The sequence below is a fragment of the Saccostrea echinata genome, unplaced genomic scaffold (genome assembly GCF_033153115.1).
Source record: "Saccostrea echinata isolate AGI-Se365-2 ecotype Australia unplaced genomic scaffold, CSIRO_AGI_Sech_v1 ptg000029l, whole genome shotgun sequence".
Lineage (NCBI taxonomy): Eukaryota > Metazoa > Mollusca > Bivalvia > Ostreida > Ostreidae > Saccostrea > Saccostrea echinata.
The window spans coordinates 38,280,040-38,530,070 of record NW_026889778.1 but is presented as its reverse complement, the minus strand read 5'-3'; the positions used below and the strand labels follow the sequence as shown (position 1 = coordinate 38,530,070).

The 250,031-nt window shown below is 33.6% G+C and overlaps 11 protein-coding genes, 4 long non-coding RNA genes and 1 pseudogene across 19 annotated transcripts; 7 read left to right on the top strand and 9 right to left on the bottom strand.

Moving 5' to 3' along the window:
• Window positions 1-7,889: 7,889 nt before the first annotated feature.
• LOC133194808 (uncharacterized) lies at window positions 7,890-8,423 on the bottom strand. Its single transcript, XR_009722181.1, has 2 exons — window positions 8,366-8,423; window positions 7,890-7,974 (listed from the first exon to the last, which is right to left on the bottom strand). It is a non-coding gene; the product is annotated as an uncharacterized LOC133194808 (long non-coding RNA).
• Window positions 8,424-16,700: 8,277 nt separating this feature from the next.
• Window positions 16,701-24,139, bottom strand: LOC133195284 (uncharacterized; annotated as a pseudogene).
• A 7,186-nt stretch (window positions 24,140-31,325) lies between these two features.
• Window positions 31,326-54,760, top strand: LOC133195918 (sugar phosphate exchanger 3-like). 4 transcript variants are annotated; one of them, XM_061331901.1, is made up of 20 exons: window positions 31,326-31,554; window positions 32,918-33,032; window positions 33,561-33,653; window positions 33,996-34,027; window positions 34,260-34,311; window positions 34,817-34,962; window positions 35,569-35,665; window positions 36,023-36,107; window positions 36,434-36,511; window positions 37,933-37,968; window positions 39,394-39,462; window positions 42,914-42,934; window positions 43,756-43,862; window positions 44,477-44,618; window positions 45,172-45,197; window positions 50,608-50,680; window positions 51,145-51,255; window positions 53,094-53,188; window positions 53,510-53,575; window positions 54,068-54,760. In XM_061331901.1, the coding sequence occupies exons 1-20, from the start codon at window positions 31,502-31,504 to the stop codon at window positions 54,209-54,211; spliced, it is 1,641 nt and encodes a 546-aa protein (XP_061187885.1). In that variant the 5' UTR covers window positions 31,326-31,501; the 3' UTR covers window positions 54,212-54,760. The 4 variants fall into 4 exon arrangements, with proteins under 4 accessions (XP_061187885.1, XP_061187884.1, XP_061187886.1 ...); XM_061331900.1 differs by having other exon boundaries at window positions 42,914-42,961; XM_061331902.1 differs by lacking the exon at window positions 37,933-37,968 and having other exon boundaries at window positions 42,914-42,961.
• On the bottom strand, window positions 40,025-41,208 carry LOC133195919 (uncharacterized). 2 transcript variants are annotated; one of them, XR_009722250.1, is made up of 3 exons: window positions 40,986-41,208; window positions 40,541-40,719; window positions 40,025-40,337 (listed from the first exon to the last, which is right to left on the bottom strand). It is a non-coding gene; the product is annotated as an uncharacterized LOC133195919 (long non-coding RNA). The 2 variants fall into 2 exon arrangements; XR_009722249.1 differs by lacking the exon at window positions 40,986-41,208 and having other exon boundaries at window positions 40,541-40,979.
• Window positions 49,226-50,212, bottom strand: LOC133195920 (uncharacterized). The gene is made up of 2 exons (XR_009722251.1): window positions 49,971-50,212; window positions 49,226-49,324 (listed from the first exon to the last, which is right to left on the bottom strand). It is a non-coding gene; the product is annotated as an uncharacterized LOC133195920 (long non-coding RNA).
• A 7,314-nt stretch (window positions 54,761-62,074) lies between the features above and the next one.
• On the bottom strand, window positions 62,075-63,574 carry LOC133195915 (uncharacterized). The gene is made up of 5 exons (XM_061331896.1): window positions 63,467-63,574; window positions 63,184-63,280; window positions 62,609-62,741; window positions 62,441-62,510; window positions 62,075-62,339 (listed from the first exon to the last, which is right to left on the bottom strand). Exons 1-5 carry the CDS (start codon window positions 63,568-63,570, stop codon window positions 62,204-62,206), a joined length of 540 nt encoding a protein of 179 aa, XP_061187880.1. The 5' UTR covers window positions 63,571-63,574; the 3' UTR covers window positions 62,075-62,203.
• A 3,977-nt stretch (window positions 63,575-67,551) lies between these two features.
• On the bottom strand, window positions 67,552-113,411 carry LOC133195903 (uncharacterized). Its single transcript, XM_061331881.1, has 23 exons — window positions 113,338-113,411; window positions 113,047-113,201; window positions 112,503-112,662; window positions 95,902-96,086; window positions 85,327-85,416; window positions 84,777-84,927; window positions 83,585-83,769; window positions 83,086-83,248; window positions 82,335-82,525; window positions 80,800-80,889; window positions 80,283-80,436; window positions 77,647-77,807; window positions 77,067-77,220; window positions 75,191-75,378; window positions 73,494-73,589; window positions 72,856-73,003; window positions 71,463-71,623; window positions 70,758-70,917; window positions 70,370-70,536; window positions 69,561-69,639; window positions 68,736-68,954; window positions 68,180-68,303; window positions 67,552-67,888 (listed from the first exon to the last, which is right to left on the bottom strand). Exons 2-23 carry the CDS (start codon window positions 113,061-113,063, stop codon window positions 67,812-67,814), a joined length of 3,120 nt encoding a protein of 1,039 aa, XP_061187865.1. The 5' UTR covers window positions 113,064-113,201; window positions 113,338-113,411; the 3' UTR covers window positions 67,552-67,811.
• On the top strand, window positions 86,884-92,962 carry LOC133195908 (uncharacterized). The gene is made up of 2 exons (XM_061331887.1): window positions 86,884-87,478; window positions 92,297-92,962. The coding sequence occupies exons 1-2, from the start codon at window positions 87,065-87,067 to the stop codon at window positions 92,846-92,848; spliced, it is 966 nt and encodes a 321-aa protein (XP_061187871.1). The 5' UTR covers window positions 86,884-87,064; the 3' UTR covers window positions 92,849-92,962.
• On the bottom strand, window positions 113,236-126,726 carry LOC133195283 (uncharacterized). Its single transcript, XM_061331136.1, has 14 exons — window positions 126,331-126,726; window positions 125,787-126,214; window positions 125,554-125,647; window positions 124,214-124,328; window positions 123,816-123,900; window positions 122,617-122,805; window positions 121,402-121,524; window positions 120,216-120,324; window positions 118,860-119,042; window positions 118,562-118,624; window positions 116,334-116,415; window positions 116,153-116,240; window positions 113,776-113,877; window positions 113,236-113,500 (listed from the first exon to the last, which is right to left on the bottom strand). Exons 1-14 carry the CDS (start codon window positions 126,724-126,726, stop codon window positions 113,236-113,238), a joined length of 2,322 nt encoding a protein of 773 aa, XP_061187120.1.
• A 6,616-nt stretch (window positions 126,727-133,342) lies between these two features.
• LOC133195917 (uncharacterized) lies at window positions 133,343-134,305 on the bottom strand. Its single transcript, XR_009722248.1, has 2 exons — window positions 134,228-134,305; window positions 133,343-133,488 (listed from the first exon to the last, which is right to left on the bottom strand). It is a non-coding gene; the product is annotated as an uncharacterized LOC133195917 (long non-coding RNA).
• A 10,075-nt stretch (window positions 134,306-144,380) lies between these two features.
• Window positions 144,381-152,923, top strand: LOC133195913 (RNA-binding protein 25-like). The gene is made up of 2 exons (XM_061331894.1): window positions 144,381-144,541; window positions 151,991-152,923. Exons 1-2 carry the CDS (start codon window positions 144,467-144,469, stop codon window positions 152,600-152,602), a joined length of 687 nt encoding a protein of 228 aa, XP_061187878.1. The 5' UTR covers window positions 144,381-144,466; the 3' UTR covers window positions 152,603-152,923.
• Window positions 152,924-155,375: 2,452 nt separating this feature from the next.
• Window positions 155,376-169,873, top strand: LOC133195906 (sodium-dependent proline transporter-like). Its single transcript, XM_061331883.1, has 16 exons — window positions 155,376-155,494; window positions 156,653-156,799; window positions 157,119-157,428; window positions 157,901-158,044; window positions 160,017-160,176; window positions 160,795-160,927; window positions 161,366-161,500; window positions 161,855-161,958; window positions 165,718-165,842; window positions 166,179-166,291; window positions 166,629-166,757; window positions 167,005-167,104; window positions 167,229-167,329; window positions 167,753-167,926; window positions 168,508-168,663; window positions 168,983-169,873. Exons 1-16 carry the CDS (start codon window positions 155,474-155,476, stop codon window positions 169,094-169,096), a joined length of 2,166 nt encoding a protein of 721 aa, XP_061187867.1. The 5' UTR covers window positions 155,376-155,473; the 3' UTR covers window positions 169,097-169,873.
• A 5,749-nt stretch (window positions 169,874-175,622) lies between these two features.
• Window positions 175,623-188,111, top strand: LOC133195905 (sodium- and chloride-dependent glycine transporter 1-like). The gene is made up of 18 exons (XM_061331882.1): window positions 175,623-175,690; window positions 176,578-176,655; window positions 177,950-178,129; window positions 178,247-178,432; window positions 178,834-179,248; window positions 179,680-179,823; window positions 180,031-180,193; window positions 180,642-180,774; window positions 181,029-181,163; window positions 181,319-181,422; window positions 183,311-183,435; window positions 183,888-184,000; window positions 185,031-185,159; window positions 186,182-186,281; window positions 186,444-186,544; window positions 186,977-187,150; window positions 187,465-187,617; window positions 187,779-188,111. The coding sequence occupies exons 2-18, from the start codon at window positions 176,647-176,649 to the stop codon at window positions 187,866-187,868; spliced, it is 2,454 nt and encodes an 817-aa protein (XP_061187866.1). The 5' UTR covers window positions 175,623-175,690; window positions 176,578-176,646; the 3' UTR covers window positions 187,869-188,111.
• A 2,385-nt stretch (window positions 188,112-190,496) lies between these two features.
• On the bottom strand, window positions 190,497-199,206 carry LOC133195902 (zinc finger protein 91-like). The gene is made up of 6 exons (XM_061331880.1): window positions 199,017-199,206; window positions 198,399-198,700; window positions 197,879-198,038; window positions 197,500-197,579; window positions 196,946-197,096; window positions 190,497-194,332 (listed from the first exon to the last, which is right to left on the bottom strand). Exons 1-6 carry the CDS (start codon window positions 199,204-199,206, stop codon window positions 190,674-190,676), a joined length of 4,542 nt encoding a protein of 1,513 aa, XP_061187864.1. The 3' UTR covers window positions 190,497-190,673.
• A 3,355-nt stretch (window positions 199,207-202,561) lies between these two features.
• Window positions 202,562-203,798, top strand: LOC133195916 (antileukoproteinase-like). Its single transcript, XM_061331899.1, has 2 exons — window positions 202,562-202,747; window positions 203,290-203,798. The coding sequence occupies exons 1-2, from the start codon at window positions 202,693-202,695 to the stop codon at window positions 203,616-203,618; spliced, it is 384 nt and encodes a 127-aa protein (XP_061187883.1). The 5' UTR covers window positions 202,562-202,692; the 3' UTR covers window positions 203,619-203,798.
• An 11,619-nt stretch (window positions 203,799-215,417) lies between these two features.
• On the top strand, window positions 215,418-244,157 carry LOC133195901 (FYVE, RhoGEF and PH domain-containing protein 6-like). Its single transcript, XM_061331879.1, has 22 exons — window positions 215,418-215,463; window positions 216,883-216,922; window positions 219,573-219,667; window positions 219,956-222,792; window positions 228,373-228,468; window positions 229,292-229,443; window positions 230,329-230,485; window positions 231,028-231,115; window positions 231,671-231,721; window positions 234,138-234,196; window positions 234,457-234,528; window positions 234,965-235,033; window positions 235,171-235,254; window positions 235,747-235,826; window positions 236,129-236,231; window positions 237,216-237,362; window positions 237,727-237,826; window positions 238,394-238,560; window positions 238,838-238,960; window positions 239,581-239,640; window positions 240,134-240,231; window positions 241,021-244,157. The coding sequence occupies exons 1-22, from the start codon at window positions 215,418-215,420 to the stop codon at window positions 241,061-241,063; spliced, it is 4,767 nt and encodes a 1,588-aa protein (XP_061187863.1). The 3' UTR covers window positions 241,064-244,157.
• The last annotated feature ends 5,874 nt before the right edge of the window (window positions 244,158-250,031 follow it).

Here is a 250,031-nt window from a genome sequence, read left to right as displayed (position 1 = left end):
CTGTGGTGGACCCGCCCTACCCCTGGGAGTCATGATTTGTGTAAACTTGAATCTACACTACCTGAGGATCTACACTACATGAGGATACTTGTACTATACTAGGGATATTCAATGAATTATATTCTAAACTCTATGACATACAACATAAAGATCATATGACATTAACCCTCAGGCTGCCTTTCTCTCATGATTGAATCTTTAATAAACTGATAAAAGTTTACGTGACCACGTTTCACCATATTTTCATCATTGTGAGAAGCTGGAAAACAAGGGTCATTCGAGACACTGCATTAAAAATGAATGGTAAAGAATCAGTAAACAAGAGTGAATTTAGAAACTTCATTAAAGCTCCTGTAAAACTTGGTAAGAATCCCAAAGAAATGTAGACTGAAATATGTGTTTACAGCAACCAATGTTTGTTTTATAGACACATGAGCAGGTAAATTTCAATGATCAAAAATGATAAAAATAGGCATCAAAGATGACTACCGTCCTTGGCGACCAGGGCTAACAACAACCGTTTTAATGTTTGCAAAAATCCAACAAATTATCACTGATGATGTTTGATTGACTTTAAGACGCATAGCAAATTTGGTAAGCATATTTTGGGGGGTAGTTCACATTGTTTTAAAGAAACATTTGACACTGGAAAAGCTAAGTTCTCAATAGTTACCCTATGATTTGACGAATGAGTGAAAACGGCAGCGTGTAAGAAAATCCAAACAATTATTTTAAAAAATCAAAAATTGTAGTTATCCACGTTTGTCTGAAATTCTAACAGGTAATAAAAACTGATTCCATTGCTTTTAGTCCCAAAGAAAAAATTACAGCAAGATGCACTTGACCAAAAAAGCAAGGTCTGGGAAGAGCAAAGAATTGCCAGGGCACAAGGAAAGTTTTAATTGTCATCGTCTTCAATAATGCTGGTCTTGTTGTTCAGATTCTTATTCGGAAAGGCTGTTCAATTTCTGGACGAGTATAGAAAGCACAATTGTCGCAAAAATTTCAAAAGGTTAATGAAAGAAAGAAACAGCATAAGGAATCTGCTACATTAACTTTCTTCATGACAATATCCCGACCCACACATCATGAATAGTAAAGGAGTTTTTTGGATAAACAGAAAGTTAATGTTTTGTTACACCAACAATATTTGCCAGATCTTTCGCCCTTCAAGTTTGTTTTTTTTTTCCAAACTTGAAACAAACGCCTTTCAGAAAGAAGAAGCAAGTCCAGAAAAATCATAGGATCTGCCATATTCCAGTATACGAAGGGCATACTCAAAAATGTGTTTTAAAAAAACAATTAGGAATTGAATAAAAATGTTACAGACATGTGTTTCAATTAAAGGAGAGTATTTAAGGGAAATCGTCAGGACAAAATCATTGAAAAATGTTTTTGTTTCTTTCCGAATACGGAGGACATAATTTATTGAACAGCCCTCGTAATATGACTAATCATGGCTCTGCTGTTCTAGAGAAGAAGATATTTAAAGACATGTCCTGTAAATTCCTTTGTAAAACTTCGACCCCCTCTTGCGGCCCCTTCCTACCCCCGGGGGTCATGATATATGGACAAACTTGAGTCTAGAGTATGTAATGAAGCTTTCATATAAGCTTCATCTTTTCTTGCCAAGTGGTTCTTGAGAAGAAGAATTTTAAATGATGCCACCAAATTTTCAATTCTTAATTATCTCCCCTTGACAGAAAGCCCGGCACTTTCTTGTGACAAACTTACATCCCCTTCACCAAAGGATGCTTTGTGGCAAGTGTTGTTGTAATTGGCCCAGCGGTTCTTGAGAAGAAGTCGAAAATGTGAAAAGTTTACGAACTACAGACAAGGGACGGACGCCGGACATTCTTTGATCAGAAAAGTTCATTTGAGCCCTCGGCTCAGGTGAGCTAAGAACACTTATGTCCAAATAGCTGTCTCTCACTTCCATTCTCAATGACCGTGTAGAGTAGAGCGGCGCTGCGAGAATTTCATCGATATCGAAAGCATTTTTTTAACTTGCCTAGATGGCCTAGAGCGTTGTTCCTGCACTGCTAGGAGACAGGTTCCGTAGGTCGAGAGTTCAACCGTGGGTTGGGGTGGAAGTGGGTATCCTTGTAAAGTGAATTTCTTTGTGCTTTCTATATTAATATTTCTTCACTCAGTGCAGTTATGTTAGTTTAAGAGTCATTGTAAATTAAATGTGCTTTCGGTTAAATGGTTTTAGTGGAACTGAGGCGGCGATTTCACAGGTGGCAGGATGAATGACCTAATCTTGACATGGCGTTGTTACACGTCAACGTCATCGTCAGGATTGGCTAGACAACCTTCCAGCTCCTCTATGACGACGGATAAGATTTTCTACGGTTGATGAATCTTATTTACATTCGCTGTTGTTCGATAGTGACGGAATTGACCTCGGCGACTTAAAATTTTACCGCATTACGGATAAAAGAAATTAACATCTTGGAAGCCAGTACAAAACATATTATGTGAAAAAATAGAAGGTATAATAACACATTTATTGACTGCGTTCGCGTGCAAAATGCGTTTTGTCAACCCTCGAACCTTAAAGTTTCAAGCAAACAGCTTGGCTCTTTGGTCCGACAAAACGGAAGTTGACTTCGAACCTAATCAATAAATGTATAGTGCTATACTTCAATATTTTGTCGCTATATTGTAATTATTTTTGTATAAATTATTCCGAAACTTATAACTAATATATGTTAGATTATTAGGTATAGGGTTTTTTGATTTTGATATCAAACTGTTACTACCAATTTTATGAAAATCTTTTTTATCAAACACTGTATGTGGTACTGGAATTGCTAAAAAAAAAATATGAAGTGTCAGTAGCTTTTAGGGGTCATTGATTATTTAAAAGAACTTTTTTTTGTCATGATCAATACACTGGAAATTAAACCTGATATAATTGAACCTCTCCAAAGGATGACTGTGCATCTTTAGAAAGCATTTATTCCAGTGGTGTACCTTTTATGCTCATAAGCTTCTCCATCTCATCTGTGTTTATTCGTTGAAGTCTTTAAAAGAAATCTTCCCGTCGAGGCCTCATCTACAGAGAGAACTCTGGCGGCCGGAAGTTTGGATGCTGCACAGCTATAAAGTACGCGGTGCTAGTGCTTAATATCTCAATGTTATATATTTCAAGGACTTAAGGAATGGAAATTATTATTTAGCAAATTCGCTTATACTTGATATAATCAAATATTTTTTAAATATATAATGTAAATAAAAAGATTGATCTAAACTCAAAATTTGAATTACTTGTATAATTTTTCTTCAAAATGGCCAATAACTGGTTTTTTTCTTTGGGTCTTGCAACTACATGTACATGTACAGCATGGTTTAAGGTGCATGTTCTATTTTACTACACTGCTGTGGTAAACTAGTACAAATTTGGAGATCAGGTGCAATGTTTTTAATTTTGCAATTTCAAGCCTTGCAGTGTTTTTACAAGTCCAACAATGTGTAAGCAGTGATCATCAAGTCTGTAACGAGGGAGATGATCTACTAAGGCGATAGGAATTTTCCTTAAAAAAAAAATATAATGTTTAATATGATTATTTTAATTAAAAAAAAATTATTATCCACGAGCTGTACGATGGTTTGTATAAACTCGCACCACACTGTTAAAGATATTTCACTTGCTAATGACGATTATCAGAAACTATGGTGAATATTATTCAGTTTTCTATTGATTTATTAAAACGTTGAGGAAAAAATACACTGCTTTATCTTTCAGTATGATCCGGTCAGAGTTCATTTTTCAATCTGCAGCGAATACGACGGCATTGACTTCCTCATGGATCGCCAGCATTTTGCAGCAATTCGTACCCTATTTTCAGGCTTTAACACTCGGATATTATGAATAAAACCCTGTGTGAAATAATTTAAACCCTTCTCGAACACTTTCTGGGATATATCTTTACTTCAATTTCTTTTACTTCAAATCTTTACTTACAGATATGATACCGATATCTTATCAGTAAATATATGACCAAATCTGTTGCCTGTGTAACGAGGAAAAGTGACCCCCGAGAATATTGACCAGGGATCATTTTTCTATGTAGAAATTTTACCCCCTTGTTAATATTCTACGTAGAAAATGACCCACGTTTTCGTAGAAATCATTTTTCTCCGTGTGGATTGTAGAAAAATGACACCGTAGAATAATGACCTTGTGTCATGTTTTGATAAAACATGGTTTTCTTAGGAAATTTTTGTTAGGCAAATACATAGGGGTCATTAAAATTACACAGTCTTAAGATATGAAGTGTTCATTTCTAAAAGCTTTAAAGTTTAAATAAAATTAAAATGTATTACTATACTTTACATAAATAATACAAGGTGGTTTATCTCTATTAAGGATTAAAGAAAAACATAACAAGGCTACAAATTTGGCTTTCCAGAAAGCCTGAAATGTCATCTCTTTGGCTTCATTAATGTCACAGAATAAACAGTGGAACATAACATTTTTTCATCAGCTATTACAGGCAGATGAACTTTTTTTCAAAAAAAGGGGGGGCACAGAATAAACAATGGAATGTAACTTTTTTTCTCTGCTATTAAAGGCAGAAGAATTTTTTTTTCAAAAAAAAGGAGGGGGTAGTCAGAAAAAAATATATAACTTACCTGAATAATCTTTGATTAAAAAAAAGGGGTGTTCAAGCTCGAAATTCTTATTTCGTGGATGGGGAGGGAAGATTTAAACTTTTTGACTTTCTCGAAAAAAAACATTGCTGGGGGGGGGGGTATAAATATACTGCAACAAAAACGCGGGGAAGGGGGAGGCAAGCTGCCTTTCAGTGAACATCTGCAACAGTAATCTCAAATATTTTTTGTATATGTGTTTAAAAAATGTAACCAATACTGTAAGCAGTATTCGTAAAATTTGTAAACAATTGTTATACAAGAAGATGGGTAAAACCTGAGCGTTCCTATTGACTTTATTTCACAGCAGCTTACTCGGACAACAGCCAAAAAGTTTAAAGTGCTAACTTGAATTAGTCCAATGTCATATAATGAGACTTCCCCCTATAGTAAGACTTCCCCCCGGAAGTCTGGCTATATATATAATAAGACCCCCCCCCCCCGGGGGAATTACTATATAGTGAGCCTTCCCCCCTAAACGACCATAGTGAGACTTCCCCCTTCCATGTTCAGTAGTATTTTATTTACATCGACGATGTATATATACTTACACTTTGATAATGATCTTATAAAATAGATACATGTATATACATATTTTCAAATTAATAAATATAAAAGTGCGCATTAAAAATTTATCCTGCACAGTAATTATTGAATTATTCCAAAATGATTCTTATCAAAAGAAATACATTTAACATTTAAGGTAGAGATTGATAGGTTGTCAACAAAAAAACTAACCATTGAAATTTTCTGAATTTTATATATGTTTGTTTTGAGTCTTTGTTCTAAATCATATTAAAAATTCAAGGTAGGTCATCGGGCTAGTTTAAAAGAAATTTGATAATTTTAATATAGCCTTCATCATCCACCGAAGAACTGAAAAAGCAGGGTAAAATAATATAAGAAGAAGATATGAAAAGGGCTATAAAATTTTTATTGATATATTAATTATCATTTGTCTCATATGAATTCAAACATCTGTCTATATGAATTAATATTTGACATCAATCTTAAAATTATCAAGCATTGTAAACGAAAAACAGAATTACATTCACAAAGATGCATGGTCAAATTACGTTAAAATATTGCCTATTCATTGCTCAAAGACTCACACTTCTGCTTCCACTGTGAAAAAATTACCCATCAAATTTCTTTTTTTATTGCATATTATAGTTAGTCAATAGGTATCTTAAATTTCAGAAAAAAATTATACTACATAATGGGGTTTAATTTCAACCTGGCGCAAGTTTATTATCTTACACCCTACCCTACCCCCTTCCTTTACAAAGGATGCACTATTGAAGAATATGGTGACTAAGAGAGATTATCAAAGAATTCATCAAAATATTTCACAGAAAATGAGTAAATTTTTTGTAATATTCTTCTAAATTACATTTTATATCACAAAAGCAAATATTTATACATCCTAGACACATATTGCCCTGGTTGACCTTTTTGCACTTACATTCGAACAGATATGAACTTTCCTTTATATCGTTAAAATTGACTTTGATAGATTTATTATACATACAATTCTTGGATGAATTATCAATGACAATATCTTTTGACCAATTCTGTGCATAAATAAACTGGTCGTTTAATCTTCCTTTGACAATTAGTATTAATTTCACTTTCCTTTAACAATTCCTTTTTCATTCCAAATACATGTATAACATGTATAAGAATACCCAGTGATTATGAAGTTTTGTAAACAGAATCAATCCACAGTATGTTATCCTTGTTTTAAAGATATTCAAATAAAAGCATTAGTTATGTGTTTCACTGTTTAATGAAGACTGCCTGGTCATCAGTAGTCAGATATTAATACACTAAAGCATCACATGGTAAAAAGTGCAGGGGAATAGAGTGATTCGGTTATCATTACATACATACAAAAATAGTGTAATAATTTATGTAAGAACATATAATCTATTAAGGTAATAATTTGTAACTTTAAAGTATAGATTTTATGCACACAGGTTCATAAAAGTTAGAGGAATCCCACCATAAACTGTATATGATGGTGTACAACTTTTAAACTCGGGATGTAATTCAACAAAATAAAGTGAATACATTCAATAATATGTAAGTTTTTCTTGAAGTCCAAACTCCTCAAGTAATTTCAAGAAAATTGTAATGTCATTTGATACAACATTATGACCTGCAACAAGAAAAGGATGGTTTGATTTAAGAAAATCTAAGAAATATAACAATGCTTGATGAATGTTGATGCTACATGTACATGTATTACCATTAAGATTCATTTGGAAAAGTAAGATAAACTTGTTATTTTGCTAGCTGTAGTTTTTTGGCTTATTGGCTGACGAAGATCAATGTACACATGCATGAATCTTTAATTGCCATCATATGCATCCAGTTGTGTCATGTTCAAGGAACCGGACAATTCTGTTGATTCTATGTCAATACAACAAAGGTGTTCTTTTCAGAAGGAGCTGCAATTAGCGGAATTCATTCTGTTTATTCAGATTTTGAAGCACATATCTAATGGGTGGGATATGTCTGTTTCCTCTTTACTGTATCCTTCTGGTAGATCTTTTTCTGAAATGAACAAATTATTTTAATATTTAAAGAACTAAAATACATGTATTACTTCTTTCTTACACTGCAAACATGGTATGACTATGTCTATGTTATGAATATAAGACATTTCTGACTGGGTTAATGAAGTGTCTAAATCAAAAAAAAAAAAAATTGGTGTATATAGATAAAGATTAAATATTCTAGTTTCTCAATGTAGGTCACACTCTAAGGCCAAGATCATGGGGTTAAAAAAAGAAATAAACATGTGAAATACAGAGACCCAGCAATAATTGTTTAAGAGTTAAGGCCAAAGGATAAAGTTTTTGTGGAAAAAACACTACATGTACCTGTCAATGAAACATCTTCAATGTAAAACAATACATACAGCAACTAGCAACATGCTGTATGTGTACTTAAAAAAGCGGGCTTCATATTTTAGCAGCTTTGGCACAAAAACGATGTGCTAATTCAAGAATACTGCTAAGAAATCATTTATAAATACAATATACAGCAGGGACATATATAGCTTGAATTCATGATTTTGCCAAAAATTCCACACCCAGTAACTGCACTAAATTTTAAATACGCCAATTTATGTACACATACAGTAACTATTGTAAGGGGAATTAAAATACATTTTTTACATCATTCTTATTCCTTGGTTTTTAATCCAGTCTTGTCCTAATTACCTTATTGACATAATTCCAATATTCTTTTGTAACACTGCATATGACACTTGATTATATAGCCAAGGATCATGTATGTCCATAAGATCTGTAACATGAAGAAAAGACAATAAAAATTAAAGTAGATAGCTTGATCTATTTAAAAGATATTGTAGAATTTATTAACAAATCTGATTTAATTTGTAAATTTAATTTTTTGTAAATTTAGGTACGATAATGTGAAGAAGTCAGTATGTACATGTATTGTTAAAAAACCATGTCTCATAAGTTTTTTAACAATACTGACTTCTTCAGATTATCATACCAATTCTTTGGTGTTATAGTTGAAACAATCTCATTTCAAGTTAGAAGACATCTTTACATTTTATAATTTTTGGTTTCATGTATTCAGTTTTTAATTCAATTTACTATGTGTTTTTTTTTTTTGTATGTCTATACACAAGCATTTACCGGTACATGTATTTAAGTCAATAGAGCACCTGACTAGTGATGCAGGGGTCCCAGGTTAGAATCTCGGTCCAGCCATACATTTTCCTCTTTCCTGTCACACATGTATGCTACTTTATGTACAGTTACTGTAGCAGATCTGTCTTGAATTTTCCTGAAATATGTATATGAACTTTGAAAAATTATTTACTTGAGAAAATGCTTCTACATGTATACAATAGTTTGTACATTATGGTGTGTAACTTAAGAATATAAGGACTAAAAATTTGAAATTTAATAAATTTATAATATTATAAAACACCTCCTTTTTACCCCCCCCCCCCTCCCCCCTCCCTTATTGGAAAAATTTCTGGATTTTCCCTGATACATGTGAAAGTGTAAATTGAAAGGAAAAAACAGGAGAGGAAACAAATTAAGCTTTAAATACAAACCAATGGCTACTTTGAAGTTAATGTAAAAAGCACTCTTGATATTCCTCTTTCCAGCTGACACTTGATTTGAATGGCCACATTATTTCCGCAGAGAATGCTGAATACACTGCCTTAGCCTACTCCATATTTTGCTTCACCTGTAGTATTTAATATTTCTTTTAGTATTTATAATATCTGTTTATAATCAGGGCCCCTTTGAGCATACAGAAAATACATACATAATTTATTACATGTGCATAATTATTACATAAACTTGCATTTATTTAAAAAGCTTTTGAATACAGCACCATTTAAACTGTAATTTATCAGCTATGCATATGGTTCATAAGTTAACATGTAAAATAATATACAGTGTTAAGTATTAAACAGGTCCAGTACAATCAGTACATTTATCTTCATAGGTAGAATTACCTACAGACGGTTACTGTAACTTTATTTTGCTACTTTGGGTAGCTTTAAGTAAGTAAGTAAGTAAATGGTTTATTATAGTGACATGTGTTATGTACAATTACAACAAATGTCAACAGATATACATATATAATAGGAATTTAAACACCCGGCCCATCGGGCCTATATGTCACTTTTTAACAATATAACATTCAATAAGAATACTGTGATATTACGCATTGCGTTTATTATAAATAATAGACTGTCTGTAAGTATATGCTGAGTATATGAATTTTCCGATTTGTCTTGGGAAATTTACTAAAAGAAATTTGGTTTTGTCTAAATCTGACATATTTATATCAAATGAAGTTGGTTTAAATCCAATACTGGTAAAAAAGATTGCTCTATTTAGCTATTTCAATGCAACTTTTTACAAATTTGCTTTTTTATTTCAATAAGACAAAAGATCTAGAATTGCAAGTAAATGTCCACTATTATTTATACAAGGGATTAATATTTAAAAAGCGACCCAAAGCAGAGAAAGTTTACACATTTCTGTGTTTGAACGCTTTAAGCAAAATATGTATTTCTATTGTTTTAGTAACTATACACAACCTGGTGTGCGTTTAGCTTAGAAAAGTATGATTACTTCACATTGTGCTAAATAATTACATGTACCAATCCGGCCTTTATCATGTTCACCAGAAATGTCTGGTCTTGTTATTTCATTCAAGAAGTAAGAGTCTGGTCATAAAATAAGTTTGACTTTGTAGCTAAATAAAACTACTTTAGTTAGGTAAATAAACCTATGTAGGTAATTCAAGCTATGTAGCTAAATCCAGTGATTGTACCAGACCTGTACGTTATGTAAAGGGGAAAAATATTTGTATATAGAATGTATATATATTACGTAATAGACGCTATCCGTAAATCGGCAGCTACCCGGTAGCTGCCGTGTATTAGCAGCTCCAGAGGAGCTGCCCCTAAAATGTATATATAGGGCGTGCACACGTGAGTGAGTGACAGAGTTAGTTACGGAGTTACAGAGTTGTGAGTTAGATATTATGTTGTACTTGTGATTAATAGAAACATGTAATAAACTTATAAACTGATTACTGGAATTTTTACTTTACGCTACCAAAGGAGGAAAAACATAATTATAAATTCATATGGGATATTGAGGATTTTAATAAAGTGTAAAGAGGATTTGAAATAGCAAAAAGGACCGCACGCTCGGTCCCGCTACAGTTAAACAATTGTTAAACAAACATGCACCATAGTCGTAATATTCACCTGATGTATCTGAAACGAACACTGCAAACAAAACATTTGTTCTGCAAAAATTTTTACTTCTTCCATCATACCAATTAACATCTGCAGGGTCATGGCCTTTCATCAGTTAATGTCTATATTCAAAACCACATCAGACACCTATACCGGCATCCACGTGGCCGCGTGGTGCTTCAGTCGACAATGAGTAGTTTCACCAAAATTATGTTCATGGTCGGTTTCAGTCTCATTTTCATTTCGATTCTTATTAAGGTGCTTCAATTTCGAGGACCGTCAAGATTAAATATGTATGGAAACTTTGTCTTTTAAACGATGAAATTTTCTCGACTGCTTCGTCGGCCATCTTGTAGCATAGACAATAATGTGTAAATGAAGATTATTATTTGGCGGCGTTCCGGAATCCGGAAAAACAGCACGTGTTAATATGCGGATCTATCACGTGATTGCTATCCGTCTCTACCTTAAGAGATCATTACTCGTGGACTCTTGGAATTTGCCTATATTAACCTGCATGGAGAATGCAATAAATACAGTATATTAAAGAAAGATGTATACTTGTAACAATAACGTACATACGTACATTTTTCATTCAGTTACCTCACATCAATACATGTACATGTCATCCCAAAATTATTTTTGGCTAACAAACTGTTAAAAGGCTATTAAGATGTTTAATTATTAATTAACGGAGAACTTTTATTCATATACTGAAAACGTTTGTATAGAAAAATATTGTTTTACAATGAAAAAAATATTCCGGAAACTACATTTGTGGGGAAGTCTACAAAAGGGGGAGAGACTGGCTATATAGTGAGACTTCCCCGGGAGAAGTCTCACTCTATACATGGCCGTAGGAACCGGGGGCACTTGGGGCCGTGCCCCCCCCCCCAATAATTTTGCCGATATATATAATACTATAGAAAACATAGCTGCTATATGCTTGTGCCCCCTTAATGATAATGTCTGATGACCTTTTTTTGTTTGTTAGTTTTGCTTGTCAAGGAATTTTGGTAGTTCAAAGTGCCCCTCCCCCAACTGAAAATGTATGGTTGTGCCCCCTCAAAGTGTAATCGTTTCCTACGGGCCTGCTATTGCCAGCCAATCTTCCCGGGGGGGGGGGGGGGTCTCACTATCTCACTATATAGCCAGTCTTCCCGAAATAACCCTCACATGCATTTAAATAAAGGTCAGTAATAAAATTTAAACGTTACAAGCTAAAATTAGGCATTTACAAATTATCTGAAAGAGTACCAGTTTACCAACCCTGATATTTAGGTTGTTCAAGAAAACATTCATTTTATATAATAATGTTGGATTTATTTCAAGAATAAGAGAGGTGATTTGATAGCTTTTTTGCCAATAACCAATAATGCAATTGAAAATTACAAAAAGAGAATGATTGCAGGTGCGCATGCTTTAATTATAAATTCTCAAAATACCCGCCGGGTAAAGATATTGCGTCTTTTATACAGAGGTAACAATATTGTATTTCTGATGTTTATTTTTTATAGAACAAAAATTAAAAAAAAAAAAAAAAAAGAATAGTGCAGACATGCGTGAAAACTCACAATGATTATAATCTTTCTTCCAATGCCTGTAGTTTCTTAAACCAGAAATATTTTTGTCTCTGCCTAACTTGTGTTTTTATTTCAAGTTCTGTTTTTTTTTCCTTGGATATAACATTCGCTGTTTGTTTAAAAAAATATTTAAAAATGGCATCAAGTTATTGAATGACTAAGGTACGCATAAAGGTAAAATTTTCGACATCAATTCACAACAGATGTATTTAAACTTTTAATGCGAGTATTTACTTTGATTTCATTTTTCTGTAAATTCTTGGATCCACGCCTTGGCTGATCTAATCGATGCCATGTAAAGTGTATTTTTATACACACGGCCTAGATAACTGCATGTTATTCATGTTATTTCAAGACCCGCCACTTTGTTTTTCTGTAAATACAGACCTTGGCCGTTCTAATCGATGCCATGTTTAGTGCATTACACACGCGCTGACCATCATTAGGTACATGTAACTGCATGTATTTTGAAGACCGACCACTACCCAAGCGATTCTGTCTCTGTGACTCTCTATGGTGGGACTTCATTTGTCAAACCGGCGTACGCCGAATGCGCCGCTTGACCTTTGGTAACCCGGCTTGTTGCTTTATTTGACCGGGGAAGGTTCGCCGGCGTACGCCGATCTCGCCGGTCTGAAATGACCGGCGAGCAATTCGCCGGTCTTAGAAATATGGCGGGAAGATAAAACAACTTATAAAATGAGGATACTTTTTACCAATTCGGCATATTCTTTAATTGTTTACTTTTCTTGAACAAATCTCCATTCGTGTATTTAAAATCCGTTCTTATTTTCTACAAATAATTTTTTTCATCAATTCCATGACTTTTTTAAACATTAAATTTCTAATTATCCAACCTTTTTTTCGCTAAGACATAACGTAAAAAGTGATAGATCTTAATTAATTGATTGTTATATAGTATAATTATTTTTTGTTTTCGCCGGTTTACTTCATTTGCCAGTTAGCCGTTTTACGCCGATCATATGACCGGCGCAATTCGGCGTACGCCGATCTGTGACAAATGAAGTCGGCCCTATGTTTTATGTGTAGTTTTTCTTTTCTAAGATGACCTGTACCTGTTTGACCATAGGCGCTCCCCATGTAAGTTTGTAGATGACGAAATCAACGTTGATTTTATAGTAAAAGATCGAGGGGTAGACCTATGTAGACTATCATTTCGTCATCTACAAACTTACATGGGGAGCGCCTATGTGTTTGACAGATCGTCCATTCTTTGTCATTGAGCAGTTTTGTTTACATCTCTATATTTAGAAATCGTGTCATTTGCCAGACCACCAGCTTATCAATGGCAGCTTACACTGGGACTTCATATCCGGGTAACAAACTTAATGTGTCATCTCTCGAGAGAGATGACAATAATTATGTTCTTTGACTATTAGAACAAGAATACGCGCTTTCTTTGATTTGTTTTATCACATTTAAGGTTTTCCATCCCCAATAGGACCAAATTCTCTATCCTTAAATGTTCATCATGTACATAACACTCTGATATCAATTTAAAGTATTTTATAGTACAAATTGATTTACCAAGAGAAAGTTTCAAAAATGTAATTTACTAAACAGTAATTAATAAACAAAGATTGCTTTGAAGTCTATGGGGACAAGCAATTTTAAAAATAAAAATTCAAATAATAATATCAATAAATATTGTGGTGGAAAGATGCATTAACTATTAGAAATAGAATGAAAATTGAAAACTTTTTTTTTACCAGATAAGTTTTTTAAGATTGATTTTTTTATTAATTAAAAAAAGAGGGAGATAACTCTTACCGAATTGAAGATCATAAATTAGGACACATCCCTCCACTTTCTCTCCCCACTCTCTCTATTTCACTCTACCTCCCCACTTTTTCCTCTCATTCTCTCCCCACCTCTCCCCCCACTCTTTCTCCTCACTCTCTCTTTCCTCTCACGCTGTCCCCCTCCTCTCCTCCCACTCTCTCTCTCTCTCCTCCCTCCCCACTCTCTCTTTCTCTCCCCACTCTCTTTCCTCACTATCTCCCCACTATCTCCCTCTCTCTTTCTTTTATTTTTTGACCGTGTGACTCAATTATTCTTTGACCTAGTGAAAAAAAAACTAATATATGCATAATACATCGATGTTTCAAAGTTAGTTATAATAAAAATAATGGAAAAAATACTTATTCGAGAATAAAGACAAAATTCTTATGTTATTATAAAAGAAATTATAAAATGTTTATTCTTGATCTTTTTACTTTAAAATGGAATTGGCAGAACTGTTTATATTTGCAAAAAATGAATTTAATTTAAAATTATAAGGGCGATAATTTTAAATAACAGAAAACACTGCTTCCCAGTTCACAATTTGATCATTGCTCTATATGTTTGCGCATTTAATTTTATATGCTTGGAAAACAATTTTTATATTTATACTTACATGTAAGGAACATATGTCAGCTTGAAATCTATGTTGGATATTATTTGTTGTACCGTTATGCAAAATAGATCTGCGGCTAATGCCCTAAATTATCCACTTTCAGAGAAGAGGTCTATAAATATCCATTATTTGATCTACTTTGTAATAAGGGTTTGACATTCACTATCCTTTTCCAGTGTATGCTTTCAGTTTACTATATTTTCATAATTTTTGTCTTGTTCAGACATCGTGTCGTTGCGTTCAATGTTAACCAAAATATACTTGCATCATGACTCACTTGTTGGTCTACGCATTACCCGGTATTTCATATTTTCTTATTGCATATAAGTGTTCGTTTGGTGTTTGTTCAAATAAACTGTGTATAATCTTTACTTGTTGCATGGTTCTACTTTGCTAACCATAGATTTCCACTTAACGGTTTTGAATGGACATTGTTAAATGATTAACCGTTGGGCGATCAACGTAATATGAGTAAATGTTCACCTTATTACAGGTTCTAGCAAAGCTTCTGAGAAAATTAAAATCATTCACTTAAGTACTAGAGCCATTCAATCAACAACAAAAAAAGAGTCAAGCAAATTGTAAGCTTAAAAAATTGTTACAAAGTTGCCTCTGTCGCGCATAGACACCCTCCTCAATCTACATGTACTGTACATAACATTATAGAGATAAAGTTTATAAATAGTTCAACACTTGAAATAAGCGTTCAATTCTAAGTCTGAGGGAAGAATTTTAGGAGGAATGCCACATCAAAATTCTATTTCATACATCTTTAAGACACCCCCTTAAAACTATGGTTTCAGTATTAAAAGGCCGATAAAAACTCTAAATTATCTTATAAGAATTTTTTCCAATTTTTCATAGAATATGAAAAAAAAATTTGCAAATAAGATGTTTTAGAGTTAAAAATTTGCTATTGATACAAGCATAAAATAAATATCTAATAAAATTTGAATACAATAAAAGCAAACTGGACATTTTAATTTTTTTAAATAAAAAAATTACTTAAGGATATCCGATCCTCAGCTAGGAAGGATAACTCTAAAATTCATTATTTTATTTGAAAAGTCTCAAAATGAAGCTTGAAATTGAGATCTTTTCGTGCAACAATTTTTATTTTATGCATCTTAATATGATTCAAGATTCTTTGAAGTCTTAGAAACGGTCTTGTAAAAAAGTTGACATTTCCACCCCATAAAACAAAAAAATGAATTCATTTTCAGAGAAATCGAATTTCCTGTAGTCTAGCATTAGATACCACAGCTTATTAGCATGATATGAAATTAGATGTGATATGTGATGCCTAGCAATGATAGCACAAGCTTTTTACACTATGTATTATATGATAATTTAAGTAAAAAGAAGAACTAAAATACTGTATAAGCATAAAAATGATGCAATTTTCTCCAAATGCCTGGATACCTATATCTTTTTATCCAAAATTATATTTGTTGATCAATTTTCAATTAGAAAATGCATAGCTAGTCTTTTTATTCGCATTTCCTGAAAAGGAAGATTTGATAATTTTTCCTATATAATACGATTAACTATAATGATGAACTTTGAAGAAATTCCATGGCTAAATTCATGTTACTATGTGAAATCAGAGACATTTTTGTGAGCATTTTCAATTACTTAAAAGCTGATTTTCAGAACCTGAGGATCGGAGTACCTTAAAATTAAATCAAAACACAGCTACAACAAATATGCCAGACAATTATATTTCAAAAAAAAATTGAAATGAAAATGCAAAATTTTAGAGAAATTAATTTTTTTAAATTTTGGCCAATACCGATCGAAATTAAACTGATCCCAGCCAGAGTTTTATAATAATTGGAAATAGATAACATTTTCTCAAGAATACTATTTTGTTTAGGTGTAATACGGATTAAAAGGTAATTGAACTTGACAATCAAATAGATATAGAAGACGATAATTTTCGGTCTTGTGGTCAAAAAGCTTTTGCATTTTATGTTACCCTGCATTTCTTTTTCTCCCCTTCAGTATATAATTGTTTCTTTTTTATACATTACCTGTAAGTGTTACACATTCTCTTGAAAATATGCATCTCAGAAACAAAACGAAACTAGAATATCTTTTCCCGGAAGGGGTATTTCCGATGCTTTTTTCTCCTTAAATTCATCATTTAGCATTTTTTCTGAAAACAGTCGACACTTCAATTAAAATAGTTTTATCCATGTGTATCTTCTTTTCCTTGACAATTAACGTAAGGTCTGTCATCTCTTGTTAGTATGGAAAGTAATTATCCTTTTCCTCTTTCTTTACCCCTCTCCCCGTCGTCCTCCTCATCTTTCTCATTCTCTATCCAGAGTTGTCGTTCCCGCTACGCTCCCACATACACCTCTGTCAAAGCTTGTTATACATGATTCTTGGAACATTTGTAAAAGATGAAAAATTGTTTTAATTATCTTTTTAATTATATTTCTTATCGGTAAACAGGATTTAAATTAATATATTACCCCTTAAAAGGATTTTTGATTTAATTTTTGATATTTACTCCGCAAAATAGTTCCCTAAAAACTATATAAATAAATCGTTTTGAAGGGTGATAAATTTAAAGGAAATGAAAAATTATCATCTTTATCGATAATTACAAAAGTTAATTAAGATATTAATTTCAAATTTTCACCGTTTAAATTTTGTACAAGATTCTTGTACAACAAGCGTTGAGGTGTTGGTAGCGTAGCGGTAGACAACTCTGGATAGAAATGCATCTTTGTAGCCCTCCAATCCCCATTGAAAACTCCTTTTGAGCTCCCCATCCGTGTTATGGTGTTTATATGCCGAACCTTTTCACATATTTTATAAGCAAAATACATGTTGAATGTAAATATTACATAGTTAAGTCATCATATGTTTTTGAAACTAGCATGCATGTTTCTTAATTGTCTTTTAATATTGACTCGATATATTAAATATACACTTTTTTTTAATTGGTGGCACTGTAGCTCTTTGGTCGTCCATCCCAATTTTTTCAGACCAGCGAGCTACGGATCTGCAGCTAGCACCTGTGATGACTTTCAGTAAATATTTTCTCCATTACTTTTTATGAAACACGATTTCCGTTAATCATTCGCTGATGTGTTAACTAGTTGAAGTCTCTCTCTCTCTCTCTCTCTCTCTCTCTCTTATATAATGAACTCTAACATTCTTCCAAGCAAATCTATTATGAAGACAAGCCATGAAGTTAAATATATTTCCTACATGTACATTAGGTTGTCATTTTTTAGTTCTAACAATTCAATTGAAAAGATGAAGATAACGAACAGTGATGATCTCAAAGAATCAAAGAACTTTTTATTGTACAATCTATACATTGTACATAGGGCTCACGGTGGGTGTAACCAGTCAACAGGGGATGCTTACTCCTCCTAGGGACCTGATCCCACCTCTGGAATTTTCAGAGGTCCGTGTTTTATGCCCTCCTCTCATTTTTGTATTGCTTATATGACATCATTTCATATCCCGAGAAGCCTTTGAGCTTTTGGAATGAATTTTACATAACAACTCCCTGTGGCCTAAGGAAGATCCTTTTTTAATTTGGAGGTCAAAAGGTCAAAGGTCAAGGTCGTAAATTCATACATTCTGTTTGCGAGTAATACTTTCATTTCCGGGCGAAATATCAAGAAGCTTTTGAGCTTTTGCAATGAAATTTTATACTCCCTATGGCCCCTCCCCGCCCCTCTCAACGTGTCTCGCTCCGTTTTTGTTTTTGTTTTTTTTTTATTTTGGACAAGTTTTTTTTTTTTGGTTTTTTTTTTCCAAATGTCAATTGGAAATTTGTTGGCATCAAGCTCAAAGTTTTAGAGTTACTCCCCGTCTGTATTAAAGCTATATATATATGGCGTAACTGAGCTAAAAAATAAAAATATGGAGATTAAGTGTAGATAAACATGATATATTGTTTACGTTCAAATTAAAATTTTCACCGATTTTGAACTTGAATAACCTCATGCTTCTATAGTTAAATTGACTTTAAACTGTGTCTGTTATTTAAATTCAGAGTCGGTAAATAAATCGGTTATTGTTTTAAATTTCTGATATCTTTGAAACGCGATTGATTTAAATAGTGTAATTTACAGGAAAGTCCTATTTTATATAAAGTAATAAAACAAATAGAAAGATCTTTTTAATTTCAGTTAGTCTGAACTCATAAAAAAATACGCCATGTATGACTTTAAAAGTCGCATGGCACTATTCTTAGCACAGGTGCATGTGAAGTGTTATCACATATAAAAGAGGTTGTCGGCGGAATTTATTCTCTAATTACATCTATTAAAACTGTTAAGTAAAAGCTAAATTAGACACCATGTGTTGTGCAAAACTTTGACAATATCTAACGTGAATATATACATGTATATGTGACCTGCTGTTAGCATTTGATTCGTTTCAATGTCAAGCGCATCGTTGGTCTAGGGATATAATTGTTGCTTTGGATGAGAGAGGTCCCCGGTTCAAATCCAAGACAATCCCATATTCTTTTTTTTTTCTTGAAATTTTTTTTTCCGAATAGTATTCAACATATGAAATTAAGAAGTTATGACGTCTGGTGTGTACAAACCTTCCCATAAAATAATTATTACAGCTAGTGTGATAAATGTTTTATATAAAAAGAATCTCCTGTACGCATTTTAAAGAATAAGCAATCAAATCTATGTATCCATATTGGTATTTTTTATTTGCTTCAGTATATACATTTAAATAACTCTGCAAATCCAGGCGGTCCGACACCCCCCCCCCCCCCGATCTGCGCATGCTCTTCTTTTTTCCCTTGAGCGGGGCATATAAATTCTCTGAATTAGCTTGTTAGTTATTATCAATACAATATTTATTCTACAGCGAATCAGAGAGAGGAAATACGGTAGTACCACAGGCATTTGACATTTATATATTTCTTGTTAAAAAAATATATAACCCCATACCTAATTATTAGGTATGGGGTTATATTTTTATAAAAAAAAAATATGTAACGTCAAGTGCCTGAGTGTAGTATACCTGGAAAATATAATAAGGCAATTGCAATATTTTGTCATTTCCGTGGAAACCTTTCTCTACTCGAACGAATATCGTGTCCTTTGGAAAGATTGAACTTTCGCAAAGCAGTCATTGACAAATTTAGTGAAAACTACACATGAGGTACATGTATTTAACATCAAAGTTTTTAGACAAGAAGTGCGTTAACGTGCTTGAACCTAAAAGATATGAACTTGAAAATAAATTTTATCCATTGACATCAGAGTCGTGAACAGTGGCCTTAGATATATATGTACAGAAGGTGTCGCAAGCCTGGTTTTCTTCTCAGTAAAACTGACATACTTTGAAATTATTCTTAATCCTCAGTCTTTTAAGTTCTTTATATTCAACAATTTGCAATCCACATTAATAACACAACAGGTTAAGAGCTTAACGTTTTCACTGCTAGCTTTCAAAACTCAAACGAAACCATTACAGGATTTAAGGTCTTCCTTAGAAGGGAAATTCACGGTTCTTAAAAACCAAGTTCCATTGTCACTGTAGCCGTTGCCACGATAAAGAACTCTCACTGCTCAATGGTCCTGAGTGCCGAGTGCAGTTCAAATTTGAAACCCTTTGTCGGTGTATGGTGGCGTTTCTCTATGAGTCAAAAAATTCTCGAATGGGACGTAAAACAATATACAACAATCAATCAATCTTTGTTGCATTTCATTTCAAAAGCGAACCACATTCACTTATTACGCATTGAATCATACCGCTGCACTCAAACAGGGGTACATTTTAAATAAAAGGGTTTTTTTTTTTTGTTTTTTGTTTTTGTTTTTTATCCTTAAGAATGGGCAATCAATAATAATAGTACTTTTATTGAACTCATGAGATTTCAAATCATCAGAAGAGATAAGGTTATAAGATGTTGGTAAGCATTTATCACAGGGTTTTTCAAATTTTATTGAGTTCGTTATCCAAATAATTGATAATTTAATTTAATGAACAATCAATACTGGCATACTCTTTAAAGAATTTGTGCTCTGTCATTATTCAAGTTTTAGATTCCTTCAAAATCCACATATACTCGTGTACTATATTGGGTGTTTTGAGTGACATTATATTTAATTCAAAGCTTTACTCTGTGAAACTGTCGCCCGCGTGCCGCTGTCGTAAAGCGTCTGCTCTAGTGTCGCGAGGTAAGGAGTTGACCCTTAAGTCGCGGGTTCGAATCCCACTGTGGGACGTGGAGACCGGTCCTTCGGATGAGACCGTACAAACCGAGGTCCCGTGTCGCAGTAGATGTTGACACAAAAAAGATCCCTCACTACTCAATGGCCCTGAGTGCCAAGTATAGGTCAAAATTTCCAGCTCTCCAACGGAAAGTGGCGGCGTCTCCATATGAGTGAAAAATTCTCGAGAGGGACGTTAAACAACATACAAACAAACAAAACTCTGTGAAATTCATAAAATTACATATCAGATATGTGAAGTGTGAAAACAATGGCCTATCAATGTGTATATACGAAAAACGGCAGACAACATTCGATGTAATGATAGATTGTATTTGCTGACAAGATCATTGTATCGACCATAAAATTTGAAAAATTTTGACTTTGTTTCTTGTATGAACAATTTTTAAAACGAGACAGATCACTGACAAACATGTTCATGATACAAGGATATCCAAAATCTCGTTTGAAATGTTGCGTAAATTCTATGGTCGATACTATGACCATATGAATGTTTGCAAATACCATAATACATGTATATTACACTATCTGAAGATGCTTCCATATAAATATGACTAATCATGACTCCCCTTGGAAGAGGGCACTGTCCTTAATTTGAACAGACTTGAATCTCCTTCCCCCAAGAACGCTTTGTGACAAGTTTGATTGAAATTGTTCCAGTGGATCTAGATGAAGTTGAAAATGTGTAACGTATACATGTACATGTACGCACGATGCACACCCGCATGACGACGGGCGACAAAGATACCAATAGGTCACCTGAGTAAACAACGCAGTGAGAAAGCATGCTGTTCTGTCACGCACTGTGCTAATAGCTTTATGAGGATATAAAGGTATTATACAATAATAAATGTGAAGTTTTATCCGGGACAAATATATTTGACAATGTAAATATTGGACTTTTGAACTTGATTAATGTTCGTTATCTTCATATTTCATATGACCTGTCTTATACAAATTATTATTATAAGTTAAAGAACATAATTTGGTACAGTCTTAATGAATCGACTATGTTGAAACAAAAATAAATGATTTTTGTTTGTCTGAGTGATGGTCGCACTAGCATTAATTCTCCTAAACAAATGATAGTATCTGCAGAATTGGTGAAAACTAGATTGATGGACTAAGTTCGGCAAAATAACTTATGTCGAAAATTCCTCAAATATTAATAATAAATTAGATAAATCAGAACATTGTTTTGGAGGTGTATATGACCCAAAGGATTTGAGAGAGGATTTTTGTACATTTCTATGTATGATTCATAGATTTACAATTGCTTGGAAAGATCTTATTTTTGGTGGTTTTGAGAGAGATGGTTCGATTTGCTATCTTTGTATTTAGATTGCATCAAAACAATACGAGAAGGATATGAAGTGCTTGACATGATAGTTTATTGAAGTGGTAAAGAAAGTAAAAGGTTACTAAGAATTAATCCCAAAATTTGAGTTTACAAAAAATTGATTGCATTCATATGCTTAAAAATGTCTCAATGACTTCTCCGATTAAAATAATTACCAAAACTGCGCTAAATCAATATTCAAAATAACAACTTATTTTAAGAGCATAAATAATTATCTTGAACATATAACAATTAAGAAAAAAATTGAAATGAAATAACGCTGAGGTTATTTTACAAGAACAAAGAGTTTAAGCACAGAAATCCATCCGCTTCAAAGGATTTACCTGAAGTACTCACTCCATTTTTTACCGTGTTTGTAGTAACAGTGCCCTTCATTTTTTTCGCATCTTTTTCTATCATATAGAGCCGGGTTTCTATGAGTTTCCTTTTATTTTTTTCTGGCAACATGCTGTAATATTCATTCTTCATATATCTTGTCAGCTTATAAGGACTTAATGTCTGAAAAGATTTATCATACAATTCCTTCAAGCTGTACTCGCAGCCAAAGTACAGACACTTTACAATGTATTTGACGTAAATATCAACACTTTCGTTAGGGATCGGAATTTTCGCTTTCTTTAACTCGAACTCTGTCAAGAGCCATGTTTCACATCTCCTTAAAATGCATTTTACATCGTACTCGTGTGCAAGTGGTAGAAGCTCTTGAATATTACTCTCTGAAAAACATTGCAATTGATTTTGTTAATACTACTATAACGATAAAAATTCAAAGCAACTTAATATATACTAGCGGAAAAAAGAAACTATTTATGCTTAAAAGTTAAGTAAATCATATTAAATACTAATCTTTAATCGATCTTTATTCTTAAAGGCATATTATAAAGTACTAAACGCATGTTTGAGAACTCAATTGTGAAATATAGCGTTCGATTCACCTTGATGGTCTCAGCACGCTTTTCTGGAGTTTCGTACCTAAGCGACACGTGGTTAAAAATTGATTAAAATTTCTTGCATTCATTGATAGTATTCATTTATTGAAGCAGAAAAAAATGGGTTTTGATTAACATTTTGATTGACATTTACCTTGCATGTTTGAAAATAATCGTTTGTGTGCCATTTGGGATGCTGGAAGCTGGGATGTCTCAAAGCAATGTGGCAAGGTATTTTGGAGTTCATATTAACACTGTAAATGCATTATGGAGACGATATCCGCAAAGTAGCACCGTTCGGGACCGCCCATGAGCAGGATGCCTGTTGTGACGTCACTTCGGTAAAATACGTATATATACAGACATCACATTTGCGTACAGTATACAATGTCATGTAATCGATTCCAATCGGTTTTTTGACCGCTAAAAGTACCCCTCGGCATCGACGGATAAGTCCTCGTACCGAGAAACAGCTTACGAGAGGCAAACATCCGTCCTCGACGCCCTGCTATCCGTCGTGAAAATACAGTCAGATCTCGTTATCTCGATCTCGACTGGACGGACAAAAACTTCGAGATATCCGAGGATTCGAGATATGGAGAGTGAAATACTTAAAGAATAAGTGGTTAGGCTTCCAAATCACTTCGACATACTAGTACATGTATCCATGGGATTCGAGATAACGGTGTTCGAGATACCAAAGTCCAACTGTATCTTGCTCTGGCGTCACATAATCGGGACATCATGTTTGAATTGAAAGACAATGCATTACATTAAATTGTGATATATATAAAGCAACTTCACATTATATTTTGTATATGAATCTATAAATAAAATAACTTTACCATGTTAACTACACATGCAGTTTCTTTTTTCCTCTAGTATTTTTTATTCCAATTAATACATTACCAGTAAGTGATACAAATTCTCTTGGAAAGATGCATCTTAGAAACAAAAGAAAACTAGAGTATTCTTTTCCTGGAAGTGGTATTTCTGATGCGTTTTTCTATTTAAAACCATCAGTAAGCATTTTTCTAAAGACAGGAGATGCTTCCATTAAAACATTTTTAGCCACATGTAATTTCTTTTCCGCGACAATTAACGTAAGGTCTGTCATCTCTGGGTCAAATGGAAAATAACCCTCCTCCTTCTTTTCCTCCTTCTTCTCAAGCTTTTCCATTTTTGTTGTCAGCGCTGAATACTTGCTCTTAGAAATAAAAACGAAAGACTGAAGTTTTAAGATAAAGACAAATCATCGTACTATATTTAAACATGTTTAAATGATGGGTCAGCCTTAGGGATTTGGCATTTTATCAGTTTTATGATATCAGTGAACTAAAAATACGATTAAAATGGAGTGCAGACTTCCAGGTCACTGGGGTATATTTATATCAAAATTGAGCGTAATGTGAGATAAAATATTAATCTCGTTTGAAAAGGTAACGACTGGGTTCGCCCCCATTACATTTTCGCACTGGGTGGTTTGGCCTCCAGTGGTTTCGCCCCAGTCATACTTGTAATTGGTAAATCAATTTTTTGCACGTGTGGAATTTGGTAGTTTGTTACTGCGGGGACCTTGAGGTCCATGCAGAAAATATATAAGCGGGTTAAACCTGATGCCGTGGGCTTACGTCAGGTTACGCGTGCGCAAGAATGCTTTAGACGGCTCGCCCCTAAGACAACTAGCCTTTAGGACAATTCGCCTTCTTCGGGTTAGAACTCACCAATCATTGGCAATCCTCACTTGAAATCTGCCCATCGTATTTATTTATTAATTAGCGTATTCAAGATCCGAATCTTTATACGTATATCCTTATGTACATGTGAAAAAGAAATCATTTACGATAGTTTTTTACATAAATATGGATTGTTAAATTGAGTTCGGGGTTTCTATGGTGCAAAGCATTAATTTTACTGATAAAACATCAGTACTCAAGCTTTAGAAAATCAACTAAGAAATGTCATTAATATCCTAAAATGACATAAGATGTATGCTATTGAGTTTCATCTCATTGAATAAAATACTTTTACTAGAAAAAAAATGCATGATTGTACATATATTCATGCATGTACTGACTTTATCACGAAGTTGCACATGCCTGAAATGGTTTTAATTATCTTTTTAATCTAAAATTCATATATAAAACTTAAAACTAATATAATTAATCGTACTACTTTTAAAAATAAATTGTATTCAGTAAGTTACTTGTTTTCAGGAACATTTTGTGAAGCATAGTGGTGGTTGTTTCTATTAGTGATGGAAATATTTGTCCATATGAAAGTACATTAAATATACTTAATACTACAACCATATGTTTCAAAAATTACTAAATGACATCGCAACATTTGATATACAGCAATCCAAATAGCTTCTTACAGGCCTGTAGCCGTTTTTGAAAGTGGAAAGGGGGGGGGGGGCTCTGAAAAAATCTCGCGTGATACACGTCGATAAGTGCTTTTTGTGTATCTTTCCAATGATAGAATCTTCCGTATATAAAATCCAAACAAGTCCCAGCCGATATGGTTACCGAAGATAGACCGATTTTTTTTTTTAATAAAAAAATATATAGACCTTATTTAACCCTGGTCCAGAGCTAAACGTTACGGTGACTGTCACCTGAACTGTAGATGTATATGACATAAAATAGACAAGATATCTAATTACTTTGAATTAAATGACATTTTATGCTTTACCGAGACTCATTTAAATTCTTTAGTAAATTCAGAGAATTTAACAATTGAAGGGTACTTGAAGGGATTGGGATATAGACTTTGATAAGAAAACTTCCAACCTATTCAAGTGATATAATTATGACATATAATCTTACAAACTATATAGAGTAACCAGTATGACATCAATTTGCATTATCAGCCCCATATTTATTACAGATACCCTTGATTGTATTGAATCGGGAACTATTGATACTGATAAAAAATATAAGCGATCACAAAGCCGCTTATATTATACTGAAACTTGATACAGTGATCCAGTTTTGAAAATACTTATGTCCGGAAGATTTTCCTGTACAAAAGAGCAAATTTTAATCAATTCAGAAATGAAATGAGTGAAATAATCTGGGGTGAAATTCTGAATAGCGAACGACGTCGATGTGGATGTATTAAAGTTTAATGATAAACTCTCAAAAGAGCTAGGTTCACTTGATGCATAAAATGGCCCTGTCCTTATATCAATTAATTGACTATCATCCTCTGTCCCATTTCATATATAAAAATAAAGTAGAGACTTAATGCTTTTATTTCATATGATAAAATTTCTTTTTGAGAATCCAGGTATAGGAAAACAGGCTTTGAGAAAATGTAATGTTCTTGAATTTTGCAGAAAACATGCGTATTTGACTACCTTCATCAAAGAATTAAAATATGAGCACAGCCCACGATCCAAAAATTAAAACATGTTTTGTGATCTTCAGAAACCGATCTTTCATTATGTAATTGCATATTTTGGATCAGGGGTTGTGCTCTATATGAAATATTGAAAAAATACCTCAACTTTTGGCCATTTTATAGGGGTTTTACAGGATATGGGAAAAATGACGCATTTCATGACGTCATAATGCATTGACTAGAGAGAAAATTACGTCATGTTCAATAGATACACGGTCCACATGTGTTCAAGTTATAAATACTGCATTCTCAACCAAAACTGAGCAGTTTCGATTTTTCAGAAATTCTCAGGGCCAAAAAAGGCCCTAAGTGGCTCTTGCTCTTTGTGAATAGATTTATACCACTAAAAGATGTAGTGGTAAAACCGGACGATAAACCTTGGTTTAATTCTGATATTAAGAAAGAAATAGAATTGCTTGTTAGGAAAGCTTACAATTTTTTTTTTTTTAAAAACCAGAGCAAGAAAAATTTATTATTATTATTAATTACTTATTTCTGTAAAGTTTCTTCTGATGAAAACAAAGATATTAGATAAAGACCTTCCCTAATTTGAACCAATATCGGAAGCTAAACTTGAAAATGTTACAAAAGATGAAATTGAAATTATCGATATTATCAAAATTCTACATTCTAAAAAAGCTTCCGGTCCCAACAATTTCAGAGAAATCAAACCCGACAAACTACACACCAATCTCCTTATTGAGTTGTATAGAAAAGTCTTTGAAAGAGTAATTTTTAAATACATTTATAATCACTTAGTATTACATCTACTGTTATGTAACCTAAAAGCTGGATTTATACGTAACCATTCAACGGTCATCCATGCAGTTAAAAGAAATTTATCATAATATTTGTATTGCTCCAGACTAAAAAGTAACCTTGCTTTGCTAATTGTGATATCAGTAAAGCATTCGATACGGTTTGGTTGAAAGGTTTAAGATATAATAAAAATAGAAAATATTGGTTTGTGAACCAAGTCCTTGCTTTGTTAAATAACTATCTTACCAATTGTTCACAACAGGTTCAAATTAAATCATCGTGTTTTTCAGTGGGAATTAAGAACGAAAGCAGGGGTTCCCCAGGGTTCTGTTCTTGGGCCTCTGCTCTTCCTAGTTTATATAAATGACCTACATGTACCATGTTGTCTCTTAGGTCTCTCTAGACTATTTGCCGATGATACTCCCGTGACAAACACCGCTAAAAATTGCAGGACTTAGAAAGATTAACTAACTATGACCTAGAAAAAAATAACGAATGGTCAAAAAAGTAGCTTGTAAAATTTAATTCTACCAAATGTGATCGTGTGAAATGAACAGATTGTTGAGTAACATTAATTATCTTTGATAGTGCTAATTATAACATAATAGACCTTGACCGCAAGACATTTTGATGCCACCTGAACCTGAGTGAACATGTTAATTATTATTCAATTATATTAATTATGTCAATTATGTCCTTCTGCTTAGAGCTACTCTTCATTGTAATTGTTTCTTTCATCATTATTATAAATTGGTTGTTTCATACGAGATCGTCAGTTGGAAACTGGACCTTGCACTGTCCACACCGACTCACAGATCGTGTAGAAAACGCCAAGTTTTGGATCGTAATAAATTATTAAACGAAGTACCGACTTGTGTATTTCTACCGGTCATATTTGTATTTTGTAGTAGTTAGATCCTAGTACCTCATACAGCCAAGCGAGTTTGCCATCCTTCTTACCAGAATTCCCAAACCATGGATATTTTTCCATTTGTTCCTGCTTGGATGCGAACAGTCCAACCGCGCTTCACCTTGCAACAATGTGGACGCTGCGGATTAAGGCACGTATGGACCGTTTGCAACGCAAGGACGTCAACATGTTTCAGGTGTGGAAGAAGAGGACACTATGCACGGATGTGTAGAACACGGAATCCCAAAATCATCTGCGCTGTCTCTTCTATACCGACACGTTCCATCGAAACACAGACGGACGAAACTTGTACGGTGCGAAGAAAATCAAAACGAAAGCAGATCAGAGACAGAGAGAGAATCATCAAATTTCGTACAACCCGTAAAGAAAAATCATGTTTAAGTGAAATGCCCTTCTCTTCAGTAAGTGTGATTGAAATTCATTCTGAAACTTTGGAAACCCAAGCTGAAAAGTTCAGGCGGCATCCTACAAATCAGATGCTCGATGTTATAAAAACAAATGGATGTGTGAGCGGAAAACGTCTCATGTTCGACAGTCAGAGAAAGACAAGACTATCAAAGAACTCCGGGAAAAACTCTCAACTGTAGAAAAGGACCTTGAGGAATCGAAAAAGGTGATAACCGACTTTCAGAGTGACACCAAAAAGAAACAGGAACAGATTAATTCCCTCCTGAAAGATAAAGAGTTTCATTCCTCGAGGAAAGCAATCTACAGTGGACCGCCCCGTGGAGCCAGGAAACAGTATCCAAGGATTTCAAATATTGTCAGAAGTATGCCTGACAACACGAGACAAACTTGGAAACACGAGGACGTGTTTCGGGGGGCAAAGGGATACTGTGACCGTGTGAAATGAACAGATTGTTGAGTAACATTAATTATCTTTGATAGTGCTAATTATAACATAATAGACCTTGACCGCAAGACATTTTGATGCCACCTGAACCTGAGTGAACATGTTAATTATTATTCAATTATATTAATTATGTCAATTATGTCCTTCTGCTTAGAGCTACTCTTCATTGTAATTGTTTCTTTCATCATTATTATAAATTGGTTGTTTCATACGAGATCGTCAGTTGGAAACTGGACCTTGCACTGTCCACACCGACTCACAGATCGTGTAGAAAACGCAAGGTTTTGGATCGTAATAAATTATTAAACGAAGTACCGTCCAAATCTACACGGTTACTATTGGTGGATGAATCCTAAGGGTAAAACAACGCCCGGGGCCGCTGCATATATTTTGCAGTGGTCAGATCCCGAACCTCTACAGCAAGCGAGTTCCCCCATTGAACCACTCTGCTCAACGTATAAACGATGGACAACCACAGTGAACAACATTCATTGACAACACTTTCGGCATCTCTCTTTTGACCACCAGGATACTCAAACCTACGTTTCAGTTCGTGCTTACCGGTGTGTGAGAGAAGACCAAAGAACAGACTCCGAGAAATATATGTTAAATTCCTTCCAAACACGAGGACGTGTTTTTCCCAGAGCGGTGGGAAATTATCACAGTGAAAAATTCACTGTTCAAGAAAGAACTTTATTTTGGACTTTACTTTTCAATTTTCAAGTTGTGTTATATTTTATTTCTCACGATATGTTTCGCGAATCTAATTGTTTAATTAACCAGTGACACCTTTCGGACTCTTGATTTGTTGTTACAAAGAGACAGAGTGCTATGTCTCAAGAACTGTTAATCTCTTAAAACAACACTGTGTAATTATCTTTTTTTTAAATGTCCAAACATCAAAGCGTCATTGAGTTTATTTAATTAATCCATACCTGTGAATCTTTCACTCATTTCACTTGATGTCAACACCTGTTATCTATTTACTCATTATGTACATTCTTATAAATAGTCATGTATAATTTCAATCTTTAGTCTGGAATATACGAAGGCCAGTCTCGGCCACGTCCGACTCGTCAGGACTCTGAGTCCGGGGCCACTTCGGCCAAATCCGACTCGATCATTTATAATATGTCTGTTTGTTGATTCATGTAAACTGTTGCCATCGTTGAGACTCATCTAATAAATACGGAATCCTTCATCATTTGTTTTATCTCTGGAATTGCATATTGGTGGACCTTCGGGAATACGGCACACCTATACTTTGTTTTTACCTCACGGCCACACAGCGCCTCTACCTATACCTTGTACCCTCTACGCCAACATTCCCTCACCCCGTTCGTTCTGCAGACAACAGATGCAGTTCCAGACGAATTCCTAAGTGCCGTCCAAATTTAACCCACGCTTTATGTTTGACAATCAATAAATCGTCCCCGTCTTCAACTCACTGTCATCTTGGACATATTTTCGAATTCTGGGAAATGAACAAATCAAAGTATTTTTATTTTAATTAAAAAAAGGCTTCCAAGTTCCAAAGAAATTGCTGTTCTTAGTAAATTGAAATTATTAAATGGTGACTTCTTAGCTAAGATGTATATAACATTTATTAGACCCTTATTCGAATAGCATCAGAAGTATGGGATAACATTTCCGCAGCTGACTGTGAAAGACTAGAGAAACTTCAATTAGAAGCTGCACTTATTGTAACTGGCCGTCCAATTAACGCTTCTCGTAATGCTCTTTATTTTGGAACAGGATGGGAAACACTTGCTTATAGACGAGAAAAGAGAAAGTTATGTTTAATGTATAAAATAAAACATGTTCTTGCGCCAAAGTATTTATCCAATCTATTACCACCTGAAGTTTTGCAAACTACCCATTATGATTTACAGTGCGTAATAATAATAATGATAATGTCATACCCCAATGTAGAACAAAATTACTTCTAAAAAAACTCATTTTTTTCATCAATAATATCACTATGGAAAGCATTGCACAGTGAAACTGAAATCAGAAACCTGTACATAGATGTATTAAAAAAAAACGAAACGATTTTACATAACCAGCGTAACCATTCCGTATCTCTTACATGCACAACCCCTTTCCACTCTTTCCTTGATTCCTTGAGCTTTATTTTTGTATTGTATATTTATTGGTTGTATATCACGTGTATATCTCTATATATTTTCTTTGTGTCGGAGAGGACAGACTAAACTGGTAAAACTTGTGTCCAATCCTATAGTATTGATTATGTTCAATGAAATGTGTTTGAAAGTTCATGGATGAGAAAAAAGAAGTGTCGAATTCAATATCCACCGCTTCAAAGGAACTCTTCAAATGTAAAAGGCGCGTTTTGTATAACTTCCTGTTTTTATTTCTCTTCGAGTCACACGACAACTGACGAACTGTCTTTAATGATTTTTCATCAGAACAAAGTCAGAGGTAAAATGAAACAAAAAGACGCTTGGATTTTATAATTTATTATCTATATATATCACATGAAATTCATACACCAGCGAATATAAACATGAAGTGCCTTAATAAGGCTGTCTGAATTGGAACAGTGAAGTGGATAAATTTGAAGTCAGCTGACTATGACGAAGTATACTCACCACCATGTTGCAGTGTTCCTGCTTACATTTTTCAGGTACAGTTAACTTTTTTATCTGTAAAAAATCTATACAACATATATTTTGTATGAAGGATATAATGGACTTAATGACTCGCGTGTTTATAATATGTGGTTTGGGCAAGCAAGTTTTTCAATAACCCTACAGTTTGCGAGGTTGATCCATAGTATGACAGGACTCTATCAGGTCAGGATCAACGGCCCAAAATGGGATCTTAATTTTCTGTGCAAAAATTAATATTTCTCATTTAGCTAAAATATTATAAATATGCATCATAATCATAATAATGCTTAAAAAAGCAATAACATTTGGTTTATATTTTTCTGCATGCAGATAATCCCTCTGAAAATCCTTACCTACTTTGGGATCATTTACATTCACATGGTTATAGAAAAACTTACTTGCCAAAAGTTATTGCATTCAGTTTATAGGGATGTGTCAATTTACCGGTATACAAGTAGATCATGATTTTTTTCATTGCATGATAAGTATTGTGATATAGGGCTGGGACGATACAACTTTTTCTACATCAATATGTATCACGATATTTGAGCCACGATACGATATGTATCACGATATGTTGAATTGGTTATAAAATGTCTTTTTTGTATTGAAATGAACAAAACATTTCTTCACATATAAGAATAATTTATTGAAAGAAGTTGTACCTGTTGTAAAATAAAATAATTTTACACAAGTGGTGTTAATTATTATGTATTTAATATTTATATTAATATTTAGCATATCTTGTTATATATTTAACCCAAAATGTGAAGTAAACAAAGAAAAACATAAGTCAGAATTGTTTGCAATATTTCGATATTTCTTCATACGTATCGATATGCGCATCATCCTCACATTGAATCGATATTATCGATTTCTCGATATATCGTCCCAGCCTTATTGTGATAGGGATTCTAAAACACTGTATGTAAAATACCAGTATTTAGTATTTATTTTTAATAATCGGCTTTACCTTGGTGAATATTGATATTGTTTTGGTGAATATCAAACCTTTTTCACCTCCAAAAGCGTCCACAATAGTATAATAATATCTGTTGCATTTCCATAACTTAAGGGAATCTAAAAAGGCATTGCCAAAGAAATTTTCAATAAAAGGCTTTCATAATTGCATGTTTCATGAGAATTAAGACTCCCATGAATTTTCTTCAAGTACTAGGTCCTGGATGTCTTTTTCTCTGTTATCAGTGTTCAGATTAAAGAAGATATTGGGATAAGCTCTGGGAAAAATGGAAAATTGTCTGATCAATGATTATGCAGATTTTGTGTTTTCTAGATTTGTCTTCATTACTTATCGGTAGATTTTTTTTAACAAATATTCAGTTATAGAAGTTTTAATCTATGTTTACATTATTTCAGCTATGCATTCTTTCATGCTACAAGGAAAACATTCAGCAACGTCAAATCTACAATCTCCGATGAATGGAGCCCATCATACCACAACAACACTGTTAACTTCACCAAACCTGATAGGGTTGGTAGTATACTTTGTACTTGTATTTTAATACATATGTAAGTGTTGATCATGGTCAGGTTGCAGAGAGTTTATTTTGTGAACAAAATCAATAGTATCAGTGTTTGAAACTCACCACAAAATTAGCCAGGCATGCAGGGCTGACTGCTAGTAAAAAGTTGTCAGCCCTGTCAAAGATAGAATAGCCCGAGAAAATAATTGCCTTTTATAAATTTGTTTGTAACGATTATGTGACTGGAACCAGGTCACCATAACTTCGAACCAGAATCTATAGACTGATGATTTCTTCCTCTTGGCTTGTTACACTTTGCTACCGATACTATTAGTTGATATGAAAGAGATTTATCAAATATATGAATTTTAATTATTGAAAATTTTAACACATCCAGCCTGGCATCAATACATGCAAATTTGTTCACCCGCTGCAAAATTTGTGCAAAATCTCGGGCAGTCAGGTGCACGGTTATTTCAAACACTGATAGTATAATTATATGAAGTTAGATAATATGGGTATTTTTTCCATTAAAGATCTGGAACACCCGTCATTTGTTTGACACAAGAAAAGATGCTGAACCATACCTAGGAATTCTGGATGCTGTTTTCATGATTTCATATGCTGTGGTAATTTTTATACAATGTTATTTTCGTAGACTTTAAGTGTCCAATTTGTCACTACCATTTTTGGAAGCCATCTATATTAAGTGAATTATTAAATTTTATAATTTTAACTATATTTTATTGGTTTTATGAAAGTACTGAGGCTGTATTATATTTAGCTTGTATGAAATTGATTTTTCAACAACTTAATATAAATCTGATTTAGTTCATTCCTAAATGTGCTAAATATGAATATATCTAATTTATACAAGACATTTAGTGATGTACAAAACATTTCGTCTTACTGTAGACATTGAATATGGTATGTTTGAAAATGTATCCCCTGTTATTATAATGTCTTTGTAGGGTCTCTACATAAGTGGCATGATTGGAGATAGGTAAGTCTTGATCATTTTGATGCAACAATGAATTATAGTTGGCAATATAAACATGAACAGAAAACCCCATGACTGTCTAGATTTGTATGGATATGTACATTTAAAACTGGAATGTCAAGGCCACATAAAATTAATTTCCTGGTTCTCAAGCCAATTTTCTCCAAAACAGATTCTTCCTTCGTAATTTCAAATTTATTGAATTAAAATTGATGCAACTTTGATCAATTTTTAGATTCAACATGCGGTTGGTGCTATCTTTTGGAATGTGTTCATCAGCAGTTACGGTAAGATTTACAGTCATTTTTTCAGTACACATTACAATTTTAATTTTGGTGGTCAAAATGCCATAGATTTATTTAAGATTTATTTTAAGATTTTGTAAAGCTAAATGTTAAAAATGCAGAATGAATTGTACAAAACTTCTAAAATTGAAAATAATAAACTGATAATTAAGCTGATTGAATAATTTTTTATTTTAGGGCATTTTGCAAACAAATTACATGTATGTGCATATAATGACAATGAGCTTTGAGCTCCTCACCAAATTGTGCCCACAGGGCATAATTAAATATTTTAAAAATGCAAATGAATACACCTTTTAAAATCTTTATTCTGGAGCATCCATGAGACAAAGTATCCCTCTTTCTGACTGAGATTCACACACTTGCCTTTCTGATGTTCTTTCTTACAGATATTTTTAGATATTCTATACAATGGCATTAAGCATTTTATGATCTTTGATAAATTTTGTACGTTACACTGTAAATGTAAAATGCTCTTATCTTTAAGGTGTTCCTCTTTGGAGTGGTATTTGAATGGGTACACTTCTACAACAAATATGTCTATGTCATTGTCTGGATCCTGAATGGGCTCCTACAGTCTATGGGATGGCCAACGGTTGTAGCCATTATGGGAAACTGGTTTGGAAGATATAGGTTTATCACTTTTTATTTTTGATGTCATGTCAGGTTAATATTTTTTTATTAATATTTCATAAGAAATTTGAAATAATGTCCACATACTTTTAACAGGGACAGGTATGAGAAATTGAAACCTCTTTTTGTCCTTTAAGATATACATGTAGGTTTGTTAAGTTTTTTTTTGTTCTTGTTTTTCAAGTCATGTTTTTTATTACCATAATATTTCATCATTGCATAAATTTGAAATTATTTGCAAAATCCTTTAGAGACATGTACATATAGGAACAGAGCCTCCCGCTCAATAAAATGGAAATTTTTCTGGTATATATACATGTACTTTCTACTAGAAGATGCTAATACAAAAGAAATTCAAGTAAAAGTGGTACACCACAAAGTACAGAATATGAGACAAATTCTTTAGAGAATTTTTTTTATCATGATAAAGAAACATAATGATTTATCAATTTTAAGTTTATCTATTTTACATGTAGTAGTGGGTCATAGAGTTGCTTATCCGATATCCTATTTTAATGGCAGCAGACTCATTTCCTGTGTCTTCTGCAGGTGCTATATTCTACAATAAGATATCAATTCACCTGTAAAGTTTTTTCTGAATTTCAGTCGTGGTCTGGTGCTTGGTCTGTGGAGTGCCTGTGCGTCTGTTGGTAATATCATTGGTGCTTTTCTGGTGTCTGGAGTACTAGATTTTGGATATGATGTAAGCTACAGTTTCTCTGCATTGAATTGTTGGCCTCAAATCAATTTGTGAATAAGTTAAAAAGAAATAACTTGCATGTATGTAAGTGTAATTTAAAATGCATATACCTCGTAACTGATTAGTGTAATGATAAATTAGTGCATTTTAGGCAAAGCCTCTAAATGTATTTGATACATATATGATCATATAGATTACCAGACAAAAGGCACTGAAAAAGGTGCTTATTATAAATACATGTATGATTACCACTAAAATTAGTACATTTTCAGCATTACAATTGCTATGAAACTGCTGATTAAGTATACAACATAAATAATATCATTCCACCATTTTGAATCTGACCTTGACCTATTACAGTACGCTTTTCTGGTGACATCCTCTATTCTCTTTGCTGGGGGAGTGGTCAATTTTTTTGGTCTTGTCAGCACTCCTAAGGAAGTAGGTAAGTACATTTTCACTTTGAATCCCCCATAGTTTACTGATGGGTGATTATAATCAGTCTCTCTGACCTATCAGAGGAATAGGGCATTTCAAAGAAACATTTTTTATTTTTTTTTTATCAGACTATTTTCATTTTCAGTATCTTTATTATTAAGCGAAAGGTAGAATAATTGTGTATTTCTGTAAATTTTGAATACTTTATCACACACTAAATTTAGCAGACCTCCAAAATAAAGAAAAAAATTATTTTATCACCATCAACGCTATATGTACAGTGGATGAAAAAAAAGTAAATGAATGTCCATACTTCTATATTTACTTTTTCAGGACTTTCGCTCCCAGATGAAGATGCTGCTGTTCATCCTAAAGAGTACACAGTCCGCGTTAATGGAACAGATGATGATGGTAAATATTACTTCTAACATTAAATATAAAATCAGTTTTGCTGCCAGTCAGTGGTCTTTGGCAAATGGCTTCATTGAGACAACCCAGTCAGTGGAATTAAGCAAATTAATGGCTAGATTGAGACAACTCATAAATGAAAACTAAGTTTGTAATTTCAACAATGGAGAGTCAGTATTCAATGCCATTTGCCAAAACATTTGATCAAAGCTGAGATGTAGAAATGCATGTTTATCAGCTGGCAATTTTTTGGCATTTTTTAAATCTCAACCTAAAGATAAGGCTTTTTATACTCTTATACCACCCGCTTGAAAAGTGGGGGGTTTATAGTGATGGGGATGTCCGTACATCCTTCTGTCTGGACTTTCCTTACCCATAGGGATAGCCAATCCACATCTGCAACACCTCTTACATCAATGAAACTTTTTACAAAGTCTTCATCAAATAGTGCCATTGTGCATCTCCGATTGTATGTTGGATTGGACAGATATTCAGGGCTTCCCATAGCTAAACCTGAACTTTGCCATTCTAGGTACACTTGGGGGTAGCCGTTACTTATCCTCCACTCCTTTAACAACGTTGAATGCAATTTGTTTAAGTTTTGCAGAATCTTCATTACGTAGTGCTATTTTGCAACTCCTATTTTATTTCTATTGGAAAGATATTTGGGGTTTCCCATAGCAAATTATAGACTTTGCTATTACACTCGATAAAGGGATACCCGTTTTTGTGAAAGCAACTACCCCTAGACCCTTGAATGAAATTAAATGGAACTTTTGAAGAATCACATTTACATATTGCTAAGAAATGCACTTTGCCGTTATACTCATATGGGAGTGGGGGTGTCACTTTGTTAGCTCACTGCTCACAGTACCTCTAGTTTACAAAGAAAAAGGTTTACCTAGGGGTTTTTTTGGCCTTGTTAATTGGTATAATTATGATGAATGCATTTAATCACAGAAAATTGCTCTTTAACTGCAGACAAATATCACATGCATTTGCCTGACTGTGCTATCAAAGATGTCAAACACAGTGCTTTGATACTTACATAATGATCTGTCACTAGTGCTGCAGGATGTTTTTCTCAAGTGCCTGAATGGCAAACCAAAGCATTTAATATTTGTATAAAGTTTTAAAAAAGAGATCTTTATCTCTGTTTTTATTCTTATTTGTTGATGCTTGATTCTTTGAAATTCAATAAAAGTTAAATTTTATTGTATATTTCCATGCCTGCAAATCCATTTCAATGTGCATATTGAATTTCCATTGTTCTTTTAGTTTCCAACTTCAACAATTTTTTCTTCAGCACAATTGTACAAAGTAAATTTTTTGCCTTCATGTATTGTTTTATTGCTACATTTTCATGATGCAATATGCACGTGACATTGCTATGCTACAATGGAAACTTTGAACACTATTTTCAGAAACCATTAATATGCCCCATGTATTATACAAACAAGGTATAGTGCACATTCACACATAGCAATAACATTGATGTGAGCATGCTGAAATGTTTGAACTTTGAAATCCTCAAAAGTAAAACACAAGAGTTGCTTCATTCATTTGCTTACCTTGGTTTAAAAAAAAAAGAAGCTGGAAGCGTCTTTGCACATGACATTTTGAATATCATTTAAATTCATAAAGTTCTTAGTTTCTGTAAATTGGGCATCTAGGAAATATATTCTTCTGTTGTTATCTAATTTTTAATTAGCTCTACTGGTCAGAGACCAGAAGAGCTGATGTATCAATATTTACATTTGTAAATGTTTTCCCTTAAATAACATTATTTGAGCAAGGCGTGTTTAAGTCTATGTATAAATAGGATCGCCACCTGACCATAAATTCATTGTTTAGTCATAAGTGGTCGACGTAATTTCATTGTGACGTCGTAAGTGATCGATGTGTTCAACACGTTCAATTTATACTGTTGAGGTTTGAAAAATTAAATCATATTTCATGATTTCAAAACTATAGTACCCAAATATTTGTGAAAAAAAAAAAAAAAAAAAAAAAAATCAGTCACAAATGTAAATATGAGTAATAAGTTAATAACGCCAGGTCCTGTTTGTTTGATTAGAAAACTGCTTTATTGACCCTCATTTCTGCACAGCAAATTTAACTTGTTCTTTCTTTGCAGTAATATTCTGCAAATGCACATTTCATGCATGCTAATTGTAATGCAAATTGCTTTTATTTTGTTACTTAACATGAATTAAAAAAATATTTGGTTTGATGAAGGGTGAATTATTAATTTATTACTGTGTTCAAACACTGATGTCAATGTTGTATGGATTGTGGGAAAATCTAAGATCTTTTTGTCAAATTTAGAGAAGTACATCATAAATTTTCAATGGACTATCATTATTCCATTTATTTTAGCAGCTATCTGGAGATTCGTTAAATTTTTTTTCTAATTAATTAAGATTTTTAACTCTTTCAAATGATCTTTGGCTTAAAAAAAACTTGATCAGTTGCAACATAATCATGATAATACTCATACATGTAATAATTTTATTACAATGTACATAAATCCAGTATTTGAAAGTGATATCTTACACTGGGCATGTTGGGAGGAAATAAAAAAAAAAAATCAGACTAGGTCATGTAGTCATGAAATATCATTGAAATTTTTTAATATATATAACTAGCTTAATTACCCTCCAGAATTTAGATATAGTCATACATGTAGTATGTTATGTCCTTACCCAATGGGTTATAAACATCAGATCCAATGTATTGTTATTTGAAAGCACATGAGAGGAAAAAAATATATAATCTTGATTACATCCATGTTACATGAAATCTAGGAATCAGTGCACTGTAACTTATACTAAATATCTATTCAAATTCTAAGCAGTATTGATTTATAAACTATCATTTATTAGAACATCTGGTTGAAGATGATGACACACCGAGTCATGGGGCCAACGACAATGGAGACAGTGAGGAAGATGGTATGTAACATAAAATATGTCATTTGTAAGATGTTAATTTATGTTTATAATGAATGAAGTCATTCAGAATAATTGACATAATAATTGCATATGTTGTGCTTTTGCATTTTGTGCATGGTGCAATTGACACATTATAATACCGCTTTAGCATCACATTTAGATAAATAATTTAGATAGACATGTAGCAGGATATGTGATTTGGAATTAAATTTGCATTGTTAAGTGATATTTTTTAATCAGGATAAAAAACAATATGTTCTAACCCTCCCCCTCCCTTTCAGAAAGTCGATTTGTCATTTTTTTGCCCCAGTAATTGAAGGTTCAGGGGCATATACATGTAGTTTTTGGTCGCTTTGTCTACAAAGACTTTAACCTTAGCCCTAACTTTTGAATGGTTGGGGTTAGTGCTTTAATATTTCATATATGTATTCTTTGTGACAAGACCATTTCATACCTGTCAACATGGCCAAAAATTTTTGGGGGAGAAAACGCGTGACGACCTTTTACAAATACAAAAAGTCAAGCATTTCACTGTATTATAAAACAAAAATAAACAACTTACAAGATAAAACTTTTTTATTAATATTATTATTATCATTTATTCATAAAATTTACTTTTTATTCATACATTGTTTAGAAACTTGTACAATGTGATTTTTGAAATTATAAAAATACATGTTCTTCAATGTATATTCTGCCTGTCCATAAGAGTGTCATTTGAATAATATTCATGGCAAATGTCAAAGTTTAACTTGACAATTAGAAAAATTAATAAGGTTCTGCAGACAGTCTGAGTTTCCAGCTTTTAATAGATAGATGAATGGATTTTTCTCACTAAGTCTAAGGAGCAAGAGTTGTGTCCTTGATTTAAGGATCTGAAATTGAAATAATTGTCAAAACTTAATGCTTAAATTCTTTAAAATAATGTGTAATCTAGTATAAATGAAATACATGGATTCTCAGACCCTGTGTTTTTTCTTTTAATCTCATAACATATATAAGAATTTTTAAATCTAATGCTTTATTGTAGTAATGTTCTAATATGCTAATTCTATATTTTTATTTAGAAATTTATTACCCTGTTTAGCTATGTAAATTCAAAGAAGTCTTCTAAAGGCACTGTCATGCTGCTCTGTAGTTTCAGGGGCTTTTATATGCTGATGTTGATGCAGGATTTACTAAGACATTGAATCTCAAAATCTGTGGGGAACTCTTCAGACTCTTCATTATTAGCTTCCATGAAATTGTTCCCCTCTCCTCGTTAAATTAATAATAGAGTACTGTAGTTATATCTTTCCTGATCACTGTATTGTTTATGGAGGAATTGAAATGTCTTGAGTACTTGTAAACTTATTTGCAGCAAAGTATCAAGTACATGTATCCATATCGTTATTTACCGTCATTTTTTGCAAAATTTTTACATCTGGCATATCTGTCTTTGATAATATACACTTTTAATGAGAATAAAGAGCAATTACAACTCCAATTACATCTGGTATAACAGTTGACACCTTGTTGATTACCTGTTATCAGTGGCAATAAACAGATTAGCTACCGATAAACACTGCATGACCTCCATTTTTGTGTTGACATGTCGGTATTTTACGAACCCAAGTAGGTAAAAAATCCGGATTTTTTCAAAATCGGTAGAAACGTCAGTCTAAAAAAAATTCGGTAGACAATCGGTAGGGATGGTTAAAAATCGGTAGACTCCCGAAAAATTCGGGAGAGTTGACAGGTATGCCATTTTTTTGGTATGAAAATGTTTTATGTTATGACCTTGACCTTGTAGATTGACCCACTTTTAAGAACTTTAATCAAACTTTAACCTTGTCCGTAACTTTTGAACTGTTACTTTCATATTTCATATGACAAGACCTTTTTTTTGGCTACCATGCCAATATTTTTTACCTCCTGACCTTGCCCTTGACCTACTTTTGAAAAACTTTCACCTTGGCCATAACTTCTGAACAGTTGGTGCTAGGGCTTTCATATTTCAGATGTTTATTCCTTGTTAAAAGACTACATTTTTTTTTACCTCTGATCTTGACCTTGGAACTTGACCTACTTTTGAAAAACTTTAACCTTGATTATAACTCCTGAGTGTTTGGGCTTTCGTATTTCACCTGTGTATATTCATTGTGACAAGATCCTTCTTTTGGACTAACATTTTTTATGTCATGATCTTGACCTTGAAGTTTGACCAACTTTTGAAAGATTTTAACCTTAATAATTAGCTGCTGTACAGGGGCATCTGTGTTTCGTAAAGACATCTTGTTTCATTCACAACTTTTATTTTGGCTAAAACTTTGGGGCCACTCAAGGCATAATTGACATGTACAAGACCTTGTGTCTGTACAGCACAGGTTCATTGTATAAATTTCTGACTGGGATTTGGAACCTCTCTGCACATTAATTTTAAAAATCTGCATTGAACATTAGTGCAGTGATGTTATTGTGTTTATAGTATATAGTAATCACTCTGACAGGGTTGGTCGGGAAATACCAGTGGTGGGAATTACCAGTGGTAAATACCGGTATTTCCCGGGAAATACTACAAATTTTCTCTAAACTGGGAAATATTGGGAAATACTGGCAAATACAAACTTAAGTTGAAGTTTTTTATTTCTGTAATTCATTCAATCTTATACAATATTCAAAAATAAAATAAATATATAAACAGAAGATGAATAATATTGAATATGAATGTATCACTACTCTAAGTCCCATACCCATAGGCATTCTGAAACATTTCCCTAGCTGTGTAAAACTGAAGTTTTTCAATTCAAGTTTCTTTTCAGTTTTGTAAAATTAGTAAGACAAGTTTATTAATTATAAATCCAAGAACAAAACAAACTTGTTTTAATCCTTCTATTAACACTGTAGTTATTACAAACAATCATGTTGTTTTAACAAATTGCTGTGGACAGTTTTGTGCTCCTGTTTTGAGATATAATTACCTTGAGTAGAACTGAAAAGCCTCTTCTAGGTTTGATATTTAGCTGCCATACATTTAAGAATTCTCTTAGATCCTTCTTTAGTTACATAAAAAAACCCAATTGGGATCATGGGTTCATTTCATGGACCTTTATAGACTAAATCAGACTCAAGCATGACACTCATGACTGGTATACAAATATTCTGTGTTACATGTATGATTATATAAAATGAATTACTTGGAAACCAGAATTTTTCAAATCAGGGACAGTGATACCTGAGGTAGATATCTTACCAATAAGGTGTACTAATGTCAATATGAATGAAATATGTACTAATTTCTTATTTCCCAGTATTTCCCGGGAAATACCAGTAATTCCCGGTAATTACCAGTATTTCCCACCGTCCTGGGAAATATGAGTATTTCCCATTTTTTTGCCAACCCTGCACTCTGATGCAAGAGGCATATATAAGAAAGTTGGTTTTAAGTCAAAATGCATTTTTTGCAATTCAGACACAGAATTTTCTTCTCAAGGTATGGAACTTACAAACATAGTATCAGGTGATTGATCAGAATATTTTATCTACAAAATGCATGATCATCATAGTAGTTATACAACATATTGCTTATTTTACTTAGATTTCCTTTTTTTGAATTCTTTTTTTTTTTTTTTTTTTTTTTTTGCTACTTCTTCACAACTTTAATACAAATTAGAGTTTGCATGTCTATGATGTTTTAATGTTATTAACAACTGTGTACATGGAACACCACAGAAAACTTGATCCTTTATGGTTGCTTGCCTTGCTCACTTGCACTCTGAATTTTGTTTGAATTATATACAGATTCCAGATTTTGTGTGTATACATGTAGCATGAGTTGGTTAGTAGTCTAAAATAAATACTAAATATTTATTTCTACATGCTATGCAGTTGTCATTTTTCAGTCAACATAGCTTGTACAGTGTTATCATGATGTATATTGATCATACCTGAGAATTACTTTCATTGAAGTTTAGTTGTATAAATTATGTATACATATGAACATGCTAGACAAAGGAAATAAATAAAGAACATAGTATTAAAATTTTTGAAACTCAACACTGATCACATATTCTACAATATATTAATTTCCAAAAGAAATTTTATTGTAAATCAGCAGGTAAATACCTAATTTGTAAATTCCTCAATAGAATATGTCTAGTGCTAAATTTTAATGCTTTTAAGACAAAAATTATTCCAATAAACTATATCTACATGTATTAGAGAACATTTTCTGTATAAAACTTTTTTGTATCCCCAGAGAATAAGATACATGTCATCTGGCCAGTACTAATTATACTGATTTTGATTTCCCAGCTCCTCTCCTGAACTCCCCCCACAAACAGAGTGGTGCTTCCAGCTCAGACAACAGACCAGCAGCCATTGGTTTCTGTAGTGCCCTATGTCTACCAGGTGTAGCATTGGTAAGTTCCCCTGTTTAATCATGACATTCTTATTGAAGAGTTACACATCAAGTTTGAGTTTCTTTCTGGTTGGATTTTCCCACAGATACATGTACATCATTACGTTGTTCATGAATTGAAACTTTAAACTACAATTTTCGTAAATTGATACGTAAATTACATCTCTCATGAATTGATATGTAGACTGAACTCTGAAATATTTTTGACCTTGCTTATCATGGTTATAACAGTAAAACTTGGTTACAGCAAACACTCTTATAATGAATTTAGGCTTATAGCAAAGTAATTTTCACTTCCTGTGGTTTTAAAACATAAACTTAATGGATATATCAAATTATGTTTATAAAGAATTAAAATTCATCATCCCTGGCACTTTGCTTTTAGTACATGGAAGTAATTGAGATGCACCAATCTGAAAATATCTAAAGATCCCAGTTTCTCACTCTTTAGACACTAACCAGTGGTACAGCTAGATTGAAAATAGCATTGTGACAAGCTCTCATTGTCCAAACAATGTATTTTTACTGATTATACAAGTACATTGTATTTTAATGTAAAGTTTGTAGTTTGATTCCTATTACGATCTGTAAATTCATTAGATTATATTTTTTCAGTATGCCTTAGCCTATGCGTGTTTGAAGCTAGTCAACTATTCCTTTTTCTTCTGGCTGCCATACTACCTCCACAATAAGTACAGATGGAAAGAAACCGTAGCTGATGATATATCTATCTGGTATGATGTGGGAGGAATCATTGGTAAGTAGCCTGTGTCTCTTAACCCCTCCTCCTCCCCCCCCCCCCTTTCCCCTTAAAAAGGATTTTTTTTTAAATGCTATGATGAAAAACAAATATATGTATATAAACATGATATAATTAACATTATAGGGGGAAAAAGGAATGTCAAATGAGTCTTCAGCTAAGGATGTGGATGTTTTCTTTATTACACTTATTTATCACTGGAATTGACTGCTATGCAAACATGTTCTATGTTGCAACTTATTAAATGGTATTACTGTATACAGGGAAATTTTCGCCTCAGTTTTTTTTTCACCCCTTTCTTCCTACTAGACAGAAGTGGGAGAATTTAAGACGGTGCGAATTCATAGGAGACAGTATTACTTCTTAAACATAACTGTGACTGGGCGAATTTAAAACGGTGCAAAATTGTTTCCAAGTGTAAAAGGGCAAAAATAACATGGGGCAAAAATAACCCTGTATACAGTTCATCATGTAATGAAATATAATGTCATGCTTTTTCCAAATTCCAATGAAACAACCAGTCTTTGATTGTAAAAACTTGATTTTTCAGGTGGGACAATATTTGGATTCATATCTGTAAGTAGCTTTTTTTAATGGACAGAGAATGTTTTATATTAGATGAAATTCGTGCCTAAGTAAATAGAATTAACAAATTCCATTTAAACCAGTTTCTGAGAAAGACTTTTTGTGATACATATTTGATTATAATTTCCAATCTCAGAAAAAATCTTAAGGATGGATTCTTCTCATATTTCTTATAATGGCAGAATCTTGATTTTCTGAATACTCAATATTCAGACTGTTTACACTATTTTAACATCCAAAAACTTTGGTGTCATCGGCCTTGATTTTCAGTCAAGGTCATTTGAAAGTTAGTCCTAAAAATAGTACCTTTACACAGAGAAGTTTTGAAATTTATGCATATAAATAAATTTTGCTGACTGAAAAATATCTTTCACCATAAAATTAAAGTTGTTACTTATTGTTGATGCCTAATTCATATGAAATGAGCTGGTGAAAAGATAACATGAAATCCTTTATATTCAATAAATACATTTAATCCGAATTTCCTCGATATTTTTTCAAAATTCTCAGTTTACATGAATTCACATGAAATTTCATCTCAATTTTTACAATTGACCATATAATGTCAAATATTTAGATTTTTGTCTGATAAATATTCAAAGGTTCAAGATTAATTTACAAGGTAAAAAAGATATAGTAATCAGGCAAATTATTGAAAAAAATTAGCCCGAATTTGCTCTATACTTTCTGAAATCTTCAATTTACAGAGTGTTTTAAATGTCCATAAGAAAGATTTTTAATCCCCAAAAATATATCAATTTGGTGTAATTGTGACATAAATACATTCATTTCTACCAGTTATACATTCTATTTTTATGGTATTTTACACTAATGATATTCAAAATATTCATTTCGAATTTCCTCTGTCATTTTATTCTTATGAATGTTATGTTTGACAATTTTATAAAATACATCAATTTTCTAGTGGCAATTACAGAAAAATTATCGCATACATTCTTCACATGCACAGGACTAATTCAAAGCAACTTCACCTTCAATATAACTAGGAATAAATAATAAACCTTCCAAAAAGTTATGAGAAAAATCATACATAAAATTTTCATAGACTAGAAAAGATTTCAATACATTATTTATGACATAAACATGAAATCAATATACATGTATAGTGAACATACCATTCAATGCTTAATATATGAATATCAGAGGGACTAATATATATGCCTATACATATATATGTAGTTATATTCATATAGGTCCCTGGTATTATGTTATTATTGGATATTTTACATTTGTAAACTGAGTTTTGAAAACAACAAGCAAATTCAAAAAATGGTGGTCCCCCGCTTTTGATGTCTTAGTGGATGGGATGCCATTATTTATGGCATATTGTAATTGTCTTGTTTGTTTGTCCTGTCTTATCTGTGCATCATCAAAAAGACATAAATTATTGAATTAATAACAGTTATGGCAAAGACTATAGCTTCTCAAAACTACAACAAACTTCAAAATCAAGGTCATGAGGTCAAATATCATAATAAAATCCAAAAGATCTTCTCACAAGTGATGCACATGTAAAAAAAAATATCAGAAACCAGAGTATACAATCAGAAAGGTCTTGAAACAGGTAATGCACATGTCAGATGTAAATACCATATCTTCTGTCAATCAAACGTTATTAGCAATGATAAACTTTAAAAATTAGGTCAAACTTCAAGGTCATGGGATTAAAAATCATAGTACATTTGGAAATGCTTGTCACGGGTAAAGCACTTGTCAAATATGAATGCCCTATCTTTGCTCCTTCAAAAGTTAGCAAACTGATGAAATGTTTGAATATTAGGTCAAACTGGAAGGTCAAGGTCACGGAGTCAAATATAATAGCATATTCCGAAACATTTTGACACAGGTAACGCACTTGTCAAATATGAATACCATATCATATGTCATTCAAAAGTAATCACCAAATACAAAATTTTTGAAATTTAGGTCAAACATGAAGGGTCGCCCGCGTGGCGCAGTGGTTAGAGCGTCTGCTCTGCAGTCGCGAAGTAAGGAGTTGATCCTTACGTCGCGGGTTCGAATCCCACTGTGGGACGTGGAGACCGGTCCTTCGGATGAGACCGTATAAACCGAGGTCCCGTGTCGCAGTAGGTGCTGGCACGAAAAAAATCCCTCACTTCTCAATGGCCATAAGTGCCGAGCATAGGACAAAATTTGCAGCTCTCCACCGGCAAGTGGTGGCGTCTCCATATGAGTGAAAAATTCTTGAGAGGGACGTTAAACAACATACAAGCAAACAAACAAACATGAAGGTCAAGGTAAGGGGGTAAAAAATTAAAGCATGCTCCGAAACACTTTCTCACTACTAATGCACAGGTCAACTGTGAAAGCCCTAACCATTCTAAATCAAAAGTTATAAGCAAAGATAAAAATTTTGAAAAGTAGGTCAAACTTCAAGGTAATGGTCATGGGGTCAAAAATCATAGTACATTTGGAAAGGTATTCTTACAGGTAATGTTCATATTTAATACGAGAGCCCTATCTTTTCTCATTTAAATTTAATGACCAATTTAAAGAAATGTTAATTTTTTGAAAAGTAGGTCAAACTTCAAGATCAAGGTCACAGGGTCAAAAGTCATAGTATAATTTCGAAAGGATTTGTCACAGGTAATGAACAGGCATAATATGAAAGTCCTATCTTTTCTCATTCAAAAGTAATGACCAATTTAAGGTAATGTTAATTTTTTTGAAAAGTAGGTCAAACTTCAGGGCCAAGGCCACGGGATCAAAATTTACAGTATATTTGGAAAGGTCTTGTTACAGGTAATATACATGTGAAATACAAAAGCCCAATCTCTTCTCACTCAAAAGTTATGGCCAAGGTTAAAGTTTTTGTGACAGACAGACCGACAGACGAGTGAGATTTAATGTCCCCTCTCTTTCGCGAAAGCGAGAGACAATAAATACCTACACACATTTATAAGTATATAGTTTGTTCAGCACCAATAAATATAACTCCTCAATGTGATCATATATTGCGTAAAATTTGTGGAGTTTTAAGATAACAAAAAATCCATCTATGACAATCAAATGCCCTTTGACATCTTTGCCTGAATAAGACATCCTTGAACTTTGTAACAATAATATGCATGCAGCTATCAAACTTAATTTCACATTTAGATGCAAAATACTTATTCAAGGATGAATTTCTTTTTGAGAATTTGTAGCACAAACATTTATTGATCAGTGTCAATAACTTGTATTGAAATTGAATTAAAAATTACCTCTTGAGGGTTTCTACTGCAAGTACATGTATATGTAGTTCATTTGTAAAAATCTAAATTTTAACCCGGCCGCTACCACCAATTTTGTTCAGCATGCTCTTGCTTAAAATCACCCTTTAACTAAATGATCCAAAGCAGGCACATTTTTTGGTATTCCAGAACTGTATTTTAAGATTTTAACTGTATTTGAAAATGTAAAGCAACTGAATACATAGAGCTAGGTATATACCATTTACAAGTTGTTGTGGTGCCAGTACATATAAATCTTCACATTGTAATCTAATGAAAGATAATGCTTGAAAAATTCACTCTGGGAGTAAGATTTCAAATCTGAATCAAAGATTTTGTAAAGTAATCACATTCTACAAAGCATGCACTGTATCGGGTACTTGGGAATCAAATAATTAAACATTATATATTTATAAATAAAACTATTTTTGACTGAAAGTTTCTAAAAAAAAATCAAGAATGGAATCATGCAACAAGCAGCAGTGACATGCATTGACTTCCACATTTCTACAAAAACATTTCTTTGATCAGATAAATATGTAATTCCTGCTTCTGACATGATATATTCTGAGAAAATCTCTTTTCCACAGACAGCCATCATTCATTTGATGTGAGAATTTCTTGCTGAACATGTGTCCACCTGGTGAAAGTCCAAATTTTTTGTTGATCTGTAATTTAAAAAAAAGTAATATATTTTACATAGCAGCACAGATGCTGCATTATATGATAGTTAGATAAAGTTGTGTCCATATTTCTTATACATGTACCTCAATAGTCCATCTGCCAGCACTCCTTGCTCAATCATCCTGCATTCTGACCTCCAGTCTTTTTTCTAGTCTAGGGTAAAGTAGGGTTGTTTTTCTCCTAAGAATTAAACATGAACATCCCTTAGACTATTTTTTTAAATTCATGGAAATTGATTATAAGATTAAACAACTTATCTAATCTTTATTTCATTTATTGATTTAAATGAATGAAAATATTTTAATAGATTCTACCACATGCAATATGTCTTATATTATAGTGTATTGGATATAAATTTATCCTAAAAGTACAGAAAAGTAAAAAAAAAAAATAATATAAATAGTTTTTTAACAATAATGTTTCATTTTGCTCTATTTATTAGACAATTGTGTGTTTCAATATTATGGATATTTCCACGTACAATATCAAGTTATTTTTCCGTTTGATTTGTACCCAAGCGGAACACCTTACTTTTCTAATAACTTGATGATTGTTCTGTCTTGAACAAAGTAGGCTAATTAAAAATATAAAATTTGTTGTAATCATATACAAAAAATGCTATTTTTGTGAATTATTATTCCTAAACCTGACGAACACACGAAATATATCCTCTTCAAATGTTGACAAGTCGCGGGAATAAGCAGACGAAATATTGATAACAGGACTTTAATTTCCGTGCGAATTCCCATAAATCAATACAAACCAGCATGTAATTGAATTCAATTTCAAAATTATAAAAATCTTCAGACATATATAACTAACTTACATGCTCACTGCACGACATGACATCAGACGAGGCAACGTGGATCTGCAATCTTGCACATGTTTGTGACCTTCAAGTTCAAGCTTCCCTTTTGGCTGATTGGAATTTCCCGGGCATAAACAATTATGAATTAATTATTCATAACTGTCCCTGGGCTTCTGCAATGCTTCGATAATGTTCACAGTTTGTAGATTTTACAAAACAACCCTCTCGGGGTTTTCTACGGAAAATGATCTGGACATGTTGACATTCGCTAGGCCTACCGAACTGCGAATATTATGGCGATTGTCGCAAATCAAAGAAAATATTACGATAAATTTATTAATTTCAAAAGAAATAGATTCAACATTACTTAAGCTGACAAATTTACTAATAGTTTTTCCTTCAGTATAATTAAATATGAATTTTTGCATTTTACGACTTGCATCATTTATGGAGACCCATTGACGACGTAAAATGCTGACAAGAATCCATCCTTAAAATGTCAGTAAATTTTCTTAATCTTTTTTTTTTTTTTGAACTGCAATAAATATTGTGTTTTTGCATGATAAATTCCAGAAAGCATGGAGATGCACTGTTTGGGAAGACCTAGTTCCTCTTTTTTGTAAGACTAACAATTGAAATTAATTTCTGTTTGTAGGACAGATTCCAGCATCGTAGTATAATAGTGATACCAATGTTGATCCTGGGCATTCCAGCATTGTTTATTTATAGTATGTATTACATGTATGTACATGATGTTATATATGTTATTTATTAAACAAATCTTATTAGCTTGATGAAAAAATTACAAACTTCATTTTTTGTATGTACTTCTATCTATTAAAAACTTACAACCTTGATCTACATAAAACATTGAAATCTTGTTCATTCAAAATTAAGGTCAATACAATGTATCATGGCTTCAAGTCATGTAAACATAATTCAAATGATTTATTTAACATTGCGATTTCCACTATTAAGATCATCATTCACAAACAATACTCATTTAAATTCAAGCAAGGATAGGGAATAAATCCCATAGTACAGTAAAACATGATTACAGCAAACACAATTTTAATGAATTCACAGTTTCTGTGATTTTCCATTGCATTTATAACATTAAAATTGTTTGTCCTTGGCACCTCATTATAATAATTGTCAGTTTAATTTTACATTTTTTTTCACTTCATAACAGATTCTAATTTAAGCAATACCCTGACTCTGAATGGTCTGTTGATGGCTGTGGTGGGATTTTTCATTGGGGGTGTGGCCAATCTAGTCAGTGCAGCAATCTCAGCTGATCTTGGTGAGTATAAAAAACTGTATATAAAGAACACCCAAGAATTTAAGATCTGTCAAAACTGTAAAGTCTTTGCATCCAAATAGACTATCTCATGTAATTTAAGTTTCAGAAACTCATGGCAACAAAAGTTTAAAATTTGACTACAGTACAGCCATTACTGTGTCTGCTAAAACAAAGCTTTAATGTGTCAATCTACCTTGTAATTACATACAGTCAAATCTGAATATCTCTGACTTACTGAGTATCTGGAAAATCTGAGATATAAAGCTGTCAGAATGTTCAGTATACCAGGAATTTACAGCGAATTACAAAATACCAGTAAAGTTTTCAATAGCTAGCTGGATAGCTCAATAGGGTATACAATTTGTTCTAACAAGTATCACATTAGGATTGAAACTAGGTCATGAAGTTACTCAGGTGTATCATTAGATTTTACAGGTAAATGTGAGTTGATTTCAATGTTGAATGAAGCCACATGTATGTGCCAAGGTGTTCTGCTGTAAATAAATGCATTGTTTTTCTTTAATTGCAATTTTTTTCAGTAAAATTGTATGCTAGCTCTTTCAGTAATGCATAAATCTTCTGCATACTATTCTTTCTAATTGCTCTAAAGTCTTGTCAGTTCTGAAATTAAAACCTATTATAATCTATTTTCATGACCTACAAACAATTTCAAATTATAGGGTAAAATTTTTCATTTGGACAAAAGTTTCATTCTTATCAATAAACAACAGCAACACTAATTAAAACAAGAGAAAATATGGGGGAGGTTGAGGATGGAGGGATTAAACTATGCCTATGCCAGCAGTTGCAAATCTGAACTCTTGGGGCCCATTTTATAAAAGAACTTACGACTAATTCTTAAAAATTTTTAACATGATAGTTTTTAATTCTCATCACAGAATAATTTTGTGAGATTTTGCTTTTATAAAATTACCTAAGTTAACTAATTTTTTCATATAAAGTATAAAATAACAATTTATACAATGTAAAGATTAAAATAATTTGCAAAAGCGCTTAGTTTTAGTCATAAGTTCTAAGTATAAAATAACAATTTATACAATGTAAAGATTAAAATAAATTGCAAAAGTGCTTAGTTTTAGTCATAAGTGTTTTTGTAAAACAAGTCCTTAATTCAAATTTCAGATTTTCAGAGAGTTACAGAAAGTAGAAATTTGCTGGGTGTGGAGATGTTGATCATAAATTAATTCAGTACAAGTTATATTTGTTATCTATATTATTATTAAATTATTTAGTATATTTATGTGTTTATTTAAAATCCATATGGTGAGAGAAAAATGAAGTGGAAAGCTAACTTCCTTACTTGTTAAAAACAATACCTTTTTGCAAGGAAGGAGTGGGGGGGGGGGTGTTATTCATTAATGCTGCAAATTAACTGAAATTTGCAATAAAAGAAATTAAGTTAAATGCGTTAATTTACAGCAGAACACATTGACACATACATGTGGATTCATACAACATTGAAATCAACTCACATTCACCTGTAAAATCTAATGATACACCTGAGTAACTACATGATCTAGATTCAAACTTATTGTGATACTTGTTAGACCAAATTGTAAACTCTATTGAGCTATCCAGCAAGCTATTGAAAACTTTACCGGTTTTTTGCAATTCGCTGTAATTAACAACTTTACTAAGACCCACCTAGACATAGCCCTGGTATTCAACATATCCATATTTGAAATACTCATTTAGTTAACTTCTTTCGCTTTTTCAAGTACATTTTATATTTCCTTAGCAGTAGTTTTGTTTATTCAGTATCCACTTCTAGTAAAAGGTTATAAATGATCAGACATCTCAATGTTTTATTTTAACAGGAAAACAGGGACCAGTTCAGGGAAATAGTGAAGCCTTGGCAACAGTGACTGGGATCATTGATGGAACAGGAAGTGTCGGGGCAGCCATTGGGCAGGTTAGAGAGAGATTTATTGTATTTGGGATAATTTTAATGGAATATTTGTTGCTGTGAATGTTTATTTAATGTCAGTAAAAAATCATTGTAATGCTGAAAAAAAAAACTGAAATCCTTGTAAAATTTCTGTAATACATGTACATGTGAAAGTTTAATTTAAGGCATTTATGCCAGAAAACTATATAAATATTCCAGCTTGGGTGCTTACAACACATTGGATTCAAATCATAGTATCTGCATATATGATGTTGATATGGTATAGTGGAATCACTCTGGGTCCCGAAAACGTCCTCTTTGTGACTCAAGTTTTTGTCATTTCAGATTCTTGTGCCAGTGATACAAGATGGTTTGGGATGGAGATCAGTGTTTTACCTGTTTATGTTAATGGTAAGCAATAGATAATGTGCTGAAAAGTAACTGTGTTTAAAAGTATCTTTCCTGAATGGTAGTAATTCCATGGAACTTCTGAAAAATGATCCAAGAAAGAAAAGCTCACATGCAATGAACAATTTCACTTTCAGTTCTTGGTACACACATACACATGTACATGTAGCTAATATCAACTATCAAGATACACAATTCTGTATATATGTATTCAATTTTATTATGAACATTTTTGTGGATACTCGAATAATCTCTGAAATTCTTTCATCATGCTACCTGCCATCAGTTTTGGTTTGATTTCAGTAAAACTAAGTACAAGTGTAGAAAACAGGAAGATAGATAATTCTGTAAATGTTTAACTAAAGAAAATGTTTCAAGTTTAGGTGCACCTTTTATTCCAGTAGTAAAAGTAAAAACAGAGAGAGCTATATGACTTACCAGAGAGTTTTAATTTATTTATTTCTTACTTTTCTCTTTTTTTTCCTTCCAATGCAGACACTTCTTACAGCCCTATGTATTCTACCTTTGTTTGTAAGAGAAGTGAAAGACCTGTATGCTAAGAGAAGAGTCAGGTATTCCTGGTTCACTGGTGCTTCTGTCTCTAACGGGACTGAGGATACTGAGGAATTGTTCAACTGACCTTGACCAGTTATATATCTATATTTTCCAGTTTGTCTCTGACCAAATGTTTATAGATCAGCAAGCTTTTTTAGAAGTACACAAAGTACAACAGAGGCTGTATAACGGTATTTTTTAAGGTGTCTTAAAAATGTACAATTGTTTTTATCTTCCATTCTGGTATATAAAATTACCATGCTGGGCATTTGTACATACATGTATATTTATGAAAAAGAAATCTACATTGCACTTATTATTAGTAAAATTTACACCACCATGGATATCTGAACACTAGCAAATACTATTTCTAGAGTATGCAGTCTGACTGTTTAACAACTGTTATAATGTACAATGTATGCATAATATGGGCTATGCTGCTAGTCAACTTGTACGTGTATAATTTTTCTGCAACTGGAATACCTCTTTGAAAACTAACCTCCATCTCAATTGTCATTCCTTTTTTTAAACTTTTGTAAATTAGTTTAATACAGCTTTTAGCAATATTGTCTAGTCGTTTTTGGGTTGAGTTTTATATTTATGGTTTATCATTTTACTGGGCTATTGCTTTTACAGAACATTTCATGGTGAAATGGGTTTGGTATTTTTTTTCTGAATTTTTAAGTCTTGAATGTATGGTCATTTTAACTTCGAATAGTTAGACATATCTCAAAGGATTTTTTTGATTGTCATTTTAGAGCGTTGTTTTTCGTGCAAACAACATATTTTAGCAGGTCCTTTTATTTCTTGGGTGAGTTTAGTTGTTTTAAGCAAATAATCTGGACTAGATATTTTAACATATACATGTATATGAATTACATTGAAATCTGTTAGAGTTGTGTTTATATTTGTCAAATGATGTGTAAACATTTTCTTTTAACTTTATGCCTCTTTCTCTCCTCTCTCTCATTAAGGGTGGGGGGGGGGGGTTAAAGGTGGGAGGCATCCCTTTTCTACTGGGAACTGAATTTACCCTGAGTTGTTTATATACAAAATCCAAATACATTATAATTGTGCAATTTTTAAAAAAAATGTTTCAATAATGAAACAATACCTTTTTTTAATTAAAATTTTAAGTAAGTTCTACAAATACTTCTTTAAAAGAGTTGAAATTAATTTTATATGTAGGAGTTATTACACTTAAATATTAATTGTTATGTGTACATATATACATGTAATATATATTTTGAATTGAAATAAGTGTATCCATGAATTTGTGAGATTAATACAAAGATTTAAATGATATTATTCTTTTCTTATTTATGAATAAAAATTATATGTTCTTTTCCACATTTGTTAAGAGCAAGCATATAATACTTCAGCTTTACGTGCCTACAGTAAATGCTTGTGATTAGAAACATCATTTCAAAATTATCTAATAATTATTTATGGAATTATTTTTAGTGATGAACTGTGATGTTACTGTGCAATTACATATGTAGCTGGAATTGAAAAGAATTGTCTCTATATACATGTATCTAAGAGTTATTTTTATTGAATGTTACTAATACATAAAGCAAATGAAACAGATTATTGTTTAGTTAATGAATTAAAAAATAAAGAATTTGGTTAAAGAAGGAGCCATTGTACTTCTATTTTCCAAATGAGTAATGGTGTTACATAATTATAAATTTTCCATAATTGCCCTTTTTTTCTACCAAGCTGGGATATGTACCATAGTCTGACTATGTATATGACTCAGATCTTCCTTTAGATCTTGTATAAAGCAGAGTGACTGGGTAAAATTTTGTTTCAAGCATCTCTTGTCGTTAATCCCTGTAAAGCTTGCCTATAAGCAAATGGGCATGGATGTTGCATTTAGGACTGTGTATGACTTAGTATTGCCTTTAATATGTTTTTTTAATAAATTTGCAATTACTGAGGTAAATCTTCATCTGTTGAAGACACAGTATGCATTCAAATATTTCTATAAAAATTTCGAATTTACTCCAAGACATTAAACAATAACAAAAACAGGAACACAAATAATTGTGGTTTGAAATTGACAAGAGGGGGAAAAAATTAAATATCAGTTCATCATAGCTGACCACTCCATATCTGTAATCAACATTTCAGAAGCTCTATATTGGTATCAATATTCCATTTAAATTTCATTTGGATATGTGAAAAGGGTTGTACAGTGTCATATTCCTCCTTGCGTTAGACAACATCTTTTTAAAATGTTGTAACTTTGGAAATATGCGTAGACATTTCTTCACTATCGACATCTGTGTTGACGGACATGATGGAAACGGTCTGAGCAATTTCACCAGTACCACAGAACTCTTTCATGGACATCACCCCGAACTTCACCTGTTCCACCCCCATCACGACCCCTGCTTTTACACGACTGGCAGCCTGACTTCCGGTGTCTTTGACCGTCTCTCGGATTAAAATCACTTGACTGCGGACTTTCTTTATTTTCTTTCCCAGCTTTGTTTTGACTCCTGATGTTGCTGTTGTGTTTTCACTCTCGTTTGCATCTTGTGAGGAATTGCCGTCGTCTGCGTCCCTTAGAAGAGGATCTGCCTCTGAACATCCGTCTTCACTGTGTTCCGTAGAAACAATCAGTGAATTTGGCTTGATAGCCTCTTGGCAACGACTCCTAGGACTTGTCTTTTTCTTTTTGAGTTGTGGTTGTGCACATTCGCATTTGCAGACGTGAACGGCGCACATCTTTATAGTCCCAATAAATATACTTAATAGTAACACACTTCCAGCACACACCATTCCAAAGAAAACGCTCATCCACTGTATATCAAATAATTTGGTCATGGAATACAACTCGACACTTGACGTGTCATTTCCATATTCATTGATTAAAGTACACACGTACTTTCCATGAAGACCATTTGCAAAATTTTTGATAATCAATGTATTATTTTCAGAAACTGTGATGTGAGACATTTCTTCGGATCTTGTGGACTTGTATCCTATTTCTGGAATGGCTGTAATGTTTAACTTTGCGAGGTATTGTATATGGTATTTAGAAGCTATTCTGATACCTTTGGGCGTCACCCAGTATCCTATCCCGTGGGTGTCTGTATTGCAGTGTAGAGATACCTCAGATGCAATGATCGCGATGCGAGAAGTGGATATTTGACCAATCGAAGGGCCGTCACATTTTAAATTCTCGTCTTTAAGATTTAAAATGATTGTATCCTTAAGACTTTTTGGATAATAACACATCAACAATTCTTTGTTGACTATTACATTTATGTTTGTATTCAGATATTCTAAAAAGTAAACAATTTCACAAGAACAGTCCCAAGGGTTTCCTGAAAGCGATAAATGTTTCAATTTTCCAAAAATAGTCAGCCATTGGTTTGGTACCGTCCATAATTTGTTATCGCCCAAGTTTATGGATTTCAGATGAGTCAAGTTTTGAAAAATGTTTCCAGCTATCCAGTGCAATTGATTACTGCTCATATCCAACTCTTCCAACATTTGTAATTGATCAAATATACCATCAGAGAGATTAAAGATTCTGTTATAACTTAGATTTAGGCGTTTTAGTTTAGTAAGATTCTGAAATAATGCATTTGGGAGCTCTTCTATTCGGTTTTCGCTAAGGGAAAGATCTTCAAGGTTCTGAAATTCTCCAAATACAGTCGTGGATATAGATGTTATGTCATTGGAACTTAAGTCTAATAAGTTCAATAACTTTGGATTTTTTAAACTTAAAATTTCTATTTCTTGTATGGAGTTTCGACTAAGGTCCAGTCTTATAAGCCCAGTGAGGGATGATAAAATTTCATTTGGAATGGCACCAATTTCTCCAAATAAAGTCAAAGATGTAATAGTATAATTTCCAGGAATATCTTTTATCAAAAATCCCTTATAATACGATGTGCAAACTGCCTCTTTATGAATTTCATCACATAAGCAATAATTTGGACACTCGTACAGCGTCTTTGTTGTCTGTTCAGTGGGTGTTTTTCTATTGCTGATATAGGCAAAATGTGAAATACGTAGAGTTAAACACAGTTGAATAGTAAAGAGAATAGTTTTCATTGTGAGTGTTATCCTTGGTGAGGGTCTGAAATTAAAAAAAAACACAATTTATGATTAACAAGCCTTGATATATAACGAAGAATGTTCAAAACAAAACTTTGTAAAGCAGGAACTTTCTTATTCTTTCTTTTTTTAGTGAATCTGAGTCGTATCTAATATTTTAAACATTACACATTCATCGATTATTTAGTATTTATTAATTATGAATATAGCCTATCTTGTTCTTGACTGGAGGATGGATTTAACCTATTCGAACATTTGAATATATATATATATATATATATATATATATATATATATATATATATATATATATATATATATATATATATGTGTGTACATTTTTTTTTAATTTAATGTCGAAGTTATAAAAAATATCGTTGGTAACCAGCCATAAAGTTTAAGCCAAATAATATAAAGGCATTAAAAAAAGTTAAATTGCTTCAGATAAGATTCTATCAAAGAACAGATAGAATATTGTTCTCTGTCGGTTTTAGTTCTCGGAAGTTTTTCCATACCTTTTCAAGTAGTTTTAGTCTGAATCACTGTATTCAGTTCCTTGTATTCCAAATTCCTTGATCACTTCTGTTCCATTGATTTGGAAATTTGTTTATCACGTGTATTGACCATTTAATTTCAGAATTGTTTGTGTGACCATGTCGGTTTAAATCACCTTTACTCGCAGGGATTAGATTTTGGGATAGCTTATATTTAGTTGTTTTGAGTATAGTCTACTTTTTTTAATCCCCTCAGCAGACAAATGCTGACATGACTCATTCCATATATGAAACTGTTGTGCATTGCATTTTAAAGTGATTTCTATAAAGTAAACACTAACAAATTGAAGTTTTTGAGGAGCACTCTGATGCTTATTTCCTTTCTTTTATATTTACATTTTCAAATATCTTAAATTTGTTTGAGATAAAACTACAAATAAGGGAATAGCTTTATATCCTCATAAAGCGATTTGCTCAGCACGTGACAGAACGCCATACAATCTTGCTGTGTGTTGCTAAAGTAATACGCTGGACGTGGCCTGCATAGATTTCTCATTATTGAACAAAACATTTTTTTTCATTGAATCAAGGATAGAGTGAAAATGTAAATGTAAGGAAAAACTTTTTTAAAAAAAAAAAAAGGGAGGGGTTATGATAATTATCAATCAGTTTACTCGTCTGCATTTATCACGCAAGCAAACTTAATTATTCATCACATCATAAAACCAAAAGAACCAGCAGACCAGTTATTCCATGCCGTTGTCTAATTTTCCGAGAAACTTCTGGCTCCATATCGATTTCTTTTAAATAATCAACCATTACATGTAACAATAAGCGTACGATAATTGAATAGAAAGAATTTAAAAATGTATCAATAAAAAGCATTTAAAATGTACCAGTCGCCCGCGTGGCGCTGTGGTAAGAGTGACTGCTCTAGAGTCTCGGTGTAAGGAGTTGATCCTTACGTCGCGGGTTCGAATCCACTGCAGGACGTGGAGGCCGGTCCTTCGGATGAGACCATATAAACCGAGGCCCCGTGTAGGAGTAGGAGTTGGCAGGAACAAGATCCCTCACTGCTCAATGGCCCTGAGTGCAGAGTATAGGTCATCATTTGCAGCCCTCCATTGGCAAGTGGTGGCTTCTCCATGAGTGAAAATTCTCGAGAGGGACGTTAAACAACAAAACTCAAACAAAAAAACGTACCATTATTTTAATATGCAAAATATTGTTATAGGAGAAATTGTATGTACAAATGACGTTATTGACTCAAGAATCAAACAAAATAAAACACCTTTTTTGTAGTACCAGAGTTAGCTGTTCAAATTGTTCTAGCTACAGAAATATTGAAAAACTCTTACTCAGCGACTTTAAATGGCTCACAATATAAGAATACTTAATTACGTATTGATGCTTTCATGCCATTATTTTTGATTGATTGATCGAATGTTGTTTTACGTTCCATTCGAGAATTTTTCACTCATATGGAGACGCCACCATATACCGGTGAAGGGCTTCAAATTTTGACCATTACTCAGCACTCAGGGCCATTGAGCAGTGAGGGATCTTTAACGAGTCAACGCCTGCCGTGACAAGGGGCCTCGGTTTTTAAGGTCTCATCCGAAGAACCGGCAACTTTCACTTCAAAGTGCCGAGCGCATAGCGAAGGAACAGTTGCTACCAATTTTTTATCGACTTAGATCAGTCGCGGCCGAGATTCGAACTCACGACCTCCCGATCACGGAGCGAGTACTCTACCGACTGAACTACCGTGAACGGTCATGATGGGGGAACAAGGCGTGCGAAATGCCTATAGCTTAAACGAAACAAAACTTTTCGGCAGAAAAATTCTCTCGGTAAAAGTTCTTTGGTAAAAAAGATAAATAATTTTTTTTAAAAAAAAATAAAGGATTCGAAGGCGATAAAAATCCTGCGTATCAGATTTTTCTCATAGACACTGGCACTTTCTCATAGACACTGGCACGTTAACCACTTCACACAATTCCTAACAGGTACTGGTATTTAAATCTTGTTTTTGTTATATTTGGCACTTTAATAACTGGATTTCAAATATTTCTCGGAAAGATATGAATTTGTCATCAAAGTTGTACTTAAAGACAGAGTGGGTCTTTGAACCGTTTTTATTAAGCAAAAACGTATATTTTAAAATGAATTCGAAGATTCACTTTAAATAAAATGCATGGAGCGAAGACTGATTTTGAGGCCAAATTTTAAATTCATTTATTGCATATAATGCTTTCCAGAGGATAACAAGTTTCTTTGAGCTGTTTGCAATGAAACTTAAAAAGAAACTTAAAAAGATGAGTCTTTCTAACTTGAGAAAGACCCCTTTTGGTTTTGAGGTCAAAAAGGCAAAGGCCAGTTCTTCTGTTTTCATTTGACATTTTAGGTCTTCCACCTATTTAATTAGATTGTAGCATCGTTGTAAAGATTTTGATAGTACTAATCATGAAAAACTATGATCCCTCTTTTGGTGCACTCTTTAATTGCATGGGTATATTATGAAATTTACAAAATTTAGTTCTATATTGTAGATGAGGATATTCTCAGAAATATTCTCCAACGCAATCTTAATTTTCATGGAAAGAACATGCGGGGCGTTTCTTCATCTTTTTTGTCTATATTGAATAAACGGTCCTTTTTTAATGACAATTAACCGACACCTGATAAAACTCAGGGACTGGTCCGATATCTCGAGCATGGATGCGTCGCATATCAGAAATAAGACAAAGTTAGTCGTTTGTATTTAAAACATATTTGAGAATCGGATACATACGCGGATCTAGAGGAGGGGGGGGGGGTCCGGACACCCCCCCCCCGGAATTTGCAGAGTTATCAAATTTAAATGCTAAACCAACTAAAACTGACCTTGGACCCCCCTAGAAAACGCGGATCCGTGTTAAGTTGGTATGAAAATCAATAGATATGAAGCTTTAGAAGTCAGCAACTAACAACCTCCACCCCCACAAAATAGGTTTTTCAGGTTTGGGAAAGAAGTTCACGTTTTTTTTTTTTTTGTTTTTTTTCTTCCTTTGTTTTGTTTTGTTTTTTTGGTTGTTGTTGTTGTTGTTGTTTTGTTTTTTTTGTTATTTTTTTTTTTTAGCTTGTTAAGAAATTTCTTGGTTGGATTTTTTTTGACTGGGGTGGACCCCCCCCCCCCAGGAAATATTTCTGGATCCGCGCCTGTCCCAATCGAATAGATAACAAAATTATCAGGGGCCCCTAGGGTAATTACTAAGGGTTGTTCTACACCTTCGAGATGTCGGAACATGACAAAGTAGTTAAACAAACAAAGTTTTCATATATGCAATTAAATTTATTCTTCTCAAATTATATCTATAAATACTAGTATCAGCTTTGCTTTATGTTGTAAATATTAAATAAAGACTAGATTATAAATATCCCTTATACAGTTAACATCAAGATCAATGGAAAATTACTTTTTAAATGTTAATACTTCAATGATATACATAACAAAGTCCATTATTTAACGACACCATTTGTTGTAGGACAACACGCACTCCATCTTCCTTCTTTCCGGGGAAAACACAAAAATCTCCTCGCGCAGATTTCCCTCTCTCATCACCATTATGATTTTCCTTTGTTCGTAGGCGTTACGGAAACTACGGGAAAAAATAAAATATTGGTAATCACTACACCCTTATGGTGAATATCATCTAGTTAATCGATCCGGTATACGAGACAAATGTTTGGGTATACTCACAAGAAATACTTATAATTCGGAGGAGTCACCTGACAAGTGTCGGTGGTAGCCTTTTTAAATGGAACACGGTCTTCAAAAGACAAGAAAAAATATCAATAGGATTTACAAGTGTTTATACTTAAAAAAAAAAGAATGCAAACTTAATTAAAGATCAATTACCATGCATACCTATCAGATACCGGAAACCTCCCTTCACGGCCTGGGTTAGGCGTCCAAATAAAGAGGTGGACCAGTACCACATCTTGGATATAGCGGTACAAGCAAGTATAGCCACAGAGGAAACTCCCATTTCTACAGCCATCTGTTAAAAAATGTGAAAATTTTAAATATTTGAGAAAACATAAAACTGACCATTTAGTTGAAGGTCTGTGCTAATTTCTCCATACAAGCACATACGGATTAATCGAAGAGACAAAAGAAAGTGTAGAAAGGAATACGGAAAGGGGTACAGGTTATCTATATGATTTACTGAACTTAAATCTGTGCCGCTCAGAAAAGCCCCGGGAGCTTTACTTTTTTTTTGGGGGGGGGGGGGGGGGGGTCGTCGATGGGCTCCTATGCCATAAGTCACCAAATATCCGCGAGGCAATCAATTTATCCAAATGATCATTACCACTATCATCATTAATCATTTATAGTATGGTACCTATATAAATATGACTTAGATTGGTGCTATAATTCAATGAGAGATTGGTGCTATAATTCAATGAGTCGTAATTTTATAATTATAACCCCATACTCACATTGTAGAGGTCCTCCTGCCCTGGACACGGCTTTGGCTCCCCCACAAAACCAAGCCAGATGCCAAACTTCTCAAAAGTACTTATTGGCTTTTCTTCACTATATCAACGAAAAGGATGAATATAACAACCCAAATTTTAAAGGAAAAATATTGCTTTACAAAGTATTGAAACAAACTAGAGCTTATTCAACTCATAAGCATTCCCCATCTTAAATATTAAATAGAGCATACGTTTTGTCAATTAAGATATGTGTATGTTACCGGCTTCCGTAAGGTTTACTTACCAACAGAAATATTCTTTGTGCTTCACCGTTACGACAAGCATCACCAAAGCCAATAGTGTCAGGATGTATTCTCTTTTAGTCCAGTTGAAGACAAAGAAAGCCATGATTTAATGCTTGGAATACTATCAAACGAAATTCACTGTCGCAACTCGCATAGAAATGCCTCTATGCGTCTCTGAGACAATGCGATGACGTCATAGTGTTATTGTTACGTCACAATCCTTATGTATATAAAAACCAATGAAAGTGGGTGTTATATACAATAATGGAAGAATATTTCTTTTTTATACAGGTTGTGGAACACTTAAATTGTTTACAAAGGGATCATAAACATATCAGTCTATAGAATCCAATCACACAACTGTCTGCAAACATCCAAGTCCACTTATAAATGGAGAATCATACACGCATCAGTTGAATTGATGTTTGACGCTTACTCCTCCCGGGCATCTGATCCAATGCGCGGATCTAGAGGGGGTCGGGGACCCCCCTCCTCCCTGGAATTTGCAGTTATTAAATATATACACTAAACCAACTAAAACTGACCTTGGACCGGCCCCCCTAGAAAACGCGGATCCGTGTTAAGTTGGTTTGAAAATCAATAGATATGAAGCTTTAGAAGTCAGCAACTAACACCCCCACCCCCACCGACCCCGAAATAAATATTCTGGGTTTGGGAAAGGAGTTTACGTTTTGTTGTTGTTGTTGTTTTAATTTTTTTTTTTTTTTTTTTTTTTTTTTTTTTTTTTTTTTTTTTTGATTGTCAAGAAATTTCTTGGTTGGATTTTTTTTGACTGGGTTAGACCCCCCCCCCCCTAGAAAAAAATTTCTGGATCCGCGCCTGGGATAACAAGCTGGGCTTTTTTCGCTTTTCTTGGCCAAAGTTATGCTGATGCTGAAAATTGCAGTATTAAATTCAGATTTAAAGAAAAGAACATGAAAATAAATGAAAATACAATACGGTTCTTTGACAGCTCCAGTATATATCTATACATAATGTGTGTGTGTGTGTGTTTGTTTTGTTCTATCCGTCTGTTTACCTGCAAAAACTTGAACATTGCAAGTAGCTTTTGAACGTTGTGACAAGACCTTTCTTTGCATACATTTTGACCTTGACCTAGTTTTGTAAAAAAAAATTGACTAACTTTAATCGTGGTCATTGGTACCAAGGCTTTAATATTTCACAAGTCTTTCTTGTGACGATACCTTTGGGTACCAACATTTTAGACCTTATATGATCTTGGAGTTTGACCTACTTTTGAAAGTCTTTAACATTGGCCATAACTTCTGAACTGTTGGTGCTAGGGCTTTCATATTATATATGTATTTTTCATAACAAGAGATCGCTGGCTATGACCTTTATCTTGGAGTTTGACATACTTTTGAAAAGGCAAGAATATCTGAACGTTTGGAGCTAGGGATTTCATATTTCACAGCTGAATTCCTTATATTTACAAATAGAGCCTGCCCAGCACCAAAATGCTTGATGAAGTGGTCCAGAATTTCTAGAATCTGGTAAGAATACCCTTGCTTATAATAACTTTGTACTCTTGTTTGCCTCCTATAAGCACAGGAGCAGAGGGGATTTTCAGAAAAATAAGGCATTTTCATTATAGATTCAACATGCATAGCCGCAACCCTAACACTAGAATCCTTAACCCAAGGGGCCTGAAATTCACAATTTTGAAAGAGGCACAATTGCTAATCATAAACATGCATTTAGTTTACCTGCTTAATATCGAGGAGTAGAGTTTGTTTACTTGTTGTTTAACGTCCCACTCGAGAATTTTTCACTCATATGGAGAGGCCACCACTTGCTGGTGGAGGGCTGCAAATTTTGACCTTTTCTCGGCACTTAGGGCCATTGAGCAGTGAGCAAGGATCTTTTTCGTGCCAACACCTACTGCGACACGGGACCTCGGTTTATACGGTCTCAACTGAAGGACCGCAGTGGACGAACCCGCGACGTAAGGATCAACTCCTAACACCGCGACTCTAGAGCAGTCGCTCTAACCACTGCGCCACGCGGGCGACTCCGAGTAGCAGAGAAAAAAAATGCATTTTTACTAATATATATATTCATCAATAAAGGCCCCCCCCCCCACCTCTAACACCAGAACCCCCGATCCTGGGGCCACAAATTTCACAATTTTGGAAGAAGCATCCTTGCTCATCACAACTACTTACTTAGTTTATCTGCTTAATGCCAAGGAACAGAGAAGATTTTCAAAGAATTAATGCATTTTCATTATATAATCTGAATAGAGCCCCGCCCTAACACCAGAGCCCCTGACCCAGGACAATTTTAGAAGAGGCACTCTTGCTCATCATAACTATGCACTTAGTTTGTCTGCTAGAAAAGATTTTCAAAGAAAAAATGACATTTTCACTGTATATTCAATAGCCCCCACCCCCCAAAAAAATCCTGACCCTGGGACTAGATTGCAAAATTTTAGAATAGGCAGCCCTGCTCATCACAACTATGCACTTAGTTTATCTGCTAAATACTCAAGAGGAGATGAATTTTAAAAGAATTTATGCACTTTCACTACACGTCATTAGAGCCCTGCTCTAATTCCAGAACCCCTGATCCTGGAACTCTGAACTTCACAGTTTGGGTAGAGGGCTCAATTATTATTATATTAATAACAAAATTTTGTCTGCTTGATGTTCTGGAGTAAAGTTTTTTTTTTCGATAGCACTAATGGTTTGATGGTTTTAACCCCACCTCTCGGGCCCCAGGGGGGGGGGGGGGGGGCAGAGACCATGGAATTCATAAATTTTGTACCACCTCACCCATTGATGCTATATGCCAAAATTGGTTAAAATTGGTTCAGGAGAAGCGACTTGCACCATAAGTCACACAACAACGGACAACACAGATATCAATGTACCTGAGCGACTCAGATGACCTAATAACTGTTCTCACACTGATAATCATTATGGTCAGGCATATTTATTCTTCAATACATGTATTTAGCAGTATAGTGTTTTATGTCCCCGTATCGAAGATTCAGGGGTATACAGTTTTTGCCCTATATGTCTGTCTCTCTGTCCGCAAAAACTTTAGCATTGCCATAACTTTTGATTGGTAGGAGCTATGGCTTTCACATTTCACATGTGTATTCCTTGTGACAAGACCTTTCTTTGGGTACCTTATGACGTTGGAGTTTGACCCATTATTGCAAAATTTTACCGAACTTTAACCTTGGCCATAACTTCTGAACAATTGGTGCTAGGGCTTTCATACTTCACATGTGTAATTCTTGTGACAAGACCTTCCTTTGGATACCAACAATCTTGACCCTTTGACCTTGATCTAGGAGTTTGACCTACTTTTGAAACTTTAACCTTGGCCATAACTTTTGAACAGTTGGTGCTAGGGCTTTTGTATTTAGCATATTTCTCCTTTGTAACAAGACCTTCATTTGGATACCAAAAACTATAATTCATTGACCTTGATGTTTGACCTACTTTTGAAAAATGTTGGCCATAACTTTTGAACAATTAGTGCTACGGCTTTCATATATTTCACATATGTATTTTTTGTGAGAAGGCCTTTCCTTGGACATTATCAATTTTGACCATTTGACTTTCTTGTTTGACTTACCTTTGAATTTTTTTTTAACATTTTCCATATCTATTCAAAGGTTGCTGTTAGGGCTTTCATATTTCACAGGTTTATTCCTCGAGACAAAACCTTACTTTGAGTACCAACATATTTGATTTGCATTTGAGAAAGTTTAACCTTTGCTATAAGTTGCCTACAGGGGCATCAGTATTTCAGAAACACATCTTGTTTTTGATAAACCTAATGGCTTGAACCATTCTAGGGGCTGTAATGGTCTGAAGATAAATTATACATTTAGATCAGTCTTTTCACACAATACATAAAATTATATCATTTCATATTTCTTCATTTAAAAAAAATTGTCCCCCATTAGCGATAAATGCATCTTTCTTTTGAATCACTAGATGTTCAAAATCATGAACAGATATTGGACAAACATGAAAATATCTTTTATATGCAAACAGCATTTACACATACATAATTATCACAGAGATGAACAACACTGATACTCAGATGTCTAGATCTGTTTTATTGTATGTATATCATCCTCTGTTGTACATAGACATTTTAGAAGTACTTTTTTCCATGTAGTATTAATTTACACTATGTATGAGGTCACAAATTTACCGTGGGAACTGTCCCAGCATACTTAAAGTACATTTAAGGCATATAGTGGCAATCTAAGAAATCCATATTCCCACGGATTGAACAGTAATTGTGATTCAGTGGAATTTTGACTCCATGGAAAAAAAAAGTATGTTAACTTTACAGTTGTCAGTGCTGTGTTTCCTCTCTCTCAGAGTTTTTGGCTTTTCGTTTGAATTTTGATTTCTTTGTGGTTGCCTTTCTGACTGTAAAAGTAAACATATTTATTATGTGTAAGTTTTAGGAAATTATTACAATATATGCTATACATATTACCACTAAGCATGAAAATAAAAAGTCTCAACAGCATATATACACAATTTCAAGGAGACATGAGAATCAAAAAGAAATATAATAAAACTAAATTTTCTTTTAAGTACTGTATTTGACCTTGAATAAAGTAATATATTACATAAAAGAAATTAAATGTAGACATTATGCTTCAACCAATGGAAAAAGAAATCATGTCTAGAAAATCTAGTCCAATCAGAACCTACCATAGTCAGCTGCCCAGAGAGCTAAGGCCAATAGAAAACAACCTGAGGTGGCCATTATGGTGATAGTGACAGCTCCAAAGTAAATCTGATCATCTGGACTGACCACTGGTGTTGAAACATCAGCCTGTCATAGTGAAAAGGTTTCAAGTATTTTATAGCTTTCGTGTTCAAAAGTTAATTGTCTGAAACATTTTTTTTTAATTAATGGGTATTATTGTTAAAATAGAAATACATTCATACACTTAACAATATTATGCTCTGGGCCACAAGCATGTGTTGTAAAATCAGGAAATGTTATGCTTTCAGCAAATTGTATCTCAGTGTATGAAGTTAGAGGAATTCATATTTACTGTGGCTATCTACATGACTGTATAAATTTCTGGTATTTTTTAGATGTATATACATGCATGTGTGATGAATGGATGTCTGTAAACTTTTATGACCTGATCGATACATGTAGATTGATAAAAACTTAATGAACTGATTTCAAAAATATACTGATGGTGAAGATTTTAGCTGTACATCAGTATAGGAATTCTATGTGTTTTTTTTTTACCTGATTTGTAGTTGAGACAGGACTCTCAGTGGTGAGTGGTTCAAAAGAGCAGGAGTCATGGGAAAATTGACTAGAACAGTATTCACAGGAGTGGACCTCCACAAAACAGGTTCTGACTGTATCCAGGACCAGGGCATCTGCTTCTGAACGTGAAATCTCAGAGGCATTGTAGATCACAATTAACTCTGGTCTATTGAGGGGTACTGTGATGGTTGTAGTCTGAAAATATTCACATTTTTTTTTATTAAGTTGAGTCTTAAAATTTCTTATCTACTGGGAACTTTTCAACATAAAATACCTGCTGAAAAATAAGTGACTGTTTAAATCAAGGTATAATTTTTTTTCCTCCAGAAAGGATGACCTAATCAGCAAGTTGAATCATAACTTTAAGGACATACGCAACATAGATTTAATTTTATTGTCTTTTTCCCTGGAGTTAAAGAGTTCCAATACTTGAAGGAACTGTGTGCTACATTTTAATGTCTATATATGCTGTTGTACACTTCTTCTAAAACAAGTTTGGATAAACAAAACATCTAGAATATATGTTTAGTAATTTTTGTACATTTTTCTTTGAATTATACAAGAATTTTCATCAATTGATATCTTTTCAAAACCCCTGGTAATACATGCTGATTTTTTGTCTACGAACATCTGATGGCACTACATGTATAATCTTAAATTAAGAATATCTTGAAAAACTATCAGTAGGTAAGGTACGTTGCGTGTGTCCTTAAATGTATAGAATTGTGACTCTAGGAAAAACATAGATCATACATTTCTACACTTAAAATGATTCTTATATTTGAAACATGAAATACGTACATAGGAGGCATTGATGCTGTTTACTGTTGTTATAACAGGGGGAACTGTGGAGGAAGCTCGATATTTCTCTGGACAAAGCCTGAAACAGAGAGACACAAGTTTATACAGAGTACAACATAGATATATTCAAAGCTTTATCACTAATTTTTAGGTGTAATGTAAGAATAAGCTTTAGCAAAAAATTAAATCACTCTGAAAATCACTGGTTTTCTTCACAAAAAAAAGGTTATTCTTTTTGTACATTCATGAACACAAAAAAAAAACTCATAAAGACTGAGACACACTGTCCCCACCTGTTTTTCATGCACTAAATATTTCAGAGGAATATATATATATATATATATTATTATAACAGTAACTTGATCTGGAGAGGCGTATCATGTTGAGTTGACATGCGCGGATCATCAGATCAAACTGTGTCTCCTCAACTCGATGTAATATAGCTTTTCAGATTAAGTTTCTGTCATTAGGATAAATTTATTACATATTCCTCTATAATTAGCAAAATATAATACTACTGTACTTCATCAAATCAGAGAGGGGTGATATGGATTCAGAAATACATTGTGGTGATCCGGAAAGTTGGATCACACTGTCACATGAAATCAAAAGTAAAATCGGGTGATATACAGTTGGGTATATAATAATAAAGTGCAAGTTATATCAAAATAGAACAATGTGAACTTTCTTCTTCAAGATTCTTTAAAAAATATTTCCATTGTTTTAAAACACTTTTCCTTATTTCAATACAAGTGACCTCCTTTTTCTCCCTTTATAAGTGAAGTTAGCTATGAAAAAAGGGAACTAACTCTTTAAAAGTGTTGACCGTGTGTCCTTCCGTAGCCACTATAGGCCGGATGTAGTGGACGTGAAGTGTGATCTGACGGTGTTTAACTGCTTCCCTTATCTTGTCCACTTCCTCCACCATGTTTACTTTACTCTGGGCAGACTTCTTCAACTCAAATGACAGTCTATCCTGGAAATGGATAAAAAGATTTGAAGAAACTTGAAAGAAGGGATGGTAATGAACAAAAAATAATTACTGGCCTAAATCTCAGGTACATGATCATTTTAATATTTAAATAATTTAAGACATAAAATATAAATCAATGACAATTTCATTATTTACATACCATGTTGGGAAAGGCATTAAGTAATTTCTACAATAAATTTGATGTGGAATCTACGTATAACTACCTGTTTGATCCAGGTGAGATTAAATGACTGGGCCACCTCCCCCACTAGTAGACTGTTGACCTGCTGCTGTAGATCTTGAGAGATGTCCTCCCTGGTGGCCAGATGAAGGTTCTGTAAAGCCTCCAAGTCAATACTACTGAATTTCAGGATCACATCTACACTGTATAGAGATATTTCAAAATATATCATTCTCTAGTTATATCAGCAACTATTCCAGGGTACATGATACATGGATAGTCAAAGTTGTCTTATTCTATAACCAATCACTTTTTCTCTACACATATTACACAATGTAAGTTCTTTGCTAAATTCTTCCCAATCTGCTTTATAAAGCCAATAAACACAGAAAAAAAGCTAGGTTTCTATGTTATACCTTAAGAGATAGTCTCTGATATGGTGTTTCCTGATCAAAGTTTGTACTTCAGACTCTTACCATATTTTAACATATTTAACATATTCAAAACTTAACAAAGACTAAGCCCATCGCCAAATTGGAACAATCTTGAATGAGCACAAGCAGTATTTGTACTATATTAAAACAAGATCACATTAATATTTTGGCAATGTTCATAAATAAGTGCATCAGCCACTGGGCTAAAAATGCTGAACTAAGAATCTTGCTTAAAAACATCTAAAGTATACAATGCAGAATGTAAAGGGTCAAGAAATGTATTATTAATAAGAAAAAAATACAGCAAAACTTACTTTGTGGAATCATTCTTCTTACGAGGTGCAAACTTATTTTTCTCAGTGGAAGGACCAAATCTGAAGTCTTTTGTGTAGTCTGCCTCAGTATTCAGTGTCTCTACATAAAGCTCCAGGTGGGGATGTAAAGTTGTGGCATGGAGAACAACATCTGCACCCTCCTAAGGACATATATACACATATCATTATCTACAACTGATTTTGTTTTTTGTACAATTGGGTATTTTGGCATTGAAAAATGCTGTGTTATTATGCTTCTGAAACAATGCTCATGAAGCTTTATTAATCTTTTCTCTTGATGAGGAGGGGGTGGGGGGGGGGAGATTTTTTGAAAAATATATGAGGGTCCAAATAAACATGAATATTTTAAGCTGAAAGTGTAATGACAATGCTGCATATGTAGAGACTTCTACATGTACTTCCATAGATTAGTTTTCTGTTTTTCCCCCCTCTCCATTTATTGCAAATATGAAAATGCCATTGGATAATATTGAAATGTATTTTGCCATCATTACATTCTGTAGAGGGTCCTGACCTAAGTCAAAAAGTCAAATTAACGTAAGAATAGATCCTCTCAGATCTCTATAACTTTCCCAAGCATAGATATACTCCATAATGATTACATATGCCATGATTACATGTTACTTCAAAAAAAGTCATGCTTCTTGATGGTTTAAACATCCTTTCAGAAATCTCCTATTTTCTCTGACCAAAACCTACCTTTGATTTCATTGCATCATGTGCAATCTTTCCTTCATACTTATCCATACATTAATTACATTTTCCTAGACTCTGCTGTATTCTTATAAGACTTAACTTGATCTCCTAACAGTCCTACATCTATCATGACTCCTTAGGACTAGTAGTGCTTCCCTATAAAAAATCCTACCTCTGTAATTATTCAATCCTCTTCGATTCCTTGCAACACCTCATATAATCTTATCTATAAAGATTACATCCTGTAGGACCTCTCCTTACATAGTCTTACCTATAATGATTACATCCTGTAGGACCTCTCCTTCATCTCCTTACATAGTCCTACGTATAATGATTACATCCTGTAGGACTTCTCCTTCATCTCCTCACAAAGTCTTACCTACAATGATTACATCCTGTAGGACCTCTTCTTCCATAGTCTCACCTATAACGATTACAACCTATAGGATCTCTCCTTCATCTCACATTGTCCTACCCTTGTAATTACATACATTAAGATCTATTCTGCCTTACTTAACAGTTCTACTCTGAAATGATTACATACTCAAGACCTGTCCTTCATCTCCTACCTCTTTAATTACTGCATCCTGTAAAACATCTCCAGCACAAAAGTCCTACCTCTAAAATTATTACATATCCCTTAAGACCTCTCCTGCATCTCTTCACAAAGACCTACCTCTGTTATGATTACATCCTGTAGGATTTCTTTTGCCTCCCCTAACAAAGTCTCTAGCTTTCCTCTGAGGTCCTGCTCTGTTTCCATCCTCTCTGATGCATTTAATGCCTCTGTAGCATTACATGCCACAAATAGGGTGTACACATGGCTGCAAGTAAATTCTATAATTTTATACATGTTCTGTTATTGCATTTATACATGTCAGCTAGCCTCAACAAACAGTAACCCAAATTGTGAGAACATTGTATGTAACTTTATTTTACAAATTTCTTTATTTTTATTTATTTATTTATTTATTTTTTTTTTTGGAAGAATTTTCAAATTTCATTTAAAACTTATTGTAATTTAGAAAGAGGCAACATGATCTTTGGAGATTTTAGACAGAAGAATGGGAAAATTTCCTTAATTCTGAAATATTTATACACCATATACTGACATGAAAGCTTGCAGTTCAGAACAACATGTAGGTAGACAATCTTCAACTACATCTCTAATCCTCCATGTCTGATATAATAAACTTCTGGTTGTCCACTAATTCCGTCTTAAGTCTAAGACTACTTCTTGTTCCCCAGACCTGGACATTGGGTAATTAAAATCATGCATAGGGAAAACTATAAAGTTTCTTTACAAAATTTTACCTGCTTCCCATCAGTTTCTTCTTCTGACAGTGGTCAATATTCCAAGTTCCATTGTAAAAACACCCCCGCGATTTTCTACACAGTGAATTTATAGAACTGAAATACATGTGCATTTGTACATTTAATTACATACTTGTCCACATTTTGATCTTATTAACTGAATGATCTTTTATTCCCTTCATAAATTTTATTCCTTTTCATAAATTTCATACAAATGAAATTCTAAATATTAACGTTGCTTTTAAAATGTGTGTGTGTGTGTGGGGGGGGGGGGGGGGGGCACCCCTTTCAACCATTCAAGTATGTAGTATTATAGGTTCAAAGATCAGGGGTATTATAGTTCCAAAGATCACACAACTACATCAAATGTCCTTTTGAGGAGGAAATGACCTTTAGTGATGCTATTTTTAACCACTTTCATTGACAAGTAACAAAATTTTTTTGTAGGCTCTTCATATATTTATTTAGTAACAATAAACAAGGAATAATTAAAAAAAAAAACTATAGGCCAACACTTCTGAGTGTGTGAATTAACTTGCAACTACAGTAAACCTTGCTTTAGGAAGTCCTTGGGACAAGATTTTTTAGTTCCTTATTATTTCCATATAAGAAATAAATGTATAGTTATGATCTAAGGCATGGAGAAAATGTACAACTTCCTTAAGTTATAACCAATATTTCCCTACATTGGATTTTCCTTGTAAGTTTTACTGCATTTAAGGACATTGGCAAGGTTCCTGGTTATCGTATAGAATTTTTCAAGAACTCTTGAGTAGGTTTAAATGTACTAAACAGGCTATATTCTGGACCGTTTAACCTACCAATCCAACCTTCTTTTTTAGATTTTGTCAAATCAGTGTTTTTACACTTCTCAATGCATTTCCTATGTAAAATGTTGATAAAAGGGACCTACATAATTTTTCACCATAATATTTTTCCAAAACCCACTTATTTCATACAGTTTTTGTATTATATACATTATTTTATCTTCATTTCCTATGACTTCTAGAAATTTTGGCTAAAAATTTTATATCGGATCAAGACATGGATATACCGGCACCGATCATTATTTCTGAGTTGCTTCCCTTAACAGCTAAAATTGACCAAGAGACTGGTTGATTGTTTTTATCATGTAGTTGACTGAATTGATTGAAACACATTGTAACAAAAATATTGGCATTGTTTTATTTTTATTTTTTTTATTCGTAGTTACTAAATGCTGCTTCCTTCACACGCAATAAAATGTCTTTCTTTCTTTGTTATTGTGGGAATTTATTGCAACCATAACAGAAAAATTTTTACATAACCTGTGTAAGCAATTGACCTGATTGACACATTGCAGTTTTTTTTAAGCATTTAATTCTGCATTAGCAAACAAGGAAGGCCATTTTTATTGTTTATATTTATGTCTGTATGCTCTAAGTAAACTATAAAGTAAGGTTTAAGTTCGTAAAATATTGTATCATTGATCTGTGCCATGTATGTTTCATTAATGAAATAGCCCTTTTTCAAATGTTACCTTGAAAAAAAAAGTTTTAATTTTGGATTGATGAAGGGAAGTGGTTTTTATAAGAAATAAATATCAGAAATAAAGGAAAAAATATTCAGTGGATGTAAATAATATCATGACACTTTCTAAACACTGGGCCTTTTTTCAGAGGAGATACAAAGATGTGTATTGACATCTTTCCACTTACCTGTTAAAACAAGAAATAGGACAAATTCCACTTAGGCTTTTCTGATATACCAGTTTTGTGGGATGAATTCTTGTGTGTTCCAGTAATATGGAGAAAGCTTGTAGTTTTAACATCTGCTTCCATTTCTCAATCTCTGTACTCACAGAGGAATTTAAATTGTTCCTTTGCACTTTAAATACAATATATTTCTGCAAGTAAAAATAACAACTAGCTTTATTTATTGTATATACTTGCCTATAAGTCGGCCTGCCTATACTTCGGTTGTATTTAATAGGCTTATATCAGAGGGACTGACCTTACAAAATAAGTCGGACAAAGTTTTGGACCATGCAGAGATTAACTCCCCCCCCCCCCAAATAAAAAACGACTTATAGGCGAGTATATACAGTAAGAGCCCCTTGGGCTTTAATGATCACCTGATTGACACATTGCTATTTTTTTAAATTCCTTTTTGCTTTGTTTTTTTAAGCATAAAGTGGGTACTTTTTCTTATTTATTACTTTATAAACCTTGAAAACCCATAAGCATCTAAATTTGACCCAAAGGGCAATGATTCGGACAGATCTGATTTTACATTGCATAATGATCAATATTTTCACAATACATTGTAATTTGACCCCTTGAACCCTTGTTTTGGTGAAGACTTTTAATTCCTTTATAATACATTGTAAAAACTTGAACTGCTTCACTTTATTCTGCACTGTTCATAACTCCATACAGTAAAAACTTGGTTATAGCGAAGTCTTGGGGACCTGCGAAATTACTTCGCTATATCCGTAATTCATTATACATGTATCCGTATAATGAAATTGTTGTAGTGTATATAGGGAATTCACAATATAGATTATATTTTCCTCTTGTATGACTACCAAATGTATTTTGGGAAGTATTAAATACAAAAGTTACGCTAGAGTTGATAAATTTTAGGATGAATTGAATTTCAAATTTAAAATACTTAAAAACTAATGTCAGTCCAATGTTTAAAAATCTAGATCTTTGAAAATTCGCTATAAAACATCTAAATTTCATTATTTTTAACCTCTAGGGGACGCAAAATCAGTTTACTATATCCGTAAATTCGCTATATCTTTGTTCGTTATAGCCTAATAATAATACAAGGAATTATTAAGAATTTTGCCGGGGATTCCAAAAAACTTCGCTATATCTGTTAATTTGCTATATCCGTGTTCGTACTAAACAAGTTTTACTGTATAAATTTTGTAATTTCTAGCCTTGCATTATTAAGAGGGAAAAAAATGGAACAATGCAGGGATCATGGTGTGTACAAACTTGGAATTTACACTTCCAACATGATGCATTATTTCTATTTTTACTTTCTCTTAAGCTTATTTGTAAAATTGGCCTTTTGTCATATTTACAGTCAAATTCAACTTTTCAGATGTAAGGGAAATTAAATTTTGTAGAATACAATGCATGACTTCCTGGTTCTCAGGATCACAGTGACAGTTACAGCACTTAATTATTGAAAAGAAAGGGTATTTAATTGTTTCAGTGAATGGTTTTCACTTCCTTATACAATAATAAATGTCCTTGTAAATTAGGGGGAGGATTTTCATACACTATCTGGTTTCAATGCCACTCAATCCTATTTGTTCTTTTGTAAACCCCTTCTTGAATTAAATCATTGAGTTACATTCTCTGCAACATTTGTACCTCCCAAAATTAATAAACAGTAAATGACCTGGGAATTTAAAAATTGATATTCAAAGTGAACCAAAAAAACAAAAATCTGCATAGAAAAGTTTATGAACATCTAAAAAAAAAAAGTTCTGCATAAAAAAGCTTCACTGCTTTACTCTACCTCCAATAGGCATTCCAAAAATTGAGGTATTTATCTCAATTTTTAATATATTACCTGATCAAACCAGACATTATGAATATCACTGATGGAGAAATCAGATGATAGCAAGCTCTGTAGCTGATGGAACAGATCCTCCTTTAGTTTCCTTCTTCGTCCCAAGTCTAACTTGGAAAACTCTACATTTGGGAAGAGCATGGCTATCTCAATACTGAAATGACATTTAATACCCTGTAACACTACTGACAATACATGTACATCTCTATTTGAATAATAACACTTAATCACACATGCCCATATTTGGAAAGAACTTCAGATCAATTTGGAAATGACATCGTTATATTGTACTTTTTAATCTTTCTTATCATGTAATTTGTCTCCTTTGTATATACTGAAAAATATGAACTGGAATTTTTCCATGCAAAACAATAGATGTGTTTGCAGATGAGTAAAATGGACTAAAAATTTTTTTTTTATTTTACTTCTGTTTAAAGGAGGCCTTCTGTTGTTATCAAACTTTTTCTGAAGATCGAAGCCTATAGCAGAAAAAGAAGGTGCAAAACAGCCAAACTTAATAAATATTTTCGACAGGAAGTTTTGTTATGAACTGTAAGAATGACAGAATATTGCCTCTAACCTGCTGAAATCTTCTACATCCTGACCTCTGAACCATGTGTTGTTGACTACAAGTTGTAGTTGACCTTCACTTATCCATTTTGAGATGTTGGTCACAATTTCTGATAATGGAGCTCGCCTTGCAGTTCCTTGGACCAAGAATGTAAAACTGTTCCTGAAGTCCTAAAGATATACAGAACTATCATTGCTTTATTACATACAGTTTATTAGAACTTTAACAAAAGAAAACACTTTTATTCTAATTTAAAATCATTACCTTTCCTCTCCCAACCCCATCCATTCAATTTAAGAAATGCTACTTTCAGTCTTTAAAGGTATGAGATAAATTTAATCTTTTGTTTAAAATTTGAAACAAATACATGTATCTCTTCCAATTTTTATAAACTTTTTTCAGATGAAGGAGTTTGAAAATCAAAAAAAAAAAAAGTGGGTTCCACCTCAAAAATTGTTTTAATTATGACAACTTACTATTTTCATGGCAGCTTAGAAAGTTCTTATTTGAAAACAAAAAAAACAAGAGGCCCATGGGCCACAACGCTCACCTGAATAACTTTGGCCCTGCTGTTCTTCACCAGATGATCTTTTTGTAATACCTATTGTGGCCCCGCCCTACCCGAGGGGATCATGATTTTACCAATTTAAAATCTACACTACCCTAGGATGTTTCCATATAAGTTTCAGCTTTACTGGCCAAGAGGTTCTTGAGAAGAAAATTTTTGAAGATTTTTCCTATATATTTCAATGTAAAACTTGGATTCCCTATTGTGGCCCCACCCTACACCCAGGGGTCAAGATTTGAATTCTTTAGAATTTACGCTGCCCCAGGATGCTTCTACAAAAGTCTTAGCTTTTCTGACCAAGTGGTTCTTGAGAAGATTTTTTTTTCTATATATTTCAATATAAAAATTGGATTTCCTATTGTGGCCGCGCCCTGCCCCCAGGGGTCATGATTTTAACAATTTAGAATCTACACTACCAAAGGATGCTTCCACATAAGTTTCAGCTTTTCTGGCCTAATGGTTCTTGAGAAGAAGATTTTTAAAGATTTTTTTCTATATATTTCAATGTAAAACTTGGATTCCCTATTGTGGTCCGCCCTACACCCAGGGGTCAAGATTTGAATTCTTTAGAATTTACGCTGCCCCAGGATGCTTCTACAAAAGTCTTAGCTTTTCTGACCAAGTGGTTCTTGAGAAGATTTTTTTTTCTATATATTTCAATATAAAAATTGGATTTCCTATTGTGGCCGCCCCCTGCCCCCAGGGGTCATGATTTTAACAATTTAGAATCTACACTACCAAAGGATGCTTCCACATAAGTTTCAGCTTTTCTGGCCTAATGGTTCTTGAGAAGAAGATTTTTAAAGATTTTTTCTATATATTTCAAAGTAAAACTTGGATTCCCTATTGTGGCCCGCCCTTCCCCCGGGGTCATGATTTTAACAATTTAGAATTTACACTACCCCAGCATGCTTCCACATAAGTTTCAGTTTGTCTGGCTAAGTGGTTCTTGAGAAGAAGATTTTTAAAGATTTTTTCCATGTATTTCAATGTAAAACTTGGGTTCCCTATTGTGGCCCCGCCCTTTCCCCAGGGGTCATGATTTTGACAACTTAAAATCTACACTACCCCAGGATGCTTCAACGTAAGTTTCAGCTTTTCTGGCCTAATGGTTCTTGAGAAGAAGATTTTTAAAGATTTTTTTCTATATATTTCAATGTAAAACTTGGATTCCCTATTGTGGCCCCGCCCTTGCCCCGGGGGTCATGATTTTAACAATTTAGAATCTTCACTACCCCAGAATGTTTCCACATGAGTTTCAGTTTGTCTGGCTAAGTGGTTCTTGAGAAGAAGATTTTTAAAGATTTTTTCTATGTATTTCAATGTAAAACTTGGATTCCCTATTGTGGCCCCGCCCTTTCCCCGGGGTCATGATTTTAACAATTTAAAATCTACACTACCCCAGGATGCTTCAACATAAGTTTCAGCTTTTCTGGCCCAATGGTTCTTGAGAAGAAGATTTTTAAAGATTTTTTTCTATATATTTCAATGTAAAACTTGGATTCCCTATTGTGGCCCTGCCCTTCCCTCGGGGGTCATGATTTTTACAATTTAGAATCTACACTACCAAAGGATGCTTCCACATAAGTTTCAGCTTTTCTGGCCCAGTGGTTCTTGAGAAGAAGATTTTTAAAGATTTTTTTCTATATATTTCAATGTAAAACTTGGATTCCCTATTGTGGCCCCGCCCTTGCCCCGGGGGTCATGATTTTAACAATTTAGAATCTACACTACACTAGAATGTTTCCACATAAGTTTCAGCTTTTCTGGCCCACTGGTTCTTGAGAAGAAGATTTTTTAATGACCCCACCCTATTTTTGTCTTTTCTTGATTATCTCCCCTTGTAAGGGGGTTTGGCCCTTTATTTTTACAATTTAAACTCCCCTTCACTCAAGGATTCTTTGTACCAAATTTGGTTAAAATTGGCCCAGTGATTCTTGAGAAGAAGTTGAAAATGTGAAAAGTTTACAGACGGACGGACGACGGACAACGGGTGATCAGAAAAGCTCACTTGAGCTTTCAGCTCAGGTGAGCTAAAAAGGTTTAGTAAACAGAATAAACTCATTCCAAGACTTACATCACCAAAGGTAAAAGATTGGGCCTTAGCTCCTGTAGGTAGACCCTGCATAAATTTAACCACTTCATTTTTTATTGTATCCAGGCTTTTATTTCTCTCGTCTTTGGTCAATTCTTCAAACTTGGCACAAGAAAATACAACTGTAACTTTTTTCCTACAAAACACATCAACATTGAAAATTTTTTCAGAACTTTCAACACACCAGTCTCATCAATATTGCTTTTGTGGACAGATGCCTTACAACTTGTAGATTTCTCTCCAGGTTTTTATCAAAGCTTGCTGCTCTTTCAGAGAAAGCTACTATTTATATACTTGGTGTACAAAATGAAGGCATTTTTAATAAAAATCAATTTTTTATATCATATGTATATGATTTTATATAATCATTTAATTTTTTTAAACATAATCAATGACTGTGCAAAATTTATATCCAACATAAAATTGAGGAAATTTCACTTGGAGGTTTCTAAATAACTTCCTAGATTATTAATATCTATGACTGTATAACATGACTCACGTTTCTGGTAGAATGTTGTCGTCAGCACACTGCTGAGTCTGATCTGACCAGTAACATCCTGATATGGTGGAACATGCTGTCTCATCAAGTCTGAGGTAAGAATTAAAAGCTTGAATTTTTACATCATTGTGTCATAGAACAATTTTTATATGTGAAATATTTGTCAAAATAAGGAATGTTATCTTGAGTCAATTTTAAAAAAAGTTGTGTTTATGAAGATCTTTGTATTAATTTTGTGCTTGTATAATTAATTTCACTCTCCACATAATAATGCTTATACAGACTTTTGCAAATTTAAACGAATAAAAAATTTAATTGATGACAATTGTTTGTAAAAAGAAAAAGAGACTTATTTACAGAAATTCAGCACAGAAAATTCTTCATTCCTTATCCAGTTCTCAGAGACATCATCTGGTTTTTTTTTTCTTTTTTTACATGTACATACGACAGTCACTCAAATTTCAAGACCTCATATTCCACTTTCTCCCATCTTTTTACTTTTAGAGAGAGCTAATCAAACAAGCGAACCACTTAAAAATTATATTAATTAAAGTCCTTCCCATTTCCAGCTTCCCTTTTGAATCAAAATGATACTCTGTGCTCTATATTTGTTGTACTTTCTGTTTTGAACATATTTTATTGACAGTATATGTCAGCAGATTTTGACACAAGTTCTAACAAAAGGCCCATGGGCCACATCGCTCACCTGAGCACATTGGCTAGGAAAAAGCAGAAATCAGTTTAAGTATTGAAAAGTTGGGGGGGGGGGGGGGAACTTAAATTTACACTACCTCAGGATGCTTCCAAATCAATATTACTAATCATGGCTTTGCTGTTATTGAGCAGAAGAATTTTATTAAAGATTTTTTTCCTATGTAAATATCTCATCGCTCATGGTGAACCCACCCTAAATTTGAACAAATTTGAATCTACAATTCCTGAGGATGCTTCTATAATAATATGACTAAACATTGCTTTGCTGTTCTTGAGCAGAAGATTTTTTTTTAAAGATGATTCCTATATAATCTTACGTAAAACTTTGACCCTCTGTTGTGCCCCCAACCCCTGGGGGATCATAATTTGAACAAACTTGAATATATAATACCTAACGTTGCTTCTGTATAAATATGACTAATAATGGCTTAATTGTTCTTGAGAAAATTTTAAAAGATATTTCCTATGTAACTTGTATGATCAGGTTCTTACAAGGGATATATAGGTTTTCCTTTAACTCTGTTGTCGGAGTTAATGATTGGAATGATTATTAAGACAGCTCTGTCTGAGGGTATCACACAGTACTTAAATTTTCTTTATCTAGAAATGGGGACTGGGTAAGGTACTACTTGCACTTGAGGTGAAGTTGAAAATTAATGTGAAAAGTTTACAGACAACAGATGGACGCCGAACACTCTTTGATCAGAAAAGCTCACTTGAGCCTTTGGCTCAGGTGAGCTAAAAATTTAAGAAGTCCTCTCCCCACTCTTTTTATGAATGAATATACATGTATAAAAATACTAGTCAGCAGATGTGCTAACCCTTCCCAACACTGCCTTGAGCACAGTTCTCCGAAGCTTCCAACAAAGAAGGCAGAAAAAGCAGTATACTGCATGTTGAACAGTCGGATATTCAACAGTCCCTGGTTGATAAAGCCTCTCAGCTGCAAATATTCTTTCCGTAAATCCCTGTGGTCCTCTGGTTTCTTGGATACCATGAATTTGATTGTATTCTGTGGAAAAATACTCGTAATAAGAACATCAATGTTTATATCTAGATATGTTTCATAAAATGAATTTAATGCTTCAGGAAATCATATCACATCATGCTAATACACTGTACATGTGACTTTTGTGAATAGTATATACATGTATACATGTATGTATCAGTGACATTAAATGCAGCTGTCTATTGGATTTTAATTTCCTCATTGTGACATTAAACATGGTTAATATCCATTACATGCAAGCTCGGTAAAAAGACCCTGTCCAAATTGAAAATTTACTCTTTTTTCCACAAAAATTTAAGGTAAAAATTCCCAATATCAAGCAGATTCAATTTTTCAGCAATTTTTTTTATTTTAAAAAACTAAAATTTTGAGATTATAATGATTCATCAAGATGTGAATTGGGAATTATTTTTCTTCTTCTACAGTAAAACATAAGTTTGACTCATCAATATTTTCCAATTTTGCCACTTTTTTTCAATTTAAAATTCCCATTTGAAAGGGTACAGCCTATAGGACCCTGTACCAAAAAAGGGGTTAATGAAATTATGCCCTGTTATACAAACCTTGTGAAATGCAATATTGGAAATTGTCTTGGTAACCAAAGGGGACATTGTTTCCTTGGCAATTCTTACAACTTCCTGGTCTATAGCTTTCCTGGCAGTTAAAGGGTGGCCTTGAAGGAGACTATCAGTGTCTAGTGAAGCAAATTCCATATTTATTTCCATGCTGAGAAAAGAAATATCAACTTCAGCACATCCCCTTAATGTCATGGAGGGTTGCACCATACCACTACAGGCATCTTTTACCATTTCCTAACTAGGTTTATAACAGTGTAACCATGCAAATATAAGCTCATTTAGTGACAGCGTTACACATGGATGATGAAAAATAAGAATTAATACAAGCATTCATGTTTTAAATACAGCATCTTGCTCAATCTTTCTGTTAATTGTGACAGACTCAAGTGAACACAAATAATATGCATGCTCCACACACCCAGACCTAACTTGCAGACTTGAAAGAATACAAGCTCAAGAATTTTTTTTTAAAGGAATCTGATACTTAGTGATGTCTTCATAAGTTGTAGGTTGAGTGCTGCTCTGGTATGTATGATTTCCAATTGTTAGAACAAAGTTATGTCCCCTGTCCAGTTGATTCCTTAAGTCCCACCAGATGGCACTCACACGATTTTGGTTTAAAATTCCTTGTATGGTGAAATTCATCACTCGGCCCAGTAATGTGTTACTCTGCAAGAAATGAATTTTTTCTCCTCTTCTTCTCAAAGAAATGTTACATTTATGGTTTGCAGTTGAGATGCATTTTAGATCATCAACAAACATAGGTAATCAGAGATTACAGAGCTCACCTCAACGAATGTTGTCTTTAAGTAAGGCAAAGTCCCAAACTAATAATCTAGTAGTGTGCATCCCTAGATGTAACATTTATGCAATTTCGGTCTGATAGGGCTTGCAGTTACTTGGGAATGGACTTACCTAAAAACTTTAAACTAGACACTCATCCAGAAAATGTAAGTCATATCCAGCATCTGAAGCACGTTTGAGAGTGTTCATCATGTGATGCATCATCTGTGCAAGTTTAGTTCAGATAACCCTTATAGTTTACTTTAACCTGGTCACTCATCTTGAAAATGTCGGTCAGATACAGCATCCGAAGCAAGCCTGGTAGTGTGCATCTTTAGATGTATCATCCAAGTTTGGTCCACATAGGGCTTTAAGTTACTTGGAAATGAGACCTGCTCCAAAACCTTTAACCTGCTCTAAGAACTTTAACCTGCTCCAAAAACATTAACCTGGTCATTCTTCAGCTGAAATTGCAGCATCTGAAACCTTGACTGGTACAATGAAACACACTAGAAGCATCCTCCATGCATCTCTGATTATAATATAGGGCACAGAAGTACTTGAAAAGAAAACTGCACCAAAAACTTTAAACAGGACGCCGACACTGAAGCCTAGGGTATTACATAAGCTCCCCCAACTTCGTTGAGGTGAGCTAAAAATTGAAGAAATAAGATTTATAATTGAAAAGTTGATATTGTTGAATTTTTTCATACAACACACCACAGACAGACAGACATATGTTTGGCTCAGGTGAGCTAAAAAAGTGAAATGACTGCCACCTGAATCCATTGAAATTTTAGTACAAATTGTGACCTTCTAAAATCCTTTAAAAAAAGCATCTCACCATCTTATTTACAAAAGATATGGTAATTAAATGTACCAGACATTTTCACCTTTTTTACTTCAAATGAATGCAGTGACTTATTAGACAATCCCGTCATGTTTCTGATAGCTCCCTCTATGTCCTTAAGGACCTGCTGTTCTTCTCTGCTATCAAGAGGCTGATACAGACCCAAACAGGGGAGGTAAATACTAGCCTGGATCCTGTGTAGAATACAATACACTAATACAAAATACTAGTTGTTCAGGAAATCACAATTTTCTCACCACAAAGGGACATTGTACTAATAATCAATAGTGCATGCATTTTATGTGCAGTTAGTGCATATTTTGGTCCGATATAAAGCATGGTGTACTTTTGCAAGGAAATACTAACAATGCTTTTATACACAATTTGCTTTAAGTTTGTATCACTAACCAATACAAGTTAAATCTACATGTATATACTTCAGATATTACATGTTATTTGCAATTTGCATGCAGCTTCTCTATAATTACAGGTACATGCAGTTGGTGGTATGCTATTTAGAAATTCTTTCTCTTTCTGAAAGCTATTTCAGTCTCTTTGACAAAGACATATATGTTTATATCAATTTCTCTCACCTTTCTGGTAATACAGGTGTTGTGGTACATTCTTGGTACATGTGATCCCAAATGCAATCCTTGCTTTCTTTGCATTCTGGAAGACTCGTGCTGCAAAAGATTCTGATGATATTAAATGTTATCACATTTTATTGGACAAACCTTTTCTTTAATGTAAGGCTTTTTAATAGGATAATATATCATTATTTAATTAAAGGGTTTTTATCACGTCTCAAAATTTAAATTAATATTAATTAATTCTAAACTTTCATTTTCCTCAATTCTCAATTAGTTTTTGTGTAGCCTTATGAAATTTAGCTTAATGAATAATATCCTACTTTTTCTCTAAAATTATATTTAAAAAAATAAAAGAAGAATTCATAAAGAGCTAGGTTCACTTTATGCATAAAATGGCCCTGTAGATATACCAATTTATTGACTAACACCTTATGTTCCATTTTAAACATCAAGATAAAGTAGAGACTTAGTGCTTTCATTTCCTATTAAAATTTTTCTCTTTAAAGTCCAGGTCTTGGAAAACAAACTTTATGGAATTGCAAGGTTCTTGAATTTTAAGGAAAACAGGTATATTTAAGTACTTTCAGAGAAGAAAAATAATATGAGCGCACCCTCTGATCTAAAAAATAAAACATGTTTTGTAATCCTCAGAAATGGTTCTATTAGTAAATAATTGCATATTTTAGATCAGAGATTGCACTCTATATTAAATATCGAAAAATAGCTTTAAAAATTGGCTGTTTTCGTAGAATTGTTCAGGATATGAGGAAAATGACGCATTTCATGACGTCATAATGCATTGACTAGCCAGAAAATTACGTCATTTTTGGTAGATTCGCAATCGCCAAATGTCTAAATGATATTTAATGCATTGTCAACTAAAAGTAAGCAGTTTCAGTTTTTCAGAAATTCACAGGGCCAAAAAAGGCCCTAAGTGAACCTTGTTCTTTAAATCCTAATTATTCATTACTTGGTAACCCTTCTCTTCAGGTTATCTTGATTTTAATTATTAAAAATTATTAATTAATACTTCATTTCTATTGCAAAGTGTAGTATTTCCAAAATTTCACTTAAATTATTCTGATCAAAGTTTGATTCAATTTACATATACATGTATGATGGCTTTTGCTGCAGAAATAAAAAAAACATCCATATATTATACATGCATTTCATAATGATCCATTTTTTTTTTATTTGACATGGTTATTAAACACCTACAAAACAATGACACTTGTCCTCCTACTGGTGTAAGGTCATGTTTTACATAGATAGATAATTAAATTATGTGTCTCAGGTACATAAAAGGTGTCAGGCAGGCCCAAAGCTAAATATAGAACAGCGAGTCATTTCCCTTATATTACCACATGTTTATTTTCTTTTCCAGTAAACAACTTTCTGATTGGTTATCACAACTTAAGTTTATCCAATGAAATTGCCTGTAGTAAAATGGGACAGGTAAACTTCACTCAGGTGTGTCACCTATAGCCAGGAACTGACTGAGGAAGAGTTTTGCGATTGATTGTTGTAATTTTTTGTGACCAAATAGAATCCCAAGACAGGAAATTCTAGCTTTCTCATTCATTATGGATTAACAGGAAGTTATAATTTTAAATAATTGGATGTTTTTAATGTGATATCTTTTGATAGTGTCTGTTTACCAATGCAGCTTGTCATGTGAATATTGATTGACAAATTATAAACCTCATAGAGACTATTGCACAAGAAGCTAAAACTATAAACAATGCCCTCAAAGAAAGACAGACTGCGAGTGTTAGCAGATATCTGGGCCACACCCACCCCTTTTGACATAGACTTTTTTGACAAAGGGGATGAGATTGTAGTCACCACCGCAAAAAAGGACAATGTGGTGGGGTGGTGGCTGGATATCTTCACCGCTTTATATCCTGAACAGACATATCGGGAGAAGAACGAGATGGTCAAAATTAAACCGGCTCCAGCAGTGACCATCAAACTGTCCCGTAAGACTGGACTGATGAAGATCAGTGGAAAAAACCACTGGCAATGGATGGTAGATAATTTCACGGAGGTGCTTGAGACAGCTAATAATGAAAGCCAGGAATTGGAAGACGGAATGTCTATGATATCTGACAACTCTGTCACAAGATATCTACAGCTGGATAAGAATGATGAAATGGTAGGGTTACTGGTGTTGAAAACAATATCTTATTCAATCATTTAAGTCATGATTACACACTGCACTTAACCAGGTCCATTGCAATCTCTTGATTTAGCTATATAGCTTGAAATACCTATATAGCTTTATTAAGCTATTCAAATTAATAGCTTGATAAAGCCATATATATATGCAGTTTTTCACAAAAATGTTTTTTTTGTAAGAAATAGACAAAAAGTTGCAAGTATTTGATTTATGATTCATGTAATTGTACTATAAGTCTATGGGCTGTCAAAAATCAACCCAAATCAAAGATAATTTTAACAATGCAGCTTTTGAATATACTTTTAAGCAATTGCAAATGTTTGGATAACTGTAAAACACAATGAGTCATGGATAAGTATGATTGCTTGACATTGTACTGCATTATTACCAATCAATCATCTTGTTGACCATAATTGACCTTCTTTATATATATAATTTCATTCAAGAATTAACTGTGTGGTCACAAATAATTGTTTAATATAGTCCCAAAACTTTTAAAACTTTGAGTACAAAGTCTCTCAATAAGAACAATTTTTATGTGCATGCATTAATTGTTTTCGGAACAGTTCACTGCCCTAGATGCGATTTTTTGTACATGCTGAAAAAATAACACATTTAGGAAAATAGCTAAATCAAACTATTCTGAATAGCTTAAAAAAAGCTATATATCTAATTCTAGCTATATAGCTAATTAAATCAAGATATATATATTGTACTAGAATAACAGCTGCTAAATTGCAGCTGCAAAGCTCCATTTTTCAACATTCTGACTATGTAACTATTGTTCCCTTTCTCCTGTCTGTGCCAAGAAATCCTTTGCTGTAAAGTTTTTTCATTGTATCCAGACTGTATTACATAATGATGATCGATAATAAAAAAAAATCTTATTTTATAAAAGTCGGGATCGGAATTTAGATGCGGGCTTGGAATACTAATAATAATTACCATAAAATCTCAAGGTGACGAGAGAATGTGTACGAGGCATGTTTCGGTTTACTGTCTTGTATATACGGGACTAAATTACCAAGACAAGACTTAATGAAGGTATTCAATCAATTCTGGTGGTAGTACTCACCGGTAATCTGTAGACGACAAAGGAAAGGTAGGGACAATCGAACTTAATTCTATAACCTCCTTGAAAACCAATATGGCGAGTCACGCCTTTCGATAATATATGCGCCAAAAAAAATAATAAAGCTGTTAATTGAATAAATTAGAAATGAGGAGTTTCAAAACACGAAGAGATATAAATGAACAAAGTTTAAAAATAAACTGCTGAGTCAAGGTTTTCTTTTTATTCTATAATCGATTTCTAGACGAGTCTCATCACGCCAACTGTCACGTGAACAATGCGGAATTTTGCACCCTAAACGAAATTGTAACCAAAACTGGAAACTATTTCAGCAGGTTTGACATTATACAAAGTTGAAAGTTTTTGTTGAAAAAAAGTGATTGAATCACTGATAAAAAAAAAAGAAATATTCTTATGAAGTCACAATTCTTAAGCTTTTAACTGTTATCTTTCTTCTTATTTGTGAACAATAATAAGTAATTAGTGCATATTGAGGGACTGGTAATTGAAAAGATGATTACAATGGAAGGAAATTTATTTTCTTGCACTTAAGTGCAGGGCTTTCAAAAAGATTAGAAACAGGTGGTAGTTTTACAAAAATAGGAGGTACCGATTGGAAGCGGTTTTAAAAAATATTTAATATAATTTTTCTCTAACATAATTTGACCAGTATAATCATGATTTCAGCTGGGTAAACATACAGGGTATCAGATAATTTTGTTTGTTTGTTTGTTTAATGTCCCTTTCGAGAATTTTTCACTCATATTGAGATGCCACCACTTGCCAGTGGAGGGCTGCAAATTTTAGACCTATACTTGGCACTTAGGGCCATCGAGCAGTGAGGGATCTTTTTCATGCCAGCACCTACTGTGACACAGGACCTAGGTTTATACTGTCTAATCCGAAGGACCGGTCTCCATGTCCCACAGTGGGATTTAAACCTGCAACGTTGGGATCACCTCCTTACTCCGCGACTCTAGAGCAAACACTCTAACCACTGCACCATGCGGGCAAAATTTTAAAAGGTCTCTTAGTGCAAAAGAATTGGAACTTTTTATATAAACTCTACCTAAAGAAAGGAAATCGCAGGTTCAAACATTTTTTCCCCTTTAAAATTAAATAAACATTTTAACCCACATGTACACTTCTTCAAAACTTTTTTGCATAACTGTGTTAATAATTTTGCCAGAAATGTCAACTTCTGAAGTAAATAATGCACCTCCGCAGACTCCTTTTTTCTGCTTTGGTGGTCTCCTTCACTCTTAATTTCTTCTTCCACACTGAATTTTCAGAGTCTGACTTGACTGTTTATGCTTGTCATAAAGTTTGTTCTCTCAAAATATTATTGTAAAAAACTTTACCTCAGGTCAATAATATACAATTATTGCTGGTTTTTGAGGTCAATACGATGATTTAGACACCTGAGGAGTACAATATTCACCGAGCCCTTCGGGCTCGGTGAATATTGTACTCCTCAGGTGTCTAAATCATCGTATTGACCTCAAAAAACAGCAATAACTGTTTTATTATATGATTAAATGATAGCAAACTCCTACAAGACTGTTTGTTTTTTGCTTTAATTGAAAGTTTTAAAGAGAAATTTCAACAAGAACACATTGGAACATGAAAAAAATGGAACAGGAATAATTCATTATATTGACCTGCAATAATTCCTTATATTGACCTGGAAGGTCACGTGATTCATTATATTGACCTGCAATAATTCCTTATATTGACCTGGAAGGTCACGTGTAGGTCAATATAATGTAGTATTTTTCTAACATTGTTGGATCTCAGCCAATCAGAATGAGGGAAATTATTCAATCATATAATAATACATTTTATTCTGACTTTGTCCTTTGGAGCAGCCAGCATAGATCATTACTTGTTGATATGCTTCTATGAAATAGGCATGGACTAGGGCTGTCACGGTTCCAAAATTTTTTGGGTCGGTTCTGTAAATTTTCGTTTCGGTCTCGGGTTTTTCGGTTCGGTTATTTACATATAATTTAAACCTTAATTTCATGAACTTAACTTGAAAAATCTTTATTTGTTACATTAAATTTACATTGAAAACAAGTCTTAACCATGTGAATGTCTAGACATCGGTGTGTAGAACTACTTGGCCTACTATAAGCCACAACCATTCCTGCTCGTTTTGATAATTAACTAATACTTCCGAGACAAGTGTTTTGTCATGGAACGAAGTATATTTCAGTTGTAATGTTTATTTATCACTGTTATCGTTGTCATTCCTTCGATTTCGACGCCATTTTTTGTATTGAACAGACTCTAATATATAAACCAGATCTGAACCAAAATCCGGAAAAATGGAACCGAAACCGAACCGAACAACTTGGACCGTGGTTCTTGGTTATTTCGGGTACTCGTGACAGCCATAGCATAGACATCTGTTATTTATGTCTCTGGAATGAGGTAGAACTTTTTTTTCTTAGGTAAACAAAACATTTTTTTCTTATGTATTGATATGCTTGTATTAATTAGAAAGAGTCAGCATGAACTTATTTATGTTTTTGGAATGAAGTGACACTTTTATTTTAATTTATTAATTATTATTAAATACCACAATGTTATTGTACATGATGTACAGCAATACGAAAATTCTTAGCAATACATGTACCCAGCTCTATGATATATGTCATCTTTCCATTGGAGAGATTGTGATTCAGAAGCAAACTTATTAAATAGTTTAACCAATATGATACCTATTCACAATTGAAATGTTAAACATGCAGTCAAAATTCTCTTTTGAATCATGAGCAAAAGGTCATATTAAAAAATGCCTCCATCAGATCTTTTCTACAGGTAATCATTAATAAATGTGTCTCATTTCCCTGGACATTTAACCCACGCATACATGAATATAGAGCCAGTTTATAGCCACATTAATCAATCACCTATAAATATTGATGACGCAGTAAATAAATGTTAATAATATCAGCCTAGTAGAAATATGATGTACTTATAGGGTTTCTTCATACATTGTCATTTCACAATATTTATTTTAATGTTATCAGAAAATGCTCAATTTAATCACTTTGTGGAAAACAATTCTAGGAATTTAATTTTGATGTATTCTGCAGTTTTCAGTAATTTCAACATGTTTGATGCTTTCTCTCCTTAATTTGAGCTCTTAATTCATCTGCAATTTTTTGTGGGCAGTACATTGTCTCAATTTTGTAAAGTACATTTGATAACTTTTTGATGAGAATATTTACCATTAACTGAATACCTATTATTGCTGAAGTCTTAATAAGACCTATAAAAAGAATTTTAAAATTCATAACTAAGAAGCGTAATTTTCAGAGGCCAATCTGTATTTCAAAACATGAGGATAGTAACTTTTGGACACCAATCTATTATCCGTTTTTTAAAACAAAACTCAGAGATAAATGCAGAATTTTTGTAAAAGTAAACAGTTCAGAAAACTCCGTTCTCTCAATATTGCAAACTTTTAATTTAAATGGAATAAATGCAGCACATACGCCAACACACATTTGGAAAACTTATCCTATTTTGTCATCAAAAATAGTTACTTTCAATTAAGGTCATGGTTAATTTTGCATTCAATTCAGTTATCACTGCATTCCATCTGAGAAAGCAGTTGAAGCATTTTTATAACTTTTCTCAGTGTTTTTCTTAAGTATATAAAAATGTTCATGGTTGTTAAATAACTTCTGCCTATTATAACTATTTTGCAGGTTCAAGACCTATTGGATATGATCCCTGAAGGTGGTGGAATCATGCAGCACGATTTCATCATGAGGCTTTGGAAGAGTCTTATCGACGATTGGTTTGGCTGTGGAGCTGTTGTGTACATAGTAACACCACGCATCGATGAGGAACGGTTGTTTCAGATCTTCCTACTGATGATTCGAAACAAAGGTACAGCTTTTGGTGCCACACTAGTCATTCCCGAGAAGGGCCCAGGAGGGGAAAAATTTAAAAAGACTCTAGAAACCACATCGCGTATGATGAAAAAAACTCGCACCCCTCGTGCTCAGAAACGCTTAGTGTCGGATGTTAAGATGCAGTGGGCCCTGGAAAACTTGCGAGTTCATCATGAGAATTTTTCCACAAACTTTATTGCTGCCTATAAAGACGATGAGGCAGAAGTGCTCACGACGACAGCTCATTTCCACAAGTCTCATTTTCACTCCAATCAGAAAGACAATGTATGTTACAACAAACTTCCCACAGAGGATCTAAAGAGGAACTATCTCCTACCCCTCGGGCTCACTCTGAACTTCTAAAGTTCTGTCTTCATTCCGTAATATAGATTCATTTTGTATTCTTTTTTTCTTTTTTTAAATCATATTTTTAATGCATTCATTTTATTTCAGAATTATAAATCTATTGCAGGACAATTTGTACATAATCATAATGATACAATCTTGTATCTTAATTCATAGATAATCAATTTGCAACCTTAAATACCAATGTTTAACAGGGTGTTTTATCAGGAATATTTACCATGTTTACATTAATTTCATGAAGGAAGCTCATACTTCACTACTACATGAACATCACAATTCAATAATCAAGACATCATTTTTATATGTCATTTTATTCATAGATATTTTTTCCCCATCATATAACACTGTTCATAATCCTAAAGATATGCACATTGACAGTGTTAAGTTTTGGAGTTCAGAAGGAAAAAAGTTTCATTAATAGTCAAGATTGATCTTTTAAGTTAGTATATCCCCATTTATATATAAAAATGTGCCATCAATTTTTTTTTAAGTTTATTTTTACAAATATATTTAAATTTTTTTGGAAAACAATTTTTCTTGTAATGGCATATGTTGTACAGAACATTTACTAGACTGCTTTGGCGTGTATTGGACTACCTGTTGTTTTGTACAGGACTGCACTGTACTGGACTTTTTGCATGTCTTCTACATGAAGTCCATCTACTTGTGTTGGTTTGTTGTGTAGAAGTGAATTGAATATGTAATTGGCTGTTGGTGCATGCCTTATAGACTGTCCATCTTAATAAATGGGTAAGAGCCTAGTCCATCTTTAGAAGGGGATTATAGGGAGCAAAATGAATAGACCTTACTAAGTAACCCCCCCCCCCTTTTCGCCTCCCTGTAGTCATGCAATACATTATCAGTAACATATAGAGATAATGAACTTAACCTAAACTGACCTTAACTAATCTATAACTGATAAGGTTATATATAGAGAGACAACCCTACTGCACCTGGTGACAAATCCTTGGTTTCTGTTTAGTAATTCATATGTACTGCTAAAACCACCTCCAAACTAGAACTGTCCAAAAGGGACAAATACCCCCCGCTGGGTTTTTCAGAGAAAGTACCGAATCACTAATGTTTTCTAGATGTGAGAGGTGTTCACAATTTCCTTAAACATTTACAGTGAAAATTTAATTACTCATTATATATTTTCATACGTCCGTCTTATGACGGGACGTATTATGTTATAGCGTTCATGTTTGTCCGTCCGTTAGCTTTTTCATGTCTGGCTCATAACTTTAATACTATTAGGCCTAGAATTATCAAACTTTGTCAGCTGATACATCTAGGGTAGAAGGTGTGTCGCACATTAAAACCATGTCGTTCTGACCTTTAATAAAGACGCTATGGCCAAATATGGAAAAATCATAACTAGAAAACCATTAGACTTAGAATCAAAAAACTATGTCTTTTAACTTTTAAATTACACAATCCCAAAAGATGTCAGAGTATTGCAGTATCTTTATTAAAAAAGTGTTAAATCAAGAAAATACTAGTCTTATTTTTTTCCTTATGTTCTTTACAGCAATCTGTAACAACAAAAATTCCACCTCTCCCATGGGTGTAATGATCAGGCACTGGTCAAGGAAAATTTTGATAGCAGAAAATTGCATGTCAAATTAGAGATAAATTAATGAGTTTAGTGTGAGGAGATAACTGGCAGAGCATCTCTGATCAAGCAGGTGTTATCTACATCTCTTGGGAAATGGGCAAAAGGAATCAGTCTCTTAATTAATTGCTTTTGTTGTATTGAATTGTTCTTGTTGGCTAGTCTTACTTTCAAGATAAATTTGATGTAATTAAAACTAATTTGATATTGTATATAATAATTAAAACTTATATGATATTGTATAATATAATTTAAACTAATTATTTTATATTGTACATTTTTTATTTGAATTTTTATATCTTTACAACAAATTGCAGACTGCCTTGTCTCGCAAAGATGTCATTCAAACAATTGAATCTAAACTGTTTCTGATAATTTAACAATATTTGATGGGCATATCATGCTGTGGTGGGGCACTTTATTAAATGAATGAAACTAAGGTGCAGCCTAATAAAACATCAACACTAATAATCACAGTGTTTTTTATTACATTGAAAAAATAGTTTGCAACTATCTGCCATCTTTGTGAGACATGACACACTGCAAATTGATTGTTGAAAAAAAATATCATAATTAATTATAGAAAATCAAATTGATTTTAATACCTTTATATCAAACTCATTTTAAAAATAAAAGGCTGGTTTTAGTAACTATGTATTTTGACAGACATAAATTACAATTAAGAGACTTAGACAACAGAGATCTTTATTTCTTTCTGCCCAATTCCCCTGAGATATAGATAAGACCTGCTTGATCAGAGATGCCCTAACAGCTTCCCACACTGAACTCATTAATTAATCTTTAACTGGATGCATGTCCACTCATTACTCCCAAGGGACAAATGGATCTACACTATCTGCTGTGTAATGTAAAAACTGTTTTTAATACTTTGTGTTTTTTTTTTTAGTTCTAATGAGTAGTTTTAAGCTGTATTTCACATTTTTGTACAGATGTTCTAGATTCTATGTCTCAAACCTTAGACATGAACCCGAAATGACTAAGTCAATAAAAATAAAATAAAAAAAAAAACACCTGTAAAATGCAGAAAAATTATCAAATAATGTTGAAAATACCAGGTGCACATCTTCATATGGTAAATAATAAGTGTACAAATTTTCATACAAATCTATGCAATAGTCTCTGGGAACAGATCCAGACAAAACCACATAATAAAAATGAAAAAAAACACCTGTAAAATGCAAAATAATTATCCAATCATAATGAAAATACCAGGTGCACACCTTCATATGGTGAATAATAAGTGAAACAATTTTTCAGACAAATCCTTCCAACAGTTTCCAAGAAATGGTCCGGACAAAATCTCGTCTACAGACAGACGGACAGACGGACAGACAGACGGACAGACAGACGGACATGCTGATTCCAATATACCCCCCCTAAACTTCGTTTGCGGGGGGTATAAAAAAACCCTCACCTTTTAGAACAAGCTTCTGGACACAGGGAACTGAAATGCCACGATATGGAGACACTGCTGATGGACACGATTCTGCCAAGCAGATCCACACTAGTGTCATTGAGGGACCGTAGGTTCCGTATAAGAGCAGTGAATTTCCCTGGTGTCAGATTCCTTGTTCTCTCCAGCCAGAACGATATTTTATCCTGGAGAAAAAAGGATCAAAATTTAATAGCAATGCTCAGTGCCTCATGTAAATGTAATAGACATCGATTCCTCAGTATTCTAATTATTAAACATGTAAATAACGCAAAACATCACACAACATATATCACACTATAAATTTTAAGCATTAAGCACTTTTCATCTGTTTTGAGTTAAGGTTCCCATAAAGTCCCTGTCATGCGAAATAAATAGATACCAATTTTACTTAATCAATTTAAATTGTTGAACAAAGAAATCATTAATAAATTTTTTTATGAATTTATTTTTCACAACTTTCATGCAGTTTATTTGAAAGGAAACTGAAATTGGTGCTTTACTTGGACGTATTAAAATGTAACATACTATTTGAAGTGATTTTTAGCTCTTTCAGTACTTGTAATTTAATGTAGACCTGATTCTTAATCTAGTTCAAACACAGTCCTCCAGTATTTAGAGAACCTCTTATTAAATAGTTGAGACTCAGTAAAACTCCAAAATGCATGACAACTGCTCCAGAATTTCCAAAAAAGTTTCCCTTTGCAAAGCAATATTGACATAGACATATCTTTCACTCATAAAACATAAGCACAGTGCTGGCATGATTTTTCAGACTCTTTAATAAAAATAAAATTTAATTTTTCTCCATACTCTGACCACAACAGCTGATATTATCCACCATGTATAAAATACTTGAATGTTTATTCAGCATATTTAAAAAAAGATGACTTTTAATGACCACTTTTTCAAAAATTGTCCCCAAATAGTGTTAAGATACTTAAACATGTTAAATATAATTTTTCTAAGTACAAATATTATAGCAAAAATGCACATTTTTACACTATCATCCTAGCACACCTCTTCGACTTCCAGGATGTTTCAGGGTAGACATGTTCATCATCACTCTGTCAGTAGAAGTTACAGTGACTGTCAATATCTACTCATTTCAATTACACCTCTTGCTCTGTCGGTAGAAGTTATGTCAGTAGAAGTTACAAGAGGTGACCCTTCATTGTCAATTTCTTGTCAATTTAATTAGATCCTTTATTTTGTATTAAGATAAGCTTTGAGCATTTACTCTGTCAGTAAAATTTACAGGAGGTAACCGTCCTTTAGAATTTCTGGTCATTTCACTTAAGACTCCAACTCTAGAGTAGACATTACTAGAGGTGACCTTCATTGAATCTCTGATTATTTACTCTGTCAATAGAAGTTACAATAGGAGATTGTCTTTGTCAATCTTTTGTCATTTCAATTTCAGCCCTTCTCATCAGTATGATCCCTTCTGTATTCAGCTAGCTTTTGTCTTCAGAAGTCTCACCAGAGATCATGCATGCAGCTACTCTTTCAGTGTTTCTGAAAAATTTGACAAGTTCTTCCTGGTCTCCTTGGAACTTGATTACTGGTTTACTCTGATTAATTCAGTCACTGTATACTGGGTTATTTCTGCCATGGCTTTTATTTTAAGATTACAGACACCAGTTCTAAATTTGCCCACATGCAACAAGGGCAAAGAGGATGAAAATAAATTGGGATTGAAAATTTTCCAATATACAGTTATTCTTGCTTTTCATCTATGAAAGCAACCAAGGTTGGCCTAGTTGATCTTTTTTGAATTAGCCTATGCTGGTCTTCTTAAAATTTAAATAACTGTTGCTTGTCTCTTAAGAATTCTGATTTCCTTAATTTGGACTGTATTTCCATTTGGACAAGGAATTGGACAATAAGCAAGAAGTTGTATGTAAGTCCTCATCCTATTTGTACTTTTCCAGGGATCCTATCAAGAGTGCACCAATTTTGTCATCATATCACAGGCTATAATTTTAAACATTTCCAGTAGAACAAAGGATTTGATAATATGCTGAACAGTTTGGTGAAGAATGCATATGATTGCAAGTCCTCTTCCTAAATGATGGGGTCTTGTATCCAACCCATAGGATGTTAATTTTATCTTTATTATAGCTCAGACTATAAGAACTAAATTAGACCTCACTATTCTTATTAAAATTCAGATTTGGTTCTTAATTTAAATTGTATATTTTCCAAAAGGAAAGGAAATAGATAGGATCCCAAGATGCACGTTGTTGTAGCTGCAATAATGTAGCCCTGTACAATTTCTTCTTTTTTTTTTTTTTTTTGGAGAGGGCTACAACTCCTTAGGATCTCTGTAATGGTGCAAGTGCGGGAGTGATTCACTCCCACACTGATTTTGACTCAAATCATCATTAAATGCCTATTTCATTATCATTACTTATCTGAACTCAAAAATGTAGTTATGTAAGACATGAATTCATCCAAAAATATACAGAACAATCCATATATCGGTTATTTTTTGTGTATGTCAACATCACAACTTGAATTTATCCACCATGTTTACTGGCCTTGATGGATTTTATTTTGGTACAGCCATTGAGAACTCGGGATCTAGTTAGCGGATCTATCCACTTATTTTAAGTATAAATATCACTGTTTGTGAAAAATATTTCATATGGAATGCTTTTATTCATCGATGTTTAGTTTAGTGATACCAATCAACTCAAGTATTTATCAACACCGACATTTACTTTATCAAGTCTGACTAAATTTCAAGCGCAAGTATCAGTACATCATGCACCATTATGGAGATCCTGTGGAATTGGAATAGCCCTCTCCTGAAAACATCAGATAAAAAATATCGGAGAGGGCTAGGTTATTGCAGCTAAGATGTTGTTGTTCCATGGTCCTACCCAGAGTAGGTGAATTTTATCATCATCATCCTTAGGCTTTATTAATAACAACTCCATCTGACCTCACTAGTCTTGTTAAAAATGAGTTGGTTCTCAATTGTGTATGTGTATGTCCAAAATTTTAAAGAAAGACTACTGGACATGCCTAGATGCAAGTTCCTCTATATATAAGAACTGAAATAGACTCTTCATGTTGAAATTCCGTTGGTTCTTTAATATTGAAGTTGCACGTTTTCAAAAAAAGAAAGGGACAGGATTGATGCCTTGATGCATATTTCTTCCCCATAAACAATGTTGTTCCGTGATCCAACCCAGAGTAACTGAGTGTTATCATCATCCTTAAGCTCCATGAATAACTCAAGTTGACTTCACTAGTCTAGTTAAAAGAAAGATCTTACTTTTAATTGTATATAATTAATACAAAATTTAAAAAGAAAGAGGACTGGACAAGATGCCAGAATGCCTGGATGCAAGTTTTCAAAATCCCATCCACAGATCATAGCTCAGGCTATAAGAAGTCTGTTAGACTTCACTATTCTTGTTAAAATTCAGTTGGTTCTTAATTTGAATTGTATTATTTTTTAAAGAGAAAAGGACAGGATATCTTGATGCAAGTCTCTCCCCCTTTTTTAAGTGATTTTGTCAAGTGGTCCTACCCACAGTAGGTGAATGTTATCATCATAACTCAGTTTAAAGTTCTTAATTTAAATTGTATATATCCAAAATTAAAAAAAAGATAACTGGACACAATACCTTGATGCAATCTTCTCCTTATGTTGTTGTTTTCTGATCCTTACCCACAGTTGGTGTGTTTCATCATCATAACTCAGGCTATAAGAACTCAATTAGAACTCACTATTCTTGTTAAAATTCAGTCGTTCTAATTGTGTACAGTAAAACACGCTTATAAGGAAATGCCAGGGACACGATTTTGCTGTATTATGAACATAATTAGTTATATTCGTTAAGGATATGATATATTTGAAAGCCACTGGGAATGAAAATCACTTTGCTGTGTCATTTTATCATAAGCATGTTCGCTATAAGTGTGTTTTACTGTATTTTCCAAAGAGAAAGGAACAGCATGTCTAGATGCAAGTTCTCTCCCCTTAAGGACAGCTGATACAAACAAAAAATGGATGCCATGATTAATATATATTTTTGTACATAATTGGTTGCAAATCATGCAAATATATATCAAATTTCTAAAAAATCAAGAATTTGTAAACTTTCTATGATGTTCAAAATTCTACCATTTTTTTGTGACCCTTATAAATTTCTACAACTTTTCATCACTTTAGAAGACACTTAAAAAAATAAAAATCTATGCAGCTAAAATTATTCATTTACTTGTATAAACATGGCTTTAGTTATTTTCATGATTTTTTAAAAAAAAAATTGTTAGTATCATCTGTCCTTAAATGTTTTTGTGGTCCAACCCACAGAAGCTGAATTTTATCATCTTTGCTCAGGCTTCTTTAATAAATCAATCTGACCTTAGTAGTTTCATTTTTAATACAGGTTTTTTCTTAATTTTAATTGATTAGAGTTGATTAATTTTGTCCTCCATAGCTCAGGCCATGGTGGAAATATATTTCCTCTTATGTTGTCAGTAGACACAGGATGCGGCCGTCACAGTCTAGCATCTCTGCTGTGTAACAGTCGGTGATTAGGATATGTTGCTGTCTTATGATCCTACCCAGAGTTGTCGAGTTTTGTCATTATGGCTCAGGCCAATCGTGTTGTGATGTCTATATTTGTGACAAGAAGTGTCCGTCCCTGTCTTACATCTGTACTGTGTTCAACATGGACTGAACACCAGACTGTGTTGTGATGTCTATATTTGTGACAAGAAGTTTCCGTCACAGTCTAGTATTTGTACTGTGTTCAACATGGATTGAACACCAAGATGTACATGAAACATATTTCCATGCCTGGTTTGATGGTACACGAGAAATGTGATGATCAAAAAAAAAAAAAGAAGAATATTTAACATTTTAATCCTGTACTTCATATAAATATCTGTAACAAATAAACTCTATTTGGTTCAGGAATTGATAATTTCCTATTTGTTTTCTTGTGGGCTAAGTGATTGTGACTCCTTGGAGTGAAATGTTCGTTCCTGTCTTACATCTGTACCATGTTCAACATGAATTGAATACCAAGATGTGTTGTTGTCTATATTTGTGACAAGAAGTTTCCATCCCTGTCTAACATCTGTACTGGGTTCAACATGGATTGAATACCAAGATGTGTTGTTGTGTCTCTATTTGTGACAAAAAGTTTCCATTCCTGTCTAATATCTGTACTGCGTTCAACATGGATTGAATACCAAGATGTGTTGTGATGTCTGTATTTGTGACAAGAAGTTTCCATTCCTGTCTTAACATCTGTACTGTTTTCAACATGGATTGAATACCAAGATGTGGCGGTGTTCTCTACTCTCAGGCCACAGGGTGACATATTTCAGCAGCTGTGACAAGAGAACCTACCATTCTGTTCAATCATCTGTACCATGTTGATGATTCCATCATATTTAGATGTGATAAAAAATCTGTACAGAATCCTCATTCCCCTAGACTTTAAGTCTTTATCTGAGGTCTTGGGGAGCAGAAATATTGTCTTCCTTCACTTCTTTTTAAAAGATTACACCCATTCCACATTTGCCCACGTGACAAGGGCATAAAAGAATGAAAATTAATTGGGGTTAAAATTTCCCCGTTTAGTTATTCCTGTTAGTCATTTGTGAATTCAGTTTGGCCTAGTTGATCTTCTTCAATTAGCCAAATTCAGTTGGTTCTTAATTTTAATTGTATACTTTCCAAAAAGAAAGGATATGGATAGGATACCTAAATGTTGTTGTCCTGTGGTCCTACCCACAGTAGGTGAATGTTATCATCTCTCCCATTATGTTGCTGTCCTGTGTGGTCCTACCCACAGTAGGTGAATGTTATCATCTCTCCCATTATGTTGCTGTCCGGTGTGGTCCTACCCACAGTAGGTGAATGTTATCATCTCTCCCATTATGTTGCTGTCCTGTGATCCAACCCAGAGACACTGTTTATTCCCACTGAGTTTTATCATCATCCTTACACAAGGTTTATAAATAAAAACTCAATATGACCTCAGTAATCTTGTTCAAAGTATGGCAAGTTGTTCTTTATTTTAATCGATTAGATTTGATTAATTTTGTGTTCCATATGGTGGAAATATATTTCCTCTTATTTTGTCAGTAGTAACAGGATGTGACTGTCACAGTGTAACATCTGTACTGTGTAGGTGATGGAATGTGTTATTGTCTTATGATCCCACCCAGAGTTGTTTAATGTTGTCATTATGGCTCAGGCCAATCGTGTTGTGATGTCTATATTTGTGACAAGAAGTGTCCGTCCCTGTCTTACATCTGTACTGTGTTCAACATGGACTGAACACCAGACTGTGTTGTGATGTCTATATTTGTGACAAGAAGTTTCCGTCACGGTCTAGTATCTGTACTGTGTTCAACATGGATTGAACACCAAAATGTACATGAAACATATTTCCATGCCTGGTTTGATGGTACACGAGAAATGTGATGATCAAAAAAAAAAAAGAAGAATATTTAACATTTTAATCCTGTACTTCATATAAATATCTGTAACAATTAAACTCTATTTGGTTCAGGAATTGATAATTTCCTATTTGTTTTCTTGTGGGCTAAGTGATTGTGACTCCTTGGAGTGAAATGTTCGTTCCTGTCTTACATCTGTACCATGTTCAACACGAATTGAACACCAAGATGTGTTGTTGTCTATATTTGTGACAAGAAGTTTCCATCCCTGTCTAACATCTGTACTGGGTTCAACATGGATTGAATACCAAGATGTGTTGTTGTGTCTCTATTTGTGACAAAAAGTTTCCATTCCTGTCTAATATCTGTACTGGGTTCAACATGGATTGAATACCAAGATGTGTTGTGATGTCTGTATTTGTGACAAGAAGTTTCCATTCCTGTCTTAACATCTGTACTGTTTTCAACATGGATTGAATACCAAGATGTGGCGGTGTTCTCTACTCTCAGGCCACAGGGTGACATATTTCAGCAGCTGTGACAAGAGAACCTACCATTCTGTTCAATCATCTGTACCATGTTGATGATCCCATCATATTTAGATGTGATAAAAAATCTGTACAGAATCCTCATTCCCCTAGACGTTAAGTCTTATCTGAGGTCTTGAGGAGCAGAAATATTGTCTTCCTTCACTTCTTTTTAAAAGCTTACACCCATTCCACATTTGCCCATGTGACAAGGGCATAAAAGAATGAAAATTAATTGGGGTTAAAATTTCCCCGTCTTAGTTATTCCCGCTAGTCCTCTGTGAATTCAGTTTGGCCTAGTTGATCTTCTTCAATTAGACAAATTCATTTGGTTCTAAATTTTAATTGTATACTTTCCAGAAAGAAAGGATATGGTTAGGATACCTAAATGTTGTTGTCCTGTAGTCCTACCCACAGTAGGTGAATGTTATCATCTCTCCCATTATGTTGCTGTCCTGTGTGGTCCTACCCACAGTAGGTGAATTTAATCATCAATCCCATTATGTTGCTGTCCTTTGATCAGGCCAGAGACACTGTTTATTCCCACTGAGTTTTATCATCATCCTTACACAAGGTTCATAAATAAAAACTCAATACACTGTATGACCTCAGTAATCTTGTTCAAAGTATGGCAAGTTGTTCTTAATTTAATCGATTAGACTTGATTAATTTTGTGTTCCATATGGTGGAAATATATTTCCTCTTATTTTGACAGTAGTAACAGGATGTGACTGTCACAGTGTAACATCTGTACTGTGTAGGTGATGGAATGCATTGTTGTCTTATGATCCTACCCAGAGTTGTTGAATTTTGTCATCATGGCTCAGGCCAATCTTGTTGTTCTGTCTATATTTGTGACAAGAAGTGTCCGTCCCTGTCTTACATCTGTACTGTGTTCAACATGGACTGAACACCAGAATGTGTTGTGATGTCTTTATTTGTGACAAGATGTTTCCGTCACGGCCTAGTATCTGTACTGTGTTCAACATGGATTGAACACCAAGATGTACACGAAACATATTTCCATGCCTGGTTTGATGGTACACGGGAAATGTGATGATAAAAAAAAAGAGTATTCAACATTTTAAACCTGTACTTCATATAAATATCTGTAACAATTAAACTCTATTTGGTTCAGGAATTGATAATTTCCTATTTGTTTTTCTTGTGGGCTAAGTGATTGTGACTCAAGTGATTGTGATTCAAGTCCTCTAGCTAAACGTTAGCATCATATTATCAAATCCATAGGAGGTTAATTTTTAGCTCTGCTGGTGAGGGACTGGAACAATTTATGCGATTGAAAGGTGTCCGGCGTCTGTATGTTCCTATGTAAATGCTACTCCTTCTACAGTTTTGGTCTCATATCAATATAATTAACTTAGCACACAAGTAGACTACACCAAGATATATAATTCTTTATATCTGTTTTTGATTTCGATAAATTGTGTTGCCATGGTTACTAAAAGATAGAAATTTCTATGAAATTCTGTAAAAACGTTACTCCTCCTTCAGTTTTGGTCTAATTTCAGTATAACTTGGCACACAAGTAGCCTACACTAAGAAACATAATTTATTAATATCAGTTTTTTGTATTTAGAGACTAAACCAAGGATTATTTTTCTATTTGTTGCTGTTGCATAGTTTCAAGTCCAAGTGCTACTTTTCTCTTCCTTTGTTATAAGTACAAACCAGTAGAGCTACAGCCTCATCAGATACTTCTGGTAACATCATAGCTCAGGCTTTAAGAACTCAGAAAGACCTCACTATTCTTGTTAATATTCAGTTGTTCTTAATTGTACATTTTCGAAAAAGAAAGAATATGGACAGGATGCTTAAATGCAACTTCTCTCCACTTATTGTTGTCCTGTGATCCGATCCAGAGACAGTGAGTGTTGTCATCTTTAGACTTCAAACAACTCAATTTGACCTTAGGACCCGGGATCATGAGACATCTTAAGCTTAAGTCAAAATATTTCTGTTGTATTTGAATGTTGTATAAGTTATGCACCACTAAATCAAAATTTCTCCACATTGTTTTCCAAAAGTGTTGTTACCTGCAAATTTGGAGATTAATTCAATAATTAAGAAACATTTTACAGGCAATTGAAAATTTGAATTAATTCTAAGTCTGTTTCATGATCCTGGGGCCAGGAGTCTTGTTAAAAATAAGTTATCTTAATTTTAATTGTATACTTCCAAAATTTTTAAGAAAGTACACTGGACAGAATGCCTGGATGCAAACTTCTCCTTGTGTTGTTGTTCTCTGATCCTACCCACAGTTGGTGGGTGTTAACATCATAGCTCAGGCAATAAGAACTCAATTACAACTCGCTCTTCTTGTTTAAATCAGTTGGTTCTTTATTTAAATCAGTTGGTTCTTAATTTTAATTGTATACTTTCCAAAAAGAAAGGATATGGACAGGATAGCTAAATGTTGTTGTCCTGTAGTCCTACCCACAGTAGGTGAATGTTATCATCTCTCCCATTATGTTGCTGTACTGTGTGGTCCTACCCACATAGGTGAATATAATCATCAATCCCATTATGTTGCTGTCCTTTGATCAGGCCATAGACACTGTTTATTCCCACTGAGTTTTATCATCATCCTTACACAAGGTTCATAAATAAAAACTCAATATGACCTCAGTAATCTTGTTTAAAGTATGGCAAGTTGTGCTTAATTTTAATTGATTTAGACTTGATTAATTTTATGTTCCATATGGTGGAAATATATTTCCTCTTATTTTGTCAGTAGTAACAGGATGCGACCGTGACAGTCTAGCATCTCTACTGTGTAACAGTTGGTAGTTGTGACAAGAAGTGTCTATTCCTGTCTTACATCTGTACTGTGTTCAACATGGACTGAACACCAGAATGTGTTGTGATGTCTATATTTGTGACCAGACGTTTCCGTCACGGTCTAGTATCTGTACTGTGTTCAACATGGATTGAACACCAAGATGTACATGACACAAATTTCCATACCTGGTCTGATGGTACACGGGTAATGTGATGATCAAAAAAAAAAGAGTATTCAACATTTTAAACCTGTACTTCATATAAATATCTGTAACAATTAAACTCTATTTGGTTCAGGAATTGATATTTCCTATAAATTTGTTTTCTTGTGGGCTAAGTGATTGTGACTCCTTGGAGTCATTGCAGCATCCCCAAATCATTGTCACATCATCAAACTCTCGACAAAGCGATGATGTGATAGTTAACTTCATGGACCTATCTGGATTCCATTTAAAACCTTTCTATGCAAATTTCTAAAACAAGGCCATAAATACATTCAGCAGATGTTTTAACTTCTTACTAGTCTTTTTGTGAGCTCTCTGTAAACACATTCAGCAGAGTCTGACATTATTTGTCTTTTTTTCTGTGGCTTCTCTCCATATCAAGAAGATGAATGAAATGAGTTATCTTGCCTGGTTTGGTGTTACGTGAGAAATATGAAGACAAAAAAAAAATTATATTGACCATTTTAAATCTGTACTGATATAAATATCTGTTACATGCTCTACTTGGTTCAGGAAATATTTTCCTATTTTTCTTTTTGTTGGCTCTATGAGACTCATGGAAGTATACAAACACATCTTCTTTGACAAGTTCCCAAATGGAGTAGAGGAGGGAGGGTCCAAAACTGATAAGGAGTTTCCTTCAGGTTCAGGAATTGTTAACTTCCTCTTTTCCTTTGTGTTGGCTTTGTGTTCGAAACTTCTTGGAGTTTGCAAATGCTTCATCATTATTTACAATTTTAACCCTGGCACTAACAAGCCTTTTTTAAATACAGATTTGAGCCTGAGGATTAGCAGTTCTTAATTATTTTCACCATTGTCTTTTTAAGGTCTCTGTGATTCAGTTTACCCTGGGGTAAAAGGAACACATCTTTCTATTCAAGTACCCTTTTCAAGGGGAGGGGGGGGGGCTGTTTAAAAGTGATTATCATGGGAGGGGAGGGATGTCAAGTATGAAAGAAATTGTACTGGCTGTGGCTAGTTAATTTAATTTACTTGTTCATAGTCATGATAATACTCTATACCCCATCTTCACAGACATATAAGACTCTAATTTTTCCAAGTTACTCAAACAGATGACAGATTCCCCCACCAGGGATAGAGGGGGTGTGCTAGAAATGATGAATATCAATTATTTCCCTCAAGTGTTTCTTTCAGAAAATAATTAAGTCCAGAATACTTCTTGATAGTAAGATATACATTAAGTTTTCTGAAGACAATTGTAAATCAAAAATATTGAATATTGCCAAATAAATGTCACAATGTTTTACTGAAAATTTCATTGTTAAGGTTGTAAATGCTCTTTATGGGCAACCCTTTCTGAGTTTTACATGTTTTTTCCCCCCAAAGAATCCACATTTTTAATAGTTCCCTGTGGTCTGTATATAATACACTAAAAACAAACAGGAAGAAGAGGAAAATACAGCACCTTTTGCAAAAATTTTCAGATTACAGCACTGTTCATTTTTAAAATTTCTTAAGACTATCATTATCAACATGGTTTAGGGTATGTAGATGAATAACACAACTCAATCTCTTCACAATGCCTGCACATACCTCTTTCATATAAATTTTGTTAAATCGCTCATTTTCCTGTGGATTAAGTTTTAATGTTTTCATGGTTTGAAGAGATCCATAAATTCATATCCCCCATAAAATGTAAAATTACATACTGCAGACTGATGTTTCTCCTATATTCACAAAATCCCCTTAAACAAGTCTTTTTTCCTTAAACCACGAAAATTTGACCTCGCAAAATAAGTCATTTTACAGTATGTAACTGTACAGTAAAGTTCCGTGTTTAACCCTTACATTGTAAACATTTTTTTTTAAAACAACATGCTGAATTTAGTTGTGCCCTTGTTAGATGTGTATATATGTATTTGCTCAATCTAATACATGTTCATGTAATATGAAACAAACATGGTTAATTATAAAAGCCATTGAAAAATACCTAATAAATATAGATGTTCTAAAATGTTTGAATTAAAATTTTATCATCTGACAATCACCTTTAAAATATAACCTGAATCGACTTAGTATACATTTTTCAAATCAGTGCATCATTTTTATTTTTTGTCCAAGGATATACTGTAAATGTATTATGTTTAGCATGTACGATATTTGGTGGAAATTGATTTTTGAACAAGTTAGCGTAGATTTGATTTAGTGCATTCTTAATGTTCTTATCTATGTATATCAGTGCAAGACATTTAGCGTTGTACTTGAATTAGTGGAAGTTTCTTTCCGCCAAAAACGCTAAAAAGAATACACAGCCAAATGTAATACGTTTACAGTAAATGCTTTACTGCTTTTTACTGACTTAAATACATGGAAATGTTGAGATACTGTCTGTATTGATTGTCATTATTGTCTGCTCAAGAGAAAATCATCTTTTAGGAAATTCTCTATAAATATGTAAAGAAAGTTTACAATTCAAACTTCCTTTTCTACCATATTCAACACATTAAGGGCAAACTCTCTGACAATACTGTATACAGGGTTATTTTTGCCCTCTCACACTTCCAAACCAATTTTGCCCCATTTAAAATTTGCCCAGACACAGTTTTCTTTAACAGATAATACTGTCTTCTTTTAATTCACCCAGTTTCAAATTCATCCACTTGTGAAGAGGGGAAAATAAAATGGGGGCAAAAATTTCCCTGTACATACATTATCAATTTTGTCAACATCAATAATTAGAAGTAGCTACCAGTAGTAATTTTAAGATCAACTGAGCTATGGAGACAATTAAGAAGAGGTGCACTGTACTTAAATCTTATATCAAAGGGTCTCGTTAATATTTCAAATGAAGTTTGAGATTACCTCTGTAAAAGGACACCCAATATCTAGACAAAATGTTCAAATTTCTGAAGGGCTGGAATTTTTTTAATCATATCAATTGATGTTTTATGGCTTTGTTTAATTTTTTTTTTAATCATATGTACATTGATGTTATTGCTTTGTTTAGTTGGTTATCAAAATATTTTTTTCAGAAATTATTCATGTATTTTAATTCTTTTTTTTCTAAGGAAGATAACAGAAACAAATATACTGCTTGCCTATGACCCAAGTCATGCACTTTTTTCATGTTTACTTTACTGTATATATACCTTACTGTATGTTTTACATTTGTCACTTAGCCGGTGACAGAAAATTCTATATTAAATTGATACAACATATACTACCAGTCTTTCTCTTTTTTCTCTGCAATTGTCATTGAACATATCTGATGCAGGTATCCACTTGTCTCTGGATTAAAATAATGCAAAGAAACCAAGCCTTGAGCGGTTTTAAAAGTTTATAAGTATGGCTTGGTATTTTTTTAAAGGGGGTGGGGGTAAGAATTTTTTTTACAAACATAGCTGTAAACAAATGTCTTTCTACTAAAGGGAGATCATTTACCATCAACTGCACAGTAGCAAACTGATGAAAAAATTTAAATGTATTCTAAAGAGTATGACTATACCATAGTAAAACTTTAAACCCTTCACTGCATTATGTATATAAATTTGCATTTCCTAGACATATGTTTATATCGTTTTGATTTCATTCATTTTTTAAAATACGTCCTATATTTACATACATGTAAGACCTGAAGTCTCAATATCTATGCAGGAAACTGTTTACTTTAATTAAACTGATACATGTATTCTTTGAATCTTTTAACACTTGACAGTTGTTTTTGTGATGGGATTCAGCTTTGTCACAGTTGGTTCGTATGAGGCATCCGGCAAATGTAACTATAGGCTTACTCTGACAGCTTTACATAAATCTATTATGTTAATAAAGACCAAGGAACCTCTTGAAAGGAATTTATTTTATTATACCGTTAAATGGTGAATTAACTTCCAGTCAATGTATCGTCATTCTCAATTATCCCATATTTTTAGGAATGATTTTCCTGCTTATTTTCATTATAACAACAAATTCACATACTGCGATCTGCCTCCCTGTTTTCATTACAAATGTCCATTACAAAGTGTCAGTCACCTGCATTGCGCAGTGGTAAGAGCGTTTCCTCTAGAGTCGTAATGTAAGGAGTAGATCCTTACGTCGCATGTTCAAATCCACTGCGGGACGTGGAGGCCGGTCCTTTGGATGAGACCGTATAAACAGAGGTCCTGTGTCGCAGTAGGTGCTGGCACGAAAAAGATCCCTCACTGCTCAATGGCCCTGAGTGCCAAGTATATGTAAAAAATTTGCAACCCGCCACCGGCAAGTGGTGGCATCTCCATATGACTGAAAAATTCCCGAGAGGGACGGTAAATAACAAACAAAGTGTCAAATTTCCAGCAGGGTTCACCAGTAAGACTTGTCTCTGTCTAGTTTATTTTGTGATTGGACAAGTCAGTCTCCACAAAAACTTGGATCAGACAAGTCTACCTCATACATTAGTTCATTCAATTGTTAGGTAATAAAAAAAAATCAATAAATAATAAATCATGCGCCTTTACGTAGGTCACAAGTTTGACGACAGAACATGAAACTTCCTGATTACTTCTTTTAAATATAATACATTTACAGTATTTTGGAATAAGATTTCTATACTTCAGTGAAATACACATGAAAACACACACATTCTTCTAAAATTTTCCAATATTATCAGCAGTGCTCCAAGTTGCAACTAAAATGGTCGCATTTGTGACCAAAAAATTAATTTTGCAACTGGAAATTAAAACTAACTCGCATTTTTGCGACTGAGAAAATTTGGGCTGGTGATTGTCAATTTTTATGATCGGGATCGATATTACTTTTTTGCCAGGATTCTCTATCAAGAAAATGTTTGAAGACATTCCTAAAACTTTGTTAAGCGTCGCAAAGACTGAGATTACATAATGATATGCCAGCTTGCAGTACAGTCAACAGACTGGCTGTCAAAATGTAGCATTCTTTATAAAACCCGATCTTGTTAATTGCTTGAATATCATCATGTTTTGGCAATATGGACATCAACTGTTTAATATGTTAGGTTCATAAAATAAACATAACAAACAGCTGACGAAGTCAGATCTCAATAGTTGAAACTTATACATGCATCAGTCAAACTTGCTGCAATTTCATTTGAATTAATTTTAATTCTAGGATAAAACACTTGTGTTCTTTGTTGTACAACCATACTGGTGGTTCTATGAACTAATATTTCATAAGTGATTTCTTCAGCCTAGCAAATTGTTAAGTCACAGTAATACCTGGTAAGTAATCTTTGATAAATTTAAAAAAGACATGATATGTACATAAATGAGTGTTGTTCCTTCCTTTTACTATAAGCTACATGTAAATGTGTTTTCACAAAATGTTTTCACCATGACAAGTGAAATATTTGTTGATGGCAACCAGAAATTCTGAAATGGCGACCAAAAAAAATTTTAGGTCGCCATTTAGCGACCTGGTAGGAAGTGTGACTTGGAGCACTGATTAGTCCTTAAATTCTCTTAATAATTACCCTGATTTTAAAGGGTTTTTTAAATTTATAATTAAGCATGCATGATACCGATTTAACAAAGACTAGAAGTATGTCCATAGGACATGAATGCCCCGCCGAGGGTATATTAGTAATGCAACATGAAAATTTGTATTAGTGCATGAAATTTGATGAGAATATCTTGAATAGTTTCTTTAAAATTGAAATTGAAATCTAAAAAGTTGGATATAGATGATAAATTCTCGCCAAATTATGTATAAGTGCATAAACTTACATAAATATATCTTAAATGGTTTCTTTAAAATTAAGCAAAATGCAAATCTAAGAAAAGTGAGGTCAAGGTCACAGGAAAGTTCAAGGTCAAATGTTTTTGATGCAGTTGAATACTTCTCACAAATATGTATCAGCATATTTAAGTTTGATAAAAATATTTTGAATGGTTTATTTAAAACTGAGCTAAACAATAATTTAAAATAAATGAAGTTAAGGTCAAAGGAAAGGTCAAGGTCAAAAAATGTTAATGCAGTTGAAAAGGTTACATCAGTATGTATTAGCATATGAAGTTTGATAAAAATATTATGAATGTTTTGTTTAAAACTGAGTTAAACACATATTGAGAAAAGTGAGGTCAAGGTCAAAGGAAAGGTCAAGGTAAAAAAATATTGATGCAGTTAAATAGCTTTCATCAGTATGTATCAGCATATGAAGTTTGACACTAATTTAAGAAAAGTGAGGTCAAAGTCAAAGGAATGGTTAAGGTCAAAAAATGTTCATGCAGTTGAATAGCTTACATCAGTATGTATCAACATATGAAGTTTGATAACACTGTATTGAATGGTATCTTTGAAACTGAGCTAAACACTAATTTAAGAAAAGTGAGGTCAAGGTCAAATGAAAGGTCAAGTTCAAAAAATGTTGATGCAGTTGCATAGCTCTCATCAATATCTATAAGCAAATGAAGTTTGATAAAAATATCTTGGATATTGTTTTTGAAACTTAGCTTTGAACAGAGCTAAACACAAAGTGTGATGGAAGGACAGACGGAAGGACAGAAGGATGGAAGGACGGAAGACGGACGTGACAAACACTATATGCCCCGACCATATTCATGGCGGGGCATAAAAAAACTCTCTATTTAAAACATAATTTGTCACATAGTATCTGCAGAGTTACCTCCCATGGCCAAAGTCCTGACATTGTAGCAGCAATATCTGGTGTCGTCTCCTTCTCCACAAGTCCATGAACCACTTTTTGGATGTAATTTCTCAGAGTTAGTGCTGTTTCAAGTTCTTTGGTTAAGTTCACTTTTTTTACTATTAGTTCAACTCTAGCACTGAAAATCAAATAAAATTTGTTGCATATTAAACAACTTTTGCAATATTTTTTTTTCAAAACTTTTGCACAATCCTGTAGCAGATTTGTACATGTATAACAATTTAACAAATATATAATGGAAAAATTTTATGAGAATTAAGAATTATTTACAAAGTTGTAAATCTAATCTTTATGGTCCTGGGCCAGGCTCCGGGGCCATAAAACTTAGATGAGCTCACTCTTGATCTCAGTCTCACTTTTCCACTAACAATTCCTTATGTAAAAGTGAGACTGGGGTCGAAAGTAAGCTCGTCTAAATTTTATTGCCTAAGTACCAGAAATTTCCCCAATGTAGCTTTCATTTACAATCAAACTATTCTAAATTTTCAAAGAACTTAATTACTCTGTAGGTTCTGTCATGTTTGTAGTGTAGACGATATTTCTGAGGAAACCCCTGGAATCATTGAGGGTAACATAGATAGGTTCGCTCAGCTCTGTCAGCCAAGCCTTGGGTACCTCTGTCTCATCCCTAGTCTCAACCTGTATACACACTCCTCTCTACAAAGGAAAAGACTTTTTAAATTTTTAAAAACTACACACTTTGAATCAGTGACAAAAGCTCTGCTGCAAGTTTTTTCCTTCTCTTTTGAAATTTGTGATGTGTAAATGATTTCATACGACACGAAAGACTTACTGTGCAATCCTTGTTGGGATGAAGATCTGCCTTTGCTTTGTTGTATTTTTTTAATCTCTGACGAGCTGTCTGGAGAATTTCTTTTTCAATCATATCCTTTTCTCTCACAGAAGAGTTTACAGTGGTATTTTTTCCACAAGCTAGATTAAACTGCAATATTCTCCTAAAACATAACCAAAAAATTGCTTGATTTTCCTTTTCATACACATTATTAATTAAATGTATTACATTCAAAATGCAGGTCAAATTAATATTGCTTCAAAGCTGTGATAAAATCATCAATTTCTTCCATTAAAATTTTGACAGAATTTATATTTTCAACATAAATCGTAATATTCATGCAATGAAAGGAAACAATGTCTTTAAATAAACTCCTAAACATGAAATTAACAGAATGAGACCTTGTTAAAGGAATTGTATATTGAAAACAATACTAACTGGTCATGAATACACTTCTCTGAGCAGAGAGGAAGGTTCTTGTAATGTCCTCCACTACACCAGTTGCATCCCTTTGTTGCCTGACATTCTGCTGATCCAGAACTAACAAGAGGCCCATGGGCCTTGAATCGCTCTTCTGATAAACTGTACAACCTATCACTTCTATTTGAAGCCTCAAAGTATCCTGTATATTTACATAAACCCTTGAAATTCCAATTCACACTCTGAGAACCCAAGATGATTCTAAGCCAATTAGTACCTGAGAGTTGGTCATGGTGACCTACTTATCACTTGTCATTCTCTGAGGACCCATCAACTAAGTTTGATGATTCTAAGCCAATTAATACCTAAAATATTTTTTAAAATTATAATCATATAATTTTATAAGTAGGTCAAAGTGACCTACTTTTCAATTGTTGTACTCCAAGGACCCAAGACGCATCAACTGACAAAGTTTATTGATTCTAAGCCAATTAGTACCCGAAAATATTTGATTAAAGCCATAAATTTTCAAAAGTAGGTCACCGTGACCTACTTTTCAGTTGTTGTACTCCGAGGACCCATGACGTCTAAACTGACAAAGTTTTATGATTCTAAGCCAATTAGTGCCCGAAATATTTTATTAAAGCCATAAATTTTCCGAAAGTAGGTCACGGTAACCTACTTTTTAGTCGACCTACTCCGAAGACCCATGACGCATCAACTGACAAAGTTTGATGATTCTAAGCCAATTAGTACCCGAAATATTTAATTAAAGCCATAAATTTTCAAAAGTAGGTCACGGTGACCTACTTTTTAGTCGATCTACTCTGAAGACCCAAGATGCATCAACTGACAAAGTTTGATGATTCTAAGCCAATTAGTACCCGAAATATTTAATTATCGCCATAAATTTTCAAAAGTAGGTCACTGTGACCTACTTTTTAGTCGACCTACTCTGAAGACCCAAGATGCATCAACTGACAAAGTTTGATGATTCTAAGCCAATTAGTACCCGAAATATTTAATTAACGCCATAAATTTTCAAAAGTAGGTCACTGTGACCTACTTTTTAGTCGACCTACTCCGAAGACCCAAGATGCATCAACTGACAAAGTTTGATGATTCTAAGCCAATTAGTACCTGAAATATTTAATTATAGTCATATAAATTGAAAAGTAGGTCACGGTGACCTACTTTTCAGTTGACCTTTTTTGAGGACCCAAGATGCATCAACTTACAAAGTTTTATGATCATAGGACTTAAAATGCTTTGAAATCGAATGCCTGCAAAGTTCAAAAAGTAGGTCACTGTGACCTACTTTTTAATAAATATGTTTTATGGCTCCAAGATGCATCATCTTACAAGATTTAATGATTCTAAGCCTCCCCGTATTCGAATTAATGACCTTAATTGTTTTAAAAAAGATTAGCCATAAAATTCAAAAAGTAGGTCAAGGTGACCTACTTTTTAGTTGACGTAATTTGAGGACCCAAGATGCATCAACTGACAAAGTTTGATGATCATAGGCCTTAAATTGTTCAAAATATGCCTCTAAATCATTTTGAAAAAGAATGGCCGCAAAATTTAAAAAGTAGGTCACCGTGACCTACTTTTGAGTCAACATGATATGAGGTCCTTAGATGCACCAACTGACAAGATTTGATGATCCTAGTCCTTATAGTAAGCAAAATATCAACATTTTAATAAAATGTAATTTTTGGTCAACTTTGAAGTGACCTTGAGACCACGCCCTTTGCCCCAGGGTAAATCCCCGTGCAAATTTTAATCTACAACATATCCTCATCCTTTTGTGTAAGTTTGGTGATAATCTGCCCAGTGGTTCTTGAGAAGAAGATTTTTTAGCAACCAGTACTTTTGTTTCTATTTTCCTAATTATCTCCCCTTGTTAAAGGGTCACAACCCCAGTTTTAGTATAAAAGGGAGCCCTTGGGCCAAGGATACCCTGTGACAAATTTGACAATAATTGGCCAAGGGGTTCTTGAGTTATGGCCCATATTCTAAAAAGTTTACGCACACCGCACAAATGGCCATAGCATTAGCTCTTTGAGCCTTTGGCTCAGAAGAGCTAAAAATAACCATTTAAGGGAGAACCTGTAACTAGAGACTTACATACATATTGCTGAGAAAGGGCAATAACTCATGCTGCCGCCATCCCATCCTCATAAACTGATTGTAACAAATTTCAGCATTTGTAATCATTGTTTAATAATAGAAGTAGGTAAATGATTTAGTAGACAATTTGAAATTATAAGTACTTCTGAATAATAATAAAAGTCAACCTGATACTGTATGCATTCTCAAAAACTCTGGAAACACTTGAAAAATACAAATATGTACCCATGTCAATTTATATCCATCAAACAGGTAGACTTACATGGCTGTACAGACAGGTTTACAAGGCCTTACATTAATGGATTTATTTTCCTTGTCTGAGGACTGCATCTGCCAGTGTTTATGGGGTCCTAAAACACAAACACAAATCAAAATTGCAAAACAATCAACTATTACCAGCTTTCAACATTATTTTCCAATTTGCAATTATTAAGGTAACATACCAGGGCAGGGCTTGTAGCCATTAGTCTTGTTAATTTGGTGGGTGCATCTATCCATATAATTACTGAAACATGTGCAAGGACACTGAAACATCCAAAAAGAAAAACATTTCTCCATGTATTACATGTACATGTACAGCCAATATGTTGATTACTTTCTAATACCAATAGTCAAAACACAATCCACTTACATCAAAGATAGCTCTGATTTCATAATAAAAATAGAAAAACTTAGACCTCAAGCAGAATGCATAATGGTCAGTTATGATGTAACATCCCTGTATACAAATATGCAGTTCAACGAATTACTCACAGCTGTCAGTGAAGCATACACTAAATTCAACAAAGGAGAATTTAAAATTCCTTCGCCACCTACAGAAGATCTTCTGTGGTTGTTACAAACAATATTAGAAAATAATGTCTTTGAATTTAATTCTTAGAAATCTAAACAAATTATAGGCTGCACAATGGGCTCAAAATGCAGTCCTGAAGTGTGCGATATCAGAATGTATGAAGTCACTTCGGAAATTCTAAACAAATTTCCATTTCAACATAATATTGTTTATCACGGTCGATATCGAGATGATGGATTTATAATCTATCATGGGGAAATGGATGAAATTCATCAATTTTTCCAAATAGCAAATTCACATCATCCTCTTTTAAAATTCACATATGAAATTTCTGACAAAGAAATGAACTTCCTTGACATCACCCTATTTAAGGGAGAAAGGTTTGAATTAGAAGGAATTCTTGATGTCAAAACTTTCATAAAACCTACTAATACTTTCCAGTATCTGGAACGCAATAGTGCACATAGCCCTTCTGTTTTCAAGGGAATCATTAAAGGCAAAATCATTCGTCATTTACGCAATACTAGCGATTCTAATATTTTTCACAATGCGATCGAAGTTCAAATTTTCTCTGTTGAACAGAGGATATAATGAAAGTGAGATTAACAGTTCAATGAACAATGTTCTAGAAAATTACAAAAGAGACCATTTAAATCAAAAAAAGAAAGTTAACAGTAATTCTGATATACCATTGGTCATGGTTACAAAATACAACCCAGCCATTAGCAATATCAAAAAGAAATTGCTAAAATACTGGCACACTCTATCAGGAGAGCCCTCAAAGATATATTCAAAGACAAACCAATTATAGCATATAAAAAACACAGGAGTTTAGGAGATCTAACAAGTTCAAAACTTTAAAAAAAGTTAGTATAGCCTCACTTACTGGTCAATTACAATGTAATCAACCATATCATTTACTGACATATCTCAGTCAGAGACAGTTAACAAATTATCGCTTTCTTGCATATTTATTTACACAAACAACTTTCATCTGTGTTTATTATTTAAACATTACGTGACCTTGGGAAATTCCCTTACCGGTTCTACTATTTAATAAGAACATACCGGTATATAATAAAACAAATAAAATGAATATACAATATTGATATATATAAGTGGATTCCTGATGATGGTGGACTTATATAACTAATTAAAATTAGTATAGAATATCTATTTATTGCTTGGCCTGTTATCACACCGCCGAAACACTAAATTAGTGTCGGATCTAAGTGAAAATGAGGTTCGTGGCTTGATGGGAGTCACTTTTTTACTACAAGTCAAATCTAAATACTGTGGACGACAGGACTTTAAAACACTGTGAGATTGGAGAGTTGAGTTGGCCAAACTAAATTTACAATATAATGGTTAAGGTGAGGACTGCTAAATTTACTTCTCAATCCTCTTGGTATTTAGTATTATGATTACCCGAACAGTGTGATGATAAGATTGAAGAAGTATAGGTTTTGCATGTCTGTGATAAAGGGCAAAACAAATGCATTCCCTGTCAAAAAAGACAGCAAAAAAACACCCTCTCTTCAGTAACAAACATTTAAGGAAAGCTGTCAATGTGACAATAAACTGGGTTTTCTTTTGTGTGAACATGCTGATGTTTAACTGGTAATTGCCCCATAAATGATCAAAAATCAAAGTCAAAGTACCATTCACATCTTTGATAGATGTACAATTGATCCACAAAATAAAAAATATTTTGAAAACTGTAGGTGAAGTTATCCAGACAAATGTTTTTTTTGTTTTGTTAGCCATACACCATTTTCACTATTCCTTCGGAAAACCCAGCTAAAAACTCTCTGAGGAGTTAATAGTGATGAATGTAAGCAAAAAAAACACAGAACATTCCCTGACAGTTATTCCTACCTGACAAATGTTTGTCTGAAGATGATCACAAACAGAGCACATCTCCGTACAAGAACAAGCTGCCTACAAAAATACAGAATAAGATTTTCTAATAACAAAAGAGGAGATAAACGTGTAAATTCAATACATAAACATGCATTTCAAAATATAAACTGAAGATTTAAAATTACTTCAAAGACACAAGTACTGCAATAAAATTTTTCACCAAACAAAAAAAAGAGTAAATGAAAGACAGCAATAAACTGTCTGGTCTCTTTCAAGTTTACTTTTAAAGATTGCAGTGTACTATTTTGTATACCTGTGTGGTATGGCACATGGATAAGGGTTTGTAGATGATAACATACAGGTTGGATTTGTTGATAGGGATCAGCTGGAAGTCCAGGCAAGGATCAGAAGAACCTGGATCAACCACCGATCCAGAGGTGTCCAGTGAATAACTCAGATGGGAGTGACCAGACAGAACATCACTGCACCAGTCTATCTAAAGTAGGAATATTGTTGTAAATATTGTACATCATGCATTCAGAATGAACAAGATGTGTTTGTGAAACACTATGCCCCCGATGGTAACACAATTCTGGAGTGGGACGTAGACTACAGTGCAATAATTATGGCCAATGTTAAAGTTTTTCAAATGTAGGTCAAAGATCACAGTTGAGGTCACATGATCAAAAATTTCTGTACCAATGGAAAGGTCTTGTCAAAATGAACACTCATGTCAAATATTAAAGCCTTACCCTTGACAGCGCAATAGTTATGGGCTAGGTTAAAGTTGACAACAGACAGATAGACAAACAGACAGACAGAACAAAAACAATATACCCCCAGGATCTTTCGATCCAGGGGCATAAAAATTTTTGAAGCAATTGATGCCAACTTACAGTGGGTTTGCATTCTTAGCATTTTTCAAAACTATTTATTAATTATTCTCTCACATGTGTATGCAGGAAAAAGTTTCAAATGGTATTAAATTATTAGAAAACATAGTGGAATAGGACAAAATTACCATTATTCAATGTCAAAAATGAGCTTAAAAGCAATTCTACAGCAAGAGTTGAATCAATGATACAATGTAGAAATTAACTCTGCACATTATTATATGCACATCCCAGTGTTTAATGCATACATTCTTAGACATCCCGGGAGTCCGATGCCTGGGACCTGGTAAAGTTGGAAATGAGCATGTGGAAACTGCATACTAACAAGCCCAAAGGGCATGCAAAAATTCGAAGGCTTATAAGAGGTTTATAACAATATACATCTGCTTTTGATTCAAATGATCAATTCACTCACCCTGTATTTCATTTTCATTTGTGTATAACATAACACACCAAATCAAATAACATCAGTAACATTAAATGTAACTTAAAAGGGTTTGTAAAATTTTAACGACAGGTTAATCTACTTTCTAAGAAACTCTTTGCGTTGGAGGCACAAAAAGCATATAGATTGAAAATAATGGTGTGGCAATAGATGCTCTCGGAGAAATGGATTTCCTTGGCATGGAAAGGCAAATAATAATAAATTCTTAATAAAAGTCTGGGCATGTAAATATTTGTTTGGGCTTTGTTTGTTATAATTGGATACACCTGCCCGAAGGGCATGTGCTGAAAAAATGCTATTATTAATTTATACTAGTGAGACCTATACTAACCATCAGAAGACCTTTTTGTAAAAGCCAGTTTGCCACCCAAGGTAAAACTTCAGTCAGATGGGCAGACATCTGTACTGGTCCAACATTGTCTAGCTTCATCAAGATGCTCCTAAAATCAGAGGTCAAAGTCTAGTCAGTCTTTTCTATCCCTAGACTTCCAAAGAAATGTTGGTGATATATTTACTACACATATCTACTTTTAGACATTACATTCCTACTAAAATGTTGAGGTTATTAAAATCTTTTAAGGATATCAAAATACATGAATATGATTGATTTTTAAATAAATGTAAAAATTAGGGATGGCAACCGAATACAGAATTGCTAATTGGTTATAAGCAAGAGGTTCCGATCGATTAATCGGTTAATCGTATCAAAATACACATTTTCCTGATATTATATTTTTTTTCAAGTAAACTCTAGGTATATACACAAGAAAACCGAAAAATATGCTAGTAATATTCATTTACTGCTGTATTAGTACACTTTATATGATATTCTATTTTAATTTAGAAAGGCAAGAAAAAAGGTAACCATGAAACACCTCATAGATATCAAAGAAATTGATAATGTTACAGCACAAGGTCGTTGTGCATTGTCACCATAAACAGAAACGGAGTCTGAACTGTCACATAATTTACAATGTTTGTTTAAAAATATAATTTGACAGGTAACTGCGAAGGATAGACAGGGTAAGATACACATTGCAATCATTTAAATCATTTAACAGAACTCAACAAAGATTTATTTAATATCATTAAAGAAATTTAGGACAGTCTGGGTAACAACATGGTGTTCAAATAGCGATTAACACTTCGCAGAGTGACCAATTACCCCAATGATTTCAATTTTGAGAGTCTTAATTATTTACCTTCAAATCAAATTAAATGTGAAAACATCATAACTTATCAATATTTAGAGGGTTTTTAAACATTGTAAATCGAGTTTTAAGGAAATTTACACGTATTTTATTTTTTTTTCCCAACTAACCGATTACAGATTTTCTAACCGATTACCATCGTTCTGACCGAGTAACCGGTTAACGATTACAAATTGCCATCCCTAGAAAAAAATCTTTATATATGTTCCAGTATATTTTCTTCAAAATCAAAATGCCTCCGTATAAAGCAGCAATTCATCTGAGACTTTATTAGTTTTTCAAACTTCAGTGTTGTTTGATGCCAACCCTTCATCATCCATGATTATCCACGCTGAATTCTGGCTAATGTTTCTGAAGACAGCATTATACAGAAAAGCCATCAGATGTTGAACTGTGATGTCTGCAGCTACTACTCCATGGACCAATTTACTGAAACCAAGATGCAATTACTCAATTACTGCTATGTCAATCCCACTTCCCTTGACTTGAGAGTTTAATGAGCTAATGAATTACCACCTCAACATGAAGATTTACAAAGAGATGGATCAATAATTAGATGCATCTGTGTGTGAAGTAGACACAATCTTTCTGCATTTATCCATGAATTGTCTGGAAGTTAACTGTGGAAAACACACACTTAACTAAAATGTATGACAATTGTAAAATGGTGCTTTTAAGAATAGATGGATGCATTATTTAGTGCATTTTTAAAGGTAATCACTGTTTTCTGAGTGGTCCAGACAAGGATTTTATACATAGAGGTTTTCTGACCTTGAATTTTTGTCTAGAAAACTGGGTACTCTAATGGTGAAGTTTGAGCCTTACTGAGCCATGGGGAGAGAAAATACGCTCCAGACAAGGATTTTACAAGGTCAAGGTCACTGCACACCCTCTGACCATGGGTACTCAATGGATGAAGTACGAGCCTGACTAGGTCAAAGGAAGAGAAAATATACTCCGGACAAGGATTTTTATACTTAAGAGATTTTTTGACCTTGACCTTTTATTAGAAAATTGGTTCAAGATTACTGTACACCCTCTACCCATAGATACTCTATGGGTGAAGTATGAGCCCAACAGGGCCAAGAGGAGAGAAAATATGATCTGGACAAGGATTTTAAACACTGAGAGAAATTCTCTGACCTTGACCTATGGTATACCAATTGGATTAAAGGTCACTGCACACCCACTACCCATGGGCAATCTATGGATGAAATATGAACCTGGCTGGGCTATGTGTAGAGAAAATATGCTCCACACTAATGAAATTAGAAGAATGGAAGGATGGATGTTCAGAGACAGACTGATCACTACAGGGCACCTGCAGAGAGGGGCCCTAATAAAATCTATGAAATCAAATAATAAGAATACTTCAACTTTTTATGGAAACTCACACTTGCATGTCTCTTTTTGTCGAATATATATATATATATATATATGCAAACACAAATACATACAAGAACGTTTACATATTTGAAGTTCTGAACAATTTTTTGTGAATGATAACTTAACATTTTTTACCTGGTTTGGTGAAATGCTTTAGCCAGGGTGACGATAGATATATTCTGGTCGGGGTGGGCAGTAAACATGTACTTATGGGACTGACTGATGGCTGCTGTGTACCAGCGGTCCTCTCTGGGGTCATACAGGATGTCAGGTACCAGGGTCCCAGGGAACACCTTAAACACACCGTTCTCTGTCCCCATGTATCTGTAAATAGAATCAACACTTGTCAAACTCTCAACATGCTCTGAAGATCACTGTATAGGCATTAGGAGTTAAAATGAAATCTATCAATTCTGAATAACTTATATTCAGTAATTTTGGTTTTGAGAATATTTGGCAAATTTGATATCAAATAAAAAGAAGTTGAAATATAGGCATTTTGTATTTGGGAGGATTTTCACTTTAATACTCTGTATAAACTTTACAGAAATATTGGGGATATATTATTTATTTAATAAATGAATAAACTTTATGGAAATATCAGGATTTATTTTTGGGTTTGTTTTTTTTTTTTTGATCCACCATTCTCTATCCCCATGTCATGTATCTGTAAATAGTCAAACCTCGTTATCTCGAACTCAAAGAACCAAAGATATCCAGGGTAAAATACTTAAGGAATAAGCAGTTTGTACATTAAAATGACTTCAACATATCCATGGTATTCGAGATATCTATGTTTGAGATACCGAAGTTCAACTATAGCTAACTTTTGCAGCATGTCAAAATTACCTGATACAGAGTATCAGAAAAGCATAAAATCCTACATTCTATTCTTTGCATTAAATTTTTTATTATTTTGTGGCTGTTCATTTTTGGTATTTCCACTGGGTTCACAGGTGTGTAAAAGTCAGTCAATATATCAGGTCTCAATAGCTCAGTGGTTAGAGCGCTGGCACGGTACGCCAGAGGCCCTGGGTTCAAGTCCCGGTTAAGACTTGATTTTTCACCATCTGCGACAGTAGTTTTCATCAAAAGTATTAATCAGTATTTTAACAACCTTGTCAAAAGAATTAAAAGCAAACAGCATGACTGTCAATCAAGACAAAAATCAGGTGCCTCAACCAACCATCAAAATCTTATTTCTTAGTCTTTGATTTCACATGACACAATTCTATTTTAACAAAATTCTAACAAAATCCCAGCTATACATGTATATCAACTGTTTCCAAAAACAGCACATGTATCCCTTTTTGTATATATTCTGTGTGTTTTACCTCCATATAGCATCAGTTGGTATTTTCCAGTGTTGATCAATTTTGTTCATCAACAAAACATCACCAGCAACAGACTCTGTCACACCTGAAAAACATAACAGTTACTATTAAATCAAAGATGATGAAATATGAAATAAGATGTAAAGAAAACAGTAGGATATGTGCTTTTATGCAATCAATAACTGCTTATCAATGTATTTTATTTCAACATCTCTAATCAATACATTAGGTACATCTGTCATATGGTGAAAATTTTAAAATCAGGACCCTTAATTCTTTGAACTTTCAGTAAATCTGCATTGAGCAGTCATATATAACAAATTAAACAAACATAATTTCTGAAATCTTAAATTTTTTTTTTTAAATATGAATGTTTCCCCCTAAAAACAGCACCTAACCTGCATGTTGGGAGAATCCTGTTGTGTTTTTGAAGGTACTGTGGGCATCGGAGTAGCTTTTGTTTTGTTCATACATCAGACTCTTCTCCAAGTCCCAGAAAGAGCCAGGGGCAAACTGCAAATCAGATAATAATCTGTTTATCTACTAAATATCTATAATAACAGCTAATTGTAAAGGTTTGATCTGTACACTGAATTATGTGTATAGGACTGGCATTCAATATCTCAACTTTAAAGAGTCTTTTATGACATTTTTCTGCAAAAGAGCAACATACAGTAAAACCTCATTATCATCTCAAACTCAATGGGACCAAGAAAAAGCTTCGAGATATCCAAGGATGCGAGATATCCAGGGTAAAATACTAAAAGAATATGGGGGTTGTGGTTGCCAAATCACTTAGACATACCCATGGTATTTGAGATATCAGTGTTCGAGATACCGACATTCAACTGTATCATTACTTTTACTATGTTTACAACAGGGTTGTCTCTAAGACCCGGCGGCCGGGGAATTTCCCTGCCTATAATGATGTAATCCCCCGGTTATTTCGGTATTCCTCTTAAACTCCCCAGTAAGGGAGGAACCCCAGTTCCCCTTCTACTTTTTAAATGTCCCCTTCTATTTCAATTCTTAGGGACAACCCTCTCCCAATAGATTTTGAAAAATACAAGTAACTACCAGTAGTAAGAATTATGTCCTCAGACTATTGTTATGTAATTCCCAAAGTACATTTTCGATTGATACATTTTACATGAATCAAACTTTAAAAAAAAAGATCTATAAATACAACTTTTCTCATATTAACAGGATCCAAACGTACAATTATTGGGTTGTCTCTCATTACACAATGTTAATGAATGTTGAAATGTTTTTTACTGCAGTAACATTTCATCTATCTTTAAAAACTCTCTTTCAAAACAGAACATTCAATGTCAATTAAAATTCAACATTACATTTGGAAAAAAAAAATCATTGTCTCTTTCCCCAAAGCTAGATTACAGACAAGATACTGTAACGTACCTATTCCATAACAAGTACGGTAGTCTATAGATCTGCAGTTTCCACTCTGTCATTGTAACATTAAGTCAACCTGCTGCTGTTGACAACACCCACATTGTAGCATTGGCTGGGATGACCAGTGGTCCTACTTGATTGTAGCATTGACTGGGATGACCAGTGGTTCTACCTTGATTGTAGCATTGGCTGGGATGTCCAGTGGTCCTACTTGATTGTAGCATTGGCTGGGATGACCAGTGGTCCTACTTGATTGTAGCATTGGCTGGGATGACCAGTGGTCCTACTTGATTGTAGCATTGACTGGGATGACAAGTGGTTCTACCTTGATTGTAGCATTGGCTGGGATGACCAGTGGTTCTACCTTGATTGTAACATTGACTGGGATGACCAGTGGTCCTACTTGATTGTAGCATTGACTGGGATGACCAGTGGTTCTACCTTGATTGTAGCATTGGATGGGATGACCAGTGGTTCTACCTTGATTGTAGCATTGGCTGGGATGACCAGTGGTTCTACATTGATTGTGGCATTGGCTGGGATGACCAGTGGTCCTACTTGATTGTAGCATTGGCTGGGATGACCAGTGGTCCTACCTTGATTGTAGCATTGGCTGGGATGACCAGTGGTTCTACCTTGATTGTAGCATTGGCTGGGATGACCAGTGGTTCTACCTTGATTGTAGCATTGACTGGGATGACCAGTGGTTCTACCTTGATTGTAGCATTGGCTGGGATGACCAGTGGTTCTACCTTGATTGTAGCATTGGCTGGGATGACCAGTGGTTCTACCTTGATTGTAGCATTGGCTGGGATGACCAGTGGTTCTACCTTTATTGTAGGATTGGCTAGGATGACCAGTGGTCCTACTTTGATTGTAGCATTGGCTGGGATGACCAGCAGTCCTACCTTGATTGTAGCATTGGCTGGGATGACCAGCGGTCCTACTTTGATTGTAACATTGGCTGGGATGACCAATGGTCCTACCTTGATTGTAGCATTGGTTTGGATGACCAGTGGTTCTACTTTGATTGTAGCATTGGCTGGGATGACCAGTGGTCCTACTTGATTGTAGCATTGACTGGGATGACCAGTGGTCCTACCTTGACTGTAGCATTGGCTGGGATGACCAGTGGTTCTACCTTGATTGTAGCATTGGCTGGGATGACCAGTGGTTCTACCTTGATTGTAGCATTGGCTGGGATGACCAGTGGTTCTACCTTGATTGTAGCATTGACTGGGATGACCAGTGGTCCTACCTTGATTGTAGCATTGACTGGGATGACCAGTGGTCCTACCTTGATTGTAGCATTGACTGGGATGACCAGTGGTCCTACCTTGATTGTAGCATTGGTTGGGATGACCAGTGGTCCTACCTTGATTGTAGCATTGGCTGGGATGACCAGTGGTTCTACCTTGACTGGGATGACCAGTGGTCCTACCTTTAGTGTAGCATTGGCTGGGATGACCAGTGGTTCTACCTTGACTGGGATGACCATGGTCCTACCTTTAGTGTAGCATTGGCTGGGATGACCAGTGGTTCTACCTTTATTGTAGCATTGACTGGGATGACCATTAGTCCTACCTTGACTGTAGCATTGGCTGGGATGACCAGTGGTCCTACTTGATTGTAGCATTGGCTGGGATGACCAGTGGTCCTACCTTGATTGTAGCATTGGTTGGGATGACCAGTGGCCCTATCTTTATTGTAGTATTGGTTGGGATGACCAGTGGTCCTACCTTGGTAGTAGCATTGACCTGCATGACCAGTGGTCCTACCTTAATTGTAGCATTGGCTGGGATGACCAGTGGTCCTACCTTGATTGTAGCATTGACTGGGATGACCAGCGGTCCTACCTTAATTGTAGCATTGGATGGGATGACCAGCAGTCCTACCTTAATTCTAGCAATGGCTGGGATGACCAGTGGTCCTACCTTAATTGTAGCACTGACTGGGATGACCAGTGGTCCTACCTTTATTGTAGCATTGGCTGGGATGACCAAGGCCTGGTTGCGCTCACACACCCCATTGTGATCCACCACTGAGGTGTTGATAAAACCTTGTCTGTGATACAGAAAGTCGGGGAAGCTCTTGGAATCTGCATTCTACAAATAAATATCAGTAAGGATGTTAAATTGAAAGCAACTTTTTTCTGGTCTATGCATTCCAAGATGGTTTAATTCCTTTTCTTTCATATTCATTGACAGTAGACAGTAAAACCATTTCTAGTGAACATGTCTAAAGTGAATACATGTGCAACTCATTAATACCAGGTCATATTTTATCATTACAAAGTTTTAAATTTACATTCAAAAAAAATTATGAAATGTTCATTAACAGAATAAACAAAGCATGTATAAAGCAACGTGGATATTAGAAGCTCCCCACGGTTCACTTTCATCTTTTATAGTAAATTAGAGAATTTCTAATTGAGCATATCATCATTCAAATTAAATAATAGTAGCTGTGTTAGTACTGTCAGTTTTCTTCTCTTTTTTTTATCATTTTTTTTTACCCTTTTCATTTTTTTTTCTAATTTTAATGTCAATAATTGTCACTAAAAATATCTACATAACTTGAAGCAGCAAAATGAGACTATCACAAAGGATTTTCCCTTGGAGGAAAAAAAACCCTGAAAATTAATAAGTTGTTCAATCTGCTGGGAATTAAGAACAAATTTATCTATACATCAGTGGGTAAGGACTGAGACAGCTAAATGTCAGTAGGATCTTGTACCAGGAAGTGAGTGAGATTTCACCTGCAGCGTTTTCTGTCTGGTGTCGTCTTGGAATATCACCAGGACTACGGTGAAGTTACTACTGAATCCAGACAGAGGCTTGTAGTAACACACTGCTTTTTTTAGTATCTGTGCTACAGACTTCTGAAGGAAAAACAAATATTGATAATTAAAAAAAATTCAACAAAATTTTGTAACAGCAATATATATAGAAACAAATACCACACCTATACATGTTCGTATAGATAATAGTGTTTACATACATGGAAAATCCCTGACTCTCGTAAATCTAGCATCTTTGAAATCCATCGATATTTTAATATGAATGCTTATTTTAACATGACTGCTCCCCATAACTGGGTGTACATGATGGTATATTTCAGTTTGTTTAATCAAACAAGCTTATACACTCATAAACCACTCTGTACTCAACAGATTTATGTTTTTCCCCAATATCTTATTTAATTAATGTACATAAAATTGCATTCACTACAAAGGTTTATGTTTTTCTTGTTTCACAAAAAAAAAGCAAGCATGTCAGTTCTCTTAATCAAAGGATTATTAAAGCAATAACAAAACTACATTTTCCCCTTGAAAATTGATGGGCATTTAGTCTAATGAGTTAAGCTGCCAGTCCAGGGATAAATAATCTCCATGTGACCAGGCATACATGAACATCCTGGACGTTGTGTATAACAGGAGAGAACAGTAAATTGGTTCCCACTCCTCCTGATACATGCATTAACAAAAGAAGGAATAAACTACTCAAGTTGAACACTAACTACGTGTATTACTCTACAATCATTGGTATCCAAGCCAATATCAGAAACTTACAAATCTAATTATGTAAAACTAAAAGGCTAACAACTAAGGTATTTTCTCATAGGTTTTTTTGTGCAGTTGTCTACCTTGATAACCTCTTGACCTTCCAGTCCATTGGTAATGTTATAAATAGCAGCAGGTGACAGTCTAGGTTCAAGCTGGTCCACTGTGTAGACTTCCAGGTCTTGACCACCTACCGCCAACTCTGGGTGGACATACACAACACCTACACACAGACAGACACACCTTAACAAATGTTCACTTGCCAAATAAATCTTCTGTGAAAAGTAAAGCTAAATTATATTGTCTTCAAGAAACATTAGACATACAGAAAGTAAAACTTTGTTTTAAAGAAGTCACTGGAAATTTAAATTTTGCTTCCCTTAAACATACACTGTACATATAGTAAAACTTGGTTAGAGAGAAGACACTAGAATTTTGAATATTGCTTTCTTAAAACCAAGATTCTTTATATTCATGTTAGGAATATAATGCAAAGTCTTCTACAAGATTCATAGAATATTCCTTCCAACTATAAAGAGTTCTGTATAACAAAGTTGTACTGATTTTTACCTGAATTCCCTACTAAGAAGGCATAGCTGTCTGTACCAAGATGAAAATGAGCTACTTCATAGAAAGTCAACTCCAGGTGGACATCTACAGCTGTGACCCCAAAGAATTCTCCACTGCTGTTCAGGGTTGGTAAACTAAGAGTCATCTTCAGACCTTCAAAGAAGAATTTTATCAATATCAATATTCACTTATTTATTTAGTTTTGTCTAAGAAAACCCAACATGAATATTTTTCCAATTACAAAATATATGAAAATATACCAGTACTCAACAAACCAGAAGTCTCTGGTGCAGCTGTAGCTCAACTGGTCAGTACTTATAAAAGTGTACCAGAAAAGTTGCCATTAGTCGTGTAGCATTTTTTTTTTATCATACACTCATAGAATCATCATATCCTGGTGCTTTCAAAACTTGCACTATATTAACTAGGAGGAGCATTTTCAGGAGGAGCATTTTTAAAGCATTTCACAGAATATTCCTTCATGTCAATATTATCCACTAGATGACCCTAGAACTGTTGGGGATCCACACACCTGTATTGGGCTCCCTCTGGGGGACACTGAATGTGACACTGGAGCCATTGACAGCTTGGAACTGGGAATAGTACTCCCCCATGATCCTGACCAGTTTCTGTCCATCAGAGTTGTCAATAAAGGACACATTTCCTACTGGTCCTGCTGGCTTGTCATTGTCTTGCTGCTTTGACAGTTTCTGCAAAAAGAAATTAAAAAAAAAGAAGAATTTCTTGAAACTGCAAAAAAGTCCTAACATACAGCTACATGTAGGATTATATCTGAATATTGCACATCTAAACCTGCATAACTAAAAATAAAACAGTCAGAAAGACTTGGTTCAAGTTTATACCTATAGCATCATTCAGTTCTTATCAAATGAGATCAGTGATACTGAGAATTTCAAGACTTACGGGCCACTTCAGATCCTTCTGTGGTCCAAATCTGTTGTTGAGAATGAGGTTGTTCTGATCTGCCAGTTGTATCAAGAAATGTTTGGGAGTGTTTGTGTTTTTTATTTCATCTCCTAAGGCATACACAAACACATGGACTGAGTGGTTCTAAAGAAAAAAAAAGCAATATATTTGACATCTCAAAACAGGATGTTTTAAGGCAAGTTTGGATATAATTGGCCCAGTGGCCATGGAAAAGAATTCAAAAATGTTAGAAAATTACATAAAATGGGGAAATGTGAATAACAAAAGGTCCCAAGGACCTAATAAAAGAGTAAAGCTGAAAAGCAGAGGTGATACTACAGGCACTAGATTCCAAAATTCTTACATAATATGTACTTTGTATCATCATTATTCCTGGGGGACTTATGTTCATAGATTTCATGGATAACTACTCCCACAAATTTATATTCCCAAGAAAAATAACTTTGTCAACAAATCAGTTGAATCTCCTGACAGTGTATAAATATGTTTTCCACAGCACTGCATCCCCACAAACCAGTAAAATGAAACATTGACACCCATCACAAAGTAAAATGATTCCATAGTATTTAAATTTTGCATGTACATCTTTCAAATGCTCCATTTTTAAAATATACTCAAGTCTGTATCAGACATTCCCATATTACACAATCTTTTTTATTGTAACAATCTTTGAAAATTACTGATCTCACTTTTCAATATTTACCATGAGGGCCTGTCCTCCAGCAAGTTCCTCAAGAATGTCCTCAGGTGTGTCCTCAGGCATACCATCAGTGAGGAACAAGATCATGTCTAGAGAGTCCTCAAACTGCTTCTGTAACAATCATAACAGAAAATATAATGCTGGCAGTGGTCATAAACAAAATTTTACCTGAGACAAACTCTCTATGTGAACTTTATGAAAGCAATTGAGTTAAAAACTTTCTTCCCTTGTACATTTTGCAGGTATAAGCCCCGAACAAAAATACATCATCAAGCTGCAATTCTTACTGGAGTTCGTGATATGTAACAAGTACTCAACAATATATACATCAAATTACAGTTGAACTTTGGTATCTCGAATACCATGGATATGTCGAAGTGATTGGGAAGTCCTAACCATGTATTTCTTAAGTATTTTTAACCATCAATATCTCAAACCCTCAGATATCTCGAAGTCTCGACACAAGAAAAGATTTAGTTGTGGATTTGAAACAAATATGGAAGACTTTTTCAGTCTTGGATGCTTTGCATACATTGTGAAGTTACAGAGCTCTATAAAATTATTTGTTCATGATTGGGTATACTACCTGGCAATATGCATTTAAAAATGTATCCTTTGAGTGCAGTTATCAAGGTTATAGCTATAAAATTATTTTTACATGATTGTGTATACTAATATAGATAAAAAATTATCCTTTGAGTTTAGACAGTTACAGCTATAAAATTAGTTTTTCATGATTGGGTATAATAATAATAGATTAAAAAACAATTATCCTTTGAGTTTAGACACTTTTTCTCATGATCTATAATAATAACTGTAGATTCATCACGCACAACAGCTTTATTTTTGAGATTTGTGTGATAAATCCACAGAACAAAAATATTATCACATTTTACTCTTCATCATAAATACAAGACATGCACTCAGACTAAAAAGAAAAAAAATGATCCCCGGCATTCATGAAACTCAAGTGGCTCTAATAACACCAGTAAGTTCAAACATAAACATCTATCAACACATGATCAACACAATTTATTAACAGCATCTATATAGTCTAGCCTACTATTCAACATTGTATAATTATGTACTTTATATATGCAACAAATATTTTACTTATGTCATATACAAGAAATCAATGACTGTGTGTATAATGATTGTATTAAATTGAATACATTTGACATATTATTTTCCTCCGATAAACTTCCAGTTATTTCTCCTTAAGGACCCCAAATTAAACATCAGGTGATGTTGATAACAATTAATTGTGATATCAGGAAGAATATCAAACCAAAGTGATAAATATCAGGGTTTGGAGATAAAATACCTAAGTTTATTTCATAGTAATCAATGGAGGACAATGACAGGTTGTTGTTTTTTTCATTCCGCTGTTCTGCAATTTGTATAGTAATGAAATTGTTTAAACATTATGCCATATGTATAATTTATTTATGCATGACAGCAGCATGCTCATTGTTTTGAAAAGTTTTAATTATTATTTAAGAGGCCCATGAGCAGTAATATTGATCCTCACACTGTTCTTTCATAGAAAGTTCATGTAAAATATATTAAACCACCATAAAGTAAACTTTACAGTGAACTGCTAGACTCAGCTGAAACTAGAAATATGTCCATAGGACATGAATGCACCGCCAAGGGTATATGATCTTAAATTCACTGTCAAGGAATTTTTGTTACATCACTCAAAGCTTTGTGTCCAATATTTCAGACTTAAGATATCACTCTAAAAATTGTTGCAAATTGAAGATTGGTATCAGGACCAAGTCACCTAGGAAGGCCGAGATAGTTGCACTTGAAACAATTAAAATACAATTAAAATTTAATTCATTAATATTGAGTGATGTAACGGAGACACTTCAAGTTTAATTCAAATTAATTAATTACAACTGAATTATATCTTACTTGTGACACTCATTTTTGCCCCTTTATAAACAAATTTTCTGTCCATTGTTCTCATTTACACTCAAATCTAAAGACTAATACATAAAAAGATCACCTTCTGTTTCAGACGTAACAGGACACAAACTTCAGCACACAGAAAAGAAAATTTCCTCCAAAATTAAAATTAATTGAACAAATTTTTTATTAAAGGATTTGCACTTACATTTGGGCATTTTTTGGCCAAGTTTGCATAATCATATGGCAAAGGAAGAAAATTATATGCCTCATTTCAACATATAGAGATGTAACACTGGACACTGAAGCCTTCCAACAAACTTTTTTTTTTAATTTACTTAATTGTTAAGTTTTTACTTTGAATCAGATCACAGGAAACTTTAAGAAAATTTTAACTTAATAAATAAGTAAACAATTGAACAAATTTTCAGTTTTATTTAAATAATATACATTGTATTGTATATGCCCCTTTCTACACAAATGTCATTTTATCTTCTGTCAAGAGATCAATCTTGATCTTTTCCAAGTTAAAGAGTCACAGAAGTGATCAGTGGCCATTCTATGACCTGAAAAGAAAAGAAAAAAATGGTGAAAAGGTAGTTTGACAAGGATATTAAGATCTATACTCGTACTTTGATAGTGATGTAACACTGATCTCATGATATTTTCACAAATTTAACTTGGACACAAAAACTGGTGTCCTATGTTACATCATGTAATGAAGTTAAAGAATGACAGAACAATATATAATACATACTATTTCACTCAAGTTTATTGTGTGTTTTGCACTTCTTAAAACACCAATTAGGTATTTTTGTCAGAAGCCAATCAACAAAAAAATATGCACATTCATAAATAGTGATGTAACAATGACACATTCTGTTGTGGCTTAATAATCTTGTCAAAGTTACATCTTTTATAAATTTTCAGATATTTTCTAAAATTTTCTAAAATAGAGTTTACAATGGTTATTACTTGATACAATTAAATTAAGCTGAATCAGTTGAAATTTAATCACATGTAATTAAATTAACATTTTTGAATTAAAAGATTTAGGTAATACTTGATTGGGGGGGCGTGATGTAACTGTGGACACAATCAGTCCAACCATGGTGTGAAAATAAATAAGCATAATTCTTATATTAATGAAGCATAGTTCAATATTTACAGTTTATTAGAAAATTAATTCTTATTTCTTTGCAAACACGCAAATCTGGCATTATATATGTTTCAAAATACATCCTTAAATCGCCGAAAAAGATGAGGTCCCCCAAAAATGAGAGACGTAACATGTAAATGACCTACCTACTACTCGCGTCTCCTGTCATCTTTTTCTTGGAACTGATCCAACACGTGCACGGGTCTCACCAAAAATGAAAGTAGAGACCAGCATACAAACAGGATGTCTTCCTCTGGTCACCCGAGTATTTGATGTATGACACGTGTATACAGACGTAACGTTTTGACACGAAAATATAGATAAAATTATGATGATTATTTTTGAAATGAAACTTTCACATTTGAACACAGCCATAGTTCGTAAATCTTTTACGACGTCTCTAATTGCTATAAATAGAACATAACGATCGAAGTTTCCTTCGATTGTATCTGAAAGCGGCTGTGCGCGAGACGTAACAAAATTGACACGAAATGTTACATCCCCAAGCATAAAATTTAACCATTGTTTAATTTTAAAAATATTCAATATTTTTTTAACAAACCCAGTAAATTTAATAAATAAATTTGTATATAATAAACGAATCAAGAAAATTAAGTGGAATGATTTTATTTACTGCTGCTATTCCTTCATTTCTTCGGACCATATGAAAAAATGTCACAGAGATTGTCCACTGAATTGCATCAAAAACAATCATTACAAGTTTGATTATTCGCTTGACAATCATTAAAACATCATTAGTTATTAAATATGAGCATCAGAAAATTATTAAATAAGTTTATTCATCAAAGTTGTGAAAGAAAAAGAAATAAATGGTATTTTAGATAGACGTAACGAAAATTCCTTGACAGCGAATTTAGGATCATTAATAACGCAACATTTTAACACAAATTGAGAAAAGTAAGGTCAAGGTCAAAGGAAAGGTCAAGGTGAAAAAATATCGATGCAGTTAAATAGCTTACATCAGTATGTATCAGCATATGAAGTTTGACTCTAATTTAAGAAAAGTGAGGTCAAGGTCAAAAGAAAGGTCAAGGTCAAAAATTGTTGATGCAGTTGAAAAGGATACATCAGTATGTATTAGCATATGAAGTTTGATAAAAATATTATGAATGGTTTCTTTAAAACTGAGCCAAACACTAATTTAAGAAAAGTGAGGTCAAGGTCAAAGGAAAAGTCAAGGTCAAAAAATATTGATGCAGTTGAATAGCTTTTATCAGTGTGTATCAGCATATGAAGTTTGACACTAATTTAAGAAAAGTGAGGTCAAGGTCAAAAGAAAGGTCAAGGTCAAAAAATGTTGATGCAGTTGAATAGCTTACATCAGTATGTATCAACATATGAAGTTTGATTACACTTTCTTGAATGGTATCTTTAAAACTGAGCTATACACTAATTTAAGAAAAGTGAGGTCAAGGTCAAAGGAAAGGTCAAGGTCAAAAAATGTTGATGCAGTTGAATAGCTTACATCAGTATGTATCAACATATGAAGTTTGATAAAAATATCTTGCCATAGTTTCTGATACTGAGCTTTGAACAGAGCTAAACGCTGACGGAAGGACAGAAGACGGACATGACAAACACTATATGCCCCGGCCATATTCATGGCGGGGCATAAAAAGCTTTAATATTTCATTATTTCTATTACAATATGTGTCCAGTAAACTAATCATTATTTTGCTGTTCTTGAAAAAACGCAGCTTTTTCATACACATGTATTCAAAATAATGTGCTTTTAAACTTGCTGTATTTCAAACCCTCCATCACAGCCCATCCTGGGCAAATTTCATTTTTTTCTTTCATTTTTCAATCAGACTAGGATTTATAATGCTATGTATATTTTATCAATTACTTCACATTATAACATCAAACAATATATCCATTATAATTATCAATCATTTTTTTGATATTTAGATTTATGCTCTACAATTCCTTTGGGAACACAGTCCAGGGGAGAGAACTTTGCATAAAGTTTGCAGAACACAAGGAAAGACTGAAATAGTATCACTATCCAGTCTGATTGGCCAATAATCTTATTTGACTATGGACATGAAGACCACAGTGTCTGCATCTATTCCTACTGAAGTTAAACCTCTATGGAGAATGGCCTGCATGGAAACACAAGTTTGGGTAAGCAGTGACAATGGAATCATATATAGATTTGGCTTAGATGGGTCTGTACGAGAAACTGTCACCTGCCCATGTAGATATGGGCTCGAAGACATCTCAGTGACCGGGCAGGGAGAGCTGGTATACAGTGATTTTAACAATAAAACTGTAAACATTGTCAGGCAAGGGAGAACGAAGACACTGGTTAATGTTCCCCAGAACTGGCATCCACGAGGACTGTGCTGTACCAGATCAGGGGACATTCTCCTAAACCTGTGGAATGGATGCCAAAACAAAATTGTTCGTTATCAGGAATGTAGACCAAAGCTAGAAATAGAAATCGGTGAAGATGACAAGCCCATCTTTAAATCAGGATCATCCCTGCTCTTTGTGGCAGAGAACAGCAATGAAGACATTTGCGTTTGTGATCTTGTTTCAAACACGGTAGTTGTTACGGATAAAACAGGAAGAGTGCGATTCCGATATGATGGTACACCAGCAAACAGGAAGAAGAGATTCAAACTTAGACAAATAGCAACGGACTCCATGGGTCAGATCATTGTGGCAGATGTAGGCAATAACTGTCTACACATTATAGATCAGAATGGACAGTTCTTGAGATGCGTGGACAACTGTGGACTAGAAAATCCTAGTGGATTGAGTGTGGACAGTGAGGGCAGGTTGTGGGTTGGAATGTGTGATTCAGGAGAAATTAAAGTGATCCAGTACATGTAAACAAGTCAATGTCAGTTAAGATGATTTGTCAATAATTATAAATCTTTCCTTTAGCATTCATTCTTATTACATGTATTTTCATGGCAGTTACAAAAAATGATCATGCTATCATATTTTAAAATGGCCAAATTACATTCTCTCTCTAGGCCCCTAAAATTTCAAAATGGCCCCATCATTTTATGAAAAGTAGGGCCAATGACCCCCCTCCCTTTTTTTTTACCTAATTCCATAAGGCACTGGGCATATGGGGACCATATCCATTTAAAATGGTCAGCCCCTGAACCTTACAATTTCTGTAAATGAAGCCAAGCCACTTTACCTACACAAGTATGTACACATGTACAAGACAGCAGGTAGTGTAAGACAACAGCTGAGAAAAAAAAATGGTTTGTCAAGAGTTGAGCTTTTTTGAATGGCCATGGTCCCTCCCAAGAAAAAATATTTCAGATATATTATAGACCAAAAGTGTGAAGATAATCGTGATCATTGGTTGGTCTACATGAAAACTAAAAAAAATATGATGGCTTTTTCTCACAACTGACACAGGCATCTAATGTTTCATAATCCTATACCAAGGAAACCAATTCCATTTAGTTAATCTGATTGTTCCTTCCATAATCAGACATTTTCTTGACAGACCTGTTGGAAAAATTCCGTAGCATGTCAGGGATAAATCTACTTACTGGATTTATTTGCTTGGAGTGGCTCAGTAGCTGAAAGGCCTTGGAAAATGCATTCCCATAATATGTGTTACCTAAAAAAATAAACTGCAACTTTTCAACAATGCCTAGGCAATAAACAAGCATGTACATTAAAATAGCAGCTTAATCTAAAATTACTGCTGACAGTTCTGGCAGCTAAGGAATCTTCAGCCTGTTTAAATGGTATATATTCGTCAATATCAAATAGGTTCAATTCAATATTGTTTAAAGTCCAAATCTCTTTGGTTTTAGAATTACATGTAACACTAAACATGTCAAAAAACAATTCTTGGTGTAGTAAACATCCAAGAAAACCTTATGAAAATAATGTTTCTGAAACCATGGAAACTCATTTAGAAACATGAACAAGAGGCCCAGGAGCCACATCACTCACCTGAGCACTGTGGCTAGGAAAAAAGGAAAAATCAGTTTAGTATCGAAAAGCTTAAATGCATTAGTGGTCCCAACCTACCCCTGAAAGGGAGTGGGGGGTATGATTTGAACAAAATTATATTTTTTGACTGTGATTTTTATCTCTACAAGTTTGAACTTTCATTGTGGCCCGACCATACCCCTGGAGGTCATGATTTGAACAAACTTGAATCTACACTATCTGAGGATGCTTCCATATAAATATAAAGATTTTTGAAGATTTTTCCTATATATTCCTATGTAAAACTTTGATCGTCCATTGTGGCCCCACCCTACCCCCGGGGGCCATGATCTGAACAAACTTGAATCTACACTACCTGACAATAATTCCACATGAGCTTCATCTTTCCTGGCCCATTGGTTCTTGAGAAGATTTTTCAATAATGCCATTAATTTTTTGCTATTTCGTAATTATCTCCCCTTGTAAGAGGGTGTGGGCCTTCATTTGAACAAACTTGAATCCCCTTCACCCAAGGATACTTTGTCCCAAGTTTGATTGAAAATTCAAATTGGCCCAGAGTTCTGGAGAAGAAGATGAAAATGTGGAAAGTTTACAACAACAACAACGACGACAACAGACAACGGACTTTCGATCAGAAAAGCTCACTTGAGCCTTCGGCTCAGGTGAGCTAAAAAGAGGTCAGAGAAATCACCAATGAATCTGAAACTGAACTGATTCAACTTAATTGCAAATATAGGAAAATTGTCAGTCACTCATAGAGTGATGTTTGTGAAACAATTCAAACAATATCAAGAATCAGTAATGAAGTCCAGTATGATTTTTCTCATTGATGTACAACCTTGCATTGGCAAAGCTTTGACTGAGCTTGACTTTTATCTACAACAATCATTGATTTTATTCTTGCGTGTCAAAAGACATTCCTAAAATTCAAAGTTATATAGGGACAGAAAAATTTAAGAAAAAATCCTCCTATCCCAATATTCAATTTAAGCGGTTTTTTTGTTAATTTTGTTAAAAATGCTGGCATGCAATGACCTGATGGTACAGAGCTGTTGATAAGTTCTTGTACAGAGTCCATGTTGTCGCTGGTAGCTGGCACCAACATATGAATCCCTTGACTGTTCTGGTGGGGAGAACACATGGACGACACTGCAGAACTGTTGAAAATGACCACGCCCACCTGTTAAGAAGAAGTACAAAGCAACCTTTTCATATTTATACTTTTAAATTGTCCATACATTTAACTCAATTTAGTTCAATTAACAGATTAAAATAAAATACAATTTTGTAAATTGAAAATTACAATCTACCTGATTATAAACATAAGCTGACTGATTCGTTAAGATTTAATTTCATCTTTATCTTCTTGTATATTTTAATATCAATAGGTACTTTAAACTAAGAATCCTATACATTCATACATATGTATTTCAATAAAATAGAGTACACTGGTATGTGAAATGAAGTAAAGTTAATTTTGTAGTGTTATGCAGTGTCTGTCACATATTACATGGCTGTCTATGATTAGAGTTGCCAATCTCTGTAAGTTATTTATCGCTACTATCAATCTGAAAGCTAAATAAATATGAAATCAATACACTAAGACAACTAAGTTGTGATATCTAACATAATACATGACACTGTAATAAAAACATATATGTTGATCTAATCTAAGTTTCCATTCTCGGTTCTGTTTTTTTTTTTTTTTTTTTTTGGTTGGGGGGGAGTACAATAACACAGGCACTTGACCTAGTGTGCCCAAAAAAATTTTTCAGCACTAGCCCAGTCAGGCAAACAACATTTGGCAAAATTTTACTAACCCTGAATCACTTTTTACTGGGTGGGAAAGCCCTTTTAAAAGTTTGAAAAATAAAATGACAGTTTAGTTTCATTCCTTTAGATTTAGTCAAGAAGGCTCATTAGGCCAAGATAAATAAATAGTGTGTTTCCTATTCCAACCTGAGAAAAAATAGGGTAGGTAGGTAGGGAAAACATTATATTTTATTTTAATATTTTATTGGCAAGCATGCTACCATTTTCCCCCAGGGAAATCACTGTCAAAACATTTCTGATTAATGTGTATAGGATATGCATTTTCTGAAACACAGAGGTGATCGAGATTATAGGATTTCTAATAGTGAAACTGGAAAAGCTTACTCCTGGAAAGATATCTGCGAATAATTTTTTTAGGATCGGCTCACATATTTTAGGGTCGGTCGGGGAAAATTTTAAGAATTTTAAGGCAACTGGAAACTAAAAATTATAAATAACCAAGCATGGACAGAAAGATAAAAAAAAAAAGTCAGTGAGAAAGTTGAAAAATTTAAATGAAGAAACAAATCTTCAGACAATTTTTTTTTTTTAACTAATTAAAACAACAAGATGGAAATGGATAAAAACAGCTTGAAATTCTACTAGTCTAACCGGACTAGTGCAATCCTGCATTCTACTAGCCAAAAAACCCCTCAAATATTTACTAGGGCATGGGGCTAGTAACGTGCCATGCTATTGGCACTGTTGACCATAATTCAATAAAAGGTGAGTCAGCCAGCCTTTGAATGCATAGTTTCCATACAAAACGCCCCTTGCTCCTCCACCTCCATGCCTGAATTCATGTACATACCACCTTTCTTCTGACCATGTTGACAATAGCTGATAATATTGGTATCTGACATAATCACCAGGAGACCCTGGTCATTACACGTAGGTGAAAAGTATAACCTGTATATATGGGGTTTTTTTAATGACACACTGTGCGTCTACACCTTGAGATAAGAAAATATCAGAAAGCTGAGTGTAACGTACATGATCTGTTGTACTGAGTGTCCCCAGTACTGTCATGGCTGCCTCTCTTGCGATAGCGCTCCTGGTGGGTGTAGAACTCCCCATCCCATTAACAGCCACGGACATGGAGCCACTGGCGTCAAGAACAATGACCACATTCTTTTTATTGGGAACCACGGTGTGAACAAACCAATCCCTGAAAGATAACTACGTGTGATAAAGATTTCGACAGTGTCCCAGACTGCATGCTGCGGGAACTGAACGAATTTCCCGCGGAACAATATGTTTTTTTACTTCCAACGCAGAAGAGTTACATGTAACAAGGGAGGCCATTCAATCAGAGAGATGTATAATTTTCGTAATTTTTTTTTTTTTTACATAGTAGACTTAAATTTGAAGGAGAAAAAATATGAACACATTTGAGACATAAACAGTGATAAAGAAATGCAGAAAGAAATGAGAACTGATCAACACCAAAGGATCAAGATACATGTATATTATCATTTAAACTTGTTGCTGCCTTTGCTAAATTTTGATTAATAAATTTTTAAAAATGATTTTGGGCTCGAGCCAGGGACGTACGTATATATATTTTTTATTGACCAATTATGGTCAATAAAATACAGGGGGTGATATTATACTAACATTCGGTTAGAATATATGTACCTGACCAGACTAAATGTTGACAAAGTTTAAAATGACTTACTAAAATTAATGAATGCTCGTTACACATGGTGCACATATATGTTCTGATCAATATCGACTCTGATAAAACTGTCTAAGCATTACAAAAGCTATCTACCTATTTACATTGAATATATCAATAAAAACAGACTGTTGAAAAAGTTTACAAACGTCAAAATTTCTTACGGGCTAGTCTGTCTGACGTATTATTAACAGAGTTGATAAAATGTGCTAGCATAAAATTATCGGATTAAAGACCATGTTTATTTCAATATTAAATTATGTTTACATATTAATTATATATATTGACGCACAAAATCGCTTTAATAATTTTACTGGGTTTTTTTTTCTTTCTTTTCTTTTCTTTTTTGACCTTACAGCAACAATCCTATATAAACAACAAGCAAGTCAATTTTCTTTTTTTTTATCCAAAACGTTGATACAATAATATCTTTAAAAATTCTTTTGTGTGTGAATATCTCAATAAAATTTCTCAATGTAGACAATACATTGCTCCGACTAGACTTTTGAAGGTTGTTTCAATATTTGCAATAAATCAAAGAATAAACAATTTACTGAAATCTTGGATCATTCCAAACTTTTCCATCGCACTTCGACTTTTTGGCAGGATACTGGAAATAATTTCCCAAGGAATCTCCGAAGTACTGCCACAATAAAAATAGCGACTTCTCCGAGTTTTCCCGGAAGACACTGCTATGTGTTTTGTCGATGTTGTCACCGGGGGAAGAATCTGATTTCATGAAACAAATAGATTTTGACACCATGCGGTTGAATTGAAGATCTAATTCCAAATCTGAAGAATCGACCTTACAGCAGAGATCTTGGTCCCGGAATGTCCTGAAGTCATTGCTATTGTACGCTTTCTCGATAAGTTTCTTATTATCATACAAGACGTCAACTATCTTGTTTAATCTTTCTTCCAGAATTTGGACCATGCTCTCCAAATGATTCCATGCCGCAAAGTTCAAAAAACTCACAGAGGTGTCGTTGGAATAAATGTGCTCAATGTCGGAAAATCCTAAAATGGCATCACCGAACATTTTGATCCGCCTCTCCAAGATTTCACCTACCTCCTTAGCATGGTCATTTTGTATACCAATGAATAAGTTTGTCACTAATAATCCCAAAAATAGAAAGGGCATTTTACTTGTGATTTTCTTATAATGGAGGCACAGTGAGATTCAGGTAACTACAGATGTGAATGTAATATTTGTGAGAGATTAGGGGAATCACGATTTTCTTCTTTAAGGTTTGCTAAACCATTGCCTTCTGAATCAGTGCCCAAAGAGGGTTGTGTGATAGATGAATCTTAGCTCGAGATAATTGGAAATTAATATTTGCAAATATACTCACAGAATTTCAATGTTATTTTGATACTGTTAACAAAAAATATTTTGAGAAATATGTATGAATATATCAAATGTACACATAATTCACCCATGCATTTTTAATGTACCCCTTCAACTGCCTCAGACGAGAATATATACAAACGTCCAAACACAGTGTTTAAAAATCTGCTTGTTTGATAAAGTGCTATCAATGGTCGTGTTATTGTGGGAGTTTTGGTAAAAGTCATGGATTGAAATTATAATCCACTATCACATCCTGGTTGGTTGACACATTAAGACTGCGTGTTTTTTTTTTTTTAATTTGTAATTTTAATTCCTATAACTTTGAATTTGTTAGTGGCGGATCCATCCGGAGTGGGGGGGGGGAGGCATGGATTTTTAAGGTTGATGAAATATGACATAGTAATTTACACTAAATGACCAAGGTGCCATCCCTTCAGGAAACCTGTCCTGAACCCCTCCTTATATATGATACAAAGAATTTTTTACATTAAGTCAAGGACAGTTTTAACTATTAGCAATTGTTTGCAAAGTTCATCATTGGTTCAGTCCTACCCCACCCACAATAAATAAGTTGACGTTTTAGTCTTTTTAGCATGTAAGAAAATTTTTGACTCGACTGGGTGTGGCCACCTTCTCCCATGCATCATCCCCTTTCTCAACCACCGCGCAAAAGTGAGCAAATCCTGAACTCGATCGCCACTGGATAAATTAAAGATGAATTGTAAAAAGACTCTGTAACTTATGGTCTAGCCCTCGGGCACTAGCATCTACTTTTTTGGCTGGAGTGACTCGATTTCAATACTGGGAATTTTGGGAGCTAGATGCAAGCACGGTTTCGTCAACTGCAACTTCTCATGCTCCAAGGTTGCCGTAAATATGGATGGTTTCTGGGGTTTCCAGACTTTTATTTCCCTCAGCGTCAAACTGAAAACGGTGATGACTGTGAAAGTCTCTAGAAATTTGAAATAACCCCTTATGTATAATTGTATGTAACGTATTTAAGAAAAATGCTAGCTAGTGTATATAGAATTGTTAGTACCTTTACTAATATTTTATCTTCTTTCTTTTTCATACATGTCTCAAATCAATGGCAGTTGTAAAGTGATTTTGAAGACAATCAATTAAATGCGTAGTTTTCCAGAGATTAAAAAAAATAACGTATGACCAATTTTTAACAAAGCAATGAATGACGTAGGCCTACTTCAAGCCTTTCGGGAAACAAAGTGTTATCAGTCGCGGAACCATTCATCAGGGTGTCTTAAAATGATTAATCCTAAACCACCCAAAGGCCATTAATTGCATGATACATCTTGAAACATATATTTGTTCGTTTATTGTGAAATTCTTTCGTAACCAGAATTTTAAAAACAACAAATCTGAGGTAGAAAATCGATTTCATTTCCAAAGCAAAAACACAGAAACTGGCAGAGAGCAGTCACATGACCTTGGTCTCATCAGTTCATGTGTACTGCGCAGTCGCAGCAGCCATCGATTTTTAAAATGATTATACCAAAGCTGAAGGGAGCTGATAGCCATTTCCATTTAGTAAGTGTCGTCTGAATGGCGTGATTACAGAAATTTTCCACCATGGAACGTTGTGTTTCAGTTTTCCTGCTGCTTTTTGTGACTATTGTTTCTTCGTGGTCCTTTGCGGCGTCGGAGGTGGGTAAACATTTTGGCTTTGAAATTCCAGAGCATACAGCATGCAAAAAGAAATGTTTGTTTTCGGTTAGTATCTTCATAAAATTAGGGTTAGTGAGGAAAAAAAATTCTCAAGCAAAAACAGAAATCTTAGATAGGAGACAATTATTGAATTTCATTTTTAATTAAATTTGTTCTATTTGGATGTATCATCAGAAGAGATTAATTTATTTAATGTTAAGAAAAATCGACATTGAAGATCAAATCTATGTATATGAAAGCAGTATTAGCATAATCTGTATGATGTAAAAAATAAAACAGGTTATAATATAGTTATACTGCATGCTTTTCAGACATTTTGAAAAATCCAGCATGTTTGAAGAATGTTAGAATATTAAGACAATATTTGATTCTTATCTATACACTGTAATCTTGGCTTCCTTAAGACAGGCAACACATGAAAGGTCATTTTATGATTATATACCCTTCCCGTTTCGAATTTAACACATACATGAATATATCATACAGAAGCTATTTTAACGCTGTTTCTATTTCACTTATAAATATACATATCAAATAGGGATGCACAATTAATTAACTAGCGTGTTTTTATTAGCATTACGACTACCATGAATCGAATATTGGAGAAGCACTTTTACTCGTGATTATTTATTCAATCTCCGTTGGAATAATCGATAGATTTTGAAAATCTGAGGATGCCGAGTGCTATCTATATGGGGCTTAGCCTGTTTTGTTACCCAAAGTTATATACTCCTTTCTGACTTTTGGAAACAATACAGGATAAACCCATGCTGTGACCAAGTTTAGCATCCGATGCTATAATGTTAAGACTCGATCGGCATTAAAACTACCTGTTTTCGATTTAGTAATTAAAAACCTGGTTATATTTTCAATATAGATTTTCAATATTACACAACTTTGCCATCTGTTAATGTTCAATTTATAAAATGACACATTGATCTCTTTCATGGTGTCTGAAACTAAGGTATTATCAAGTTTAAGTTGAAAAAATAAAATGAGGAGGGTGGGGGGGGGGGGTACCCGTATTGACATTAATTTATTAGCGGTCAACATTAGAATCATGAATAGAATGTACTGAAGTTTGAATAAAGTTGCTATCTAAAGAGCAAAAATACTTAAGCTTTTGGATCCATGGTCCTATTTTCAACAGGTTTTATACACTTAATAAAGATTAAACATAATATGCTGGACAATTAAAGCATGTTTTTTTTTCAGAACAAGACCTTTATACAGACTGATCAATAAAGAGGGAACGAAGGCATATATAAACAATCATAAAATAAAACAAATGAAGCATCAACGAAAAACACACAAAAAAACAAACAAATAAATACAAAACAGAAGATATAATAAACTGAAGTTATATATGAAAACATAACATTTTGGTTACTAGAAAATTCATTCGAATTTCCATATGGTCAGAACGAAGGATGGCACTAGTACATTGCAGCCGACACTTATATTTTTAAAATTTTTGATTTTGACTCAGGCAACTGACATTAAAAACAGTTTACTGGAAAAAATGTTTAATGAAGTCTTAACTGACTAATGATGGAAAATCGGGGATAAAATCATTACGTAGGACGTAATTTTACGCTGGTGTCTATCTTCTTTGAAGATTGAATGTAATGGATCCATTTTTGTTTTATTATGAATATTTAAAGACATGGTATTACGAAGTGAGTCACCTAGTTCAAAGTTAACATATCGTGACTTAATTTCAAAAACCATTTAAATATTCTGCAAGTACTAATTACTAGTATATGGCTGAATCAATCCCTTATAAATACATTTTGGGGATATTTAAAGGATTTGTTAAACTTATTTATTAAATAAAATTTATTACAATGGTATAAAAGGGTGATAAACAAACACTATTTGACACGGCCATAAATGTTATCATTGTTAAAATACAACACAGTTGAACTTCGTTCTATATCTCGAACACGGCCGATATCTCGAATACCAGGGATATGTCGAAGTGAGTTGGCAGTCCCATCCATGTTTTCTTAATGTTTTTTTACATTCATAATCTCGAACCTTCGGATATCTCGAAGTTTAATTTTGTCCCGTCGAGTTCTCGAGACAAGGTTTGACTGTATTTTATGATACATTGAGTTAAATTTTAGGCGGTCTTCAATATTTTTAGACTCAAAGTTCAAGGTTACCGTAGCAGCTTGAAGTATCTAAATATAAGGCCACTCATATACATATACGCACCCGGTGTACCAAAATTAGTGACGTTGCTGCTAAAGAGTCCATCACAAATCTCTTAAGCTCGACACTTTTTGAGGGTTTGAAGACTTAAAGTAAATTGATACTTGGTATATCACAAGAGTTTGCTTCACATCACATCATTACATCTTGCATACTTTTTATGTTCCCAAACTTATTTTAACCTTTTTATTTCCAGATTTTTTAAAGATGAAGCAGTGATTATTGTCTCTAAATAAACTTGGGGGCAAATAGTAAATATTCTCCAATGTCCGTTAGTTGACCATCGTCGCAAGCCAAGGGTTTTGTGTCCATTCTAATTCACGTTTGTGGAAATAGATGTTAGATGACGCGTTTTCAATTTACAAGCGAATTACTTATGACTACATATTTTTCCTATACTTGAAGGATGAAATTATTGATAAGGTATTGGATTCACACTTTTTGATCATAACAGTTAATTCCGTACACGTCAACACATCAACGCATCAACACAACCAAGCCTCTGGTCAAATCAAGATGATCAATTCGATCCTCTCTACCTCTTTCAAAGAAAATAAATAAGCTAGTCGTAAATAGTAAAAGTATTTATTCATCCTTGATTTTTCTCATTTTCTGTTTTTGATGAATTATTAATTACTGCTGATGGAGGTCTCATTATTTTATCAAAGAACTGATTGAATAACATGAAATGCAAAGAACATGAAATGCAAAGTTTTCATCAATCAGGGACGCGAATGGTCACAGTACACTGTATTATACTTCTGTCGTGTCTATAGCACTATTCGCATCATGTAATCTGGAGGATCGGAAGAAGGTTATTTGTCATACCATCAAATCAACGGTATTATGCGTTGATTAATACATCAATCTGAGTGCTATGGCCAAACATACAAATAAATAGTAAATTTCATCAAGTCAGTCTTGGCCTCCGATGGTTTGACCTCACGGGTAATAAAATATTCCATCCCACTATTTTCTTAGTGAAAGGTATATTCCTATTATAGAACAAATGTTATACTCTTCACAAAATTCCCTTTTCTACTATTATCACTCGTCCATTATTGCTTACATAATTTGCTTCCTTTGCCCGTCTCCTAACATTTTTAAATTTATAGCTAGGTAGATATATCATTTTAACTTAACGATCACCCGTTAGGTGTCTGAAAGACACGTTCACAAACAGGCAGATAGCTTTTCTACATGGACATATTAAATTATACGCTTCCAGTTACTTACAGAACCAACTACACCCAATTAACCTGACAGAAAGCAGTCCCTGGGACTGCCTTTGGGACTGCTTAACGTGGATAAACAAAGCATTTCCAGAAAGCAGTTTTGGGGACCGCTAGATTCCCTTTCTGGAAAAGTCCCAAAGCGGTCCCAGAACAGTCCCAAATTCTGAGAAAGCAGTCTGCTTGGGTGTCAGGTTGGGTCTGATTGGTACTGTACTTCATATCTTAGAAATGTTACATTGGTTAGAGCACTTACTGCATCCAAAATTCATCACCAATCTAGAGAAGACTGTCTTTGATGCCATTCTTTGGTTTCTTTTTGAAACCTTTTTGTGTTTTGTGGGAAAAGGGGGGTCTAACAGTACTTTTATCTCAGAAAAACACAAATTTACGAAAACATTCTAATACATTGCGATATGATTAACATTCCTTTTCTATCGAAATACCCGAGGACAGTTTACAATCATTGAATTCTTTACAAAAACAATAGGGATTCAAAATTTTTTTAACATAGGCTGGACGTGATGAATTGCTTAATTTGATAATGAACTTGTTGACATGCAAGATTTCAGTAAACGAAAAATGAGAGAGAGAGCGCGCGAAGAAGAGTTACTGATAGCAATTTTTATTAACATGAAATCGATCTTCTATTGACACTGCAACGTATTCCTGATGGTTAAGCTTCGTGACGCATGAAACAAGGAAATCAACTTGAATACTAAGGACAATAGCGTTTTATCAAAATCAATATAAATATGTATTTGTGTATTTACACTTGATATCAATTTGATGTCCTAACAGCAGACACGTTTCCTTGTATTGATATTTGGAATGAATATTTTATGCGACAGTAATAGGAAACCTGACCGGGTGTAGTTCACTGAGCTACTTCGATTACAGAGGCTTGTTCCTGGAGTGTAAAAATAGATATAAAAATCATATTCTAACAACTAAAGTTTTTAGTATACGATTTTTTTAATAACTGTTTTCAAAACTCCGAGAGAAATTAAGTCTCTGTGCTTGATTTGTCACGTTACACTGATTGTCTTGAAAATAAACCAAGCTTGAAGCAGAAAACATAGGTCCATTTAAGAAAGTGTTCACTTCATGGGTCAGCTTTCGCCAAACTAAAAAAGAATTCCTGGTCCAGTTGTTTTGAAGGAGAAGATTGAATATGAGTTCACCTCGCAATATCTATTTCTCAATTGTCTCCCTTTGGTAAAAGGTTCGGTCCACCTTAAGGTATTCAATGTATAATGAAGGGATTTTGAACAATTTTAAATAATTTTAAACTAGTCAAAAATGCATTGCTAGATAACAATAAAAGTGAAATGAACCTAATTCACGCGACTTATAACATGTAGGGAGATGGTCATTTTGAATGTTAAAAGTTTTTGAAGAATTATCTGTCCTTGATGAAAAAAAGAAAATTTTCAATTTCTCAAAATTTCTTTGGTAAATAATTCATTTTATTTCATAGTTCAGTAAAGAGGGAGTTTATGCATATTTTCACCAAGAGATTTGTTTGAAATTTAAATTATTTTTACAATATCTTATAAAAACATGCACTGCCCATAGAGTTCAATGTAAAATTCAAGGTGTAATTAATTGGACAATAATCAAAATTTTATAAATTCTTTTGGTGGAGCATTTATATTTGATTACATCTTCAAAATGCTACCATGATTTAAAATATCGGACCATTCATTTATTAGGTACAAAATATGGTCATTATACATTGAATCTGATTCTTCTATTTTCGAGGATGCTTTGTGCCAAGTTCAGTTGAATCAGGGCTGCGTTCAGGATAGTAGCAGGTAGTCTGGGCTAGATATCTAAGTTGAAAGCACTGTATGAATCGTTATCCCTACATAGGCCTCGCCTTGAAGCGATATCCAGCAGTACGTAGCCGTTACGTAGCAACAGGCCCGTAGGAAGCAATTTCAGTTTGGGGGGGGGGGGGGGAGGGCACAGCCATACATTTTTCAGTTGACGTTGAGGGGGCACTACCAAAAATTTCCTGACAAGCAAAAAAAAAAAATTTCAACTACCAAAATTCCTTAACAAGCAAAAAAAAAAAGAAAAGAAAAAAAAGGTCATCAGACGTTTTTATTGAGGGGGCACAAGCACACATTATCTATGTTTACTATAGTAATCTATATATCGGCAAAATTATTGGGGGGGGGGGGGCACGGCCCCCCCGTGCCCCCCCCGGTTCCTACGGCCATGCAGCAAAGTTTTCGAAAGTTCCTGTGGAGACAGACAGCTAATAAAAGCAAGACTAGCGTCTCTGATAGATGTCATACAAGCCAAAAGGTTAAATAAACTAGAAAATTGTCTTCAAGCTTGCTGCAACTGGTCATTATATTTTTTTCCTGTTTGATATTTTAAAAATACTTTACAGTTCTTTGATATTTTTTTTCTTTTAACAATGGGGATACAGAGGACATTGAATTGATCTGCTATCCTTTTGTTTCCTGTTCTTTTGGCGAAATCCCCTTCAAAGTGAAATATAAGTAAGATTAAAAAACCTTCAGCAGTTCCTCCGTTCTTCCTCTCGTCATATTTTCAAACAGTAGAACTATATTTTGTCATTAAGATTAAAAGGGAAGATAAATTTGCAAACAAATTTCCATATAGCTACATTAAAAGAAAAATCAAACAAAACAAAAACAAAAACGAACTCACACACACAAAAATTAAGGTACAGTATTCCAGTGTTTGAACTAACTGTTGGAATCATGTTCAAAAGTTTAGCCTCCATTTCTATCAAGTTTCAATAAGACTCCTGCTAATACAGGCGGCATACACATAAAAGATGCAAAGTTAATTAAGAGCTTTCCCGTAGGGAAACAATGAAGTTATTGACGCAGTGCAGACTTCAATTTCTCGAAAATAAAAAAAAACAAGAACCATATTTTTTCATTTAGCTTAGTTTGTGTCTAACCTTCGATTTAAAAATTCCTTAAAGTGCAACCACGCACGAAGTAATTGCCACAGTTTCAGAGTGTTATACTGACTGATGATGAGAATCATTGCATAACCATCGGGGACATTGTTTCTATCATTTACATGAGTTTTTCGATTAGGTAATATTTAATCTCCAAATATAGAAATGGGTGCAGTGATATTAATTCCTTGAGACTTCGATTCAATATGCAAGTAATAATTGCACTGGGATCTTTTTTTTTTGTTTGAAAGTCATTCGAAACTGTCAAGAGAGCACCTACCCTTAATTGCTATTGTAGATTAAATACAACGAAGGATCGCATTTCCTGCTAAATTGCATGCTATTAAACTCATATGAAAACCAAGTAGCGTAAGTTTCTGTTGTCATTTATCATTAAGCTTGTCTCCCCCTACCCAACTGGAAATCCTGTACCAACCCCTTAAATAGACACTTCCTACATGTATTTCTTAACACCAGCAATTTGTTTATCAAATGAAAATTGCACTTCAAATCATATTCTCTTGATTACACTCTCTCCTTTTGACTTTCGTATTGAAACATTACAGCATAATGTTTTATTTCTGATTATTTACATTTTCCAGTGTCTTTCTCTGAGATAAATCTACAAATAAGGTAATGGCCTTATAACCCCATAAATCGATTTGCTCAGCACGTGACAGAACTGCATACTTTTTCGCTGCGTGTTGTTTAGTAATACAATTGGTGGGGATGCTAAGATTTCTTATTATTGAATTTTTTTAATTGAATCAAGGATCAGGTAAAAATGTAAATATAAGGAATAACTGTCTGTTTTTTTGGTTTTATGATGATGATCAATCAATTTGCTCGCGTGATAATTTTACTCATAAACGCCTTCGGTGTTTATGCAAATTATCACGCGAGCAAATTGATTGATCACATCACAATCCCCCCCCCCCCCAAAAGTCAGTTATTCCTTAATTGAATTCCAGCAGTTTTTACTTATGTTTTGTTTACCTATTATTACTTACGTCAACTGAAATCTTTCAGATTCGCTCGTTGCAGAAGAGGTCTGTGGAAGTAGCTGATCAACTCCGTTTGGAAGATGAACTTAAACGAGTCAAACGTCTTCAGGAGGATGAGGAATTGTCCAGAGTAAAGCGATTCGATGATAAAGAGTTATCGCGTCAGAAAAGATCCGATTTGAAAAGAATACAGAGGGGTTACACTGACGCGTTGTCAAGGGTAAAACGCCTGAAGAGGGCCATTCTGGAAAGGAAATTGGAGAGAGACATTGCTCTTCATCGAATGAAACGGGGCGAAGTGGAACAGTCCCCAAAACATGCATCACACAAAGAGAAGAAAGAAACGAAAAGGCTTCATAAAAAAGATAATGACAAAAGGGAATTTAAGAAGAAACGCATGGAAATGGCACTGAAAAGACGCGGGCAGCTTGGAGAACATCGAGTTATGAAAAAAGGGGATCCAAAATTTCACCGAAAAGGACACCGTAGTCAATTCAGGAACCGAATGGCGAAGCATCGGAGATTTAACAGCAGTGACCGAAAACGGCAAATGAGAAACCTCTTGAAACGTCATCATGTACAACACCACCGCCGAAATGACGTCAAAAAACCAAAGCGTCATACCAAGAGGAGCTAGGGGAGGGAAATTTGTACATATAACTTAAACACAAAGTGTTGTTTCTGTTGAAGTCTGCTGTATTTTTGTTTGTTTCTTTGTTTCTGTTGAAAGGATCCACCAAGCGCACACGCTGTTAAAATTATACCCACACAGAGAATGTGAATTTTTAACAATATTGTTATTTAATTAGATGCAACACCTTTTTGACTTACATATGTACCTTTATCAACAGTTTTTCTATACTCCTATACTCTTTTTTGTACCAAGGTCCATTTATGTTTTTACTTTTATTGCTGTAAAAATCCATATTTTGAATAAAATTTTGGAGTAAATCTGTCATTTTTCCTCCTTCATGACGATTTGTGCGAGAGATTCAACTGTACAAATGCATTTGTAAATCTTTAAAACATTTATAACTGATCACTGGATACTATTGTGTTTCACTTAGAGAACCATGAATTTACATCACAAAAAAATATTTGTTATATATATATATATATATATATATATATATATATATATATATATATATATATATATATATATATATATATATATATATATATATATATATATATATAATGGTAATAATAATGAAACTTGCGTGCAGAATAGATATATGTCTTCAAGGCAAATTGATGTTCGCATGCACTTATACAAATGCAGTAGTGTGTAAAACGAGATGCAAGAATTCTAAATAATACTAGTATTGATTGGGGGGAAACGTAACTTAAGATGAAAGGTGTTTCAAGTCAACACAATGAAAGGAAACTATAGTTGCGCGTATATCACCAAAGTTAAAACGTGGACAGGCAGACAGACCAAAATCACGCTTCCGCGTTATTTTTAATTTTGGTGGCCAAAGTCACAAATTTTTCACGAGACCTTGCCAAATAACACCGAACACATCGTCAACCTACAATCTCTTAAGATGGAATACAAAGTATATATCAATATATCACAAATAACAAAGATATAGTGCGGCGTGATTGAATCTTTTTGCTATAGAAACAAGACAATCAAGAAAAGGAAGCCCCAGCACGCCCTGTATTGATCTTCTTCTGTCTGTCTCTGTTCCAGATATTAACTGAGTTGAAAAAAGAACATTAATTTTCTACTTCATATAAGACCGACACATCTGAGACACACAGTTCACAACATGAAGAGGAAAAGGCGAAGAAAAGCTCACGAAAGAACACTGAACGCACGTTTTCCATCTCAAATTATCGAAAAAAAAGTACACTTTAATATAGAAGGCACTAAGCTTAACACATTAGTTTACAACACATCTTCGTGAGTGTGATTCAGAATGATAATTGAATTAATGAATGAACGTATTCAATATTCAATGTGTGAGACTAATATGTCAATAGCACTATAGTGCTGTGAAAATCAGTCCAGAATGTCTAAATGTGCTTAAAAAAGTGAATGCATATTTGACTGACGTCTGGGTGTCATTTGATATTATTGTAAACAGGAAAGAGGGAAATGCGACTCGGACCAGATATAGGGATTAGGATCCCGGATCCTTTGGTATCAAATGTAACAGGAAGGAAGAAAATGTATCGAACAAGACCTGGACTCTTTAAGTATATCTCATACCTTTTGCAGATGATTTCTGAGATGTTATATTTTCATCTCTTATTTTAAACATACAAAAAAATATTAACTGGATGTATATTATTTTTATATAACTTTAGAAGGAAAACAGTACTATGATCACGTGGTTTGAATGGTTCAATGGGAAAAAAACATGACAGAAAACTATGACATTATCTCTGAAAAGTGGTGTGAATCAGATGTGAACCATTTAACCAAATGCGAATCTGTGAAATATTTTTCAATTTCCTTACGCCGATAGGATTCAGAGTACATGTATAGCCTGTTTACTACTTAAAGTTAAAGACCCAAAAATATTAAATTCCTTTTTTTTAATCAACGTTGTAAATTTAAGGAAACGTTCGTATAAAGCCATTCCGAACAAAAGATCTTTTTTCCCCCGCAAGCAACCGACTGAAGGAATTTTCCAGCAGAATGTACTCTGAAGCATGCCACTAATTGCAAACATTGATGCGACTTTGTCGATATAAAACACCATTTCCGTAACAAAAATGTTTTTTTTTTTTTTTTTTTTTTTTTTTTTTTTTTTTTTTATTGTATAGCCCCTTTGAAGATACCTCCAATAGATAATTTCATTTCAACGTTTGAATAATAATCTGGTTCACAGAAGCCTTTGAAAAGAAATGCAGAATTGAAATGACACATAACGATTTTGAATGCATGGATATGTATGTTTTGTGAACTAATTACATGTATAGAAAAAGGTATATAAAAGCTAAACATTCAGAAGAGAATAACTACACTGATTTCAAAGAATTTTTGGTCTTCTTAGATTTTTTTAAATATTTTTAGTGGTACCCTAGTAATGTGTTCTTATGTAAATCCACTCTGGGATTTGATTCCGCTTAGAAAAAGAAATTGAGTAATTTCTTAAATAAATACATAGAATGTCAAATTCGTCTTCCCAAACTCTCGCTGCTTTAGACTGTCAGAAGGGGTTATTAATAAATATGCAACAGCAAACATATCTTTAGTTCAAAATGTATTTGAATTAAGCTCTATAATCGATTGACGTCATCTGCTATTAATAACTCGATTACTTATGCTAGTGTCGCCACGCCTGAGTTACCATAGGTATTCCCAGGTAAATTAACAAAAAGGTGAATAAACTGTATCCTAATTTTGAGGTCAGTTGGAAGCCTGTAAAAAATGCCGGAAGTGCTCCGTCATGGTCGCATTCAGGTGTGAATTCAACATCAAGGTGCATCCAGGTTCCCAAAGTGACTAATGATGAATTAAACAAGGTGGATTAATTGGGGATTAACACAAATGTCGGGTTTACGCCGAAAGGTAAGCCAAGCGAGAAGTTGTAATCAGTACATTTGAATTAGCGTCCCCAGTCAATCAGCTGTTCATGTCAATTATTTAAGTTCCTCTTTCGAAAAAGACATGAAATTATCAAGGGAAGATACATGCAGTAAATGTGTCACAAGTCGCCATAATTAGTACACTGAAGGTTTAATTACTTTGTATAGAGTAAAAATATTTCTACAAAACCATAGCAAACTTTTTAAAAATTAGATATGGATTTTGTGGTAAACCGAAATTATAAGATAAATATAAAACGATTAGCGCGATTCTGGTGGGAAACATTAATCTGTACTTTCTTCCAAGCTTTGATCAACAAAATCAATCGATAACCGTGTGTTTGTGATACCCTGGACCCACAAAGTCGTCACGCTCTAATTAACAACAGGACTGTACCCGTAACAAAAGAAGAGAAAACCTTTGCTTTTAAAGGTTGATTTGAGGACACAAGTTTCATTAATCTTTTCTATAAGACCTTGCACATCCCATGGATAAAAATTCTATGTTAATATTATGTTTCATGAGTAACATGTATGTCGTTCAGTTACGAAGACTGCAAAAACAAAGCTTAGGCAAGCGGTACACAAGATCAATGCTTAGATTTGTTAGTTTAATGGAAGAAGAATTGTTTGACCAAAATCGTCAGTCATAAGCTTTAGACTTCTTTCTAAAGTGAAAATCCCTTCTGGATAAGATGGCAAAATCCAGATAGTTGTTGTAACCTAACTCTGCATTGAATAATGCATGTGATGTAATTTTTGACAAAGAAAGGCAATCTCCCAGTATACAGAAAAGCTGTTAGCTTACTACTCCGTTGACAAATAACAAGTAACATTGACCAACATCTTATTTCATAAGTAGAAGCAGATATGGCTTCTTTTCAAACTGACAAAAATCACAAAATTGATTTTGAGACTTGACATAATAAATTAAATGTGAAATGCACGATGTACCCATAAGATATGATTTTGCATTATTATGCGGCATTTTTGTCAGGGACCTTCCTTTCAAGTCTTATGCAATACTAGTATTCTATGATTTCATACATATTTTTTAACAAGCCACAACATTTCTATTCTTAAAGTTTTGAAAGGAATCTATTTGCTATTTTTGCAATCAAAATTTACAAGTATTATACAGGAAAAATGGGAGTCCAGTATGTCGGACGTGACTTCCAATGGGAACGCAGGGGACACGGGAAGTCTGGGACCCCCCGATCTTATGACCAACAATATCGACCCGGGGATCTATAGAAAGAATAGCAAGACTGCCAACGGAGCATCTCAGGTAACTAACATAATTAATAGTTCATATAATAAATGGTCCAATAAAAATAATGAAAATATTCGAAGAACAAAAATCATTAGCAATTTCCTTCAGAACTAATTTTAAAATTATCCTATAAACTTGAATTAAATTCAATTAATAATTAATAGTAGTAAGATGAAGGTATTAAAACATTTTTCGATGGAGAAAAATATCTTAAAAAGATAGCAAACGTAATGGAACCATGGCTAAAAAAATCTTTTCACTATATTGAATTTTTAAAGTTTTGTCTTACGATTCTAAAATCAAATGTAAAGATAACATAAATGCATATTTATAGGTTACCATAGCAACAGAGGAAACCGACGACAGCAGAAAACAAATGTTTGGAAAAGATGAAAACGAAGAACGCGGAAACTGGACGGGAAGATTTGACTTTCTTCTTTCAATGTTAGGTTACGCCGTTGGTCTTGGAAACGTTTGGAGATTTCCCTATTTATGTTATCGTAATGGAGGCGGGGCCTTTCTGATTCCCTTCATTTTGATGATGATTCTAATTGGCGTACCCCTATTTTTTATGGAGGCCTCGCTAGGACAATTTTGTAGCAGCGGTCCTCTCACTTGCTGGAAATTTGCACCGCTTTTCAAAGGCGAGTTTAGTTTTATAATATAATACATGTGCGTCTGACAGAGAAAGCAACTAATTCATTTTTTTTTTGGTTTGGCCTAATAGCTTATTTCAGTAAGACAAGCGATAATGAAAATAAGAAAGATTTTTCTAATTTCAATATCGCAACTTTTTAACATTTTTTCCCAAAAACGTTTTTACTGAAAATGTGTTTTGTTTTTTAAATTACAATAAAGGAGAAAACAATCTACAAAAGGTAATAAAGAAAAAGTGTTCAATATTGTTATGATCCGCCAGTTTTCTATAACATGTATAATGGAAGAAAGAGTGGAAGTATTGCCAATTCATAAAATACAATTTATATGTATGTGTTTTATGTAATGAGCAAAAAAATTAAGCGTTTCAGGACGCATTTGTAAATTTTATAAACAATTTCAATTATGCTAAAAATACATATAAAATATAATTTGACATATGATAATTTTGATTTGTAGGGGTAGGAATAGCTATGGTGTCGGTGTCTGCTCTGACGTCACTATATTACAACATGATCCTGGCCTGGTCCTACTACTATTTCTTTGCTTCCTTCACTAGTAACCTACCGTGGATAACGTGTGATAACAGCTGGAACACCAGAGGTAAATAACTTAACTTCATCCCTTCTTATACTCATATATAGAGAGTATCCTTAACCCTTACAAGCAGTTAGTTGCACTTCTTTGCATATTACAACATTTTGACCCATATGGATTTTACAGTACAAGATGACGCAAACCTATTATCTTGATTGTACTTTACACTATGCATTAATTGTACATTTATTATAATTTACCCAAATTTCCACTGTTTACACTCGCTGTGGAGGATATAAGCATCCCCTGTCAGGGTAAGTAAAACGAAGATAAGTAAGGAAATTCAGTATGAAAATAATGGTCAAACAAATATTTGAAAATCATAATTTCAATACAGTGAGTCAGAGTCATCGTCTGACATTGTAGACTTTCACATTTTCGAAAGTATCCAAAGGAATCAGATTGAAACGTAAATGTTAGACCATACACGAGGAGTTAGAGTCTCTAGAACACAAGTATGAAAACGTTACCGTTATTCTTTTTTTGTTGTTGTTGCAAAAATACTAGCCTAGTATAATTGGTTAATTTTCGTTGGTAATAAACTGGAAATGTTATACATGGAATCTCCATGTGTATTCCTGTATTTCTAAATTAAAATCTGTCTTTATTCAACAATCGAGAGTGCGTTAAATGTATTAACGTCAAATGTTCACTATATTTGTCGATAACGCCTTTCTGTGAGGGAGTATAGTACTGATGAATGGAGAAAATGTGATTGGTTACGTCATTATCGCCTTGTTTTATCCCGGCGGACCCTTTCTGGTGTCTGATGTGTGAAATCCCTGATTTTACAACCTTAATGATAACTATAAAGCACTTCTGCAGTTTTAATCTTCTTCAAAGCGGAGTTGAAATAAGTGAATATAACAAACTGCAATAGTTGTTTAATAAACATGTAAATCTATTAAATACAAGTTTATATATAAATATTATGTTGTTTGCATTATGTTTGTATGTCGATTTCTTAAAAAAACTACATGAATTTTTCAATGACAAGTGATACAAAAGTCCTTACTTTAAAGGTGCTTGGACACAGATTTGAAGTTAACATTTTCTCAAATTTTCGGTATAATATCATGACTTATATGTTTTTACAGCATTCCACATGGAAATAAAATAAAAAAACTTATTTTATCTGGAAATTATTGAAACTACAAATTTCAGGACGCGTTTGATTGACACATCTATGCACTTTCACAAAGTAAACTTTTTCCTTAATACTTAATAAGAGTAGAAATTTTGTTGTGCATTAATGAAAAATATTAAACTATAATCCAGAAAATAAAGAGTAGAAATGTGAGAAAGCAAAACCAACTCACCAGTATTGTCAGTCCGTGCTCAGTGATGTGTGCAGAGTTTAACAAATTGAACACACCCGTGAAACGTAAACTGTTTTTGTAAACAGGGCACGAGCTCTGTTATTGTTAATGTTTACGTTTCACCGGGTGTGTTCAATTTGTTAAACTCTGCATACATCACTGAGCACAGACTGACAATACTGGTGAGCTAGTTGGCTTTGCTTTCTTACATTTCTACTCTGAATTTTCTGGATTATAGTTTGAATATATTTCATTAATACACAACAAAAATTTTACTTTTCTTTTAGTATTAAGGATAAAGTTTGCTTTATGAAAGTGCTAGGATGTATCACTCAAACGCGTTCCGAAATTTGTAGTTTCAATAATTTCCAGATAAAATAAGTTTTTTTTATTTATATTTCCGTTTGAAATGCTATTGCAACATATAAGCCATGATATTATACCGAAAACTTGAGAAAATATTAACTTTAAATCTGTGTCCAAGCACCTTTAAGCTAATCTAAGGACCCCCCCCCCCCTCTCTCTCTCTCCCGATGGTTCCTGAAATCACGCGCTAGTAATAAGAGAAGGCGGTTGGAATTTTGCCAGTAAAGATATTTCAATTTTAAAAGTCTTCAAAAACAGAAGTATACTTCAGTACTATAATAAATTTGTTGCAGATTGCAGTACAAAGCTACCTTTGACAGAATGCACCAATGGACAGAAATATACCAACGGAACGTGTTACAATGGTGACACTTTTGTTGGACTTTGGGATGCTAAAAAGTTTACCAATGCAACTGGCCGGAAGCGGAAGCTAGCGTCAGAGGAATACTGGGAGTAAGATTACTGTATATAGTCACATTTCTTTCCGACATAAATTTTAGATGGAACTTGGTGTCAGTTTGTCCAGGTCAGATTCTTCTGAGAGTAAATTTTTTTTGAGTTTAGGATAGAAATGATATGTTAACCCTTCGCTCAGTTATAATCATCCCCCTAATGCAAAATATTTCAAAGAAAGCCTATTGATTTGTTCAGTATTTTCAATTATCATAAATACATATGATTCAAATGAAAAAGTACCGAAAAATCTTCAAGCACCTTATAAAAAGTTTAGGAGTTCACTAACTGTCAGACAATTTCAGTTTACTATTCACCCTTTTCCTGGTACTGACATTTTACATAAATTACTTGAATTCAAGCACAAATTTCTGAAGTTTTAGACATAAGTAGTGTGGCAGTCATGCATGTTGGATTACCCGTGGTCAGTTAGTTTAATTGGCATAGAGCAATTGACTAGTGATTCATAGGACCTGAGTTCGAATCCTGACCTTATCCGTCGCATTTTTCTCCCTCGCTGGTTACAGTAGGCAGTACTGAATTAAGTCTAGTTCATATGATACATGATATGGGCGAAGATATTTAGATGTTCCTTATCCTTGTATTTTCTATTTTCAGAAATGTTGCTTTAGACCAGAGCTCAGGAATTGAGGAGTTCGGACAACCTAAGTGGGACTTGGTTCTGTGTCTTATGTTCGCCTGGTTCATCTGTTTCCTGTGTCTCATTAAAGGAATCAAATCTACCGGAAAGGTAACAGTTCTTCCTTACCCATAATACATAATAATCTCGGAAGTGTCGTCACGACAACAGTCAACAATTTCTTAGCATTTTGTTAAAATGGAAAATAATAATTATTTCCGTTTGTTATAATTTATACTTTAAAAAAATATGTACTTAAACTCGCCTTTGTAATTTTTTCAAGTGATATGTATGAAATTTCACCTATTTACTAATTATGTTTTGCAGACATTTTTTTTTTAGCTTAAAGTACATACAAAATATTGTTATGTAAAAGAAAAAATATGATTCATTCATTTTATATTTTGAAGAAATAGCCACAGAATATTTTTTTCTAAAAAAGCAGCCTTTTTAAAAACATATATAAGTGTGTTCCTCTAACACCACTCCGGGCCCGTCCCTTATGGAAAAAATAAAGAAATATTTAAATATATTATTTGTAAATTTCAGGTTGTATATTTCACCGCCATATTCCCATATGTTGTCCTGTTGATCCTTTTCTTTAATGGCGTATTCCTCAGTAACTCCGGAGAAGGGATATATTACTACATAGTGCCAGACTTTGAACGGCTTCTCGATCCTCGGGTAAGTGGATGATAGGAGATGCCTTATCATACTTAGATCATTTGTTAAACGGATTCGTCTGGTTTATTTATAAGTCCATTAGTCCTGCATCTGTCATATTGAATGACAAGTATATTCTGAAGTTAATAGAACTGTATATATGAAATACTAGTGTCTTTGATCAGATATCAAGGAGCCAAGATTTTAGGTTAATTATAGGTTACCGATATCGTTTTAGAAACGTAGATTTGGAAATCACACTAATGAAATATTTTTAAAATCTAAACATATTTTCCTTATGAAACCTCACATTTGTTTATTGGAAAAATAATCGTGGTCAGAAGAGTATAGACAATTTTTAATGTGTTATAACAGGTCTGGAAAGACGCAGCTGTTCAGATATTCTTCTCAATGTCCATAGCAGGTGGAGGGCTTGTAACACTCTCCAGTTACAACAGGTTCCATAACAACATTCTTAAGTAAGTTATCATAAACATCGTCCATAAGTAAGTTATCAACACCTTTCTTAATATACGTCACTAAATATTTGATACTTTGATACCTTGACCTTAAAACAAGTCATAACTATTGTGATAGAATTTATTATGACCTTGAGGTCGGAAGTTGGGGCATGCTGATTTTAATGTAGATCTGTCTTTCTCTTGGTATATTAACAATGTTGATCTTGCTCACAATATTTGAGATAAACAAAATGGAGATTTCTGGTTTGGTATTAAGAGAGCTGTAAACTAGAAAAGTGTTTTGACTCTGACCCGAGGTCAATTAAACTAGGGTCAATGTGACAATAATGGGAGGTGTAAAATTGTGGTTTGGTCCTCATCTGTGAAATATGAAGATAACAAAGAGTAATCATGCGCGAAAGTCCATTGAAACAATACAAAATGGAGCAGAGCAAACTCGGACCTCTAAAAACAGAAGTGGGATGAGGTGCCATATAGGAGTAAGCATCCCCTGTCGACCTTTTACACTGGATGTGTGCCCTTTGTCATGATCGAGTAAACGAAGAAATCCATATTAAATAGAGTATCAAAATAATGGCCTAACAATTGTATGAAAGACTTAAGTCAACATTTGGCCTAATGACAGATGGTATTTGCAAACAAAGTTATTGCATCAGCCATGGAATTTGCGAAATATTGACTTAAAACTAGATTGTAGATACCCTTGTATCATCGGCTTGTTTGTCAGTAGCCTGCCTCGTTTAAGAAATTGTCCAAAAGAAGATACTTTTGCGTATCGAATCAACTGTGAGACATAAACCTCATATGCCAGTGATAATTGTTTATTGCTACATAAATAAGGGAAGGTGAAAATAGCAAAGTAAAGTCATCACGTTTATCATAAAGTTTAGTTGTTAGTTTGCCATCATTGTTTTTTTCTAATAAAATATCCATATTCAAGCAGTTGTATCCGACTTCGTGGTGTGTTTTATATCGAATTCAATGGATATATCGAGTCAATGTAAGAATGAAAATAATTATTGTAAATTTATAAAACGCCATCGATATACATCTAAACGTTGAATTGAAGGCCACAGCAAGAGACTTCTTTTAATGTAGAAGTTTTTAAATAAACAAAGCTTCATAAAAATACAAAAACAGATCTGCTATTTATGGGGCACAGTTGTTACCCATGGAAATTCCAAAAGATTGTTAGAAAACCTGGCCTCCAAAGACTGCATAGATATTCAGTGAGAAACTCAAACATCTTTTTAATATCAACTTCAGAGTACCTGTATGTACGTAGAATCAGAATTATTTTTAAGAAAGTAAATCCGCTGATGACCACCGGCAAAGGTAGGATTTGCGAGTTCTAGTTTTACTAAAACAATTAAGCAGTTGTGTATGATGTCAAAAAGTTCTTCATGTAAAGTGTTGAAAAATCAAACGCTTTGATACTATTGATTTCGTAAAATTTTGTGATTTAAAACTAAAAGTCATTGGAGTTTGTAAGTATCCACATTTGTCAAATATGTTGCTTCACAGTACTGTTAAAGATTCTCCTTCACTTCTCTTAATATTTTTGTGAGGAGAAAAGAAAGAGGCTTGGTAGAACATTTGCTTGATCCAGTTTTGTATCTCTGGATTTTTATGAAGTTTTAGAATCCAGTAATGGTATGGATAGATAATTCAAAATCAGTTTGGTTGTTTGGAATATGAAAATATCTAAATCTTACTTGTGATTTTGAAGAACCTCTACCTTGGAAAGGGAATTGTGAGATCCTATTAGTCGGATCACTACTTGTAGAATTAAATCCAAGTTCATCTAAAATTGTAATACTAGTAATGAGCCTGTAATTGAGGGACAGAAGAACATCTATACTTATAAATTAATAAATTTTGCAAATAAACTCCGAAACGGGTGCACCAGACTTCTTACTCACTCCTCTAACAATACATTGTATACAAGATGATGTCCGTAAACTATATTTAGATTTCACTCGCATAGTCAGTATCGTTAATAAAATTAAAAGTCTACTCTTATTTTCTATAAACAGCCATGAAATAGCAAAAACGTGAGTACGGTGGCGTTTCCGGTTGGAGGATCTAAGATACTGGCAATTTTTAATGAAACTGACAACAAGCAATCATTTATTTATTTAATTAAACGTCATCACTGAATTATTCAATCAAAACTTGATTTAAATGATATAAAAGAAATAAGTTGTGATAACCGATTAAAGAGGGAAATATGCAAATTATTTTCGTCATTCACCGATCTTAATATTGACGGAAGCTTCTAGAACATCATATAGCATCGAGCCCGATGTTAAAAAGAAAAACGAGGTGATCACTAAAAAAAATGGTCATTGAAATAATGGTAAATCATTGATAACACTACAAGTTTTGAATATATTTATATATCGAAAGACTATTTCATGTATGTAGTAGGTTTTTCTAATAAATTTATCGGTAAAATTATATATACATGTATTCCTTACTGAGAGCATCGTGGCAACGAACCAGAAGTACAATTCGTACTTCGTAATAAACTTGCTAACATGAAAAGAGAAAAATAATGAATAAGGTATTGTTCAAAAACAATTAAAGCTGTGTAAAATGTTGTGCTTTAATCAATACATTTCAGGGTTTTTTTTCTGAATACAGTCTTTTGTATCAAATACTCGGCCTAAAAACTATTTTTTTTTCACAGACCCCGTATACTTGTGTCTTGGTTTATAAATATGTATGTACCCTATTGATATGTAAAAAAAAAAAAAAAAGTAAACTACATATTTTACGTATAAATAAGGTACATACATATTTATAAACCAAGACCCAAGTATTTGTGAATTCCCCCACCCCCCACCCCCCGAAAAAAAAAATCATGCAGTTTATCAGTAAAATGTGCACATTCGCTGCTTTTGACGGAAACGAAATAAGAGCATCTGAAGTACAATATCCATAACATAGTATAACAGGTTTCACAATAAACACCAATTAACGAAATTAATTGTTATTTTTCAAGTTTTTACAGAAAGGGATGGGGTAGGGGTGGGGGTGGGGTGGAAACATTCATCTACTTCATGCGGGATTTTGAACAAAGTATATCTTCCTGCTATAAGCCTGTAGGCTGTCAGTAGAAACTACAGTTATATATTTTCTGTCGTTAGTGGTATAAATTCAATTCCCCGCGCTTGCGCGGGATTTCATCTAGTACTAAATAAAGAGAAAGGTTATGATAACAGTGTAACATGGCCCTAAGAAGGGCATTTGGGCAAAAAAGGTAACAGTTATTGGAATTGCAAAGTTCTACAATAATGTTGAACTGGAGAAATATTAGATCAATTAGCAAACATGTAGACTAGACCGTGTGTCTGGAGCCTTAAAAACGTAATACGGACAAGATTAAATTGTCCCCAATCCACTTGGGTAAACTCAGAGGGGCATTTATGCTTCAAAAACGCACCTGTATAAAAATTTCTAATATTCATAGTCTTCTAATTCAAACATTATCAGACTTAAAGACAGAAATTCCAAACGTATATTTCGTGTGTATTACTTTTAATTATTTTTCATTATTGTAGAGATTTTATCATTTTTAGCTTGAAATCAGTGTATATTGGAAAATGCAGGTATTATTTACTGTTGCAGGTTGAAAATTTCACCTCGAACATATTTGAGTAGGGATGCCATATTATTTAGGTTTAAAACCAGGAAAGTGAAACATTGTGTTTTAGAAATGCTGATGTGTATACTAGTAATTCTTTGTTGTAGAGATTCTATCATTGTCAGTGTTGGAGATACACTAACCTGTATATTCGCTGGCTTTGTCATCTTTTCCTATCTTGGTCATATGGCCGGTGAACTCAATGCAAAGGTTGGAGATGTGGCACAAGACGGTACATATTTTTATGTTTATTTGATTTGATTTAAATGTGTACATTTTTCACAAGTGTATATTATACATGTACTGTTTAAGTCGTTGTCGGCTTTCCTCTTGAGTTGAAGAACTCTCGGTTTGACTATATATTCTTCACAAACTTAGAATACATGCACAATTAACGAAACTATTTCAAACAGTAAAAATAAGTATGTTTTTAATGAAAAACAAAATTCAAAACATTGCTTACACACTGCGTTCGCCATATTACCTTCCAAAAACCGTGATGTGTACTAGTATTCCAAATCTATACTAAGTCGTTTTCAACCTTTTGGTCGATTTGTCCTCTTCACAGGTGCTGGACTGGCGTTTGTTGTTTATCCCACAGCTGTAGCCAGTCTGCCGGCTTCGCCATTCTGGTCAGCTCTCTTCTTTTTCATGCTTATCACATTAGGACTTGACAGTCAGGTAAAATCATTTATATACCTTTTTGAAATGAGAATAGAATATACTTCATTTAGTATATAAGTGAACAATTTGGATCCTGATAAAGTTCTTTATCCTTACACTAAGTTGTCAAACCTCATAATTTACGCAATTTGAATCTCTTGGAGAAATGATACACGTAATGTGGTTTCAAAGGTTTAAAGTATTTCACGTTTTAATATTTTCCCTCCAAATTGCCATGAACAACAGCATACAAGTAGCTGACTCAAAGTTCATTTATTCGCCTATCTGTTTATACTAAATTCTGTGAGTAAATGAAAAAAGTAACTTTTATGTTGACTACATGTACTCTGAACAGTTTGCAATGTTGGAGACGGTGTTGACGGGGGTGATGGACCAGTATCCAGTCCTGAGACCCCATAAAACCCTTGTTATCCTTGTCATCTGTATAGTCTTCTTCATCATCGGATTACCTCTCTGCTCTCCGGTAAGTGTCTCGTGTAATTCCTCATAGAAAACTTCAGAAATCATATTACTCAATAACACACATATATAAAACTAAGATTACGGTAAATGCTTTATTTCAAATTTCTAATAATTTTCATTCCCATTACATGTATGTGACATATTTCTTCCATCATATGAATTATTCTAAGGGTATTCTTGGAAGGGGGCACTTTAGGAAGAATGTTTATAACAGACTTTCTTTTAAAAACTTTGCCTTTGTTTTCTAGGGAGGTGTGTACCTGGTACAAATACTCGATAATTATGTAGGAGGCTGGACCCTCTTAATTATAGGGTTTGCGGAGTGTATATGTATTACGTATATATATGGTAGGTATAAAATTTCCAGATTCTACATGTATTTCTCTCTCTATGCAATGGTTAAGCAGTAACATACAAAAGTTTACTTGATGAATTTATGCAATATTTTACAAAAATTATTTTTTACATGCAGGAGTAAATAGATTCATAAAAGACATAGAGCTTATGTTAGGATTAAAGATGTTCATCTGGTGGAAGATTTGCTGGATGGTTCTAAGTCCCATAGCATTAGTGGTAATGATGAAATTTAAATATTTGATTTTCAGACCATTTTTTACAGATTGAGAACAGATGCATTCAAGATAATGAAAGTTATTAAAATTACACAAAATCTTTTGATTGGTTTTTTATTTTATTTTTTTATTTTATTTTTTTGATTAAGTATTGTTTCTCTGGGCTTGTTTTGATTTCTTTTGGTCTTTTTAATTTTTTTTTTTTTAATATTGTTTTTGTTTTGTTATGATTTTGTTTTTGATATATCATTATATTTTTTTGTTTTTTGTTTGTTTGGTTTTTTTTGATAAATATTTTTTTTTTCCTTTTTCGTTCACTTTTTGAAAATAATTACATTTTCATTATTTGATAAATGCTTTCTTAAATATAGGACGGTACAAAAAAAAGCTTAATTAAATTTTTTGTTTATCTCTTTTTTATTAGTTGATATTCATAGCCACTTTTATTGACTACGAGGCCTCTACATACGGGGACTACACGTTTCCGGGCTGGGCGGACGGCCTGGGCTGGTTTATGGCGGTAGCCATTATATTGGCTATTCCAATCACCATGTTATATCAAGTTAACAAGGAGGACGAGGACACGTCGGTCTGGGGAGTAAGTTTTGTCCAGCTGATTTATTTACATATACTCAAATGTGATATGTTTGGTCATTATTGAGTATTACATTTTTCTATTACATGTACATTTTTTTTAAATTTTGGGTTTTTTTTATTTATACTGGACGCGGAGTTCACACAGTTATCAAAATAATTTTTTACTGAAGACAAACAAATTTTTGTTGTGCGAATAATTCTCCTTTTTTTATTCCCATGAATATGCAAAGTAGTATGTTACGTTCAAACAAAATTCAGACAGAATAAAATTTGTAAAAAATTCTTTAAATATCTGGTATAATATACCACCGAAAACAAGTAGCTGTTTCAATTCATTACATAACTGAAAACAAAACAGACGATTCATTTATTAAAACATATATACAAAGTAATATATTAGATATTGATATTAGATCTTTTGTTTGAAATAAGACGTATTAAGAACCTTATATACACCGCACACAAAAGAGTTCTAATTATTTGGTATTTCTATACAGTGTATAAGATGTACAGAGGGTCCTAAAGCATTTCATTCTCAATATTGCTTAAGAACGATAAAAAACCCTCGTATTTTAAATTCAGAAAATCAAGCTTCAGTGCACCCCGTCCCGTGAGTGGGGTCCCGCCTTGGTCCGTCACAGAGAACTGGTGAACTATGTTGATGGTTGGGTGGAGGATCCATGGGCAGAGAAAGGAGCGTTTGTAAATTACGCCTACAAATCAGATAGTGAACTAAGGGTAAGATATTCCTGTTGACTGAAAAGAATATGATTGCTAAAATCTCTCATATTTGGGTAATGCAATAATGTTATTGTGTATGATGTAAAATCTAATATCTCAGCTGTATGTTCAATATCTCAAGAAAATGATCGCTCCTTTTCAAGCTGTGAATTTTCCAATAAAACTGTATCATTATAATTTATTTTAGGCAGGTCTTAACTACCGGTATTAGTTTTTAACAAGCTTTATATCATACATCTTAAATAGAAGAACAAATTCGGTATAGTATACTAAATAATTTTTGTTATTCAATCATTTTTTTATTTTATTTTAACAGACTGGGAGCTTAAAGTCTTTAGAAGCAAGTAGACTATCTGCTAGAATGAAAAAGTCCCTTTCTGACTCAAATGGCTCAACGAAAACCGGAATTTCATTTGAATCTTATGTGTAACTATAATAATTAATGAATTGGTTATACTGTTAGCATTTAATTGTTAATATTTCCAATACATGTCATTTATAAGGATTTATTCTCATCATTTTATTTCTAATTCAGTATTAGATGTGTTCATAGCATTTCAACAATCATTCTTTTTGACAGATCGACATGCATAACAATACTTGAATGTACAGTTAGTAAATCAAGAGCTACCAAAAACAATTTCACTCATGTACAAGTCAAATAACATATAGGATATAACTCGATTGGTAAATTTGAATAATGGAATAAAAACATGTCAGCAATACCTACTATATTTACTCGATTTTTTTTCTCTTTTTTTTATGGGAAAATGATAAAAGAATGGAAAAGAAATGAGTGAAAATAGTATTTTTCTCTGTTTTATTTCTTCAGTGTGAGCATATCTATGCAAATGTGAATCATTATGCTGAAAATCGTAGTATTTGCAGGTTAGGAATCGTTTTAGCACAAAAATGTTGCTAAGTTAAATTTTGAATTACATACTAGTATTTTAGTCGTTTGAAAATAATTATACATGTATGATTTTATTTTTATTGCATCAAATGCATGTATTCAGACTCCAAAAAATCTCAATATACTACCATACCGGTTTTGATATCTTTAATACATATATTATACCACAGACTTTTTTTTATGAATGTACCATTGTAGCATTTGACTGTCTTTTATAGGTATGGTTTTATTTTTACACATTTTTATATAGTTTAAGTATTCAAATTTACAGATGCGTTTATTCTGGATTTTTTTTAGTTGGATTTTTTAAGGATGAAATTATATGACATTGTGATAATGTAAAAAAAAAAAAAGACAATAAAAGGAAGAAGAAATATTTTGGCTTGTCATTAAATTCTATTTTCCAACTCTCAAGTGAATTCAGCTGCAGCGTTTTAAATTCTTTTTTTTTCTTGGTCAGTATCTTAGACTGTTACTTCTATCTTGGATTTCGAAAGAGGTTCACCTTCATAAAAAGTAATCAATTTGCATCTTTGGAGTTTCTCCTTCTTCCATTTCACATGCTTATAGGTTACTAGCCGATTCTTTGGGGTTGTTTCTGTTACCAAATCTATTTGTCAAGAATATTTTTGTTTATCAGCTCCCTTTCCTAGATTTGCTTTTGCTTCGAATTCAAGTTTTACTTCCATTGCATATCAATTCTCTGTTTGTTCTCATGTCTTTACCCATGATTATTTTTTTTTAACTTATCAGTTCTTTATTTTGACATTTTAGTTCTCATTTCTCTGTCGTTAAAGTTCTTTTCCTGTTAGTTCTAATTTGATTTTTTTCTTATCACATTCTCCACGCTAGAAGTCTTTACTTGTACAATTATTAATATTCATCTGTAAGCCATTTGAAGTAGAACGAGGTTATATTTTCTCTCATGTCTTTTGTATTCCATCTTTCTTATTTGGTCCAAAAGTGGATGATATATCCTTCCTATCATCATTTTATCATTTCTTTTCCATGCAATAAATATAAAGAATCGGCTGACACAGTATAAATCAGTTTCTCTATAAATCTGAGTTTCTATAGAACTGCATAATGTTGGAATAATAAAAATTTTAAGGGGGTTCAATTTACAGGGATAAATCTCACCTAGGGCTCTAAAGTCTTTACAAATATTGTTGTTTAACCTTAATCCACGAAAATTGGATCCCAGGAAAAATAAGAGATCCGCAGTAACCATTTTCAAACAAATCTGGTCTATTGCATTTTCATGTCTGAAAAATAACAGCTTTTGAATATATTCCTATTTCACTTGCAAAGTTTGCATGATTACATACATGTATGATGAGCATTTTACCACTATGGGTTCTATTTTTCGTATTTATTTTTATGCCCCAGTAATCAAAGATTCGGGGGCATATATTTTTTGCCCTGTCCCTCCGTCTATCTGTCTGTATATATATCTGCAAAGACTTTTACCTTAATTACCCGTAAGTTTTGAGTTGTTGGAGCTATGGCTTTCATATTTTACAAGTGTTTCTTTTGGGTACTAACATATGTGACCTCTTGACCTTGGAGTTTGATTAAGTTTTGTAAAATTTTACCAAACTTTAACTTTGGCCATAACTTCTGATCGGTTTGGGCAACGGCTTTCATAATTAAAGTAGTACAAAACAAATAATAGAAGATCACATTTTTCATCAAATTCAAATTATTTGAAACTTTGTCATTTTGTTCTAAGTTATAATATCTCTATTTGTGTAATATAAAAGAAATTAAATTTTTGCTCACATGGTTTGATATATACCCTATCAGACCCCAGTAAGAGGAGGGTGTAATCAGACATTTAACATCAGAATGTGCATTGTTAAAAAATTATACCATCTGAAATATTACAAAAATGTGTGATGCTGTTTATAAAGGTCACCTTTTTGTTACTATACGTCAGTAAAATATATTGATATTAATATATTTGAAAGCACTGTAATGTAAAAATAAAAAATTGAAACACTTGTAGCTCGGGAATTGCAAATTCACATGTAACTATACTATACTTTATGATCTCTTAAAAGAAAAAAATAAACAAAATATCAACAGAATGATTGAAATGGAACAAGGATTAAAATATGTTAAAATGAGGGAAATTCATCTATGGGTTTCAGGTATTATGGAGATTTAAAAAAAATCAGTGCAAAAAAAAAAATAAAATAAATAAATGAATAAAAAACGTTAGATGACGTCATAATATTTTACCTTTGACCTCTAAATATGTTCGTGACCTTTACTCTACATTAAGCATGAAGATTCCTTATATGTCCAAATATTCGTTCTTTGCTATAAAGCAATCAAAAGTTACACTTTATTTAATAACAGACGGTTAAATCATATGTAGATGACATAAACACATTCTAAAATGTAGGCTCGAGAATATTCTTTTTTATATATATTCAGAATATGGTAAATACATGACATAGTTTATATTTTTCCTTCCAAAGATAATTGATAATTGACATTAAAGTGATATTAATTTTTTTTTCTGGAGTGCTTTAGAAGAAATGAGTTAAAACTGATTTTTCGTGTGTTTTGTACTACCTTAAGATGTGTATTCTTGTGATAAGACCTTTCCTTGTGTACGAATATTTTTAACCTTGAAGTTTGACCCAATTTTTTTTAAAAAAAAACTTAAACCTTGGCTATAATTTTGAATAGTTGGAGCTAGGATTTTCATATTACATATGTGTATTACCTTCCAATGGGTACAATGTACCAGCAATTTTTTACCCTTTGACCTTGACATTAGAGTTTGACCCACTTTTGAAAAACTTTAACCTTGGTCATAACTCAACGGTTTGTAGTAGGGCTTTCACATTTCACACGTGTATTTCTTGTGTCAAGGCCTTCCAATGGTACCAATAATTATGACCTTTGACTTTGACCTACTTTTGAAAAGCTTTAACCTTGATCATTTGTTTTGAATGGTTAGAGCTAGGGCTTTCAAATTACGCACGTGTATTTGTTGTGACAAGACCTTCCAAAGTGTACCATTAATTTTAACCCTTTGACCTTGGGTTTGCCCTACATTTTAAAAACTTTAATCTTGATCATATAGCTATTGAACTGATGTTGCTAGGGCTTTCAATTTCACAGGTGTATTCCTTGTGAAAAAACCTTCCTTTGGTTACCAACATTTTTTATCTTTTGAATTAGACCTTGAAGTTTGACTTGGCATTTGAGAAACTTTACGCTTTGCCATAAGTTGCCATACGGGGGCCTCAGTGTTTCACCAACACATCTTGTTATTTCTTGTATTTTATTTTAAAGGAAATTTAAAAATGTCTCAAGAACAAAACTTAAATAATAGAAATATTTTGAAAATATCCTCATGAAGTGTAAATCGAAATTTATCTTAATTATTGCCCTTGGGACCAAGGGAAGGTAAGGGTTCTCATGTTTTACAAAAAGCAAGTCAGAATAAAACATACAATGTGTCTAAGAAAAATGTTTCTTTATTACACTGAGTTAATCGCTAAGGCTCATAGGCTTTTTTAAATTCATTGCATGACTCATAATAGTGTTACACTGAGGAATAAATGGAATTCCCATGCTTGTTGGACTTTGTTTTTGTTGAAGAAATATGACTTCTTTTGTATCCATTATCTGCACATTATATCTGATAGACAAATGACGAATAATTCTGTTTCATTAATTTCCTTAGATATGCTTATACACTTAATTAAACAATCATTTCTTCAATGTTTAGGAAACTCATTCAGTATGTTCAGGGTACTTTTGAGAAATGTGCTAAAACTACTTTGATAGATATGATTTTTTCGCTATTCCAAGACTCACGGGTTTGAATTGATCCATATATATATATATATATATATATATATATATATATATATATATATATATATATATATATATATATATATATATATATATATATATATATACCTTACACCAAATGACATCAACTGCTTTTTATTATAGATTTGATCAAGAGTGCACAATCATGTACGTGAAAAGTATCCTTTTTATACCCGCTTGAAAAACGGAGGTATAAAGTGATAGGGGTGTCTGTCCGTACGCGTCCTTCAATCTGTATGTCCGTAACACTTGACGGCACACATCTCTTATTTGCAACTCCTCCTATACCACTGAATTAAATTTAATGATACTTTCACAGAATCCTTATTACATATTGTGCACCCCGTAATTTTCGTTTCGATCTTACATATATTTGGGGTTACCCATAGCAAAACATGGACACTGCCATTCTTTCCATAATATTGGGGGGGGGGGGGCGGTACTCATCACTCATCCGCATCTCCTCCTATGCCACTGAGACTTTCACAGAATCTTTTTATGCCCCTGTAATCGAAGATTCGGGGGCATATAGTTTTTGTCCTGACCGTCCGTCTGTCTGTCAGTTTGTACGCAAAAACTTTAACCTTGCCCATAACTTTTGATTGGTTGGAGCTATGGCTTTCATATTTCACATGTGTATTCCTTTTGACAAGACCTTTCTTTGGGTACCATCATATTTGACCTTTTAACCTTATCTTGGAGTTTGGCCCATGCAGTTTTGCAAAATTTTACCCAACTTTAACCTTGGCCCTAACTTTTGAACAGTTGGTGCTAGGGATTTCATACTTTGCATACACAATCCTTGTGACAAGACCTTACTTCGGATACCAACAACTTTCACCCTTTGACCTTGGAGTTTGATCTCCTTTTGTAAAACTTTAACCTTGGCCATAACTTTTGAACGGTTGGTTCTAGGGCTTTCATATTTCATATGTGTATTTCTTGTGAGAAGGCCTTTCCTTGAGCACCATTAAATTTGACCTTGATGTTTGACTTACTTTTGAAAAACTTTAACCTTTTCCATATCTTTTGAATGGTTGCTGCCAGGGCTTTCATAATTCACAGGTACATGTATATTCCTCGAGACAAAACCTTACTTTGTGTACCAACATATTTAATTTGCATTTGAAAAAATTAACCTTTGCTATTTAGTTGCCATAGATGGGCATCAGTGTTTCACAAACAAATCTTGTTTTATATTGTGCCATTGTGCATCTCCTATTTTTCGTTCCGAGCGAACAGATATTTTGGGTTTTCCATAAGAAAAAATGGACTTGGCTATTATACTCATATTTGAGCGGGGGGTATCATTGGGTGAACTCAGTTCTGAGAGTACCTCTATTTTATATCTTGATTTATCTTTTTCATTTTGATTTCCTAAATGATTCAGATTAAGATTTTCATGTTTTGACATAGCAGATAATCTGTTTTAAAATTTGTTTTCAATCATAGGTATTAGTATAATTAAATCTTTCATATTCTTTCATGAAACTACATGAATCACAGGATAATATTCCATTGTATATAAAAATTCTTATGTACTTTTTCATCCTTGAAAGACAAATGAACATTTACAGTTTTTCAATGGCTCATGTAGCCACTGTGGCCCTGGGCAAGTTTTTTTTTTTTTTAAACTGAACTAAAATTTGAAAATGTATCCTTTCTTTCTTGAAATATTTTTAAGCTGTTAACAACTGTAAGTAAAATTGTAGAGACAATATATTATATATTCAATTTTGACGAACTTATAACTTCAGTAACCTCCGTTGCTGGGAACAGATTTAATCTTAAATTAACTTACTGCAGACTCTATCTGCAAGAACTTAATTTACTATGAGAAAGTAACATTGACGAAATGCATAATTATCGGTTAAATTGATAGATCTTTAGAAACATTCGGGACCTTTGTTTGGCAATGGATTATTGATTATCTAGGTTCAACGGGTATAGAAAGACCCGAAAGAGATTACTTGGGAATTTATAACTTTTTAAATCTGAAACAATTAATGTGAACAAGTCGATCAATGTATGTACACAGGTACAGTCATTAAAGATTTATTTAAATCGTTACATGATTAATTCCCTGAAAAAAAGTATGGTTGAAAATACCGTCTGCTTTTACAGGAAATCGATGATCACGTGACGACAACAAACTGGCATGGTACAACTGTCAGCGTGGTCGGCCTATTGTTGTGTATGGACAAGGAAGAAATATGACGAATGTTAATTATCATAATGCGAGGATTAAAGGTAAGACAATATCTGAACATCAAAGAGATACATAATTATATTGAGAAAAAAAAATTGTTACTTTACAGTTCAGACGGCAAATCCTTTGATCATGATAATTATACAGGTGAAACGTATGTGTATCTGTTTGTTTATTAGGTGGCTTGCAGTAGAATTATAAATAGGGATGATCATGTTTGCTAGATATAGATGATTATTCCAAGTTATTACAAATTATATTGAGACATAAAGAGGTGCAATGCAGTATTGAAAATCGATTCTGAATATTAACAAGTATATGGAGTACCCATGTTGTTTAATAAAAAGAATTTCCCTGTAATTCAATAAATTGTGTATATGAATTGATTTCTATTTATGTTTAATCTTTCAATTATATACATTTACAAGCGTGTGTGTATATTTGCACCTTCAAAAAACAAGTTTTAAAAATTGTGTTTACACGAAAAGAAAAAAAAAATTGAAAGGGCGCATTTAACGAGATAAGCTTGACTCTGAACTCAGGCGTGAAGAATGCCAATAAAATGGATTTTAAAATATTGGGGACGATTCAGAAATTCGTATGCAGAATACCCTATACTAAAGGCACTTGTGATCTAGATGGAATTTGAAGTGTTTAAAGAGACAGAATTGAGGTTAAAGACGTCGGCGACCCGATAAGACACAAGATGAGTCAATTAATGTTCCCATAATCTGTCAATAAAAACAGTTTATCATAGAGTCTCCAAGTTTTCTCAGTCATGTTACATATTACCTATGGCAAACATCGAGGTGTTCTGTCAATAAGTCCAGAAGATAAGGTCACAATATGTGTTTGACATGCTCTGCACTGTTTAATGTGATGTCGTGACACCCTTACAACAATGATTATCACATTTATTTGATTGTAGAATGACCATAATAGATGTATCGTTGAACAAGGATGTAAAAATACCTTTTGAGGAAAACCTCGGAACGCAATGAATCATGTAAGTTGCCTTAAATCTTTTCTGTTAAAAAATGGCTTGGATTTATTTACGCCTTCGTGCATTTTAGTGACGTTCCCTAGCTATTATTGATTAAAAACTTAAGGAAAAACGGTTTCTTGCATAACTGAACCGTTATTGTGTGCATTTTTTGTTAAATTTAGGTAACACATTCTTGCAAGATTATTAAATTTGTGAACTCGCCGTTACGATGTAGTTTCATTCTTCATAATGAAAGTTTGTTTGTTTTGTTTTGTTTGTTTGTTTTTGTTTTTGTTTGTTTGTTTATTGTTTTTTTTTTTTTTTTTTTTTTTTTTTGATTAAGTGTATTTTCTCATACGAGGTTTTTTCGTTGAAAATGAAAAGCAATGGCTATGAAAAATGTGCACGAAATCAAAAAGAAAAACACTATTCCCTGAATAGAAAACATAGATAAAAAAAATATAATTAAAAAAAAAATAAAAACTATGAATCAGAGGAATTTGGTACCACACACATTGAATACCAGGTAAACCCAGGAAGTTTTACATTGTAGTTAATTTTAAATACCCACACATCGAAATTTGAAACTTGTTTACGAAACAAATTGATTTTTGTATTTATGAATTGTTTGAGAATTTTATACTTCTTTGATAGATAAATTTAAATTATCAATCATAATTTATATTTGAATTATGATTCATAATTGAAAATGGATTAAAAGCATTATTTTATCTACTTTAATTTGCACAGAGGTAAACTGCACTTAGCAGGTGCTAAGAAATCTTCCTTATTTCAACGTAACAAAATGCTTAACTGCCCCCAGACACGCAAATAATTAGACAAACAGTTCTAGTCTCCAGTGGTAACCATGGTGAAGAAGAGATTTTCAAAGAAAAGCATATACCATTATTGAGTACAGTCATGACACAGGGCTTATTGCTGCATGTCCATTCTACTTTACAAAACCTGCCTTTCTCTGTTGAATGTTACATGTAACATCATGCAGATTCAGATAATTTATAAGCTTTCCAATGTGCAGGGAAACTTGATTAAATAGATACTTATAGGTATTCCAGATCCGATAAAGGTACCATATACATACTTACTTCCTGTGTTACTTCCCTTATGAACATATTCAAAAATATTACATATTCTTTTCTCATCCACTGAAAATATAATTTGGTATATGCGTACATAACTGTGCTTGAAATTATAAAACAAAACAAAAACAAAGCTAATCGAAGGGCTTGTGGGTGCACCGCTGGAAAACTGTTATAGCGTCATTTTCATCTATGTTTTAACAATTCCCTATCAGAAAACGAGAGCAAATGATCAGAGCTTCAACCTATCTACCACAACAATACCGTCCTATAGTGAGTTTGAACCTGGTCCCAAACAGTCTAGCTCTCCTTTGACACCGGAGTCTCCAAAACAGTTCCTTAACCATGTTGACCGTGGGGTATACGTCATAAAAGACCTTTCCAAGGATCCTGTGGTAAGACACCAAAAAATGGAAGTTTCTAAAATTTGAAATCTTTAAAAGAAATTTAAATAATTTGACATTTTCCTTGGTATTTACTTAGTCTAGTTGAATGATTTTTTTTGTATATAGCCTTTAGTCGAAAGACTACCTTATCCAACACCAACTCGTCCTCGAGATATTTCTTATTCGGCACCAGACGACAGTCGCCTTACGGCCCCTGTACAGGAACAGGGTCAGCCAGAATCTCCTCATGTGTTTCTGAGCCCTGTAGATAAAGGGGTCTTCATTATTAATTCAACCTTAGATTCTTCTCAGGTAAGAATCAAAATAGTGATACGAAATAGAAGTAATACGTTGTTAGTAATAATTCTCTTGAATCGCTCTCCTTTAAAATTGAATTGCTTTCTTTATGAAATGAATATTAATTAAATAATGAATTTCAAGAATTATAAACTGAACAGATTTAAATCAAAATTCGGTCTAGAGGCAAATTTCCTACATTGCATACTAGCTATTTTCTTGCTTTCTTTTTACCAACTGTACAAATAAAGAAAAGGTACAAGAATTAAATGACACCGTGGTAAGCTTGACATTGTAAAATACAGGAGGATTTACTGTGCAATTAAGCAAATTTTACATTGCAATTTCAAGCGTGCGCTTAGCAAAATTTAACGTGATTCAAGCTATAAACCTGAGGTGAAATATTTTTTTTACAGACGTCTATTCCACAAAATAATGTCAATAATATCAAAGATGATAGCAGCAAAAAGAATTCAAAACGAGACAACAGAACCTCTAATGAAGACGTCAACAACGAAAATGAGGCTTCTCCCGAGGAAAGAAAACCTCCGGACAGACGCCAGATTTTCGGTGTTGACGAGAACGAAGAGCGTGGTAACTGGACCGGGAGGCTGGACTTCCTGTTGTCCATGTTGGGGTACTGTGTGGGTTTGGGGAACATCTGGAGATTTCCATACCTCTGTTATAGAAACGGAGGAGGGGCTTTTTTGTTACCTTTTATTATCATGATGTTTTTAGTTGGTATTCCACTCTTTTATCTGGAGGCAGCTTTAGGACAGTTCTGTAGTCGCGGGCCAACAACCTGCTGGGAGTTTGCTCCCTTATTCAAAGGTACAGATACAGAATGAATTTAACATGTACAGTGTATTTTAAAATTGCTTTAAGTGAAACAATTTCTCATTTCCTGTTTACATCTTACCTCTAGTGTATGACATTTCTCATTTGTTTGGTTATTTTATAATCAAATCTGTTAATAACCTACAAAAAGGATAGCAAAACATGTATGATATGAAAGCAAAACTTTGGATACCAAAGTGAAACACATCGAATATGATATCAGGATAAGATAAAACACAAGTCTAAATAATGAAAACGATGTTAAATCAACATGTACAGAAAGGAAACAAAGTGCAATTAGCCTTTCATTCAGATTTTTTTTCTTGGTGTTATCAAAATTATGCACTTGTAATGAAACGTTATACGAAGTTACTAGTTTTATTTAAATGAAAAACAATACACGATCATTACATTTTGTGTTGCAGGTCTAGGTATAGCTATGCTTATCATGTCTGGACTAACCAGTATTTATTACAACGTATTAATTACGTGGGCGGTGCTCTATCTCTTCTCTTCCTTCACCAGTGATCTCCCTTGGAGCACCTGTGATAACAAATGGAACACAAAAGGTTAAAATATTTTAATTTTTTTTTTCAATTCGATCCTCATGAAGTTGAAGTTTTAATTTGGGTGTCTTTGCTCTAAAGATGCTATTTTTTCTTAAGAAAAGGATATTTATGACGTGATATTGACGGTAAATAAAAATATTTATTTTTGATATTTTTATATAATGATTTACATATATATTTTTAACAAGGTATATTCTGTGGTTTCAGATTGTAGTTTGAAATTACCAACAGTTATTTGCTTACGAAATGAACAAAAATTTCCAAACGGGACATGTTATTCTCAGAACGTCTTCAAAGGAATCTGGAATGAAACTATTTTCAGAAATGTAACCGGAAGAAGACGCATATCTCCCACAGAGGAATACTGGAAGTAAGGTTGTTTTCTAAGAATAAGTTTTAAATATCATATAGAAATAGAACCTGTGAAGTTTTAGTGTAGCTTTGTTAAACAAAGTGTTTTTTTAAACAAACACACTTTTAACACATTGTTCAATAGGCTTAAAGAAACTTTCTCTCGTTTTGGTGTTCGAATCTTCGTAAGGTGTAAAATTATTTACATATATTTACCCTGAAAGAAGTCTCAATATTAACTTTCATCATGTATTCTACCAACGGTTGTTCATCAGCTTTTTAAAACAGAAGTTGTAATAGTAATAAATATTAGAATACATGTACAGTACATTGTATATGTACAAATAATCATTATGATACTTAAAATTGAATTAAAATTGGAGCTGGAGGTAGTGTTGCTCTGTTCATATTGGTGAGAGATTATCAACCTATAAAGAAAACGCTTCATATGAATTAGTGTCTTTCAGCAACAAGTTCTTGAGTATCAGCAGTGGTATAGACAATATAGGGGAACCTAAATACGAGCTAGCCCTTGGTTTGTTGTTTGCCTGGATATTATGCTTTCTGTGTCTTCTGAAGGGAATCAAAACTACAGGAAAGGTGTGTAATATTCCACTGAAAACTAGGACTCCTTCTGTTTCTTATACATCATTGTAAAGTAGGCTACATGTATTTGAATTTCTTGGCTTTAAAATTTGGAACTTACATGGTGTTCATTGAATAACTAATAAGATACAGGTATATGGTATATCTAAAATAATTAATTTTTGTTGACATGTCTTAGCTAGAAATAAATTTTATTATTTGTGTCACAAATTAGGATAATTGATAATTAAATGTTTTATTCATTCCAGGTTGTATATGTAACAGCAATCTTCCCGTATATAGTGCTATTTATATTATTTTTCCGTGGAATTACCCTGGATGGGGCTGGGAATGGGATCTATTTTTATATTGTGCCAAATTTTGAACGCCTGCTAGATGCAAAGGTAAATGAGTCTTCTTAAAACTTAACACACACGATAAATATGTATTTAAAAAATGTTTTTAATGTGAGGAATTGATTCAGAACATGTACTTTTATCTGATGAGCTATATTGCATAAAGTCAATCGATTTATTGACTATTGAAATCCATCCCATAGGTGTGGCGAGATGCAGCTGTTCAGATATTTTACTCTATGGGGCCTGGGTGGGGAGGCTTGATTGCTTTGGCTAGCTACAATCGATTCCACAACAATGTGTTCAGGTAAGCATCTGTACTTCTCATTCGATGAAGACTTTCAGTAATTTGATTACCAATTAGAGCGCACTTCATCTCTAACGGGGATTACTAGGGATGTCAATTTTGTCAATAATTCATATTCGAATATTCAGTGAAAGTATTCGAATATATTCGAATATTCGATAAAATAAATAAAATGTAGTTTATTTGAAATGTACATCATCATACTCTCATGGCAGGTTTTTGCGTCGGTATTTGAAAGTAAAATTGTGTGTAGACTTTAATTTGTAGGTCTATAATAAGGTATTATACATTTGTTATTTTTCAATGTTTATAACAAATAATTGATTTAAGTGTATACAATCAAAATATAATTTTAACAAATGATATCTATACAAGCTCAAACTGATGAACCAGTCGTCTAATTAGGGACAAGATTGTCGTATAATAAAATCTTTGATACAATGTTATGAAAATATGAACAAACACTTCCATAGACAATTTTCCTATGTCATTAACTTCCCGATAATGATTTTAAAATTCAAGAATATATTCAACCGACCCGAGATAATCAAGTAATTGATTCATTATTCTGAAATTGAGCCATTTACAACATTACAGGATGATTTTATCAAAGATGTGATTCAATGATCAATAAAATTTATTTCATAAGTACATTCTTCACGCGTCTCTTAGACATTCAAGAAGGGTTCCATTTCGTTGTCCTCGATTCTAGTTCCGATCATATTAAACTATTGAAAATAGTTTTTGCATTATACATTAATAATTCTTGTTTATTTCTTTTACACCTTACTCAAAATGAAATAATTTAGAAGTTCTATAAGATAAGAAAGTAGTGAAAAAAAATCAGGGGATCTCTAGTAAATAAAACAGGGATAATTCCAGCACAGTTTTAATTGGAATTTATTATCTTTTTTGTGAAATCTGAAAAACACCAAATATTCGAATCTTAAATTCATATTCGAATATTAACTCATCGAATGAATATTCGAATGTTCGAATATTCGTTGACATCCCTAGCCCGGATTACACACAGGCCTATTTTCAATCTGAAGTTGAATTAAATATTTTTGTAAAAGCAGGAATTCTTTTTAGGTGAAGAGGACAGTAAAAATGGAAAGGGGAGGAGTGGGAAATAATTATACATTTGACCGAATTTTAAGTTGGTTTTTTTTTTTGTAATTGTTTGACATTGGGGAAGGGATAGAATACCCATTGTGTCCATTATATATCTTCTTGCCTTTGATATAGCCTAAAATCATTTTGAATAAATCCTATTAAAATGGAATGAAAAAATTACATCTTTTTACTAATGTGTATATTGTGACTTACTGAGTAGCCTAGTATGAGTTGACAGTTACGAGTACCGATCTCTATTACCATGCAGTGAGATGTCAAGTGTCAAAAATGCATTCGTTTTGAAAGATGGCTAGTATTGTATATACACTATTGCAATCAATTTTGCCCATTGAATAAAACGTTCTATAATTTCAACAATAACTTTGATCTGTTGATTTTCCTTAAAACATTACTTCATATGAGAATAATTTTTCTACGTGTATACGAGGGGTGATCAAAAACAATGGCAGATGTGCATTAAAATAGGAGAGGACTACTTCAAAAAATAATGAACACTAAAACCCCATTTTATTTCTTTTAAGGAAGTAATTCAATTAGTTCTCGAACTTTTTGATCACCCCTCGTATGTATACAACGACACAAGATGGTATATAATTCCATCTGATATGAATATTTCAATGAATTTGGAGTATCTAAAACGCAACATATTAAAATAATTTCTGCATATTTTATATACATCGATATTCAATGACCAGGTATGAATATTTTCATAAATTAACCAGAGTTGTCATTTTCATTTATTTTATAACAGGGATTCTATCATAGTATCAATAGGAGATTGCGTCACGAGTATTTTTGGCGGTTTTGTCATCTTTGCTTTCCTAGGATACATGGCGTATGATATGAATGTGGATGTAGAGGACGTGGTTACTAATGGTATGAAATATATCCTTGCCATTTTTGTAAATTAAATATATTATGTGAAATATTGTAAAGAGTAAACAATTATAATTCATATACTTGAATACTTGTAAAACTGTTGAGAATAACCAACATGTACTGCTTCGTATGCACTACATACATGTAGTCATTGTTTTAAATCAAGGCTGCAGTAGCTTTAACACAACATATAAAAATTTCTGGGTTTTATCCCCTCCAAATTTTTGGCAGTCTCTTAAATAAATGAGAATTCTTTTAAATCATTTATTTTCATGAGGTCAAATTTTCGTGGTTTGAGGAAAAAAAATCTTAAGTCTCTTCACCAAGAAAACAACGAAAATTGACCCCTCCGTGAAAATTTGTGATTTCACAGTATATTAAGAATTTGGTTTCCACTTAAAACGGATAAAATACACACAACTTGTTACATACTAATATTTCCCTTACAGGTGCAGGTCTGGCGTTCGTGGTATACCCCGCGGCTGTAACTAGTCTTCCTCTCCCCACTCTCTGGTCCATTCTCTTCTTTCTCATGCTTATCACTCTAGGAATTGACAGTCAGGTCAGTTGTCTCACTGATCATTACATTAAGGTAAACCTTTTCCACTTCTCCTGGCTCATCATTTACAAATCCCAGTCAGGTAAATTGTCTTCATATAGTGAAGTTCATCTTCTCCATGCTTTTAACATAAAGGAAAGAGAGTCAAGAAAAATTTCTCCATGCTCAAATCAAATATTATACACAGTAAAGTAAATCTTCTTGATGGCCTTCACACTAGGGATTAATAATCAAGAAAAACGTCTTCTAATTCATCACACTAGGGATGTACTAATCAGGTAAAACTTCTTCATGCACACCACATGACAGATTGACAATCAAGAAAATTTTATTTATACTGATCACACTACGGATTGACAGTCAAACCTCTTAATTGATGGTCACATTACGGATTGACAGTCAAGTATATCTTCATCATAGTCTTCACATTGGGGATTGACAGTCAATCTTCATAGTCATCACACTGGGGAATTGGCAGTCAATATTCTTCATAGTCATCACACTAAGGATTGACGGTCAAGTAAATCGTCATGTATATTCATCACACTAGCGATTGGCAGTCAGTCTTCCACATACTCTTCACACTGGGGATTGACTATCAGGTAAATCTCCATGCTCAATACACTAGGGCATTGACAGTCAGGTAAATCCTCTCCATGCTTTTCACACTAAGAAAAGACAATCATGTAAATCTTCTCCATGCGCACCAGTTAACGATTGACAGAAAATATTCTCTTTATGTCTTAAGGATAGACAGATAAATATACGCAAAGGATACACAATAATTTTATTAATCTTGATTTAAAAAGGGATAAAAAAAAATTTGTGTATTAGTGTATATTTTCTAACTAAATAGACAGGAAATTTCAACATCCCCAAACTCGGGACAGACAGGTAGTTTTTCCCAATGTTCAGCACGAACTGCCCAGATTAAAATTGTCTCCATCCTTTGCACTATATGGATAAACGTATATTTAGACATTCCTTAAAATAATGCAATAAATATTACTATACTAATATTTTTATTTTACAGTTTGCGATGTTGGAGAGTGTTCTAACCGGAATTATTGACTACTTTCCATTCTTACGTCCAAAGAAAACCTTAGTTATCCTCAGTATCTCCTTTGTCTTCTTTCTCCTGGGACTGCCAATGACTACTCCGGTAATTCATATATTTAGATATTTTATCTTATTCAGAATGTGCATTACATGTCATTCCTTGGCTTAATTTAATAAATTTGCACTATGTTACTACATAACGTAGTTACCTTGAATACTGTAGGGATTCAAGGTTCGGCAGTCATTATGAATTTGCTCACTGACAAATCGCCCCGCCAAAGGAATATATATATATATATATATATATATATATATATATATATATATATATATATATATATATATATATATATGAATCAAGCTAAAAGCAGTGATTTTATGCCTTGTCTTTCAGAAAGACCCTAGGTTTTAGGCGAAAGGTTTACATACCAATGATTTTTTTATTCAGGGGTTAATTGTTATGTTTTACAGATATTCAATCTTAAACATTTGAATGAAATACATAGAGGATATTCAATGTTTTTAGATGAATATGGAATTTATTTCACGAGTGGGACAGGATTTATTTTTTATATTTTTCACGAGTGCGAAGCAGGGTGAAAATATAAAAAAAAAAATCCTGTCTCACGAGTGAAATAAATTCCATATTCATCTACAAAACATTGAATTTTCTGTTTATTACATTTTCTTTGATTTTCCCTTTGACTCTGTCTTTTCGTAATACGGTGTCATAGGCTGTGGTGTCATAATTGAACGGTTGAGACGTCATAGCTATTAGCTAAGCGATTGCGAAATTGAAAAACGTTGTAAACATGGATTTTTTAACAGCATATTGGAAGAAACATTGGAAGTTTTAGTCTCTGTCAGGGTGGTTCATTTACTCTATCTTATAACAGGCCAGGGAGTTTTTTTTTAACATTTCGTGATGGGAATGAAAATCGAGAGTTTTGCCGCACTTCTGATATTCTCACACTGTGAGAATACCATTTTGATATCCTTTCACACTGTGTCAGAATATCACTTTTATTCAATATTTCACTGTTGAAAATGTAATAAAATGTATTGTTTAATTATAATTTTGAAAAGATTACAGGCATGCATAGATTCATTACTTTTTTTATTCAGGGAGGAATGTATGTCCTACAATTGATGGACCATTATGTAGCCTCCTGGTCCCTCCTCATCGTGGGTCTTGTAGAAATCTTAGTCATCAGTTACGTATACGGTACGCAACCTGAAATTAAAGTTTATTCAACACTCTTTGAATGTTAATATTCAGATATATGAATAAAATATGAAAACTACACTATAATTGATCTGTTTTAATAGTATTTGTAGGAAAAAAGAAGATATTTTACAAGTGAGTTTTCGTCTTTTTTATTTTAAGGAATCAATCGTTACTTGAAGGATATTGAGATCATGATTGGGAGACCACCTTTCTTGTGCTGGAAAATTTGTTGGATGTTTGTTAGTCCGATTATTATATGTGTAAGTTTTTCATACGGGTATCGGTATATGCAGATTGCCAATTTCAGAAAAAAAAATCCAATAAGTGCATTTTTTAAACACGGATTACCAATGGGACAATTTTTGTTGTTGATAGATCACATGACATTCAAATTCCTATTTGTTCCCAGTTTTACTTACCTTCTGACATTTAGAAGCTTTATATCTTTACCATGAAAATTAAGAAGGATTTTGGGACATTTGTTATTATATGGTCAAATATTCCAAAGCTACATATTAAAACCCTGGATTTGTTTAAGCTCCTTTGATATCCTTCGATATTGTTGCCAGAATCAAAAGATATTAAAGCAGCAAGCGAAAAACAAAGATAAATTTGTTTTGGTTGCCATTCAAATCTTCCTACATGCTGTTCATTTTAGTACCGTGATTAGTGTGTGTAAAATGTATTTTCAGGTTATATTGCTGTTTGCATGGATAGACTATTCTCCAGTCCAATACGGTACCTATTCGTATCCAGATTGGTCCGAGGCTCTGGGTTGGCTGATGTCTTTTTTCTCAGTGATATTCATTCCAATTGTAATGTTATACAAAATCAACAAAGAAGACGAGGCAAAGGGGGTGTGGGAGGTAATACATCCACAGTGCTTTTGTCCTCAAATATTACAATCTGTTGTATACTAGAAATAATACTCAAATGATACTGCATTATTGCTAAACTTATGTAATAGAACGCAAAGTTGGCGCAAACTGTACTCACAAATCGGCACATGTAGCACAGTCAGATTTTGAACAAAACATATCAAGATGCCACGTTGATTCTAACGTGTCTTCCACACCTTTTCTCTTAATTTTAGGTTGGAAATTAAAAAATAAAAACAATCATCTAGAATTTAGCCTATATTATACACTATACTGATCTAGTTTATATTCTCTTCATGTAGAAAATCAAATTGCTGTGTACACCAACTCGTGTGTGGGGTCCCGCCTTGGTACGCCACAGACAACTTGTGGAATACGTAGAGGGATTTGTAGCAGATCCCGAGGGTGAAAGAGCGGGACACCAATATATAAACTATGGCTACGATACATCTATGGTATGAATAGAAAAATATCAGTTTATATTTATCCTGGTACCCAGGATGAAATGTTTTTACCATTTACCATTACGGGTGCCTTTTCTTTATAAACTGCTCAATTTTACATCAATTAATAATATTGACGAAAATTGAAATGACAAGGACCATTCTATTTGTAGGCAAGCCATTCTACTCCCGATGTATCCCGATATTCCTGGGCTTCCGGTCACACACAAACTTCCCATGTTTCCTACGAGTCCGCAGTTTAAACAATTGCTGTAACAATGTTTATTGCCCTCAACTCAATACATAGTCCCAGAATATATCGAAAATTGTGCAATACGATATGTTAAGTATGTTATCAAATACCTGATTATTCTCATCTTCAAAATAATCATCATTTAATTGTCATATATATGTACATTTATTAGTAGTTTTATTGATATACATGTACTCATTTTGTAGGTCTTTTTTCAATATAGGTCACCATGTTGACCAAATTTTGTTTAACTGTCCCGATGTATAATTCTTACTTAATATTTAATTTGTGAGTATTTGTCTTTTGACATATACTCTGTACATTTTATACAATAAAATGTCTGAAAAACTTTTTAAAAACTGCTTTGATTTAGTTGACATTCACGATATCATTTTCAAGTTCAGCATCAATCCCAGGGCCTCAGCGTCTGTGGCTAAATAGGAACGCGGATTCGTGTTCACAGAGCAGGAAGCACAAATTTGTCATCAGTAAATTACGTGTTATATAGTTTCTTGTGAATTAATGATTATAATCATAATAATTCACAAGAAACTATTACACGTAATTCACATATATTGTAGAATGTTGAATTCTAATCACAAAACAGTTCGACGAGGATTTTTTTTTTTAAACTGTATGTCATCCAGATTCTTGAAAACACAAAAAAGTATATAATTATATATACATGTACTAGTATATACAGATAAATCAAAGAAAAATGATATATATACAGTACTGTGTTGTCTTTATTTGTGACGAATAGTCATCCACTTTTACCAGCGTCTGACTTGCACCACGCGTCTTTGAAGGTAAAAAAGATCAAACCTTTAAGATTTAGACCTCCATGGTGGTCTCTTAAATGTGGTTGGTAACAATTAATTTACATTACCAAAGCCGCTATGAACAGTGCCTGTCAATCCACATTATTATACATTCTATAATTGTTAGATTAAATAAGGCAAGCCTCAACATAAGATCATCCATCTTACTTACCAGTACCTAATCTTCTTTCTTCTTCCCCGCAGCAATTGTTTATTCTTGGTCACGTGATGCAAAGCTGTCAGATTTCCAGAGCTGCACTTGGTCTCTAGATTCCCATGGGCCGAACTTATATTTTCTGAATACATAGTTATAAATCGTAATAAGCCTTATCTGGGAGATCATATAATATACAATACAGCATCAATATTGATGGCGGTCAGGTGTCGTACTTGGAATTCCAAAGGTAGCTGATTTCAGTTACCGAAATACACAATACTTATACAAGATACATTGTCTAAATAAAAAAAAAAAAGCAAATGTCGAACGTATTTTAATGAATTACTTCTATTCATTGCAAAATCATGTTCTCCGAGATGCAAATATTCCAAAAATTGTTTTGAAGCACGACTGTAATTCCAGCTTTTATTCGAGTGCGTGAAATTAATGCACGGATTGCAACGCTTGTATGCTGCAACCTCAAATCTGTCTGTGTGCATGTGTGTGTGAGTGTTTTGGAAGATATCCAGAGGGCAAAGGTTTGGTTTAGTTTAAGACGTACATATTATACTACTAAAGCATATATACAATGAAGATGTTTAGCTCTTCTTTTGAAGGATTAATGAAGACATACTACTCTTTAAAAACAGAGAATCAACACGCTCAATCATCTTTCCAAGCCAATTTCCGATTCATTTTAAATGAAAAATAAAATAAATACTGAATTGTTTCAACAAATTATTTTCAAACTCTAAAATCATTTTTAATTTGCTTTTTTTCTATACTAAATATTTCAACCTATTGACATTGGCCCCTAGCTGCTGCAAGATCAGGAAACTGTCCCAAAACTTAAACGTTGATGAACTAACACTGAATGAATAATATATAAACAGTTGGGCCTGGTATACTGCTTGTTCTATATTATAAGAATTAAGTTATTGCCTTTATTTCAGTTTGAATCTCAACAAACTTGAACACTTACCAACATTTCAGTCGCCTGCGTGGCGCAGTGGTTAGAGCGTCTGCTCTAGAGTCGCGAAGTAAGGAGTTGATCCTTACGTCGCGGGTTCGAATCCCACTGTGGGACGTGGAGACCGGTCCTTCGGATGAGACTGTATAAATCGAGGTCCCGTGTCGCAGTAGGTGCTGGCACGAAAAAGATCCCTCACTGCTCAATGGCCGTAAGTGCCGAGTATAGGACAAAATTTGCAGCACTCCACCGGCAAGTTGTGGCGTCTCCATATGAGTGAAAAATTCTCGAGAGGGACGTTAAACAACATACAAACAAACTTTTCATTTTTTCCAAGCAAAACAAATAGGTGTCAATTACTGCATGCGCAAGAGTGTTAATTTTTCAATTAAGTGTTTACTAGAAACTAGGCTGTACTGCCCCAATATTACTTCAAAAGTATAGGACTTTATGTATTGTTGCATACTACCGGTTAAGATTGGAATGATGAATTTGACTATGGAGCCGAGACAAAATTCGTTGGCAAGAACAGCGCAAGATTCATTTTTTCATATAGATTGTACATTTATATCTAAGGTGCAGAGGAAAACTAGTGATCTTACTGTATTCTCGATCCACTTACGTACAAAAAAGTGAACACAAACTCCTCACCCCCCAATAAATTCAGTGCAAAAAATTTCCTATAGAAAATTATCGCTTATTATTCCTTTAATCTCGAAGCAATCAATCAGACATAAAAAAAAACAATACAAAATATAAAGAACGTTTATGCAATTGAATACATATAATGATAAGTACAGGGTGCATAAACCGGGGTCGGATGGATGCTTGTCTGAGTGGGGAGACACATTTTTGGTTTGAAAAGTATCAAGTATCGGAAACCACTGCATACACATGGACAACCTCTGTCCCATCATTCCTCTCTTCTTGGTAGATGATACGATCTGTACCGTACATAGCTGCCAGGTTCGCCGCTGTTGATTCAGAAATACCGCCATCTTGATCAAATGCGATTTCGGACAGCGTTGTTTCTACGTTTTCGCTGCTGCCCGCCTCTGTCTGGAAGTCCTGAGTGGAAATGACTTCTTCCGTAATCTGTTGCAAAATGTCGTCTGAAGTAGCTTCTATGGGAATGCTGTCTGTCGTCTGCGTTCCAGGTGGCAACGTGAAATATGTTTTACCGCCATCTGCGGTTGCTATAATAACTTGTCCTGTGGGATTTGGGTCAACTACTTGTGAGGCGTCAATCAGGCGGAGTTCTGTTGCGTTCTCAATATGTGAAGGATATTCAGCAATAACGGGACCATCGGGCTGTGTTGCGGGAATCTCATATGATGGAGAAACAATGTGTAGAATGGATCCATCTTTCTCTTGAATTGTTGTCATCTTCTTCGGAGTAAGTTGAGTATTGCTGCTTTTCTTGGAAGGTGAGACTATTGGTGTACTCACTACATGTTGATTCAATGCATTTTGATTACTGTTCATGAGTCCACCAACATTCTGAATAATAATATGTTTTCCATCGATCTCCGCGTGAATTTCATCCTCAGTGATGTGTTTTGTGTTCAAATACTTAGATGGACTGTCAGTGGATATTTCCTCCACTGGTACGGCCTGAAGTTGAACGAAATACCCATCTTCAATCTCAATAAGTCCGTGCTCTTTTACCAAATGATCCGCAAACTGTTCCTGATTTTCGTACGTGCCAAGACAAAGTTCGCACACATTTTCGTTCTCACTTTTATGGTCTTCCACTGTGTGTTTCTCCAAAGCTTCAACATCCGGAAAACTCATCATACAAATGTCACAAGTATTCAAGACACCGTCTTCATCTTCGTCCTCTTTTTCAGGTTCAAGAGCATTTTCTACTTTCAATGCCGAATTTTCTGTCACTACTACTTTTACCACCTCCTCCATTTTCTCTGTAGGGTGTGCAACAGACACGTGGTCCTTAAGCTCATTTTCACTCGGAAATTCCATTTCGCATTTGAAGCATGTAAAGGCAATATATTTCTGCTCATGAGTTGCCATGTGCTCTTTACACATTCGTTTGCTAATAAAACATTTCCCACAAGTCTCGCACTTGAAAGGCTTTTCACCAGTATGTTTGCGCATGTGCACAATCATAGCAATCTTCTGGGAGAAACAAGCTTTGCAAACGCTGCATTGGAAAGGCCTTTTGCCTGTATGACAGCGCATGTGCTGATTCAAGCTACTTAACTGATAGTACGACTTGTCACACATGTTACACTTAAAAGATTTCTTATTTAAATGCGTAAGCATATGGCGCTTCAGGTCCTCGTTTTGGTAGTACCTTTTCTTGCAAATTCCACACACGAAATTACGGACTTGTGAATGGAGGAACATGTGGCGACGGAGATGCGTGGCCTGAACAAAAGCTCTCCCACAGACCTTGCAAACAAACGGCCTCTCTCCACTGTGGATCCTCTCGTGGTTAATTTTTCCTGCCTTTTCTGTGAACCTCTTTCCACAAATGTCACAGGAGAATGGCTTTTCTCCTGTGTGCCCCAACATGTGACGACTTAAGTGGCCCATGCTTAAGAAACCTTTATCACACTCTTCACATCTGTATGTCTTTCGTTTCATCTCCTTTACATTGTGGAAAGCAATGAGGTGCTTTTTTAGAGTTTCTGGATCCTTGTATTTCTTATCACAGTACTGGCAGTCATAGTTTCGGTCCATTACATGGACATACATATGGCGCTTCAAATGACCCTGTTGGAAGAATCTCTTGTGGCAGACATCGCACTCGAATTTTCGATCCTCCACATCAGGGTGCTGTTTCATGTGATTCTGGTAAGCAGAAATTCCATTTAACACTTGATTACAGTATTGGCATTCATAAACTTTGGGTGCATTTGGATCTATACCATAAGCCAAATCTTCCTCATGCCTCTGCTCATGTTTTTTCAGGTACCTAAGAAGATGGAAACTTTTTCCACACAGGGTACACAAGAATCCATTTTCATTGTGAAACATTTGTTCATGGTCTCTCAAATGGAACTTAAAGAGGAATGTCTTATCACATTGACTGCACTTGTGTTTCTTTTCTGCATGCTTGGTATACCAATGAACTTTCATTTTCCTCTTCAGTGGGAATTTCAACTCACACTCTGGACATTTGAAGGGATTTTCTTGCGAGTGACATTCCTCTAAATGTGCGATTTTCTTAGTCAAATTCAGAGACACAACATCACAATAGTCACAGTGTAGTGGTGTTTTCCTCTTTCCTGAAGAATGAGTTCTATCTCCAAACAATGACACATCAAACTGATCAGGCTTATTTTCATTTTCTGGAGGTCCAACCCTCCCTTTCCCTATTCTTTTGTATCCATGACATTTCATCTGATGAATATGCATGTCATACTTTCTAAGAAAGTTTTTAGAACAGACTTCACAAATGAAAGACTTCTCCCCTATGTGTATCTCATAGTGTCTCTTCAGAATGGCCAGGGTTTTAAACTTCATATGACAGTCGGGACATTCCGTTCCTCTCAGTGCTTTAATTGGATTAAATGGCTCCTCTTCCTCTTCTGATTCTGGATCACCTTTCCTTCTCTTCCTTTTGACTTTCTTCAGCTTTGTCCCAGGTGGAACATCCTCTGGTCGTACAATATTCCCTGCTGCTATTTTAACATAGCCATGGATGGTGACCATGTGGTACTCCATATCCCAAGCTCTTTTAAACTTCTTTTCACATCCGTCAACTTTACATTCCACATCTTTTCTTGCATTGTGATGTTCAACATGTTTTTGAAACATGAGTTCATTTTTCATGGTTTTATCACATAACAGACATTTAATTCTACCATCCTTCATATCCTCTCTGATGTCTTCACCATCATCTTCACTGTCTTCAACCTTTTCTTTCTTGACATCTTCATTGCTCTCAGCAATATCCTTTAGATTTTCAATTGTCTGTTCAATATTATCTTCTCCTTCTATGTCATTCTTCACTTCACCTCTGTTTTCTAATTCATATGGTAAATCTGATTCATCTACCTGTGTACTATTCTCGAAAGCTATACCCTGCACATCAGCCAGAAAGTCATTATCTGTGACAGCACGGAGTTCCAACCCACCATTTTTCACATCTTCACTTTTGTTTTCAGCAACCATGCTTCCACTTGCAATTTCTGTTTCCATCTCTTTAGCAGATTCATCACCATGAGCTTCTATTTGGTGTTGATTTAATTGAAGGTTCACATGGAAAGTCTGATGACCAATCTCACAATCAAACTCCTCGTCCTTAAGATGAGAAAGATAATGTTTTTTCAGCACCTGGACACCTTGGAATTTTTTAAAGCAAACAGGACAAACTGGATTTTCCTCCAGCTCTAGGGTGATCACAAGGGGTGTCTCCATTTTCTTCCTCTTGGCCTTCTTGGGGGATTCCTGATTCTGAGACTCATAGAACTCCTCTTCATATGGCTCTCCTCCAAAACACTGGTACCAGTCCATAAAAACTGACTTCTGCTGGAATTTGGCATTTGGGATTTCTTGATCTGAAATATAACAAATAAAATGAAAGAAAAAGTGAGCAAGCTCACATACACCATGCTCCCCCAAAACTCGACAATGCAACACGTAACGAATAGCACAGTGCATTTTAAATACACAGTATAATTCAAAAAGGGGCATTACTTGTAAAAAATCATCACATCAAAACTTCTTGCATATAAGGACATTCAAATCTTTGTATGTTACAAAATTAATTTAATTGGGCTGAAGTTTCTAGATAAATAATGGAATCAAAATTTCTTGGTAATATACAAATCTATACATTTTGTCTGAAATACCTACAAAGTTTCAGGAAATTCAGTGCAGGAGTTATGCTGACAAACTGTTATTTAAATTCCTCAGTGATTTCGATTTGTTAATGAGTGTAAGTCCATGTCCAACACATGACAATTTACACATTTAAATAATTGATGGAAACAAAATTATGATGTAGTCATATGAATTTTTTTATATACTGTACTTATGAAATTATTTAAGGCAAAGCACCAGTTTGAAAGGGGGGGTGAGAACTATCCAAGATTTTGTCTGTGTGTGTGTGTGTGTGTGTGTGTGTGTTAAATCATTAATATTTTGATCTCAAAATCAATAGGGGTCATTTAAGGTCATAAAATATTTCACATAAAATTCATTACAAAAGCTGATTCCAGTGGATTTCCTTATTACCTAGCTGGAAAGTTTCTTCAATAATAGGCAAAACTCTTGGGGCAAAAATAATGGAATCGGAATTTCATGGCAATTTGACATCTACACATTGTGTCCTAAATATCTGCAATGTTTGACGAAATTCTGTGCAGAAATGTCCTCAAACAAATGTTATTATTGAGGGGGCACAAGCATATAGTAGCTATGTTTTCTATCATCAAAATTATTTGGGGGGGGGGGGGGGGGGGGGGGTGGCATTCCTCCCAGTTCCTCCGGCCATGATTAACAAATGTTGGTTTATAATGTTCAGTATGAGTCAGTCTATGATTCTATGATAGTATATTTGCCTCAAAAGGAAAGGTACATGTACTGCATGAAAGTGTGTGTTTATATGACCATATTCAGGCCAAGAACTCAATATTTGTTGCAATGGATCATGTCCACACAAGTGAGTTGATACCCATCTCAGAAATGGTATCTTATAAGTACTGCATAAAAAAAATATCCATAGACACACTTAAGTTTTCACTTATCTGCAATAATGTAGCCCTCTCCGATTTTTTTTCTCCTAAAAATATCAGATTAAAAAAAAATCGGAGAGGGCTACATTACTGCAGCTAGTTTTCACTGTATACAGGAAATGATAAGATGGGAACTAGCTAAATTCTGATATTCTCCTTTGTCCCTAAGGTGTAAACATGGTAAAATGTAGTTCAGATGCAGCATCCAATGTACATATCAGGAAAAAAAAAACCCATATAAAACGATGTTGTGTGCAGGTTTGGTTTGTACATTACATGTGATAAGCTGGAAACTGCCAAAACATTGTCCATAAACAGGATCATTCAAGCATAAAATATACTGGTATATCAAATCCAGCCTCCAAATCTTGAAGCTGACTGGCCTTGGACAATTATACATGTGTTATTACCTGCATAATGTTTATGCTCTGTTTGTATATCTTTTATGAAATACAAAAAACAGCCCTAAATGCTGTTCTTAACCAGGGTCAGTCAAGCATGTAATGTAGGTCAGATGCATTATACTTACTAGTATTCAAAGATGCATCATATCTGCAAGTTTGGTTTAGATATCCTTTCAAAACAATCATGCACTGATCTAAATGCTGGCCGTCACTTTGCATTTACATACAGAAGAATGGACACAGTGATTCCATTAACAACAAATACCCCCCCCCCCCAACTTCACAAATACAGTAAAACCTCATTATCTTGAACACAATGGGACCAAGAAGAAACTTTAAGGTATCCTAGGGTTTGAAATATTGAGGGTAAATTATCTAAAAGAAATGTGGTTTGAACTTCCAGATCACATTGGCTTATCCATGTTATTCAAGATACTGTGGTTCGAGATATAGTTCAACTGTATATAACTAGAGGTACTGTGAGCACTGAGCTCACAAAATGATACTCCCCACCTCCCATATGTTTATAATGGCAAAGTCCATGTTTTGCTATGGGAGACCCGAAGTAAGTTTCCGATCAAAAAGTAGAATAGGAGGTGCACAATAGCACTATGTAATTTAATACAGATTCTGTGAAGTATCATTAAATTTTGTTCAGTGGTATAGGAGGAGTTACTGATGAGAGATGGATACTCCTAAAAGCTCAATATTATAGAAAAAAAATGGCAGTGTCTATGTTCTATTGGAAACCCAAAATATGTGTCCAATCAAAAAGTTAAGTAGGAGGTGTACAATGGCACTATGTCTCACTAAATTTTATAGAGTGGTATAAGAGGAGTTATGGATAAGAGATGTGTATCCCAAAGCATAACGGACGGACGGACACCCCCATCACTATAAAAATACATCTGTAGCAAATCATCCACTTGAATTTCATCATATCTTACCTATACAAAATTGCCATATTAATGTAAATTTATGCTATTAATCAGTGCCTGAAAAGCCTTACAAACTTGAATATCAGTCATACCTGAACAGTAAGCCACAAAGAGATTCTTCAGCTCCGTTCTGTCCCCTAGGAACTGAAGCCCTTTAGTAGACCCAGTGAATCCGAAATCCTCCAGCCCCATCACAGAGGAAAGAACAAGGCTCTCCACACCAACAGAGGACAGATCAGACACCTATGGGGGAATTTCAGAATTTTATTTTTAAAGGTGAAACAAAATTTTTTTTTCCAGAAAGTAAATGGGACTGGGTAGCAGGCACTGTCTCACAGCCTTTTTTCAGCCTTCTCCCTAGTTATATTTCAAAAATAATTCATCAAAATAATTCATCAAACATCTATTAAAGATATTTCTAATGCATAACATGATAGGTGTACACATAACATTACAATCTATGATCTCTAGAAGTTTCAATGCTGTCATTGTAGACTGCTGGGTTGGTACTTAATGTTTTCATCAAAAGGCAAAAAACGTGTTTTACCATTGTAACTGACTAAAGTGTTGAGTGAAAATTATTACAGGCTATTTAAAATTATTGTGCACCTCCTATATACCAATTCGTAAGTAAAACACATCCTACCAAGCTTTGTAGCTGTTTTTCTACAATCTTCCAGATGAACTTGGAGTGCTCTCCCTTCTGAGAATCTTTCAACATCTCACCTACACACCAAAGAAAAGATTGTACTAAAAAATCTATATATACCTCAAAATTTCAAATATTTTATCTTATCTAAAGATAATATATATTATATTAAAATAACCTAAAAAAGAAAACATACATGTATGTATTGAATAATATATACGAGTACAGATAAAAGTTTTCAATTTTACAGCAAGGAAATTAGAAATAGTTACATTTATTAAAAACCTGAAAATAGTTATTCAGCTGGAAACTCTATATAGTGTATGCTCATTGAATAAAAATCCTTAATATGATGATACTTGGAATCTGTCCTCACCCCTGTTGTTTAAGACTTGATTGAGAAACTCCTCGGTGAAGCCAACCCTCTCCTCGAGGAACTTGACCCCTTTCTCTGAGCCGTTATACTGGAAGGTGTACCCCCTCAGCCAGTTTGTTATAAGTAGCACGTCAATTCCAGCTTCCTTTAAGATATTCACCTGTAAAAAATATTCTATTTTTACCTAAGGGACACACCTCTATTCTTTGTCTATTTATAACCATTGTGTGTCTATTTATAACCATTATGTGAAAAGGAAGTGAAGCATTTGCTTTATGACTTTGTTTATTTTTGTGACATCAATCTCTATTCGGTGTTATGTTTTAATTCATAAAATAACAAAGAGCTTCCAAACGCTCTTTAAAATTAGTCATCTTCTTAATATTTAACAAAAGATGTTGGATAAATAATCATCAGCCAAAAGATTTAGTCCATTTTGCAACTGAGCAACAAGTAAACTTACAAATAGGTATTTTAAAACCATATAATAAAATTGGTCCAATAGCATTATCAGAATTACCAGGGTCAGTAACTGAGGTTGAACGGACTCCCACACTCGACTCTTCTCAAGATTGTCCTCATCCCCCTGTTCTGTGTCATATGCCCCCCTCTCCTGATCAGCTTTCAGTTTTCTTTTCCTCCCTCTTTTCTTTGGGGTCCTTTGAGGAGTGGATATTTGACCATGATCTTCTGGGGTGGATCCAAGATTCTCTTCACTCCCTGACTGCTTTTCTTTGGTGGATCCACTGTTTATATCATCTGATAGAGGAATCTTTCTTGGTCTGCCCCTCTTTCTTTTTACATCTGTTTCTGCTGTAGCAACTGTCAAGAAAATCAATTTTCATAAATTAACATAAATTCATGAATCATAAACAGCTATGAGTCTGTAAAAATAAAAAAAAAAACATATCCTGATATCTTTCTATAAAGAATATGTTCCAAACAAACATTATTAAATGTCTTCAGTTCAAGATTCAGATATTTTTTTCATTCTCCCAATTGCGATCCAAGTGATAGACTAGTCTACTTTCCAATAAACATTTAAAAGAGAATCTATTCATGAAGCGGTACAATACTAAAAACACATAGTTATTGCCATCTTGAATGTAAAATGGCTTTATAGAACAAGACACTTTACCATTTACTGATTTGTCTGGTGATGATTTTGGAGACTGTGTACTTTCTTTCACTTCTTCTTCTTCTGATGAACTTTCACCTTCAGTATCTGCATCACCTGACCTCTTGACCTTCTTTCCTGTTACATATGAGGCATACTTCTGGTTTGGTTTCGGAGTTCTTAGACTCCTTCTGCCATTTCTGGAAGCCATTTAATCTGAAGGAGACCAATATCATATTTTGTTTTCAATAACATTTTAACTACTCTTGTAAGAATAACCTGGAAATAATAAAAATAAAGATTCCTTGTAAACTATTAAACTACTGTTTTTGTGGTTCATAAACATATCCCAACAATTAAATTAGAGAATGACCCTGTAGGCAAAGCAACTTTACATGCTCTGCTTGCATGAGGATTGAGTATTTAAAAAAATAATAAATGCAGATCATTGTATGAACATTACCTATATGAAATGATTACTCTATATGTCAATGATCACATATTTTGAAGAAGTACATGTACATTAATTATTCATTATCAACATCGTCTGGCCAACTTTAAAATAATTTTGTTTACCTTCTCCCGACTCAGGATGAAAAAATTGGGTCAGTAGGTAGGTGAGAAATTCTTTTCCCCAGAAATTTTCAAAAATCTATGCTGAATTTTCAAAAATGCATGAAAAAATAATGGCTTCCTGGAAGTTGAAAAAGTTTTGAGTTAGGCCATTTTTAGCCAGTCGGTCAGGAGAGGCCCCGGGCAACCAAACAATTTTTTAAAGATGGCCTCACCACAATGAAATGGTACTTATGCATTTTTCTGTCAAGTACTTGAGGATATACTGACATTATGTTGCATGTAAAAAAGAAATGTTCACATGATATATGTGTTCTATGAGTTCTGTTTAAAAACATTAATTAATGGTTCTGAAAAAGAAAAAAAAAATGAAAGGTGTGTGTGAGCTGGGGTAAAGCCATAGGGAAATCTATGATATTTACAGATAGTTCCTCTTCACAAGTAAAATATCGCTATAATGAGAAGCAATATCATCCCCAATATGGAAAAAACCAATATGAAATAAGATATACATCGATAATTCTTTTTATAGACACGTGTGAAGAATGTGTATATGTGATTTTTTTAAATAAATATTTTCCGTTCGAAACCGAGTCTTCCTGTGTCAATAGTATCCGACGTTCCTTGAAATTTGGCACTTATTTGAATATTAGCTCAAAATATCTATGAAAAGTGAACAAAATAACATCTTAAACTAAGAATTTATTAAAAGATAGTGACAATATTCTTGAAAACAAGCTACATATATTAAGGGATGATAAATTCGGAAAAAATGGCGGACCCGGTTCAAGATGGAAAATATGTTAATGAACTGAATTTTGGAAACATTTCAACTTTACACATTGCAATAAAAAGTGTGTACTAATACACTTAAACTATAGATAAACTGAGGTACAAAAGAGTTTGCAACAACACAAAGGTAAATACTTACATTATTTCAACTTTGACATACGTAAATCGTGACCCGGATGACAATATTTGTCTTTTCCGGTTTTTATAAGTAACAAAATGAAAGTTGTCCGTTTTAATCCGGAACTTTGCGAAAAATAAAATACACTGTAAATCTTTTTTAAAAAAATTATTATACCCGATTTAAAAAAAGTGAAGAAGAAGAAGGAAAAATAGCTTTATATATCAATATTTCAGAAATAATAATTAATTCATCAAAGTTTACATTTATTAAACAAAATTAAATTCGATATTGAGGTAGGAAGAAATATAAATATACGTTTTTATATAAATGTTTCTTTATTTATTTAAGGAATGGCACAAAGAAACAGCCCATGAAATTAAACATAAATCTCATCCTCATAAAAAGTAAGTTATAAGCACTAACTAGAGTTCTGATATAAATAAAGATATACATTAAAATAAATGATTAAATAAGACAAGACACGTTTTTATGAAAACTAGAAGCATAAAAACTTATTTTCAGACATTGATCTCATTTTGGATAAGAGATGCTTTTAAAATTCTTTTTACAACAGTTTTTGACTCTATTTCACAATTTCTGGGGACAAAAAAAATCAATCTACTGGATCTAGTTGTTAGAGATAGTTATATTCTTGTAGAGTTTTGTGAAAAATTATCAGATAAATAATTAGGACATTTATCATGAAAAATATTGAAAACATGGATGAGACGAAGTTGAGAAACTCTATTAAAGACATAAAAAACAACATTTTTTAAATTCTTCAAACGTAATTCTCTCCCTTGGATGACTATTGAGATTAAAATTAATTACTTTGTTTGGTCAACCCCATCCCAACTTTCTCCCTACCGTATTTATGATTTATATTGTTGTGCATACAATTTTTAACCACGAGAGTAAAATCCGACACAAACAGGACAAGGCATAACAAAATGTAAATAAACTGAATAGCATTTCAAGGTTATTGTTACATTAAAAGTTTAGACTTTATCAAATTAAACTTATCTATAACAACATACATAATGTTTGAAATTTATTTGAATCATGGCAAGGTTAACCACATATACATCAAAATATATATATATGTGTGTGTGTTTGAACATAATGTTTACTTGGGGGGGGGGGGGATTCTATAAACAAATTAGAAAATGACCTAGGGAGGGGGGATCTCAGTTTATATATGATGGTTTTAAGAAAACATTTGAAAAATAATTAAATTTTTATTTGGAAAGGAGTAAGCATTGACTGAAGGTGATGTAATTTATCGGCCAGGTTTATAAAAAAGGCTTATATCATGAAAACATCTGGAGATGTAGAATGAAATGCTTAAAAACAAACAAACAAACAAAAAAGAACCTCCAAAAAGAGCAAAACACCCCCCCCCCTTAAACAAACAAACATTAACTTTGTCTATAGATTTGAACCCCATGTTCGCGAAAATTTTCGTGCAGAATTCCTCATTCATCTATTTAAAAAATACAGAGATACAGAGGATATAGGTGAAGAAAGTTATAATTAATTATAAACCCTTCATTGATCGATCGATCATCATTTCAATATTACTTTTGATTGATGTATAGTAAAATGTATATAACTATTTAACATCGAATGGCGAGAATCTTCCTAGCTATCATAAAATATATATACATGTACATGAAATCAGCAACATGGTTTCAATCTGCAGATGACCGAAGTAGGGGTGTACCAAAAAAATATTAAAACCCCCAGTAAAAAAAATAGCAATGATAATTTGTCATTACGAAATCAACATAATTTAATCAAGGGGATGCCCCAATGAAATAATGAAAATGATAGCAACTGAAAAACAAAAACGTGAATCAACTAAGATTGGCGGAGATAGTCATTGACATCATCAAACATCAGAGAATTATGAGGGCTGCCTACATCTGTGGTTTGATGTGACATTCTTAATGTTTCTTTAGCTGTCAGAGATTTTGATGTATGTATCTTATTGTATTTTACGCAATTGTCTAAAATTAATCTTTGAAATTTATATAAAATGCAACACGTTCGACAGAGATTGTAGGTTACGACATATAAAACCGTGAAAATTTTACAGGTGGGACATTAGAAGGAAGTTCTGCACAAGTCAGAGTCGGGTCTTGGGTTGACTGAACAGGGGTCATATTTATTGTGGTTTTGATATTACTCTGTGTTTCACTTCCAGTCGTCATGAATCTCGGATTATGTGTTTTAGTTGCTATGACCTGGACGTATGCTCTAGCTTGTAAGTCTTTAATGATTAAATTTCTTTCTTTTTTTAAATTTCTATTAAAGGTTCGTTGAAAAAATTAATCAGTCCAATATTTTCAGTAATTAAATAAAAAGAATTTATTAAGTCACTTTAAAATAATGTTTGTTTGCCCTCTCCCGACTCAGGATGAAAAAAAAACGGTTCGGTAGTAAGAAATTTTCCCCCCAGAAAATTTCAATGCTGAATTTTCAAAATCTATTATTCAGAATGCATAAAAAATTGCTTCCTGGAGGTTAAAAAAGTTTTGAGTCAGGCCATTTTTAGCCAGTCGGTCGGATCGAGAGGGCAACCAACCAATAAAGATGGCTTTAATCGAAAGAAAAAAAAATAGTTGAAATTAGAAAGAGAGAGAGAGAGAGAGAGAATATATATATAATCGTTGTAAAATTATAATTTTCAAATTATGTACTGCATGAAAATGTTTTTATCACATTAATGATTTAGGGAGAGACAAATGATCTGATAAAATATAAGGTGTCCTAATTTATAATACATGTTTCATTGTTAAATTACAGACACTAATTACCCAGACCCTGAATGCCCACCAAAAGATGCAGTGAAATGTAACCCCCGATTCGATGTTCCCTGCCAATCATCCAAGGACTGTAGAGGAAAAAGGATATGTTGTCCTGATGAAGGAGGTCATCCGGTTTGTGCCACCCGCCGTCCCGGAACTTGCCGTCGGGTGAGATCCCGGCATTGTGGGTACCGGAACACGGATACAACTGAGTGTTCCAGGGACGAGCACTGTCCGTTACCCGCTAGATGTTGTATAAATGCCCAATGCAAAAGAACGTGTCAGTCAGGGACCGACCTTATTTATACTCGCGGATACTTTGGTTAGAGAGTTCAAAGGTCAAAGTTCAATTTTTATAGTGAAGGACACATTGGTACTATAATCAATGATAATAATATATTTATTACTTTCAATTGTATGACATTGATGAATCGGATTAATTTAAGAGACAAAGGCTATTCTAAGGGAGAGATTATTCTGAAGAAGGAAATTGATCAAACATTTTTTTTTTTAAAGTTTGATGGATGTTAAGATGTGGTTCTAATTTACATATATTATTTGGTGAATAAATCAATATGCAATGATCTTTAACATTATTAATCGTCATTTAAAAATATGTGTTATAATGTACATTTAAGTTTTGTAATTCAATAAATACAAAATTATTTCTAAAAAAAAAAAACCTATTATAGGGCTAAACTTATAATTATAATTTTTTTTTATCTCACCTAAGCCGAAGGTTTAAGTGAGCTTTTCTGATCAAAATTTCTCCTTTGTCTGTAGTTGTCGTCATTAACTTTTTACAATTTCATCTTCTTCTCCAGAATCACTGGGCTAATTTCAACCAAACTTGCCACAAAGTATCCTTGGCTAAAGGGGATTCAAGTTTGTTCAAATGAAGGACCACACCTTCTTCCAAGGGGAGATAATTACGAATTAGTGAAAAATTAATGGCATCGTCTAAAAATCTTCTTTTCAAGAACTAGTGGGCCAGAAAATATAAAACTTATGTGGAAGCATCCTCAGGTAGTGTAGATTAGGTTTTGTTCAAATCATGACCCCACGGGTTAGGGCGGGCTGCAATGGGCAATCAAAATTTTACGAAGGAATACATAGGAAAAATCTTTATAAATCTTCTCAAGAACAGCAAAGCCATGATTTGTCATATTTATATGGAAGCATCCTCAGGTAGTTTGTTCAAATCATGATCCCAGGGGGTAGGGTGGGGCCACAATGGACGATCAAAATTTCACATAGGAATACATAGGAAAAATCTTTTAAAATCTTCTTCTCAAGAACAACAAAGCCATGATTGGTCATATTTATATGGAAGCATCCTCAGAGAGTGTACATTGACATTTGTTCAAATCATGACCTCAGGGGGTTGGGTGAGGCCAAAATCGACGATCAAAGTTTTACATAGGAATACATAGGAAAAATCTTTAAAAATCTTCTTCTAAAGAACAACAAAATCATGACTGGTCATATTTATACGGAAGCATCCTTAGGTAGAGCAGATTCAAGTTTGTTCAAAACAAGACACCGGAGGGTAGGCTGGTACCACAATGGATGACCAGTTCACATTGGAATGCATAGTAAAAATCGTCTTCTCAAGAACAGCAAAGTTATGATTGGTTATATTTGTATGGGTGCATTATCAGGTAGTGTAGATTCAAAGTTAAAATCATGACCCCCGGGGTAGGGTGGGACCACAATGGACGATCAAAGTTTCAAATAGGAAAAAATAGGAAAAATCTTCTCAAGAACAGCAAAGCAATGATTTTTCATATTAATATGAAAGCACCGTCAGGTATTAATCATTAAAAATCCTTTTCTCGAGAAGAACAAAGCCATGATTAGTCATATTAATACAGAAGCATCCTCAGATAGTGTAGATTCAAGATTGTTCAAATCAATCAATAACCCCAAGTAGTGGGGGGGGGGGGGCGGGGGGGGATAGAAGATAAAACATAGGAAGTTTGTTCAAATCATGCCCCCCCCCCCCTTTAATAGGTTGGGACCACTTATATTATTAAACTATTTAATAATGAACTGATTTCTCGTTTTTCCTAGCCAAAGTGCTCAGGTGACCGATGTAGCCCATGGGTTTCTTGTGTTATTTGTTGTCTTTATATGAAACTTAAATATATATATATATAAGTTTAACAGTAATTTTGTTGTTCTTGAGTAGAAAATTTCCATAAAGATTTATGTAAACCTTTTTTAACAATGTTTATGTTTGTAATAATAATTGTATTGAGAGTCATATCGTAATGTATGGTACATTTTTTTTTCACTCTGTCATGCATGCAAAGAACGTGGGTTGATAAGGCGCAGAATATGCCAAAAGCTTTGGGTGTATAAAATTCAAGTTTCAGGTTGTAAACTGAAGGAAAATATTCATATTATTAATTTGTATGAAATTATAACAAACAACACCATTCTGCGGAAAAATTCTATCTGCAAAAATTCTACTATGGTAAAAAAAAAATTGCATTTGTGGTTTTTGTGGGGATTACTCCAGAATGAAGAAGAATCCCAAGCCTCAGTTTTCTCTTGGGACTGAAGTTTTTACCACTGAGCCATGCAAATCATAACAGCTATATTTGCCTTCTTGTTTATGATTTTACCCTTATATAAATGGACTTCAAATATATCATAAAGCTACGAATGTTGTATTATATAATAAAAGTGTGTTTTCACAGTATTAACTAATGGGTCCTTATAATTCACATTTTTTTTTAAACTGAAGAACCTATATTTTTCAAGCATACTTTAAAATTAGGGAGCGAAGATCTACTCATATGAAAACTAGTTGCTATAGTATTGGGACATGGCCAGTTTTGCCCCCCCCCCTTTTTTGTGTTTGTGTACGTATGCTATTTCATAGAAGCATATTTTAAATACTTATGAGATTGTAGCAATTGTGAATATACAATAATGTTAACAGCAAGACATATATCAAAGAAAATGATTGATATTGAATTTTTTTTTCTTTCTTATTTGTCAAGACATAAACTCTTTTCTTGCTTATACGCCCATGTTCTTATGAGCAGAGGTGTGGATCATGAGCTAAAACCCCCTTTTAGAGAGAGATAGAAAGAGTTCGAGAGTTCTTGTATTTTGGTATACATATGAAACGAATAATGAACTATATAGATAAATCAAATAAAGGTTCGGTAACTCTAATATTTATGTATCTTAAATTCATAGACGTTATCTCTCTTTCATAATAAAAATCGGGGGGGGGGGGGGTATAAAAGTATTCAGTACGCAGATCGAGTCCTCGTATTTTTAATGAAAGGCTCTTTCTAAGTGCCTGGGATCATTTGGAAAGGTTCAAATACCATTAATTTATTTTATTCTTATATCGCCGAGGATTTTAAAATGTTGAATTTACATGTACCATCAGGAAGTAAACAAGATTCAAAACTTCGGAAATTTTATAAAAAGTATTACATGTACTACTTCATTGGAAATAAATTTTTTTTTATGAATTAATGTGACAGAATGGGTCATTATATTAGAATTTTCCAAGATAAACATAAAATTGTAAAGTAGCTTTCATATATCATATACATATATACAATGTGCATGATGTACATGTTAACTATAACTAAGCAACATGAATTAGGCCTGTAAAATATCGGATAATTTATTTTCATGATAGACCCCAAAGACCATGAAGAAAGGGAGCTATAGCCGAACATTTGTTTATAGATAAGGGTCCCGTTTTACAAAAGAACTTAAGACTAAGACTAAAGTGTAATTCTACGGGTAGCCTATTAAGTTCCATCTTACATTAATTTGATGTAAGATTGATTAATTAGAAAATGGTTTTATATTTTTTATAAAAATATTTCTATAGACAGATATTTTTGAGCCATCAATTCTTAATAGAATCATTAATTTTGCAAGGTTTTGCCATCAACTTAAGTTTTTGGTATTAGTCGTAAGCTCCTTAGTAAAACGGGTCCCAGGTGTCGAAAAATGACAACCCAACCCCCCTCCCCCCAATTTATATGATTCTGTGCATAAATATATATTTATAATTATGCACATGCATTCTAATTACAATCTATAAAAATTCAGTGGTATCAAGGAAGGCGGGGGTGGGGTGGGTGCTGACCCTCACTTTTGCTTCTTTATGGTCGAAGTGAGAAAGCCCCCCCCCCCCCCCCCCAACCTTCTCCTTACATTTTCGAGTTTGGGCAGTTTTTTTTCTTTTTTCTTGTCATTTGAAGCTTTCAGGCACTTCTTGAATCTTCTCCTTTCTTGCTTTTCTTTCTTTCTTTCTTTTTTTTTTTTTTAAATATTTATTTATTTTCTGCTCCTTATTTATTTTCTGGCTGCCCCCTCCCCTTTAGATCTAGGAACGAAGAGTTGTAGATCCGCCAACTATACACAAATATTTTGATCACGTGACAAATAAGCGGAAGTAAAAGAAAAACCAAGTGCGTTGTCAAACCTACTTGTGTCAAGTGTTATCTTCCTATTAAATCCTAGTAATTAGTGTGACACAGTAGAATGTTCGGATGTAATTATCTAGCTCAAGTTATAATGTCAGATTAAAAGACTGGAGTTAAGAAATGAACCCTTAATTTGAAATGGAATCGGGTAAGTTTCTTTTTCCATCTGTGAAGTCTGTGCTTGGAAGTTTGAATATTTTTATGGAGCCTGGAGCTATATACAGTGATTAATCTAATGAGGCCTATTAAATTATAAATATATAAGAAAATTCATTTTTTTCCTACTTAAATGAAAGAAAGTTGAGATGATTATGAGTGAACTGTATGAATGAAGTAATGTTTGGATTTTTCGAATTTCCTCAGTTGATTATTCATGCACCTTACATGTAGGTGTTGGTGCCGAAATTTGTTGACATAAGCGACAAACAAACAAAAGATGGTTCCATACCACTATGATGCAGGTACAAAAACAGTATTTTGCAGTTGTCTTTTACAAGATTATCTTTTGTTATTATAAAATAGCACCACGATACTTTTATAATGGTAACTGATATTGGGTGATTATATCAGGACTACAGGAGTTAGTCTGTAGTCCTAAATAACAAATGAAGATTTAATTATCATGTATATATAGACTTCATAATATACATCATGATACGGGTTTTTGGTTTACTGGTTACATACTGTACTGTATTACGTGTACCATGCATAATTATGAAAAAAATGTGCATTGTCAGTCTACCCTTTCCAAGGAGGAAATGCAGGGCTCAACACTAAGGCACATCCACCCAGCTGAGTCTGCTAATTGGGTAAAGACTGACTGATCATATGGAAAAAATAAATGTGAACCTTATCACACTAGGTATGTGGGGTCTGCAACAGAAGACTTCCTGATCTAGTTCTGTCATCATTATATGTCTTCTTCAATCAGTTATTGAAGTCAAGGTCAAGTCAAGGAGTTATTGACAAACAACACTTTTTTTCCCCCAAACAATCAATTTAATTTTAATCAACAAAATGAAACATCTAAAAGCTGCGAATAAATATTTTGTGAAGTTTGATCAGGGCTAGTGGTTGAAGGGTCAGGTCCAGTAAAAAATGTTTGAAGTAGCTCGTCTGGTCTATATCTGCTGAATAATGTGTTTTAAGGAGTTGTAGAATAATACTTATAATTTCAGCTTTCTCTATACATTGAGTGATTATTACGTTGGCTCCATTCATTAGAACTAGGAAGCAAATATTTTATAGGGTTAATTAATTTGTATAAAGAAGGACATAAAAAAAATTTTGAATGCACGAGCTTGCAAGTATGCCTATATGCACCCATTATTGTATGAACACACATTACAGCACTACTTAACAATTAATTAAATTCTAAATACTTTAAAATCAATTATTTTTGAGTGATCAAATTTTCGTGGTTTGAAGAAAAATTACTGCTTTGAGGGGGTTTTGAATTTGTAGTTCAAGGAGAATCATTGTATTGTTACAGTAGTACGAAATTTTAAGGTTTTATGGGAGATATGAATTTATGGATCTCTTCATCATGTTCATACTACAAAAACAATAAAAATTTAAAACCCACAAAAATAAGTGATTTCACAAAATTATTAATTAAGAGCTAAGCAATACTTCATAATGCAGAAAAATTATGAATCAGATATTTAAGTTTAATACCAGAATTCCTGTGCTATAATTGATAAGCTGTACACCAACATATTCTGCTTACAAGTGTGTGTGGAATTGTCTTGAATTTTTTTTTTTTTGGGTTTCTTTTATCATGATTGTTTACTAATGGATTTGATCATCATAGCCATGTCTTAATTAATGAGCCATGATGTTGAACAGAATGTGTAGTTCTGAATTTCCAGTAGAGAACCTAATGGCCTGCATTCTCACTCCTCTTCATCTTAAACATGTTAAAGTCTGGTTTGTATATATATTAAATGCAGCTGCTTTATACAGACCAGGCTGATTGCATGTTTTTATTATCTTAATTAAAATAACATGCAGGCAGGAATGTAACTAAGTACAAGCATTCTCCACAAATATTCAGAGAAGGGAATAATAAAACTCTAAAACTAGCAGATAGAAATCTAATTATTTTTAGACACAACCACAAAATAAATATATTGTAGCACATGGTAACATGAAACTACACAGTCATATATCTTAAAAATTGTTTGCAAGAAGGCTGGATGATTTTAAGAAGGAAGAATGTGTTCTTCTAAAGCAGATAATTGCCCCTGTCATGTGAAAAAATGTTTAAAAGTACATTTGAATTAACATGATAAACATGATAAAGTTCAGGATTTGATTCATTCTTTGGAAAAGCATGCAAGATATCAGGATATAATGAATTGTGTGTACCCAGTATAGTCTGGGCATTGTGATCTCTCTACATGTACTCTCAATACACTAATACATGCATGTATATTGAAAACACTTTTAATAAACAGTTTGAAGTATAATTAAAGTTTATATTTGACACTGAGTTCTATAAGCTTGATCATGTTGATGCATAGTTTACACGAGCACACAAATGTAGTACTGATGAGAGAAAAGCATGAAACTTTTCCAGTTTGAAATACATGTAAATTAAAAAAAAAAGTGACCTAGAAGACACAAAAATATTTCTCTCAAAGCAGTATATTTATGCTAAATTGCTAGAGGACAAGAAATTTTTCACTCCTGACAGAGTTTAAATTGTTTACTTGACTGTTGCAGTTTTGTTTCAGTTGACTGATATTGCTAGTTCACATGTACTAGAAAATTTACTTTGACTTTTCAGACTGACTAGACAATGGAATATATCTCCTGACTATATGCAATACATATATATATATATATATATATATATATATATATATATATATATATATATATATATATATATATATATATATATATATATATATATATATATATATAGATAGATAGATAGATAGATAGATAGATAGATAGATAGATATAGATATATAGATAGATATATTCTGTGTTCATAAAAAAAATTTAAAAAAAAAAAAAAAACATAGGTTCATTATCCCTCTTTACACTCTTGCAAAATTTTGCTTTAATGCTTATGATTTTCAAAGAGATGATGTAACCCATATCAAAAAATAATACATAAAAGTATATTTTTAATATATTTTTAATACAATCATTTTCGTATTGTTTAAAATTAATACAGAAAAAATATATTATTTTTGTATCACCAACAAATAGGTAGATTATTTTTGTATTAAAATCTGACTTTGATTTTTTACAGGGTATTATTTTTGTATTTTTTGGGACTTAGATTATTTTCAGTATATCATTTTTGTATTTTTGTGGACTTAGTTTTTTTCAAGTGTATTTTTTCTGTATTAAAATTGAACTTAGTAATTTTACAGAAAATTACATACAGTTAATCTGTATTATTTTTGTATTAAAATTGAACTTAGTAATTTTACAGAAAATTACATACAGTTAGTTTGTATTATTTTTGTATTAAATTTGGACTTAATAATTTTTCAAAAAATACTATACAGTCAGTATGTATTTTTTTTATATTTATTTTGGACTTAGTGTTTTCTTTTACTGAAATTTGTATTTCTTTGAACTTAGGAAAATTTACAGAATGTCCTTGCAATAAGTCTGTTGGAATTAATATTTTTTCTCAGATTTTATTAATTAAGACCACTGCTATAAAGGTTGCTTTTATACTATTTACATTTAATTGCTATTTAGAACAGAAAACTTCAGTAGTTTAAATTTGTTAACTAAACAATTTCATTTTTAAAACATGTCTTTACTAGGTGTGAAATTGTCATTTGGAAAGAGATAGATACGTCTGAGGGGACACCTGTGCTGTACATGATACTTGTAAACACGCGGTAAATTTTGAAGTTTCAGAGCTTCAGACTTTCTTTTTGTGTTGAAAATTTTACAGCGTGTTTACAACCGAGTGTTTACAACTATCGCCAACAGCACAGGTGGCCACCTGCAGGCTAACAATAGACGAGTACATGTTATACTACTCAAAGAAATAACATGATTTACCCGTGAAAACACATCCCAACCAAAACAAAAACAAACAACATGGAGAGTTCCACTAATTACAGTACCTACGATGTTTTCTTGACTATACAACTCAATTTAGTATACATTATATTTAATTCATTACGTATTACAATTACATGGAATAGAACTATTTAATTATCCACTTTTTAAAAAAAAGAAGAAATTATTAAGAAAGAATTTCATAAAATAATATAGAAAATGTTGTGAAATTGGTGTAAAGGATAGTTGTTAAACATTATTTCAATCTCTGGTACCGTATGTATGAGTTAAGTTGTCCGTCAAAAAGGCTATATATTATGTATCTCCCGCTCGTTTTGATCATTATATTTGAACTTTATGGTCTACTTCACAGGTCAACTTGAATATAAAAATGGCTGCTCTCAGCGGAAATGATGACCGGAAATAACGATGTTTCGTAATCGGTAAATTCCGTAAGGAATAAAAAAATGATTCTGATGATTAAATTGAACATCGTTTTTTCTAACATAATTTTAGGTTTATTCAATTGATTCAAGATATTTAAAACCATGTAAATATGTTTTCTCTAACTGTTCCGATCTCAACATCGGTAATTTTCGTATATATGACACAATATGATTGGTCAGATTTTAAAACTCTTCCGTGCTGTTCTCTGATTGGTCAACAATATTTCACCCACGCCATTTTGAAAATTCTTCCCGGGACGTGTAGAGAAAGCTGGAGGTGATTTTGAATAAACTCTCATTTGCTCGCGAGTAAAATGGATCGAAAAACAGAAGTTCAGCATAATCATGGTACACAGGATCATATATATGAACCAAGAAGAGCAAATACATAAGGAGACTGACGTTTTTTAGGCATCATATCCGGACTTTTCTGGTGTAAACAACGACAGTTGCGGTAAGATTATATATATTTTAGCACATTAAAGTTTCAGTTTTTTAAATAATAACTTAGTACAAAGATAGAGGAACAAAGACTGCCTTTTTTACCCATTTTGTAGTATTGTAGAAAGATAAAATAGTACGGTTATTGGCCATGTGGGGAACAAGGGTTTTTGTGATAAATTCTGATTGGGGAGGGAGGGGTGGAAGATGGGGGTAATTTTCAAGCCTTTGGCTTCCTAGTTCTAATTCATTCCAATTTTTTCAAGTTTACCAGAGACGAATTATTTATTTTCCCTTCAAAAACAATTCTGTAATTTGTATAAACTCAAATTTTTTCGGGGGGGGGGGGGGTAGGTTGGGTTCGGGAGGGGGGGCAGTTTATTTAAATAACATTGGGGCACACATTTTGTTTACTCTTTCAACATTTTCAAGGACAGATTGTTTATTACAAATATTTTTTTAAAAATATTTTATAAATCAGCCCCCCTTTTCTTCTCCAGATTGTCAAATCAAATGGTTGTCCCCTAAGAAACCCCAGATTAAAGAAAAGTAATTTCAATGGTACAATTGTATGGAATTTGGTGAACTCCGCTGGATCTTTTGGAATTTCAATTTATAATTATTGTTAATTTCAGTCAGCCGAACATTGAAGAAAAGCTGACAAGTCATGGAGGAAGAAAATCCCTCTCAAGAAAGTATTGCAGGTGTGTGAGCTAAACAAAATCTATATAGAATTATTTTGAATGTTAAAATGTGTGTTTTGTTGAGATAATGGTTCATTAAATTTTATTATTATATCATTCTGTTCTATATTTCACAGTGATGAAGTCAGATGAGATGACAGGTTGTGTGATTTGAAGATGGACTTCTGCAACAAAGTAAACACTCCTCTACCTTTTCCATACAAAAGAAACAGCAAAGCAGAGAGATCGAAACATTTGGTAAAAGTACAAAGAAAACAGGATTAGTTAAATTTGTGAAAAATATCAAGACTGTTGAAGAGCAGATTACATGTAAAAAGAAAGATCAAGACTACAGTTGGTAGCTGAATCAGTAGCCTAGCCACATTAATTACTTTTTAATTAGCTATTTGTACATTTAAGGTAATCTGAGTTACTAAAATTGTTATTTAACAAATATTTCAAATAAATAAAAGATTTTTGAATAACAATCAATAGATGCTATTAAGAACCTTAATCTCCAACCCCTTTTCTTCAAATAACAATTTTTGCCCATGATCATTTTAGTAGTTTTTAAAACTCTGTTTTGTATTATTTTAAGCATTTAAATGTATTTTTTGTCTATCATTCTTGTACTTTTTTGATATTTTTGAAATACAATCCTTCATGCTGATAAAAATACAAAAACAATACATATTAATACAAAATTAATACATTCTATATTTTTTTCATACTTTTACGTGTACTGTATTATTTTCATATTTTATATCTTTTTTGTATTTTTAATTGTTCCAGATGAAAAAATACAAAAATAATATATGTGATACAAAATTAATATATTCTATATTTTTTTTGTATTTTAATTCTAAAAGGTGAAAAAATACAAAAATAATATATGCTAATACAAAATTAATACATTCTGTATTTTTTCTATACTTTTCTATGGACTGTATTATTTTTATACTTTGGAGAGGAAAATAGAGAAATAATACAAAAGTACAAAAACAATACATTTTTACAGGTCATGTGTATCATTTCTGTATTATTTCGAAAAAATAAAGTATATTAAAAATATATTTTTCTGTGATTGGCTTTTAAAAAGTCTATTATTTTTGACCTAAATTGGAACCAAGATTTAGAGGGTTCCAAATTTGGTCATTAAAAATATACTTTTTTTGTATTATTTTAGTATTTTTTTCTTGTATTATTTTTGTATTCATTTTCGATATGGGCAAAATGCAAACAATTTCTGCATAGCTTGCAGTGCAAAATTTGACAGAAATGGCCTTTTTAACTTGACAATTTTATACAGTGTATAAAAGAATAATAGACCTTTTTACCAGTTAGAGTTGTCTCTCTTATCAAAGGGTCAGTGAACCTTAAGAGGACCCCCCCCCCCCCCCCCCCAAAATGTAATTCCACAACCTTCTAGTTTCATTTCCTTTGAAAAATTCTTTTAGCTTATCTACAACAGTAAAAGCTATTGTCAGTTCAAGACTTGATCCATTCCACAGCAATCACTAGCTGACCTGCAGGGTTAGTGACAGCAAAAATGATAGTCACTGACAGAGAAATATACACACTGTTAGAAGTAGGGCAAACTAACTATGTCAGTCGCATAAGTAGTTTATAGAGAGAAACAATGATTATTTATAAAAGTAGAGGAAGTGTTTAAGAGAGGAGATTGCCTTTTATACTTTGGATTACTCTATGAATCATGCTCAATGCTATTGTCAAAACATAGCTTTTTTTTACCACTTTATCTTCACATGCTCTGCAAAGTGATTTTATTCATTTTCGCTCCAGTGATGGGGACTGTGCGCGCAGAAAACACACTTGACTTTTCTTTCATTTTTCTTAAGTGCCAGGGTTAGAGATCTGCAAAACATTGGCTTCTGATGCTTGTTTCGATTTGTTGTCAGAGGAAATTGTTTGTTCTTAAGTATGAGAATATAAAGACATTATTTTTACTGGAGTTCATTCATAAGTTAGGAGTTAGTCAACATTTTTGGATTCATGAGCAAGTTGAAAGAATAAAAATTCTCTGGGATGAAGAACTCTCTGAGCATAGTGAACCAAGTGTGCACTCAGAAAGGTAAAAAATGATTTTAAATTGTATGTTTATGTGCAAGATCTTTTATGTCAGTTGTACTATAAGTTAACAGTGTGAAACTGTATTGTAATTTACAGTCATGCAGCATAGTCATTAAATGACTGCACTTAAAATATATACTAAACATCCATTAGGTTTTCAGTACAAATGGTAAATATCATTAGCTACTTTGTTTGTTTTCTTAATTAATTAACATTTTACAGGGTTCTATATTATGGTACAATGATTATGATGCACAGTCATTTATTCATTTGGCACAATGTGCAGCATGTATAAAGTAAAAATCAAATAAACATACAGTCAAACCTCGTTATCTCGGACTTGATGGGAAAAAGAATAAAACTTCAAGATATCCAAGGATTCGAGATATTGAAAGTAAAATCTTAAAGAATAAGTGATAATGGGACTTCCAAATCCCTTCGACATATCCCTGGTATTCGAGATATCTGTGTTTGAGATACTGAAGTTCAACTGTACATTCCTTCAGAGAGGGATTGGGGTATGATACTGTATGCATACATTCTAATGGATTTTTTGTTGATAATTTATGCAGATACACACACATATTGCACATATTTACAAGAATGATATATCTATTCCAGATGTTTTATAAAATTTGCTTTGATTACTGTTTATATAAAAAGGACTTGGCCTGTATAAAGTTACGTTGTATGTTTACATGGTTTACATAAAATCAAGGTGTCTGCAATTAGCTCAGTAGATCATGTGGCAATTATCTACAAACTTGTGTCAGATATAGACTGAAATTTATTTATAGATGCCCTGGGAATCAATCTGTAAATTTGCTTCAACCAGATAAAATTCTTCAGTTTTTTTTTTATAAAGGCATTAAAAGTCATTTGTTACAGTGAAGAAGAAAAACATGGCGGTTATATCTATGGTGTTGTTTTACTTGATAGATTTTACGATTTGTAGCACCTGGTGCAGTTTTGATAAAATGTAGCTAATTGTATAAAAACTTGAAAATTTCAAAAACAAATAGATACATATGGTGTGAAGGTTGAATTATTTCAAAAGGATTTTTTGAGCACTTTTGCAGGTGCTTTCTGATTAGGTATGTTTTGTAACAGTTGTATCTGAGAGACTAAAAATCTGAGTTACTCTAAAAAGCATTGGGAAACCTCAGGTAATTCTAGTGTCTTCATCAATAGATGAGGTCAGAATTGGCCAAGGTGTGTCTAGTGTCTAAAAAGTTGGTTTTGATGAATTAATGGAGGGCTATAGAAATGACATAATGAACAGAATTGACAAAAAAGTGTTCTTGCAGAATAATTCAAAAAAATTGTATTTGTGCAATTGAAATGGGAACCGGCCTGCACAAGCATTAGTTGGTGCTATTGTACAATTCCATCATTAAATATTTATTTCTTTTTGTTGTAGACCCTGGCCCAGTGACTCAGACTGATGCCAATGATGATAAGTGAGTATAGTCTCTTAAAATAGACATGACATAAAGTCTCAGGTTTCTCAAATGTTGTGAATGAATATCCCTGGGTTTTTCCTTGGAGAAACAAAGGAAAATGCTTACTATAAGTTTTCAATAAATAGGACATTTCCAAGAATGTGTCATATGAAAGTTTCATGTTTAGAGGGTGGACAGAAATTAATAACAATTTGATATCATTGATCAGGTTGGTTGGAATTATTAAAAGAGGAAGAAAAACACTAAGCCTGAATTCATTGTGCTTTTCAATGCAATTCATTTATTAATTCTTCAAATTTAGAATTTAAACTAGAGGTACTGTGAGCACTGAGTCACAAAATGATAACCAAATTACATTTGTACTACATGTATAATGCCAAAGTGAATGTTTTGCCATAGGAAACCCCAAATATCTGTCTGCATGAAATACTTGCACAATGGCATTATGTTATAAATGTGCACAATGGCACTATGCAATAAAGATGTAGTGAAGTGTCATTTTAATTTTATTCAGTGGTGTAGGGGGAGTTGGGGATAAGAGATGGGACCTCAAATATTATAGAAGGAATGGTGGATAATCCATATTTTGCAATGTAAAATCCCAAATCAGGCGCGGATCCAGGAATTGAAGTTAGGGGGGCGCAGAAAGTAGGCAGGGGGTCTGGGGGCCGCTTTGAGGCCCCCAGTGGGTCCAGGGCAAAGCCCTGGTGGGGGCCCAGAGGGCGAAGCCCCCGGAAGCTCCTGGATTCTAGAGATTTTGTAGGGTAAAAATGAGGTCTACCAAGTAGACATTTTTACATTTTCGTGGCAAAACTATGATTTACGCTAACTTTGACAGTTTTAGGGGGGGCGCGCGCCGGGTGCGCCCCCCTTAAATCCGCCACTGCAAATATTGTGTGTGCATGAACAAAATTTAAAATAGGAGATTCACAATTCCACTGTGAAGTAAAAAAAATTGTGAAAGTTGACATGATTAAATTGCATTCAGTTGTGTAAAAGGAGTTTTGGATAAGGGATGGCTACCAGCCCAAGCGTTATGGATGTACGTATGGACACCTCCATCACTATATAACCCCCCCCCCCCCTGAACTTTTTTGGGAGGGGGGGTAATAAAATACACATAAAAACTTATTGGACATAAAAGTATGAGTAATTGCAATCAAACAAGACAAAAGCATTTTCCATATTTTACAGATCCTTGTTTTAGACCAAAGCTTTGTCATTTTAGATAGGACAGTAACAAGATATTTTACTTTGGTCTGTGTGTACAACATACCTTAAGCGTGTTATGGTTTTAGTGTTTATGCTCAAGTAATACGGCTAAATATGAATGATTTATTAATTTTTGAAGTAGGAAAGGAAATGGGTTTTAATGAACAGGTCAAAAACATATATCAATTCACTTAAAATTTTTATTGCATAAAATGTATTTTTTAAAAAAATTAAGTGATTTATTTAAAAAACAAAATGTAGTAAGCATTCAAAATAGAAACAATAAAATAAATTAACATCAATTTAAAAAAAAAAAGAGGAATAAGAGAAGGATTTTATCTTTTCTTTGGAAACAGTTAATTGAATATTTAAAAAAAATAACAAATTGCATACCTGTATAACAGTGTTATAATGTCAATATGCATTTATTTGTATACACAAAGTATTCATTTGTATGTTTATATAAATGTAAATGTATATGTAGAAAAGTTTTTCACAACCCATGGTAGCAAATTAAGTCTATGCTTTTAAACTTATATTGTAAGTAATGACATATTTTTCTCCATGATGACTATCTCTGCATCATGTTTGTTGAATGAAAAGCCATGGGTACAAGGACTTCTGCTCAGATCTCCTGGGGAGGAAAAATGATTTGCTAGGGAGGTCACTGTCAGTGAGTTAACTGAGATGTGTATTTAATCCCGCTGGGTTCTGTTTGGATAGAAATGTCTGGTAATGCACCTGGTGCCATGCCTCTGTTATCATACTTATCTCAGAGATAAAAGTTTTCAATTCCCCCATATCTTAATTAGCAGTGCATAAATTATCTTCATGACTGCTGAGTCATTTAAGAAAATTATTATTTGTTTATCAGAAAGTACATTCTTTTTCCGACATGGATATTACAAATTCAAATGCATACATGTACATTGATTTATACCTCCATTTAGTTGTCGACGTCAGCTTTTGAATTGATAAGATCTAGTTCAATTAACATGATTGGTTCTTAAATTAGGCAGTCATGTCCTTTACCCATAATTTTCAGTATGTGTATTGATAGGTTTTCTGTCATTTTAACGAATAAAGGGGTGCGGGTGTGAGGTGGTTAAAAAAGGTTTTCATTTGAAGTGTATATATGACCATATGTTCTTAACAGTTTTGCAACAGGTGAACATAAGAGTCATATGGGCTTCCATTCTCAACTGTAGGGTAACACCCAGAGAAATTAATTACCTGATCTTTGATTTGTTTAGTTAAGGTTTTCCTTAGAGCTCTCAGCCTAGACAAAGAGGATTTCTTTAAGAAAATATAAATGTTTACTTCTCCTCGTTGAAAGGAAATAAAATATCTAAGAAAATAAAAGCAGAGAGCAATTTCTGCTGTCTGGATCTGTCATTTGTAGTGAAAACAAATATATGTTGTTTTTTTCTTGCAGACTCCCAAGATGCAAGCCACCTGTGCCAAAGAAGCCATCGATCAGTCAAAAACCTGCAAACCTTACGCGGTCGCTGAGTGCCTCTCCCAAGAAAGGTGATTCATTGTTACAGTAAAAAATATCAGAATTTTCAATCTAGCATAGCAAGAGGGTGTACTTTATTGTATAATAATGGATTTTTTTTTCATAAATGAAAAACATTTTCTACAGATTTTGTGAAAAATGCTCATTGTTGGTTTTGTTCATTGTTCAGTTATTGCAAAGTTTGTGATATTTACTTTTTACAAATTTTTAATGCAAGTTACCTTTTAATTTGGTAAGTAGCAGCAGTCCTGCTAATGATAATGAACAGAAATTTAAAAATGGAATGATGTCTGTTTTAGATGCTAAGCCACAGAAAATCCCTCCACCCCTACCTAAAACTCCTCCTAATTGTGGTGAAAGAAAAGCAGAATGCACAACTGACAGCACAGCACTCAGCACATCAGAGCACAAATCCATCACAAAATGTGCACCAGCAAATGACAACTGCATATCAAATGTCATTGAAACCACCTTAAATGGGTCTTTTGACGAATCAAATTCATCCTTACTTAATGTTGACCAATCATATTTTACCAATAGCATTTGTGACTTAAATCAAAATACATCATCATTGTCGAATGAAGATTTAACAAAACTCCCCCAAACTCAAATTTTTTCCAAATCTCCTAGGCCAAGGCTACCAAGAACATCTTCCAATTCAAGTGTGAATAAAAATTGCAGTCCGAAAGCTTCAAATTCTAATTCTCCCAACGTGGTCAGAAAGGCTAAGGTTCCTGACTCAAAGAGCACATTTTATGATGATGAATGTAATGATGAGGAAACTCATTTAGGCCAAAGCTGCTTTTATGTAGCATCTGAGGATTCAGTGACCATATCTTCCTCTTCTGTACAGTCACATAACCAGGATCCTGGTAAAAGTGCAAGATCCATTAGCAATACCAACACAGAAACACTGATAAACCCTAAAGGAACTGTGTCTGGGATGGAAAATTCTAGCACAAAGTCAGTTAAGAAACCCATCAAAACTCCACCAAAAGTTCCTCCAAAAGTGAGTTCTAAGAGAGCTGGAGGTCAAAAGGTTATCTCTAGTTCTGTTGATTCTCAACCAAAACTTGAAAACATATCAACTCAGTTAATAAACTCAGAGTGTCCATCACTATGTGTAGATTCAAAAGTGAAGGAATCTTTAACATTGCTTTCTGTGGAAGTGGAGAATGGTACTTCAACACAAGATATAAATGGAAATTTTGAAAATGCCAAATTACCAACAAGCCCTAGAAATCTCAGTTGTTATAAAACGCCTTCTCCTAGGCCCAGGCCAATGCCAAAGCCTAGAAAATCCGTTACTCCCAGTCCAAGAAAGAGAGGTGAAGCAACAGGAGAAGAAAAGAAAAGTGGTGCTAGTGATTCAAAGGATGCTTCTGAGAAAGAAACAGAGAGTTCATTGCAACCTGAAGCTGATGTGAAAGATTCCACTAAATGTAGTGTGGAGAAAGTCATAGACACCAATGAAGAAGATAATTTGGAAAAAATGAAAGTCTCCACTGAAGGTAGTGTGGAAAAAGTGGAAGTTTTTACTAAATGTAATGTGGAAAATGTGAAAGACTTCACTGAAGATAGTGTGGAAAAAGTGAAAGACTTTATTGAAAGTAATGTGGAAAAAGAGAAAAACATTGTGGATAATAATTCAAAGGATCAAGGATTATTGTCAGAACTCAGAGAAGAAGTTAGTGTTTCTGGGATGGAGTCCTCAGAATCAGTGGCTGAAAATTCACAGAAAAGTATTAGCAAAACAGAAAGTGATGCTGAGAAGAAAACATGTAAAGAAGAGGTTATAAACCCATCGAATATAATATGTGATACTTCAGACTCTAAGGAAATAACTCATCAGAGTTTCCAAGACTATGTGAAGCAAGGTTTGGATTTAACAAGTGTGACTCCACAAGATAGCAGTATGTGTAATGTCCAATCTGATGAAAGTACAACACAAAAAATGCTATCTCCCATTGCAGAGGATAAACCTATCACCATGAAAGGTTTGGACAGTGAGTTCAACAAATCTGTGTTAGATGTGGAGGCAGACCTTCCAGAAACTTCATCACTTTTAGATGAAATTGAGAAAATTGTCACAAAGAGGATGAACAGTCTTGAGAATTCACCTGAAGATGTTTCTTCTGAGAAAACCACAGATGTGCCAATCAGACCACCTCGTCCAAAGAGAGAATCTAGGAGAAAGTCCTCCATGGGGGAGGTTCCATCCATGTGTTCAGACTCAAATCAGCCTGGTTCTGATTTCAGGGGTTCGTCCACATCATTAAATGACATGCCACTTCCAAGTGGTAAAAAGGTGCAACCACCCAAGCCTAAGAGACACAAAATCAACAAAAACGTTACTAGGAGTCAGTCGGATATTTCTGGAATCCGGCCACAAGGACTGGATATGTGCAATAAAGGAATTAGTATTGATATCAGTGATGATGATGGGGAAAAGAAAAATCCTGTTTTACCACCTAGAAAAGCTCAAGGTAGGAATGCTGGCAAAGGTAGAAGTTTGACTGTTGATTTCTGTGTTCCAGCCAACCAGCATGCTCTGTTGAGGGAAATAGCTTTGGCAGATCATAGGAGAGAATTAGAGACTTCACTAAGTCCAGAAAGTCAGAAGTCTTCTCAAGGTTCTGAAAATACTCACTCTCTAACAAATTTGCAAAACACAAAACGCCAACTTCGTCCCTCAAGAAAAGCACCACCACCTCCACCTTCTGCTAGTCCCATCCCCAAAACTACTAAAGATTCTTCAGAGGATGTTCCTAATCCACATGGCATTTCCACTAACAATATTCACCAAGGTTCTTTTTCAGCCCCTACTCACAGTGATGATGACTCAAGTAATGTTGACTCTCATGAATATCATTACATCCCTGAGGATTTGATTAATCCACCATCTGACTCCGCTCTCCACAAAGAAAAATCTCCCTCTCCACCTGATCTTCCACCTCGAACCTACAACACCAATTTCTCAGCATCAACATCCATCATTAACTTAGACACTGACCGTCCAGTTAGTGTGGTCAGTGTGTTCAGTAGTCAGTCAGAAAGTGGGTCATTTGGTCATGGCAGTCCAGAAATTGATGAACTAAGTACAGATGACTCTGAGTGTGAAAATGAAGAAGACAAGGTATGATAATAATGAACTTTTAAGTGTTGGTGATACCTGTATACTGCTATATCTGGTAATGAAATTTTTAATATTGATCCACTCCTGGAAACATTTTAAGCTCAACTGTGCCAAAGGCTCAAGTGAGCTTTTCTGATCAGAATTTGTCTGTTGTCTGGCGTTGTTGGTATTGTCGTTGTTGTTGTCCATGTTGTCATTACCTCACCTCACCTATTCTCTTCGTGTCTGCTGGCACATAAGGCCCCAAATACACTGGCTCCACCTGCCTCTGTCTTTGGCTGCTGCCCTTGCTGATGCCCAGCTATTCCATCCCAACTGTAATCTTTCTTGTTCTGTGGTTCTTCTCCAAGTTGTTTTCGGCCAGCCTACTTTCCTCTAGATCTTTCCTTCTGGATGCCATGTTGTCATTGGTGTCATTGAAAACTTTTCAGAATTTTATCTTCACCAGAACCACTTGGCCACTTTCAACTAAACTTGCCACAAGGCATTCTTGGGTAAAGGGAATTCAAGGTTATTCATATAAGGGGCAATGCCTTTTTTCAAAAGGAGATAATTTAGAATTAGTCAAATTTTAATGGCATCTTTAAAAACCTTCTCAAGAACCACTGGGCCAGATAAGATTAAACTTATATGAAGGCATCATTACGTAGTGTAGATTCGAGTTTGTTTAAATCATGACCCCCTGGGGTAGGGTGAAATCGCAACAGGGGATCATAGTTATACATGGGAATATATAGGAAATATCTTAAAAAATCTTCTCAAGAACAGCAAAATTAAGCCATGATTAGTCATATTCAAACAGAAACATCCTCAGGTAGTGATTCAAGTTTGTTCAAATCATGACACCTGGGGAAAAGGTAGGGCCACAACAGCAGACCAAAGTTATAAACAGGAATATATTGGAAAGTCTTTTTAAAATCATTTTCTCATGATCAGAAAAGTCATCATAATGATACAGAATCATCCTAAGATAGTGTAAATTCATTATTTTTCCAAATCATGTCCCCTAGGTGTAGGATGGGGACACAACAGGGATGTGATCAAAGTTATGCATAGAAATATGTAGGAAATATAAAATCTTTTTATATATCTTTTTTATGGCCAGCAAAGCCATGATTAATCATATTAAATAAACATTGAAACATCCTTAGGTAGTGTAGCTTCAAGTTTGTTCAGTATTAATGACCCCTAAGGGGTAAGTAGGGACCACAAGAGGGAATGAAAGTTATACATAGAAAGATGTTGGAAAAATCTTCTTCTCAAGAATGTAGCAAACCCATGAATAGTCATAGTAATATAGAAGGATATTTAGGTAGTGTAGTTTGAAATTTATTCAAATCATTACCCCAAGTTATACATAGGAAGATGTAGGAAATATCATTAATTCTTCTAAGGACAGCATAGCCATGATTCTATTCATATTCAAAAGGATTGTCAGGTTGTGTGGATTTAAGTTTGTTCAAATCATGAACCTCTGGGCAGTGATGATTCTCTTCCGATATTTAGCGGAATTCCGCTAATTTGAATCCAAGAATCCGATATTTACGAGTGATTTCGATACTTTAAATTTTTGCAGCGATCCATTTCCATTTTTGTCCGGGTAAAAAATTCAAGTTGTTTCGTCCGTGTTTATAATAGATCTAATCTGCATCATCCAGACGTTTTCTTATATCTCCAAGTAAGGTAAACACGAAAGCAGGAATGATTGAGACTTCCTTACAATGGCGTGGCGGTTCATTCAGCCAGGTCAAGATGTGAAAGTTGTTGAACAAACTGTTACACTTCAATTTTTGTCCCTCATTTAAACCTATTTTGGACTTGCTAAAGCCCATATTTAATCAGCCCCTTGACTTCCAAACTATTTCTGAATCAGATATTTTGGCCAATTCACAGAATCATCACTGCTCTGGGGTATGGTTGGGCCACATTAGGCAATAAAAGTTTTACATGGGAATATATAGAAAAAATCTTCAAAAATCTTCTTCTCAAGAACAGCAAAGCCATGATTAGTCATATCAATATGGAAACAATCACTCCTGGGGGGTGGGGGCATATATATTTTTAGGTCACCTGAGTCACTCAGGTGACCTATTGCTATCCGTTCTCGTCCGTCGGCGTGCGTCGTGCGGTGTGCGTCGTGTGTTAACATTTGAACATTTTTAGCTTCTTCTCTGAAACCGCTTAACCAATTTCAACCAAATTTGGCATATAGCACCTATGGGTGAAGGGGAACAAAAATTGTGAATTCCATGGTCCCTGCTCCCCTGGGGCCTGAGGGGTGGAGCTAAAACCACCAAAAATAATGCAATCTTTAAAAATCTTCTTCTTTACTCCTGGACATCAAGCAGTCAAACTGTTGGCATCATTGTAATAAGCATTGAGTCCTCTACCAAAATTGTGAAATTCATGGCCCCAGGGACAGGGGTTCTGGTGCTAGGGTGGGGCTATATAGATCATATAGGGAAAGTGCATTATTTCTTTGAAAATCTTCTTCTCTGCTCCTGGGTATTAAATAAAGTAACTAAGTACATAGTTATGAAGAACAAGAGTGCCTCTTTCAAAATTGTGAAATTCATGGCCCCAGGATCAGGGGTTCTGGTGTTAGGGCGGGGCTCTATTGATTATATAGAGAAAATGCATTAATTCTTTGAAAATCTTCTTCTCTGCTCCTGGGTATTAAATAAATTTACTAAGTATATAGTTATGATGAGCAAGAGTGCCTCTTTCAAAATTGTGAATTTCATGGCCCCTGGGTCAGGGGTTCTGGTGTTAGGGCAGGGCTCTATTGAGTATATAGTGAAAATGTATTAATTCTTTGAAAATCTTCTTCTCTGCTCCTGGGTATTAAATAAAGTAACTTAGTACATATTTATGATGAGCAAGAGTGCCTCTTCCAAAATTTTGAATTTCATGGCCCCAGGGTCAGGGGTTCTGGTGTTAGGGCAGGGCTTTATTGATTATATACATTAGTTAAAATGCATTAATTCTTTGAAAATCTTCTTATCTGCTCCTGGGTATTAAATGAACTAATTTAGTACATAGTTATGATGAGCAAGAGTGCCTCTTCCAAAATTGTGAATTTCATGGCCCCAGGGTCAGGGGTTCTGGTGTTAGGGCGGGTCTCTATTGATTATATTGTTAAAATGCATTAATTCTTTGAAAATCTTCTTATCTGCTCCTGGTTATTAAATGAACTAATTTAGTACTTAGTTATGATGAGCAAGAGTGCCTCTTCCAAAATTGTGAATTTCATGGCCCCAGGGTCAGGGGTTCTGGTGTTAGGGCGGGTCTCTATTGATTATATAGTGAAAATGCATTAATTCTTTGAAAATCTTCTTATCTGCTCCTGGATATTAAATGAACTAAGTTAGTACATATTTATGATGAGCAAGAGTGCCTCTTCTGAAATTATGAATTTCATGGCCCCAGGGTCAGGGATTCTGGTGTTAGGGTGGGGCTCTATTGATTATATAGTGAAAAGGCATTAATTCTTTGAAAATCTTCTTCTCTGCTCCTGGGTATTAGATAAACTAACTTAGTATATAGTTATGATGAGCTAGAGTGCCTCTTTCATAATTTTGAATTTCATGGCCCCAGGATCAGGGGTTCTGGTGTTAGGGCAGGGCTCTATTGATTATATAGTAGAATTGCAATAATTTTCTCTGCTCCTGGGTATTAAGTACATAGTTATGAAGAACAAGAGTGCCTCTTTCAAAATTGTGAATTTCATGGCCCCAGGGTCAGAGGTTCTGGTGTTAGGGTGGGGCTCTATTGATTATATAGTTAAAATGCATTAATTCTTTGAAAATCTTCTCTGCTCCTGGGCATTAAATAAAGTAACTTAGTACATAGTTATGATGAGCAAGAGTGCCTCTTCCAAAATTTTGAATTTCATGGCCCTTGGGTCAGGGGTTCTGGTGTTAGGGCAGGGCTCTATTGATTATATAGTAGAATTGCATTAATTCTTTGAAAATCTTTTTCTCTGCTCCTGGGTATTAAATAAACTAATTAAGAACATAGTTATGGTGAGCATGACTGCCTTTTCAGAAATTGTTTCATGGCCCTTGGGTCAGGGGTTCTGGTGTTAGGGATGGGCTCCATTGATTATATAGTAAAATTGCATTAATTCTTTGAAAATCTTCTCTGCTCCTGGATATTAAATAAACTAAGTACATAGTTATGATGAGCATGGCTGCCTCAGAAATTATGAATTTAATGGCCTCTGGGTAAGGGGTTCTGGTGTTAGGGCGGGGCTTTATTGATTAGATAGGGAATTGGCATGAATTCTTTCAAAATCTTATGTGCGCCTGGGTATTCTTCAAACAAAGGAAGTGCATGGTTATGATAAGGAAGAATGCCTCATGGCCTTTGGGTCAGGGGTTCTGGTGAGGGGGAAAGAGCTCTATTGATTATATATAGTGAAAATGCATAATTTCTTTCAAAATATTTTTTCTACTACTGGTTATAAAGTAAAGAAACAAGTGTATAGTTATAATGAGAAAGGGTGCTTCTTCCAGAATTGTGAGTTCGTGGCCAGTGGGTCAGATGTTCTGGGTAAGGATGGGGCTTTATTTATTTAATTTTATGGTGAAAATGCATTTCTTTGAAAATCTTCTATGCTTCTGGGGATGTTCAAGGCAAACAGAGTAAAAGTTTTAATATGCAAGGGTATTTTTACCAGATTTTTGAACACCTGGACCATTTAGTCAAGTGTTCTAGTCCTGGCCAGGGCTCTATTAACTTGTATTCTGCTGAGCAAAGTTATTCCCCTTTGCCATTCACCTTTGATAATTAATCAATGTAAATAATGTATTTGAAAGCTTAATAGAATAAGAGAATTATGCAAGATAATTTATTGTATAATGAAAATGTACTTTCATAGATTTAATGACTTGGAAAGTCAGATAGGCAGATAGATACTAGACCAATTATTTTGTTGATGCTAATCATACTATTTTTCTTGCTTTTGGGCAACAAAGCTTCATTTTTCAGTTTATGGATCCTCTAAATTGTTGTATTGTACTCAGGTGACCGTTAAGGCCCTTGGGCCTCTTGTTAAACTTTTCAATTCTAAACTGATGTCTTCTTTCTCTAACCGAAATGTTCAGATGAGTGAAGTGGCCCATGCCAATAGGCCTCTTGTTTTTTTTTAAATGCTTTGTTGTCCTATTTCCTTGTTCATCATGTTCATGGAAATACAAATTTACAAGTATTTTACTCTCGGTCTGTAGAGGCAAATCCAAATTTTATGTATTTGTGATCATATATTTAATATAGGTAAATAAGGAAACTAGATATTAAAAAAACAACAAAATTTCTTGTAAAGCTATGAATATAGAGGTAATACATTATTAATGTTTCTGAATGTTATTTTATGTGTTTCTAGTTGTAATAATTTTCATTATTTATGTATCATTTATCCAATTTATTTTTATTTCAAATGTTGTTTCTCCTCTATAACATTCCAAGTGCAAATGGAATTCTTAGAATATTTGGATGCTGGTTTTGTAAATACAGAATTTAATTTGTGAGCTGTTCTGTGTTGCAACTTGTTTAAAAGAACTTGACCTGTAAATTCAGATTGCCAGAAAACGGGCCAAAAAAGTGTTTCACATCGCCAGGGAGATCTGTTCGTCAGAGGAAGTTTTTGTTGATGTTTTGAGGCTTTTGAATGTGGTAAGTTTATATTCCAAGTCAGGATACCCTCTAGATGTAAACAGGGGGGTCAGTACCAGGGTCTGTTTGTGAGAAATTTTCTGTTTTGCTCCAAGAAGTTTGGGAAGAATGAAAAGAGAGGGATTGCAAATTTCTAGAAATAATGTGTATTGAATTGCAACTGCAAACAACTACAAAAATGTGTTATACATTAAATTTTTTAAAAAAAGTTTAGCTTATTTTCAACCATACATTGTTTACAAGCTGCTAAACATGTTACAAATCAAGCTGCAATTTTCACTCCAATTTTTTCAGGAATAGGGGTGGGAAAGGAGGGGGTGGGGATGGGGTGGGACTTTAGTAGAGGCAGACACAAATAAATTGTAATCCCCCCCCTTTGAAAAGGAGGGGAACCTGAAATAAATATGAATTTAAAAAACAATATTCTTATTCATGACTCTTTGTAGGATCTGGAGTTTTACTTTCACAATGTGTTTTTCTATTACAATTTTTGAACAGCATTCCTGACAATGCATGATCATAACGGTATTTCAGTTGTGAAGTGTTTTAATGTGCTGCTTGTAAACGTAAAGTGATCTTATTTATTTAATCTTAAGAAAAGCAACACAAGTAAACCAGGTAGATTTAACTAAAAGGAAGAACTTGGACACTAGTTTGATACAAATGTACATATTGTAAATTATCATAATAATTGACGATTAAAACTAAAAGCATAAATTACCTATGTGAAGCTGCTGTTAAATCAGCTTAGGAGAAACATGTATATACTTGTATTATACATATATTCAGTTGTTAATGTTATATCTGACCACTGTATTTTTAGGATTTTCGAGTGTTCATTTCTCAAGCTACAGAAGCCAATGGTAAACCAGTAATTCCTAATGATATCCTTAATAAGGTCCTCAACTACCTGCCACAGTTACAGAACTTAAACGAGGAACTGCTGCAAGACCTACAGGAGCGGCTGGCCAAATGGTAGGTGTGTGTGTGTGTGTGGGGGGGGGGGGGGGGGTCAAAGGTTTCTGGACTTGTGTGTGGAAAGACACACTTGCTCATCTGAAACACAGGTCATGCACAAATTCAGCTGAATTTTCATTCATGTGATAAAATATAAGTAAACGAAATTCAAATAAATTTTATGATTTTGATGGTTGGTACATCCATATGAGACAGTGAATTGTATATTTAGTTGTTACTTTCAGTGGGTAATCTTTGTAAATTTGTGCAGATTTTCAGCATATCAAGTGCACACTTCTTCATGTATCTTAGAGAAATTTAATTGGATTATGTAAGACAGAGTCTTAAATAAACTACAAATTAATAAAAACATCTAACAGCTGATTTATACCTGTTAGTGAGAAGATAGGTTTTCAGACAGATTACAAATTTTATCATAAAAGCACTATACTGGTATTTGGCATTTGCTCAAATATGTGCAAGAGATTTAATGTTAAATTAAGTACCACTGCTAAAACAATAACTGTGGTTTAATAGATTTTTTTTTTTATATGTAGATTTTTTTATATGTTTGTAAAGACACAGCACTAAGGTATAATATTAATTTGATATTATTATGTCTCAAAAATGGAAACCAACCCACCCACACCCACCACCTTAATTCTGACTTGGCAGAATTAAGGCGAGCATTTATCGTTTGATATTCAGTAGTGTCCATATCTTAAATGACAATTTGGAATTTTTAGAAAATTATAACCTTTCTGAGAACTTCCTAACATGGGAATGGTGTTTGCTCAAGCATTTAGGAGGAGACAAAAAAATATTTAGTTAAAAATTGCAGTTTTCTAATGTTTTACTTTCAAAATGATATTTACTTCTAATGAAAAGTACCTCATTTTTCAGGGATGAGTTACCCCAGGTTGCAGACATTTTCGTTAAGAAGGGACCATTTCTGAAGCTGTATACCTCTTACATTAAGGACTTTTCAGAAGCCAATGAGATCCTGGATGAAGCGTGTAAAAGACATCCTTCATTTCTCACAGCAGTCAAACAGTTTGAGGTGTGTAGCTAAAGTTGAATATTAAACAAAGAAATTAATGTCATTTATTATATTATATCCAGATAGTATATTATGTTTCAAATTGGTGTTATTTGAAGAGCAAATTGGATTACTAGGTAGTGTGCAAAAGATTTCCTTTAAAATGAATTCGGAAGATACTTGTTAATTTTTATTGCAGCAGTATTTTAAAGCAGTGTTATTAATACTGTATAAGCAGAAATTTTAGTGAGGATACAATTTTGGCATTTTTAGTGAGGGTGTTGAGATCGCTAAAAATTAAATATTGCTAACAATTTATTCTGCATAAGAGGTAAATGTTATCTTTCTATACACCATAAAATCACTAAAACTAATTCTGGCTAAAAATAAATACTTATTTTTAATGAAAAATTGCTAAATTTGCGTCTGGCTAAAAATTCCACTTATACAATATGCAGAAACGCATGTAGAAAATAGAAAGTATGAAATGTACTGCATTAATTAATAAGCTTACAAGAACTAATTTATTATACACGTACATATATAGTCTTGCTTTGTTACAGAGAAGTCCGAGATGTGCTAGTCTGGCCCTGAAACACTACATGTTAAAACCCATACAGAGAATACCTCAATATAGACTACTGCTGCAAGGTAACTAGTATAACAATGACCATGGAGTACCCTGTTACTGTTATATTTGGTAGGGCATATTGTAAAATGCATCTGGCCCTGGGGTTAGAAGGTGGTATGCTGTGAATGGCTACAAGGATGACAGATTTTGTAAAACCTACGTATCCTTTCTACCTAAAATAATTCGGTTTTATTTTGTTATTTTATAACATTCTGTTCTTTGATAAATTGTGAGAAAATATATTTAAGTATGATAATTTCCTAAAATGCACTTGCAGGTTTTATATATATTGGTACATTTATATTTTAAATGAGTTCATCTCGGGCAGAAAATAGTATTGCGAAGCCCTATATTTGTGTTTACCATACAATAAATAATGAGTTACATACTTCTTTATCATTGCTGACGAGGGTAATTGAAATTTCGTAATTATATCAAAAGTAAGTGAATCAGATAAAAAAAAAAGACAAAAAAAGATGAGTAATTTTGTATGAAAAGATTCAGAGGCAATAAAATCTCAAAATGACAAATACATGTAATAAACGTTATATATTTTCCCCTTTTTTTGTTTCTAGATTATCGGAAACACTTAACCTCCGATTCGCCTGATTATAACAACACTTTAGGTGAGTGTTTAAGTCATGTTTGTCTACTGTTCAGGGCTTTGTGACTCATAGTTATAAATTGATATTTGTACATGTACTCCATACACATACTATTGTACTTTGAAGTATATTTTGAAAATGATTGAAATATAATTGATTCATTTTTCATCAAATGATTTGTGTGAGGTAGAATGATTTTTAAGCAAAAAATTTCTAAAACAAAAAGATTGCTGTAACTTAAGCAGGGTATTCATAATAAATTGCATGTACATGTATATAACATGTTGTTGAGTTGTAAGAAAAAAAATGTATTTACATTAAACAAGACTTCTAGCACGTACTTGCATGTTACAACTTGATACTGAAAAGAATTTTTAATTATATCTTACATTCTGTCAGTTCTTTTCTTGTTAACCAGAGTTTTTGCTTAATTTGTAATCATTTGTGAGCAAGCACATCTTATTCATAAAGGATTTTTTCCCCACATATTTATATGGGAGAGGACTATATAAGTTCTTGGAATTTGTTTTCCAATCCCTTTGACATATTGTCAATAAAATATGTTCAGAAACAAAAAAAAATTTTTTTTTAGAATTTGTTCAAGATATTTTTAGCAATATTAATGTGAGTTAAAAACTTTCACTGACAAAGAAATGTAAATCAGCTAATCTTGACATTCTGATTAAAAATCACTATTTCATGTTGTCGTGGTGATCAGTTCAAATGATCAGTTTGACCTTGTGCATGAAATCGTAATATATAACACTGTGCTTCAACATTATAGCTGAAGTATACCATTGCAACATTCACAATCATACAAATCATTCCACTTTGCTGTGTAGTGCATGTAATAAAAATGTTTTGCATGGAGCACCTGCACACTGCATACAAAATTAAATATGTCCAGCTGTTCTTTGTATGGGTTGACAATTTTTTTCCAATCATTCATTATTGATTTCAAATTCTGTATATTTGTTGTCTGTTTAAGTCTAAGCTGCATTTATTATTCCTTATAAATGATTAAATATGCATAAGTAATTGTCACTTCGAACTGATATTTTTCAAAAATGAAGATGTGCGTTTTTTAATGTTTAATGGATTATTTGTTGTATGTTTGAATCTCAATTAAGCCACAGGCCTTCATATTGCTTCAATCCAACTAACATACTGGGGATATATATATATATATATATATATATATATATATATATATATATATATATATATATATATATATATAATATCCCTGGTATATCAGTTGGCTAAAAGCAATCTGAAGGCCTGTGAATTAAGCATAAGAAATGCATAGCATTGCATACTATATCATTTTCTGCTTCCTTAGAAGTTAAGATTAATGTACATGTAACAGAACACTAGAAAAAAAATGTTTATATTTGCAATGTGTTGGTTAAGATATGAATGAAATATTATGTAAGGATATTCATACAAAAGGCATTTAAAGCCCTTGAAATACTTGAAAGATTTTCTGACAAGAAGTTTTACAGAGGGTATAGAGAAATATGCATGTCAGGAAACAATTATGGCTCTTACTGTGCAACACTCCATTGACCAAAATGGAGTATAAGATGTGCTTTATCCTTTTTTTCTGACTTTGATGTAAAAGTATAAGACAAATTACTCTTAAAACGGTAGTTATGTTATGTAACACTTGACCTACTAAGGGCAAGGAAGTCTGGTTTCATAGTGATGTGGTGAGTGACTTAGGGGACATTCAGGTCATCTACATGTGTCAGAGAAGGGGGGGCCACTTAAGGGAGAGAATATCAGAGGAAGGGGCCACTTAAGGGAGTGTGAATGACCTAGCTGAGTCAGGGAGGGTGTGGTGTAGACAGATAATATTTAGTTGTGATTTATTGGTTTGAACCAATGAAAATATGTGCCCCTTTTGAGGGATTTACCGGTATCAATTTTTTGTTTTTGTTTTTTTGATTTCTGTAAAATGTAATATATTTTTATTGACATGATTAACTTTTGAAGAATTAAGGGTACAGATGAAATGAACATGTAATATATTTTCAAACATTGTAAGATTTTTTTTTTAAATCAGATTTCAGATATACATTTGTATGTATCCCTGAAATGTATAATTATAGATGTAATCATCAGGATGAATTTTCATATTAGTTTGTGATTTTTAAAGCTTTATTCATTGACATTTCCGATTTCCTGCACCCTTTTGACATTTTAAAATGAATACTTCATGATGCACTTATTAAATAAGTGCATATTTATATTACACTTCATACATGTACCGACTAAGAATTCCTCGTGTTGAAGCATGTGACACAGATTTTTAAATTTCTTGATAATTAAATTCTCCTAGAAACAGATGGTACACTGAACATGCATACACTAAGAAAATCAAAACTTTTCAAATTTGATAGATTTATATTTGTTCTTTTTTTCACTCCCACAGCTGCATTAGAGATTGTTTCTGATGTTGCAGACCATGCCAATGAGAGCATGAGACAAGGGGTCTGTATATTAATGGCTTTGGTCAACATTCAAGAAAGACTTCTGTAATTATTAAAAGGATATTTACAGACAGGATGTTACATAATTGTCGAATGTAAAGCTCTATAATGAATAGAAAATTTCCTCATAGCTTACTCTTCAAATGAACAGAATGAACAAAGTTTCAAATGTTCCTTGTAATAATTTTCTGTTTGAGAGGAAAAAAAGCATAAGATTTGTATATGTGTATAAATAATGAGGAACAAATAATGTTCTTTCAGGATCATGTTCAGAAGATGTTGGAGATCCAGAAATCTGTGGAGGGAAATTATGAAGTCATCAAGCCGGGCAGGGTATGTTTTACTTTGATCTCTGACTGCAGAGAAACACAGCGTCTGATCATTTTCCACTGAAATAGCTATAAATAACTTAACTGGAAACATACTCCATCATATACTGAGAAATCCTTTATTTTTGTGGCTGGGTATTTTTTGTTGTTTCTGTGATGTGAAGAGACCCACAAATTTATGTTCTCCACAAAATGTAGATTTTGAAATAAAAACCATTAAAGACCTCTACAACCATGAAATTCAAATCCACATGAACCAATATTTTTTCCTCAAACCACAGAAATTTTTACCCCACGTAAATCAGTGATTTTACAGTACAAGTGCGATGAAATATATCAAAATAAAAAATCCAGAGGATGACTGCACATTAAGATTTGATATGTTGATAAAAATATCATAGGTCTACAAGATTTTCACCATCAAAATTATTCTCTTTCAGACATTTCTGAAAGAAGGAGAATTGATGAAACTGTCTCGGAAAGAAATGCAACCAAGAATGTTCTTTCTGGTGAGAAATATTGAAAGATTTTCAGTGCATGAAATGTTATAGTTACTGTAGAACATTTGCAGATTGCTTTGAATTTCTGACATTTTATAAAAGTGTCATTTACATGTATTAAGATTAATAGGATTTTATTTTTCCAGTTTAATGATGTTCTGTTGTACACATCACCAATAGCAACGGGAGGCTACAAATTTAATAATGCACTGACCCTGGTGGGAATGAAAGTAAGCAAGGACAAATATTTACATTTGGTGTGGTTTTTTTTTTTTAACTAAATCAACCATGAAATTGATTTGAATGGCATTTTCGTGTATACTTATATGTAGAAATATTCACAGAGAAACTCTTGCTAAAGTGATGTCATAGTGAGCTACAGAGGCATTAATAAAAATATAAGAATATAGGGCTGCGAGAAATTCAAGCATTGAGAGTATTTTTGCTGCTTTTAAATATGTAAAATGTAAACAGAATTTTTTAAAGTTTTTTGTGAATTATTGGTGTGTAATCACACAGACTTGCACGTCGACATATTTCATGAAACTAGATGACAAGTCCTTGTGATTTACACACCAATAACACACACAAAACTTTAAAAAACATGCCTTTAATAAAAAAAAAACTCCATTCAATATACATGTAGATGCATTCAATTTACATTATATTATATTATAATTACAAATTATTTATATGATTTCAAATCCCTGATTCTTTTATAGGTAAGCAAGCCCAAGAGAGATGATCTGAAGACAGAGTTTAACATCATTAGTATACAGCGATCCTTTATGGTGGTCGCTAAGTAAGTATACATTACTAATGTGTATGTGATAAGGGAGGCTACTTGTGTGAAATATTTCAGTTAGAGGTTTTTTGTTTGAACTTAATAAGTTTAACATTATTTCTTTAAAATCAAATCTGATACAGATATGTATCTTTTTAAAAAAAAAAAAAAAATTAAACACCGTTTATCTGTGAAAGGAATATTCTCCACTGAAATTAAGTTCACATTTTGAGGTAGTACAACAATGGTGCCGAGCATCTCTTTAATCGATTGTACAAATGAAAGAACTGGAATTGAACTGAATTTTTGACTTTATGCAGAAATCAGGTGGAGAGAGACAGTTGGGTAGACACCCTACAGAAGGCTATTGATGATCAGGCTCATCGCAGAAACACATTTGAGAACGGAAAAACTGGAGGACAGGTACAGAGATTGCTCTTTTATACAGTCAAACCTCGTTAACTCAAACTTGAAGGGACCAAAATTAAACTTTGAGATATCCAAGGATTCAAGAACATAAAGAAAAAGTGGTTGGGACTGCCAAATCACTTCCACATATCCCTGGTAGTTGAGATAATGGTGTTCGAGATAACGAAGTTCAATTGTATTCTGTTATTTCCCTCAATAATATGTGCATGAATATTCCAGATTTCTAATAAATGAAATACAGTTGAACTTCAGTATCTCAAACAAGGATATCTGGAATACCATGGATATGTCGAAGTGATTGAGAAGTCCTAACCACGTATTTCTTAAGTATTTTACCCTTGATATCTCGAACCCACTGATACCTCAAAGTTTATCTTGGTCCCATCGAGTTTAATGAGGTTTGACAGTACATGTACAACTTGAAAAAAAAAAATTATCCTATTAAATTTTCTCAGTCTGGCATTGTCTTTCTGCATGCATGTTTTTCAGACAGCCCAATGTGAATCGGAACACAACGATATTTCGGTATCTGTAAAGTCATGTTTGACCTCATTTCACAGACTAAATCCTTTACTTTGTTTTTACAATTAATGAGGCACACATACATGTATTTGACAGATTTCTTTCCAAAAATTCTATTCTCAGTGAAGTGCTTTGGTTTAGAGAGAGAACTCTCAACATCACAAAATTAATAGAATTCTTTAATGCTAATTACTTGGTATCATTATTGTAATAATAACTCTGTGTGTAGTGTCTCGAATTAGTGTTTGCTTCCTTAATTTTCATAGACTTGTCTAAGTATCTCTGGGACTCGTGGGAAATGGATTTCGAGTTTCATGTCTTGTCAAATATTACTACATTTATAACTGTCAATTTATATTTTTAAAAGCACAGTAATAACTTGTATGTTAAAATTTATTAAGGTTAGGCTTTTTGTTGATGAATTGATATTAATTGCTTGTGACATACATTTTCCAGTCCTTCTATGATATCTATGACGTGAACTACGAGTTGGGTTCCAAGGCTCCGATCTGGATCCCGGACACCAGGGTTACGATGTGTATGATCTGTACATCAGAATTCTCTGTAACTTGGAGGCGCCATCACTGTAGAGCCTGTGGAAGGGTAGGGTATTTTTTCCCATTTAGAAAATAAGAAGTGTGAAAAATTTTAAACAAATTCTCACAGATATAGTACAGTCAAACCCCAATTGTCTGAGAAAAAAAAATTTCAAATATCTGAGGATTTGAGGTATTTATATTAAAAATCGAATTTGAAAAATTGATATATCCACTTATCCATGATGGTATTCGAGATATTGATGTTTGAGACATTGAAGTACAACTGTATTTAATAAGTAAATGAATCAAGGTGGATTTAACGTTTCTCTGTAAGTTTTTCTGTAATTGATTGCTTACAAATTTGTAATCACCACTCTGTGTGTAGAATGACAAATTTTACTGTGATTTTTGTCCATCTTTACCAATAGGTTGTATGCGCTAACTGCTCTGATAACAAAGCCCCCTTGGAGTACCTCAGGAACAAACCTGTCAGAGTCTGTGATGAATGTTTCGAGAAACTCAGAGAGGGTAAGTTTAAGTTTTTCACCAATGTCATCAACATTATTGGAAACCATTGGCTATAGACTGTTTCACAATAACTGAGGTACTACTCTTTTGCAGGGCAAAATGATACAGTTTAGTGAAATATGATGTAAAAGCAATTATTTACTGTGAACAAAAACTTAGCTAAACATTTTTAAAGACATTTGCAAGGTTGCTTGCTTTTGTATTGGATTTTTCAAGATCTCTTGAGCAGTGTAATGGTAAAGCAGGGTACACTTAACCCACCAAGCCACCCTTCCTTTTTTGATTTTGTCAAATCAGTGTTTTTGCAATTCTCCATATATATGTGTTTCCTATGTAAAATGTTGATAAAAAGGACCCACATAATTTTTCACCATGAGATTTTTCCAAAACCCATTTATTTCGTAAAGTTTGCGTAATATATACATTATTGTATCCTCATTTCCTCTGACATCTAGATATTTTGGTGGAAAATGCAAATATAGAAGCATGACACTGATCTACCATTTATTTTTTGAGTTACTTCCCTTAGCATACAATGAAATAGAGGTTTTGCTTTGTTTATTTTAGCATTGGATGAGAAAGAGAAAGTACATGGGATTGATGAGAAGTTCACACAAGCTCAGGATGGCTCATTTCTCAGTCTTGGGAATTTGAAGGAGAGATTTCGTCAGATCCGTCGCAGTGCCAGATTTACTCACCAACCAGCCACTAAGAGACCTAGCAGACTGCAAATTGTAAGTCGAGACAGACCAAAAGATTATATTACCTGCTTGAGAAACTCTTCAGATTATCAAGAAACAGGACTTAGAATCTTAACGATAATTGAAATTATCAGAATTATTTTTAACGAGAATTAAAATTATAAATGATCAGAAATTCTGAAGATACTGTATTTTTGAAAAAAAAATTTGACGTGCAGTTGCATGTACATGTATGTAATTATGAAAGAAGTTTGAGATTTTTAAAGAGTGATTAATGCTATGGTATAATTTCCCTCCCATGTTTTTCTAGCATGCCAATGACCCAGAAGCCACCATAAGTGGATATTTATTCAAGTGGCACAAAGAGAAAAAGTGGAAAAAGTACTGGTTCCTGATGAAGGACAATGTACTCTATACATTTAAGGCTTCTGAGGTAAGACTAAATACCAGAAATTTAGAAACATTAAGGTAAAATTCACAGGCTGTACATATGATGATTCTGAAGGTATGACTAAATAGCAGAAATTTAGAACACATTCAGCTAAAATTAATGTGTGTACGTTTGAAAATTCTGAGGGTGCAACAAAATATAAACCCATACACTTTCAACTATCACTTAAATGCACAGTACATGTACAGGTATATATAGCGTTTGTAATGTTAATATTTTTGTGTTTAGACACCATTTATTTTTAATATAATGTGAGTAGATTTAGATAATTTTTTTCCAATAGCTTTACAAGTGCACTAACAGTTATGCAGTAAAACTCGATTATAATGAACTCTCTTATAAGGAAATCTCAGTTATAATGAAGCAAAATTCAAAGTACCAGTGGATTCCTTATAACCAAGTTTTACTGTATTTGCATTAAAGTCTATTGGCATCACAATGCTTAATGCTAATATTAATTGCTTTAAATTTTTAATGCTTTTTAATGTTTTTTCCCCCCATTTCAATGGTGAGGATTTGCTTGTACAAAAGACATGTTCTTTAACAGCTGAAGTTTAAACATGTACTTAATTGTTTAGTTTGTACTTCTGGTTTGTTTGTAGGATGTGAATGCGACAGACAGTGTCAGTGTTGTGGGTTATGACATTGGAGACTACACTACGGTAATGTTTCTCATGTAGATTCTCATAGCAATGAGTGTTTAAGCTTCTGTAATATGTGGCTACTCATCTGAGGGGTTATTAGAGTACATTTACAGAGTAGAAAAAAATTGTCAGTTAAAACATGATTGAGGGTGGCAACTTTATTTCTTGAATGATTAATCTTGAGATGATTTGCATTTATAAGAAGGATGTTAATGTCTTAAGTACAATGATGTCAAATTTTTAATAAGCTAATAATTTTGCAAAAAATAGCCCTCATGGAATTATGATTGGACAAAGGGTGGGTTGTATAATTACAGGAAATATCATGATTTTTCTAAGAAATGTTTCTTGTCATCTTTTCAATTTACTTGTCATGTAAAAAAAAAAATTAGATAGCTGTAAAACAGCTTTGCAATTGTTGGGAGCAGAGTGGACTTAAAACTTGAACTGAAAATCCTTGGCAGCACATTATGTTAATAAATCTTTTATACGTATGTTTCAATGATTCCAGGTGTTTGAGGGTGTACCAGCCAACTTACTGTTTGATATGAAGCACAAGAACCAGCCACCAATGATTTTCCACTCGGAGGATGAAGCCACAACACAGAGGTAAAAATAAACACTTTATAGTGGATAGAGTTTTAGTAAAACATATTATAGAGAATAGGGAAAAGAAAGCCAGTAAAACACCTTACTTAAAAATATATATTTACATTTGCTGTGTTTCTCTCCTAAACCAACTGTGAAATTGATTTGAAAGCCATTTTTGTTGTATACTCACACGTAGAAATATACACGGTGAAACTCGTGCTAAAGTGACGTCACAATGAGGCTACAGAGACGTTAATAAAAATATGACGATTTAGAGCAGCGAAAAATTCTAACATTAAGTGTATTTTTTATGCATTTAAACATGTAAAATGTAAATACAAGGAATGATTTTAAGTTTAGTGTGAATTATTGGACGTGTGTAAATCACACAGACTTGTCACGTAAGTTTGATGGCCAATAATTATTAAATTTATGGTAGTTATAAACTTCATTGATCACCTAGAAAATTTATACTTAAGTATTTGATTTGCACTTTTCATAGAGTGATTGACTTTTACAAAAAAATTATATTTATATCTAACTCTGAGGTTTCAATTGAGATTCCTTTGGATTCTCCACAAAAATGCACATTGTTTAAGTGCATGAAGTGATTATGAATAAAATTCTTTGGTCTCTTCTTTTCTGAAAAGAAGAGACCAAAGAATTTTATTCATAATCACTTCATGAAAATTTCATGCAATGTAAAAGTTACACTAAATGATATGTTTTGACTCTAATATATAAATGTATCTTACCAGAGTTATACCCCTTCCCCTTTACATTATAAAAGAATGATTTATTTTACAGATGGCTTACTGCAATGGAGGAGGCTTCAAAACTGAAGACCTGACCATAGAGAAGGGGAGATAACTCAGAACTATAGTTGTGATTCCAATGATCTCACTACGTCTCATGGATGACTCCCATTGATGCCTTCTCACACTGGCATTGTTAGTGGTCGCAGCACCAGTGCATGATGGGAAGAAACCTGGCTGATCAAGAGTATTTTTTTAATTAAGATGGAAGGAGCTTGTCGAATCAGTATTCAGATGTTAGATGGGCCCTAGATATCTGCTCCCATCCAATAGACCAAATGGTTACGTAAAAGTCCAACTCTCTGTAAAACTAGCTAATTATTAAATGCTGCTTTTTTTTTATGTTATACTGCCTGCTTCAGATTATTTTTAGGTAGTAGGTAAACATTTTGTGATGGTGAAATACTGTAAATTTTGTGGAATTATTAGTTTAAATCTGCTACTACCTGGCAAACCGCTGTAAATGACTGCAACAGCATGTGCATTAGTTTTCCAGTAAGTGTCAAAAATGGGTTTGTAACATTCTTGAAATGAAATCGGTTGTTCAAATGAAGTAATGAATTTTGATACAACGTGTAATGAGATGCAGGTAATTTTTTTGTGGTGTGGGGGGGGGGGGGATAATCAGGCTGTTTACATGGTTAGTCACACCAAGTTCTTTGTCTGTAATAGTGCCATACATTTATACATTTACACATACATGTCTACATTAAATGTTTTTGTATGATTGTATTTATTGTATTTGTAATGAGTGTATATATATCATAGGATATAATTATTAGGCTGTCCTTTGAGCAATGTCTTCAATTTTTTGATAATTTTTTTTTTAATTGCAATACAAGAATTTTATTTCACTGATGTGATAGTAGAATGTGATTCTTTTGTTGAAAAAATTGTGCAAGAAATTTTATTTACTTCAGGAGGAGTCTTTAAAGGAGAATGCTACTTTGTACTTAGATGTAATTTAAAATGTTCTAGAAATTCTGCCTAAAAACAAGAGATTGAATATTTCTCAAGTGCCATGTTGAAAAAGTCTGCTTTTTTATCATTGCATATAGTACCGGTAAATATTAATTAATAAATCTGAGGAATAACATACATAAATAAAGTTCTGTTGACTTTTTAAGATTAGAGATTTCTTAAGAGCTTCCTTTTTGGGATGTCCTGTTGATGCGTATATTTACATATATATGCATTTATACATGTACATGTATATACGTGTATGCATTTATACTATTTCTTTATATCAAGGCAGTATTATTTTTGGACAAAAGGGTGAATTTTATCGTTATCAACTGTATTCTTGTACTGTTTAAGTTTATGGTGTTAACCTTTACTGACATAGTAAATTTTTTAATATGCTAACTGCTTTCTCTTAGTGACTTATAATTTTCATTCATACAGTGGTAGCTTGGGTCGTATATTTTTGTAAGATTTTCCATGTTTCTATTTCTTTGTTGTATGGACGAATCATGTGCAATATGAAATTGTAGTCATATATATCTGTACAATGTTTTGTTTTTTTTTTTTAGTCATTTTTGGAAAAAAAAAATGTTGTAAATATATTTACATTGTAGTGGACGTTTGCAGTGAAGTGAAAATTAATCAGCAAATTCATGTACATTTGAACTTCTGTATCTTGAATACCACAAAGTGAGTTGGAAGTCTCAACTATTTTTCTACATATGTTTTAATGGCAATATCTCAAATCCTCATATACATGTATCTCCAAGTTTTTTTTATAGCCAAAATGAGTTCGAGATACTGTATACATGGTATAATATTTGTCTCACATTCAGTCATAGTTTCATATGCTGAAATTTGCAATAAATATGGATACCCATACAGGATTGTATGATACTCACTTTCTGAATTTTTAAAATCATTTGAATTATGCAGGACAAAGGTTCCATACTTTTATTATCTGAGCTATGGCTTTTTAAGTTCACTTCACCTATTACGTCCAGTACTACTGGTAATTAATATAAGTCTTCTGAGTTAAAAAAAGAAAGTTTTTGTTATCTGAACTTTTTCTTTCAAGTCAAATCTTTTAAATTTTATTTTAGTGTTAACTGAAAGTAATAAAGAAAATACAGTGAAAATATGCAGATAATACAGTAAAACACGCTTATAACGAAGTGCCAGGGACGGGCGATTTTGCTTCATTATAAACATAATTTGTTATATCGGTATAGCTTAACAATACCTTTAAAACCAATAGGAAATGAAAATCACTTCACTATAAGCGTCTATTCATTATAAGCATGTTCGCTATAAGCGTGTTTTACTGTACACACAATTATGATCTGAATTTGCATCATTCATTGTAAAGAATCTCCGGGTGATAGGAAAATCTTAATTTTCAAGGTTTTCTTCGTCTTCTTTTATTTATTTATCTATTTTTGTTATGCTGTAGTAGATTAATGTCACAATCCAAATGAAGATATTGTTTGTATTTTAGATATATTTTATGAAAAAAAATTGTTTTTACATAAAAACACTACATATCATGCTATAAATACAACAGAAATGTATTTTATTGACCAAGAAAGAATAAATGACTTTAAGACACAAATTTATGTAATTCAATCATGTATATTTGTTTCTGCAAAATAATATTAAAAAATACTATTTCTAATAGGGGTGAAAGTGCTATGTTTTGTATACTAAGTATACAAATGTACATGTTTGTTCTTATCAGGTGAAATATGCTTACCTCCCTTACAATTGGCATTACAGTATTCATACTTTAAAAAAGGGCCAAGAATTACCTGGTATATTTCAATTAATTTCCCAAAATTGTACTTTTATTTGAAGAAAAAAATTAAAAACTTTGAGACCCCTGTTGTACATGTTGACAATAGCGTCATTACCTTAGCTAGCCTCTAGTTTGTTTAGAATCCTACTCCTAGGTGGTTATAATTAGTATGTGCTGTGTAGCTGTACATCATCTTGTTGAGGTTTTTGTTATACTGTTGTCTACAATACACGAATTTATCTTGAATTTTTAAGAATGAATGGTATGGTTTTTGTACCAAATTATCTTGTGAATGGAACCAATTAATTCATGTGTTGTATACAATTAAATTGATAGAAAAAGATAAGTGAATTTATTTTGATTCTGAATGAATTAAATAAACTGCATTTAATACTGAAAATATCTACATCTATGCCATGTTAATATTTTATTTCCAACTTGAAAAAAGGGGCATTTTGGTTTTCCTGTCTGTCATTTGGTAGACCAAGTGTTGTCCACTCAATACCTTGTGAACTCTTTGCTTGACAGACATCAAACTTGGTATACACCGGTACCCCCTAAGGAGTAGATGGCCCCTATTGATTTTTAGGTGAAAAGGTCAAGGGTCAAACTACTCTAGATGTAGAAAATAGACAGTGTATGATCAAGGTCAAAGTTTCACATCAGGTCACAGGTTGAAGCCACATCATAATGTCCAATTAATTGCCGTTTTCTTTATGTACCACAATTTGGACCCCATCATCTGATATGTGTAGAGGATGTGTTTTTGTCCCCTGCTTTCGCTAAAGCAAGGGTAAATTAAATCTCATTTGTCTGTCTGTCCGTCTGTCACTAGTCTGTCACAAAAACTTTAACCTTGGTCATAAATTATGAATGAGAAGAGATTGTCATTCCTGCGACAAGACCTTTCCAAATATACTATGATTTTTGATCCCTTGAACTTGGAAGTTTGACGTTCTTTTCAAAAATGTTATCTTTGCTTATAACTTCTGATTGAGAAAAGATAGGGCTTTCATATTTGGTATGTGCATTACCTGTGACAATACGTTTCTGAGCATGCTATGACTTTGACCCATTTACCTTCATGTTTAATCTAATTTTTAAAAGTTTTAGCTTTGGTGATTGCTTTGGAATGGGATTTGATAGGTCGTTCATATTTGTCAACTGCATTACCTGTGTTGAAATGTTTCCAAATGTACTATGATATTTGACCCCGCGAGATCACAGGACACACAGAGTCCCAGAATCTCTCTGTAAGATAAAAGTCTTTATATCAGACAAAAAGTTGTTACGTTCATGGCAACCACGGCAACATGCAATACAGATTGAAAAATAGCATTTTTAAACATGTTACTTCAAGACTTAATGTCTTAAATGCATGATAAACGTATCTGGGAAACCAACTACTAGTATCACATACGTTACTATGGAAACAAAGTCTTGAAACGTAATAATTCATTCATTCATTTTGATAGTCAACAAATAAATAGTTTCTTTATACAATGTAGCATAAGTGGCAACAAGGTGTAGAGTTTTTGTGAGAGTGGTTTGTTCGGTTTTCTTAGACTCAATAAATATTCAAATTACATGTAGCTGAAAATCTCATATTTTTTTTCAAATTTTCCCGGCTGTTACCATGGCAACCAAGATACATAGCAACCAAATTTTGTTTGAGATAAGTTTCTCGAGTCAAGTTGTAATGATGGACAAAGTTTCGTGAAAATAAGTGACCATGCGTGCCAAAAAAAAAAAGAGTAACTCTTAAAATCTGCATGGAAAAGTCATTTTGGTGTTTCAAACAAAATTTAGAGCTAAATTTGATGTTTTAACAATAATTCACGAGTAATGGTGTATTTTCTTGAAAGAGTTAGGGGACTTCACTAATAAATAGTAGTTTTCTTGGAGTATTCAGAAATTAAGTATTTGTTTCCCGGCATTTAGAACCTTTTCGATTAAAGTGTCATGTCGGAGGAAACAAAATTTTGAGATAGAAATTGCAAGGTTTACGGTACGATAGTGTACTAGTGCGATATCATGTATTACGATTAATCTACAGGTGTATGTTGACATATGTCGGTAAGGCATGTCAGCTTTGGTCTTTCACTGGGGCATATGTCAGTCATGTACAGTGAAAGAAGAATCACAGTATACTGTATTTCAAGCCTTAAAATGGCCAAATGTCTCCATCTGTTTCAAAAGACAACCCAATTATTTCAACAGTCTTAAAATGAAATCAATGCATTTTTCCGAGTCACCGTGGATTGATTTTCCAATTTACTCTCCCCTTCCTTTCATATACAGCCTCCAATTATTTACAAGCACGCTTTATGGTCTTCATAAACTTTTTCTGTCATCAAGGTTCCGAGAAAAACTATCGGAATCGGTTTGGAAATTGTTTGGACACGAAATAAAACTGATTTGTCTCTTCCGTAAATCAATTATAACCATTCTCCATGAGATCAGAGGGCTGGCGAGAAACATGTCGTTGCTGGTCCGTGTTTGAGACCAATTACATATGGCGCTCGACAGTGGGTTATTGCATAAAAATGGTAATTTTCTTGTGGTCTGCAGTATGCAGTAGCTTTTGAAGTGAATACATAAGTTTAGAAAACATTCGCAAGTAAGAACATCTTTGAAGAAAATGCAAATTTTGTTGGTAAAAATAGTAAATGTTTCTAAATCTTGGACTAACAAGGAGTGAAAAATATTTTTGATGGAGAAGGGGGGTTGAGGTACTGGTGGCAAAAACAATTATAGGTGTATATGGTGACAATTCAAATATATGAATACATATATCGTCTTCAATGCGATCTGTGATGAATAAAGCAGTGGGGCTTAAATCTCGTTCCCTCTTAAAGGAAAAATAAGAAAATGTCCGCAGTAATAGCAATTTCCACTGTTGCAATAATTCTTTATGTTAAAAAAGAAATCTTAAAACCGAGAAACGTAAAAAAAAATGTTGTTGACAAAAAGAAAATTTTGAAACTTTTGAATTGGTTTTGTTTTTGTTTGTTTATTGTTTAACGTCTCTCTCGAGAATTTTTCACTCTTACGGAGACACCACCACTTGCCAGTTTTGACCTATACTTGGCACTAAGGGCCAATGAGCAGTGAGGGATCTTTTTCGTGCCAGGACCTCGGTTTATACGGTCTCATCCGAAGGACCGCTCTCCTCGTCCCACAGTGGGATTCGAACCCGCGACGTAAGGATCAACTCCTTACTCCGCGACTCTGGAGCAGACGCTCTAACTACTGCGCCACGCGGGTGACCTTTTGAATTGGTAAAACATTTAAGGACATACGGAACGTACCTTACCTACTGATAATTTTTCAAGATATTCTTAATTTAAGCTTATAGTGCCATCAGATGTTCGTAGACAAAAAATCAACATGCATTACCAGGGGTTTTGAAAAGATATCAATTGATGAAAATTCTTGTGTAATTCAAAGAAAATATACAAAAATTACTTAACATATATTCAAGACGTTTTGTTTATCCAAACTTGTTTTCGAAGAAGTGTACAATGGCATACATAGACATTAAAATGTAGCATACAGTTCCTTTAAGTATTGGAACTCTTCAACTCCAGGGGAAAAGACAATAAAGTTCAAACTACGTTGCGTATGTCCTTAATAAGGTACATGTACTAAAGGAATTCGTTCATGACATACAGTGTACAGATGGCTCATATCTTGGAACTTTTAATACTTGATAATCGTCAAAGATTATTCAGCCTCTTATCACCCTTCGAATAAACAAATTTTTAGAGATGACAACTATACTGTTTGCTAGTGTATATTATGAACATCTTTTACTGTAAATTTGAAACGTACCGTCGGCATGAAGAAAATTTGGAATTGCTTGTTTCTCAATATTTGTGCATGGCATGTGTGTATACAAAGCAAATTCTTCAAACTTCCAAATTCTACTATACTCAAAGCATTTTCGCAGCTCAAAATTCTTAATGTTTTGCCTCCCAGTATATGTTGTTTTCCAAATCAATTTGTTAAAGAACATGATTGAATCATGCCTGCATCTCTAAGATTTGATGGGACTTCCAAATTGCAGCACAAAATTAATTTCCCTGAGGGGGGCATGCTTAGCATCATGTAGAGTGCTACATCATTAAATAATAAGCTGATTTGGCTACTTCGTAACAAGAACTTTTTTCCTGTTCGCTTCCTAATGTCATTAAGAGGATGATGCATTAGGATTTTCTTGAAAAGAAATATAGAATTATCCATACAGCGATTCATGATGCTGACCACGTCAAACATTTTTCGATATTTTTGGTTTATGTTTGGAAAGAATATGGCAATGAATTCTTCGATATCTGAAACCCCTGCCCCCATCCCCACCCCACCCCACCCCCACCCGGTCCGGCAAAGTAAAAAGCTACACAGATACCAACCCAAAGTAGAAAGAAGGAACCCCGCTTTTGGAGACCATATCTTATGAATGTAGCAAGTGAATTTAAGGCGAAACTCCACTTAGAATCCTCATTTCCGAATGCGCAAGAAAAAACATAAGCTATTGTTGAAAGACAGCCATATTTTCAAAGGTGTATTTTCCCCCGTTATCATTGATTTGATTTGAACCAAGGATAGTTTTTATTTTTTCAATTCTGTCCAACCACATTTTCTTCAACCGTTTAATTTTGTATCATGTTGTAAATTTTGCGTTTACCTTCGCCCAGTAAAGTTAAATTCACAATAGAAGTTGTTCATCGACTGAAAAACTATGCGTCAAATTCTCAATGTCAGAGCCTGCCACAACCTGTGATTGGACCAAGAGCAATTGCGTTTATGGAATCATAAATGCAATTGATAGGTGCGTGTTTATAGAGGGGAATAACAAAGCTTATCCAAATATGACAAAACATATTTTTTTTCACTAATAAAATAAAGAGTTGGAAATAACATTGATATGACGTAAACCAACAAAAATCCATTGAACGCCTGGCACTGAAGGCAGGACTAGAGATTTCTTTGCCTTCAAAGCATTCATCCATGTTAGGGTTAAAGCACAAAGTGCATACCTAATGTTGTCAGAGAATTTGATTTCTGTATAAGATGCCATGGCCTCTTTCACATCAAGATAAGGTGAAAAACGAGCGCCTCATTCCAAAATCAATAACATTTATTCCACTGAAATGGATTGTTTTAATTCTTATCAGCGTTTAATATAGTTAACTTGTCGGGATCGGCCGACCGTAATGCCAAACACTATAGCTCCAAATAAAGTGATCTGGCATATTTCGTAACACCGAAGCCTTATCGCAACTCACTGAATTGCGTAATAATTCAACGAACAATCGAATGAGACATTTACTTCTTTCAGAGAATGCTTCATTATGTTAGAAATAAAACTGCTTCTCTTGGTCATTTTCTCATGTTAAATGCGCCGATTGTGTTCGAAATGGGAAACCCGAATCCTTTAACAAAATGATAATGTATCTTTTGCTGAACGATTATGCACCTTTAATTCTCATTTGAATTTTATACCCGAAAACCTTGATAACACATTTTTATTACAAATTATACAACAAAATACATTTTGCATGTTTCATCAGAAGGGATAAAGTTCAACGAAGTCATGTTTACGAAATGGAGGCCTGAAATTGCTGCCATATTGCCATTTCCACTTTGTAAAACAGAACTACATGTATATTGTATGTCAGGAAATTGTCTGAGAATTCACTAGCTTTCTGTTAAGACAGTGGATGTTAAAGACACAGTGGTAAGATTTGTTAGACACAAGGGTAAATATTTCTTTTCCTGGTCTTGCACCTAACTCTGAAGTCTGAACCCGAAAATTACTACACAAAATGTCACAAAAAATGTGTTTCTGATAGACAAATTTTGTCAACAGTCAATAATCTGTAGTGATTAAAAAATGGAACACAAATAACCAATGTAATAAATATTAAGTGTAAATCAACACGTGCATTGACAGACCCCTATACATGTATATGCTGGTCAAAATCATCAGCAGATAGACGTGTAAACTTAATAGTACATTCGGTGTCAAATCATGATTAATATAAAATGCATTTTTTGACCATTATGTAAATGTAATTATACCTTGCTGAAACTAATCCATTGCAGATTGTAAAAACAAATTAATTCAAATCGACAGACTTGACTGCTTTGTCATTTGTATCTGTAAAGCAATACATGAAAAACAACAGCTAGATTGATCTAAATTTGATTCTTCTAACGTGGAAAAAACTAGGAGTAATTAA

What these genes read in the sequence shown, in the direction of transcription:
- LOC133195918 (XM_061331900.1), top strand. Translation starts at nt 31,502, where the DNA reads ATGACGAAGTATACTCACCACCATGTTGCAGTGTTCCTGCTTACATTT. An exon ending in AGTGGCATGATTGGAGATAG is followed by an intron (nt 34,028 to 34,259) that starts GTAAGTCTTGAT and finishes ATCAATTTTTAG; the next exon opens with ATTCAACATGCGGTTGGTGC. An exon ending in AACTGGTTTGGAAGATATAG is followed by an intron (nt 34,963 to 35,568) that starts GTTTATCACTTT and finishes TCTGAATTTCAG; the next exon opens with TCGTGGTCTGGTGCTTGGTC.
- LOC133195915 (XM_061331896.1), bottom strand. Translation starts at nt 63,570, where the DNA reads ATGGCTTTCTTTGTCTTCAACTGGACTAAAAGAGAATACATCCTGACA. An exon ending in CACAAAGAATATTTCTGTTG is followed by an intron (nt 63,281 to 63,466) that starts GTAAGTAAACCT and finishes TCGTTGATATAG; the next exon opens with TGAAGAAAAGCCAATAAGTA. An exon ending in CCGAATTATAAGTATTTCTT is followed by an intron (nt 62,340 to 62,440) that starts GTGAGTATACCC and finishes TTTTTCCCGTAG; the next exon opens with TTTCCGTAACGCCTACGAAC.
- LOC133195908 (XM_061331887.1), top strand. Translation starts at nt 87,065, where the DNA reads ATGCCCTCAAAGAAAGACAGACTGCGAGTGTTAGCAGATATCTGGGCC. An exon ending in TGGATAAGAATGATGAAATG is followed by an intron (nt 87,479 to 92,296) that starts GTAGGGTTACTG and finishes ACTATTTTGCAG; the next exon opens with GTTCAAGACCTATTGGATAT.
- LOC133195903 (XM_061331881.1), bottom strand. An exon ending in GATGTAGAAGATTTCAGCAG is followed by an intron (nt 77,221 to 77,646) that starts GTTAGAGGCAAT and finishes ATGTCATTTCAG; the next exon opens with TATTGAGATAGCCATGCTCT. An exon ending in AAGAAACTGATGGGAAGCAG is followed by an intron (nt 73,004 to 73,493) that starts GTAAAATTTTGT and finishes ATTTACTTGCAG; the next exon opens with CCATGTGTACACCCTATTTG.
- LOC133195283 (XM_061331136.1), bottom strand. Translation starts at nt 126,726, where the DNA reads ATGGTCATCCCAGTCAAGGTAGAACCACTGGTCATCCCAGCCAATGCT. An exon ending in ATAATCATGGATGATGAAGG is followed by an intron (nt 120,325 to 121,401) that starts GTTGGCATCAAA and finishes CTCTGATTTTAG; the next exon opens with GAGCATCTTGATGAAGCTAG. An exon ending in TACAAAAAGGTCTTCTGATG is followed by an intron (nt 119,043 to 120,215) that starts GTTAGTATAGGT and finishes TTCCTACTTTAG; the next exon opens with ATAGACTGGTGCAGTGATGT.
- LOC133195913 (XM_061331894.1), top strand. Translation starts at nt 144,467, where the DNA reads ATGGAACGTTGTGTTTCAGTTTTCCTGCTGCTTTTTGTGACTATTGTT. An exon ending in GGTCCTTTGCGGCGTCGGAG is followed by an intron (nt 144,542 to 151,990) that starts GTGGGTAAACAT and finishes GAAATCTTTCAG; the next exon opens with ATTCGCTCGTTGCAGAAGAG.
- LOC133195906 (XM_061331883.1), top strand. Translation starts at nt 155,474, where the DNA reads ATGTCGGGTTTACGCCGAAAG. An exon ending in CTGCCAACGGAGCATCTCAG is followed by an intron (nt 156,800 to 157,118) that starts GTAACTAACATA and finishes GCATATTTATAG; the next exon opens with GTTACCATAGCAACAGAGGA. An exon ending in GATTACCTCTCTGCTCTCCG is followed by an intron (nt 166,758 to 167,004) that starts GTAAGTGTCTCG and finishes TTTGTTTTCTAG; the next exon opens with GGAGGTGTGTACCTGGTACA.
- LOC133195905 (XM_061331882.1), top strand. An exon ending in GAATCAAAACTACAGGAAAG is followed by an intron (nt 180,775 to 181,028) that starts GTGTGTAATATT and finishes TATTCATTCCAG; the next exon opens with GTTGTATATGTAACAGCAAT. An exon ending in TTCCACAACAATGTGTTCAG is followed by an intron (nt 181,423 to 183,310) that starts GTAAGCATCTGT and finishes ATTTTATAACAG; the next exon opens with GGATTCTATCATAGTATCAA.
- LOC133195902 (XM_061331880.1), bottom strand. Translation starts at nt 199,206, where the DNA reads ATGGCTTCCAGAAATGGCAGAAGGAGTCTAAGAACTCCGAAACCAAAC. An exon ending in ACCAGACAAATCAGTAAATG is followed by an intron (nt 198,701 to 199,016) that starts GTAAAGTGTCTT and finishes TTTTCTTGACAG; the next exon opens with TTGCTACAGCAGAAACAGAT. An exon ending in AAAAACAGCTACAAAGCTTG is followed by an intron (nt 197,097 to 197,499) that starts GTAGGATGTGTT and finishes ATTCCCCCATAG; the next exon opens with GTGTCTGATCTGTCCTCTGT.
- LOC133195916 (XM_061331899.1), top strand. Translation starts at nt 202,693, where the DNA reads ATGAATCTCGGATTATGTGTTTTAGTTGCTATGACCTGGACGTATGCT. An exon ending in CTGGACGTATGCTCTAGCTT is followed by an intron (nt 202,748 to 203,289) that starts GTAAGTCTTTAA and finishes GTTAAATTACAG; the next exon opens with ACACTAATTACCCAGACCCT.
- LOC133195901 (XM_061331879.1), top strand. Translation starts at nt 215,418, where the DNA reads ATGAAGAACTCTCTGAGCATAGTGAACCAAGTGTGCACTCAGAAAG. An exon ending in CCAAGTGTGCACTCAGAAAG is followed by an intron (nt 215,464 to 216,882) that starts GTAAAAAATGAT and finishes TTTTTGTTGTAG; the next exon opens with ACCCTGGCCCAGTGACTCAG. An exon ending in GACCTAGCAGACTGCAAATT is followed by an intron (nt 238,561 to 238,837) that starts GTAAGTCGAGAC and finishes ATGTTTTTCTAG; the next exon opens with CATGCCAATGACCCAGAAGC.